Genomic DNA, 288,358 nt, shown 5'->3' with positions numbered 1-288,358 from the left:
TACTGGGTAAACAATTCTCATACTCTAAGACAATTGTCTTAGGAAAGACTCATGGGCTGGAACCCAACATGCAGGTCACCATGGTGACCTAGAACACTGTACAGGGTGACCCAGGGCACGAAATACACTGTGCTCGTGACTCAGATGGTGAAATTAACACTAAAAAGCAGTGAATAGTGGGTGACCCGGTGACCCAACGGGTGAACTTGCTCTTAGTACGTGGTTGGTGGTCCTGTTGACTTTGAATTGCTGTTGTGTCCAAGACTAAAAGTATATATTGGGGAGTGGAATAATAAATAAATGGAGTATATGCGCGCATTTGATGAGTATGTTCCAACACATCGGAAAATGAGAGGAGAGTAGACAAATATTACAGACGGCAGTATAGTCTGAAACACCCCATTAGAATTACTTTTCTCATTTCCCAGCCAAATATATATTTTTAAACCATCACTTTCTCTTGGGATGATGATGAATATTCCAAAAGGGTTCTGTGTACGTATTTGATTCTCTTCCGGGCTTGAAATAATGAATGCTCCATCCAATATCTGAAAAAACCTTATCATCTACCTGCAACCACATTATATATGCACTAGCTAACTAATATATGCTTCTACATTGTTCTGGGGAAGGTGTGTGTCATTTTGAATCAAACATTAGAATATGAAAGGGAGCTATACAGACAATTTGTTTTGGAGGGTACCCAGTTTATCATTTTGTTTTCCATTTACAAAAGAGTTGGATCTGTCACATTTCGACACATGATCCCTAGAAATTTGTATTGGAAATTTTCATAGTCTTGGAGATTATCAATTAGATTTGTCGGTGTACTACCTGTATCACTTGTTTTTGGACACCTCAGTCGATCTGTAGGTAGCTTTCGAGTTTGTTAGGGTGTAAAGCTAATGACTTGGTTGGATTAGTTCTTTTTCGTGTTGAAACCAAAAATAGAAATAAAAGAATTTGCATAGGAGATAAGACGCGTGCTACATAACATTTTAAAAGTAGGTGATCGAGTCATCTTTGTTCTTGTAATCATACTCCAGTTTACAGAAGATTTATTTCTAATTTCTCAACAGTTATATCTTACATGGATTTGTCTGACTAGAAAAAATATAAATTAGGTGTGTTATAATGATAATTTCAGTTTATGTTTCTGGCGGATGAACCAATTAGACTGCCCGTTAATGAGCAACTCCTCTCTTGCTCTTCCTCTTTTCTTTTTTTATTTAGCTTTAAAAATGGCCCCATACACATCCTACGTCAACTTTACATCAGTCACTTGTACTTGTTTTGTTGAGAAATCAACTTCAAAAATTCGTGGTCTCTTCCATTCTTGCGCAGATAATAACTAAAATATCAAACTAAAAACCCCTCTCGCACCCTACTTCATGTCCATCAAATTGTTGCTCTATGGTTTCTATTTTTCTCATCTTAAACTTTAAATTAACACAATCTGGATGTAATAAAACCATACACTGATTGAATAAGAAAGTTGGATATCAAAATCTACAATATTACAACCCACACACCAGCACATTTGCTTCGTAATTAACTTCCCCAAGTAGGACTTTTCCCCATCATTAAGGATCCATATACACCAGACTTTCTACTAAAAAGTACAAAGTTAGGCTTCGGATGGGGGATCCACTCTGTCCTGTACATTTTATGCAATAAAACCTCCATGGGCGGATGCAAATTGAATACTTGGCAGGGGCATGAATATATTAGGGTGTGTCCTGTAACGTTTTATGAAACTATTTTTGTAATATTAGATTGTAGAATGGAAACGGGGAATTAAATTACAAGTTTTTAAGATGTATTTACATGTTCAGTACAAATATTTCAAAACTTGAAATATTAAAAACATATCTATCATTAAAAAAAAAACATATCTATCATTTATATATATATATATATATATATATATATATATATAGAGCACTTAGTTCAGTTTTTCCTCAGTAATCATAAAAAATTGACTATTTTGTTTGTATTGATTATGAATCTTTTATTGGTTGTTATGAGAAAAGAAACAGAGTATTGTGAAGGAGATTGAACAAGAAGAATCAAATCCCTCAATTTTGTTTATAAAATATATTATATGAAGTTGCAAGCTCTTGAATTTTTAGTTCAAAAAGATAATTCAATCAAATGTCTCAACCGTAGTTGTTAATTCCTCTTGCCCATGAGATAATCCAATTATATTGAAGCATAAAATACTGAAGCTTTCACCCTAAATCATCTATATAAATTAAATCTGACACGTGAAAGAAGAATTTTCTAAAGGGAAAATTTCACAAACAGTACACCAAGTAAAGACCACTAATAATTCTTATACATAAAGTTCTAAACCAAGCATTTCGGTACACGAAATCTGAAACTCGACCCACTATCAATACACGACGTCAATGACGCTGTTAATTTGAGGGGTAATATGGTCTTTTCAGTTTTTTACTCTGAGCACCCAACTTTCTTTCTCTGGGCACCCAGCACACACACACTCTCTCTCTCTCTCTCTCTCACTATGGGCACCCATCTCTCTTCCTCCCTCCCAATCCCGATCACCTCTGCAATTCCAACCTAATCAATTCACAGCTTTTCACCTCTGCTGAATCAACAACAACAACTCAATTAGGAACTATGCAAATCAATTTTGGGACTCACTTTCCTTCCCGTCCTTTACCTTCAGCCTCCAACAGCCTATTATTCGCCTCCTCATCCACTGGAAGCACCTTCTTCTGCGCCTCCTTGGCCTTCAGAGCCTGCAATTTCAAGTGATTGTAATACGCAACCCCCAAAAACGCAAGGCCATAACCCACCAGATTGATTGGGGTCGCAGTGTCCTTGATCACAGACCAAGAGAAGGCAATCAAGAGCCAATCTTTCACCACACCCGCCACATTCATCGTCAAAGCCGAGGTCTTCCTCACAAGCAAGAACACAGCAAGATTCAAAGCGAACGCACAGAAGGAATTGGTCCCGAAAATCACGTAATCGAAATGGAAACTCGAGGTGTCCCTCAGTGTTGGGTACTCCACATAGATCCTCAACAAGATTTGGATCAACACAAATGTATGGAAGACAGGGTCTCGTCCTAGAAGACAGGGTCGCCGTCGTTCATGAGGCGGTGCACCAGCATCAACGCCTTGAGCGCCACGATCAGTCGCTTCGACACCGCCGAAACGCACGTGTGGACGCATCCCCGGGAGTATGACGTCAGCTGGAGGATCTCCCGGATGTACTTCTCGTGGCTGGTGGCCTTCACGATGGCGACCTCCAGGTCCGGCGCCATGTTGCTGGCGACCTTCGCGATTCTGATGCTCGTCTTGTCCTTGACGGCTCCGATCGCCTTCCGGATTGTGCTCGGCGCCATCTCCGCCGCTGATTCAGCTCGCCGATCTCACACGATTCAGTTTTGCTGAGCTAGCAACTGAGAGAATCAATGGTTGCTTGATTAGGCGTTTGTTAAACAAAATTCAAAAACGAAATGGTCTAAAAATAGAGAGCCGTACATTTGTGTAGTTACCGGGAGGGAGAGAAGGAGAGAGTCAGAGGAGATCAGGAGAAATTTTTTTTTTGTTTTTAACCCCAAAAATGAGTGAGATTACTAAATTACCCTTTGACAAATGCATAATGACATTAGAATTAACGGCGTCATTGACGTCGTGTCTACATAGTGGGTCGGGCTCGAGAGTCCGTGTACCAAAATGATTGGTTTGGAACATTATGTATAAGAATTATTAATAACCTTTACTTGATGTACTATTTGTGAAATTTTCCCTTTTCTAAATCCTTCATTCTTCTCTACTGCATGATTCTGCAAGTTTCAATTGATTGAAAAAGACGGGGAAGAAGAAAGTTCAAACAACAGATAAAGTATATGAGATCATGAGAAGAGAGGATAAGTCTCGGTGGAAATTGTGGTAAAGAAAGAGAGAGATCAAAAAAGAGGAGTTTGTGGATCTATGTGCTTAAAAGTAAAAAATAAATAAATCACTTTTCTAATTACAGGACAGGTTGTTTTTGGGAAACAATCACTTTCCCATATTTATTCATAGCTTCTGAATTGTTTCCTAAAATTTGTTTTCCTTATTTTTTAAATTTAATGCACCGAACGCAAATTACATAAGTTTTTGAATTCATAAAACAAAAAACAAGATTGCAAAATGATACGGAACGGCAAAATTTTGGATAACTGACAAGAGGCTCATGTATTTACAATATCAAAGAATTGGCCCAGGCACTTGGTATAGCCCGTAATTTTGTACTAGACAAATCATGTTACTGTTTTCTACCACCCAATGCTCACTGTTGAACTGGGAATGAAGCAAGTATCAGTGGTTTCCAATTGCTCCCAACGGTAATAATATGCAGGAGCATGTCAACCAAGACAGTTGATGACTTCACGTTGAATGGCATGACTATGGTGTGTGCTATGATTTGTTCTGGCGGGACTTTGGCGAGCAGGCCTTTAGCATTATCTGGTCTTAGCTTCTCGCCACTGCACCTGTTTACAAATGTGGAAGTCAGTACACCTATAATCATAAACAGGGGTAAAGTCAAGTAACTTTTAACTTTTATGAGTCATACATACGATAAGCAAACTAATAAAGTTTAAGTCCTCTAGGCATAGAAATTTCATGAACATGTTCATTTTCTGCAATCAACCAAGGATTTTGATATTGTCCTGACCAGTTCAATACTCTACACAAATTATCTTAACACTGATACAATAAGATTTTCCAATATATAATCATTGTAAGGCATGAATCTCTGTATTCATTCCATGATCCTTTTTTTTGTTTCTCTAAAACATACAATGCAACAATTATTATTCGATGTCCACAATTTTTTTATTGATAAAACATTAATGAAATAATTGGAATCCATTATATAAATGCATCTAATGCAGAAAAGTATAGTGGCAATTACTAAAAGAAGATAGTAATGAGAAAATTCTATGAACAGCTATATTAAAAGGGAAATGAAACTTCGAGCTTGTGGAATACCTTAATGCTAGATATGTCTTTACTATATGTGAGATGGCACGTATAATCTAAGATCATGTTGTAGGCCGTGTCATTGTAGATAACCCACGCCCAACTGGGAAAACACCTGGAAAGCCTCCCTCTGGTTCTTCGACTTCTAAATAAGCAGCAAATTATAGGTTGATCAGATAAAAAAGAGTAAGTAAAACACACTAAAATGATGAGGCAAAAGCAGATATAACTAAAGGTACTCCAAATAAAATTAAGCCAGTTTGAAATTCCAGAAAGACAAAGAAAGGCAATATTTTTATGAGGTCTCATGGCCACTCCAACTAGTTCAATACACATCCAGAAAACCTAATCCACTGTATCTTTATAAGTTTCAGGGTATGCAGATTGAAAAAAGTTCAATGCAGCACAATATATCCTCACCAGTCATTTCATCACCAGCTTGAGCCCCAGCAATTCCAATACATGAGTACAAAGAATCGTCATCTATTTTCAATTGATCATATGCAAGGTATACGTCCTCAATAGCAGCAATTTCGTACAAAGTAGTAAGATCTTTGATGCAAGATATATCCTGAACCAAATAGCGCACTATGAGTATCTCAATCTTTACAATGGTTTTCTAAGTAACACTTTCAGCATTGATAAAGTGACAAAAAAAATCTATCCAATATTATTCTCCATGAGTATATCTGTAATCTCTAAATAAACTGGAGGACATCATTAAGAAATTTCTAGTTTACCTTCCTTGGAACAGAAGAAGCTTGCAAGTGAGCTAAAAGTCCAAGCCAGTAGCCATTTGACTTGATCTCAGCTTCATGTCTCATCAGAAGCGTCCGTTTTGCCTACAATTATTAACATGTTAATTAGAAAGGTGGTCATGAGAATTCCACTTTATCTAAGAAAAAAAGAATTTCTATTCTAGAAGAAAAAAGCAAAGAAATTAACCCTGTCCAGCTCCCTTTGGGAAATCTTATTGCTATGCAAACCTCTAAGGACATTCTTGCATGCATCAACAGCTTTGTGAACCTGAATGTTTATTACAGCTAAACCTGTGAGGAGATTGGAAATAACAACGACATATTTTTTCTGTATATGAATCTAAATTACGCACCTTGCCAGGAGTTGATGTTACAGATATGACATACCATCCGAGATTCAGCCTATCAAAAAGGTTCAACTCGAATGAGACATCATATGTCAAGCCAAGTGAATCTCTGACCGTCGTAAAAAGTCTGCAAAGAGCATGGAATATTACAAATAAGTGCATATAAAGAATTAAAATAAATAAATAAACATAAATAAAAGAAAACAATATCAAAAACTCAGATAACCAGAGAGGTGATTCGCATGCAAAAATATGTTCAATACTGATACATGTTTATGAAAAGCTAAGGTTACACATGTAATATGACTAATATCATGTCCTACTATCTTGATGTAGGACTCATCATAATGCCCTCAAATCATAGTAATCAAGTAGAGTGTCGTTAGACAATCAACCTGCTTGACAAGTCCATTCCCCAAACCCAGTATCATTCACATACCTCCTATCTGTTTCAACCTAAAAGGGCTTTCCAGTTTAACTAAATGGAAGACGAGATGACCAAAAATCACTCTATCCCAGTATCAAATAAAACCTCCAACATGCACATTCAGATAATGTTGGCTGATACGAAATGGCTGTAACGAATCAGAGAACCTCCCACTGAAGACTTATTAATATAGGGTAAGATTTATAAATAGTCCTTGGGGTTTGGAGTGATGCTCAAAATTAACCTAGTGGTTTAAAGATGTTTAATTTTACCCCTATGGTTTGCGAAATTAATCAATGTTGGTCCAAATACTATTTTAGACAAAAAAATCCTACATGTGCAAGGATAAATTTGTCATTTTAATTTTAAAAAAAAAGTAAAAAGAAAATTGAATTAAATAGCTTCTGAAAAAGTGAAACTTAAAAAGGAAAACAAATCCCCCTGAAAAGAAATAGGAGGTTGTGGAATTCTGTTTTTTTTTTTTTTTTTTAATTTTGTTTTCCATAAAATTTCTAATTTAAATCTTCTTTCGTTCTATTTTTTGATTGAGATGAGAAACTTATCCTTGCACATGAGAAAGTTTTTGTCAAAACTAGCTTTTGGACGAACTTCGATCAACTTCGCAAATCACAAGGGTAAAATTAAACATTTTGAAACCACAAGGTTAATATTGAGTATCACCCCAAATCACATGGACCATTTATAACTTTTACCCTATTAATAATAGTCGGTATACAGCATGGAAAAATAACATATTTTGGGCACACATTGCAGAGCAGGCAGATAATGAATAAGGAAGAGCACATGCAGATAATTCTCTACTCATGGAAATAATTACCTGGAATTTATAATCTCAGCCAGGAGCCCCATTGTGATGCCAAAGAAAAGCGGATGACCACGGAGTTTTCTTTGCAGATCCTTCTGAATATCCTTATCCTCCACAACTAGCTCTGCAGATTTCAGCTGCGCATCTGCATAACCAGCTTCAACACATAAAATACATCTCAAAAATATGCAAATCTGATACCTAATTCCAGATTCGATGCAACTCACCATCACTAGAAGAAATATCAGTGATCGACTCAAACAGGTCTTTACCGTCAACAGTAAAACCCCAACGATTTGGTGCAGGACCTGCAATATAAGCACATGCTCTCTCATCTGTATCTTTCAAGAACACCTGTTTGAAAGGAAATAAACTATTAGCATATGCCAAACCGTTATAGACATTCCATCATCCAAACAAATCTATTACTACTCACTTGCTGAGACTGCAAATCAGAAGATGGTCGAAACACAACCGGATTATACTTCTGCTCAGTCTCAAATTTTTTTGCTGATTGTACTGTTCCCAAGTAATCAAGAATACAAGACTCGATTTCCTCCTCCGAGAAGTCCCCAACAACACTTACCTAAACATATGTATACAGCTTAAAATGAGGAATGATCATTTTTCTTACAGAAAAAATAATAATAATAAATTAAAAATCAGCAGGTAGGATATGCACACCTCCATGTTATTGCCAACAAATTGGTTCATCACTGCATCCTTCACAGATTGCAAAGTTAAATTTTGCAATGATGTTGGTGTAGGTTCTACAAAACGCTCATCCCCGTCCAACATTGCCAACATGAGTTTGTAAGCAGTTGAGCGCTCCAAGCTTTTAGGGATGGAGCGATAATATGACAAATATAATTGTCTTGCTCTATCAAATGCATCATCCAGCCAGACACTATGCTGCAAGTCAGCAAGCATTACTGTCAATCATCTGTCCTAAAATTCATATATTCTAATGCATGCCGCTAAATTGGAGATGCCCCGTAGAAGACATAGACCAAACATGCAGACAACACACATAACAAGAAATGCCCCAACATCCAAAAATCAGCACATAGAATATAAGTCACGATGAGTTTACCTCAAGTACCATGTGAAGCAATTGGAAAGCAGCACGCATCCCATTATCTCTTAAAGTGAAACGGAATTCCATAGAAATAAATTCCTCCGTGGACTCCAATGAGCAATTAATCAAGTGATTCACACAGAACAGTTCTACCTGAGAACAATGATGCATATACATGAGGCAGTCTCAGCAGAAATGAGGGAAGCTCAGATATGTATAATATTAAAAAAAGATTACATAATACCATATTTAATGATCTATATTATCAAGTGATGTAAATGAAAACACAAACAGCAACCAAGTGTGGATCTGACACTTAGAGCTAGTTAAGATTACTCCAAACACCGTTGGAGCCTAGATTTCTAAGGGAAATCAGGGAAAGCCTTGAAGTATTTCAATATGGAATACTTTGAATAATGGTTCAGAACTGAATTCGTACAGGTCTGGGCTAAACCCTCTTTTAAAATACTACCAGACATTCCCTAGACCTTTCTAGACATTCCCTGCTCCTTTCTAGAGCCCACAAACAACAATAAAGACTCCTAATTCAGAGATTACATTAAATGCTAAGACAGCTATCAGACAACTACCCCCTTAGACTCTAAACAACATTTAATAAAGACATTAAAGCATACAGAAACTACCAAGAACTACATCTTAATTACTTGCATCATCAAGGTTCTTATATTATTACTATGCCACAAAGAAATCTCGCAACTACTGTAAAGTAAGTTGGCATCAACGAATATCATAAGCATTAAGTCCCATGAAATACTACTATGCTAAACTGGAATTTAATTTTTTTTCTCGGGGTAGTTCTTTTTCTTTTTCCTATAAGAAGCACAAGTTTGTTTATTTAAGGAAGAAGCTCATCAACATAAAACACAACTAGACACTAAAGCCTAAACCCAGAGCAAAGAAAACTCCGTAGTCCAAAAAAGTGAGACCAATTGAGGCAGTATGGAAAAATTGTAAAACGGCTCACAATAAATAGGCCAGCACTTTGCTATTTGAACAATTACTTGTGAGATGTGAAAGCTAATTCACATAATGACCCTTTGTTATACCTAATTTATTTAACAAGCCCCAATCTCAAGATATACTATAATGCATTATTCAAGATGAATGAATCTCCTATTAAATCTAATATACATAATAGATTAGGAGGGAGGGAGGGAGGGAGGGAGAGAGAGAGAGATAGAGAGATAACATACCTGCTCCCTTGAAAAGTTTCCAACACGACCTCCCTCGCTAAGAGTTCGTACACCCACAACAACAGAACCTTTTGATTCAGGACTTTCAGTTGCCCGTCCACCACCAACTATAAGCCTCATCACACCTCCCCGAGCCTCACTTTTTGAAATCTGTGATTGAATATAGAACAAAGACATGAATTTAGTGTTAGTGGCTAACTCATGTGTATATTTTCATCAATAACAGTGAAAGTAACTAAGCACAAAAAATTAGAGAAACTATAGGTGCGGCATGACAACTTAAAGTTTCAAACTGACGTCAATCTCAGCCACAATAACACTATATTGCCAATATAACCCACAATAATGTATGACATGACGTGATTAAGCTGCCCTCATTCTTTCACATATTTTTATATTTCAATCTTCTTATCAATGATGAGCAATGGAAATTTCATTTAATAGAAGAGAAACTAGAAAACAAGTATATGACCAACTAAAACATAAGCAAGAGATACCTTGTAATTTACACCAATTCCATTTGAAAGACGAGCTCTAGTGATCCCTGTTTCCTTGTCATAAATTTTTGTCATATTTGTTTCTGGGCTACAGGTGATGAAGGATGGCATGCGCTCCTGCCTCAATTCCTGCAACTGCGATGAAGATATCAATTCTTTTGGCACTTCAAGCTGCACAAACAAGACAGGAAACCAGTCAACAATGAAGTAAGTAAGAACTTTCCAGAGACATCTAAATAGTGAAGTTAAGGAGGAAGCAGGCCAAGTTTTTAAGGAAGGACACCTCTGGCTCAGGTTCAATGAGGTCCTCCAATCCAGCTCTCGTAGCAGCTGTAATCTCATCAGGGGAAATGGTGAACTCAGTTTCACCCTTGCCATCAACATGCACTTTCTTTGGAACACAAGCAACGATCGCTGCAGGAAGGGGTGCAGTAGGCTTTCCAAAATCAGAAACAAATTCCAACACCTTGGCGCCAATAGAGTTAACCTACACAATTACAACAAAATAAAAAACTGAAAATTAAATATTTAAACTTAAAAGATTAAACAAAATGTTGGGTCCTCAATTTCCAGCATTGCCTTAAAAATATAAACTTCATTATTTTTCCTATTTTGATGAGAACAATGATACTATATTTAAGGATTGCCTCAGACCCTCAATTCGGAAGCAATCACTACGCACACTATGCACCATGATCCAGATCGTACAAACCAAAACAGAATATATTTTGTGCTCTGAACAATTAAAACGAAAGCATCCACTATATCCTTTATCTATTTATAATCAACCAACATTCGTGGTGTACTTTAACAAATGAATTAATTTATAAAATAAAATAAAAAATGAAAAGTAGTTAATCAAGATAAATACACTTAACTTTTTTTTTTTTTTTTTGAGATGAATAAATATCCATAGATATATTCACGACTTCACTGAGTCACTGCCAGGATATTACATACACCAGAGCAAAAGCATAAATCTGCTTTTGCCTATTTGGCCTTATCGGGAAACAGAACTCTAGCAAATAACACCCATTCTAGTACACAAAGTTATAATGTATATAATAATTATTAAATATCCCTTACCCATGTTGCTACATGAATTATACATTTAAGAGATTTGATACATTAATATATAACTATATTAATGTATATATAATTATAAAATATCCCTCATCTATGTTGCTATATGAATTATACATTTAACACATTCTTACTAAATCTAATAACCTATCCTTAACTATGTTTGTTACTAAATATATAATTCTAGTACCAAAGTGAGCCTACGCATTATTCTAATGTGTCCTGTAATTCAGAATGGTGACCTTACTAAGCCTACTTGTAACATATAGCAGAGAAAACTGCCTCTAGGAAACACTAATACACATAATTAGCATAAATAGGACTGCTAAGTAGAATACTACCATTCTACATGTTCTTGTATGTGTTTTTTATGGTTTACTTGGACACTATTACATTTACAATACCAAGTGACAATAACAAATGATTAATGATTGAACATTACCTCTTCAAGAGTAACAGTTCCAGCAACAGCAACCAGACTGTCATGTCCTTGTCTCTGATCCATTACTGTATGGCCCAGCGCATCACTCTCCATAATGAAATCCAAATTATCAACCGAAGATACATTATCTATCATAGCCGCCAGATGCTCACTATCTTTTAATAAAGCATCTATATAACGTGTCAATTCACCCTTAGTAACACCAAATTCTTTGAGCCTTCTAACCTGCAGAAAACAAGAGATATAACTGCAAAGTTTAGTAATCAACTACACAATAATCCACAGAAAACATACTAACATAGGAAGCAAAATAAAAACTGAAAAGGATGGTCAACTGAAGTTCATTAGAAATGAATGAACTGGGAAGTTTGTTTTTTCCAAGCATGAAGGGATAAGTGCAAAAAGCTTGAAGCTGCAATATCAAGAGTACTTACTAAACAATGAAGTATGTTTTCTCCATGCAAGTAGAAAAAGTATAAAAATTAAAAACAAATTAAAAAAGTGAAGGCTTATTGTTTATAGCTTACAGACCAAGACATCAAAGTGGCCAATCATCATGCTCAGTTTTTATAACAAAAAAGCAAAAGGAAACAAAACACATTTTTTATTGATTCATAGGTGCGAAATTCATTAAAATAAAAATGGTGAAGAGTAAAGTTCCAAGGTCAACTCTTTTTTTTTTTTTTTTTGAGAAAAAATAAAGGTCGACTTTGTAAAAGTTGCAAACTATTGTCAAGGGTCCCATCTAAACCACAGTACAGAACTTCTCTGTATTGATAGCATGCAAACTATACTCAAAACCCATAAACAGTTTTCCAATTCCAGTATGCAAGACGGAAATGCAAACCTCGTGAACAGCAACTCTTATTGCAGTTTGCCAATTCTTGGGTTCGGCAGTTACAGTAAGAGTAGTGACTGTGCATCCTTCCCTTCCAGAGTCACTATGATCCAATTCAATTGAAGTAAATGGTGGGTTTGAACTCTGCAATTTTTTACAATTAGCTCAGTCAAAACGGACAGCATGGTATATCAAGATACTCGCATATATAGCACATAATAGGAATTCAGTAAAGTAGCAACTTTGGTACAAACTGGAAATTTTGTGGGTAAAACTAAAAATGGACCTTGTATCTTGTATTAATTCGGAAATGCAAAGCAGAAAGAAATATTCTCTTCATTAGAACATTTCGCAAGTCGCCATATGTTCGAACCCTGTTCACAGGAATCTGCAGTAGTTCCACAACACATGCTTAGAAGATAGAGAGAGCGAGATAGGGGTAAAGAAATGTATGTGATTAAAAATCAATAACCATATTAAATAAGAATTTTTCAGACCAAAAATGCTCATAGTTGGAAGAAACTCTACAGTCCCTTGTACCTTGCAGAACATATTAAATGAGAAATTCTGAATCAATTCATGCTGAAAAATCTGTGGAGGCTTCAAATGCATACTACTTCCAGGGAGTGACCAATTATGCTTCACAGGAGGACGAACAGTGTGCTTTTCCTTTTTAAGGAGTTTTGTTTGATCAATGGAATTAGACGATCTTTCAGTAGGCAAATTTCCAGTCAGGCCAACTGAAAGCTTAGGGACAAGGAAACTAGCCATTGCACCAAACGCACTAGGAGTAGGTGCTGACCCATTTTCTTGGCCAGTTTGTCCAAAGACAGCCTGCGGTAAAGAAGCTAATTTTAGTCTGTCCATGATTCTAGAAGTGAATCAATAAATACAAATAAGACATGATAAAGGTGAATTCTTGCATACCTCAATTTGGTAAATTGTTTTTGAGATGTTGTCAATATCCCCAACAATGTATAAGGTTGCATTTGCAGGGTAGTACCAACGCTCATGAAATTTTCGCACTTTATCTACATCCCACTTCTTAATCTGCTCCTCTAATCCAATCGGGAACCTTTTGCTTAGCTTGTTTTCAGAGTGCAGATGTTGTAATAACTGTACTCAAGATTAAAACATGCAGAAGTTGAGATAATGCTTAGCAATACAAATTCAATAACAAGCTAAAATATTATGAACCTCCCTAGTCCAAACCTGGCAGTCAACGCGATAATCTATTGTATTCATCATCTGTAATTCTGAAAGTATAGCCCGCCGTTCCTTCTCAACACGAGAAGAAAGGAATTTTGGGTGAAAAGCAATCTGTAGCATCAATGAAGCAGAAGTAAATGAGACCTCAGAACTACAAACGTCTTATATCAATTTTTTTTTTTTTTTTTTTTTTTTGTAAAACAGATAAACTGAATAATGTATGGTAAAAATGAAAGGACTGAATTGAAAGAATACAAACAAACCCATACTAAGCATGTAGTTCAAGCTCATATAGGACAATTGATCATTAATACCTCATTTAAGGCATCCAGCACATTTGGAAGGAGATCTTCATCAGAATCCTGGAAACCAACATATTGTTGTCATTATATTTATAAGACACTAGGTTCTGATCATCTTAACTACTTTTTGTTCCTTTTTTAAAACAAACACTTTTATTGCAAGAGGTAACCAGAAGCAAGAAACAAAAGCCGCGGACAAGAAGTTCTAAGTGAGCTACAGGAAACAAAACAAAAAGATAAGAAAACTACAACAGGACTAGAAAAATGGAGGAAGAAGTATAGTATTTAATTTAACTGAAACAGAACCCCACAAGGCAGACAAGAATCTAACTTCCACCCCCACTCCATTATAGTCATCAAAGATCCATCAATTCCTTTCTGCCCAAATTACAGCCGAAGCTCTGCAATCCCAAAGAGCTTTAGCCCTTTTTTCATTGCCATGGAAATTCAACTTGACAGAAAAAAGCACCCTGCTACAGATGCCCAATGCCCAGCTCACCCAAGCCTTCTTAAACAATCTCAGCTTCTACCTCCCCACTGCATCTATGACTTTCACCAATCATCTTTATTGTTTTTAATACAATTTTCTTCTTTCCTATCAAAATGTACATGACTCTTTGTATTATTAATCTCTATTTTGTCCAAGGACAAAATAAAGTTTTGAGTCTTTCGACAAGATATATTTATAGATTTGCTCATATTAATAAATTTAAGTATTCTGTTTGAAACATCATAACCAGAATAACTGAATACTGTATCCATTAGTTAACTTGGGTGCTGACTTAGATAAAATCACAAAATATCATAATTAAGATATAAAATAAAAAAATAAAAAAGCAGTTGCTGACTGTTAGCGTAACAGAAAGGGGGAAACCTTTGTACTAAGTGGCGAATGGATGTGAAACACTGTATGATGGAAATCAGTGTAAGCATTGGATCGAGCCCCCGTCCCAAGAAGTTTCTCGCGTTTCTTACTTCCAAGGAAAGCAACATGTTCAATCATATGTGCAATCCCTTGCTCATCCTCTTCCTCGTCGATTGATCCTACATGCACTTCCATGTGTGCTTCAAACCTAAAACTCCAACAAATGTGCTCTTTGTAAGAGAAAATGTATGGAAGAAAAAAATCTTTACTATTATCTTTCAACATAAACAGAGAAGTATAAGCCAATAAGATCTGCTCATGTAAAGAGGCTGAACCTGTTTGGCGGAACTTTATTTGGTAAAATCAGATAGCGCAGACCATTTTTTAGTTGTCCTAGATACAACTTTGGGTGAGATGGAAGTTCAGAACTTAGAAACCCCTCTACCTCTGTTTGTCCTCCTCCAGGATATACTACATCTGGCCCCTGTTTCTCAAGAATACCATCTGGCCAAGATGTACTTGCTGCATGTGGCTCATCTGGACCTACGGTTGCATATGGAATATGCAGATCCTTCACCTAAAAAATATATGGATCAGTATAAGTCAGGAAATGTCTTGAAGCATGACTAATAGTACATTAGAATGTTTCCCATTGAAATGCATCAATAAAAGTAAAGTAATAATAAAAATTGTAGAAATACAAGGCATTCAGTATTCCCATTAGACTATAGCAAAACTGTCCAAAGAAGTCACTTCCAATCAACCTACTACATTTGTGTGAAAGAAGAAAAGCCACAAGGAAAAAACATGTGTATATGTCCGTTCTGTGCAAGTTCAAAGAAAAAACACACATCGTGAAAGAATATTTTTTAGGTCAAGCAGCAGGCTACATTTCAAAGAACTGCAACAATTCTGTGATGAACATTTCTATAGCCCAGAAGGAGAGAAATTAAAGCCAATCCATGCCAAACAGTACAAAAAGATGTTGGATGTGAAATTTCAACAGAAGTAAATTTGGGTTGCCCACTTACAAAAGCCTTCTCAAGTTTACGGTTGGATAAACAGAAAGAAGTTCTGTCAGGAAAGGCACTTGGTGTGGACGTCCTGAGGCGAAGACGACTTCTACTTTGCCATGAAGAACTTCTGCTTTGGCAAAAAGAGCTAGAAATGCCGTTATACTTTCGGGGAAAAGGTGCTCCTGTCAAAGGCTCTCCAAATATGGAGATACATTGTTCCCAACTATTCCTCTTCTTTCTTGGTAAACTTGATTTACCCGGACCAACTTGAAGCAGACGTCTTTCATCCCCAAGAAAATGCCCAGAAACATGAAATTTGTCAGTCATATCCAATGCTGCTAATAATAGTCTATTAACAAATTAACCGATTAACATTTTCAGGTCAACACAAAACGATTATTGAACTTGTTAAATAGGTTGTGAGCTATATTCAAGTCAACACAACACAGCAGGAATATGAAATGATTTGATTTGTATTATCTATGAGTTTAGTTTTGTTCATGTTTTAATCAATTCTGTTTTCTCATAAAAAAAATAAAAATAGTTATCTATAGCTGAAAATATCTTTTAGTATATATAATTACTTGTCTAGTTAGTCAGGGCTAACCAAATTAGCAAGGAGCAAATAATCCATTAGGATGAAACTTGAAGAATAGAAGAATATACCTGGTCTGAGAAGAAAATAAGGGTAGACGAGGGCCAATAATAGAAACCAGAGAATTCTTCGCCCGCCTTTTTGAATAACCATCATCTCTGCATATTGTCGGACCAATTTGGGGAATGCTTCCCACCAGAGAACTTATAGCCGCCATTGCTGTCCACAGATATGTAACCCAACATCAAACATTAGACCTAAAGATCTTGCTACTTTAACAGATAGGGATAGAATCATAGAATATTTCATAGTCTTCAGAAAAAATAAATAAATAAAAAAGTAATGAAAGATATCTATTTTCCAATATTGAAAAAGAAAATATGAAAGAAAAATCATGTACTTTATTGTAACTTATGATAAATAGTATTTTTATTAGTTTTGCAATTTTCCCACAATGTGCTGTCATTTGAACTTTTGGCTAAATAATTGCAACACATTCATAAGTCGCTACAACAAAAAGAGGGACAAAAAGATTAATCTATCGGAAGTACAAATCTAGCAGGGTTTTTGAGGAGGACCATAAAGCCTTTCAACCCAAGCAACATGTTCAGTTCAGAATAGAATATAAAGTAATTTAGTACTAAGCTGAACCTCTGTAAAAATAGCCACAACTGAACCATATTTTTGTTTAAATCAGATAGCCACAAGTCAAAATAACCGAAACAAGTTCAAATCGGATACGCGATATCACACTATCCCCTCCTTACAAAAAGAATTTCACAATAGTCCTCGGACAATTGTTGTTTGAGGCTGGCAGTGGCATTAAAATACTTAGCAATGAAGAAGTGAGCAATCAGGAATAATCCAACATAGAGTCATCAACCGACTCCCGAATTTGTTATCCTAAACTCAAAACATCAAAAGATGAACTAAGGATTACACAAATTAACAATAGAACTACAGATTAAAGAAACAAACAGAAAGAGACGCCCAGAAGGCCAAGAACCAACGCATCATCTATTCACAAACATTCATCAAATTCAAACAGCGTTTAACCCTAAAATTTTCCCCAATCTGTATCCAATTGAATTGAAGAAGAGAATTGAAAAAGATACTTACGCTTTAAGGAGAATCCAAGATGGGCGAACTTTGGGTGTGGAGATTGGCCTGAAGAAGAAGAAGAAGAAGAAGAAGAAGAGTCGGTAGCTTTAGGCTTTTAGCCTTTAGGTGGATATGGTTACACTAACGACCCCTTTCACTCATAATTTCTTTTCTTTTTTTTTCTAGGTTTTTTGTTTTTTCAAAAGCCGACCCAGCCCGCTGTGTACATCCGTCACTACCCTTTAAGGCCATAATAGCACGACACAAACCCTATATTCACATTTGTGACGTCGATCCCTTGCATTAAATTAAAACAGATTCTTTGGTTTCTTTGTTTGAAAGGAGATTCTTTGGTTTCTAAGAAGGAAGGAATTGTATTTATAAGACACTTAGATAGTGTAATATATGGGAATAGGACTAAATTTATACCCAGAAAATATCCTAACACACCCAGTCTTAGAATATTGTGTGAAAATAGATATTGCTGCTTAATTCGGAGTTCTGATCTCGTGCGGGTTGAAGCAAGCATTAGATATGGGCCTTTCCTATTCTCTGATGCTGGAGTCAAAAGCTCAGGCGGTTGTCTTTGCATTGAATGAAGAGGAGAGAAGCGCGCAAACAGTGTCGGACGTTACTTAGGCAATGCCAACCGGCACTTCAACCACTGAAATAGCAGCAATTTCTTTTTTAAATTCTCAATGTTGCCGAAATCTCTCAATAAAGCAGCTAGGCCGTTTTCCTATCCCTAAAGGGGATTACCCATAAAGGGGGCAAGCTTAACTTCGGAGTTCTAATGAGATCTGGTACATTATTGCTTATATGATCGCACTCCATTTTAAAACAAATTATGTTCACGTGCAATTGCAACTTTTTTATTTATTTAGAAGAATGAAGGAATTGCATTTATAAGCAATTTAGATAGTTCCAATAGATGGAGGTTTGGGTCAAATACACCCATAAACTTTCTGATTTGATCAGTTTAGTCCAATTGTTAGCTAATTCGTCAATTTTAACTGTTAAGTGCTAACGTGACATAAATAAGACCCACTTTTTATGACTTGGCAGTGACATGGAATGCCCAATCAACTTAGATTGCTGACATGGCTAATAGGGACTCATTATGGTGATGTGGCGTCTTCCAATTGGAGGAGTGGGCCCAACCACCTTGCCCGACAAAAATAAAAACTCACCAATACACCCTCAGGGTTTGTGCTCCCCACTTAAGCTAAGCAACAATAATTATTAACATTTTAATATTACAAGTAATAAAAAAAACCAATCATATTCTGCAGACTGTATACCGAAAATTGGGAAAGTTGAAAATGAATACGGCATTTGCAGCTTTAAATTCCTCAAAGCCTAAACCCAAACATCAAAATTTACCTATTTCTTTTCAATTTCAAAATTTTCTCACAAAAATCCACCCGAATCAGTTCCTTCTCTAGCCATAGGTTTCCATGAATCCATGATAGTTTGACATTCATGATTTGTGTGTTATGTTATTGCTGCTTAGGCTTATCTGCAATGTTGGATATCACTACTTTCTTCCCTTGTTCTCTTCTCCTTCTTTCTCTTTCTTCTTCTTCTTTTTTTTTTTTTTTTTTTTTTATAACAGCAAACTGAATATAGGGGTTTTGTTAAGAGACTGAAGACAAATTTTACAATATGAAAATTTAAGTGTTGGCTGTCTTAAGAAGGAGAATGACAATCTATCACATAAAAGGAGATAAAGGCAGGACACAAAACAAAAATCAGTTAGAAGAACAATTCAAAAATATAAAGTTTCAAAGAGAGAGTTGTTATCAGAAGGAGATATGTCAAAACTGAAACTGCAATAACAACTATAAATGACAAACTTCATAAGTAAATAGGCCAACTTAATTGAAACACAGTCCTTTGAAATAAGAGAGATCGAATTACAGAAATTTAATCACCTTAATCAAAACAGCCTCAGCAACTATAAACCATTCTAACATGGAATTTCAATTCCATACTCATCTAATCACATGTCTTATTGTACCTGGAACGACTTATACCTAGAACCATAGCAAACTTTAAACTCAACAACCTGCTAAATAAAACAAAATAAACCTAGAATACTGAGATATGGAAAAGCAAATCTGAAGTAAGGAAAAGACAGGAACTTGTCAAAGGAATCCTAATTAGTAACAAACTTTAATTGAAATAAATTAGACAACAATTCAAATGAAAAATAAGAATATCCGCAATTGGAAAACTGACCTAAACTTGGGTTCATTATTTGGCAGCAAAAGGCCAACATGATAATGTATGATTTCTCTAAGCTTGGCTTTATATACGTTGAATTGAAACCAAGATAATTCAAAGCATAGAGAAACTGAGAAAAAGTAAATGGAAACCATTAGAAGCTATGCTCAAGTAGCATGCCATGCATCAAACCGCCCAAAAACTACTACATGCATAGCATATATAATACCTTAGCAATGAGATCGCTCAATTTCTATTGAGTCGGCCACCGCCACCGCTGCTACCCACTCTGACCATTCCTTTGGCTCCATCGACTCAATCATCCGACTGCAACATTAATATGCTTCTCCATTGTGTCTCTCCTCCGCCACCGCAAAACCCGCTCAGCATGTCGCCAAACTCGGGTGAGCCCTGACGAGGGTGGTTTGGTTCTCTGAGTCTGAGGCTTGCTCATGGCTACTCAACTTAACTTGAAGAAGAATAAGAAGAATTGGAGTGGATCTATGAGAGAAAACAAATCACGTAATGAATACAATCCATATGTTTCTCAAATACAAATTTGAATAACTTTGTTATATGCGTTATCCTAAACTCCATCTCCCTAGGGGAGTGAAATTCACACTCCCAATTTCACAATCCACACTCCATGTTTCCTTTTTTACGATCTTAAATTTTGTCTTTTTGTAGTGTGGATTGTAAAATATGTGATGTTAAGTACTAAAAAAGAAAACATAGAATGTAGATTGTAAAATGGGGAGTGTGAATTCACTTCCCTAGAGAAAAAAAATGTGTGTGTTTATATATACGAACTAATGTATCCTTAGAATCTAATGCAGCACCTATATTTATTCTATTTTCTTACATACATACATATCTATATCTTTCTTCTTATATATATATATATATATATATATATATATATATATACATATCTATATCTTTCTTCTTTTATATATATATATATATATATATATATATATATATATATATATAAATATATAATTAAGCCAATTCTCAGGGAGAATGGTTAAATTTTTGAACTACCTATTTTACCCATAGTTCATTAAAACTCTAAAATATATAACCTAACATATAAAGGATATGTTGGTAATTGAAAATATTGGAAATGAAAAAAAAAAAAAAAAAAGGAGAAAAAAAAAGGTATAACCTAACGTGGGAGGTGGGAGTCAGGGAGTGGAATAACATTGTCAAAAAAAAAAAAAAAGGAGTACAATTTAGTTACCATACAATATTGGGGAGAGGGGTCCAGTCAGCTAAACACACAAAATTCTGTATAAGTGTACAGTTTCTTTTTGTTAATTTGCTGTGTTGTCGTGTTGCTTGGGGGACTCTGAACCCCTTCATGCGTATAAGTGGGTCCATCGTTGTGAAGTATATAAATGAAGATTACTGTAGCCTGGCTTAGTACATGTTCCAATTCACATTTTGTCACGCCCCGAATTTTGAATAATAAATTCAAATCCGAAACATGAATAATTACAATTACAAAATCCAAATCTCGAAACTTCGAGTTCATTATTACAATTCACTCTCACAAGCAATATTGTAAAGCTCAAATGAGCATAACACACCTCACAACGTACAATTGCTGTAAAACTCTAACAATTGCTCTAACCGCACGATCACCGTCCTGGTTCTCCTGTCCTGTAGGATTACCCGCTACACAATTTGAATAGTGTACCGGGAGTTGCAACAACACAAAACCCGGTAAGCTTTTTACAGCCAGTATGAGTAAACAAGAAAGAATTGTTGATTTATTTCTTTACAATTAATATAACTCAACACAATCACCATAAAAGGAAGGATACTCTTGAGGCTCTCTTTTAAGAACTCATTCTTAAAAGACTCAAGTATCCTCAACACTTCTCACATAAGACCCCTCACAGTCTCAAGTAACCTCAACATCACTCATACATGACCACTCACAGTCTCAAGTAACCTCAACATTTCCCTCACAACACCACTCAACAATTGGCAGACAGACTAGAGCTCTAACTGATCGTTTCCACCTACCCGGCGCGAGAGCGTGGTTCACGATTTAATACTATCAGTTCCACCTACCCGGCGCGAGAGCGTGGGTCGCTGATAGTATGCCATGGTCACCCCGTGACCTATTGATCTCCACAGATCACAACAATTTATTGTTCCTCAACAATAAAACTCAACATCTCTCTCAATATATTGTTTCTCAACAATAAACTCAATACCCCTCACAATATATTGTTTCTTAACAATAAACTCAACACAACTCCAACAATACATAATATTTCACAACTCCAACAATACATATTATTTCACGTAAATAATATATATACATAGACATTCGCACAGGAATGCCTATTAATACCAACTATAGTTCACACGCATTAAAAATATAAATTCATTTTATACTTAAATTCATTTTCTTACCTGTGAGCCGCAGCCCTATGAACCGTAGTTGATCAAGTTCATATTATTTCAAAACAAATCTTTATTTCATAAACAATTTCCACACAATTACGACAAAAAAAATCAATTAATTATATTCGGTTCGTAATATGAACCATGTGAGGTTTACTCACCTCTAATCCAGCTGCGTCTTCTTAACAGCTCAAAATACGATCCACAATCGTCCACCAACTTAAACCGTCAATCACCTAGTCAGACACGATCTTAACTTAGCAATCATTCATAAACCACACATATACAACAATCCAACGGTCAGATTCTAAATTAATGATGATCCAACGGTCGGATCGAAATTTCGCGATGATCTAACGGTCAGATCCTCACGGATTGCCCTTAGGATCATCCTCCAAGATTATCACGAAGATCCAACGGTCGGATCTTCCTGAATCGTCCTTACAAACATCTCCACAAATTTATACTATAATCCGACGGTCAGATTCTCACGAATCGCCCTCCAAATCACTATTTCACATTTATACGAAGATCCAACGGTCGGATCTTCGCCCGTGACCACACAAAGTCATCGGGACAGTCATACGATCAACATATCTAAATTTGAAGTAAAACCGATGGTCAGATCTTCGCAGATCGTAAACTTAAGATAAAACGTAAAAACGTTAAATAGTAACGTAAAAACGTAAATCCACTATTTATCAACTTTTTCTAACATAACCTTGTAATATATCAAAACGCTCGTATGGATGCGTAGAACATAGCCTAGTTAATAAAAATTCAAAAAATGGTCGAATGCGCCGCCACAAGGGGCGGTCAGTGGGCGGTCAACGCGGCGGTCAACGACGGTCAACCACCTCCGATGCAAAAGTCGTCAACTACAAACTTGTTCCAAATGACGAGCTGATCCACTTTCATAACTAGCATGAAGTCTTAAAACGAAAGGAAGTGGTCGGAAATTACCTAGAACAGTCGAGGTGACTGGAAAATTTCCAGAATCCGGCGAGAAACTGCAGAAAACGGCGAGCTCCAATTTGACGTAAAAACGTCAATTTAAGGCTTCGATTCCTTCTGAAGAGTTGTTAAGAAACTCAAGAAGAACTCACTGGTTCAAGAATCCCAGAAAAATATGGTCTGTAGCTCGAGATATACCGATCGAAAGCTTCGGTGGTCGGAAAAATTCCAGAATTTTGCAGAATCCGGCAAGGCTCGATTTCGACGTCAAAACTTCAATTTAAGGCTTCGATTCCTTCTGAAGAGTTGTTAAGAAACTCAATAAGAACTCACTGGTTCAAGAATCACTCAAAACGACGTCCTGTAGCTCAAGATATTTGGATCGATAGTTCCGGTCTCGTTCTTGGCTGGGTTGACTTGTAGTTGCTGCTACGGGATGCGCCGCCATGCAAGGCTGCTTCTGGGGGCTTCAGGAGGTTGAGGGAAGCACGAGGATGCAGTTTGGCAAGGATCGGTGGCCGGAAGCACGAGTTATCGAGCTTGGAACTAAAACGGGCTTAAAACTAACCGGACTTCCGCCGCCGTTTCGGACCGTTCTGCGGCGTAAGGCTGCCTCCTGCAGCTGCGCAAGATCAAGGTGAAGCTGTGGAACGTGGTCTGGGGTCGATCGAAGGCCTGTGGAGCGAGAACAAGCTTGGAGAAGGAATGCTCTGTTTTGGTTGCTAGTTTCGGCAGAGAGAGAGAGGTTTATTTTTTTTTTCTTTCTTTTCTGCGTGCTGCCTACCCCTTCCACCAATTCTAATTCAATATACAAAAGAAGCAAAGCAAAGCAATGCAGCCGTCCCTTTGTTGCTCAAAACACGGAACATGCCGCACCATTTCTATTAAAAGAAATCTCCACTTAAAAAAAAGGGGTTATTACACATTTAGTTGTCAACATTGACAATCTTAGTTTATATCACATTGAATGTGGTTGGATAATGACAAAAATTGTTTAGAAATAGAAATTTCAAACATAAATATGTTTGAAATCACATAATCGCTCAATATTAACTATATACTAAAACTGCTAAATACTTTTCCCGCCTAATTAACTATAACGGATCAACCCGAGCCGAAACGAGAGAACACGTATTTGCTATTTAATTTTTTTAATTTTTATGAACCTGCCATTAGGAATGCTAAAACTTCATCTACCCATGTAAGTAAATTAATTCATCACAATTTTGTTACTTTAAAGAGGCTTAGCCCAATGCCCATATGTTACCTAAAATATTCTCATTTACCTCGATCACCAACAAATTAGAATTCTTACTCACTCCATTTAAACGCAAAATAATTATTTTAGACTTAGCTTAATTATAAAGTTACAAACCATGCAACTCAGATTCAATTTCTCTCTCCAACTCTTTCACTCTCAGACACTATACACTGGCGGGATTATGCAGCACTACCACATAAACTCGCTACTCAGCAACATATAGTGCATCACACTGGAGTACCCATGCCAGGCATTGGTATCTCCCACCAAGCTCTCACACCATGTCACCCTGGGCATTATAACAAAGAACTCTCCTATTTGGAAAGGCATTTATCCCACATCGGAGGAAAGGGAAAGTTCCATCCGCTTGGAGAGTATTTATTACATCCAACCACCTTCATTAATGGTAATTGAGTTCTAAATAAGTATTGTTACGCCATCTCCAGTAGGAGAGAGATATATTGGGGCTAGGGCTATAATTTAGCCCCCAAAAATATTATTCTTTATTCATGAACAAGTGAATCATCTCTAGTAAGGCAGGGCTAAATTTTAGCCATTTCAAGTTTTTTATGATTTTACATTATATTTTTCAATTTTATGATTTTATTTTATTATAATAATATTTTAGTTTAAACCAAAATTAATTTTTGAGATAAGAGACAAGAGCCACCATCAGCAGTCATGTTTAATTAAGCTTAATTGGTTTTGATTTTTTGTGGGTCCCACAAGAGCCAAAGAGTCACCTTCAAGGCTATCTTTAGCCTTCCCCACCCCCCTTTGAACCTGGTCCCATTTATAGCTCTTTGGATTTTTTGTTATTGGAGTCCATAATTTAGAAAAAAATGGCTAGAGATCTCATTTTGGCCCTCTTATTGGAGATGCATGGCCTTATTCTGTCAAATTACATATGTAGCCCTGACTTTGGCATCGGAGCATAAGAGATCGACAGCCCAATCTCCCCTCTGACGTACGGTGTATTTCCTTTGATAGATAGCTAAGACCCGAGTATCTACGGGACAAGATCCTTGAAGATATTCTACTACCTCTTATACCTTCAGTAGTAGAACAAAAACAGACACATATCTCTCTCTCTCTCTCTACGAAATCTAAGACTGTCACGCCCCAAATTTTGAATAAAGAAATTCGAATTCGAAACGTGATAACCTAAACAACCCAAAAGAACACTCAGAAATTTTTTCATTTAAACTAAGCAACAAAACAAACCGAGCTCACAATGTCAATATCGACTCGCTCTTTAGAGTCATATATTACATTACAGAGAGTTTACAACTTAAACTGAATAACAATTCAATGAGTAAACACACTCACCATTCTCACTACACAGCAGAAGACTAAAACCAAAAGTACTTCTACATCCAAGCTACGACAACAACAAAACCTCGGCTTCAACGACTGTTACTCTGACTTGCATAATAACCCCTACACCATGGAATAGTGCACTGGTTGAAACAACAAACCCGGTAAGCTTTTGCAAGCTTGTGTGAGTAAACCTAAATAACCACAAAACACCTTTCTGACTCAAGGACAACAAATCAACACAATGATTAATTCCAACATCAAAATCCTTTTCTTTTTAAGGAAAACATAAGTCACCACCGTGACAAATCAAATCATTTGTAACCTCAATTTTTTTTAAGCCCAAAAATCTCGGACGGGCTTGAGCCCGCCCCAACCTCTACCTAGATCCGCCAGTGATTATCGGTTCGGTTGAGTTTGCATTTTTAGAGAGATTTCTTAGCTTTACTTTATGGAAGGGTCATTGAAATTATATCTACCTATAGGCTCTATGGATATTTGATCTTATTACTGTTGTTAGTCTTTTTTTTCTGCTTGAAATTGTAGTCATTGATCTGCTACAACTGTGCGGATCTTTTGATTAGGTCTTTTGCATTTTGATAAGCTACAATGGTTTCTTAATCAAATTGAGGGTTAATAAACTATTACGGCTCAGTACTCATATATTTGCATTTATCATATACACAGATTAATCGCAAATGGCAAAGAGGAAGGTTGCTGCAATAGACAAATAGGATGTACCGATTGAAGAACATGAGAAGAACCATGATGGAGAGATTTCTTCACCATGACACTAGCTAGTATTCGAAAGTAGGTGATAATTGAAGGCAAGCAAAGACCATATTAGGTTGGATTGTATTAGGATTAGGATTTGCATTTGATCAATCTGAATCGTTTTGTTTTGTTGAATGAGATTAATAGCGAAAGGTTGATCTTTTGCAGATGGGGTTTTGTGTTTATGAGGAAAATTCATTCCAAACAGAATGTTGACTTGGTTAGAGCCACCTCCTATCCTCCTCTTGTCACTCTTAGGACTTATATTTCATCTAGAGGGTTGACCAACTTAGCTTCCAAAAATGATGCATTTGATGAAAGTTAGCCTTTCAATTCTTCACACCATAAATGTCTACCCTTAACTTAACACTTGTCATACCCTTTCAAGTTTTCTTAATGAGCAATACGAGATTGTTTATGTCATGATGATGCTAAAAGAAACAAGTTTGGGTGTACTTGGAAAAGAATAAGTGTAGGGGTGTTCTTCGTTTTGCAATTTTACTTAATGAAAAAAAAAAATTGTAGTACCCAAAAAAAAAAAACAAAAAAACAAAAGAATGTTATTTCAATTCAATAATTAGTTTTTGTTCAAGTTTGGGGTAGTGGTGAGAAAGTGGAAATTTTGAGCATCTTTAGTTCTTAAGTTCTTAATCTCAAAAGGATTGTTGCTTATTAAGTTGCTTGAAAATTGTTTTTCCATTCAATTTCATTTCTTTAACCCTTCACCCTAAGAAGCCTCATTACATCCAATAAAAGTCATTTTTCATCCAAAATGTGATTTTGTTGATAAGTAGAGATAAGATTGAAGAGCAAGCATATGGCGGTATTGCATGAGATTGTTTTGAGTGTAGAATAATTAACCCATAAACACTTGTGTGAAAAATAGAGTGAATATCTTGTGAGTTTATGGTTAACATGGTTTGACATGCATTCTCAATTTTGGTACGTTGAAATGACAAATTAGAGACATGTTACCCATTTTAAAATGCAAGCATTTGATCCATGAAGTTTTAAGACCTAACTTGATTTTCATCCACTATCTATATTGTGTTATTTGAGGAAATTGTTGGAATGATTATGTAGTTGTTGTAGTCTCGGATATTTGGGTTAGTTTGCTTGAGGACAAGCAAAGTTCAAGTTTGGGGTTATTTGTTGGATCATAATTCATATACATATTTGTACCCTAAAACATGGAAGTTACTTGTTTTAAAAGTCCAATTTAATGTTGACTAATCTAATTCCATGTTTTGTAGAAAATCTTGACAATAGGAGAAAAAAATGAAATTCCGGCAAATTTTCTGTGCACCACCACTTTTGACGACATAAGAGGCAGCGCACCACCACTCATGGTGGTGCCATATATTTTCCGTCCACATTCATGGAGGAGCAACGAGGATGAGTACTATAACATCTATTCCATTACATACATTCACCATCATTCTATCTTAACAAAATTCCAATTCAACCAAACACTCCTTATTACCCAAAAGTTCATCATCATCCCAATATCTATCATGTTTTAGGCTTAATTAATCACCATCCCTCACTCATCATTTCCTACTTCAACCTACACATCATCACTCCCATGCCATTTTCCCTTGATTTTGGGATCTATTACCATTTTTATACTCCACCTCTATTCTCCTTACAAGGCTTGAACTGCTCCCTTTTGCTTCTCCACACCATTCACACCTCTCTCTATCTATTTAAGCATTCATTCTTTCAAGGAAGAGGGCATCACTGATACGCTAAAAGTAAGCGCGCAATTTAACCCTGCAAAAATGTAGTTGTCAGTATAGAATAAGTAGGGATCGTTCTAGCCGGAGATTGAGGGTACACATGTAATTGCAAAAATAAAGTAATAAAAGTAAAGAGTATTATTTACAAAAGGAACATATACAAATAACGAAATAAAAAGGGGGGTTTAAGAATTAGAGTTTTGACAATTAAAATAATAAAAGAAAGAAAATGTAAAAACACTTGTACAAGAATGAAACGTAAGAAACAAAGATCAAAACCAATTCCATTGAATTAAACTCGATTCTAACCTTATAATTAATCATCTAAGTCATGAGAAAGAAGTTGATCATGTGAAACATTCGACGCAAATGATTTCTCATATTTTACTTTCCTTTACTAATTAACCTAAGTGAAAGCACTTAGATCAATCCTATTAAACACGCAATCATAGTCTAGAAAGCTAGCCATTGACATGAAAGTAATTGCAACAACACTATCTTGAAGAAAACCATATTGACCAATGCCGAAACCCTAAAGTTAGACCCGAATAACTCGGATGAAACCGTAACCCTCTTTTGACCGCCCATACACCGGCGTTGACTGTCGTCCTCCATGGCGGCCACCAGCCCTAAGACACCAAAGCCCTCCTACGCCGCTACTCTGTCAGCGGTTTCTCCAATTCCCTTTGCTATCGCCGACCTGCCCTCGCCATTTTTAGAAGATGGTTTGATTTCTGTTCGCATCTCTGAGGAGCCATTTCTTCGTGGACTTGAGAGATGCAAAACCAACTTGATTGGTCGTGTTAATTCTCCTATCAAGACCCCAGACCTTGTACACCAATTGAAGCAACTTTGGATGGGCTTAGATCTCTGGACTGTGGCACCTCTAGGTAGGGGGTTTTTCATGATCCAGTTCAAAAACTTAGTCGATATGCAGCGCGTATGGTCGTTGGGGACAGTGCGGCTTAACTCCGGCATGCTTCGTCTGATTAAATGGTCACCTGAGTTCTCACCATCTACATACAAAAATACCTTTGCACATGTCTGGGTGTTTTTTTGGGATTTAGGGTTTGCCTACTGGGATCAACAAACTCTTTTTGAAATTGCATCTGGTCTTGGTACGCCTCTCAAACTGGACCCTCGAACCAAGAACCGCACCATGGGCTTGTTTGCCAGAGTTTTAGTGGATATTGATTTCTCACAGCCCCTCCATGACAAGCTCAGAATCACTAGGGCCAATGGTGAGGTCGTTGTGATTGGAGTCGAGTATGAGTCTGAACCTGTTATCTGCAGCAGGTGTGGGATAGTTGGCCATGTCGCTGGCTCTTGCCGTTCTGGCCGTTCTGCGGCTGCGGAGGACATTGTTGCTGCTGTCCCAAACGAGCGCGGAAGGTCAGTGGAGCGTTCCGAACTGAAGCGACGGAGGAAAAATCGAACGCGCAAGTCACAGCGTCATTCACAAAAACATGGTGTAATTTTGAGCATGGTCAGAGAGCCTGATGATGTTACGGCACCGTCTGTTTTGAATGATGTTGAGACTCTCACAGCAGCTCCAATTCTCACGGAAGCTCCAGTTATCATGGCAGCTCTAGTTATGGACGGGCTGGTGGAGGCTGCGGTGCCTGCGCCACAATCAGATTCCAGCGACAGCGTCCCCCCTGGTTTTACGCGGTTGGAACCAGAAAATGAACTCCAGGCTTCAAGTTCCACGTCCTCTCCGGTGGTTTCAGCAGCACCTCCATCGATTATTGTTGCTGATTGTAATCAAAGTGATTGTCAGCTGGGAGATAGAACTGAGGTTTTGGAGGACGGTGAATTCACACCTGTTCTATCTAAGAAGTCGAAGAAGTTGCAGAAGCAGAATGAGAAAACAAAAAAGTAAATCATCTCAAATAAACCTGCAGGCCGTGCTCTCCTTGGCAAGGGGGCTAGCCTCAAGTGTTTGTAATGAAATTCATGTACTGGAACGCCCGCGGCATCGCAAATGATGATACGCAGCGGGCTTTACCTAAAATGGTTCGCATTCACAAACCGATTATTGTATGTCTCTCTGAGCCTTTTATCTCAATTCAGTCAATTCCTTTTTCTTTTTGGAGATCCCTGGGACTTGTTCCTGTGGCTACTAACGATCGGGGAATACAAGACCCCAACCTATGGTTTCTATGTCACAGGGATATAAAACCCATAGTTATCTCTACTACTACTCAACAAATCACAGTTTCTGTTGCTCTTGATGGTATTCAATGTACATTGACGACAGTGTATGCTAAAACAACTACTGCTGGTCGTCGTGAACTTTGGCAGGATCTCAACCATGTTCACTCTAACTTAGTGGTTGGTCCGTGGATCGTCTTTGGTGATTTTAACTGTGTTATGGGAGCACATGAAAAACGAGGCGGAAGTCCTCCTAGTGTCGCCTCGTGCCTTGACTTCTAGCAGATGTGCACTGCCTGCCAACTTCTGGATGTGCATACTAGGGGCCTCTCTTACACTTGGACCAACCGGAGAACTTTTGAAAGGCTTGATAGGGCTCTTTGTAACTCAGGTTGGATGGATGTATGGAGTAGTTTTGATTGTCGGACGTTAACCAGAGTGGCTTCAGATCATTGTCCTTTGTTATTGAGCTGCTCTCGTCTGCCAGTTGTTTCTAAGCCTCAGTTCAAATTCCAAAGTATGTGGCTGCAACACCCCGATTTCCATAGTACGGTTAGTAACTTCTGGTCCACTCTTAATTTTGTGGGATGCCCGATGTTTGTGCTTTCCTCAAAACTCCGGGCATTGAAAAATATGCTCAAAGGTTGGAATGTTAATACTTTTGGGAATGTACATCAATCAGTTAATTCCTCTGAGGCTACACTAGACATGGTTCAGCATGAGATCTCCTTCTTGGGCCCTTCAGAAGACCGGATACAGAGAGAGGCACAGGCTCATGTGCAATTTCAACGAGCTTTGGCAATGCAAGATACATTCCTTAGAGACAAAGCTAGAATCAGATGGCTACGTGAGAGGGATAGGAACACCTCCTTCCTACATAATATGGTTAAAATCCATAGACTACACAAGTCTTTGGTTTCCTTGCGTGCTGGTGGCACGCTATTGCAAACTCATGAGTTGATTGCTGGGCATATTGTTAATTATTTTCAGACGGCTTTCACCAAAGATTATAAATCTTGAGGACACTGGCCTTGTTGAAAGAGTAATCCCAAGTTTGGTAACGGCCTCAGAGAATACTGCTCTTACTTCTCTGCCATCTTCGGAGGAAATACATGCTGCTGTTTTCTCCATGGATGAGTTTAGTGCGCCAGGGCCAGATGGGTACAGCGGCTGTTTTTTCAAAAAATGTTGGAGTGTTGTTGCTTCTGATGTAGTTTCTGCAGTTCAGAGCTTCTTCACTACTGGGTTCATTCTACCACACTTTAACTCAAATGCAATAATCTTGATTCCAAAGAAGCCAGAAGCTGATTGTGTTACTGATTTCAAGCCTATTGCACTTGCTAATTTTGCTTTCAAAATTATTGCCACACGTCTCTCTCCAGTTGCAGCTAGAATCATCTCCCCAAATCAAAGCGCTTTCATCACAGGGAGGTCTATAGCAGATCCTATTGTTCTAACCTCTGAATGTATAAATATGTTAGACAATCACTGCAAAGGGGGTAACATTGCTTTAAAATTAGATATCAGTAAGGCTTTTGATACCTTGGATTGGGATTTTTTGCTCAGGGTTCTCAAGTCTTTTGGCTTCGACCCTATTTTTATTAATTGGGTTCATGGCATTCTGAGATCTGCTTATCTATCTGTGTTGGTGAATGGGCAGCAATGTGGTTTTTTCACTTGTTCTAGGGGTGTAAGGCAAGGTGATCCTCTATCTCCGCTCTTGTTTTGCATTGCAGAGGAGGTACTTAGTCGAGGTTTGAGCAATTTGGTTGACAGAGGAAAAATTACTCGATTGGCTTGCCCAGGTAAAGTAACTCCCCCCTCGCATGTTCTGTTTGCAGATGATGTTATGATTTTCATGCAGGGGAGTTCCCGTGATATTCGTGCCTTAATGCAGTTTCTAGATGAGTATGCACTTAACTCTGGCCAAACTATTAACAAAGCAAAGTCTTCTGTTTTTATTGGTAAGCATGCACGGTCTAGAGAAGTTATTATCCAGCGCTTACTTGGGTTTCGTGAGGGTACTTTGCCCTTCAACTATCTGGGTGTGCCAATGTTTAAAGGTCAACCTAAAGCAGTTTATTTTAGAACAATTGCTGATAATATTAGGTGTAAGCTTTCATCTTGAAAAGGCCTTCAACTCTCTCAAGCAGCAAGGCTTCAACTTATTTCTGCCACCATTCAAAGTCTTCTTATCTATAGTTTCCAGGTGTATGTGACAGGACCCGCCCCGAACTTCACCTTGAAATCTGGAGTGGCCCTGCGGGGCCCACCTTAGAAGAAATTCTACCAAAAATTTGGCGGAACTCCCTCTAAAAGTAGACTACCCAAAACCTGTAGAAAGACACTTGCACTTCTAAAATAATCCACCCTTATTATCTTCTGGAGCCACCCTGCTCCCTGCATCACAACATCTCTCATTTCACAGTACAATTCTGAACTTAATAATATTAATCTCATAGGTTATCAGAGCAATCTAATGTACAGGCGTACAAGATGATAAAATATAAGATAAAGGACCGAAACTTTTGTAATGCGGAAGCTATGACAGCTATGCCTCAACCCCATGTACGCTCGACCTCAAGCTAAACTGGCCTGCAACTGGGCATTTGAAACCGAAGGGCCCAGGGGAAAACATTTAAAAAACCGTTAGAGTGAGTGGACAAAAAAATAAGTAATTTCGAATGAATAAGTAAAACTTAATGCTTTCCCAAGTTATTCTCTAAAATCTCGCATGCAGTAACAATCTTGAAAAATACTTTTAATCATCATCTTTACTGCAATCTTAATCGCGTAGAAATAAAATATCTTGAAATCTCTTAAAATCTCATCCTCAATCCTTATAAAAACATCCTTTTCAAGAGGCTTGCTTGATAACTCGAAAGGACTGCTGTCTAGTCATCTCATGCCATCTGGGAGGGACTGCCACCCATATGACGCATCGGAAGGGACTGCCAACCGGAATAGGAGGCGGTGGATAGAAGGGACTGCCAACTAACCACAGGTAGTAGACGGGACTGCCAACTAACTACCTCATGTCATCTGGAAGGGACTGCCACCCAGATAACGCATCGGAATGGACTGCCAACCGGAATAGGAGGCGGTGGATAGAAGGGACTGCCAACTAACCATCTCATGCCATTTGGGAGGGACTGCCACCCAAATGACGCATCGGAAGGGACTGCCAACCGGAATATAGTCTGGAAGGGACTGCCAACCAGATTATTACCTAGAAGGGACTGCCAACTAGGTAATATGCGCATGCGCCGTAAATAGCCTCCCCAATAAACTGAATAGCCTCCTCAATAAACTGGAAACAACCTCTTTCAGTTACTTGCTTTCGGAAAGAAACTCCCTGTTACTTCAATAAAACATTAATAATCCACTGAAAGCATAACTCAGGATTATCCCGCTAACTCAAACCTCAATATCTCAATAAGTCCTTGAAAGCATAAATCAAATACTCTGTAAATCAACAAATGCTTTCGGAAAGAAATCTCAATCTAACTTCAAGGCTGAAAAGCTCAGAACTCAATAAATCTCGATAATTCAACTATGCTCAAATATTTGCTAAATCCTTTGTACTCGTATATCATCGTATCAACTGATATTCGAAATCAATAATTCTCATAATATTTTCTTAATCAATCACTTCCCGAAAATCGTTTCCCAACTCAATAACCCATAAATAAATAGCTTGAAAAATCTATTGAAAGCCCTTGGGAAGGAAATCCACTAAAATCTCGTAACTCATAGAGCGTAATAAATCTCAAGAAAACAAGCTCATAAAATCATAATACTCAATCATTCAAATGATAAATTAAACCTCAATCGGAAAATAATAATATACTGCATGCACATTTAATTTAAAATAAATGTCCACTCACAGTATTATTTAGGCGACCACGCTACCGGTTTCCTACGTCGAGCAGTAGTTTGGCACATCGCCCAGTATACAATTATAATTCATGAATAACAATCCGGAATTTAAATACGATTCCAATGTTCTATTCTCAAAAATCAACATTTTCAATTCTTCTCCAATTTAATCCAAACTTCACCATTAACACCAATTCCTCGATTTACATATTCCACAACGAAAACGAGGGAAATCCGACGGCCGGATTTCCCACAATTCAATCACAAAACTCCAAACTTCGGAAAATCACAAACAATTCCAAATTCCTCCAAAATTCACCAAACTTCACATACAAGCTCTACAACATTTATAGGATTTAATGGGCTAAAAACTAGAATCAAAACACTGCCCTACACGGTGCAGCCGCCGCCCACAGTGGCGGCGCCGCCGCTACCGCCACCAACTCTGATGGCCACCAAACTTTGGTAGCAGCACCTACTCAACAGACCCAACAACTTTCTCAACTGAGACAAAGTCAGAAAATGAGTAGAAGTACCTCAACAATTAAGGAGAATGTTGAACCCGACCGGTGAATAGTAACCCAGAAATTCATCTCTTCGATTCTTCCTCCACGCTGCAAATCGTGGCTTAAGGCTAGGGGAAAAATGATCCTTGGCAAAAACCGAACCTTCGACACCGGTTTGGTGGCCGGAGACGGCCGGAATCGGAAGAAAACGCCTGAAATGCCGAACTGCTACAGTAATCTTCTTCGCTTCGATTCGTCGTCTATGGTGAATGATAAGGTGCAAGGCATATATGGATAGAAACCTTGTTTCAAGACGAAGAGATGGACACCAATTTCATGGCCATAGGTGGCCGGACGAGGCGGTGGTAACGCCGGGAAGTTACATCGGCGAGAGAGGAAGAAAGCTGGAAATTTTCGGGGCTTTCCCGAAATGGAAAGTCCAAATTTCTATTTATAGACATAAATTCCACAAAATTACAAAACTGCCACTAGAATAAAACCGTTATAACTTCTTCGTTACAACTCCGATTTTTACGTACGACATATGCACGCGCTCGGTTTAACGTCCTCTACAACTTTCATGAAGGAAATTTTCTCAAATTTTGACCCGAACAAAAAGTCAACTTTTAGGGCCACTAAAAGTATCGAAACAAGGTAAAAAGTGAGAGTAAGTGTCGTTTACCGTCCGAATGACTAGTAAACGGGTAAATTGAGATACGGGACGTTACAGTATGAGTGGCCTAATTCTTTGCTTCTTAAGGTTCAAGGCTGGACGCAAAATTTTTTCTGGACAGGTGACCCGTTAAAAAAGGGTTCGAACCTTATAGCTTGGTCCAAATGCTGCTCACCAATTGATCAGGGCGGTCTTGGGTTAAAGAATCTATTTCATTTAAATAAATCTCTGTTGCTTAAGCGTTGTTGGGAGGTTGTGGAAGGTTTATCTCCATCTGCTAGCTTTCTAAAGCGTAGATTCTTGAGAGCAGGGTTGACTCCATGCTCTTATTACAAAAAATCATCAGTCTGGACAGGTTTGAAGAAGCTATGGCCCTCTATTATTTCTAATGTTCAGTGGCTGATTGGTGATGGAGAAAATGTGTCTTTTTGGAAAGATAACTGGTTGGGTGTTTCTTTATGCACAATGTACAATCTGGGGCCAGAGTTCTGGCCTTTTCTCACTGATCGAGTAAGTAAGTTTATTGTTGATAACGAATGGGTGTTACCTCCTATCTTCTCTTCTTTTTTCAAGGAAGCATCGGCAATGGTCCTGGACACTGCTATCCCCTTAGATGACCTACCAGATAAAGCAGTCTGGCTTCACAGTACCTCTGGAACGTTAACTGCTAAAGAGGCTTACATGTTTTTATCTCCACATGGTGGGACTGTTGATTGGGGAAAACTAATCTGGCACGAGTCAATTCAGCCAAGGAAGAGCCTGGTTGCATGGCATGTTTTTAATAGGCGAGCAAAGACTGACAGTTTTCTGCAAAAAATTGGAGTGCATCTTTGCTCACAGTGTTCCTTTTGCCTAGTAAGCACTGAAACCCTTGCGCATTTATTCTTGGAATGTGCTGTTATCAAAGAGATTTGGGCTTGGGTTTTGTCTCTTTTTCGTCTCCCTCCTTGGCAGGAACCAGACCTGGACTTCTTGTTTTCGGCTGATTTGCTTCAGCGCCTGTCTCCTGCTTCGAAGATATTGTGGAGGATGGTTGTCTGCAGCCTGCTTTGGTTTATTTGGACTGAACGAAATAGCATCAGACATAATGGTAGTATTTTTAGTTTGGGGCGCTTTACACAGCGTTTCATTTTGGTTCTAAAGGAAGCTACCCACCTAGTTTTTAAACCTTATACAAATTCTGCTTCTGCTCTTCCAATTTTTCTATTGCTGGAAATATCACATTTGAGGTGCAGTGCGCAGTATTTTAAACCTGTGACATGGTTGGCTCCACCAGATCATTGGCTGAAAGTGAACACAGATGGGTCCTTTAGAGGCACTACTAGGGCTGGATATGGAGGTATTTTTAGGAATGCAGATGGAGCTTTTGTTGGTGCTTTCTCAGCCAGAGTTGATGTTCCTAGTGCTGTTGATGCTGAGGTGCTTGCTGTTATTGAAGCCATTCAGGTGGCTGGGGTTCGGCGTTGGACTCACATATGGTTGGAAACAGACTCAATGCTTGTCCTACATTATTTCCGTGCCCCAAGTCTTATCCCTTGGAGACTTAGAACCCGATGGTACAATTGTTTGCTTCAAGCTAGCCAACTTACTTTTCATGTTTCCCATATATATAGAGAAGGCAATAGTGTTGCAGGTGCGCTAGCTAACTATGGCGCTTTAAATGAAGGATCTGTCTGGTGGGCTTCTCTTCCTTCGTTCATCAGTACTCAGTATAGTCATGATTATAATTCACGTACTACTTATCGAGTCTCTTAGATCAATCTTTTTGTTTGGGCTCTTTTTGCGAGTTCCAAGTTGTACAAACTGTTCTTTCTATTTTTGTTTTGGGTTTTTGGGAGTGCTCTTCATTGAACCTCCCATTCCTTTGCTATCTTTGTATGGCTCGGGGTCAGGTTTTATGTCCCCTCCGTTGCCTAATTTATCTATAATAAATGGAACCGGGCGTGGGGCTGAGCCTCCCAGCTAGGCTGGGTTCCAAACCCTTAAAAAAAAAAAAAAATCTGATTTTATTCACAATTTTCGGCCAAATATCTAGGCATGAACCTAGACAATGTATCCGGACGCATTTTGGACCTTTCTTCCCTTAAATCTCTCAATGGCTTTATCCTTAACATCATCCCCTTGATTTTCACATTAAAACTGCAGATTTTAATTACTTAATTTCGGCCAACATATCTTGAGGGAATTGAGGGATGAATCTGGACTTGTTTTGAGCCTTTTCTTGTTGCACAATCCCTTGAAACTCTCCCTTGATTTTCTCAACGTAATCTCCTTGATTTTCACATTATCTCCATCATTTCCCATGCAAAAATCAGATTTAATCTCCCATAATATCTTCAAGCCATGTGGTCTCCTAATGCCTTCAGGTTTCCTAGCCTTATCAGGATTCCTGCGTTGACTGGGATTCCTAGTCGGACCAGGAAAACTCCATTTCTTCATTTCAGCTCATTTCCTTGTCATTTATTCCAATGTACCTAGAAAATAAAAACTAAATTAAAAATGATTAAGTAAAGGAAATAACTAAGCAAAATATAGGAAATAAATATTAAAATATCGCATTAAAATGCTCCTATCAATCACCCACACTTAGTCATTACATTTTTTTTTCTCTCTATTTTCTACACAATCCACTACCATTTCCTCCACAAAACCTCCATCTCCACCACTTCATTTCCCAACTACATCACTACTCATAACATCTTACATATACGTACCAAGCATCATCATCATCTTAATTCTTGAAGAAGGGGTTCAAGGAAAAAGGTAGAGCACAAGAGGATCCACCACATCATCTCCATGACAAAGTTTCCATGACCAACTACTTCATCAACCTTCACTTGTGATCATCCCTAGTCATTTCTAAACTCTATTCTTTGATAGCTTAATGTTTTTCATTATGTTGATGCTAGTTTATGTAGATATGTGCGAGTAGTCTATTGTTGGGGCTATGGTTGAAATCTCTAGCCAAACTTGTAATGAATTGATGTTTGAATCTTATTTGATGCAATTTCCATGATCATCTTCATATGCTAATTGAAGAAGTGAATGTTTGTATTTGAATCTAGCTAATTTAAATACTTTGCATTTGTCATTACATGAACAATGTATAGAGAGTAGCTAGCTTTGAACATTGAAAGCATGATAACACACTAGGTGTGTATGTGAGGGTGGTGAGTTAAAATCACCTAGACCTAGGATTGGTTTGCTTGGTTGATTATCTAAACTCAAACCTTTATACATCTAGGAGCAAGGAATTGATACTTATTCAGTAATATAACTTGTCCTTAGGTAGTTAGTTTCGCACTTATCCAGTGAAAATTGATAAAATCAAAGGAGTTTAGGCCTTAGTAGTCTTATCCGGATGCTAAGAGGGTAATTGGATACTTGGGATTGCATTACTTATAGTTTGAACATCAATGCATCCAAGTGAGGCTATGGTGAACAACCTAAAGCTCTAACTTTCATCCACTCTATCACATCTAGTTTAGCATAGCCTAGTTTACATTTCAAGTTTTTATTGTGTGTTAATTTGAGTTTAAACCATCTCCAAAACAAAAATCAAACCACTACATCATCTAGCATATATTCACCATGAACTTTGGTTCACTTGTGAGCCATTGTTTGTGATTTATACATTTGTATATTCATCTAGCACCTTTTAGATTTTCCCAAGCTATAGTGGGTTTGCCCTTGGATCCAATATCCCCTACTCATAATCCCTACACTATAACTTAGCCCTTATACTTGAGAGTGGCTATTTGGCTAACAAAACTCTATTAACAAGTGGAAAGCTGGTGGTCTTCAATGTTGTATTGATTACACGCATTCTATGCGTGTAATTGTACCTAGAACTAGGGCTGTCAATTTCGACACGACCCGATAACACGACTCGAAACCCGCACGAAATAAAGCGGGTTGAACTCGCACGATTAAAAAGCGGGTCGGCAGCGGGTCAATCCATCATGACCCATTTAATAAACGGGTCGGCCACAGGTCAACCCACCAACACGAAGTGAACCCGTATAACCCGATTATACTATACTTCTTCTTGAAATTTTGGACGTTGGGAGTATTTGATCCTAGGATTGGACAATTTGAAATATTTTGCTTCATCATTATTGGATTTAATTATTTATGAATTATATATAATTATTTATATTCTTCGTCTTATGAAATTTTTAGTGAATTTAATCAATTTATGCATGTTTTTAGTTAAATGGGTAGCAGTGTTAACCCTTAAATGGGTCATTTTGTCCAACACGACACGACCTATTTATTAAATGGGTTAAGCGGGTTGGAAACGGGTAACCCGTTTAATAAATAGGTTGGGTTTGGGTTTAAATTTTTGACACGATTAATAAATGGGTTGGGTTTGGGTTTGTCTCTTGTGACATGACATATACCTTGACCCGACACGAACCCAACCCGACACGACCCATTGACAGCCCTACCTAGAACACAAAAAATTAAGCTAATCTCCAAGTTAAATGTTATGTAATTAATCTATTTTTATTTATTTTGTAGGAAATAAGCGGAGTCAAAGATATCGGAAGAAAATAATGCAAAATCGGAGTAAATAGTAGAGAAATGAAGAAAAGAAAAAGTTGGATTAATTCATCATTGGTTTAATTAATTAATCAAACCATGATTAATTAATCATGTCAGCCACAGCCCACAGCTATAGTCACGTTTGTTAATTAAAAAATAGTTGTTCAATTAACTTGAGCCAATTAAAGGCTAAAGCGTGGCAGACCCATCTTCCCTACTTTTCTCTTATTTTTCTGCGCAACCCAAACCTTGAAATGATCTTTTCCTCCATCTTGTCTCTCCCAGCCACATTTCCCATACTCTCTTCTAAATGAATCTCAGCCACAGACCCATCCATTCCCTTAGGTCACAAAAAGGGCAGCAGAGACTATTATATAAATCCTCTACACAGAACTCTACAAGGGAGACAAACAGTGGCCGCACCATCATAAAACAGAGGCAGCCCTTTGGGCTGCTCTCTCTCCCTCCTTCCCCTCCATTTTTCCTCTTTTCTTTATAATTTCTTTTGAGATTTGAAGAACTACTCACACAAACCTTCAAAAATCTATCAAGGAGCTCAATTTATACAAGATTCAAGATTTGGGTATTTTGTGGGGTTGTAATTCAAGGCTAGTCATGCTAGCTTCATAGCTATTTGTGACTATCCTTGTTTTCTCCTACACTTCTCTACTCTTTGCTATTTGAATTTTGTAATTTTGATGTTCATGAATATGGGCTGTGAGTAGTTACTTTTGGGGGCTAGGGTTTCTAACTCTAGCTCAATTTTGATGTAATTGACATATTTTTCAAGTGATAAATAATGCATTTTCATATGGGTGCACTCTAATTACTATGCTACTTGGTTCTTGATGCATGAATTTAGGGAATTAACCACTCTCTTTGTTATGTGTTGAGATTTGTGATGTGTGATACAATTGGTGGTTCTTTTGTTCACTAGCTTCACGTAATTAGTGTGGTGTGTCAAGTAGTTGCTTAATCGAGAATGAATGATTGCCTAAGTTCCTATTTTCTTGTGCCCTTCGCCTTTAATCCTAGACGTTGTGGCCCTAACAAGGCATAATGATTAGGGTTAGAGAGTTCATTCTTGCCTTAACCGGAAGAATGGATACCAAATAAGAGAAATTGACTTAGTGGCCTTAACCGACATTAGGTAGAGAACTACGTAATCATTACATTTTAGGTTGTAACTATTGCATGCTTAAATCCCTAATTCTAGAGCTCTACGCCTTTAGCTCATGTTTTGGTAGCCCTGGTAAGGTACTAATTCATGAGTTAGAGAGTTCCTAACCGAAAATGTGAATATCCTTAAGGAAATTCGGCTTAGTGGCCTTGACCGGCATTAAGTACGGGATTTGGTTCTCATGAAAATTTGTTTGTTTGCTTGAAATGTGTTCGTTGCATTGAAATTGCTAGAGAGTGATTCCTAGCACCCAAAATCTATCTCTCTTTTATTTTTCTTCATTTTTAATTGTTGTTGTTAATTTAGTTTTTGACGTAGTCTTTTAGATAAATTAAAATCACAATTTTGAATGACAATTTCTACTTCATTGTAAATAGCCATCACTAGGCTCTTAGTTTTGATTAGGCTTCGGTGCAAACCAAAGCCGAGCATTGCTAGGGCTTGGTGCCTTAGAGTAGCATTTTTATTTATTTTATTTTCTTTATTTTTCTTTTGTTTGCTTAGTGACTTTAGTTCCGACTACCCAAGGATTGTGGGTTAGCCACTAATCCCCGTGGTACGATAAACTTTGGGCTTAATATTTCCCTATCTTGACAATGATACGTACGCTTGCGTAAATGTGTATCAAGTCATGTATGTGGTTCTCAGAGCTTTTAATCAATGAACACAATATAAGCTCCTATCCTTACAATCATAATGGACTTCTTACACACAACTAAAAATGCATTACAAAGACACAATTCTTGAACAACAAAAAGAAACAAAACATTACCTGACCAGATAGATCCTCGTCATCACTCAGATCTTAACTACAAAGAAAATACAGGTATAGTGTTACATAAGAAACCAATTGATTGAAAATAGACACGCGATAATAAATGCATATCACCACTAGTAGGAAGCTAACATTACCAAAGACGTCTGCAGTATGTTTAATGACCAGGTTTATGTTGCTTCTCTAACCAACCACTCGGTATGAAAGAAGAAATCTATATAGAAATTGGAAAAAAGAAAAATTAATAATTACCAAATGCTAAACAAACAAAATACAATCCATACTTGATTTCATCATACAGTCCATAGAATTTAATTAATTCACTGTAATCTGCAGGTTGCAATAGATGAAGAAACATAGTAAAGATTAAAGATATGAACATGCGATTCTTGACTATATCATAAAGCGATGGAAAGCAATACTTACAATAATGAGTCAGATTGCACAAAACTCTTGCATCAACTTCTCAGGAACTTGTAAAGTGACAATATTTTTCCCAATGAGAATGAGGCTTGATGAACCTGGAGTCTTATTGAAGTAATCTTCCATATGCAATTTCAATCATCAAAGGAGAGTATTTAGCATCAAAAGCCTAGAAGATAAAAAAACACTTGATTTTTTGGATGACAACTACATGGAGTATCAACATTCACTTATAAACAATTGAATGACAAGACAAAAGTTTAGCCCAATCTTTAAGCATGGCTACTTTTAGGCCAATAAACAATTTACATGCAATACTTTAGCAAACCCAATAGTGAATTGAAGTTTCTAAAAGAATATAAGTAGCCAAATCAATCTTTAAGCATCCCTACTTCTACCAGTGCATTGAACTTTTACTCGCACCTCAAAATTTACATTTATTTTTTGTAATGGACTTGACCATTCTGTAAAACCATTACTCATTCATGTCCTACACAAGAGTAAACATATATATATATATATATATATATATATATATATATATATATATATCCTAAACCAATTTATGATTCAAGTCACAAATTTGATCTAGAAATTTGTTTAAATCAAATATATGGTGGAAAAAGGAATTTCCTTGGTATGACATAACTGGATCATCTTTGCAATCTATAACATTTGAAATGCATTCAATACCTCAGATCAATATGAAATATAATTCAAAAAATTAAAAAGTTTGAAGATGATACATGATAAACAAGTGAGAGATCGAAGAGAATGCCAATGGTTATTACAAGACCTTCATCAGAATCAAAAAAATCTTAAATCAACATGCAACCCAAATATTTATCAAACAATGAAGAAGTTGAAGAGAAAAAAAATAGCATATCGAATAAGAGAAATCCTTGGACAACGACTGCTTATTGTTTTTCCTAGATTCGGTAGTAGTTAGTCACTCGGAGCCGGAACCTAGTTTAGATCGAAGATATTGTCCGAGCACAGTCTTAAGTTTCAATTTGGGGATGAGAAACATAATAAAAATTCCCAAATCTCAAAAGCCCTAAATTGGTATCGGAAATATAAAATTACTTTGTTCAAGAGTGTGGCTTTAGGGAAAAAATGGTTCAAGAAGTAGATTAAGAGATGAAAATTGTAAATCTGGAGGTCGATTGTGAAGAAGAGGGCATCTGGTCACTCATGCAATCCAAAAGGTAGTGGGGTTTCGCCATAAGCTCCAAATCGAAGAGACTTTCTCTATAATATTGAACAAGTAGAATATAAAAATAAAAGGAAAAAAATATTTGGAGACGGAAGAGAGTAAAGTGGTGACTATTTGGCGACGGAAGAGAGTAAAAAAGCATTATTAATGTAAGAAAGGAAAGCCTCATATGGCAACGAATGTGTTTTACTTCTTACAATTCTTTAATTGTGGACCTCCCTCTGAAAAATAATGAAGTATTGGCACGGTTATACTCTCTACCTTGGAGAAGCAGCACTATAGGGATGAAATATATATGTGGCCTTTTGAGTGATTCTCTTAAAATACACTACTAGAAATCGGGCCTATGACTACAGCCCCAATAGCGATGACTAGCCTTCTGTGCCAAATATAGCTATAGATGAGTAATAGATGTGGGAAAGTGAGAATTTTTTAAGCAAATAATTCAATGATTCATCACAATTCAAGGCAAACCAAATGAATAAATCCACCTGCTGAACAAGTTTCAAATTCCAACATAACAACTCAACAAATCCCAGTAAGTTTCAAATCTTCCAAGTTCCAAATAAACAACCAAACAAGTTCATAATTCGGAAAAAAAAAAAAACAAAGTAAACAAGTTCATAAATAAACAACTAAGCAAGGAGGCAGCTCCTTCACATGGATCCAGCACTCCAGGTCTCCAGCTCCAGCAGCTTCATTTAAGTTCCATCCTAGCAGTGATTCAAAGATGTATATAGCCTTAATGAGCTTGGACAGAAGGATTGTTCCCTGCAATTCAAGAACATGACCAGCAGCAATTCAAAAACGTCACTTGCAGCAATTCACAAACATGACCAGCAATTTAAAAACTTTCAACACTAACCTTGGTTTGCCACAACAGTTTTCTTGTATCAAAATTATGATAGCAGACCTTCATCGCCCTTTTAGCTTGTGAGCTTATAAACCCCCAAAATTGATGCAGACCAAATCACCAAAATTGATAGCAGATCTTCCTCGCAGATCAATCTTCTCACTGCCATGAATGATTGAACGAAAATCGCATAAGAGAGGTGAGTCGAAGAAGAGGTGGTATCGAACTTACAGTGGGTCGAACCGTCGAAGCAAAGCCGTGGGTAGACGGCGACATAGTGGATCGGCGATTCTGGGTTAGAGATTAGGGAGAGTGCGAGGCTTAGACTGAGAGGCTGAGGGAGTGAGTCGAAGAGAGGCTAAGAGAGTGAGTCGAAGACTGGGCTGAGAGACAGAGAGAGTGAGACTGAGAGATTTGGCGGCGACATGGTCTGAGACTGAGAGAGGGTTTGGGTGAGTCGAAGAGAGGCTGAGGGTGAGTCGAAGTGTGGGAGAGGCGTTTAGGTTAGGGTTAGGTCTTTAGTTGGGATCGTAATCCCTTGCAGCATACATATTGTAAGCATATTATCCTACCAATAATATACAGACATGTGTCAAAGAACACAACCTTAGGGCATTCGAGCTTTTTTTATTTTATTTCTGAGGCCCGGGCCCGGACCGTTTTATATTTATTTCGGGCCGGGCCTTGCAAAACAGGAAAAACTAAAGCCCGGACCGTCGGGCCGGTTCCGGGCTAAAATCCCAGCCCTAGTGTATTTTACCCATAGTTCATTAAAACTCTAGAATATATAACCTAACATATAAATTATATGTTGGTAATTGAAAATATTGGAATTGAAAAAAAAGGAAAAAGAAAAGAAGCATAAATAAATTATTTCTTATATAATTAAGCCAATTCTTGAGGGAATGGTTAAATTTTTGAACTACCGTATATGCCCTCATATAATATAGATATTAATAAATAAATTATTTCTATATGAGGATAAGATAGTCAATTGACTATATCATATTTCAAAATATTGCAATATCTCCCATGAAAAAAGGAGAAACTTTTGTAACTTTTTTTAATTTAAAAAAATAAAAATAAAAGCCAATTGACATGTGCGGAGCACATGTTAAAGGGCTAGTTCTTATTAATTTTGGTAAACGCTTAATGAGAGTTAATATTTCACGAGTGCTAGTTTTCTATTAAATTTTGTTATCAGATTTTTGACTTTATATTAACAATGTTATTTATTATGACTTGTGGTAGTTACTGTACAATATTGGGGGACAGGGGTCCAGTTAGCTAAACACACATAATTTTGTATAATTGTACAATTTCTTTTTGTTAATTTGTTGTGTCATGTTGCTTGGGGGGACTCTGAACCCTTTCATGCCTATAAGTGGTTCCTTCGTTGTGAAGTATATAAATGAGGATTACTGTAGCCTAGGCTTAATACCTGTTCCAATTCACATTTAGGTGTTAACATTAGCAATCCTAGTTTATACCGCACTATGTGGTTGGAGGATGACAAAAATTGTTTAGAAATAGGAGTTTCGAACATAAATATGTTTGAAATCACATAATCGCTCAATATTAACTATCTACTAAAACTGCTAAATACTTTTCCCGCCTAATTAACGATAATGGATCAACCTGAGCCGAAACGAGAGAACACGTATTTGCTATTTATTTATTTTTTTAATTTTTACGAACCTGCCATTAGGAATGCTAAAACTCTATCTACCCATGTATGTAAATTAATTCATCACAATTTCGTTTCTTCCATGATAAAATGATATTATTTTACATTTTTAGAGAATATATTGTCCCGATCACGGTTCGATACACATCATAGTTGGTGGGGGGACATCTAGTTTATATCAGTATGACGTTATTTAGAGTCTGTCATTATCATTCCATAAATTAGCTATTTTATGAGCTTTAGTCGATGTCAAACGAAGATACTATGCCAATAATAGCTTTAGACGACAGATGATATCTGTCGTCTGATATGCAAATGATCTGTAGTCTATCCAGCTGTCATCTCTTATGGCATCAGACGACAGATATCCTCTGTCGTCTGTTCTCACTCAGACTACAGAAGTTTCGTAAGGCTCTGTCGTCTGAACAACCCAACTTTGAAGGATTTGGAACTTTCTGTAGTTATTAATCACATACAACGACATATTAATGTTGTTGAAATGAGGTACAAACTACAGTTTTAATAAAACCTCTGTCGTCTGAAAACAAATAAGAACACATATATATGTTGTCTGAAGTTACCAAAATAAAGACTTGTTTGACAATCTATTGTTTGAATGCATTTTTAACGACATTTAATTGTTGTTTGTAAATCACTTATAATTGGATAAATTATGCTCATCTGTCGTCTAAATAGTTGTAAGACTTTATTTTTATGTCGTCTGTTTTGTATTCCAACCACAGTTTTAAGTTTTTATGTTGTCTGATAGAAAATAAAATTTCGCATTTCTGTTGTTTGATAATCAATTGAACTTCAGTTTTATGTTGTCTGATAGAAAATAAAACTTCGCGTTTCTGTACAGTAGTCATCAAAAAGGCAGATTAATTATAAGATCAATTCCTCATTGCATAAATTAACCCACCAAAGTACATTGCATAAATTAACCCACCAAAGTACATTTCCATCAGTAACATAAATTGGATATCAGTACGCACTGCAGTAAACACTACTAGAAATCTGTTCATAGACATCGCATGTTTTAAATCGGTCAGACTTGCACACGATGTAAAAACCTAATCTAACATCGTTTTACAAAAATACCGATTTAAATGTATATCATTAACATCGGGTCTTAAAATGACCGGTGTTAAAAGTTTTGTTTGAAAATTTGCGGGAACCTATTTTTGCAAAACGCGCTAAGTGTTTTAAGTGAATTGAAGAAGCGGGTACTAAATCTAAAAACTTTCACACTTAGAAAAAAAAATTAAAGCCCGATCCCAAAAGTTGGACAGAAAACCCTAAGCTCTCGCGCGGCCTCCATCTCACTCGAACTCGCCTTCATTCTGAACTCACCCCAAACTGGATCTCCTCCCAAACCCTACCTCCATCTCCTCCCTTCCTTCCTTCATCTACGTCCTCAGCTTCTTCGGCATCAACTCCGTCCAGTCCGGCATCGACTCTGTCCAGTCCGTCCTCAGCTTATTCATCGAAGCATTTCTAAACAGCGCCGTTCCGTCTTAGCCTCTAGAATCGAAGCAAGAGAGCGGCGGCCAGTCGGCGAGACTCACTTCAGAGAACGACTCTGTTGTGGGATTCGAAGGATTTGCCTGTCGAAGGATTCTAGGAGTCGCCGGTCGGAGACGAAGTAATCTTAGTACGTATTGTTCTAGTTCTATATATGTAAATGATAGAGTCAATTTCAGTCGTTTTACTTGTTGATGGTATCAGGCTTGTGGGAGATTTGTTGTGTTTATGAATAGGCTTCTCAGCTTATTCATAGCTTTTGTTCGTTCATATGGATTTGATTTCAGTCTTTTTAGCTCTTGATTGTTCGTTGTGGTTCATTGTTCTTCTTTAGCTTGTGAGCGATTGCGTTTGGGGAGTTGAGCGACTATTCAGAGTTGTGATCGACAAGCAGGTCATTTACTCGAGCCCCTCTTTTTATTTTTTGCTCTTCCATGTTTTCATTTGTGAAGTTTGTTTGATTTTGGGCGAAAACATAGAGGACCTACATCGATTTCCTGGCTTGTAGCCGCTGCAGCCTTAAACCGCTAAGTCGGGGTTTTAAGGCAAAAGAAACCCAACCTTGTCCAGAGGTTAGAGACGGCGGGACTGTGGCAGGAGACGAATGGCTGCTCTGAAATTTCCGATTCCTCGAAATAAGATGGAGCAATAAGCAATGTCAAGCATTCCCCAAATTGCAGATAACCGAAATTTCAAAGCTTTCGTCTTCAAATTTGATCTCAATCAGTAGAGAATTAGGGATTTGATTTTCCAATTTTGGGTGCGAAAAGGTGGACCAGAAAGAGAAGATAAGGTCTCTTTGGAGCTGACAGAGGAGATTCTCCGAAGCATGGAAGTTGGGCTGGCTTTCAGGGACTACGTAATGGCTCTGTCTCTCTCTGTTTCTGATTTCTTTTAGCTCAATTGAATCAAAACCTAATCTTTTTATTTCAAATGTTTTGTTTTGATTGTGAGGATGCTGGATTAAGCTGCTCATTTGTATGTGTTATTTGTACATATGTTTTGTTCTTTCATTATTTTAGCACTTTCTTTTGTCAACTGCAGGTTACTTGATAGAAAAGATTGAATTTGAAAATCTACTTCACAAAGCTTCAGTGTCTTTTTGTGCAACTCGAGTTGCTTCTTCAGGTACTTTTCCTTTTCTCAGGTCATTTTAATTGAAAGCATATATGCTCAAAATTTGATTACATCTGCAGGTACCACTAATCTAGATTTGTTATTTGAACTGCTTGTATTTTTCTATATATCAGGTTTTTTTTAGTTTTAGATACTTTAGACCATTATATATGTTGAATACACATAACTACCAAGAACTTGGCTACTCCAGAAATGTCATACATAGTCCCAATTGTAATTTATAGTTGGATTTTTTATTTAATTTTAGATTATTTATTTACTTTTGAATTTTTGTAGGCCATGGTGGGTATTCGTATCTCTTGGAGCCTCTGTGCTGGTTGGGATTGATTACAAGTAAGTTTCTTCTGACCAAGTTTTATTTTGCCATTTTTGGACTAAGTTATGATCTTGTTTGGCCAACATTGTGATCTGTTTTGGGTGTTGCATTGTTATTGAGATGGGCACTTGCTCCCCCGTTGGTTGTAGCAAGCTCGTTCAAGCTTCCATGTCGTTGATCCCCAGAACCACACTCACACTCACACTCCCCAGAACACGTTCATCCTAATTCCTATATTATCACAAAAAGAAATTACGGCATTGTACTTCCATGTAATCAAACCCTATTAAAAATTGTTGCATATCGAAGGTTAGAGTACCTGTTGGAAGGATCATACTGGAGTTGCCTGCTGGAATGTTGGATGATGACAAGGGTGATTTTCTCGGCACCGCAATCCGTGAGGTCTCTCTCTCTCTCTCTTTCTCTCTCTCTCTCTCAATATGTATATATGTATAATGCCATGTATATTTGCTGTGTCATATCTCTTTCTGCTTGTATTTTGGAAAGTTCATGTAATCAGCTGAAAATTAATTTAGATTCCTTCTAAACCACAAGCTATGGTTTTGGTTTATTAAAAAGATTATTGTTCCAATAATATATGATGGTTGCTTGAGCCAAAAAAGACGGGTGGTTGGTTATAGTTCATGGCTATCCATATCCATCATCACCACAAAACCATAAGCTTTTTAGTGATCAATAATATGCTTTTCCTCCGGCCCCTGTGTCTTGGAGAGTTTTATTACTTGTTTATATATTTTTCCTCTCTTTAACTTGGTACTGGTTTTCTCCTTTTTGTTTCGTCCTCAGAAAAACCAATCTAGTTTCTTTACAAGGTACTCTTGAGATTCATTACTGCTTGTTCTTGCTTATGCAAATATGCCTTGTTCAATACTTTTATTTTTCCTACTTGTCTTTGTATATTTCTATCGATCCTGAGTATGTTGCTTTTTAGAATCTTTTGAAATTTTATTTGTTTGACTGTTTTCTGCTTCTTTTGATAATCAACAGTCAAGTACTAAGTGTAAGATGCAAGTTTTACAACTTTAACCTAAAGCTAAGTTACATTATTCTTATTATAACACTCCAGGTGGAAGAAGAGACTGGCATATGCCTAAAACAAGAAGACTAATCAACTCTTGTAATGATTATATTCAGTTTTGTAGCCTTGAGTTACGTCTTCTTAATTTTTCACATTTACAGACTAATCAACTCTTGTAACGAACAAGTAGTATGTGTTTTATTCCAACATTGGTAGGTAAGCTGGATTTCAGGATCCTCATTTCAAGAGCATTGTTCAGTTATGTTGTTCATTTGTAAACACTTGACAGCTACTTGTGTCATTTTATGCTCGAACTTTGGTAAGACTTGTTATGCTAATTTGTTCCTCTGTTTTGTATATGCAGAGCAGGACATAAGTTAGAAGCTGCTATTTATCGATATTACTGGCAAAGTAGCTCTTGATTCATGCTGGTCAACTGGTGGATTTACCGACTGTTTACTTCAGTATGGTGCATTGTTTGTTTATGGACTTGATATTGGATATGGCCAGGTAACAACCCCTAAATCCAAATAAAAATATCTTATCTGTGAGTATACCAATTTGCTTCTATTCTTGTTCAATCATTAGTTATGGTATGTTAATCTTTTTTTTCCTTCAAATTTTAGTTTACAATTGTAGCTGGGGTCATACTGTTAATCTTTTTTTTTTTTTTTAGCAAAAAGACTGAATCTTATATTTGCTATGGATTTGTTGGCTTAACTTTGTTGTACCTGGAGTTATGCTTTTGGATCTGCACAATCTTTTTGGGTTAGCAGTTGAATTAGTGTACTTGGATCACATGCTATACGGATCAGCAATTTGAGACTAGGGAATGAACTGAGCTAAAAGATAAGTTCTTTTTTAAGTGGCAGTATATGTTTAGTTGCTTGGGCAAAATTCAAACGGATCAGATTTACTGAAAGTTCTGCCTTGGTAAACATATTTCCGGAGTAGTCGGAATCACATTAATGTAAAGCATCCATTTTCTTGAATCAATGTAGGTCCTGGCATGGAGGATTTGAAATGCGTTGCTGTACTACCATTGTACCATATATATGTTACTGTTATTCATTTTGAACCTCCCTACCTTGTATTTGCTTTATTCTAAATCTTTCAACCTGCTTCACTTCTCCAATTGTTTCTCTAGCTTGTTTTGAACAAATCTCAAAAACCTTTGTTCTTATCTTTTTAAGAGAAAATTTGCATTGCTTCTGTGTTATCATGTAAAGTTGGAATAGATATCTAGAAGGGAAATTTGTAATGTTTTTGTCTGTTTCTCCTTTGGTTATTGTCACAGTGGTCCAGGCAGAGCTAGTATATGCACCACACCATTGCATTCCCACTTGGTTAATGTGGGGTTTGCTAAAGTGTAGCATCTTCCATATAACAGGAAAGTGACTAACTCATTGATTGATCTGGGAGTCACTAAGACTCACACCAAACCACATGTTCAAGATATAAAGTCACTAAACTACATCAATTTAGGTCATAGGGAAGTGAGAGATTGCTCTTTTTTGAGCTCTCTGTTTGATTACTCATAAAGTTGGTGCTTCTGCAGTTGTAGCATCTTTGGTTCTTCAAGGAGTTATCCGTGGTTTTAAGGATACAAAAACTCATCTTATCCAAGTTTTGTGTCCCTTTGTGCATGAACAGTCATTTTCAAAAGATAACCAGTTGTTTAAGTGTTAAGTTGTCTGCTGCATGTTATTAACTGATAAGCTGTATGAAGTTATAGCTTATAATATACCTTCATTTCATGGTCAATCCTTTGAGGAGTTGTATTATTGGCATGCAAGTGCCATTAGCTCAGTTACAGCCATTCAATTTTTCAGATTATACAAGTTCTCATTGAAATCTTATTGTAAGTCTAAGAGTTTAGAGTATTCCAGGTTGCAGATGAACTTGTAGCAGAGTTTTCTGACCCTATCAATGGTGTCACATCCCCTGATCAAATTGACGAGGTGCGCATTGAAGTGACTGATTATATACAGAGTTTGATGTAGGAATGTGACTGCCAAAATGTTTTTTTAGTAAGGCTAGCTAGTTTTGGCTTTGAAGCAAAGCTTGGTGTGGAACTTTTGTACATTGTTGCTCGTATGTTTCCAAGCTAGCTTTTGTAAGTTTAGGGGTTTATTTTGTGAATTATGTTGAATCATGAATTTGGAAAGAAAATTAATGGGAAAGCCCCTTATTTTGGATGATGAGAAATGTAATTTTTTTCCCAGCAATAGCTAAATGCAAAGTTTTCACATCATACTTGTCAAAGTGAAGTGAAGTGTATTAAAGCATAATAAAACAGTAATGCTAAGGAAAACGAAGTCTGTTGAGAGATTAGAAATCAGTATCAAAAATGAAATCGATGTCCTATGATTATCAATATATCGAATTGTAACTCAAAATCGATGTAATCAAAATTACTGCACATCGATTTCTAATCACCAAACCGTAATCTATTATGAACATACAAATCACCTACCATAGAGTAAACCGATGTGTGGTCAAAAGGTGAACATCGGTTTTGGAAATAATAAACGATGTCTTCAATGAACTAACACATCAGTTTGAATAAACATAGTCGACGTAAATAATACCGTTGAACATCGGTTTATTTAATTGAAAACGATGTTCAGTCTTAAAACAAACATCATTTCTGAATAAAAACACGATGTAGAATAAAGATACAGACATCGTTCCTAGGAAAATAATGTAGCAACCTACATGTAAAAATGACCACGAACAAACAATACTCATGGGAACTGATGTCTACAAGTGTACTGGACATCGCTTCTGGAATAGAAATCGATGCAAATGTTCAAGTAGGTATTGTTCGACATATATTTTTTGATAATCAATTGAACTTCAGTTTTATGTTGTCTGATAGAAAATAAAACTTCGCGTTTCTGTACAGTAGTCATCAAAAAGGCAGATTAATTATAAGATCAATTCCTCATTGCATAAATTAACCCACCAAAGTACATTGCATAAATTAACCCACCAAAGTACATTTCCATCAGTAGCATAAATTGGATATCAGTACGCACTGCAGTAAAGAATAACCCTACATCTCCAATCAATATTCAACATTGTGGGTGACAGTTGTAGGAGGGCTCCCTGTTACTCCTGACCCTGATAGCCTAACCTCCAGGCCATTTTCTGGTAAGACCTGCAATTGTTACATCAAACGAAGGCGATGAACTTAGACCAATTTATTCAATACTGAAAGGCCTCTCATGCATCAAAGTGTAAGTTAAGTACCTTGACAATAGGTTTTTGCACCAAAGTGGACTGGGAAGCAATTGCAGTCATATAAAGGGTTACATGTATTTGTTGAGTCCCGAAGCTGCAAAATGCGAACTTCATTGGTTATCTGATGGACAATATATTTTCTACAACCAACCTAGTCAGTACACATTATTTCTACAAGACTTAGAACACTCACTTGATGAACTGCTTCCTCAGTGAATGGGAACCAGTACCGCATTCCCACATAGACATTCACCGGCATGTCCTTTGATTCCAAAGCCATTTTCAGTGCATTTGCCTGTATATCACGTAGTAAACAAACTTTTTAGCACAAAAATTCATGAACAGAACAGACTAAGCCGCATTATATCTACCTGCTCATCTGTCATCTTACGCAAGGGTGAACCACCTCCTATAAAAGCATACCCTTCCTTGTTTAACATCAACCCCTGCAAACTATAATTAATTAATTTAACTACATCAATATGGTCCTCACACAAAAGCACTATTATAAAAACTAAAGACAAATAAACAAACAATAGGTTCTAATAACTTTTACATTTCCAACAATTGCATTCGAAATAGATAACAAATGAAAACTTCAATATAACAGCAAAATCAAAATGCATAAACAAAAACCAAAGGAGGAATCCAATGCATGCCAATTCTACAAGTCTATTTCAGGGGAAAAAAATGAAGGTAAGAAAATAAAGACCATGTAATCTGAAAACAGAAACTTGACTATTGTAGCAGCAATTGTTCCACAATCCACTATTTAAAGTCATATTCAGTTCATGTTGTGCAAGACACCAGTCTAGGAGTTTGTCTTTCCAAATCCACAAACATTAACTTCAAACAGCTCAACATGAGAGTCCCAGTAAGTATCTGAAACTTGTATGTAAATTCAATAATCCCACATAATTAAATACTTGTGATATCACTGACATTATAAATAAATAATGTCTGCAAAAGAAGCTACAACAAAGAAGCCAGCAACTGCAACTTTGTCTGTGAGCTTCCTACAAAAAAGAAGGTCAGGCGCCAGTAGTTATAACAAAATAGATGTAGCAAGATTGAAATTGTACAGTGATTTAGTGAATAATACAACAGTTCTTTTAGAAAAATTTGATGTTGGAAAAATTTGCGAGTAATTCTTTACCAAACTCTGGATCCGGGCAGGCTCTGAGAACTCATACTTGTCATCAGGCTGCAAGAAGAAAAATATAAGATGGCCATCCAGACATAGTGTTGAAAAAAAGAATTGAACAAATAGCTGGACACACATTCATTGGCCAACAAACAACACAGGCACATGCAAAATGAACAAATGTCATGAAATAAGAAATGAAGGAGGTAAGGTACCCTTAAATATAGTTTGATCTGCGTCCCACGGCTAATGATATTTTCTGGATCAGTTTCTACCCTAATCACATAAGAGCTACTGCTCAAGACAGTCATCCAGACTAGAAGCTCAACCATGAGCAGATAGTTTTTACAAGGCATAAGACTAAAAAAAGTGTGAAACCAAAACTGCACCTGCTTGTCAGCAACAAGAAAAGCAGAATAGAACCCAACACCAAATTGACCGATCAAACCGTTGTCTGCACCAAGATCCTTATTTTCCAAACAAGATATAAGCACAAAGATCAGATTCAAAAGCATCAATAAACAAAAACAAGATTCAGTAGACTGCAAAACAATGCATTATGAGAGAGACCTTCAGAGCCGTCAAGAATTTTGAAGTACCACTCTGAGCAATGGTACCAAGGCAGTCAATGAGTTCCTCCTTCGTCATCCCAATACCAGTATCCCTAAAATTCAGACACCAACATGTCAATCATCTCCACTAATCCATCAAGGAACAAAACAGACTTAACAATCAACTCAAATTTGGAATCCGAACAGCTAAACTCATCAAACAATTATCATACAACCCTAAATCAGAAAAATACGAACAAAAAGAAAAAGAAACCAAATCTGGAATATGGATTAGAAACCCTAGATTAGACAGATACCATAGATCGGCGAGATAGATTCGCAGGTAGCTGAGAGGCTGGTCAAATGCCCACTAAATTGAGTATGAGATATTGCCCTTCAGGAGGTTCATGTCGAAATGTTAGATACGGAATTTCAGCTGCAGGAACATGAATAATCAAACAGAGAGCCACAAATAGTTCCAAAAGAACAACAATTCTATGAAACTTGGTTTGTTGCAAATCACTTCAATTCCAACTAGTTTGAACACAATAGTACACTAAAAACCCATACCCAAATCAAAAGGTTAAACAAATTCAGATCATAGACGTCAAAATTCATAACCTGGTGCTGCTAAAGGTACCGGGTGAAGTTAGCTTCGTCAAATGTTCTCTTCCTTGCAGAAATACAATAAAGAAGCATCAGCAGCACCAGGCAACCGACAATTTCCAGTTAGTGACAGAGTCCCTATCTCCCTCTCAGTACCTTTTGTGTTCTCCATGGCCTAAACTTTTCTTTTAGACTTTCTTTTCTTATTACTATAATGCAACATTAGCATGCATGTCATCTAATTAGTAAAAAACCTCCATGTCAATTATGTCTAAGAACCTGATATCAAAAGGAGAAACATAATCAAAAGGCAAACTAAAAATGCATGGACGCTATTAACAAAGCATAGCACAAATATATATATATATATATATATATATATATATATATATATATATATATATATATATATATATATATATATATATATATATATATATATATCGAGTGTTTCTTTGAAAACAAGTAGTAGATATAAATGGGGTTTTTAAACGTGTATAGTGTTAGACTCAACATGTCGTGAACTTAGCAAGATAAATTGAGACTGTCGGGTAAACAGTAAAGGAGAAAGTGCTACTTTTATACAGTCAAACATCAGAAATCAGACATGAGTTATATGTTCTTTACCATAAAACTCAGTTTCTGAAACCTTCCGTCAATTCTAGATATTATGTAGACAATCTAGGATTTTACAATGCCATCCCTGTTCTCAATTGATAAATCACACTCAATTCCGGTTCCACAGTCTACAAGCTTGATTATAGAAACCCTAGCACTCATAATCGTCTGTACACCAGCAACATGCCCTGCCCCTACAACACAAAGATGTACAACTGAGAACAATACAATGACTAATGGAGCACAATGACTTGCATCTGATAGACACACACACACACACACACACACACACACACACACACACACATATATATATATGCGTATTTGTGCGTGTGCGTGCGTGTGAAGCATACATATACAGATGCAGAAACACCGAGATGATCTGGTTAGGACCTAAGTTTGAAGGCTCTGAGGACAACATGTGAGGACCATCCAAATTGTGATCTCATGATTTGAAATGTCTCTTCTGTAGGTCCTATTTAAAATCAACCCTACAAAAAAACTCATCAAACTGGGATCATTTAGTCATCTAATTGTGACTGAATTAGTAAAACTAATAGTGCTTCCCAACACTTAAATGATTAAATGCATTTGGATTCGCCTGATTCTGTGCAAAGAAGAAAATTTAAAGGGAACCTATAGTACTTGACGAGCTCGTTCAAGACCGGAGATCTCTCTTCCAAGAACAAGAGCATGAGGAAGCAATTTCAACAGTACCCACAAATATAAACACTAATCCCTACCATAAACCCATAAATTTGAACACCCACCAATTGAAAATTAGGGAGAGAAGAGAGTACCTGAAAGTCGAAGCTTCTCTGGTCTTGATTTTGGAGTTGGGGTTCAGTCCTCAAGCTTCTATCTGCGTTGATATAAAGAAATTAGGTCAAGGAGAGCTGAAGTAGAGGAAACCCATTTGTTCTTTTTGTTCTGTTGTAATGAAACGAAGAGGGAATTTGATATGGGTAAAGAGGGAATCTGAAAATTACTCAGACGACATACCCAAACTTGCTTTGCCGGAATCGCAGGAGGATGGGAGTGTGTGTGAACTGGAGAGGGTGAAAGGGATTGAGGGTGGATTGAGGGATTGAGGTTCATGAGAGTGTGAGAGCGTGCGAGGGAGAGATTGACTGAGAGTGAGAGGCGGCAATTGTGTTTTTAGATCTAGGGTTGGTTTTTTTTTTTTTTTTTTTCAGCTAAGGGAAAGGTCCTAGCAAAATGAGTGGGAAAGCCCGAGTTTTTCTGTTTTAGCTAAGGGAGGGAACTGGGAATACTATAGATTAATTAGGGTTTGTTTCCCATTTACTTAGACGACATATGAATGTTGTCTTAATTTTCTACTTGTCTTCCGTTTACTCAGACGACATATAAATGTTGTCCTAACTTTCCACTTTTTCATTGCGAATTTATCAGTTCTTTCAGACGACAGATATCTGTCGTCTTAATTTTCTAACTTACTAAAAAGATGAAAAAACTGAAATAGTATAGATTCTCATGCTATTCAGACTACACAATTAATTTATATGTCGTCTAAAGAATTTTAAAAGATTCAGACGACAGAAAACAAAAATTTTGTCGTCTGAAATGTGTCGTCTGAAGGCATTATTGGCATAGTGATGTCCAACTACAATATCTTTGGACTTATTAAAATGACAACAAAGAAGTGGAATTAATCTTAGCTACTATAAAAGGAGGCACTCTATTAGTATCAAAGGGTTTCGACAATTTTTTAAGTGCCCATAATATTCTTTAACATAAAAATTTAAAAGTCATAAAATTATATAAAACAGTTATTATAGTAAAATTTAAAATGTAAAACATATAGCCTACAGTATATGAAAAAGTGAATGTTATGGGTAACAAGGAAACTTCACGTTTGTAAAATATAATGTATGATGTAAGTAATACTATATGTCTTTCATATATTATAACTTCAATCCTATAACTATTCATTGTTAAAATTGGTTCTAACCAAATTTAGGAGAGCGTGTCGTAATTATCATCTTCCTTTCCTCTGTGGTTATGGTAATACGTTCTCCAGTTTGTTGTCGTGGATTTGTTGGGTGTAATATTGGAGTGCAAAACTGTGTGTAAGACATTTATGAAGCTCATTGATGATCAGAACATTTATTTTTGCATCGGCATCGCCGAAATATGTGGTCTCACCATCACTACGTTTCAATTCTGGAAAGCTACACGACGTCGGTTATTCGCTAACTAGGAGACGAATAATCTAGAAGTACTATTTTGGCAAGCAATGTAAACCATGAAGAACTCGGGTAACGTTCCTTTGCCGATGCATTATTTACATATAGCTTCCAGGCCCGATATAGTATTTAGATATTCATATATGCGGATTGAGTACCACGACGTTGCCTATTATGTGTTGTTGATGTTTCAAGTGATTCAAGGAAACCATTTATCCAAAATAGGGGTGACGAAGATGCTTAGTCATATGATTTGGAGAAATAACGGATGAGATATAGTCTATTGTCAGGAAGAAGCTGACCAATGGGTGGATATAGGACAACCACCACATGACGACCTCTTGAAGCATATCCCTACCGACAATTCATTTCTTCCTTAAAAATGTCAGACGTGTGGTGAACACATATTTCAACGTCCATTCCTTGAAAATATGTGGTACATTAATAGTGACTCAAATCAAGATGAATGTTGTGACGTTAGCAAGTGCTATGCAGAAGCTGCAAAGCTGCAAATTTTTATTTCCAAATAGCATCTCGCAATCTACACCTAATCGGATATTTTGGCTATGAGAAAACATATTGGGACTCACAATCTTGGAAACACTACCCGGATGTTAAAACTGTCGTTTGGAGAGACTTTCCTGAAGAATAGAAAAGATATTAGGATGACTACTACCAATATTTTTCATGAAAACCTATTTATTTTATTTGTGATGTAATTAGTATTTTTATTTGTAGCATGTCATTATTTTTATTATGAACACCTGGATAATATAAGTATACATATATATATATATATGTACTTTTTTTTTTGTTTAATGTCGAAAACGTGTTGCGTTTTTATGTAGTTATCTAAGTTAAGAAATGCGCTATTAACGAATACTAAGAAATATTGTTGAAATGCATGTGTTAATCAAATTATTTAATTGTAATTTTTAAATGATATATTGTCCCGACCATGGTTCTGTACACATCATAGTTAATTGGGGAACATCTAGTTTAGATCAGTATGACGTTCTTTGGATTTAGCCATTGTCATGCCATAAATTAGCTTTTATGGGCTTTAATCGATGTCAAACGATGACGTCCAACATTTCTAGCCAAGACTGTAGCTGATGAAGTTAAAGATCTAGAAGAAACTTCAAAGAATCTGGTGACGGTGGAGAAGGAGTTTATCATGACACAACAATATCTAGAAAGATATTTGAAAAAGTACAAAAAAAAGAGAGGTGATTTTTGGAGGAATTTTAGCCGGATGGCTACCAAGCAAGGTTTATCAAGCCTATCGAGTTCTTTTGGAGGGGAGAGTGTTACGCCCTTGTCTAAATCTTGACACCATGGTCCCGTATTTGGTGTTTGGTTCAGGCGCAAAACTTGCAGAAGTCATGCTAAAGAAGTTGGCTCGTAATCCCGAAATTCCTGAAAATGCTGCTAAGAGAGTTGTTATAACCACAATGGTTTATGCATCATTCAATAATCTAAACATAGGTGGCCCCATCCACATTTTTGTTCTTCGCAATGGAGAGAATATAACTAGAGATGCAAGACATGAGATATTAGACTCATGCGCAGTTCATTTGCAGCGCTCAAGCTTTTGGATAAAAATCAGGCAGAACCATTTACTCATTTTGAGTCATTTATATCTTCTTAGCCGAATGTTCTATGCGCTTCTCTTGTGGTGGCAAAGAAGAAATATTTTTACTATCGGTTGTTTTACAAAACTAGTCAACTTGCATCCACGACTTTTGGCACGTTGATATAGAATGAACTCCCTCCACTGAATGTTGATCTCTATCCGAAATTTAAGACAATTACTATTCTTGTGAGGCGCGGAATGTCTATTTATGTGTTTATGCAAAAATGCAGTAAAGAAATGTTGGAATTCATGGAAACATATGAATAGGAGGAAGACAATTAGTTTAATTGTAAAAAAATTTTGTAATATTATTTTTGATAATATTTGATAATCTAATATCATTTCTAAAAAAAAAAAAAAAAACGATGACGTCCAACTATAATGTTTTTAGACTTATTAAAATGCAACAAAGAAGTGGAACCAATCTCAATTACTATAAAAGGAAGCACTCTATCGATGTCAAAGAGCTTCGCCAATTTTTTAAGTGCCCATAATATCCTTTAACATAAAAATAAAAAAGTCATATTAAAATTATATAAAATGGTTATTATAGTAAAATTTAAAACATATAGCCTACGGTATATAAAAAAATGAACGTCATGAGGCCCAAGGAAACTTCACGTTTGTAAAATACAACTTATAATGTCAGCAATACTATATTTCATCCATATATTACAAAATCTATTATAATCTTAATCTCATAACCAATGTTCTAAAAAAGGGTCTAAACGCCTGCCTGGCGATGCCTAGGCGCTGGGCGTGGAGTGATAGCCTTGATTTTGGGCTAGGCGATGAGAGAAATCGAGATCGCTAGAATATGTAGTCTTACCGTCACTATGTTTTCATTCTGGAAAGCTACACAACACTGTTTTTGCTAAGTACTACTAAGAGGCGAATAATCCAGAAGCACTGTTGCGATAAGCAATGCGATCCATGAAGAACTCGGGCAACGTTCCTTTGGCTATGCAGTACTTACATATGGCTTGCAGGCCCCTTATAGTCTTTAGATGTTCATATCAGTGGTTTGAGAATCATGATGTTGTCTATTATGTGCTGTTGATATTGAAAAGTAATTCGAGAAAACTAGTTAATTAGTATAAAACACAGTGGTGGAGAAGATGCTTAGTCGTTTGAATTGGAGAAATAACGGATGAGATGTAGTCTATTGTCTGGAAGAAGCTCACAAATGAGTGGATATATGACAACATCTTGAAACATATCCCTACCGATTATTCATTTATTCCTTAGAAATGTCAGACGTGTGGTGAATACTTGTTTCAACGTCCATTCCTTGAAACATGTGGTATGGTGACAGGAATTAAGATGAATGTTGTGACGTTAGCAAGTGCTACGCGGAGGCTGCAAATTTTTATTTCCAAATACATTTACGAGCATCCCGCAATCCACACCTAATCAGATATTTTGGCCATGAGGAGACATATTGGGACTTACAATCTTGGAAACACTACCCCGCTATTAAAAAACTATCGTTTGGAGGGACTTTCTTAAAGAATAGAAAAGATATTAGAATGACTACTACCAATATTTTTCATGAAAACCTATTTATTTTATTTGTGATATAATTAGTATTTTTATTTGTAGCATGACATTTTTAAATTATGAACACTTGGATTATAATATATATATATATATATATATATATATATATATATATATATATATATATATATATATATATTATAAGCCCCAAGTGTATAAACGTGGCTTGGTTCTACGTGTATTGCGTCACGATTTGGTGTATCGAGTTCTTGAAGGCGCATGCTAGTTGCTTAAGGATTTGGACTTGTCGTAATACTTGTTAATTATTTGAGAACTCCTTTTGGAATACGACGGGCTTGTTTGAAGGCCCAACGATTGTGAGATTAATGACTCGTCTTTTCATGTGTCGCTCATAAAATTGACTTGCGAAATTTTGGGTGTCAATAAAGTTCTTCTCAAACTATAGGTGAAAGACATATTTTTTAGGTAAACACATTATTAGTCTTCTACTTGCTTTCCTCATATCTATTTGGCTGTTGTACGTATGTTGATTTTGTACTATAGTTACTTATAGCTATTTACTTTGTTATCTCAAATCAGAGTTATTTTATTTTATTTAATTTTTTGTTTGTTTTATGCTTTTAGCTATTATCGTTGCTAGCTCGTAGCTATTGATTATGGAACATTTCTCTTTGTTAGTATCTTTCTTCTCATCAGTAAATAAGACTAATTGGTATTGTGATAAATTGTTAATACATTGTATCGTAGAATTGAAAGAAGGTGAAGAGTATTATTCTTAAGACTCTTAGGGCAACTCCAACCATGGGATTCATTTGGGGGTGCTATTCTCATTTTAGCACCCCCTTGTTGCACTATTCATTGAAGACTCAATTCTCATCTCCAACCATGGGGGGTGCTATTTTCACTATTCTTGACTAAAATATAATATGAGTATAGTTTTGATGAATATTATATTAAAAATATGTTAATTTAATTAAATAAGGTAAAAAAAATAATTTAACATTTTATCATAATATTTAAAAATTATGATAATTTATTTAATGAATTTAAAAAAAGTTTTTAAATTTTTTTTTGTGTCGGCATATACGACAAAAGTGTCGGCACATACGACAAAAAATCTAACTATTTAGAAGATATTTTGATGTTTTGTGTCGGCATATATGCCAAACAACCGAATTTCGATGTGATATCAGCGCCACGTGTCAATCTCTAATTGGCTGTCCAAATTACGATCGAGTCTTTGTCCGCCACGTGTCATATCTTATCTAATGAAATGAACTCAATCCGTCCATAAATATGGGGTCATTATCATCCTCATCTCTCACAAATTCACAAACACTTCTCATATCCAAATCACACAAATCTTTCTTTCTTTTCCGTTTTGATTTTGTCAAACCATTTCTGCAATGAATCGTTTGACGAAATGGTTGCAGAAAGATCAAGAAGAGGCCGTCACGAGAAGCCGTCGACGAAACTTGATGATGTCTGCCGCTGCCTTGCAAATCCAAACTCTGGAAGATGAGGATTCACAATGGGGTGGTTCTTCAGAAGGTCGTACCTATAAGGCCAGGGATCGAGAGCTGATGGATCTTCGACTCAAAGCTCAATACTTCACGGATCCGTGCAGGTATGAACCAAACATTTTTCGCAGGCGATATAGAATGCAACCTTGGGTCTTTGACAAGATGATGCGCGACGTGGCCAACTACGACCCATATTTTGTTCAAACAAGAGATGCTTGTGGGAGACTCAGCTTATCCACTGAACAAAAGCTGACATGCGCCATGAGAATGCTCGCGTATGGCATCACAGCTGATTTCTGCGATGATTACCTAGATATTGCGAAGTCCACTGCCATTGAGATTTTTGAGCACTTCACAAAAGCAATCTGGAATGTGTACCATGAGACTTACCTCCGCCGACCAACACCGGCAGATTTGCGACGGCTGCTTGACAAGGCTGCAGAACGGGGATTCCCGGGGATGATCGGTAGCCTTGATTGTATGCATTGGCAATGGAAAAATTGTCCCACCGGATGGGCAGGGCAGTATACTGGCTACAAGGGGAAGCCCACAATCATCTTAGAGATGGTGGCCTCCTACGATACTTGGATTTGGCATGCCTTCTTCGGACTTCCAGGTTCCCTGAATGATATTAACGTCCTTGGATGTTCACCGTTGTTCAATGACGTATGCACCGGTGAAACCCTTGAAGTGAACTATCAGGTACATAATAGACATTATCGTCAATGTTATTACCTAGTTGATGGCATATACCCTAAGTGGGGGTCCTTTGTACAAGCAATCCGAAACCCGAGGTCGCCGCAGACACAACATTTCACAAGGATGCAGGAAGCATACAGAAAAGATGTGGAGAGAGCATTTGGTATTCTCCAAGCTCGTTGGGCAATCATAAGAGGACCAGCTCGTGGATGGAGTAAGGAGAACCTTCAATACATCATGATGACGTGCATTATCTTGCACAATATGATTGTTGAAGATGAGCATGATGAAGATGCAGCGCAGCCATTTGATCCGGATGATATCCCAACCAGACCAAGGAAAGCAGAGATATATAAGAGACCAGTAATGGACACCGATGTTGATCGCAATCCGCAACAACTAAATCAATTCTTGCATCGTTATAGGGAGGTTAGATGTCCAGTGATGAATAAAAACCTCCAAGAAGATCTAGTCGATCACCTATGGACCATGAAGTTACAAGCTGATCAGAACCACCAGTGAGCATTTTTGTTTTGTTTTGTGCTTTCAATAAGTGGCCATGTTGTCATGATAAGTGGTCATGGCCTACTTTGGTTGTATTGTTGTGTGGTATGCTTTTACTTTGTGTTGTGTGGTTTTTATTTGTGTGGTTTGCTTTTACTTTCCGTTGTGTGCTTTTTATTTGCGTGGTTTGCTTTATCAAGAAAATAAAAGTTCAATGCTTTTTTACGAAGATGATATACTCAACATAATAATTTTTATTATCATAAATTAAAACACAAACCATTCAAAGCAACTAACAATATTAATTACAACCAAGATGTCTCGCCAAGTGGATCATAAGTGGTCAATCCAGTGTTGTCTCCTTCAGGGGGTGTAGGATATTGAGATTGTTCCGGGATGCTTAAAGAAGATGTCTCCTTATCAATTATTTGTTGTTGCTTCCTCTCCCAATAACTCCTCTTTCTTGGGGTGAAAATTGATGGATCCACCTGCATCGTGCGAGCATCCTCAGCGCGTTGCTCAATTAGTTGACCTTCCTCAAACTGTCTTTGCCTTTGTTGGTACTCGCGTTCGGTTTGTTCATAACATTTCTGCATTTGAACTCGTAGGCCATTCGCATCCTGCTTATTGCTTTTTTTCTTAGCTAGCTTCTGAGCTTTCTGTCCTTGAGGACGTGCCTTTCTTGATGAAGGAAGCTCATCCTCTGTCACGTCCCGAACCCAATTTCACCCGTTTACTAGTCATTTGGACGGTAAACGACCTTTACTTTCACTTTTACTTTCGGTTTAGTACTTTTAGTGGCCCTAAAAGTCGACTTTTTGTTCGGGTCAAAATTTGAGAAAAGTTTCTTCACGAAAGTTGTAGAGGACGTTAAACCGAGCGCGTGCATATGTGGTTCGTAAAAATCGGAGCTCGTATGCGAAAGTTATAAACGAAATAGTAAAGTTACTGTTTACGGTTACTGTTCATGGTAAGTTTCTATAAATAGCTAATTTACTGTGGTAAGTTTCCATTTTTGGAAACTTACCGGCTCTCTCTCTCTCTTCTCCCCCGACCCTTTCTCCTCTTCGGCCCGATTTCTTCTTCCTCCGGTTTCTTCCTTCTCCGGCCGACCCACGACGGAATCCGGGCACCGGCAGGCTCGCCTCCTCTCCCTTGTCACGCCTGGGGTGGTGTTTTGCGGTGGCTCGACCGGTGGAGCTCGGAATTGAGCCGTAAGTCCACTGTAGCAGTTGGAGAGTTTCGTCGATTTCCGGCGATTCCGGCCGTTTCCGGCCACGAAATTGGCATCGAAGGTTCGGTTTTCATCACTGATCATTTCCCCTATGGCCTTGTGTCACGATTTGTTGTGTAGATGTCGAATTGATGAATTGAAATTTTAGGGTTCTTGAGGAATTTCTGGGCTTGTGTTCACCGGCCGAAATGGAGCTCTTTCAGGTAAAATTGGCACTTGTTGTAGTTGAATGAATGGTTGAGTGTGTTGAGTAGATGCTACTGTCCAAGTTTGGTGGCCATCGGAGGTGGTGGCCGCCGGCGCGTGGGGCCCACGCGCCGCCACTGTTGGTGGCGCGTGGAGGTGTGTTGAGCAGTGATTTAATTCCAGTTTTTAGTCCATTAAATTGTATATATGTTGTAGAGCTTGTATATGAAGTTTGGTGAATTTTGGAGGAGTTTGGAATTGTTTGTGATTTTTTCGAAGTTCGGTGTTTTGTGATGGAATTGTTGGAAATCCGGCCGTCGGATTTTCCTCGTTTTCGTTGTGGAATATGTTGATTGAGGAATTGGTGTTGTGGAAGAGATTTGGGTTGAATTTGAGAAGTAGTGAAGATAGGGATTTTCGGGTTTCGTTTAGGTTCGTAATTATTTATTCGAATTGTCGTTTATGGAAATGTACTTGTGTACAGGACGTTGTTGCGAGCTATGGCTAGATGAAGGAACTCGTTTGTGTGGTCGCCAATAGTACTGTGAGTGGACGTTTGTTTTTGAATATTGATGCATGCATTTATTTTTCGAATTAATGTTTTATTAATTACCATATTATTTTAGTTTCGGATACGATTTCGGTTTTGGAATATTACTTGGATTTTCCATCATGATTTTTGGAACGTGAGTTTTATTCGCTCGGATTTGAACTTGTGATTTAAGTGATTTTCGACGAATTATTTTCCGAGGTGATTTCCGGAAATTTATAATACATTTCTTTTCGTCGATATTGAGAATTTTGAATATTTTTCGAAATGGGATTTCGATGGAATTTGGCATTTGGAATGTCTTGTTGATGATTTCAGATTTGGTTTATGATTTCGAGAATATTTTTGGCGTGCGGGGTCACGTCATTGGCATATGTATTTTCTCGTGAGATGATGGGGAAGCCTTATTGATTTTCGAGTTTTCAGATGGATTTTAACCCACCATACCTGGGTCGTTATATTTATTGCTAGCTAGCCTATTAGTACTCCTCCCTGCTTACTATGTGTTTGTGGGTGAGTAAGAGCAGAGCATGGGATGCTCCAGAGTGTGGGACACTCCGACCCGAGCCTGGGAGGCTCCCTTCTTGTATGGTGATAACTTCTTCCACATACTTTTTCGTGACTTGACTAGCGGGGCTAGTCCGTTATTTTCGTAACCAGCGGGGCTGGTATGTTTTCACGAGAATTGTGGATTTCGATGTTATCGTAACCAGCGGGGCTGGTCTTATTTTCTTGAGAAACGAGATTTCGGTTTACGATACATGATTTTCGAATGTTTTGACTAGCGAGGCTAGTCGGTTTATCGTTCTGAAATCCTTGGATTTAAAGCTAAATGTGTTTTTCTTAAATGTTGCATGCATCGTGTTTTTAAAAGGAATAAGTGTGGGAAAGTATGAAATCCTTTTTCATTTAAATTGTTTATTTTTGTCCACTCACTCTAACGTTTTTCGTGTACTTTTCCCTGGGCCCTTCGGTTTCAAATGCCCAGTTTGCAGGCGCTATTAGTTGAGGTCGGGCGTACATGGTTCGAGGCATAGTTGATGAATTGCTTCCGCACTTCTTTGTTTGGCTCTGACCTATCGTGGGTTACTGTTTTGGGTAGTCCACTTTAGTGGTGACTCGACCAGTTCCCGGTAGAGTTATCTCTAAGGTGGGCCCCGCAGGGCCACCTCGGATTTCAGGGCGAAATTCGGGGCGGGTCCTGTCATCCTCAGTAGTGGGTGGTTCATCGCTATCCAAGTTGACATGATTAGGACTAAAGTGGGTGTTTTCCATTGATGGCGTTTTCCCAAACTTTTCCGTATTTTTCAAGTATTGCCAACAATGCTCAAACACAAAATCGCAACCTTCCGAGTCGTAGTACGTTGATTTAACATTCATGAGCTACATTTAATATTAAGTAAATAAAATATTTAGAAAAAAACCCTTCGTATAAATCGATCAATAAACTATATAACAACATTTTACTTTTAACAAATACATGAGAAATAAAAAAATTATCATTATTGAACATATTTCAATATAATTACCTCGTCCTCCATATTTTCGCCGCTTCTTCGTTGAAAGTGTTCGACCTTGTTAAGAGCTTGGTGCCACTTCATACATGCCGAACTTATTCTCTTCCAACGAGAGTGGCAACTAGAATGTGTTCTCTCCATGCAACCGGCCGGTTTGTGAGCATTGTACTCGTCCGCCACACGACTCCACAATAAATCCGACTTTTGATCTTTTCCGACGCAACCATCACCCCCAACGGTGATCCAAGCTTGGCAAAGAATAACTTCTTCATTGTGCCTCCAAGAATCCCCTCTTGGAGCCATTTTTTCCAAGACAAAAAAAAAGAAAAAAGGAAGATATATTTAAGAACAAGAAGATGGGTTTAATGAATGGAAAATTGTGAAGGAGATGGAGGATATTTGGTGTGAGGAAATAGAAAAGAATGGGTAGGTATTTATAGAATTTCCTACACTTCACTGTTCCAACGGGTAGATTTTTTTCCCTTAATTTTCTGGTAATTCTTTTATTTTTTTTGGAACAAAAAGGATATAATAACCCTTCAATTAATAAGAGCCGTAGATGAGTTTTTTTCCCTCAAATCTGAGCCATCAGATCGAAAATAGATCCGTTCAGTAAAAAAAAAAAAAAAAAAGGGCAACATCGGACCGTCCATATTAATCAGGTATCAATCTGGACCATACATTTCATGACCGTTGGGGGTTCCAACGGTCACCAGGGGACAGCATTTGCCGCGGGGCCCACGTCTGCAGACAAAAAAGCAAACGATCTTCTCTCTCCAGCTTTGGTTCCGCGCGTGCTCTCTCTTCCCAGCTACTTTGGCGCACGTTTCCTTCAATTTCTGCCTCTGGCGCGTTGGTTCGGCAGCTGGGCTGACACAGCAAGTGGGCTGGCCCCCATGCACAGTAATCAGATCTGGTCCTGGAAAAGTCTCAAATATGAGACTAGAAATGAGTCCAAGTCCTATATTTATAGGACCAGACCCCCCAAAAACACAATGTTGGAGATCCAAAGTCTCAAAATGGCCCAAAAATAGGTTTGGCACCCCAAGGTTGGAGTTGCCCTTAGTACATGTCTTTTGGTGAATATACCTATAAAATCTTCACTAATTTGCTCAATTAGATTTGTATTTTCACTTGATTTATGTGCACGTTTGGTTTATTTATTTATTTATTTTTAAACTAATTTTGAAGCTTGTTCAAGTTCGAATATCTTAACGGGTTATAGCAGGTTGAATCCGTCACTGCACAACCGGTTAAAACCGCCCATAACTCACCCGGCCCGTTTGTCAGGCCTACTTTTTTTCTTTTCTGAGAAGGTTGTCAGGCCTAAATGGAAGGCATATACATATTCAAAACGGCGGCGAGTTGAAGGGTTTGGTGGTATTATAACTGAAGGGGCGAGTATGATGAACGCGCAGGCTCAGCCGGCAATGGCAGGTCCTCAGGGTTACCCTCATCATCAGCCTACTTCAGTCGAAGAGGTCAGAACCCTCTGGATTGGTGACCTACAGTACTGGGTCGACGAGAACTACCTCACTACTTGCTTTGCTCACACCGGCGAGGTCTCTCCTCTCTCTCTCTCTCTTTCTCTCCCCATATTTATATCAATACATTTAAGGCACTTGTTGTTTATTGACACTAGCTACTTCTTCAATTTTGAATTCAAGGAATTGCGTGGTTAGGTTATTTGAATTATTAGAGGCTTAGAGAGGATGGATTTCTTTGCGCAGGTGATTTCTATAAAGATCATACGTAACAAAATCACTGGGCAGCCCGAGGGTTATGGCTTTGTGGAGTTTGTCTCACACGCCGCAGCCGAAAGGATTCTGCATGCTTACAATGGCACTCAAATGCCTGGAACTGAGCAGACTTTTAGGTTGAATTGGGCTTCTTTCGGTATCGGCGAACGGCGTCCTGATGCTGGCCCTGAGCACTCCATTTTCGTAGGGGATTTGGCCCCTGATGTCACCGATTATGTGCTGCAAGAGACTTTTCGGAATACGTATCCGTCCGTTAGAGGTGCCAAGGTTGTCACTGATCCAAACACTGGACGCTCGAAAGGTTATGGCTTTGTCAAGTTTGCTGATGAGGCGGAAAGGAACCGTGCTATGACCGAAATGAATGGTGTTTATTGCTCCACTAGGCCGATGCGGATCAGTGCAGCAACACCAAAGAAAACCACTGGCTTTCAGCAGCAGTATGCTGCAGCAAAAGGTTATATACATTTACTAATTTGATATAGAAATAAGTTATTTCTGTTATCTCGGCAAAGTCTTGTTCCCTGACATGAAGCTGCATTTACCTGTGGATTTTTCTGGCAGCTGTATATCCTGTTCCGGCATACACTACACCAGCAGTTCCAGTAGCACCAACAGCAGATTATGATGCAAACAACACTACGGTAAGTCAGACATCTGTATTGAGTTGGGGTGTTCTGTCTTGCATCTTATTCTTACCATCTATTTGGTTTTCTAATACAGATTTTTGTTGGAAACTTGGATCCTAATATTACTGAGGAGGAATTGAAGCAAACTTTTTTGCAATTTGGAGATATTGTCTATGTCAAGATTCCTGCAGGCAAAGGCTGTGGTTTTGTACAGTTCGGGACAAGGTTTGTACTTCACTTAGCACTTAAGCCTTCACTTGATTGTCTATATAATTATAATTAGCAACTGTCCAGCATGGTGGTTGAATTAGAATGTTGGTTTATTAGGTTAGCCCTTGACACAGTCACTCCTTTGCTCAAACAAAAAGAGGCCATAAAATGTATTAGAGCCTACGCAAACAAGGTTAAAAGTGGTACATTGCCTGATTCCTACAGGCTGTGGTCAATGAGAACTTATAATAGGGGAACGACAAACTAGAAAAACGGCCAGATAGGAAACAGTAGTGGCATGATTCCACCGGGTGAGAAGACAAAAGTGGTACGTGAGTGGACTGCCTCCGCCTCCATTGGATCAGAACCATCAATACCAATGATCTGTGCCTGGAATGCATAGGTTGTTTAAGTAGGTTGGGCTAGGTTTGGCTTTTGGAGTTATCTTCAGAGCTGAGACCTGCTGTTGTTGAGTGGCAGCAAATGAGGAACCCCCCACCAGAACCATTCTTAAGACCACCAAGCCCTCAGCACAATTTTTTCTTGGAGGAAGGTTGGTTGAAAAAGGGGCGCTGGCTGCATTGGCCAGACAAGGGTAGGGGCCCCAGCGGAGAGAACAGTAAGGAAAACGAGCGCTCCGCCAACTAAGGGCAAAATCAACACTTAGTGGATGACTAAAATAGTTGGGAATGAAACCAACAATAAATTTCTGGGCAGTACCTCTCAACAAGATTGATCCACTTGGATCTTGGACCATGATGGCCTTTTTGGGTTTTGTCTTTCTCTGAGTAATGCCCTAAGGTTTGATGAAAGATGACTAAAACTTACTTTGTATTTGTCAGCTTCTTTCTCCCTTCCCTCCCCTAAGAATGTTACTTCCATATTCTGTTGTTTATTATTGTCACTTCTGTTCATATAGGGCATCTGCTGAAGAAGCTATACAAAGGATGCAAGGAAAGATGATTGGCCAACAAGTGGTCCGCATTTCTTGGGGTAGGAGCCCAACAGCTAAACAGGTTGGCTTTTTAATTTAGATGTGTAATCAAATACTTATTTTGCTTCACTGGTGTCCTGTAATATACCAGTCATTTTGGTTTTGTTGAAGGAAAGATCGGTCAATTAAAAGATTGTAATACACAAAAGTAAGTCTTTGCAAAAATGAGATCAAATGATTTTGATTTAGGAATAATGTTGTTATGCAGAAAAAAGTGATATCATCCCCTTATGACAAAAGGGATAGTCCTATGATTTCATCTACATATAATTTTTCTTCTATATTAAGTCAATTGTCTTTACTCTGGAGAAGAGAAATATTTAATCAATAACATGTTTGATTTATGTTTTTCTAACAAAACAGGACAGAGAGGGGCTACAGATAATTTTTTTTTATTTTTTTATTTTTTAATTGGGGAGGGGGTGGGGTGTTAAACTAAAAGAAAAGAGAACTCAGAGATATCCTTTTACCAAGTGCTATATCTTTTTCCGACAGATGCATTTTATGTGTGATAGAGATTTCCATGTGTGTTTCTCTTATTCGCTGGTTCATACACCCATACATGCATAAGATACAGATATACATCATACATCAGTGATATGCTTTTACTGAGTACTTTATCTTTTTCTGACACACTTATTTGTGAGAAATTTTCATATCCATTTTTATTTTCATGGAAAGTGTTGTTCATACACCCATAGATGCATACATGATATCTTTAAAGAATAAAGATACATTCATTATCTGACAAACATGCCTTGTTGTAGGATGTACCTGGTAGCTGGGGCCAGCAAGTAGATCCAAATCAATGGAGTGCATATTATGGTTATGGTCAAGGCTATGATCCCTATGCCTATGGAGCTTCTCAAGATCCATCGTTGTATGCATACAGTGGATATGCCGGTTATGGCCAATATCCTCAACAGGCACGTCTTTTTAAATTCAGTTTTGGATGGATGCATATGGTTGCTTTCAATCAGATTTTAATTTTTCTTTTTCTTCTAATGTTGGTTTAAAGTGGCTGTGTTATAAACTGTTAGGATGCTTTCGATTGGATTTTATTTTTTAAATACTTTTAAAACCTAGAAGTCCACTTAACTATCCATAGACGGACTAGTTGGTTTTTTTCTTAAAGGGACATCAAAGATAAATCCTTCCTCTGAGGCTGGGGATAGAGATAGAGATAATTAATTACTTTTTTTTTTATGAAAAAATTTGTAAATCAAAAATTCAAAAAATATTTTATTATTTTTCTAGAATCACATGAAAAATGCAGAGTATAGATTGACATTATGGGGAGCATTAAGTACATATATCTTGGAGTTGGGGAATTAAACTGAAAGATCCACCAAAGTACGGGTTTTTAGTGTAGTCGACCCTAACTTATTGTTGGAGGTGTATGTGTAGTTTCAAAGTCCTGTTTACTCTTCTGCACCTTCTCTTCCTAATATTGCAAGTTTTGTTTCTCATAAAAATAATTGTGCTCCATGTTTTTGTTATGTCTTTTGAGAATCATAATGGGTGAAGTGTGCAGCTATATGGGTTTTTGTTTATATCTTTTGCTAGTCTATTACGCCTGTAGTATCACCAATAAAATTTAAGATGGAGAATCAATAAAAAGTAATTGAGGAAATTACTTGAGGAAATATACATTTCTTCCTTCCATCCCTACGATGTCTATAATTGTCTCGTAATTCTCTTCCTCTTCAACTTTTTAAGCTTTCAAGCATCTCATGCCTTGCAGCAAACACCACATCTTATGGATTGTAATGCCTTAAAAGTCTTTTTCTTTCATCCCATCTTTGTTTAGATTGAAATTTCTGTAGGTAGAGAAACATAATATAAACCATAAAGCAGAAGACTCCCAGTTGCCGAAGTTTCAGTTGGGGTTTAGGCCTATGGCATTGCAGTTTAGGAAAAGATTGAAAAAAAGCAAAAATGGAACTGATAGCATTATGAAACTTTAGTTGGATGTGGCTTTTTCTGCATGGAGATGCTTGAAAGCTATAGTAGTCCAGCATGGAAAACGATAAGGACAGAAGCTACATCCCTATATGTAGAACAAGAAAAGTTGCACTGGTGACCACCACGACTGGGGGCAGTTGTTTGTAAAGAATTATAATGCCTTGTGCATGCATTATAATATTTGTATCTGACTACATGTAATTATAGTGATTCTGCAATATAGATTGGTGCCTGACTACATGTAATTATTAAAGGGGTAAGTGGAATGGACATGCCCTACTTGTTTCTATGTGTGGTTGCGTTCGAACACTTCATTGTACCTACCTAGCTATTTGCTAGAGTTCCTGCCTCCTTAAGATTGTATGGTTCAGCAGAAGTCCCAGTTTCGAATTGGGGTCTGTATAGCAGGTTGGGGGATTTCTTGGTATAAAAAGTAAATATTAATAAACATATACATATAGTAGAGTGAAATTATTCCACAAATACTAGACTTCATTTTGTTCATTGATAGGGGGATCAGGGAGTTCAGTCGGATTGTGGAAGATTGAAGAGATTCAGAGAATCAATGATTTTTTTTTATATATTTTTTTTTCTTTCCAATGAAAATTGCATTTAATCATGCCCCCATGGAAGGATGACGCTGCATCTTATTTTTAATTTTGAAGTCAAGATGAGATGAGAATCATGAGATACACATATAATCTACATGCCTGCAATCTTCCTGAGCTTTTCTTTCCAATTTTGTTTTAAAATTTACTTCTTCTCAGGGATACAATACATCTCTGTAATGTATCCGGACACTATAGACTCAGATTTTCATATATGAATTGTTGAATTGATGCGATTTGACTTTGTATGGATGTGGAAGTTTTGAGGATTGCTTATAGACATATTTTTTGTGGAAGATTTGAGGATTGCTTATAGACATTTTATTGACTACTTGTTTTCAGGTTGAAGGAGTTCAAGATATGGCAGCTATGGCTGGTACTGTTCCATCTTTAGAACAGAGGGATGAACTGGATGATCCCTTGGCTACACCTGATGTTGACAAGTACAGCTTCTACCCTTTTTCATGAGTGACATATTTTCACCAAACAATATATTTTATTTTAGTAAAACTAAACTACTAACGAACAAGCAGCCAACCCCATGGTTTGTCCCATAGATGATCTGAGGTTTGAATCCCCTAACAAGACCTAACTAGCTACCCTGTCTTTCTAAAAATTTTAGGGTTAGGCACTTCGGCTGGAGGCCTCCAGTTTCCAGCTTGGGTTTGTGTAGCGGGTTTGGGGGATTTTTGGGTGTGGGTATCAAAGTAAAACACACTATAGTTTAAGGAGTTATGAGTAAACTTACAAATTATTATTTGCATCATTTAAGCATGTTAAAAATATCAATCTTTTCCACCATGGTAGAAATATTGTTAAAGTGTTAATGTTGGTTACACATGACAATCCACATACTTTTGGATTTCATACAAAGACTTCCAATTGATATATTTTCAAACATTTTTTTTTGAGTCTCTTTTTCTGAAATGTTAATGTTGGTGTCACACGACAACCAACGTACTTTCGGGTAACATAGAAGACAAATGCTTGCTATTTTCAGAGGTTAGAGTTGTAAAATTGTTATAAAAATTCATGTGTCCAGAAGATATCATACATATGCAGTAATATGGCTACATTTTTCTTTTTGTTTTACAAGGTTGAATGCTGCTTACCTCTCTGTACATGGAAGGGCCATTTTGGGCCACCCCTTGTGGCTAAGAACATCAGCGTTTCTGCAGCAAGCGTAGTCAACATTAGCATAATGACGTCATTGGTTTGATTCGGATTCTTCCTCAATTTTCCTGGAGTTCACATATGAAAACCAGAGAAGAAACAGTGGAGATGTGCTAGAATGGCTATAGTTGGTGCAAATGAGAGTGGGAAGAAACACAGTAGTTGAGTGACCCCACTTTTTCTCTCAATCAGGGGCTGGGGCTGCAGTTGTCGCTACGTAAATGTGCCTCAGTCCGATACCAGTTGCCTTTGCTGGGTTTGTTGTGTGAGAAAGTGTCTCAATACTGTTGCACCTTAAATGTTCCAATTGCTCCTTTGACAAAAAAAAAAAAAATTACAATACCTGTTGCCTTTGCTAGGCTTGTTGTATGAAAAAGTGTCCTGATACCGTTGCACCTTAAATGTTCCAATTGCTTATCTTTAGAAACTCTAGTTTCTTTCACGTATCATTGTTGCTGGAAAATTGTACTGAAAATATTTTTGGGTGTTAATTCGGTGGTTCCTCAATTTTTGACCTTTTTCTCTTTTGGCTTTGCACATATGAGTGGTGTTCATCCACAGCAAACCTATTTCATTTCTTAAAAAAAAAATTAAATAAATAAATAAATAAAAAGAGGTTCTTTTTTACATTTGTTTCTAAAGCCCAAAGTGACAACACATAAACCCTCCTTGCATTTGTGGGTTCAGTTGATTCATGCTAAATACTTGAGGAATCTTTTTGGAAAGGAATTTTAGAGTCCAGATCAATGTTACAAGAAGGCATTTCGATGATTGTTCGAAATATTTCCATAAATTTCTGGCATTTTAACTATACCCTTTTCCTCTTATTCAGTTGGTTAATAAAACAGAAAGATGATCTAGTGCATGATTATATTTCAAATAATTCTGGAATTCTGATAAGCTAGCACAAGTTTTTCCTATGGAAGTGGTCTAAACATATTAGCCATCCCAATTTCTTTCCAGAATCTTAAAAATGAGTTTGTTTGGGGTCCTGCTGGAAATGGTAAGTTTTCAGTGAAATCAGCTACGGATTTATTAGCGTAAAAAACTATTGCTCATTCCACCAAAAATTAAAGTTTTCAGCTGGAAATGGTAAGTTTTCAGTGAACTATTGCTCGGTCTAAATTACTTACAAAAATATGGAAGCTTTCTATTCCACCAAAAATTAAAGTTTTCAGCTGGCAACTTATAAGAATGAGAATTCGAACGAAATCAAGTTTATCCAAATGCTGCTATTGATAGATCCTGCCCAATCTGTCATAATGACTTGGAAACAATTGATCATCTTTTGTATGACTTGTTCTCATGCTAACCAAGTCTGGAGTACAGCTTTCCCTTAGATGGATGCACTCTTGACCTCATTCTTTCATTGATTGGTTAGATTTAATTGCTTCAGATAATAATATAGCTTTTAAAGAAACTTTATCCATTATTCTTTGTACCAGTTATAGTATTTGGATTGTTAGAAACCATTAATCTTTAAAAATGTTTTGAAAAATCCTGTTCTGACGAGTTCATTTGGGGACCATCTTCTTCGGTAAGTTCAATGTTAAAAGTGCATCATGGATGTATGATCAAGTTACTCCTCATTCAAGGACTACTCTTGCAGCTCCTCTAAAATGAGTTTTTGTAAAGTTATGTAAATTGCCACGTTTGGTTCGCGGAAAGGAAGCATCAGGAAAGGAACCTTGTTCCTTTCCTGCGTTTGGGATGCAAAAGGAAAGGAAATTGTTTCCTAAAGGAAGGGAAAATAAGGGGGAAAGTGGTTCATTCCAAATCTCAAAGGAATCGCTTTCCCCTCTTCTTTTCTTGCATTTATTACTCACAACATATTATTTTATTATATTATTGACAAATTTTTAACGACTTTCCTGATAACTTTCCTTACGTTAGCAAACATCGGAATGGAAAGTTGTTGGGAAATTTCATTTCCCTTCCTATGGGAAATACAAAGGAATTACTTTCCTTTCCGTGAACCAAACGAGGAAGTTTTTGATTTTTGATTTTGCACCTGTAGACTTGGATAGAAACCATGAATATGTAGATACCATGTATTTCAACCAAACTTGGCATCACCGGCCAACAACACCCTCGATCAACATGAAGAAGCAGCTTATTGATCAATTAAAGAGAGAGTACGTACGTACATATAAAAAGACGAATTAGTGAAAAGCAACTCAATCAATCACAGTGGCACTGGATCGACAAGGAGCGCGGCAACACAATCTTTGGTCATCTTCCCAACCCGTGTGAAACCATCTTCCCCTTTGTAAAGGAGATCAGTTACTCTTGTTAAATTGAGAACACGCACAAGAACCGGCGTTGGCATAACTGTTGGTCTAAGAAACTCCTCATTTATATCCTTCCACAAATCTGCAACTTTTTTGTTGAATACGTCAACGGTCTCTTGCTCTGAAACTCCATATTGCTTCATGTAGCAATCAATGCTAGAAGGTGCATGTCCTCTCACTTTCTCAAACTGCAGAAGTAAAATACTCTATGTTGATGTCATAATTTGGTTCGACAAATACTTTTGACTTTTCAAACCATTCCACGTGGTACGCGTTGAAATGTCAAAGAGTCCACGTAGGACTCTGACCTTTCGACGCACTTAAACCTTTCATCGAGAAAGAAAAGATTACCCTAAGATGGAAATAATCATGACTAGTGAGATGCCTCACTTTGGTACTCCAAGTCTTCAACCTTGGATCTCCACCTCTTAAGTCTTGGACGGTCACCATGTGATTGACTCACCATCTTGGATGGCAAGGCAAAAGCATATCACGACCTCACTACTAGAATAACACAGTCCAAAGGAACCAAGAGTCTCAACCCCCAAGACCAAGAGTTAGACCCCCAAGCTTAGAAGCCTCGACCTCTAAGGATCATGACCACGAGCTCCAAGGCTAAAACCTCGACCTCCAAGCTCACGCACATGTAATCGTCATGATGAGACATGGAGCACCAATCAAAGCAAAATCTCACCAACCATGCCACGTGTCAAGTTCCGACATAAGGCATGGCCTAAGAGTAATTCCAGGAAAAAGGGAAGTTTGGATAGGCGACACCTGTCCCTGACCCTTCACCAACCATATCGGACCACATGGTGGTGACATCTGTCACGTACCAACTCTGTCAGCCCATCCCGGAGTGTCAGTAGGCAGAGAGTGGGAGGCTGACACCCCGATTTTATGGGATTGAGCCATGCCTTTCCCTTTCCACGTCAACTCTCTTCTCCTATAAATACCCAGCCTTCACAAGGCTGAGGGGGGGGGGGGGGGGGGGGGACTTCACTTTCTCTTCTCTCCGAAAGCTATGCCAAAATGCATAGTCCTTTCCATAGAGCTCCGCCAACTCGAGGTGGAGGAAGCCCGACGTGAGGCCATCAGTTCCACCCAAGAAAGGAGCTTGGAAGCCCAACATCTGGTGAAGGAAGTCCGAGACGAGACTATCAGTTTCACCCAACAAGGAGCTTGGAAGCCCAACATCAGGTGGAGGAAGCCCGACGTGAGGCCATCAGTTCCACCCAAGAAAGGAGCTTGGAAACCCAACATCAGGTGAAGGAAGTCCGAGACGAGACTATCAGTTTCACCAAACAAGGTAGCTTGGAGGCCCAGCATCAGGTGAAGGAAGCCCGAGGCCATACCTTCAGTCACAAGAGGTGAACGACCAAGGCTAGGCACAGGACCACTAGGGCATACCTTCAGTCACAAGTGGACGACCAGGGCTACTCACGTAGTCAAACTAATCGAAGGAAAAGATAGGCCCACTTGAAGAAAACAACCCCACCACTTTACACTTGGATTTCAACGGAACTTCCGTTGACTCGTTGATGCCGAAATTGGCACCAACACTCTAATTAAACTAGGTAATTATAAGCCTAAATTAAAACAAACATATATTAAGCTAACAAATCTGTTGTGTTATATGTATGTACCTTGGTGGAAACAATGTCATCCATGAGCCTAAAAATGGTATTGGAAGCTCTAAGAATTTTAGGGTCATTCATCAACCACTCAAATGCCTCCTTGGTTACAATATCTTCCATGCCAAGTAATGAAATGGTCGTTAGAAAGGTGTAACTGATCGAAACGGTTGCAACGCGCATATACTCTTCCATGCTCGGAATGCGTCCTTCGTGTAACCATTGAGCCTCGTTGAAATACGATCGGGCTTGATTTTTCATCTGAGCATATAGATAACTAAATAAATACACACACACACACATGCATATTAAACTAGTGAACTAAATATAAAAATTAGTTAATTTCATTAGTGTATTACGTATAGCTTGTATTGCATATGAAACTCGGTGTGATCTTCCTTCCTTTGATATCACCTCGTCAATTTCATTGAAAAGATTCAAAAGTTCATAATAGAATATTTTCATATAATCCGGGAATTCATCTATGCATTTGAGATCCCACCTGAAATATATTCATATATACGATAATCTTAAGCATATTTATATATATAGTAGGAGTCTTGGAAAAAAAATTAATTAGCAAAGTAACTAACGATATATCACTTTAAACCTGTCAATTGCTTTGGTAAAAATCACGAGTTCTTCAAATGTACCATATGCATCGTAGATATCATCCAAAACTATGAGAAGAACAGCCACTTTTGTCATAATAATTCTGCCAGTAGAGTATTGAGGTTCAAAATATACTCCTACTATCCAAAAGAACAACTCCACCACCCTATCTCTTGCAAATGGCAGTTTCTTTTCGAAGTCTAGTTTTCTCCACCACCTAATAAACGATATTAATTAGTTCAATAAATTGATAAACCGACCTCCTAATTCCACTTGAAAAATTGACAACAAAGACCAGAGCACTTAATTATTATGAGCCTAATTATATATATATATATATATATATATATATATATATATATATATATATGTATATATGTATGTATATATGTATATATGTATGTATGTACCTTGTAACATCACAGAGCTCCTTTTGGTGTAAAGATTGCACAAGATTGAAATCCAACTTTGCAAGTTTCAACAAAGATTCACTGTGTGAGGCTTCATCTTGGTAGACTGACATGTAACACTTGGCACATAATCTCTCTAGACTTTTTCGAAGAGGTCTCTTCAAAGCTTCAGTTATTTGTTCAGTCAGTAGTGCTGGATAGCTTACATTGTTATTAAGCACAGACTCGAGTTGAGCGGTGGTGAACAGAAGAGCCTCTTCAAGTATATCTTCTTCATTAACCCTAAGATGTGTCGCCTCATAGAGGCTTAGCATACCACAGGGGTCAGCAATTAAGCATTTTTTGAAGCTACCATTTGAATCTTTGAACTTGTTGAAGATATCTGTATTTTTTCTCCAAAAATGCATGCCATTGATCAGCATATATAAGAATAAAAACAACAGCTTTTGCAGGCCTGCACAGACATAAATTTCAATAACAGAATTACGTACCAGATGAAATATGATATCCATGTTGCCTTAAAAGCTGAAAACATAGCGCAGCATTGTAAAGATGGTTGTCATCACGGTACTGATCATGATCTTTATTTAGTTGTGCAGTCTATATTGGTAACTAAAGAAATTATCGAATGTGAGTTGTACATTCATAACTAGCAATTATAACTGAGAAACATAGACATAAACATGTGCTTGTTTCACAAGACGGTGTGGGTGATTTTCATGTTGATAGATATAGTTTGAATTAGTATTCCAAAATGTATTGCACTAAATTGTAATATCCCTTGCTCTTTCTCTATCTTTCAGTATGTGTGGATTTGCTGATGATGTTTCTTGTATGTTCCAGTCTATGATAGGTCACTGCTCAGGTGCTTTTGGGGAGTTTGGAAGCTAATGCTAGAGTGTAATCCATACAAACAGGCTGACTTCATCATTCCCTAAACCAATTTGTAAGTTTCTATGTTTGGTGGTTTTTGTTTTTGGGGTTTGGAAGCAATTCACAGAGTAATGTCTTAGTTTAACTTTCATTTTCTTTGTTTGTTGTTTGTTTATTACTATAGAATTGGCTTCTGATATGTGGCTTATTCATTCCTTGAATGATCAATATTATATCCACCAGTTTTGTTTGCGTACCATTATAGCTAGCTTAGTCAAACACACGTTTCTTTCTTTGTCATGACCTGAATATTTTGGTACCTACTGGGGATTGGATTCCAACTAAGTAACTAAGTTCATGAACTAGTTTACTTGTGGTTGCTGGGTACAGTTTGTTGCTCCTGAGTTGATAGTCTACAATGTTGGAACTGATATTCTAGATGGCGATCCTTTGGGCAGGTTGAAATTAACATATTTTTCTGATCTTTTTCAGTCTTGGAGAATATCACTTGCAGTCGTGACTATGATCTATGAATTGCAGATGTGATCTGTGTTTATGTGGCTTGTTTATGTAGTCATCCATGGAGGAGAAGTGGAAGTTGCAGATATCATGCCTAGAATTAAGGCTGCTAATTTTTTTTTCTTTCACAAAAGTGATTTGATAACAATTATTCAGTTTGTATATTAATTTTAATTTTTTTTTTAAATTTGAAATATTGCAATCACCATTGTTAGATAGTGTGTTTTATGATGATGGGGCCCACAGTTTGAAAGTCACCAAAAAAATGATAGTTTCTTTTTGAGTGTTTGTCACGCCAGCAAAGGCTACCCTCCTTAATTAGTGTCTATGGTGGTGGCTATTGCTATTCCGCACCAATCATCAGTGTCTATAGCTTCAATCCACACCATTCACAATGGTGTGGTTTGGTCAGCTTTGTGGTAGTGTGATCACGATATTTAGCATGGATATGTTGTAGTGATTCTTCTATTTCATGTTCAAATTGGTATGCCACGCCAAGTCGTTGTATTGCATCAATGAACTTCAGTCGATGTGAAAAATCACCTTCATTAGTAAAAACTTCCCTCTTCACTACTGTTTTCAGCTTTTCAACCTGTTGCTGCCAAATGGCATCAGTCTTCTGCTACAAAAACAATTAAATGAGTCAAAACCATGTAAATCGATCGAATTTTGGGAAAAGTAAACATGTGGAATTGAAGGGAAGTGACTTCTTCACATTGATTTTTCAATACACTGAACAGGGCAAATTATAAATATGAAATGATGGAAACTAGAGTGTGAAAACCAGAGCCCTATTATTAATGTGCTGGAGTAATATTGAGTTTTACAGTGTGTTGGGAATCATAGTTGATGAAGCGATCTCCCCATATGCTTGGTGGAAAATTTGCCGTCCGGCGAACAATTTCAGGCTTTGCAACTTGCGGTACTTGAAATGATGCAGAAATAATTGGCATAGACGACATGATTGTGTGGTGGTAGTCCTAGTCTCTCATATATATATATATATACAGGCGGGTTCCAAAGAGGACGTCCGCACTTTCGCTAAAGTGCGGACGGCGCTGCTGCAGCAGCTTTCAGGCGGTGACGGGGCGGCGGGGCTTGCCGGACGGACGCCGGAACCATCCCAGACAGCTTCGGGGCAGCCATCGAGGTTGGAGGAGGTCGTTGCTGCAGGTTTCTGGGCAGCCCTGCAACCACGTCGCCGGCGACTCCACTGGCCACAGACCGGTCCGTCCGACCCCTGGCCTCCGTTCGGCAAGCCCCGCCGCTTCGTCGCGCCCCTAGCCGAGCTGCTGCAGCGCTGTCCGGACATCCTCTTTGGAACGAAAGTGCGGACATCCTCTTTGGAACGCCTCCGTGTATATATATATACATTGTAGAGGCATCGAAATTATATTTGTGAACACTTTTTGAGCGGCCTATAATCTTAGTTGTGAGCTCAGTGGGTAACAACCAGACCGGGCAGAGTAATCTTGCCTACAGCCTGACACAAACCCAGTCTCCTACCCCAACACCGTGACATTATTTTTCCAGTATCGGGAAGAGAATCCTATGCTTTCATTGGACAACTCAATCATTGCACGTAAAAATCAAAATTAATGTATGAAAGGAAGTATTTAGCCCTCGTTTGGTCGCCGGAAAATAAATTTGGTTATTTGGTTTTTCCCATGAGCATAGGAAAGTAAATTTCTCACTAGTTTCTCTACTAATGTTTAGAAGCGCCGGAAAAGTAATCGGAAAATGTATTTTACTTTCCTTTTCGATGTTTAGTTTGTGCATGAATAGAAAAGTAGGTAACATCAATTTTTCAATAATATCTTTATTATCAAAACATAAACAATTCAAGATTCAAAAGTGTCTTGAATAATTTGGTAATAACAACCATTAGAGTATGCAATTAATATGCAATTAATGAAGGGAAAGTATGAGGGCAAAATAAATCCCATGGGGTATGGGTGGATCTATTTTCTCCTTTATTTTCTCTTTATGCAGGAAAGTTGTTAATTTCCTTGGGTGTGCCAAACACAGGAAATAATAAAGTTTCCCTTCCCAACCTTTCCATTCCGCGAACGAAATGAGGCCTTAGAATTAAACCAAGAAAGCAAAGACGGAAAATTCTGCCATCCACCAAGGTAGTGCTCACCCGGTGACGTGGCAGAACGACAGCCACTCCTTTCATTTAGGGTTTTGAACATGTCATTTAGGGTTCTGAACCTGCCGTTAGTCCATTATAACCTTTACCGTTTCCTTGGAAACAAGTGCAAGGTAAAAAAAAATAAAAAATCAAATGATGGAGGTAGGTTGATTGGGTAAAAGTAGGTAGACGGGGAGTGGTAAGATTGAAGACTCGTCGTCCTCAGCTGCAAATTAGAACCCCCCTTTGACTCTTTCTTCTATCTGACCTTCTCTACTTCTTCCACACCCAAATCGCTAAGAAATTGCTCATGGGCTATTTATGCACGAGTAACCCTCAAGAAGAACAGCCCAAATCTCCCTCTTCACTTCCGCTTTGATGGGACTTTCAAGATTCTCTAGGTATATGCATGTATGTATGTATGTATGGGGAGGAGGACTGTCACGCCCCGAATTTTGAATAAAGAAAATTCAAATCCGAAACGCGAGAACAAACACAAGAAAACACACATAGAAATTTTTTCATTTAAACTAAGCAACAAACAAACTGAGCTCACAATGTAAATACCGACTCACTCTTTAGAGTCACATATTACATTACAGATAGTTTACAAATCAAACTGAATGACAATTCAATAAGTAAACACACCCACCACAACTCACTACACAACGGAAGACTTAAAACTAAGAGTACCATTCGACGTCCACGCTACCCAACGTACAACTCAGCTTCGACGACGATTAATCGATATTCTAACCTGCACAAAAACCCCTACACCATAGAATAGTGCACCGGGATTGATCAAAACAAACCCGGTAAGCTTTTTAAGCCCGTATGAGTAAACTCAAATAAAGTGACTCACGTCACGCATGCTTATAATTTCTCAACTCGAGAGAAGAATTAAAGCAACAATATTTAATTTCAGAAAACACAACCAAACATCAAGTTCATATCATATCATATCATCTCAACGACAAATCACATTCACTTCCCCTCAACATAAAGCATTTGTCAAAACGATGACCTCACAACTCATTCACAACTCACTACAAGTCTCAAACCACAACCGCACTTACAATTGAATTAAGTAAAATCAGTAATCCCTGCATGGAAACTTAGTTCAGGAGATCACATTAAAAACAAACAATAGAAATCATAGTAATCCCTGCATATAACTTAGTTCAGGAATTTACATTAAAACAAACAATTCAAAAAGCGGTAATCCTTGCATATAATTTAGTTCAGGAGATCACATTAAAAACAAACAATACAAAAGACAGTAATCCCTGCTTATAACTTAGTTCAGGAGATTACAATAAAACAAATAATAAAAATCATAGTAATCCCTGCATAGAATTTAGTTCAGGAGATTACCAAGAAAACAAACAATTCAATAATAGAAATAAATAGAAACATTTATTAAAAACATCAATTAATAACGCTAATCACCACACAGGTCATCACACAAATCACCACATAGGTCATCACACAGATCACCACACAGGTCATCACACAGATCACCACACAGGTCAACAACTCACACTAGAGTCGATGATCACCCATCAACACCAAAGTCAATGATCACCCATCAACTCCAAATAAATCATCTCACAACATGACTCGTTTCAAAACTCGACATCGTTACCTCAATCGTAGCCAGTCACCGCCTAGGGTTATGGCATCCGATACACTCGCCTCAATCGTAGCCCGTCACCCGCCCAAGGTTATGGCATCCGATACACTCAACCAATCGTAGCCCGTCATCCGTCTAAGATTAGAGCATCCGATTCCCTCAACCAATCGTAGCCCATCATCCGCCTAAGATTAGAGCATCCGATTCCCTCATACCGGTCACTACGTCGACCCTAAATCCAAAATTCGTAACATACAGGGTAGCTTTCTCACCACATGTTCAACAATTCATTATTCAACATCTTACGTGCGGAAATAAAAGATTGAATAACAATCAATCCATTCCAATCATCTCATCACTCGATAACACGCCAATCAATATATATATTCCACGTAAATATATATATACGTAGTCATTCACGCAGGAATGACCACTAATACCAACTATAGTTTTATAAATTATACTTCTCGAAAATCATTATATATCAAAACATTGTTTTAACTTACCCATGAACCGTTGTCGATCAAGTTCATATATTTTAAAACAAATAATTTGTTTCGAAAATGATTTAACAGTTAAACAAGTAATTCCAAGTAATAAATAAATCCGTTCATAAATGAACCACATGAGATTTACTCACCTCCAAATCCTGATGCGTCTTCACACAAAACCAAGACAAGCACAAAATCATTCATACTCCGCTCACACAATTCCGTCAATCACCTAATCACATCAAGGTCACACTCAATACAACACAAAGCACACAATTCACAAAACACAATTATACGACGATCCAACAGTCGGATCCTCATCCAAGACCATCCAACGTCTTCGGAACACTTCTACGATCAATAAATCAAAACTACAAGTCGATCGAACGACCGAATCCTCACGGATCGAAAACCGAAACGAATCGAAAACCCTAAAACCCTAACATGCTCATACGATCTCCAAAAATTACAAACTATATATCGAAATGCTCGTATCGATGAATAGATCGAAATCAGGAACAGAAACTGTCCCTGAGGTGGCCGGAAACCGCTGGAAAACACCACCACAGTGGCGGCACCGCCACCGGCCCAAAGTTGGAATTTGGCAAAACTTCCAACACAAAAGTTCTTCATCTCAACTCCAATTGAAACTTTCATAACTAGCACAAAGTTAGAATTCGAAGCCATATGGCCGGAAATTACCTCGCAAGCCGAAGGATTCGAAAAACCCTAGTTTCAAAAACTCCAAAATTCGATCACCACAGATCAAATCGCTGCAAGCCTACTTGGGTATAGCTTCTACTTCCTCTGGGCTAGAAAAGCCCTCAAAGAACTCGAGCTATAGTGGCCAGAGCTGGGAGAACCAAGGCCGGCGATTTGAGGCGATTTGCAGCACCACCGTGCAACTTCTCGACCTTGTAGCGTCGTCTACGGTGCTTCCCACGACGAATCACCACCACAGACGTGTAGAGGAGACTGAGGAGAGCAGGATTCCCTTTGGAATCGAAGCAAAAGGTGGCCGGAGGAGGAAGAAATCGGCCGGCGAAGGTGAGGGGGTGAACCGGGGTCGGGACCGAAGAGAGAGAAAAAGTTTCCCATTTCGGAAACTTCTGATTTTTCAGATTTTTTTCCTATTTAACCAAAATGGAAACTTTTTCCGAATGCGATAACTTCTTCATACGAACTCCGATTTTCGCGTTCCACATGTCCACAGACTTGTATCGACGCGCTCTACAATTTCCGTGAAGGAAGATCTCACAGAATCTAAACGTATAAAAAGTCAAACTTCGTAACCCCCTAAAACGTGTACTTCGAATAATTATTCATCCGAAAATAATTTCACTCCACCCTCGAACCACGAAATCGTACAAACGAACACTTTATTAATCCCAGGAAACATTTAGGAATTAATAACGAATTTCCGGGGTCTTACATTCTACCCTCCTTAAAGAAATTTCGTCCCGAAATTTAAGCACACTACCCAAAAATCAGGTAAGGCTAACTCGTTCTCAAATCCAGTCCACGCTATCCTGTAAGTAATGCTCTCGTCATTAAGCCTCCACCAGATATTGAGCAAGTCAATATCCCTCGATCCAAGTTGCTAAGTTGTCCCGTCTGGAAAAACAAGCCGATCATCCACAAGGGCCGCATCAATACCCTTTCCAACAATACCACAATCAAACACACTGGATCCAATATAGTCTCTATCTTCATCATAGTCACATCAATATGTTCCACACAACAGGAACACAAGGAGATAAGGCAAAGCCAATCGTCGAATCTCCACCCTTTACTGAAAACACAACAGGTCCAACAGACCTTAGTCTACAAAACTACGGCTCTATGTACAAACTACACAAGAGTCCAGAATCCTGTTATCACAACAGTATCTGCATCATTACATCAATAATGTAACCCCAGCATTACAAGAATTGAAAATGAAACCTGTCATTGTAATTACAATCAAAGTGGTATAGATCCTCTACTACCGCAACAATGACCATACTCACACATAAATCAACACATAACATTACACACATAATCGTTGTCACATAGACCACCACCCAGTACTACCACACAAGCTCTACAAGTACTGCCATAAAAGCTGCTACAAAAGCACTACTGGCACTGCCACAAAGGCTGCCACACAAGCACTTCACTACGCAAACAATGTTACAGTGAAACCATTCCAACTCACAATGGATTTGTTTCACCAATCAAAACTACACCAAGGTCTCAATCACCATCAAAATAAGGCATGCATAATCACTCATCAATTCCTACCATTTCATAACCAAAATTACAGTAAGGTTTAGCCTCAGCTAACCTACACATAGGTCATCACAAAGCATTCCACGAACACAATCAAATTGCAGAAAATTTCTACCACAACAACAATCAGAGAAGCAGCATTCCACAATCATTCTCAATACCATACCAAGAACTCAAACCACACACAAGGTCAGCATAGATACCTCGGAGTCACCTTAAACACATAATAGTATGTTGAAAAATGTCCACTAAGACACCACGCAATTAAACAAGATGACTATCCCCTAATAAGCACCTTCCACCTAATACCTCTGCCAATCCAACTTAGGAAGGCACAACTACACTCGATCAAACACTTGTACCGACTTTAGATACAAGCATAGGTCAAACGCCATGACCCCAACAACCAAACGACTACTCCGCACAAAGGATACGATTTTCCATGAAAACCATCCTCGACCACTCCACCAGAGTCTAATCTAGAGGTTCCCATTCCTCAAAAGACTACAACTCAAGAAGCTACTCAAAGCTCCTACACTTCACTTACAGAGCCGACCTATGCTCTGATGACTTAACGTGTGTGTGTGTGTGTGTACAGGCCCGTTCTAGGGCTGACGTCCGCACTGCCCCAAAAGTGAGGACGTCGATGCTTTTGCAGCAGTCAGGCTCCGACAGGGGCGCGAATTTTGTCAGACAGAGGCCAGAGGCATCCCAGACTACTTCTGGGCAGCGATCGAGGTCGAAGGTTCTGGGCAACGACCTCACCTGAAACTTCAAGGTTTTGGGCAGCGACTGCACACTGGTAGCCGGCGAGTCCACCAGCAAGAAGAAGGTCAAGATCGACCCCTGGCCTCCGTCCGGCAAGTCCCGCCGCGCCGTCGCAGCCTAAACTGAGCAGAAGCATCGACGTCCGCACTTTTGGGGCAGTGCGGACGTCCGCCTCTGATATATATATATATATATATATTGCAGGTGTCTGATATGCATTTTGGGAATGGAGGGCTTGACTCGATCGGTGCCAAGACATGTTGGCCTCTGCCTCAACATGTACTCATCTCTCCCTCACTGGTGGCCACCAGACCCAAAATACAAATTCCTCCAAAACTTAACCAAAACTCGTAAATGAACACATGCATAATCGTATAGAACTCGAAGAGTACATCAAACCTCTTACCTTGGTCATCACTGATTGGGACCAAATTCGCTGGAAATTGCAGAAAACCCGCCGGGAACTCCGAAGCTTCCAAGTTTTGATTCTCTCTCCAAAGTTGAGGATCCAAAATAGAGACACCATATAACCCTTCACCTCGTCGAGACGCAGTTACCGCTACCAGTCTCGCCAGTAGTCGTGGTCGAAGTCGAAAAATCTGACTGGAAATTGCCATGCACAGTCGAAACTTTCGAGCCTCGGCCCGCCGTCACAGCTCGCCCGTTTGAACCAAAGGGGACAAAGCCCTGCTGCACACCTCCAAGATGATTTCAACGTCATCGGTCCGCCGAACTGAGGTCGCCGGAATTGAAAGGAGGAATCGGGGTCACCATTATGGGTTTATGTACGGGTCAAGGAACCGGGTAGACAGACTTGGCTTCTTCTACACTGTGTGATTTCGTCTCGATATTTTTTAGACTTCAAATAGAATGAATGATGCACGGCCCAGATCAGTCGGTGACTGAAATCAATGGCTCAGATTGCACCATGTAATCTCCATAGGTTTTAAACGAAGGGTAAAAGTTAGAAATGATCCCTGTGATTTGGGGCGATACTCAATATTAACCTTGTGGTTTCGAAATGTTTAATTTTACCCTTTTGATTTGCGAAATTGATCAAAGTTGGTCCAAAAGCTAATTTTATAAGGATAAATTTGTCATCTCAATAAAAAAATAAAACGAAAACAAAATAAATTAGAAGTTTTATAAAAAATGAAATTAAAAATAAATAAAAACCAGAATTCCACAACCTTCAATTTTTTAAAGGTTTGGCTATTGCCACCCTACGAACCACTTTGTTCACCCTACAACTTTCTGATTTATTGAAAGACCAAAATACCCTAAAATAAAATTACAATTAAGGATAGTATCTTATTAAAAATTACAATTTGTTTTTTTATTCCCTATAGGACATGTACTTAAACTTGAAGCTTAATCGTTTAAATCATCATTAAACCCTAACACTTTCTTTTTTAGCACTCATCATCTTCAATCGTTCTCATGTTATGTTAACAACTATGCCTCAAAAATATTAATGCTAATGGAGTCTGAAAACACCTACTTGGAGCCTGAAAATGATGTAATCACGTTTTTGTTTTCTTTTCTTCAAGTTGGATTCTCTTGCTATATGAAAACATACGTACGCATACAACATACCTATTAGAATTCTTCTTCAGGTCATTATCACATAATTGAGTGGACTTGAATATTGATTTCTTGAAGAACATATATCCTAAGATCGAGTTGGAAGACCCTCATCTTTGCTTCTTGTATAATGGGTTTTGTCGAGCTCTCTGAGGAGGTTGATCCTTTAAGCTTGATTATGAGGATTTCTTGCATTCTAAAAAAACGGAGGAGCATGTAGGGTGAACAAAGCAAACTTGAAACTAAAAAAATATATGTAGGGTGAGAAGAGCATGTAAGGAAAATGGTATTTTTGGTACTATAAATGGGTGAACAAAGTAAACTTGAAACTTATAAAATATATGTAGGGTGAGAAGAGCATGTAGGGTGAACAAAGTGGTTTGTAGGGTGGCAATAGCTGCACCCTTTTTTAATTAGTGTCATTATTCAAATACTATTTAATTTAGGGTTTTTGTCCATTTACCCCATTTTTAGAGATTTTTTCCCACTTACCCCATTAAGTTTTTTTAAGGACTAAATTCAGTTTGCCCCCTCCAACTTTGGGGCAAACATCAGTTTGGTCCCTGAATTTTTTTTTAATCATGATGATCCTTGCACTTTCATTTTTCATCACGCTTGTCCAAAATTAAAATTTTGCTCGAAATGTGACGTCAGATGTTGACTTGGCACCGACATGATGACCCATTTTTCAGACTTTGGCCCTTAGTTTAGATGAAATGTCAAAACTGCCCCTTGTTGCACATATTCTTCTTCTTCGAAGACTTCACCTCTCTCTCTCTCTGGTTTCATATAGAAGACGACGATGATTCAACCACCTACCACCCTCCTCCAGCCGCCCCTACGCTGCCATCATCATCGACTCTCCCTCCCACACAGACCACAAAAACCCTGGCGCCCCAACCCGATCTGCAAACTCCACAACCCATCTCTCCACAAAGGATCTGGAATTAGTAATTGCAAAAATTGCAGATTTGGCGAACCCGGCACTCCTTCCTTTCTCATCGCCAAATTCACAGCTTCATTCTTCTTCTATTGTAAGTATCTTCTCACTACTCTTCTGTTTTCTTGTTTTGGATGATTATTCAAATTTGGGGATTATTTTAGGGTTGAAATTCTCAATTGGGTCAGTGTGTAAGGATTTACAGTTATTGCTAGCTAGTCTGATTCACTCTTTCTTCTTAGCTTCTATAGCTGCTTTCTATTTCTATTTAAGCAGATTATTTCACAAGATTGAAAGAATTGCAATTATCATCCAAGTAAAAAAAAAAAAAAATTATGTATCAACCTTATATCAGTGCTTAATTGTTTAGGTGTTATTGTTCATTCTTGGATGTGCTATAACTGGAGGATGGTGAAATAGATCGGAAAATAGTACGGGATAGGAAATATGTTGTTTATATTTCTCTCTCTTTGATGGTTGTGTGAAATGGATTATGATTTGCATGAAAACAATAACAGAGGCTGTTAGGATTTGGCCTAATGGGATACTGAAATGAATTAGGTAAGGAGCTTTGACTCTATGCAACCCCTATGTCTACCAGTCTTTGGTGAATGAAATCATGAATATGTACTGTGTGTGTGACTTTTCTCAGTTTCTGTGTACCATTGCAGATGCTTTCTCTTTCCATAATTACCTTGCATATATGATGAACTAACTAAAATAATGTTGAAAAAGATGGGACCTTGGCAAGAATGTTGAAGCCCAGAAATCTGGGACTTCGGCGAAGGGAAGATAACAATGGGGAGTAGTAGATGGCAGTGAAAGGAACATAAAGGGTCAAGCCTTGAAGAAACACAGTGAGTTCGCCATTCACAAAGGGCTTTAGCAACAGCCAACGCTCAATGAACGCCATGTCGTATTTTGGCTTGGTCTTCTTCTTCTGGTCTATGATGAAGCTCAGATGATCTGATCCAAGGGAGGTGAGAAGCTGGGAGAGAAATAGAGGGAGGAAGAGAATTTTAATTTTAATTTTTGAGATTATATTATTTGGGTTTATTATTTGTTAATTTTTAATTTTGAGATTGGGGTTAAATGTCCATTATGCCCTTCTAAGGGGTTGAAAGTCTGAAAAGTGGGCCCTCATGTCGGTGCCAAGTTAGCATCTGACTTCACATTTCAATCAAAATTTAAATTTTGGACGAGTGTGATGGAAAATAAAAGTGCAATGACCATCATGATTAAAAAAAAAGATTAGGGACCAAACTGATGTTTACCCTAAAGTTGGAGGGGGTAAACTGAATTTAGTCCTTTTTTTAATTAACTCTTACCCAAAACACTCTAAGGAGGTCTTCCCTAATACCCCATTAAGATTTTTTTTTTGTTTTTTAATTTTTTTAATACTATTTTACCCTCACCCCTTTGTTACTTAGAGAGAGAGAGAGAGAATGGAAGAGAGAGAAACCATGGGAGACTTCACCGGAGCCCGGTCACCGGCCGCGGGAGTCTGGTCACCGGCCGCAGGATTCCGGTCACCGGCTGCCACCTACCGACATTTGCTGAAAATCTCACCGGAAAGTTTTTTTGCACCCAATAGACATCTATTGCCCCCTAATAGAGGGGCAATAGAAGTCTATTGCCCCCCAATAGACGACTATCAGCCATGTATTACCCCCCAATAGACGACTATCAGCCATGTATTGCCCCCCAATAGGACTTTCAGTTGCCAGAATGGGAACTAATCTCCCTAAATTTAGACAAATAAAACTTTGATTACAGAGAAAAAAAAAAGGAGATTACATCAATTCAAAACGTCTATTGCCCTCCAATAGCCGTCTATTGCCCTCCAATAGAAGGGTAATAGACGTCTATTAGGGAGCAATAGACATTCAAAACTTTTTTTTCTTTCCTTCTGTCCCGTTACTTAAAAAAAAAAAAAAAAGCTAGAAATTGATATGGGCACCTAATCGGATTTCGAACAGTTCAACCGTGAGACGTGAACCACGATGTCGCCGATTTCTCACCACCTTGGAGCCTCCATCGTGAAGCTGACCGGAATTGGAGGTGTTGGGTTCGGAATTGGGGCTGGGCCTTGTCGATCGGAATCAGAATCAGATCGGAATCGGAGCTGGGCCTTGTCGATCGGAGTTCGAATCGCGGCTGGGCCTTGCCGTCGAGTGTCTTCGCCGCAACCGGAGAAAGCTCCGATCTCTTCCTCCAAGTCCGGAGCCTCCATGGCGCGGCAGTGCCGACGTCGTGCTGAGGAAGAGAGAGAGCTGCCGGCATAGTGCGAGAGTGAAGAGAGAGAGAGAGAGCGTCTTCTGGAGAGAGGAGAGAGAGAGAGAGAGGAAAGGGAGTGGCAATGTTGTAGTTTAATAATTAGGCTTAGGGCAAAATGGTCATTTGATGTGAAATTGTGTAGGTGGGATTAAAAATCTATTGCTGGGGTAAATGAGATAACTTTGCCTCATTTTGGTGCTTTTGGTCAAGAACCCTTTAATTTAATTTCTTTTTCTATTTTAAATTGAAATGACAACTTTATCCTTCAACATGAGGGGTTTTTGTCAAAAAAATAGCATTTAAACCAATATTAATTAGTTTCACAAACCACAGGAGAAAATTAAATATTTTTATACCACAAGGTTAATTTTGAGTGGTTGCGATGATAAAGTGCAAGGCACTTACCTAGGTGAGTATGGGTGCTCACGTGTGGGTTCATCACCCCCCATTCTCCATGGTTCTGATTCTCGGTCCTCCTTCGGTAGCCACGACACTTTCTTGGTTTGAGTCTCGATGGTAGAGAGTATGATGTTGTTTTGAGGGATCTTATCCCCTAGGTGGTTGGATTTCATATGGTTTGTGTTAATGTTTTGGGATTTGATTGGCATTGATTCTATAGTATGGAACTACTTGGTGTTCCGTTTCCGGCTACATATCGACGACTCTGCGTGTAATACCCCGAAAATTTGTATTAATTACCGATGATTTTCTAGAGATTTTTAAATTGATTGTTAGGACAATTGCGTGGCTCGGGGGTGGAGTTGAATTATTTTCGGACGAATAATTATTCGAATTTCACGGTTTTACGGGGGTAGGAAGTTTGACTTTCATACGTTGGGTTTCTGATAGGAGCATTTTAATGCGATGTTTTAATAGTTATTTCCCCATATTTTGCTTAGTTATTTCCTTTACTTAATCATTTTTAATTTAGTTTCTATTTTCTAGGTACATCGAATAAATGGAGAAGAAATGAGCTTAAAGGCAGAAGGGATGCAGAAATGAGCTGAAATGAAGAAATGGAGTTTTCCTGGTCCGACTAGGAATCCCAGTCAACGCAGGAATCTTGATGAGGCTAGGAAACCTGAAGGCATTAGGAGACCACATGGCTTGAAGATGATGTGGGAGATATTATGGGAGATTAAATCTGATTTTTGCATGGGAAATGATGGAGATAATGTGAAAATCAAGGAGAGAATCAAGGAGATTACGTTGAGAATATCAAGGGAGAGTTTCAAGGGATTGTGCAACAAGAAAAGGCTCAAAACAAGTCCAGATTCGTTCCTTAATTCCCTCCAGATATGTTGGCTGAAATTAGAGAATAAAATCTGCAATTTTAATGTGAAAATCAAGAGAAAATCAAGGGGAGGATGTTAAGGATAAAGCCATGGAGAGATTTAAGGGAGAAAAGGTCCAAAACAAGTCCAGATTCATTCCTATTTTCACTCAAGAGCAATTTGGCCGAAAATTAAGAGAAAAATAAGAAAATAATCATGCAATTAATTGAAAAATAATCTCCCTAAATCAAGGTGTTAAATTGGAGGTTTTTGATTGGTTGGATGACATAGCAGAGCTGACGTGACATTATTTGATTTGTTAATGCTGTGTGGATCAATCTCGAAGACTTGGAGACTAAGTTGCCATCCTCCTATAAATAGGAGCATTCTCTACACCAACACACCACAACACCTCTTCATTCAGAAAAATTTTCTCCATTCTCTAGTTGCAAAGTTCTGCGTTTTCAAGCAAGGAGAGGAAGAAGAAGAAGTAGTCGTGAAGATCATATCCTCCATCATCCACCTTGAAGGCTTGCTTCCAAGATTCAAGATCCAACCATCAAGCTCTCCATCTCCATCTCCACTCACGGTGTAATTCGTTCCTTTTCCTTGTAACCTTTTTGGTTTCCTTGTTTGATTTCGTATGAACTTGTTTCTAGTTAACAATAACGTTTAGGGCAAAGTTTAAGCCCAATTTCTATGTTTAAATAAAGTTTTCAAATTCTATGATTGTGATTCTAAGTTGCTTATGTGAGTTTGTTCGATTGAATTTGCTTTACAGAAAACTTTTATATGTTTATCTTATTTGGGTCGACACTTATAGGATTTGCATGTAATTGGTGCTAGATTTAGGCAAACGATTCACCTAATAGTTTTGTGAACCTAAATCACAAGTAGTAAAGGCTTTGGACAAAGGTCGAATTCCATTGAAGAGGATTGCAAATAGGTGAACTTATTCATACTAGATTGTGCACTTAAGTTGATAACCTTTCTCTATGCTTCTTGCGTTGAACATGTTTTGATTAGCTAGCTTTCTAGACTTTGATTGCATGTTTAATAGGATTGATCTAGGTGCTTTCACTTAGGTTAATTAGTAAAGGAAAGTAAAATATGGGAAATCATTTGCTTCGAATGTTTCACATGATCAACTTCTTTCTTATGACTTGGAAGAACAATTATAGGGTTTGAATCGAATTTGATTACATGGAATTGGTTTTGATCTTTGTTCCTTGCGTTCCACCCTTGTATATATGTTTTTACGTTTTCTTTATTTTATTTATTAATTTTATATTCCTAAGACCCCCTTATTTGTGTTTACTTGTATATATTTCTTTTCTTTGTTTTATTTTTGTAAATAATACTTTTTACTTTTACTAATTAATTAATTGTTTTTGCAATTACAGGTGTACCCTCAATCCCCGGTTAGAACGATCCCTATTTACCCATATACTAACGATGACATTTTTCAGGGTTAAATTGCGCGCTTGTTTTTAGCGTATCAGTTTCTCCGAAAACTTCCTTCACGAAAAGTTATAGACCACGTCGATATGAGTTCGTAGATATATGGAACACGAAAATCAGAGTTCGTATGAGAAAGTTATGGTCAGCGGAAGTTTCTACTATTTTGATAAATTACTATAAATAGAAGTTTCCAAAAATAGTAATTCATTATTTTGATATTTTTGGAGGGTTTCCAAAATTGGAAACCATTCTCTCCGTTCTATCTCCTCGGAAACCCTAGGGTCTGAAAGTTTTCCGTCCGATCTGACCCGACTACATCTTCTTTTTCCGGCCATCTCCGGCGACGCCACTGGCCCAGGACAGCTCAGACTTGCGTAGCCGTAGTCTCCGAGCTTTCCTTTTCCTCCGACGACCACCACAGAAGGCGGGTCGAAGCCGAGAAAGACAGTGATGTTAGGACCCGACCAGAAATCTCAACTTCGGCGACGGCAGGGCTTCAAACCGGTCTTGTTTGGTTCGTGGGAGCTTCATCTTTTGATCCATGGTGGTGGTTTTGGACGATTTGCACCGGAGAAGAGTAAACTTGAGGTGAACAGTGAATTTCAGATTGTGGGATTGATTCTAGCCGATCTAGGTCGAATCGGCCAAAACCTCGGGTATTAAAGTTGATCCTTGTAGTGTAAACTCCATTTTGGATGGTTGGATTAACGTAGTTTTAAGTTTGGCAGGCAGCGGTGCTTGTGGTGCACTTGCCGCCTCCTGTGGCGGCGTGTCCGGCCATGTTGATCAGGGGCGGTTTCAGGTTTCAATTATTATCTACTCGTCGATACAAGCATTTTGATATATAATACATAATTTTTGGAAATCGTATATGCATGTTAGGATTTTTAGCATTTTCGGTTCGCTCGATTTTCGATCCGTGAGGATCCGACTGTTCGATCGACTTGTAGTTTTATCATATCAATTGTAGAAGTATTCTGGAGACTTCGGGTGGTCTCAGATGAAGTTTCGCCTAGATTGGCATTACTTTCAGGGTTTTAGACTTTAATCGCTTTGTATTTCATGTATTGAGATGAGACCGTATGTGATTAGGTACTTGACTAAGTATTCTTGGACGGATATTCTGTGACCTTGTTATCTCGGTTCTGTAAGAAGACGCAGCGGGATTCAAAGGTGAGTAAATCTCACGAGCTTCATTTATGAACGGAGTCACTTTATTATTCATAATTATTTGTTAAATTGTGAAATCGTTTTCGGAAATGAATATTTGTTTTAAATTATATGAACTTGATCGCCTACAGTTCATGGGTAAGTTAAAATGAGGTTTTATTATAAAATGATTTTTCTCGAGTTTGTGATTGTGAACTATAGTTGGTATTAGTGACATTCCTGAGTGAATGACTACGTGTGTGTGTGTGTGTGTGTGTGTGTATATATATATATATTTATTTACGTGAAATATGTGTATTGGTGATTTTGTTGCGATACAAGTAATACGTGTGAGTTGGTTCATTTATTGTTTTGGGGTATAACTTTCGGGAAACAATATATTGTAGGAAATGATATTTTCTATTGTTTTGAAACGTGTTTGAAGATTTGGGAGTCACAGGTTGTGATTTATCCTTTGAGTTTTGGATAACATTTTGGGTCCAGTGTGACTCGTTTGATGTTTTGATCTAAGGGTCAGGTTGGCATAAGGATCCGGGGTCGCAGGTTGTGTCGGGAATCACACCTTTGGCCAGGTGAGTGGTTACGATCAATTAGAGCTCTAGTCTGTCTACCATCGAATCTCATGGATCTAAGTAGGTTACTTACGACTCCTGAGTACACATTTTGTCCAGGTTGGACCAAAGAATCATATTTAAATTTGTTAGGTTAACATTTTATATGATTTGGTCACTGGGTGACTTGTTGTATTGTCCTTTTGGGAAAAGGTGTTGAGATTTAGAAGGATTCATTGCGTGAGTTGCTTCTTTGAGTTCTTTTGTCCAGGTTGAACCGGATTTTCATATTGATTTGTTAGGTTAATATTTTATATGATTTCGTCATGGTGTGACTTGTGTTGTTTCTTTTGGGAAAAAGAATATTGAGTTTTCAAGGAATCATGGTGTGTGTTTCTTTACCTTGAGTTGAAAGGTTTTCCTCGGGAATTATGTGTGTTGCTTTCTGAAATTGAATCGGTGATTCCTCGTGATTTTGGTGTCAGTTATATTCTTCGAGTTGAAAGGTTTTCCTCATTATTCGCGTGAGTTGTTTGGCTTCCTTATTTATTTTCATTTTTCATTCTATTGGTTGATTTTATTGTAATCTCCTGAACTAAACTATATGCAGAAATTACTATAGTTTTGGATTGTGTGCTTTTTGGTGATCTCCTGAACTAATTTTCTATGTAGGGATTACTGGTTTTATTTAGTTTATGGGCTAAATACAAATTACTACCCTGTGGTTTAGGTACAAAATCAATTCAGTCCCTGAACTTCTAATTTCATCAAAAACACCCCTGCACTTTCAATTTTGATCTAATAGGTCCAATTTGTTAGTTTTCCGACAATTGAGTTATTTAACTTGTTAATGTGGATCATATATGGCCTATGTTTTATGATGTGGTGTCAAGGTGGTCTGCATTGTCAATTTAGGAGTGAGTCCTACTATTAAAAATAAATAGTTTTTCAACAAATAATCCAACTATTTGAAAGAATATTAACGAATTGGACCTATTAGATCAAAATTGAAAGTGCAGGGGTGTTTTTGATGAAATTAGAAGTCCAGGGACTGAATTGATTTTGGACCTAAACCACAGGGTACTAACTAGTATTTAGCCCTTAGTTTATTGTGAGTGCAGTTGTGGTTATTTAGGTTTACTCACACGAGCTTGCAAAAACTTACTGGGTTTGTTGTTTCAACACAGTGCACTATTCTATGGTGTATGAGGTTTACTCACACGAGCTTGCAAAAGCTTATTGGGTTTGTTTTTTTTTAAATAGCCGTTGGTTTTGATTTTGATTTTTTTTTATAGCCGTTGGTTTGCTTTATTTATTTATTTTTAACTTTTACACTATAAATACATATCACCTCAACCTTCTTTTTCACATCTTCCTTCTACTTTCTCATATGTAGCTATTCTAAATCTTTCATTTTCTCCCTAAAGCTTCATACTTTTTTCTTTTTTGTGTTACTTTCAAAATGAGTTTTAATTGGTTCAATAAGTGGCAAGAAAGGTTACGCGCAGAAGAGGAAGAGGAAGAGGAAGAGGATGAAGAAGATGAAGAGATGGAAATGCATGCAACACAAGTTATGACGACGGCAATGGGGTGGGTCCACAACCGCAAATGGGGTGGGTCGGTTCCCGGTCGCAAATACAAATAACCAACTCCGTCCACAACCGCAATGGGGTGGGTCGGTTTAGGGTTTAGGGTGGGCAACACAAATAACCAACTCCGTCCACAACCGCAATGGGGTGGGTCGGTTCCCGGTCGCAAATACATCCCTCAACTTCAAAATATGATTCCATTTCGAATTCAACTTTATTCCATTTCGAAATTAGTTTTATTTCATTTCAAAATCAGCTAAAGATATTTTTGATTATCTTAAAAAAAAAAATAAAACCGAAAAAATATTTTTTATCATAAAAATGATTTCAATTACTATAAGTAAATTGTTGATAAAAAATAAGAACATATATATATATATATATATAACATATCCAAAATGTTAAAATATATTTTAGGGCTATAATTTAGCCTTGATGGGTTAGAGACAGTTGATGTCACATCGATGAATAGTACAGAATTCGGGGCTAAAATTTAGCCCCAGGGCTATTTTTAGCCCTTTCGGTTGGAGATGGCCTAACTGTCGTTGAATCTGAGGTTTTGTTGCTGTCGTAGCTTGGTTGTAGAAGTGCTTTTGGTTTTAGTCTTCCGCTATATAAAGAGTGTGGTGGGTGTGTTTACTGAATGAATTGTTATTCATGACAGTTTAATTTGTAAACTCTTTTGTAATGTAATATGTGACTCTAGAGAACGAGTCAGTATTGACATTGTGAGCTCGGTTGGTTTTGTTGCATAGTTTAAATGAAAAATTTTCTGAGTGTTCTTTTTTAGCTTGTTAGGTTATCGCGTTTCGGATTCGAATTTCTTTATTCAAAATTCGGGGCGTGACACTGCGTGGTCAGCGGCGCGAGGTGGTATGTAGTAGCTATTTTTTTCTGTATTAGATTGGACTTGTTGTTTGGGCCTTTGTTTTAGTTGTTTCACAAGGATTAATTTCCTTATACTGGCTCTTTTCGAGCCCAGTTGGAAATTAATTTTCTTTTGCTTTATTGTCTATTTGGGCCTGTCCATTAGACTTATTAGTTGGTACTAATTTCAGCCCTTTGGGCTAGCTTTGGAGCAGCTTAATTGATCCTCTTTTCCAAAAAAAAGAAAAGAAGAAGTTATATGTGCAAACAACTTCACTAATTTGACCCTTCTAAACAATGAACTTTGGTGCCCAATAGCTTACTCCACCCAATATTAAACTCTCTTTACTTTACCAATTAGATCTAAGCACCTTTAGATTTTTTGGTACACAAAACAATCAACAAATGAAATTATTGGTCAAGTAATTCCTAGAAGTTTCAATGTCTAGGTGCACTTTCTTTTAGTGTATATATCCTTGAACCATAGACTCTTCAATACTAATCGATAATTTATATGACTATTCAAAGTTTTACTCAAATAGATAATTTTGCTATAGTTAAAAATGTTTAAAAATGTATTTGGGTTTGACCCTTCTTATCGTCATTTTTAGCTACGCCACCGTTTTGACTCCAAAAATGACTCTAAACACAAAAACAAAAACATGAACAACCTAAAATCAAAATGCTTTCCTCCCATACTAAATCTAACATTGTCCGCAATGTTATGAAAGCAATTTAACATGCAATGAGAGATTGAACTATAGAAGGAAAGGGAACACAAACGCAAAAACAATAAGCAAAGCACCAAATAAAGAGAGAGAAGAGTTAGAGGGAGCAAATCTGATTTGTTGAGCATTCATAGCTACCATCTCCTCCATTTATTGGGTTGCCTCCCGAGCAGCGCTTGTTTTAGGGTCTTTCAGCCTGACGATACCTCTAATTAATCTTCAGAAGGTCATCACAAAGGGGTACTTCCTCCACAGTTTGCTCGAGAAAGGTCTCTCATAGTAACGCTTCAAGCTGTGGCCATTCACTTTGAACTCATTGCTGGTCTTTTCACTTTTGATCTATACAGCACCATGAGGAAAAATAGTATTAATAATGAAAGGACCTATCCAGCGAGAACGTAGCTTACTTAGAAAGAGCTTAAGGCGAGAATGATATAATAACACTTTCTGACCAACAACAAAAGTCTTTCCACGAATTATCTTATCATGAAAAGCTTTGGTTTTCTCCTTGTAGATGCGGGCACTATCATAAACATCATTCCTTATTTCCGCTAACTCATTGAGTTGAAGCTTCCGATGAAAGCCAACAGCGTCAATATCTATGTTAAACCTCTTGATTGCTCAAAATGCCTTGTACTCGAGCTCCACAGGTAGGTGGCACGGCTTACCAAACATAATCCGATAAGGGGACATACCAATTGGCGTTTTGTACGCTGTGCAATATGCCTAAAGTGAATCATCAAAATGTATGCTCAATCCTTGCAGCTCGACCCCACGGTTTTATCAAGGATCCTCTTAATTTCATGATTTGAAACATTTGCTAGCCTACTTGTCTGAGGGTGGTAAGGTGTTGAAAGCTTATGAGTGACATTGTACTTCCTTAATTAGCAAGGTTTCAATCGTTCGATTGCAAAAGTACGATCATCCATCACTTATAATTGCTCGCGGCTTTCCAAACCTTGCAAATATGTTATATCTAAGGGAAAATCGTCCAAACAGTGTCTGAACTTTTCCAGACTATTAATTTTCATACCTATATTTTGAAAAATATCAAAATGGTACCTGACGATTTAAGATCGATCCAATATTCATACCTAGGAACAGTAAAAACACTAACTCCATTAAATTTTCAGGGGTATTTTCGTCTTTTCAGTATTCATCTTATCCAAACCAGACAAATATAAAAAGAAATAAATTCAGACTATTAATTTTCATACCTATATTTTGAAAAATATCAAAATGGTACCTGATGATTTAAGATCGATCCAATATTCATACCTAGGAACAGTAAAAACGTTAACTCCATTAAATTTTCAGGGGTATTTTCGTCTTTCCAGTATTCATCTTATCCAAACCAGAAAAATATAAAAAGAAAAAAAAAAAAAAAGTGCTTGTCATGGCTCGAACTCGCGCAGCCTAATTTACTTCTCAGCATCTTAGCCACTGGGTCAACATTTGTTGGTTGTTAATCATCCTCTCTTTCAATAAACTAAATCTAATAATGGATATGTTATTAATCACTAAGAACACCAAGAACACCTCCATTGAGAGGCGCAGAACTTAGCTACCTACCTCAGTTTTCTATCAGGAGAAAAAATTGAACTTGGGTTCTTTACTCCTAATGGAAGCTCTGGTACTAGAAGATATGTTGAATTCGGTATTACAGATCGAATCCACAGTGTGAGGCGTCAACCACCCAATTATTCCCTCTCAGTGATGGCTTTGCCGGCAACCCGATCTTCTCCAGCATCTTCTCTGCTTCGATTTCAATCAAAAATCCCAAAACCCACGATCCGAAAAATCAAATTCAATTATTTGCAGCTGAAATCAATTTCAATTTTTCTTTTTTTGATGGGTTTGAGAGAAGAGAACAGAGAAGAAGGAAAGAAAAGTCGTGATTAGGTAGATGCATGTGGAAATTTTGGTAGCTGTAACAACAAAAATGGTTTGGTTTGCAAGAGTTTGCTCTGTTTTAAGCCTAGTTCACCGGATAATTGGAATCATGGAGATTATTCGGGTGGATGCACAAGGAAATTTCAATGCTTTAGGTCGGAATCAGACGAGTTTGATAGCAAGGGAATTTGAAATTTCGGTAATTCCACTTTGGGTCAAGTCTGGGTCCGATCTTTGTCGGAAATGGAACGGCGAAGCAATTCCAATCTCTATCGAAATGGGACATCGTAGTTTGGGCAATCTGCTGGTCAGCCTTGACGTGGGACCCTAAGTCAGGTTCTGGGATGTCGGAGGAAGTTTCCGAATTCAGATCGTCGATGTAGATGAAGGTTGGGTTCCGATCAAGTATGGGTATGAGCACAACTGTTGCACATTGTTGGAATGACAGCGGCTATTGGCAGTGGTCTGGCATCGTACGCCGATCTTCCTGAGTTCTTCTGGATACGGGTATACGAGTATTTGGATCTAGGTATACCATTTTGATATTGGTATTTGAATTTCGTATTGGGCATGGTAGTTATTGGCATACTTTTTCTGGTATTGGTATGAGAACAAACAAAGTTGTTCTTCGTATGGTATAGCCGTATAGGTATGAAGAACTCCAAATTTTTTATTTTATTTTTTTGTTTTGTTTAAGAAGTACCGCTTTTACCCCTGAAAATTTAACGGAGTTTTACTGTTCTTAGGTATGAATATTGGATCGGGCTTAAATCGTCAGGTACCATTTTGATATTTTTCAAAATACAGATATGAAAATTAATAGTCTGAAAAAATTCAGACACTGTTTGGACGATTTTCCCTATATCTAATAAAATCTGCAACAACTATGAAATCATTTGTACGGGTGGCTTCAAATTCCAACTAAGAGCGATACAGCTACAAAACTAAAACTAAAAGAAAAAGAAAAAGAAAAAGAAAAAGAAAAAGAAAGAAGCCTTTGTATTTTCCCGCTTCGACCAAACCCTACTACTGGATCATTTTCCCGCCAAATTTGCTTTTGTCACAAATTGACTCTCCGTCTCTCTCACTCTTTTACTCCATTTCTGGATTAACCATATCACCACCATTCACCCTGCGCAGTCCTCATGGCGGAGGCTGCAAAGAGAGACCTCCAAACACCCAAGAGATCCTCAAAGTCCCGATCCGATCCCAAATCCTCATCGCCTTCTCTCCCTCCTCCTCCTACTCCGCTCTCCGCCACTCCTCGCCGATCCACGCGCCGCACCTCCCTACACTTCGATGCCGTCCCTCCTCCTCCTCCTACGACGACTGCACTAGTCGAAGATCCGGCAAAGAAACCAAAGAAGAAGAGGAAAACCCCCAAATCTGGAGCCGACAATTCGACGATTGACCATGTCAACACCCCCAAATCTGCTGCCCAAGGCAAGACATCGAAGCAAGAGGAGGAGGAAAAGTTTACTACAGTTGAAGCCGATTTCTCGCCGGTGTCGCCGGAGCGGTCCGAGAAGAAGAAAAGGAAGAGAGGCCATGAGAGGAAGGTGGTTACAACGCGTGGTGTGGCTAGCAAGAAGAGGCAGGTGTTTTACAAGAAGGTTGTGTATGACGGAGGTGAGTTTCAGGTTGGTGATGATGTGTATGTGAAGAGGAGAGAGGATGCGAGCTCCGACGAGGAAGTGGTTCAGGTGGAGCAATGTAGGATTTGCTTCAAGTCTGGGAAGGCTGTGATGATTGAGTGCGATGATTGTTTGGGTGGGTTCCATTTGAAATGCTTGAAGCCTCCCTTGAAGGAGGTTCCTGAAGGAGATTGGGTGTGCGGTTTTTGTGAGGCTCGAAAATTGGGCAAAGAGGTCCAGCTTCCTACTCCCCCTCAAGGGAAGAAATTGCGTAGGACATTTCGAGAGAAGCTTCTCTCAAGCGATTTGTGGGCTGCCCGCATTGAAAGGTAGATAGATGCTAATGTTGCTTTAGTTGAGTATATGATGCATCTGTTTTTTTTCTTTGGTTGTAATGTTTGTGATTTTGGGATTGTGTTTTTGGAGTCGTGCAGTATATGGAAAGAAGTTGACGGTAGCTATTGGTGTCGTGTGCGTTGGTATGTTATCCCGGAGGAGACTGCTGCTGGAAGACAAGCTCATAATCTGAGGAGGGAGATTTATCGCACAAATGATTTTGCCAACATTGAGGTAATACATGATATCTAAATTATCATTCATTGAACTAAAGCACTGCTCTTTTCATTCACAACTCCTTTTCACTTTGTATGAGCTTTGCTCTCTTTGTTATCAACTCTTAATTATAATCATTCTAAGGAGTTCTGGTTGTATATGGGTGTTGAGTGAACCATAGGTCCGCGCATTTTCAAATTCTGTGATGAAATGCATGCCTAAATGCTTCACATGGATGTTCATTGGAACTTAAAATTTCCTAGGCTAAATGGTTTTTATAATGTTATTGTCTCCCAACATTGCAAGCAAGGCCTTTTTCTGTTCTAATAAATTTTTCAATGATACGGTAACATAAGTTCATGTAATTGCTGCCAAACATTTTAAGCATTACAATTTGAGCACTCTATTTACTATTTGAGCGGTGATGGTAGTAGGACTAGAGATTCAGCCTTATCAGATTATTAAAAGTTTGAGAAAAAGGAATAAATATGAACAGTGTTTGGAGGATGATTTCTGTAATTTTGATCTATTGTCTGTTCTTAATATTATCTCTTTTTGAATCAGAAACTGTATTATAAAGAGGTTGAAAATGCTATCCCTAAGTTCACAACTTTGCTAATTCATTTTTTTTACAGATGGAATCTATTCTTCAACATTGTTTTGTGATGAACCCTAAAGAATATGCCAAAGCCAATGAAGGGGATGATGTCTTCTTATGCGAATATGAATATGATATTCACTGGTACAGTTTCAAGCGTCTTGCAGAAATTGACGATGATGAAAAGGTAAGCATATTATGAAATCACCCACACCATTGTATACATTTCCAAATGGTTTAAAGTTCACTTGAAATTTGTGTCTTATCAACCACTTGGCAGGATGATGATGATGATGATGATGCTGAGAGTGATGAAGATTGGAAACGTGGCAAAGACTCAGATTCTGATACAGAAGAAGATGTTGAGTTTGAAGAAGAGAGCACAAAGAATATACTGGCTAAACCATCTCGAGCTCATGAGTTGGCTGCAGTATGGGCACTTCTTTATTTTATATCAGGCTTGTGACTTTAGTTTGTTTTCTGCCCGAAATTAAACTAGTCGATTATGTATCTACAGAATTCACATAAGGGGCGGTTCTTTGGACTTCAAAAGATTGGAATGAAGAAAATCCCCGAGCATGTTAGATGCCATAAGCAGACTGCTCTTGAAAGAGCAAAATCAACACTTCTGTTGGCATCATTGCCTAAGTCTTTACCTTGCAGGGATAAGTATGTAAGAATCAGTGCATTGAAGGTTTTCTTTGATGTTCATTATTTTAACAGTTTAATGATGGATACCTGCTTTTATGCAGAGAAATGTTGGAGATTAGTGCATTCATCAAGGGTGCTATCTCTGATGATAAATGTCTTGGACGTTGCCTCTATATTCACGGTGTTCCTGGAACTGGAAAGGTAATGTTAGTTCTATTCTTTAAATATATAGCTACATTAGTTTAGAAAGCCTATAGATTTCATTCTTTGTACTTTTTAAGCATGAAACAACTTTTACTAATTCCCCCTTTTTTTTTCTTTTTTTTTTTGTAACTGCAGACTATGAGTGTACTGGCAGTAATGAGGAATTTGAGGTCTGAAGTTGATGCCGGAAGTATAAGACCTTACTGTTTTGTGGAGATAAATGGTCTAAAGTTGGCAGCACCTGAGAATATCTACAGGGTAAATTTGATTTACACTGATGCTCGTATGCTTATCAAGATTGATACTGTTGTTTTCCTGTAATATAGCTTATGTTTGCACAGGTTATATATGAAGCATTAAGTGGGCATCGAGTTGGTTGGAAAAAGGCTCTCCACTTGCTAAATGAGCGATTTTCCGATGGAAAGAAATTCAGCAAAGAGGATGACAAACCTTGTATTCTTCTTATTGATGAACTTGATCTTCTTGTGACCAGAAACCAATCGGTAACAATTTTTCTTCTCTAGTTGCTACCTTCTGCATTTTGTTATGTAAATATTTGTTAATAATTATTCTAGACATGTGCTGTACAACATTCTTTAATACTCTGAGTATTCTTTAAATATACAAATGTTAATGAAGTCCTCTTTTGGTTGCAGGTTCTCTACAACATTCTTGACTGGCCTACTAAGCCACACTCAAAATTAGTTGTAATAGGTATACTTTTAGTTTTCACTTGTTGGATTATGATTGCATTTTTACAGCAAGCAATGATGTTTCTTTTCTCAGATATCAGGAATAAAATTAGAAACTGTTATTGTAATAAGAATGATGCTGACTATGGTATGATGTTGACTACATCCTTAACTCTTTCTAATAAAATATATATTTCAGGCATAGCAAATACCATGGATCTTCCAGAAAAGTTGCTTCCACGTATTTCAAGTCGAATGGGAATCCAAAGGCTTTGCTTTGGCCCCTATAATTACCAGCAGCTTCAAGAGATCATTTCGAGTCGGCTTAGAGGAATTGATGCATTTGAAAAACAAGCTATAGAGTTAGCTTCAAGAAAGGTTGGTGTATTTTTTCTGTTTCATAGAAGATTCAATTTGACCCTCGATCTTTGACATTATTTAAACATGTTTCTAGGTAGCAGCTATTTCAGGAGATGCTCGTCGTGCATTGGAAATATGCAGGCGTGCAGCTGAAATCAAAGATTACCGCATAAAGAAGCTAATTTCAACTCCCAACAGTGCTTCTAAAGGTATACATGCTTCAACTATTGATCACCAGACTGACTTCTTCACAGATTGATGCTTTGAAGTAAAAAGATTTTGATTTGAAGGATCAGTATCTTTTGGTTCTCTGTCCTGTACACCCCTACACTCCATTGAAATTGTATGACCATGTTTGATAAGTTTCTACTGCTGGATAATTCTAGTTGACAGAACTAATTTTTCTTTTTCCGGTTTTATATTATCCGGTCGTGCAAGTGTATGAAGAATATGTTGCTACCAATCACATAACTGACTAATTTCATTATGACAATTTAACTTATGACTTGATAATAAGGTAGTAAAAACTACTAGTTGTCCAAAATCCAAATCCATCTTGAAGTGCAAGTGTTGCCTCTCTTATTTTTGTTGAAGAAAATAAACAAATAAATAAATAGATAAGTATTGTGCTTCTACTTGAAGTCTGCTTCTACCATTGATTACTAGAAACAATGCTAAATGAGGAAGATAAATCAAGTATGCATGCTCAAGTGGTCTATATCGACTTTACTTTCTATGGAGGCCATTTTTAGATAGAAGGCATAGATGCATTGAAGTGTGAGTATTTGTGTTCTGGAAATTACCTGCCCTTTCCGATACAACCCATACAAATTTGGCTATCTCTCCACGCTCTGACATAGCTATTTGTGACTAGTTCAGAATGCTGATACTTTGTTCTGATGTGCTGTGAGCCTGTCACTTTCCCAGCCTCACTGTACTTACCATAACTGTCTCCAAAAATCTTGACATATTTAACCCAGGAATTAGAATTATTTACTTCTTTTTTTTCTTGTATCTTGAAGTCTTGAAATAAGAATAGAAAAAAGAAAAAGAAGAAATTCTCTGTTGCCTGATTGTTATGACAAAACACTGTCATCTGTTGCAGTTCTCACAATATGTGCTTTATTTGTTGGATGTGTTATTTTCTTCTCCTGTAGCTTCAGTGCTTGTTCCTTACACGATTTATATGTTTTAACTCTGCAGAAAAAGCACTTGTTGGTATGGCAGAGGTTGAAGCAGCCATACAAGAAATGTTCCAGGCACCTCATATCCAGGCGAGTATCTGTTCTTGAAACTTCATTTATTTTAATAGTAATTATATCTTAAAAGACAGAACTAATGCTCTTCAATGAGGTATATAGCACAGTTATTGTAATAGTTTGATGAATGAGATGTAGATAGACAGGAATATATATGGGTGTCTCAAAAAGATAAAAATTGTTGCAGTTAAGAGTTGATATTCCTGGAAGCAGATAGAATTTGCTAAATCTTATATGACTACTATTCCTTGCAGGTGATGAAAACTTGTTCCAAACTGGGTAAAATCTATTTGACTGCTATGGTGTATGAACTCTATAAAACAGGAATGGGTGAAACTACTTTTGAAAAGGTGAGTTTCTTTAGCTTTTCCCTGAATGATATGTCTTATCACTCTTTTGTATGGTGCATTCAAATTCTTTTTATTTAAATTTTAGTATTTACCACAGATGGTGGTACTCATTAGGCTTGACAATTCAGATACCGGCTAATAGGATGTTTACCCCGGAAAACTGGACAACCATCAATGTGAATCACAAATGAAAACCAAATTATTTTTATTTTGGTCCACCAGTCTCTTTCTTGCATTCACTGTAGAATTCTAGCATAGGAGGTTTGGGATTGTTTGTATTCATCGAAGTTATGTTTTGCATTGCAGTTGGCAATGACAGTTTATAATCTGTGTACAAGCAATGGAGAAGCATTTCCTGGACATGATACGCTGTTAAAAGTCGGGTAAGGCGTACTATACTAAGTTCTGAGCTTATACATGTGGCGTAACATAATTTATTGACCATCTAAGAGGCTAAAACTATTTCTATGCATGTCATTTTGAAACAATGATGAAAATATGGTTTTAGTATCTTTAGTAACATGCAAAAGATTCATTGTTGATGTACCTGAAAGGTTATTTTAGGTTAGGTTCCCTTTCTATTTTATCTTCTTTAGATGGTGTATAAGGCTGCATGTGGAAATGGCTTTACTTTCATTACATCTATGATTTTCAAATGCTCTAGTGATTATACAAAAGAACTGATATCACGAGTGTCTAAATAGCTTTGTTAATTATATCCTAACATGATATGCAATTCTTTTTATCTTTTTAATTTATTTTTTGATTTTGGCAGTTGTAAGCTTGGTGAATGCAGAATTATTCTATGTGAATCAGGAGCAAAGCACAGATTGCAGAAGTTACAGCTCAACTTTCCAAGGTTTGTTCTCTATCAAGTCTTTGTAATCACCGATTAGACTCTCACCGCAGGTCATCCTTATTTTAGTGATTGTATAACAGTGGTCAAATATTATGTCATAGACAGCATCTTGCATTTTAAATATTTGTCATACTATGACCAGAATAGGTTCATCCCTCACCAAAACTGCAGCTGCCAATTTGTATTCACATTTTACTTAACCCAAGAACACAAAATTGTTGTTTGCATTTTACTTCACCCATCCATCTTACTGCACTGCCATAAAAAATATCCTTGGATTGCGATTTAATATGATTCTATCGGCTATCTTTCAGCGACGATGTAGCATTTGCACTGAAGGAAAGCAAGGAACTACCTTGGTTGGCCAAGTATCTCTGATGCTAGACTCAGCTATTTTCTATTCTTCATTTGAGGAACAGTTTTGACCCTGATTAATTGATTATTGTCATTTGTTGTATTTGTACATTGTCTTTATTTTCTTTCTAGTTATATTCAAAAAATATTTATTGTACTATGTACTTGACTGTTGTACTATGTATTTCTTCTTTCAACTCCAAAAAATTCTGAGGGAAAAACGTTGAAGCATATTTATTTGATGGGAAAGATATTACTAAATGTATCATTTGACGCTAATTCTTCTATGCATATTATTGAATGATTTTATCCAGGTTATATTAGCATAGGTTAATTGAAGTGTTGAAACGAGCACGTACAACTCTACTAGCTTTCTGATGGTAAATCTGTGCTATTTATTTACCAAGAATCCCAAATGTTGGCCCATCTTGCCAATTTCTCAAAGAGAATGACAGAATGTCTCAAGAAATCCTTGTCAACTTTCCATCTAAATCCGTTACTAATTTTACTTCCTCAGTAAAACTCTCATTATCCATAGATGCATATAAACCCCAATTTCCCAATTTACAAACATCAACTATTGTTCCTCTGGTTCTGCTTACCCAGGAAAATAATGACCTCGTTCGTCAGTCAAACTGGCCAAAACGGGTCTTATCATCTTGTCACATTATCACACACCAAGATGAAATCCAATTTTGGAACAAACGACTCAACTTGAAAAATGACCATTACCTGTCATGCTAAGAGCCTGATAATACAAATTAGCAAGGTCATTTTCAAAGGGTTCAGTTTCACAAATACGATGGTAAGACAAGGAGTGCTCTCTCCCTAGACTTTTTTGTTTGTATATAAGTAGTACAAACATATACAAACATATCAGAGAAAGGTGTCAAACAAACCAATGTCATGATGACAATCTGATAAAGACCACCAATATCAGTGAGTTGCAACAAACGCAAATTTCCAAAGTCCTATTTCCCCTCTCCCCCAAGCAACCCTTCAAGAGTAGTCATACAGTGATATGCTCTTGTCATCAGAGACACTAGCAAGTCTGCCAGGCATTCCTCCAGGTCGAAAGGCCACTCCCCAGACTTGGTCATTATGGTTGCTCATTGTCTGCACAGCTGCCTTCATGCCAATATCCCACAGCTTCACAGTTCTATCACTTGAACCAGTTGCAAGGGCTGCCCCATCTGTGCTTGCATCGACACTCAAGACCCAGCCGTTATGCCCTGACATGGACCCAACCTGGGTTTTCCCCTCAGCATCATACATGTGCACATGTTGATCGTCTGAGCCAGTGAAGAGTAACCGCGGTTCAACAGGGGAAAACACAAGAGACCTCACGGGCATGCAGTGGCCTTCCAGGTGGTGCAGGAACTTGCCGCGATCTGTGTCGAAAACAGAAACAGTTCCATCCATGGAGCCACAAGCTATGCGTCTCCCATCAGGACTCCAGGCAACTGATAGCACAAACTTCTTGCTGCTGCTTTTGTCAGCAGGCTTGGTTCCTTCTGGGCGAGGAATCGACAATGTGGCAACCACGTTCCACGTGCTGGTGTCCCAGACCTTTACTGAGGCACTGCCACCACCAGCTGCGGCTAGCATGGTACCCTGCTCACGAGCCAAAGATTAGCATCACTTTAAACTTTTGAATTCAAACAAAGGGGTATGCTGTAATACTTCAAAGGTAAAGCACATTCTTTTAGTCATAGTGTTTTGACTCGAATTTGTCAGTGTCTATTACTTCATCAGCACTTCGAGTATATTTCTTAATATTCATCGGTTAACCATACCAATTGGTCCATGAAGATGCTCCACTAACAAAATTTAAAATTAACTCGAAAACACAAGAACCAACTTGGTAATTTGAAAGTGTCTTCGAGTCGAAAGCACATACCTCCAAACTTGCTTTCAAAAACAAATGCTAGCAATTTGTAATGCTATAGAAACTAAAACCGATCTCAAACTCCAAAAGTACAAAGTGATAAATTTTTCCACTTGACATATTTGGTTTCCTTGCGTTCATATTCAAATTTACATACAAATTTACTCAGACATTCACTCAGTAAAGCAGTAAATAAACCAAAACCAAACCCAAATTAGGGCAAATCCAAAAGGCAATGATGTACCTGGGGATTGAAGCGTAATTGCCAGACTTCAGAGGGCGGCGCCTCGAAACTGGCGATGGTGGTGTTGGAGTCAACGTCGAAGATCCTAACGAAGCTATCAAGCGAAGCCGAGGCGGCGATGTAGCCGGAGGGGTGAGCCGCCACGGAAGCCACGCCGAGGCAGTGTCCGGTCATCTTTCCCCGGTTCACCAGCTCGTCCGGTTGCCATAGCCGAACGGTCTCGTCGAGTGACCCGGTTAACAACAAAGCGGGTCGGGCTTCGGTGGCCGGAACCCAGGTGACGGCCCATACCGACTCGTCGTGAGCGTCGTCGATTGATTTGAGTCCTGCGAGCTTCATCGGTGCCAAGGGTGCTCAACACTCCACTCTCTTAGGTTTTTATTCAACTCTCTGGTAAATCTTGGACTTGGACCGCATCAAAAACTCAGAGGATAAAGGCGAGCCCAGAGATTTTATGTCTCTAGACCCGGCCCAAATGATTGACTAATTTATTTTTACGGTTAAATTTAGAGGAATTTGAATCAAGGTCCAATTTTGTAGTTCAATAATTGACTAGCCTTCCTACACGCGCGATGCTCGTGCGGAAGGGCCCCGCTCGCGCGTGCGTATTGTCTTTTATTTTTTGATATGCATGTTTGAAATGTTACTCATAAGTGCAATATAATTTTTGTGTTGCATATCACCTAATAACTCTAACCCCATAAAAATATTATAAAATATTGTAAATGTCTTGCGCAATCCATCAGTAAAAAACATAAAACTTTGTACAAAAACATATGCAGAGCTTAAGAGTATTGGAATTGGTTAACTACCACAAAATAAAAACATATTTAAAGGAAAAGAAACAGAGCTTAATACATATACTGTGCATGCTTCTTTTTGTTCCACTCTTTCAAAATAAGTTTACTAAGATAAGCAGTGTTCATTTTTACTAATTTTTTTCATGCACCAACCACATGAAAATATGGAAACACATCTCCTAAAGCTTCTGTCTCAACCATTCCTACAAATAGAAATAAGGGCTAAATACTGGAAGACTAACAGATTGTACCTATTAGATCAAACTTGAAACTGCAGAGGTGTTTTTGATGAAATTAAAAGTCCAAGGACTGAATTGATTTTGGACCTAAACCATAGGGTAGTAACCAATATTTAGCCCGAGAAATAATTACACAAAGTTACAAATTGTAATATAAAAAAAATCAATCAAATATGTATGTTTCTAATCAATAAAAGTGAGAATTTGAGCCATGTGCCCTTTCTTTGTTGAGTGATTATTGAAAAAAGAATTATACTCTTGTTTTCTTGGCGATGATTTTGTTGATCTCATTATTCTTTCATTTTGATTGATTACTTGCCGTAACTCTTTAATGGACTAGAGAATGCTAGAATTCACTTTTATGCTTGTCAAAACTTTTATCAATACATGTCCTTGATTTCGGAAAGGATTAAAGGCACTTAGAATTTTACCACCATAGCCAAATAAAGCCTGTGTTCCCATTTGTGCCCGTCGTGGGACCCCCTAGTTTAACCCCTTGAACAAGGTGTTCTTTCATCACCCTCAAAATTCCTTAACCCTAGTATAGTTATATCCTTACTCTTTGTTCTAATGACTTAGTGGAGCATATTTTTGAGACTTTGCTTGGAGTTTTGGCGTCAAGGAAAATTTTTGAAGACATGAAGAAGTTCAAGTGTGGGGGTAGACTTGTCCATAAAAGAAATAGTATGTATATGCCGTGAAAAAAAAAAAAAAAAAAAAGTGAAATCGTAAAAAAAATAAAAAAGAAGAGAGAATATTATGGCAAAATAAAAAAATGTGTGTGTTATTGTTTTATGTTTATGGATTTTAGTCCCCTACACTTAGTGGATTTGGAGTTTGCTTTAAAGTGAAGGCCCATTGTTGAAAAAACTTGGTCTTTGTCCAATTCACACTTGTTCAAAAGAAGGTTAGAATGAAGCATGAGCCCAACATGATGACATTTGGCCCTTTTATAAAGCCCTTGGAGGACTTGACGTCTACAATACTTGGTGGATCTTGAAGAATGGTCTCTCTACATCAACAAGTGCTCTACTAGGTTTTTAGGATACTTTGTGATTTTCCTATCCTTTCGTTTCTTTAAACCTTAAGCCTTGGCCCCATTACAACCCTTTATAAAGACATTTTTGATCCTTAATTAAGATGGGACAACCTTTGATCTGTGGAGATGAGTTATAACTGTTGAACTTATGGCTTGGGTCCATTTGTGCATGTAATTGATATCCTTCATGAGATCTTTATGAAAAAAAATTATATATGTGCTTTCGTTTCTTATATATGTGATATCTTTGCTATTCTTTCACATATACTTGAGTGAATAAGCTTTTAAGCATAAGCCTTGAATATGAGAGAAGAAAAAGTGATATATCCATGTGAGGTTTGAATCATGACTTGTTTGAAATATGTTGAGCTCCAACTATCACCACTGTTTACCCCCCAAGTCTTACATGCTTATATGTGGATTATATTTTGTAATTAGCTCTTGAATATCAAGATGATGTGATTCTTGGTTAAGTGCTAATCTTTGTGACTTGAAAGTATGAGATTTCTGAGACAATATGTTAAAGGGCGTAGAGGTCATTGTTTGTGTCTTTGTTTGTGACGTTTCTGTCTTGGTTTTGTCTTAAGTCTTTAACGTTTCTGGGTTCTTTGTTTCCTTGTGTTTTCGTTTTCTTACTTAGTTGATTTTTGTAGGATTTTGTTTGTTTTTGTTATGTTGATTTTGCTAAGGGACTAGCAAAAGCTAAGTGTGGGAGAATTTGATAGGAGCATAAAATGCGACGTTTATAATGTTTAAACCCTATATTTTGCTAAGTTATTTCCTTTAACTCGATCAATTTAACTTAGTTAGTGTTTTACAGGTAAAATAGAGTCTCAAAGTCCAAAAATGACTAAGGAAAGCACATAGGACGTGAAAATAAAGAAATATGAAGAAATGGAAGTTCTCCCAGTTTGATTAGGAAAAGGAATCCTAGTTGGAGTAGGAGTCTGAAGCTGACTTGGATTAGGAGTTCTACTTGGACAAGGAAACCCAATTCTACTCAGATAAAGAAACCTAGTGTGACAAGGAGTCCCCATTGGATAAGGATTACTCAAGAAGGTTCCGGAAGAGTGTAGAAGCATCTCAGAAAAGAAGTTTGTATTCAACTAGGAAACCGGATTGCATATGGATTTCAACCTGCACTAGGAGTCCTTAGGAAGCTAGAAGACGACATGGAAGACTCAAGAAGCGTCTAGAACGTCCCATGAAGGTCACATGTCGTGCATACAAAGAAGAATACATATAGGATTTGGTTTTTGGAAGAAAAATGGAGTTGGAATCCGAAATGGAAAAGGATTGGAAATTGCCGTGAATTTTATGAAGCTTCTACATAGTTCTTGACGTCAAACTTTTACAAAGGCAAAGAGGACACGGATTGGGGGTTATGACGCCACTTTGATGATGTGGAATTATTTTATTGGTCAAGGGATGTGTCAACCAATCAGAAAATTAGAAGGAAATCCCGAATCAACACGAACTAAGAGAATCATGTTGGGAACAAATTGGGAGAGCCTTGGACGTCCTTCTATATATACTTAATGTCTTTGACGTTCCAAAGTGACAATCTTTCTCCACAAATTCGGTTCTCACTTGTGTGCTCTTGAGTTTTCAGGTTTTTCACATCTTCAAGTTCCTAGCCTTGCCATCCTTCATCCTTGCAGTGAATTCCACCTTGTTCCACCACCTTGGAGCTGCTTTGGATCTTTGGGACGTGACTAAGGGTTGTTCATACCATCTTCCATATGTTTTCTTCACGGTTTAGTGTTCTTTTAGATAGAAATTCTGCTTTTGATTTCTTTTGTGTAAAACTGAAACTATGAGTGTACAATATGATTTTTGGATGCAATTTTGATGTTCTTTTCAATGTTTGATGTGTTTATGTGTTCTTGATCTTGATTAGTTGCCGAAATATGGAATAATAATCTGATTTTATGCGAAACACATGTTAACTATTCTCTTGGTTGCAAACATAGGAATACTTGCATGTAATTGAGCTAGTAATTAGGTTTTATGCTTTGTAAACCCTAATTTGAATAAGTAGTAAAGGCTTGCTTTGAGTCGAAATCAGATTATGCATGTAATGAATTGACTTGCTTTGAGTGCTTGGATTACATGTTTATCAATTCTTTCTTGAACTTAATGATTTGAAAACGGATTTTCAACGCAGTTGCTTTGATTGTGTGATGTCTACTTTTAGAAATAGATTGTCTTGGTGCTTTGCTAATTCAATTGAGTAAAGAAATAAAGTTAAAAGGGACATTGGTTGCTTTGATCTATGTTTCTTGGTTGATATTGTTCCATGGTGACTAATAAAGATTAAAGATTGCATGAATGGATTGATCTTGAATTGTTCTTGATGAATTGTTTTTCAAAAGTTCTTCTTTTCCCACTTATGTAAATAAAAACGTTTTCTTTATTTTATGTTTTCTGAAAATTTATATTTTGATCTTCAAAACTCCCCTTGTTCTTGCGTTTTCTTGTTCTTGTACATGTGTAAATTGGTTTTAGATTTTCAGGAAGCATGTAAACGTAAATAATAGTTAATATAATCTGAAAATAATATAAAGAAATCGTAAAATATAGCTTAGGAATTAATCTTTTGCCGAAAATTAACTTGGTGTTTTGTAGGAGTTGTTTTGGTGGTTTTTAGGAATGTGTTTTGTGTTTTTTAGGGATTTTTGTTGGTGGTTTTTAGGGATTTTGTTTCCTACTTGTTTTAGGATTCCTAATTAGTGTAGAAGTAGTAATCCTTGTTGTATATGGATTCCTAATGTGACTATGACTTGTAAAATGTATATAAGTAGGAGTAGCATTTAGAATTGTATTTCTCTCTTTAATTCGAATTGTATGCCTATATATACTTGTTATTTCGTTGCTTTCTTATTCCTTGCTCTCTAATTTCGTGTTAAATGTATGTCTTTCTCTCTAACTTTTGTTTGTTTCGAATTATGTGTGTAAATTACTTGTGATTTTCGTGTGAATTTGTATGTGGTTTCTAATAAATTTTGTGTGATGTATATTCTTTATCTCTTGATTTCGTTTATTTTATGTTGTACCCTCAATCCCCGGTTTGAACGTTCCCTGCTTATTCTATACATTGTTTTTCTTTTCAGGGTTTAAATTGGCACTCGTTCTAAATGTATCAATTTTTGGCGCCGTTGCCGGGAATTGATTGAAAAATCTTCATGTGATGAAAATGCCACTAAGGTATGATTTTGGTAAGGGATCATGAATTGACTTGTATGAGCCAAAGTTTAAAATAAGTAAGGGTTTCCTCTTCGAATTACTTTATAGTTTTCACAGTCCGAAAATTTAAGGTGGCGTTCGGTAAAGTTTTCAAGTCATCTTTTTCATTTTATAAAATGAAAATGGCTTGAAAATGCGTTCGTTGGTCTGTTTTCAAAAATACAGAAAATAAAAATTAAAAATGATTTTTTATTTTATTCGTAAAACAGGAAAACGACAAATAGACGTTTTCACCTTTTCATTCTCATAGTTCAGAAAACACGGAGATATATGTATACATTTTCATTGTTTTTTGTATTTTCATACAGTAGTACCGGACGCGTTTTTGCTGTTCTCGTTTTTGAAAATTGTTTTCGGAATAAACTACCGGACACATTTTCGGATCTCAAAAATCCAATCTTGTTTTCTCGTTTTCATTTTCAAAATTGGTTTTTGAAAAATCATTTTTAAAAACGTTACCAGACAGGTTTTGAAATCTGATTAATGTCTGAATTCACAGCGAATGAAAGATTTTCGTAAGTTTCGATTCTTTGGAAATCTTATTGCCACAATGTGCGGCGAAGTTAAGCAATGCTATGATGTATGGAGGCACATGGACAAGTATACCAACATGAACCCAAGAGATAGGTCCGTGTACAAGATGGCAAAGTCAGCCTATGAGTATATTCTACAACTAAAAAAGGGTGAAATTGGTATGTTCATCGGTTCGGTCGAACAAGGGGTAAGTTTAACAAATCTAAAGTAATTAAATTAATTTGTCTTTTACTTCTTCTTGTTAATTGTTTTTTTTTTATTGTGTTTTGTTGTTATGTTTGGGAAGAGTGAAAGCATGCTGTTGTTGATTTTATGCCAAATGAGATTGGAAAGTTTGTTTTTTTCTTTGTTTTTAATTTTGCTTTACTAGATATGAGAGATGACAAATTTAAATTCCTAATCTAAATTTTTAATTGGAAATTGAAAATTAGGGTCGACTACTTTTGCTAAGGTTATGAGTGAATTGAAGATGAATCAGGACGGTCACTTATCGAATGTTGTAAAGGAGATGTTAACTGATCTTGGCGAGGGTGTAGTTGATTGTGTACAATCTGGGAGAGGTTTTGGTGTCCTTGATCCAAGTGTGTTGGCCATTCGTGGGTCCAGCCTTGTGATTTCTCACTTTTTTTTTTTTTTTTGGCTCCGATGCAGTTATCCCTAATACAACAGTACAAAAATCTTCTCAGATTTTTTTAAACTGTTGAATTTAGAGGTTATGAATGCGAAGCTGATGACTTTTCCTCTGAAATTGAATACCAACGTAGGTATCCTTAATGTGATCGAATCTGTTGAACCGGAACCGTTCGTGTACATTGTTGTAAATTGCAGTTTTGAATGCCTTAACGATCATCAATTTGGCTGAAATTTTGCAGAGATGATCTATACATTAGGACCTAAAAACTGAACGGTTAAAATGTGTATGTGTGATCAAAAAGTAGGAAAAAAACTGGAAATCCGTTCCTAAGCTTAGGAACGAACGTCCGTTCATGAGACGAACTATATATATATATGCACCTTCTCTTACATCGTAATGATTTGTTTCTCTTTGTTTGATTTTCAATTGTATAACAACAATTGTATATATACTGTTGATTGCTTGTATTTGATTGTTTACAAGTTCAATTTGATTAAGTTTGTAAGTCCAAGATTTGTTATAGCTGTCCAGATTTTATCTTACCACTATTTTGCTTTTATATTTCTTCATAGTGAGATATTCATCTCTGGCAGGTATATTGTGGATGTGAGTCACTATGGCCATCAGTTGGCGAAAACAACATCTGGGTTGTTCGTGAGAAGGTTGGTGTTCAAGCAGGAAACAAATAGGGACCAATTCTTCAATGCAGCAAAGAAGGTCAAACGTTTCCCCAAATTATTCTACGACAGAGGAAAGCTTCTACAAAAATACGAATGTTTGAAGCATATGCGATACATGCGAGTAAATGACAAGCTTCTTTTTGTAGCAAAGCCTTCAAAGAACTTTGTGGAAGCTTTAGAGACCATTTTTGTCACTTCTACTACTAATTTCCCTATGCATCTGCTTACTTGGTGATTAAATTTCTGTATTTACATTTTTTGAAAAAGAGGGTATGTTCTTTATACACAGATTGCAAAAGTTTTTAGAAGATTAAAACAACCAAGTAAAAGGCGAATCCATGCTCTGTTATCAGTCTTTTTAGCATTACCGTATACTACTATGTGCTTGCGTTGAGATGTGCACAGCTTCAATCACATTATATATTTTGATAACAGCAGATTCTTATATTTTGAGAGCAGCAGATTCTCAAAATCATAGAAAATGACTATAATGCGTGCTCTGTACCAATTTGGAAAGAAAAATCTAATTTGAAGGGTGGCATCTTAGCTTCATAGCTGTTAAGGTTATCAAGACATTATGAGGCGCTAATGTCTCACTGCAATGCAGCAATTGTGTCAAATTTTTTTGAAAATCAAATTTGCGAAAAACAAACCTAGACCAATATGCTTAACATCTCAGGTGATGCAACATGAAAATTAAATTCTAAATTTCTTTTAACATCAGGTTAGTAGCTCTGGCAAAATCTGCTCAACTCTCCCAATTAACAATTAATAACTTAGTAACAAAATAAGCCATCCCAAAACAGGCTTCCAGCTTGGATAAACTTAAATGTACAAACTTCTATGAAATCAATAGAACAAAATTATTGCTTGGTGCTGTAATCACTACACACACATATCTCCTTGCATAAGAAACAATAAGCCAGTATTTAATAATCCCGTATTAAACCACATGTACAATCATAGTCCCCCTAAATTAATCAAGGTTTGAGGGCAGCCGCACCAGCCTCATTTTCAAAAAAAAAATAAAAAATTAATTCGGACTAAAAACCTTTCACAATCTTCACAATAAGGGATGAATGAAACGAATATGCCACATTGTCTAAACCACATTGATCTTTCACAATAGGGTTCTTATGTAGTCATCATATAACATCAATGTCATCAACATCAAGTCAGTCATTAGATTCTTTGGTCTCTGAGTTACAGGAACTTATCTGCGGAGACCCAGCATGTCTGATTTCAATAGAGTTGATGTCCTTATCTGAATCAGGAGAACTTCTTCTTAGCTGAACCCAGTCTTTTGTTTTTGGCTGAAGGGTCAGAGCTGAAGAGTCAGAGACATGTAACCTAATAAATGCAGTAGCTAAATCCTGCAAAATAAATGACCAAATAAAGCTCCAATAATGCTGCAATCATTACTGAAAAGAATATACAAAGATTTTGACATCAGTTTACCTTAACATGACCGAGTTGTGTTAATTGTATTCCCGAGTATGGAACTGGAATTGGGCAGGCAGCTTTCAACCAGTGGAAGAACCACTCTTCAATAGGATTGTAGTTCAATGGTCCAAAGATGTAGACTGGCCTTATAGAAGTTCAATTTACACCCCTTGATTCGAGCAAGCAGACATGGAATGATGTAAAGATTAACAATATAGTGTTTGAAGTTAATTTCATTTTATGCATTTCTTTCATCTTTTGAAAATGGGTTTTCGTATCCAATTCCTACGAAATTGCAACTGCCTTAGAATCGGATCAAAACAAACTGCTAAATCCCCTAATTAACCATCTCTGTCCAGATTCATTGTATTTTGTAATTGCTTGATCTTAGCTTCCTCTTCATTATGTAATTGCCTAGATTAAAGATCTAATTAGCTAACTCATTGTAATTGCTTAGACTAAGGATCTAGATAGCTTAGACAGAGGATCTAGATAGCTGTAATTTAGTAATCCTTTGTGTATATAATGCTTTCCTCACAATGAGAAGAATACACAGCAAATTCTATAAATCCTTTTATGGTATCAGAGCAGAGATCCTCCTCTGGCTCTAGCTCTTCTCCTTTTTTTTCTTGCAATCGTCATACTGCTGATTGTTCAACCTCTTCCTCTTCCTCAATCCCCACAAATTCTTAGCCTTAGCCTAGTGCTTTCATCCTTTTACAAACAATAAGCTTCAAGTTAGAGAACAACTCAGTTTGTTCTCCTAAACTTTTGACATATAATGTATCTAAATTATTACTGAATTACCAAAGAAATTACCATCAAGGTGGTTTATTCGTGAGTAGCTTGTTTCTAGAAACCCCATCACTCATATCAAAGCGGTTGACCATTCTTCCCAAGCATCACGGAAACGGCCTATCAACGTTGTGCCATGCATCCCCTTCACATCATCCCCAGTGTCATAATAATCCCGGTACAGAACCACTTTCAATTCTTTGATTTGTTAAAGCAATAAAACAAATCTGTAGTGAAAGAACTAACAAAAGCATTGACAAAAACGACAGCCTTCTACCTTAGCAAAGCAGACAACAAAACAAAAAATTTGAAGCTACTAAGTTCATCATGATTAATAATTAGAGAAAGAGAAGCAAGACTTTTATTCTATTTCACCCAAAACCAGCACAAACCAGCAAGCTTAAACTTACCCACTTTAAGTTGACCTTTAAGATGTAACTGAATTAGATCAGTATCCAACTGTGAATCAGATAAAATTATCATAAACTGTATTAAAAGATAAAAAATGGATGAGTTCACAACTATATACTGGACAAAAAAACTGATCCAGGCAAAACCAAACATAGTAGCACGTACCCGAAATTCAAGGAGTGCAATGCCTAAGGTAGAAGGGTCCTGCTAGAGGAGGAGTCCAAGCTGTGCCTCTACAGCTACTCCCATTGTGCCTGTGCCTGTGGGGCACTGCTGGCTACTGTTTTCTCCTTCTCCTTCACCTATACTTCATAGATGCATACACATGGCTCAAGTAGCTAACCTAGAATATTAGAATGGAATTAAAGAAAATCAATTTTTAATTTTCATATTACCTGTTGACGTATACCTTTTTTTGTCAGCAAATTATTTTGCTCCTGCAACGCCTTATCCTGTCATAGAAAACAAATTCAATCCACCATATATTCAAAATCATATTTATGTATAGAGAAATTAAATGTCTTTTCTTACCTTCTTCTGAAACGCTGAATGGAACCACCATAAAGTATCACCTCCACCGTAAGTCCTTCAGTGAGCAGATCACGCACTGACAATAATGTGATCAAACAAAAAATCATAATCCAATTAATTTTGCTCTTAAACTGACAAAACAAAACCTTATATAATATATATTAGTTATGTATAATATATACATATGATTCAATCTAGCTACACTAAACAAAACTTTCTGGTGTATTGACTGGGGTTTTACATACCTTGGAATTCTTCTGATTGTCGTGTACTTAACTGGAGTTTCATCTTCTGGGTGACAGAAGATCAAATTTTTTGCCTAATTCCAAAACAACAGGTGATGGTTACATGAGGCCAAAAGGGTTGCTTGGAAAGAATATAGTAAAAAATGAAGCCTGCATCTTTATAAGGAAAGGAAGAACAAAGAAGGACTTGGCCAAAATTAATGAACAACTAAAGTTTCTGAAGTGCTTACCAAAATGTGGCCAATGATATTATTTAGATTTCCTGAATATATTGGTATACGACTGTGACCTCTGCTCATTATTGAACCCAGTGTATTCCTAAGGACAGATATAAAAATTATACATCAATGAGCTACAGTTGAACATAAGTAAATACCATGTACGGATTGGAGTGATAAATATCTACAGGTGAAGTTTGGAGTTTATGTCAAGGGCAAAATTTTCTGACATTGGAGTCAAAACATCTTCAGCAGTTTTCCGCGTCAAATCCAAAGCACCACCAATAGTCGTAGTTACATGATGTGGCAACTCTCCACCTTTCCCTGCCTAAGGATGAATAACAGAATGTTATATAAAAACTAACAATTGATCAATTTCAACTACCACAGAAGATATGCAAAGTAATCGCATTTTGTAAGAACCAAACCTCATTCGCATGCAGATCCACCAATGTTTTTAGCTCTGCTCGTCTAAGGAGCGCATAATGCCCTTCTCCAACGAGACAACTCAACAGCAGATCCATCAATTTTCAGCTGTTGTTTATAGCATTCTGTATCTATGTAATTGGCTTCAAGATCTAAATAACAATGAATTGAAGCTCAAAAGATCAGAGCTGCAGAATCAAAAACCAAAAAATGAAAACCATAACAAAAGTGGCCAACAGAAAGAATAGTTAGACCAAGTACAATATGACAGCAATCTTGTACACAAAAGAAAAAGAGATCAACTTTGTCATGAAAGCTAAAGAACTGCTGCCACCTAAATAAAACATTACAAACGAATAAACGCAATTTAACAAACAGAAAGAATAGTAGCTCATGTCAAGTCAAGTATGTGTGATGAACTCCACAATATCATAAAATAAATCCCCTTGAACATATCATATCCCAGGTGCGTACCTCAATATCTCTGTAAAACCTCCACCCCAGCTTTGAGCTTTGCATGTTCCGAGTCCCTATACAACATTAAAATGACAAAATAAGTAATTCAGTAATATAAAAACACCTTAGGAAGATTACATTCCCTTTGAGGGGATAATCAGGAGAGTGTGCATGGCAATGATATTCAGTCTTATTATATGAAATCTCTACCAATGTCCTTTCACTTGGCAACAAATGAACATTGGAATAGAATATGTGCAGTAATAACATGCAATTGTAATTCTCAGTGATAGTTTTGCTGACTGTCTTAAGACATACCCCATTTTGAAGTTTGTCTTCAACTGCAATAGCACCAAGAAGAATCAAGTTCCTCTCTATCTTCTCAGCCACTTCCTTGACAGCTTCCTCCCGATACGAACTAACCAAGTTCTTGGCCTCAGTATATTCTTTGTTAATTCAAAATACTCTTCTTCATCAAGTTCATTTTCAATTTGACATACGTATACTTTATCACTACTACCACCTTATCTCTGACTACTTAACCATTACTTTCATCCATCATCAGTTACTGCTTCATCCTGCAGGGAAATAGCAGCTTCTGATATTTTCTGAGCCTTTTCTTCAAACATGGTACTATTACAACATGCAACTTCCAATTCTTTCATGGCATTTCCATGTTAGATTCTATTATAAAGCCTTCAATTCCAGAACAACAACAATCTAAGAGATTCCAATAACTGCCCCATCGATACAACATACAGTTGAATAGAGAAGTAAGGGATTATCAGATTTCTAACCTTTCACCATTTTGTACAAAAATTAAAATCCATATTGCAACAAAGGTAAAAGAAGATGTATATTAGTCGTGTGTGAAAAGGTTCAATATATATATATATATATATATTAATGAACGAACTTAATTTTAGGAAAAAATTTCTGGTACTGACATTAATTCTTTATTATTTTTTTACAGGGGTTTTTAATCATTAGGTGAGAATTGTAAAGGGTCTTAGGAAGCTAAACATACCCAATAGCACAGAAAGAGATGTAAAAGGTAAATAACAATCTAACATATCTGATTGAAAATAAGAATATTTTCAATCTGAGAGAATTAAAAACTCAGAACAAAGCAACAGCAGCAAAAAACAGAAGCCTTTTTCTTTTTAAGGTAAGATCTGAAAAAGCCAAAGAAAACAACAATGAGATTCACAACATATTTATTCAGACTCAAAGGGAGAAATGGTATTATTTTTCCATGAGGTATATTTTTGAAAGCATCTTTAAGCATAGGAACTTGCTGACATTTGAACAAAGCAACAGCAGCAAAAAACATATCATTCTCCAAGCAATGAGTCAGCATAAAAAGCTCGAAGTTCTTAAAAATGAGATGGTCAGGTAACTGCCTAAAAAGCAGCCTATCAATTACCTAGGTATCTATACATACTATGGAATTGCCTGCGTTCTTTTGCCGTTTAATGTTAGTTGAATTCATATTTTGAACTTTGATTCTCTCGATATTTCATAATATTTACAAATGACTGAACTGTTGTTAGAGATAAGCAGTAACCCTTAAGATCTGTGGTGTTGAATCCTCCCTTCTCAATTATAAAAGATGGACAGCAAGATCATACAGAAGAAGGGAAAAAAAAGAAGAAGAATAATTCGTATATGTACCATGTTTCTATTCTTCTATTGGTATAACAGAGTGGAAATTAGTGTTTTGGATACCATTAATTTTAATATTTTCAATTGAGCATAAGAAGATTTTAACCTGCATTAAAAAAATTAAAAAAAAAAGAGAAGAAAATCTCTCTGAACTTTGTAGTATAGACAGGCGAGGTTAGAGAAGAACAAAAAATCAAACAGCATAAAGAGCCAAAACAACATCCACGTAAGTGCCAATTTTAACCATGGCAATTTAGAAGGAATACTTGTTTTCTCAACAATGCATTATTGTGCTTATTTGCTTTTGCAGGTTTCACTGGACTTACAGCATATAGTAATTTTTTTCAAAGTATGCAGACTAGGGGGGGGGGGGGGGGGGGGAAGTATTTATCCCTGCAACTTCTGATCAGTTGGGAATTTGGTCGGATAATATGCTAAGGTTTCCGGTTCCTACGTTGGTAGATGTGCAGTAAGAAGTGGACTACCTCAACTGAATTTAAACCCGTTACAGGTAGCAATGCATTCAAGGACAAAGAAGAGCTTGATTTAAAGTCAGCTCTCCGAAGGTAAATCCCAACTTTAATACTCATCAAGGGTACTTTCCTGATGGGATTAACATCTAATTTGACAATGTGAGGGCTGAAATGCTAGAAGCTGCAGTTGTTAACATGAACACCTTTGGCCGAGTTTAGGGTAAAGCTGTGCTCAACCACATATTCAACTAGTGCTCACATTCAATAGACTACTTAATATTCATAGAAGCTAAGTTAAATGAAGTCAAAGCATATAGAAGTTGCGGTCCCAGAACTATACCTGCTCTCAACTCAGTCTAGTTAGCAATAATATGATCCTCTGAGTGATTACCCCAACCCAATGCAAAATCTCATTCACTCTAGTGCTTTTGAAAACCCAGTAGTTACAATGCTGTCAGCTGGTGTACCACAAAAAACTCACCCGAAGCTGCATCATAAACCAATTATAAAAGAGCAGATATTTCAGAGTTTGAAGTTCACTGTTTTATTCACTGAACAAATATATTTTAAGCTAAAAGTGAAATCACCAGAATACCATGTAGTCCAGCTGCAATTAAACTAAGGCATTGTTACAATGACAATCATATAATTTAGAACATGCACCACCTCTAGCAAATTCTCATGTTTATTTCTTCCAAATTCACATCAAGTGCTGTTCACTTTTTCTTCATTTGTAAGCTTATTCACATTCACAGAAATACAAAGAAAGAAAGAAAAGTCGACAGATTCAAATACAAAGCCACATGAAGAGAAAGAACTAATCAGCAGGCATTCTCCTTTTTTTTTTTTGGGGCATCGATTCAACCATAATAAAGCGTAAACCATTGTGACATCAAATCACATTTAGCTGCTGATCTTTTCTACTTATACTTTAAACCTCTTATATCCAGAACCACACAAAACTTGTAACCTAGGAATCGACTAATCAAAACTAAAAAAAAAAAAAAAAACTCTACACACAGATTTAGGATGTCAAATTTGAAATATGCAAAAGCTGAAAACTTGTTAAAAGAACACCTTATGCACAGAAGCCATAATTCAAAAAAAAAGAATAAGACTACATTTTTAAATAAGCTACTTCAGAATCACAAGATTACAATGATTAAATATTAGGATGCTCAGGCTCATTCAGAAAAGAGCAAACAACCCTTGTTCACACTTTTAAATTTGTTAAGAATTTTGTGTTCACTTCTGGTTTTGTCCAAATAAATCAGTAATATAATGCAAGTAAACATCATATGATCATGACATACATACCACACATATATGCAGGACACTGTTTCAGATCTTGTTTCTGGAGGCAACTTCCTTGAAAGCTTGACCTGCATGGAATAAGTAAAGTAAAGAAAGGCTGACAAATGCATGGAATCCAGAATGACAAAGGGTCAGGATTTGCGATGGTATTTTTCAAAACAACAGGACTTTAGCATGATAGGTCTATACATTTAAATTTCTCTGCCAGCTAGAGATGGTAGCTGATCAAAATTTATTTCCTCACATAGAAAATTGTCCCTACAATTTAAGTCTAAGCACTTCACCAAAGTGTAGATTACTATTGCTGTGTGAGGAAATAAATGCATATAGATTTTGAACAATATCTTTGTTATTGTTCATACAGATGTACATTTGCTTTACCTGTTCTACATATCTTTCCTGATTAGAGAATCCAATGCTCTCTAATGAAGCAACTACAGTAGTACAGAAATGAAATTGTTTGTTTATGTTTCAATTGTTAAATTTCCATGACTACACTATATATAGTTGACCTGAGCAAAATAAAACAAACACACACAAGTTTCAAAACAATGAGGTCGGAGAGAGCAAGACCTGAATGTTAACTCCAAAATCAAGTCTCCTCGCTACTTGACCAAAATCCTTTAGAGCTGAAGAGGATGGATAAACCACGCAAATCAAGTCTCTTGGCTGCTTTTATCTCTGACGATCGATTTTTAAACAGTTACTTTTGATCATCAGAACGGAACTGTACGCTCTCTCTCTCTCTCTCAACTACCAAAATGGATGCGGTGGCAACCAAAGAACTGAGCAGATGGCGCGACGGAGACAACACAACAATCAGGGCAATCGAGTAAAACTCTGCACATGCAGCGGTAAAGTCGTCACTACACTATTCATAAGGGCATTTTTGTTTGTGAGGTTGGAACTTTTTCACCCCATAAATTTTAGGGGAAATGCTCATTTACCCAATTTTAGCTTAAAATTTGCCCACTTGCTCCACTAACAGTTTTTTAACCCCATTTACCCAAAACACTCTAAGGGATTATTTCCCCTTTACCCAATTAATTCTTTTTTTATTCTTTTTATTTATTTTTGGGACTTTTTTGCCCTCTCCTTCTTTCTCACTTAGAGGGAGAAATCATCCTCCACCTTGCCGGACTTCGGTGACCAGTGGCCGGCCGCCGACTCCGGTGACCGGAATCCGGCGGCCGGTGACCGGAATCTGGAATCCGGCTACCGGACTGGTGTCGGGATTCCGGTGTCTGAATTTATTGGCTCCTAATAATACCTAGTAACCATATTATTGCCCCCCAGTAATGTTATTATTGCCCCCCAATACTCATATTATTGTCTCCCAAAATAATATTGTTGCCTCCAATAATCATATTATTTCCGTCCAGTGAATTGTATAAACTCCCAAAACCAAAATGAATACACTACAGGCACAATTGATCATATTATTGCCCCCCAGTAATCATATTATTACCCCCCCCCCCCCAATACTCATATAATTGCCTCTCAATAATCATATTATTTCCATCCAACGAATTGTATAAACTCCCAAAACCAAAATGAATACACTACAGACACAATTGATCATATTATTGCCCCCCAGTAATCATATTATTGCCCCCCAATACTCATATTATTGCCTTCCAATACTCTTACTTTTATACGTTATCAGCCAATAGCCAAGAAAAAAAACTCTAGTTTACTAGTTTCCGTCAAAAAAAAAAAAAAAAAACCGTAAGAAGGAAAAAATTTCTTCTTTTCTACCGCCATCCAAAAAAAAAAAATTGTTTTGGCCGCCGGCCTCACCGCACCCAGCCAAGAGAAATTGGTCTCCACACCCAACAGCAGGGCCAGAGCAACCACGACTCCTCTGCACCGTTGCCGCACCCAGATCGGATTCGTCAGCCCCCCACCGTCGCAGCACCCAGATCGGCGACGACGTAGCAGCCCACCCCCCACCTCGCTGCCCAGCCCCCGGCCCCCCACCGTCGTAGGAGCTTGATCTCCATAGCCGCTTGGTTCTATTCTTCAATCAAACCGGACTCGAGGACGCCGATTTTCGAGGCTGACGGTGGTCGCTGAGTCGTCTCAGCCGGGAAGGAAGAGAGAGAGAGAGAGAGAGACTGGAGGTGGAGATCGAGGGGAGAGAGAGAGAGAGACTGATAGGAGAGGGATGAGTTTTAATTTAATTAATAGGGGCTAAAATGTCAATAGATGTTAGATTGGGTAAATGGGGTTAAATAACTCTTAGTGGAGTAAGTGGGCAATTTTTAAACTGAAATTGGGTAAGTGGTCACAGCCCCTAAATTTTAAATATACACCTCTAACTACTTCATACACATCCATAATATGGATAATTTATATTTTAAATCAGATTTTATTGGTAGGTTGAGTGACCAAAACAGACATTTATGTATTAGAATGTTAAAAAAAAAAGTCATATTTCCTTATACTATTCTTTACAGTTAGAGAAACACATCCAAAAAAAATTTAAAAAAACCTAATTGACCTAGCGTGCTCTGCTAGGGTTTCTTTCTAGATTTCTAGGAAGCAAGTACCAATCCACCATGGATATGGAAATTCTCAGTTGGAATTGCAGAGGAATTTGCAACGACAATACTGCTAGGGCTTTGAAGGATCTGATTGCTCAAAACAGGCCTCAAATCGTCTTCCTATGTGAAACAAAAATCAGTCAGATGGCTGATTTCTCTGCTCTCCATCGTGTGCTAGGCTTCGCTCATTGCCAAGAGGTTTTGAGCGACGGGCAATCCGGTGGTTTGGGGATGTTTTGGAGTGAGGAGGTGAAGGTGCAGGTTGGTACTTCCTCTCAGCACCATATCGACATTGAAATTGATGGCGGGGTTGGTAACCCCAGATGGCGTCTTACGGGGTTCTATGGTTATGCCAGAACGTCGGAGCGTCATAGATCATGGCAGCTACTTCGTGAGTTGAGGGATCTGGATGCGTTGCCCTGGATTGTGATTGGGGATTTCAATGAAATCCTTAACAGCTCTAAAAAAATTGATGGTCCTATTAGGGCAGAAAGCCAAATGAGAGGCTTCAGGGAAGCCCTAGGTTACTGTGAGTTGTTGGACTTAGGGTTTCATGGACCACAAACAACATGGTGGAGTTCTGAAACGCAACTGAGGTTGGACCGAGCCGTCTGCATGACGTCATGGTATGATCTGTATGGTTTTGCTCGTTTGCAGCATCTTACTCCAAGCGACTCAGACCACGTACCAATCTTACTTCATGCAAGCACTGTGCCTTTAGTCAACAGACCACGCCATCACCGGTTCAAGTTTGAGGCGTATTGGCTATTGCATGAGGAGTGTGACGGGGTTGTCGAAACTGCCTGGCAGACTGATGTGGTCGGATCACCTCTATTCCAAGCAACAAAGAAAATAGCATATACCATAATAGCGCTTGATAAGTGGCAGAAACGACTTTCAAGGAAAGGCAACAACAATTGTTGAGGGTTAGAGTAAGACTAGAGGAGCTCTTGGATGTCACGCAGTCTGAGGTAGTTCAAGTTGAAAAGAAACAGTTGATGGAGCGGCTGCAGATGTTGCTATCACAGGAGGAATCCTTCTGGCAACAGCGTTCTAAGGTAACGTGGTTGAAAGAGGGTGACAGGAATACTGGTTATTTTCACCGCAAGGCTGCAAACAGGAAGAGAAAGAATATGTTAAAGGGGTTGTATGATGAAGCAGGGAACTTGTGTGAAGATGATGAAGGCTTGTAACAGGTGGTGTCTTCCTACTTTACCAAGATGTTTACTGCTTCAGAGATCGATTATGAGGCTATGGAAACTACGTTGGGTGCCATTCAGCCCTGTGTTTCTCAAGCAATGAATGTGCAGCTTTGTGCTCCATATTCGCCGGATGAGGTAAAGTGTGCACTTTTTCAAATGTACCCTACTAAATCACCGGGACTGGATGAGATGCCTCCCTTATTTTTTCAACATTATTGGGATACTATTGGAACTGATGTCGTTGAGGCTGTTCAAAGCTTTTTGCAATCAGGTCAGCTTCTCCGGCAGATCAATTTCACTCATATATGTCTTTTTCCAAAAGTTAGTAATCCGGAGCACATGTCCGATTTGAGACCTATAGCTTTGTGCAATGTTATTTACAAAATATGTTCCAAAGTCATTGCTAATCGTTTGAAGATGATTTTACCGGATTTGATATCGCCTTTCCAGAGTTCATTCGTCCCTGGTAGGTTGATCACAGATAGCATCCTTGTGGCAAATGAGTTAGCTCATTTTGTACACAACAAGCGAGAGGGCAGTGATGGCTATATGGCGTTGAAGCTGGATCTTAGCAAGGCTTATGACATAATGGAGTGGTTATTCCTTAGGAGAGTAATGGAGAGGTTCGGGTTTACTCATTCTTGGATTGAGATGGTGATGCAGTGTGTTTGCTCTGTGAGATTTTCCTTTTTGGTGCGTGGCAAGCCTCGCGGTCTTGTGATTCCGAGTAGAGGTTTGAGACATGGGGATCCATTATCTCCATATTTATTTCTCATCGGGGCTGAAGGTTTTTCGGCTTTACTTTGATAGAAGCAAGCTTCTGGTCTCCTTCCTGGTATTGAAGTTTGCAATGAGGCTCCTTCAGTTAATCACTTACTGTTTGCGGATGATAGTATGCTTTATGCTCACGCTTCTTTGGAAGATTGCTATGAGATACAAGATGTTATTGAGACATATGGGAGAGCTTCGGGTCAGTTGGTCAACTTTGATAAAAGTTCTGTTGTGTTTAGCAAGAATGTACCTGTCTCATTGCCAGTGGCGTAGCTAAAAATTTCTCTTAGGAGGGTTGAACTTTATTAACTAACAAATTATATTCATTTATAGTCGTCCTCTAAAAATAACACAATCTTTTGCCCAAAAAAATATAGGGGTGGACACTTTGTACCGAAAATGCGGTTACCGACCCGAACTGCACCGAAAAAGCGGTTCGGTAACCGTACCGAATTAAAACGGTGTCGTTTCATGGTCACACCGCACCGAACCGCATAAAAGCGGTTCGGTTGCGGTTTCGGGTCATAAATCGTCCGGTTTAAACCGACCCACACCGAATTTGTTTTAATTACATTTTATTTATTTATTATTTCTCTATTGATGGAAATGTTGGTTTTTAATATATAAGAAATCAATTTTTGTTTAGGTTTTTAGTTTGTAATAAGTTGCTATGTTTGCTTGATCATTGATATATATATATATATATATATGGGTTTGTTAAGTGTTCAAATATGGTATTTCTACAAGTTGCTTGATATTTGGGTGACATTTGCCAATTTGTGTGAACTCTAAATGCATTCAAAATTTATTTATGTCTTATTGAAACTGTTAGGTAAAAATAAGCATGATTTTGGCCCTCTCTTTCTAGTTGAAATTAATAAATTGGTCCAAACCGAAACCGATCCGCACCGCACTGAAAAATGGTGTAACCGAAATAATCGGTTCATCCCTTTTGTAATGCGGTTGCGGTTTGATATATAGGCCAACCGAAAAAAGCGGTTTGAGCCTTAAACCGAACCGAACCGCACCGCGCCCACCCCTAAAAAAATATATATATTAGTATAATGAAGAAAATTTAGGTGTAATATTTCTTGTACTAATGCTGAAATTGAAAGATCCTTAAATCATGTTGAATAAATTTTGGGATTTAAGATGAATGATAAATATAGAAAAACTTATGTGTTACTTCAATTTAGCATATTAATAAAGAATCGTAAATATGCGCATATGAGCATATATCGATCAATAGGGTAAGAAAACCTTGAAAAGATTCGTATTAATTAGATATATGCAGTGTATTAATAGTGTAAAATATTATTTCATTCCATTAAAGTTCAAGGATAATTAAAACTAATTAAGATAAATTTGTATTGAATTTTAAAAATTGAGACTAATTAAGGATTTTTCAAAAATTGAGAAGGGTCAATTTTATTTCATTCCATTAAGATTCATAGATCATTAACACTAATTAAGGATTTTCTAAAAATTAAGAAGGGTCAATTGACCCTTCTCGCCCTAGGCTAGCTACGCCCTTGCTCATTGCAGGAGGAAGTTTCTAGGTTACTGGGGGTGGAAGTTGTGGATTCACATGAGAAATATCTAGGACTGCCTACTTATGTTGGGAGGAAGAAAACGGCTACTTTCCAATACATTAAGGAGAATTTGGCTAAGAAGGTTGCTAACTGGCAAGGGAAATTGTTAAGTGGAGCAGGTAAGGATATCTTAATAAGAGTGGTGGCTCAAGCCTTACCTACTTATGCAATGAGTGTTTTCCGATTGACAAAGAATTTTTGTGAAGATTTGGAGCAGATGTGTGCACGCTTTTGGTGGGGTAGTATGGAAGATAAAAGAAAAATTCATTGGAAAACCTGGAAAGCTTTGTGCAACCCTAAGGAGGAGGGGGGCTAGGCTTTCAAAGTTTATCTGATTTCAATTCGGCTATGCCTGCAAAGCAAGCATGGCGTGTGATTAATAACCCTCATTCTTTGATTGCCTGGATTTACAAGGCAAAATATTTTCCAGACGATTCTTTTTGGAATGTGGAGCCTCATCCTTCTCCCTCTTTCTCTTGGAGAAGCATCTTCTCTACAAGGGATTTACTACGGAAGGGTACTTTTTGGCAGATTGGTAATGGCACAGCTGTTAATGTGTGGACTGATTCTTGGTTGCCTGGCGTACCAAACTATAGACCTAATAAGGATAATGCAGCGTTTTCTACTATTAGCTTGGTGAGTGACTTGATAAGTCAAACAGGTGTTTGGAATTCTGCTTTGATTCGTGACAGCTTTCCTGTAGAGGAAGCAGAGGCGATACTATCTATTCCATTATCTTCAAGAGGGGTCAATGACAGAGCCGTATGGAGCCTTGAAAAAAATGGAAAATTCACTGTCAAAACCGCTTATCAGTTCTCTTTTCTCTACTTCTTCTGCTAGAAACCCTTTTGAGCTGCCGGTTGGTGTGAGTTTTTGGAAGAAGTTGTGGAGTGTGTTAATTCCTAATTCAGCTAAAGTTCACATTTGGAAAATACGTCATGACATACTTCCATCAATGGAGAGATTGGTGTCCAAGAGGGTTGTCTTGGAGACTTTGGTTTGTCCACTTTGTTCTAATGCTGTTGAATCTACCATTCATTTATGCTGTGATTGTCCCTTCACTAAACAATTGCTGTAGACAAATGGTGTTGCGTTCCAGGTATGTTATAATCCTTATGTTGTGCTCTATAATGCCTTGGAGTGGCTTAGCTTTTGTGCTAGCGAACTGTCATTGAAAAATTTTGGTGAGTTGATGTTTTTATTGTGGAAAGTGTGGAAGGAATGTAATTGTAGAGTCTGGGAACACAAAAGTAAGCTAGTTAATGATGTTATGATTATGGCATTATCCAGGCTGCAAGCTTTTCGCTTTCACAATGTCCAATCTAAAGCTCACGGAGTGAGGACTGGGAGATTGGTTAGGTGGAAGGCTCCTCCTGTGGGGTGGTTTAAGGTTAATGTGGATGGCTCATATAATCATACAACAAGGAGGGGTAGTTGTGGATTTGTTGTTAGAGACTTTCAAGGCTCTATGCTTGCTGGAGGGGGTAAGTCATTATCGGGTTTGCTATCTCCGGAGCATGCGGAGGTTGTGGCTTGCAAAACTGCGGTTCATTTTATTGTGGAGAATGATTTCTTTCCAGTCCTTTTGGAGACTGATTCTTAGGTAGTTGAAAGGCAATTGGCTGTCAGGGATGGCTATAATACTTCAATCCTGGGACGAATTTACGATGACATAGAAGTCATCTTGGAGCATCATGCCAATTTGCAGGTGGTTCATACCAAAAGGAGTGCCAACAAGGTGGCTCATCTTATGGCAGCTTATTCCAGCTCTCTCTCTCTGTAGAAACTTTTTATTTTTCATCTCCTTCTTTCCTACAAGCTGCACTTGCAGCTGATGCTTGTATCATGTAAGCTTTCGTTATTATCAATAAAAGTATGACCTCCTTTCCCTCAAAAAAAAAAAACACAACAAATTTTCTATACGTGGCCTTCCCATTTAATACAAAAATAAAATTACAAACCATCTAATTTATTTTTTCTTAAATAAATTGTAATTAATGGGGTGAGAAACCATATAATTTAGAATTTTAGAATCAATAGCATTAAATATTTTTAAAACATATGGCTTAATTTACTCCCATTTTTTAGTTAATTCGCTTTTTGTTGTTAATTTTGTTGTCTAATACAAAACATCGTAAGAAAACTTTGTAATTGTTAATTTTTTTGGCCCCTCCAATGACAACTTCATAGTTCTGCTACTGTGGAGAAACTACTGATATAACTAATTTTCACATATATTTGAAGGAAACAATAAATTTTTATGAATTTTTTAATAACCAACACAAGTAATCAATATGGTCATTTACAAAACGTCAATATACTAATGTAAACTAATCATATTAAATATAGCCTTAATATAGTCAAATAATGAGATATTTTAATGGTCTTTGAGATTAAGGATATTTTAGATACTTTAGGTTGTGCATTTAGTAAAATATTACAATGATAAATTAAAGCAGGATTAATTTCAGTTTACCCCATCTCCATTGATTAATCCTATTAATTGTTCGAGAAAAAATTATCTCATTAGTTGACTGAAATTGATATATATTAAATTTTCATTAAAAAAAATAAACACAAACAAAATTACTTAATTACCCCAAGTATCTTGAGAACAGTGAAGAATAAATTGAGTATTGTTTTTATTTTTTTATGTGTCAAAATATTTTTAATTATAAATATTCAATATAGTAAATTCTGTAATTCTAAATATGAATGAAAAGATTATTTTACCCTTACTATTTTACTCACATGAGTGTTACATGACTGCCACATAGGTTTTTTAACGGAATAATGGACGGAAGTACTATAAGGGCTAACAGAGGGATAGTTCAGGTACTATTAGACCCCCTGAAAATTTGTACAATTACTTGACCTAATAAACCAAAGTCGTAGGCTCACCTTGCCATAGATATATCTATATACAGGCCTTCTATGCTAAGGAGGTCCTTAACTTAGCTTAACCTAGGAAATCACAAAGGGTTGCCACGGGAATTCCTAAGAAACAATATGAACCAGATATCAAAGCCAAAGCTAAATACCCTATAGCTAATTTTATGTCTAACCATAGGATTTCTGGATCACATGCACTTGTTGTTGATCAATTATCTACTGTATCTATTCCTAGTAACGTGCAGGATGCATTGATGGATCCAAAATGGACAAAGGCGTGAATGAAGAATTGGAAGCTCTTCAAAAGAATGCAACATGGGAGCTAGTACCTATGCCAGTTGGAAAGAAGACTGTAGGATGTCGTTGGGTATTTACTGTGAAGCTTAATGCAGATGGAACTTTTAATAGATACAAAGCGAGGTTGGTTGCCAAGGGATATACACAACGCTATGGGATTGATTATGTGGAGACTTTTGCACCTGTGGCAAAGATTAATACTGTCCGGATTCTAATCTCACTTGCAGCAAACAAAGATTGGTCCTTGCACCAGTTTGATGTGAAGAATGGGTTTCTTAATGGGAATTTGGAGGAAGAAGTGTACATGGATGTGCCCCCAGGTGTTAAGAATTACCCAAGTGACGTTGGCAAGGTGTGTAAATTGAAGAAGTCTTTGTATGGCCTGAAGCAGTCTCCAAGAGCTTGGTTTGGAAGATTTTCAAAGTCCATAAGAGCCTTTGGATACAAACAGAGCAATTATGACCATACCTTGTTCTTCAAGCACAAGAATTGTAAGATTATAGCTCTTATTGTGTATGTTGATGACATGATTGTTACGGGGGATGATCCGAAAGAGATAAATGAATTGCAAAAGTATCTGTCAAAGGAGTTTGAAATGAAGGATGTGGGACAACTGAAGTATTTTTTGGGTATTGAAGTTGCAAGGTCTAAGAAGGGGATTTCACTTTCACAGAGGAAATATGTTCTTGATTTACTTGCTGAAACGGGGATGCTGGACTGCAAACCCATCGAGACACCCATTAAGATGAATCACGGACTTGCTATCTATCCTGATCAAGTTCCAACTGATAAAGTGAGGTATCAACGTCTTGTAGGAAGGTTGATTTATCTTTCACATACAAGACCTGATATTGCTTATGTTGTGAGTGTTGTTAGTCAATTTATGCATTGTCCTAGTGAAGAGCATATGGATGCAGTCTTTCGTATTTTGAGGTACTTGAAGATGGCGCCAGGTAAAGGGTTACTGTTTCAGAAAAAAAGATGAATTGGAAGTTGTTGGGTACACATATGCAGATTGGGCTGGTGATAAAACTGACATACATTCTACATCTGGGTACTTCACTTTTGTTGGAGGGAACCTTGTCACTTGGCGCAGTAAAAAGCAAAAAGTCGTTGCCAGATCAATTGCATAAGCTGAATTCCGAGGTATGGCACATGGAGTCTGTGAAATGTTGTGGATTCGCAATGTCTTGAAAGACCTGGGTTACAAGCTTAAAAAGCCTATGGATTTGCATTGTGATAATACAGCTGTCATTGAGATTGCACATAATCCAGTTCAGCATGTGATAGAACAAAGCATGTGGAGGTTGACCGTCATTTTATCAAAGAAAATCTTGACAGAAAGGTTATGCGCTTTCCATTTGTAAACTCAGAGGAGCAATTAGCTGATGTTCTTACTAAAGGAGTGTCCAGGAAGATATTTGACAGCTCGGTTGGCAAGTTGGGCATGATAGACATCTATGCACCAATGAGGGGGAGTGTAGAATTGCTGTAAATCTGTATGTAATTAGGATATCCTGTAATTATGGAAATATTGTTTCCTATTAGATTGTCTCCTTTGTACTTGTATATATATATACCCCCATTGTGGGATGAATAGAATCATTGAATTAACCCTGAATTGAAATATTATTTTCTACTATGTAGATGTCAATAAAAGAAGGTGAAGAACAAGGGAAAGAAGAGAGTAATGAACCTTGTCTAAAGAGTTCAAGCTTTAAAAGACCCTTCATACCTGTTCAAAATAACATGACTCTTGAAAAACCAAAACAGATAACTTTTGATATTATTTAAAAGGACAAAATACTGTTTACTCCCTATACTTATAGGGAGTCGACGTTTCAATCATTGACATTTCAATTTCATCTAAAAACTCCCTAAACTCTCTAATTTCACTCAATTGGTCATTGCCATCAATTCTCCGTCAAAAACTCTGTTATCTTGCTGATGTGGCATTCTTTTCATGCTAAATTGACTATTATACCCTCACTTACTTTTTTTTATTATTTATTTTTTTCTCTCTCTATAAGTATAGGGAGTAAACAGTATTTTGTACTATTTAAAATAATGTCAGCTATGATAGTTTTAACTCTTTAAATATAAATAGAAAATACAATAAAAACCAACAAGTTTTTGACAAGTCGGTGACACAAAATTCACAGACTAAACTTTCATAGCGAAATAGTACATTGAAAAAAAGAAGAAGATGAAAAAGATAAGAATAAAAAAGAAGAGTCTTGTTTGTTTTTGTTTGTTTATTTTGAATCTTAGTAATACCTTCTAATGCAATGATGAGAACTAAGCTTTAACTTTGGCGTTAAGAGGAAATTAAACATCTTTTAGATCTAAATTTAATTCTTTGATTAATGACCTTCTATATCGTGATTGATTCATATGCATTATAACTTCGATACCATACAGAAAAGCATGCTAGAATGAATAGAGATTCATATATATTTATCCTTGTGAACTTTTGAAACGAAATATTTCTTCCCGTCTAATTAATATTTTAACTCAATACTTTTTGACGATGAATATATTGTTGATCTCATTATAATTTCACCTTCGTTACTACTTTGATTCAACGTGCATTATATAAACCCTGATACTAGACCTCACTTTTAGACCTCTTAAAGCGTTTTTGTTGATTAAGTGTGGCACCTAGGAGATGATAAATGCACATAGGAGTTCCATCATAAAAAAGCTTGTGTCCCTTATTATTACTCCCTAGTTTTACTCGTTTGAGCCTTATTTGTGGATTTTTTTTTTTTTTCATTATACCACAAAAGCCCTATCCTATCCTAGTATAGATTTATCCTACCCTATTCTAAAGTAGTGGGGCAAACTTACTAAAGAGACTCGCATCAATGCAAATTAGTTTTTCAAGCAAGTGCGGGAGAGTTGTCATTGTAAACAATCGACTAAAAAACAAAGTTGCTGAAAAAAGAAATGAGAGAATTGGGCTTTTAGAGTTCGGGTTCTCCGAAGAGAGAATTGGGAAATTTGGAGTTAGCCGAATTTTAGGATTCTCCGTGGTCAAGTCTATAATAATATATGTAGACATTCATAGAGAGAAAATAAATGTGCAACACAGCAACAGTACCTTTCTGTCATGTTTGATCCGTTAGAACATTTTCTCGTAGGTGGTGAAAGACCTACTTTTCTTAATTTTGGTCCTAGTTAGACCGAATTGAAATTTTGGATAAAAATCCTAGAAAGAACCAGCGAGTCTGGGTCGATTTTTAAGATAAAAATTTCCATCCGTCATCACTTGACCTAATTCTTAGATAACACATGAAAAATCACAATTTTATTTTATGTTTTTTTTTTCATCAGTAAGGCGATTAATTGTTTGTAGGTCATATATCATAATGTATTGTAAGTCACCACCAACGAGAAAAAGCTTTAAATCTCACAACAGGTTCGTCGAAACTTAATAAAGATGGGTTTGGCATTATTACTCAATTCTGATAGTTTCCAAGGTCCTACGCACTGCGTAGATCACAATGTATTACAAGTCACCACCAACCAGAAAAAAGCAAGTAAACAAATCTCACAATCGCGTCGTCGAAACTTAATAAAGATGGTTTGGCATTACTCAATTCTGATAGTTTCCAAGCTGTTATGGTTTTGGAGTCACGTGACATGGAGGACTCTTTTCTTCGGGGGGATCACAAAATCCGCCATCGCATTCTGTCTTTAAGTCTGAGAATATGGCATGACAGTAGAGTAGACGCTACCATCCTCCTCCATTTAGCAATGTAGAAGTTCTTCCATGCATGCATCACTAACTTCTTTAATTGCGCAAAGATTTCAATGCATGAAAACTGCAAGACAGTAAGACGTTTTACCTTCTCTCTATTATGGTTTGGTTTACCTAGTCATTTTACTCACGCAAGGCAATCTTAAGTCTATATAAACTGTGGGGTGGCTCCCCTAGTATACATATCTCAGTTAATCCTTCTCTGTTTTGCATTACAGCTAGCTTCCATTTCTCTGATTGTAATATAGATCGACAGAAGAAGAAGATGAAGTTGTCAACTAGCAGCGGCGTGTCGGTTTTGGTACTTGTATTCATCATCTTCATGAGTAGTGCCACTACAGACTTGGTGATGGTCGCAGGAGGCCGAGTACCGGAGCTTGCACACCAGGCAGCTGAGGCAGATACGACATGCGATCCGGTGCAGTTGAGTCCATGTTTAGATCCAATCCAGCATGGTTCGAAGCCGTCGAGCACCTGCTGCCAGAAGCTCAAGGAGCAGATTCCATGCCTTTGTGGATACATCAAGAACCCAGCCTTCAAGCAATATGTCACCGGTCCCAACGCCGAAAAACTCTCTGCCAACTGTGGTGTTCAGTACCCTCGCTGTTAAGGGCTTTATTATCATAATAGTTATAACTACATATAACTAAGTAATAAGAATGATCCATTCGATCATAATGTTCATCATTACTCGTACTGCTACTATCAACTACTTGTAATAAACTAATGCATCTGCACTTACTTGTGGAGTTGTGATATGTTGTTTTACTTTTACATTCATTTGTAGTGTGCTTTTCAAATTAATAGTTTCTGTTTTTTTTTTTTTTTTTGCTTGCGCTTGTTTATGATGAATGGACTATCATTAGGATATATAATTACCACGATTTAAAGTATCAATTTATCTTATTTCTTAAATCTCCGTCAAAGTTGACGCCCTCTGGAGAAGTGACAAGAACTTGTAAAGATTTAGGTAGATACGGTTTTAGCATATACAGTTGAGACTTAATTGAGAGAGAAGGTATTTGTTGGTGGGTTGTGCTTTGGAGGAAAGAATGATAGGTACGTTCACGTTTATCCGTCATCATCTTCAGGCATATTTATAGTTGGTTGTGCTCCCTTTCTGTTTGAAGGTTCAGAGAATTCCATTCTTCGAAATCTTTCTGGTTTGGCATCTATAATGTCCTGGATTATAAGGAGAGAAGATGTGGGCATTTGTTCTTACCAGTTACCACATGCTTGTGACCTGCAATTTCTTCTTTCTTTCTTTTTTTTTGGTATTTATTTCTCATATTTTCCATTAACTCTTTTTCAATGGAAGAAACAGAACTACAAAACAAAGCCACGACAACACCCCAAACCTAAACTGTCAGAGGAAGCTTGGCTAGCAGAGAGAGGGAATTAACTTGGAAGGAAATAGCTCACCATATCGATGGTCTTCTTTTTGCTGTATGTTGTAAATTGAGAACTCGCACAAGTCGGTTGTAGTTGTTAGCAACACTCCTTAAAAGCCAATAAACATACTTTACCTTCTTTTTCTTGTTCCTCTTAATTTAATTCTATTGTGTAAATTTTCCGTAGTCCTGTTTTTAGATTAAAAAACATGAGCTAATATTATATATGTATACGGTTTGAAATTCATATTAGGGGCAAAAAATTGCATAGATTGAAGTCCTTTTGAGGCATTTCAAAACAGTTGCCCATTCATCTGATGGCACAAAGGAAAGTATTATCTTATGGTGGTTTTCCATCACCCTACTCAGTCACCGGAATGGGTTCATCCCCTTTCCCAAAACTGCAGCTGCTGATTTCTACTAGAAACAACTTCTTGTTACTTCAAGTGAGCATTAACATTTGAAAACAAAGGCAGAGACCTGAAACTGTGGTCCACGTTATCATAACATGTTCATGCCAACCACTTAAAATTCCAGAAAGTGATCATCTTCCATAAAAAAGCTTGAGATGATCTTTTCGTACTGCAAATCCCTGACTTTAACATGGCTTGCACATGATCCAGCTTAAAATTTTCGCCCAACCTCAGCCAAATATTATGTATAATCAGTCAAACCTATGACAAGTCATAATTTATATATATCAGGAATTATCCACCGGCCAACCAAAATGCAAATGCAGATTTTGGTCATTAACAGGAAAAAAAAAATTAATGATTAATTGATAGAATTGATAAACTTACTCACTTTTACATGGTTATCTTCAATGTCTGATAACTAGGACGTACGGCATGCACAACAAAACTAGTCACCGGTTCAGAGATACCTAAACATTCCCCATCTTCATGTAGCTAATTCCAATTTTTTGTCACGTGGCACAAGATTCCCTTTTGTCCTTGTTGTAGCTCTCCCTGTAAACATAGGGCTCCTTTAAATTGATCTTGGGCATCCAAACATCAAGAATATTGAAAATTCATGAAGGCAAGATAGTCCAGGGTTCATGAGAAATCATCACCAAAAATTGGGGAAACACGAAAGTGGTACAAACAAGTTTTGCATACGCATCAATACATAACATGAGCATGAGAGTTCGTCCTAAGAAATTTTAGTGCAATAGAAAGGGGCTGTTTTAATATTTGATACAGACAGCACTATTTACCAAGTTGGTAACATAGGCAGCTGTTTAAATACTTATTATGTGCAGAGGATGACTTTATCTGCACATATATTATAGGGCCTCCTTCTATTCAAAGCCTGGGGTAGTCAGCCCCTGCTCCGGGTTGACTAGGTACCCTAAAGTTATCCTCATTTGCTTATTTGTGCAAACAGATGCAAGCATGAAGCACAATTTTGTTAAAAACTATGGCACACATGATCACAGATAGACCATATGAAGCCGCAAACATCTTTCCATCTCCCAAAAAGAAATACTGATTGATTATATGCTAATGCGCTCATGACTGCAGGGTATATGTTTAATAGACAAGATGAGAACTGACCTTCATCTCTTTCTGTCTTCCTCCTGTTGCTCCATAAAAGGCGAATTGGAGTACCCGCAAACCCAGCATCTGAACGCAGTTGCTTCTCCATATAGCGACGATAAGTTTCAGGGAAAAGTTTCGCATCATTAACAAAGAATACAAATGTTGGTGGCCTTATAGCAGCCTGCAAATGGATAGAGTAAATACACAATATTGCAATGTTCCTAATCTCCTATGAAAAGTTGAATACGTTTGTTATTTGATCACATGCAATTTTTTTATAATGCCAAAAACGAAGGTAGTGAATCCCTCTTCTTTTTCTTTGGTCTGAGAACTGAATCATCCAAAAGTTAATAGCATAGTCAAAATTTCATTTTTTTTCAAGTCTGAAGAGATTATGATTTCATCCATTAAAAGAACAAATCTCAAAAGTATATTGGCATCTATATCTAGAAGATTCCTAACAAAATGAATTTATAATTAGAGACAAGAGCGCCTTTGGGCAAGAACTGCAAGATAATACAAATACAGAAAACTGGTAACATGATTGCTGTTTGCAGTGTAAAGCACATACCTGAGTGCTGTAATAAATACGTCCTCTTTTGCCACCTCGTGTCCTAGGTGGTGATTTAAAAGCTAGTGCCTCCTGTACCACTTGATTTACCACAGCAGTCGTAAGCCTTCTTGACCGTTCTTTCTCAACAGTGCTAGCAGCCATGATAATTCTAAACGAAGAATAAAGTACTGCCATTAATCAGTAGCCTCTGACCAACACATGTGAACTATAAAATGCATTTCTTGGGGTTTACAAGGGTTTGAAAGAGAATTATTGATAAATTACTTGTACATTTCAGTAATGCATTTTTTCAAATACGGTGAGTCTGGTTCTATATATACATGTGTGTGTGTGTGTGTAGGGGTATGCCCTTATATAGTATTCATACACATTACACAACCGCCCCCTCAAATTGAAGCAACTACAGCGAGAGCATGTGAGGCCCCCACAAAGTGATTCAATGATCCAAACAAACCATTCATCTATCAATCAAGAAAATTATAATTTTTTTTTTAACAAGTGGTTCACTGACCCCCAGCATTTATTTGTCACCCAAAGATCAGGCATATAAGTTATCATGAGACACAAATTTTGGGTCAGAACTCTTGGATCTTCCTATGGAACACAGTAGTTGGCAGATGTTCATTAATGTTGCACTACATCAGAAGTAACATTTTTATTTCTCGGTATCCAAAACGCCCTTCTGTACCTTTTTTTCTTTGGTTTAAAAGTCCACAGCATGACGCATAAGCTATTTCGGGAAGTTGCTTGAAACTCTAGATGAGAACAATAAATAACAACATAAACATCCAATAGCTAAAATCAGAAAGCTTTCATTGCTTGAAACCAGGTATAGCTCTTAAAAATGATTGGCACAAACAAGCATCAGTAAACAAGTCCACAAGCAAATTCATGTCCATTTGTGCAAGTCTGCTATTGGCATGGGCCGTATGTGGCCTACACAAAAGCATTAACCAGAAAATGAATTTTCTTTTAGAAGAGAACAGCAATGAAATTTCCGTAGTTTTTCATTGCTGTTATCCTTATTTTTCAAATCAGGGAAACTTTTCACTCTTAAAAAAGTAACACTATAGAGAACTATAATTTAAATTTCCACTCCATATTATTGTAGAAAACATGCCCATGTATCAGTATCCTATGAGAACATATAGATGTTCAATTCACATTTCAGAATAAAGCAACAATATCTAGGAACCCAGAATTTTCAACTTGATGCCAAATATCAGCAAACAACAAATTGGTAACTAAAACAAAATATACTCTTTAGCCCTTCACTTTTGATGAGTGTGTATATATGTCGATATCAAATTATCAATCAAGAATATGGGTTTCTTCACATACATGAAGTTAGGTAAACAATCCAAATATGCTGCAAGTTAAGCCAAAAAGAGATAGTAAAGAACATACTTATCAACACTACGACCAGCTAGTGCAGTTGAATATACAACCGGCGCCCAATCGAGAATACGAAGCTTTTCCCTAACATCCTGCTCGTAGTATGTTGCAGTCTGCTGGTTTTTATTTGGTATAGTGTCCCATTTGTTTACAACTATCAGGCAACCTTTCCCTTCTCTTTCTATCCTTTCAGCAATCTTGCAATCCTAGGAGATTCATGCAGACAAAATATAGTTAGAAGAAATCTTCTTGTGACGACCAAGATGCCATTCTCTAAAGAAGTTAACAGGTAAATTTTCTAAATAAAGAATTATTTATAAAGAAAAAAAGTTTCAAGATTCTTTATTCACTATGGCTCACTCTTAAATGAGATACTTTAACTGAATTTGATCAAATATATAGTTGGAATTTGCATTTCTTTGCCATCAAGAGCCTTCATGAAAATTGGACTTCAGAAAATAAAATAGAAAAGAAAAAATATAACCCCTGGGTAGCAGATTGCATTCTAACAAATGACAACCTTAATTGCTTTCTTTCAGTAAAGTATATCACATGTCATTATTATATTTTCATTACATAAAGCAGATCAATTTATCAAATATTACATACTTTGACAGTAAACAAGCAGGGCTTGCAATTTTAGATACCCAAATTCAAATCCCAACATAGTGGTTTGTTGAAACTAATATAAAAGCTAGAAGGTGAACTCAATTTGATCATAGATCTTTTTGATAGCTTTTTTGTTAAGCACACATGTGATTAATATTGATCATATATGTACACGTCTACATGTCAGGCATATAAAACACATTAATACAACTTATATGTATAATTCCTATTTTAGAAATATGTTTTTGAACCATACAACTTAGTTTGTTTCCCCCAGCACCGAGTGCAGGCATTAAGTGTTGGCAAGTTCTTGTTCTTCACAGCACTACAGAAACAATAAATCCAGAAAAGACAATAGCCTAAGTACCTGTTCTGTGATACAAGCCATGGCCTCAATGACAAGAGCCACAACATCAGAACGGCGAATGGCACGAAATGCTCGATTAACCGATAAAGCCTCCGTCACACTACCTGATGAAGCAACAACGGCTTTTCTTCTGATTCCGGCAGTGTCAATAAGCCGGAACTTCTACAAAAACAAATTGTTGCAATTGTAAGGTTTTATCTTGACATCATGCAAGGGAATTAAACATTTTCTTAAGAAAACAAAACAGAAGAATATAAACAGACAACTAATCAACAGTTGTCCAATTATATTTCAAGAATATAAACCAACAACAGGCTAAGTCCATTTTCAGGCTGTAAATGAGTCAACACAGGAATAACTATTGATTAGAGCCTAATACTTTCGTGCTTCCAACCTTGATGATGCGGGAAAAAATTGGGAGAAGGGGGGAAGAGACTGAAATGGGACAAGGAAAACAAAAATGATAGGGAGCCAATAGGATTTCCATATTACGGTTTATCTATAAAGAGTTACATTCTTAGACATCTCTCTACATAAATTACTAGAAAAATTTCTCATGTCTTTATGAAACAGTAGAATGGAGAATTGAAAACCAATCAAACCTGTTCATCTGGTCCAGTGAATTCAATATCAATAGCATCGCGAGTAGTTCCACTGACTGGGCTAACAATTGTCCTGTCCTCTCCAACCAACGCGTTCAAAATGCTACTTTTACCAACATTTGGTCGACCAACAATTGCAATTGCAGGAACATAATCTTCTTGTTCAGCAAAATCATCAGGATCCTGCATATGATAGAAACATAATAAATTTTATCATATTGAAATCAAAATATTCAAAAGATAGCTTCTTGGACTTTGATAAATGACCAGAAGCACCAAGTCAAGTAAAAAGCAGGAATCATGCTATTGAGTGAAAAATTAACTAGCATCTATGCTCAAACAAATACCTAGCTAAAATACCACTTAAGAATGGAATACAGGATGCTAAAGTTATGTCAACTACCAATTAAAAGTTCAGCATTCACAAAGTCAGTAAAAATTAGATGACTAATATACCTCAATCTTTTTTAGGCCTGAACACACAAGATCGAGAAGCTCTCCGGTTCCAGTTCCAGATATAGCAGATATAGGAAGCGGCGAAAACCTAGCCACCAACCAAAAGCATACGTACTGTACATTAATATTTTTATATAAACTACCCTATATATCTATCTGAGTAAAAATAGGCAAATAGCTATAAATGTTTTATCTTTATTGTTATTTTGTTTTAGAAAGACGGGAACATTTACCAGCACCAACTCAAATAAATGAAAATGGATAAGAAATGAACCTCAAGAATACATCAGATACCACAATTAAACAGCTATTATTAGATTAAAACAGGGGAAATAACAAAACTAAATAACAGCTTCCTGCACTCTACAATATTATATAACAAGGAACCATACAAAAGTTTAAACACCTATACCCCCACCCTTTATAATCTACAAAGATCTTATTTGTTCCCCCCTTTCACTTACAAAGTTAAATGGCCTTCAGTATCAACCCAATCCACTTTCTCTCCCTTCAACAATATCAGCTTACTCAAGGACTGGTAAAAAAAATACCACTTTTCCGCACTTCTATGTGCACAAGATACACCAATTACGAGGTAAGGGCACATCCGCCCTCTCTTTTTAAAGAAAATCATTAGTACTAAGCATTCTTCAGAAAGTACAATTTGGGGGAAAATAAAATACAAAATAAAAACAATGGAAATAAGATTTGATGAACTATCACTTCACAAATTAGGGACTTGTTCAATATTGAATGCAGGACTCTCTAGATTAACAGATTGCTACAAATTGAAGACCAGACTCCCTTGACTAGATTGTTCAACTCACCCCAAGGACCAAAACTCTGATGCTTGCATGACTCCTTTACGTGGAGATTCACATTTGTTGACTGCAAGAATGATGTACTTATCTGAGAAGTTCCTACGTAGCCAATCTGAAATTTCCTCATCAGCCGCAGTTAGACCAGCCTGTTTCACCATTGCAAACCTTATTTCAGTATTATCTTCAACTTATAAACCAAACTCTTTTCGAGGCCACAAACTTCACTAAACACAGTCAAATACAATATAAATAAACTCATTACTGAGAAATGGTTATCATTATGATGAGAAAAAGTATTAAACTAACTGAAAACAAAATTTTGACCCAGAGAGGATTTCGTGGAATGTTCAGGGCCATTTTTGCTTCCATGTAGTCTGGGACTCGATTTGAATCACCTCAGGCTACCTATCCAGCTATTTTCTAGAGTTCCTTGTCTCCTTAATATTGTAGGGTTTGACAGGAGGCCCTGGGTTCCAGCCCAGGTCTGCAAAGTGGGTTTGAGGGAGTTAAGGGTATCAAAAGAATTGAAAACAAAACAGTTTCTAGAATCATATCTTTCCACCTTATATGCAGTGTTATTACAAACAAAAAAATTGGAATGCAAAAATACAAGTAGCATGCAGATTATTCCATCATAATCAGATGTACACCCTCAAGCAGAAACAAATTGCATTCAATTCAACGTGTCTACCAGATGAGATGAATCACACTATAGGACATATTTGACAAAGACGCATATGGAGAGCTTAGTAGGTCTGTCCATAAAATAAAAAATAAAAACAAAAAAACATGTAGTGATAATATTACAGTTTCTGCAATAAAATGTTGTTTAATATTACTAATGTTTGATAAATGTAATATGTATATACATATGCGTCTTTGTCATATGTTCTTGTCATTTCATATTTATCTAATATCAGGCTCCAAGTTTTGCAGCATCTGTCTGATGTTTCTACATATGTGCATCCTCAAATGCCACAGGAAGGCCTTTTTTCACTAATCCAGGACGCTCCCTACTCTAACCTCTCCATGAACCGTACATATCACTATGGAGCTTGCATCATATTTTAGTAATTCTTCAAGAATCTTATAATCACTTTGGGTCAAAGAACTTCTACTTCAATCTGTCTTATCATGTCAGAAGAACAAAGCACCTACAGTGTGAAGACCAATTCTACTAATGAAAAATTTCATCTAACCAATAATGCATAAGCATATTGCAGAGACAAGAAGCACATTGAAGATGATCCAACAAGCATTTATCAAAAACTGTACCTGGCCATCAACAAGAAAAATAATGACAGATGACTCTTCAACAGCTGCAGTAGCTTGTTTCTCAATCATTGAGGGCATCCTTGCAACCGCTGCCTCTCTGGAGGCAAGTGGAATTCCATCCATACCAATGGTTGTTGAAATGGCCAGTTCTTCCATGACGTTGGCCTGTGACTTTGAAACTGTAAGAACACCACCAGTATCGACCACCATAAATTCAAAGTCCCCCCAAAAGGATCTACCATACAGACGATCCCTAGTAACCCCTGGTTCATCAACTACAATTGCCTTGTTCCCCTGCAATACATCTCAATACAAGTGAAGTTACAGAATTAAAACCATAGCCACAAATACATTAGAAGATCAAACTGCACCGAGAATGTAATGATGCTAATTAGAAAGTAGAAGACCAGATTCCGATTAAGTACCGAGACAAGTCGATTGAATAATGCTGATTTACCAACATTCGGTCTTCCAACAATTGCAACTCTTGGAAGAAGATGATCAGGGATCTGCAAATGAAATTCACATGATTTAGAGACTATGAATCTTCTCAGATTCTCCTTCATCCCAACTTACAGAATTTGAAAAATAACAGTCGAATTGCATTTTAGAAACTCCTTTGCCAAAAGTAAAACCAAGCATACAGAATTGATGTATATACTTGTTCATGACATCTTATTAACTAATAACAATGATGCCAATCTTATAAGTTATCCTGATTTTAGTGATCCCCAAGATTCATTTTGTAGGACAGTAGGCTTTGTGATTTCAGTATTTACAGCAGTAAAATATAATCTGAGCAGGATAGCACCATCATTTGCTGACTTACAGTTTTATTTTTGATTGGAGTTTTCTGCCTCCTCCGGCTCCGGTTTCGGCCGAGTGCCTCTTGATCAGTTTTCTCATCTTCTGAAAACCAATAAAAATAGATGCAACAGACATCAGATAGAGAGAACCACAAAATGCAGAGACATTGATAACTGAGTCACAAAATGGAGAAATTCAGGCCACCACAGAATTCAATTAGGTGAATAAGAACAAGTATTGAAAAGCATCATTGTTCCTTTGAAATTTTGGAAGTGGATTTCAATGTGTAAGAAGACTAGTAGGAGTAGCGAAGCATGAATAAGCAGGGAGAGAGAGGCACCGATTGTGAGCTGGTTGGAGAGAGATGAAGAGAAGTCTCGGACGGCGAGAAAGGCGTCTTGTTCGAGGGCGTCGAGGTCCAAATCGACGTCGGACTCTTCTGCTTCTGCTTCTGCTTCTGGTTCTAGTTCTTGTTCTTCGTCGTCGTCGTCTGTTAGGGAAACGTCGAGATGATCAGTGGCGGAGAGCAAGCGGAGAGGAAGACGAGAAGCGTGGTGGTGGGAAAGGGAAAGGGAAAGGGAAAGGGAAGGGGAGGAGGGAGTGGTGCGGAGAAGATGAAGAATTGATCTGGGAAATGGGGAAGAAACAAGAGATAGGGTTTTGGACAGAGCGGTGGTTCCTCCGCCTCCGCCTCCGCCTCCGCTGTAAGACAAGAAGAGCTCAGCAGCAGCTGCCATTTTTAAGTCTCTCTCTCGGAATTTGGCGCTTAAAACCTCCGAGGTTTTATCCACTTCCGCTCCCTCTGTGCTTCCTCAGGTTTATCATTATCATTATTGTTTATTTATTTAATAATAGTTTTTTATTTTTATTTTTTATATTTAGGATTCTGGTATGGGAAGTTTTATTCACATGTTGTAAAATATTACAATACATCTCCTACTTCATAATTATTTTAAAATGTTACAAGCAGGATTGTGTTTCTAGTAAAATATTAAAATAGAAAAGTTAATAGATGAATATCTAACATTTTACTAGAAACACAACCCCGAACATCCTAAACTATCCTCATTCAATACACCATACTCATCCACTAAATAAACATCTTTATATATATAATATTTATCCAGAGCAAGGTCTCGCTCAGAAATTAAAGTGCAATGTTAGATTTTAGGATCATTTTTCGGTCTCATATCCACATCTCGACCGTTCAGTTTTTAGGTATTACTTTGCAAAATTTTAGCCAAATTGATGATCTTAAAATCGCTTAAACCTGTTTGGACCCAAAATGAGCATGTTGGCCTGACAAGGCACGTTTTGGAGAAATTGAGCTAATGTCAGTGGCTCAAGTTATATATTGTCGACAAGTTCGAAATATATATTTAGAGGCTAAATAAAGCCTACTATGGAAGCATGGAAGCATGAAAGCATGAAAAGTCAACTTTAGCACATTTTCCTACTTCGGCTAGGAGAAATCGAGCTAAACAAGGAAGGAGGGGCGGCAGACTAACCAAACGAAATCGAAATGAGCTAAAACTTTCCAGATTAGATCTAGAAAGCCCAAGGATTATTTCTTATGAAGAGTGCCAGAGCTAGTTTTGAGTGGAAGGCCTTCAAACAATCAATCCAATTTTCTATAGAAGCAAAACTGGAAAACTGGACCTGTAAGAGGTCCAGCAGCGTTTCCGGCCCAACCACTATATCAAAATAGAGGTTACAATGAAACACTTAGATACACAATTCACAACAACAATCTCTAAGATTATCCAAGCCTCTCTAGAGCAACCCTCTCCTTCTCTTACCGGTAGTCATACTCCAGTCCTAGTCTCCTCACGAGCCGACTGTTAGTGCTACCAAACCTTCCAGCCAAGCTAAAGTCACGCTTTAACAAGTTCTCCTCACTTCCTAGTAGTTCTCGCTCTGCTCGATCTACAACATCGAGTATCGATTGTGATTTTGAAGAAGCTCAGCAAAAGTCCTCGCCACGAGGCACAAAGAATCTCACGACGAGGTTGGTGCTCTCCTCGTCCACAATCACTTGAAAGAAGTCAGGTCAAAGGACACCCCCGACGACCGCACCCGAACGGTGCTAGCACGCCCGTGCAGAAAAGAGACTGTTGACCAGCTGCAACAAAATTGGAGCCAAACAAAACCAAATGGACGAACTGAATATGTCCAACCTGATCCGTACTAGCTTTAAGGCAGTTATCAATACCTTAACGACCATCAATTTGGCTGAAATTTTGCAGAGATGATCTATACATTAGTACCTAAAAACTGAACGGTCAAGATGTGGATATGTGACCGAAAAGTTATCATAAACTCTAAAAGCGCACTTTAATTTTAGAGCGAGGCCTCGCTCTGGATAGGATCTTATATATATATATACATACTAGTCTTTAATCACACATGCAGAGCTCTGCATGTGTACGATAAAATTTTTGTTTTTGTTTTTTTTTTAAATAGAAAAATGGGTAGTTATTGCAGAAAAAATAGATTTAGTGGTAGTTATTGCAGGGAGAAAATAGTGGGAGAGAAAAGTGGGGGTTGTGGAATTACTTTTTTTTTTAATTTTCTTAATAAAAATCTATTTTTGTTGTAGAGAAACTGAAATTGAGAGAAATTCGTTGTGTATTCTTATTGATAATAAGGGCCTCTTTATATAGAGGATTACAATGCATAGAATCTTAATCATACCAGGAAAGTAATCGTACATTGAATAGGAATCTAGATCCTTCTAATTTAACCCTATTACCACTAGGTCAAGTAACCTAGAGTTTGGGCCAAACACAAATTAGGGTTTACTTGAACACTCCCCCTTGTGTTGCCCAAATGCGGTGCTTCTCTTGTTGCTTCGTTAAAAACCTTGCCGAGTAACAAAAACCCAGTGGGACAAAAATAACCTCGGTCGAAGGGGAAAAAGAGCACAACACACCCTTCATGTTTCGAGACGAACATATAGACATCTCCCCCTGATGTCTGCGCCTTCCCCTGATGACTACTATCATGGGAGTACAGATAATTTCCGCAAGCCAATTCTTGCCACATGTTTCTCGAACGTGGATTTGGGCAATGACTTAGTAAACAAGTCTGCCGCATTGTCCTCAGATCGAACCTGGTTCACTTTGATCTTGTGGAGCTTCTGTTGTTGCTGATTGTAGAAGAATTTAGGCGATATGTGCTTGGTATTATCGTCTTTGATGTAGCCTTGCTTCATTTGTTCAATGCAAGCAGCATTATCCTCATAAATGCTTGTTGGCTCATCTTTGGTAGACTTCAAACCACAATTGCTTCCAATATGCGTAACTATGGATCAAAGCCATATGCATTCACAAACTGCTTCGTGAAGAGCAATAATCTCTGCATGATTCAAAGAGGTAGCGACTAAGGTCTGCTTTGTAGACCTCCAAGATATCGCGGTCTTTCCCATGGTGTAACCAGTTTGGGAGCGACCTTTGTGTGGGTCAGAGAGGTACCCAGCATCAGCAAAACCTTCCAAAACACTTATATCGTTTTGGGATGGGGAGAGGGAACGCAATCCACCATGTGTGGCGTCCCTGGCACTTGATGGGTCCGAATCCATGTTTTCTCTGTAGGGATAGAACAAGCCCATATCGATCGTACCACTTAGGTATCGAAAGATATCTTTAACACTAGTCCAATGGCGACGTGTTGGCGCAGAGCTATATCTAGCTAGCAAGTTCACAGCGAATGAGATATCATGTCTTGTGCATTGTGCTAAGTACAATAATGCGCCTATTGCACTTAGGTAGGGCACTTCTGCCTCTAGCAATTTTTCATCGTCATCTTTTGGACGAAATTGATCCTTCCTTAGATCAAGACTACGGACGACCATTGGGGTGCTTGAAGGCTTAACCTTGCCAGTGTTAAAACGCCTAAGCATCTTTTGGGTATAAGCTGATTGATGAATCAGGATACCATCTCTACGGTGCTCAAGTTCTAAACCGAGGCAAAACCGTGTTTTCCCAAGATCTTTCATCTCAAACTCGGATTTCAAGTGTTCAGCGGTTTCCCTCAACTCTTTAAGGGTGCCAATTATGTTCATGTCATCGACATAAACCTCTACTATTGCAAATCCGGAACTTGTCCTTTTTATGAACACACATGGGCATAGTTCATTGTTGACATATCCCTTTCCAATCAAGTAGTCACTTAGACGGTTATACCACATCCGTCCGGATTGTTTCAATCCATATAGTGAGCGTTTCAATCTAATCGCAAACGCGCTCCGTGGTTTAGAGCCACTTGATTTGAGTAACTGAATTCCGTCTGGAATCTTCATGTATATCTCTGTATCTAGATCCCCATATAGATACTCAGTAACCACATCCATAAGCTGCATGTTCAGTTTTTCGGAAACTACCAAACTGACAAGGTAGCGGAACGTTATGACGTCCATTACGGGAGAATAAGTCTCCTCGTAGTCGATTCCAGGGCGTTGTGAGAAACCTTGCGCCACAAGGCGAGCTTTGTACCTTACAATCTCGTTTTTCTCATTACGCTTTCTAACGAATACCCATTTGTGACCAACTGGTTTGGTGTTGGGCGGTATTGGCACAACTGGTCCGAATACCTTTCTTTTCGCTAGAGAATCAAGTTCTGCCTGGATCGCATCTTTCCACTTTGGCCAATCAGCTCTACATTGGCATTCATTAACGGAGCGTGGTTCGATGTCATCGGTCTCAATAATCTCACGCGCCACTGAATACGCGAATACATCATCAATGATGATGGAGTTTCTTTCCCACGTCCCATGTACACTAGTGTAATTAACAGAGATCTCTACGTTCTCAGGGATAGGTTCTGACATTGAGGCGTCCCCCAATGATGTCTCTTGGACATAACCATAATCCGGAACATTCTCATGGGACGGATTTTGAGTATCGATGATCAAAGGATTTGTTTATGCCTCATTCGCTCTCTTTCTAGGGCGAGTATCCTTCGAATCAATTGGTCTACCGCGCTTTCTTGCGGGACTTGCTGCCATAGATGCCACATCATTGCCATGTTGGGCAATGGCGCCATCTCCTGGTGTCACAGGAGAGGCGTGATGTCCATTATTTGGGACATCGATCCTGGCAGGCACGTTTGCGGCAGGTATGTGTCATCTCGTCACTTTGGCAACATCAGAAAACGCATCAAGCAGAGTGTCTGCTACGTTCTGGAGCTCAATTATTCTTCGCACTTCAAGTTCGGACTGTGCGGTACGGGGATCGAGATGAGACATAGTGGGGACAAACCACGACAATTCCTGTCGTTCCTGTTGAACATCTGTGTTCTTATCTCCCCCTAACGATGGGAAGACTGTCTCATCAAAGTGACAATCCGAAAATCTAGCGGTAAAGAGATCGCCTGTCAAGGGTTCAAGGTAGCGGACGATCGTTGGAGATTCATATCCAACATAAATGCCCATTCGTCGTTGTGGACCCATCTTAGTACGCTGTGGCGGCGTAATAGGCACATAAATGTCACACCCAAAAATGCGTAAGTGCGAGATATCAGGCTCGTACCCAGTCACTAGCTGTAACGTAGAGTAAGATTGGGTTGCAGTGGGTCGTAGACGAATTAGCGTCGCTGCATGCAATATTGCATATCCCCAAGCAGAAACAGGGACATTGGTGCGCATAACAATGTCCGTGCTATCATCTGTAGTCGTTTGATAGTGACTTCTGCGAGACCATTTTGGGTATGAAAATGGGGAACTGGATGCTCTACATCAATCCCCAGTGACATGCAATAGTCATCGAATGTTTTTGATGTAAACTCCCCAGCATTATCAAGTCGAATTGACTTAATAGGATGGTCAGGGTAGTGAGCCAGTAGACGAATAATCTGGGCGAGGAGTTTAGCATAAGCAGTATTTCGAGTGGACAACAGCGCGACATGTGACCAGCATGTCGACGCATCAACCAATACCATAAAGTATTTAAAAGGTCCGCATGATGGTTGAATTGGTCCACAGATATCCCCTTGGATTCTCTGTAAGAACGGAATGAGTATTTTGGGATCCTTTGCGTAGGACGGTCTCGGTCCTAATTTCCCAAAGGAACAGGCTTTGCAGAAAGAGCAAGGGGCCTTAGAAGCAACCAATGAGGATTTTGGTTGGGCCTGAGCGTCTGTAGCGCTATTAGAAGCAAAGTGTGTGACTACATCTCCCATTATGGCGTTAGAGCCATGGAAATTGGTGTGTGTGGCGTCATGGCCACTAGGAGGAACAACCATGGCGTCATGCTCATGGTTGGCGCCATTAATGGCGTCATCACATGGGACTTGGGCGGCCCTATGGCGCCCTAAGACGGCTGCAGCTCCAGATGCTGCAATTGTTGCGGTCTTGCTAAGTCCTGGAATCAATTTTCGATTCTTGCTTCTTCTCACTCTGAAGAATGGATGTCCGTGTGAAGTCTTTAGTATACGGAGCATCATATCACGACCAGGATGTCCTAGTCGGTCATGCCAAAGCCAATATGTGTCTGAATCCAAGAGATCTTCTCTTATGACATTATTGGATTCAATAGGTCGAATTGTAGTGACATAAAGTCCACTAGATTGACACATAAGCTTCTCTAAGATGCGCTTTCTTCCGCAATCATTAGAGGTAATGCAAAGGAATCTATTCCGTTCTCACTATGCGTTTCCGCATGGAATCCGTTGGCTCTAATATCTTTAAAGCTCAATAAGGTTCGATTTGCCTTAGGAGCGTAGAGAGCTTCAGTGACTTTAATCAAGGTGCCATTAGGCAAAAGGAATTGGGTCATTCCATGTCCTTGAACTAAACCTGATGGCCTAGCCATCTTAGTCACAGATGAATATGTAGGCAACATCTCCAAGAATAATTGCCTATGTCGTAGAATGGTGTGCGTAGTCGCACTATCCGCAAGACATTGAAGTTCATCCCTTAAAGAAAAGCTCGTAATTAAAAAGGAGTCATAGAGAAAAGAACTCAACTTTTATTAATAAGCCAAACGGAATTACATCATCATTTCTTTAACCAAAAGAAATCTAATCCAATAAACTAGTTAATGCAAACAATGGTAGTCGTCTAACTCCTTTCGGTAATTCCAATGTAAATGTGACCAGGTGAGTAGAGAGATGTCGGTGGAGCGAGGCTCACTTAAGTACCACTTATCTCAAAACCTTCCTAGACATCACACTCACATTGAGTACGCCTACTTTGAAGAAAGACTAATAGCATTGGTGATACTACAAAAATAATATGGCAATTGCCTACATCTCTTGGAAATAAAAAGACTTAATCAAAATCGCCAGTTTCTGGGTCTTGATCCTTGTAGTCTTCCACCCTTAGATCGAGATCTCCATCTTGATCTTCTTGTTCCATGTAATTTGCCTCCCTTGCTTCACGAAACATCTTGTATGCGTTTGCAACGTTCTGGGATGCAATACACTTCTTTGCCCAATGTCCACTTGATCCACATCTGAGACAAGCATCATTATGGTCAGGTTCCCTTGATCGAGGCGCTCTGGGAGCGTTTTGTAGACTGTTATTGCCTTTGGTGGCGTTACCACCATAACCGGAGGCTTGGCCTCTCTCTCTCTTCACACGTTTACCTCCACGGTTCTATGCACGCCTATCTTGGCGATTTCCTTCCTCTTTAGGGCGAGAATATGGACCAGAACGTCCAGAATTATCCCTACTCTTAGGGTTTCGCTCCTTGCGTCCTCCCTTGGAAGCGCGACTATAATTAGACTCCAGAATTGACTTGGTTCCCACGGGTTTGGAGTTATAGTTCTTCACAAGTATGTTGTCGTGCTTTTCAGCTACGTTCAAGGCACCAATTAACTCATGAAATCTTGTGATGCGTCTAGCATTGACATCAATCCGATAGTTTTTGGCTATCATCAATGCAGAGACGGGGAAGGTGGAGAGAGTTTTCTCGATCAACATCGTATCAGTGATGTTCTGTCCACAGAATTCTATCATAGACTTGATACGAAGTGCTTCTGAATTGTAGTCAAGTACAGACTTGAAATCACAGAAGCGGAGGCTATGCCATCTCACTTCTAAGTCTGGAAGCAGGGAATCACGGACGTTGCCAAAACGCTGCTCGAGTTCTACCCATAGTCTTCTTGGGTCTTCCTCATTGAGGTACTCATTTTGGAGCGCGTCATTCATGTGCCTTGTCATGAGAATGATGGCTTTAGCTTCATTCGCCTCTCTCGTAGCTCTATTTGCTTCAAAAGCAGCAGCTTGTTGAGGAGTACGCACTTCCTGACTTGGCTCTTGGATCGTACTCAGGATCCCATCAGCCTTAAGATGATGGCGCACATCACGGACCCACTTGTGGTATCCAGCGCCTGTTGTCTCTAGTGGAGCGAAGCTCAACTTGTTCAGGTTACTCATCCTGAAAAAACAACAAGAAAATAGGGTTAGTTTCGGAGCGAAGAAGGCTACCACGAAAAACTATAAAATTTCTGAGCGTATTCGCTTCCAAGAAATTAGGGATTTTCTGAGCGTAGTCGCTTCCAAGAAAATCCGATTCCAAGAGGGGTTTTGGATTAGATCGAAACGACGATGTATGTGGTCGATCGTTTTCTTCTCAACAAACTCTAAGTTTGGAGGACTCTACAAGCTCTAAGCTCGGAGTGAGCACGAACCCCCACAGTTCGGCTTTTGGTCTCCCCTATGAAGAAGAAAGGGGGGTAGAAGAAGGGATGTTGGAAGTCCCCGAGAAAAAGAAGAAGAAATTGAAAAACTTCAAAAACAGGAACTTTTAGAAAAGTTTACCTTGAAAAGATGCTGGAATTCTTGACCGGAAAAGATGACGGAGGTGGCCGGAAAAAGTTTGCCGGAGGTCGCCGGAAAAATGGCCGGAAATTGGTGGCCGGAGCTAGGCAGGGTTGCTGCAGGGGCTGTGCAGGAGGTGTGCGGAGGCTGTGCAGGGCTGGCAGGCAGTTGCTCGACAGGTGCTAGGCAGCTGTCGGCAGATGCAGGCACAGGGGTGCGCAGGTCTCGGCAGGTGCTCGGCAGGTCTCGGTAGGGGCTATGCGGAGCTTTCGGCAGATGTCGACAGGGGCAGGCACAGGGGTGTCTCGGCAGGTCTCGGCAGGAGGCTTGCAGGGGCTGTCGGCAGATCTCAGCAGATGCAGGCACAGGGCTCGGCAGATCTCGGCAGGGCTTGCAGGGGCAGGCACAAGGCAGGGGCCGGTCCGATTTTTCCGATGGCCGGTTCAAGGGTTTTCCGGCCAGTTCCGGTGGTTCCGCCATCGGTTCTGGGCTCCTTGGGAATAGGGCTTCGATATGTGGGGCGGTGGTTGCAGGATTTTGAAGGTTACGAAATTAGGGTTTTCAGGGTTAGGGCTTCGTGCTGATAACGTGTTGTAGAGAAACTGAAATTGAGAGAAATTCGCTGTGTATTCTTATTGATAATAGGGGCCTCTTTATATAGAGAATTACAATGCATAGAATCTTAATCATACAAGGAAAGTAATCGTACATTGAATAGGAATCTAGATCCTTCTAATTTAACCATATTACCACTAGGTCAAGTAACCTAAAGTTTGGGCCAAACACAAATTAGGGTTTACTTGAACAATTTTCTAATTGTCCTATTTATCCTTGTAATTTAATTTATTCTCAAATTTTTTTTTATCTTTTAGGGTTAAATCTGTCAAAATTTTCAATTTTGGCTAACAAAACCTCTTCTGTAGCTCACAGGTTAGCTCATCTTGCTAATTTAAATTATCTTAATGATGTTTGGTTAGAGGAGGCTCCTGTTATTATTCAGGATTTTCTCTATGAGGACTCATGTAACTGTCATCGAGGTCAATACCCTATGTCCCCCTCGATGCATGATTCTAATTTTAATACAATAAATCAGGCGTGGGGATGAGCCTCCCAGCTTGGCTGGGTTCCAAACCCCTTAAGAAAAAAAAAAAAAAAAATAGTATAGATACGTACTATCTTAACTTGAAAAAAAAAAAAATAGACCTAAGTCTTTGACAAAATTCAATCCAAGTAGGAATGGGAATCTTTATGTAATAGGGAAAGTATATTTAATGATTTTAATCATAGATTTCCTATATATATTCTGAATAAGATTCCTAATAATATTAGATTTAGATTTTATGTAATCTTTGTACTGTTGTCCCTATATAAAAGGTCATATTATCAATGAAGAAGTGTGCATTATTCTCTCTAAATTTTCTCATTTTACAATACAATCTTTTTGTCAATCTTTTGGATATACGAAATCGAATTCAGTTCCATCAGTCTCTCTATTCCGAACCTTTAATCTTTGACAAAATTCAATTCAAGTCGAACTGCTGTATATTCATCAAGTTGAGATTTCTGAAACAAGGATTCCAATAACCAATGTCTACCACAAAATCTCTGACTGCTACTAAGAAAGTGGTTATTCATCTGAGAGCTACTGGCGATGCCCCTATACTAAAGCAAGCCAAATTCAAGATACTTGTAACGGACAAGTTTGCTAAAGTGACTGACTTTTTAAGGAGGCAACTTCACCGAGATACGTTATTTGTGTATGTCAATAGTGCATTCTCACCAAACCCAGATGAATTGGTGATGGATCTGTATAATAATTTTGGTTTTGATGGTAAACTGGTAGTCAATTATGCTTGTTCCATTGCGTGGGGCTAACTATCAGTGTGGGGTTTGCATGATATAACTAATGATAATGAGGACATCAAATTTTTCTTTCCACAAGAACGTGGAACATGAGTTGCTATAGAGGAGACATGATTTGACCCCCTTGATGGATAATCTGATATTGATAATTTAGTTGGCCAACAGATCGAAAGTGAAACTTCATGTGTACTATGATGGGTTTTTGACTAATTCTGCTGCTGTGCTGTGAAAAGGAGTGCACAGAAAGAGTGTTAATGATGCACTGCGATGCTACCAAATTGCAAGGGGGTCAGGAACTGAAGTTCTTTTTCCAATATCTCTAGGCACAACAGATGTTCAACTAATGCTTCTTTGTGAAATACTTATTTTCGTATATTGCCATTTTCCCACATTATCTTCGTTTGTGTAAGTCGTGATGTTCTTTGCAGGAAATGTTTATGGTTGCATAAATGTTCTTTCCCACAAATGATTTAATCGTCTTGACCAACCATCTTATCGATGCATCTCTATGGTCGGCTATCAAGTGTCACATGCTCATGGCCTAGTGTTGTATGGGATGCAAATGAAATTCATGTTCCTTTCATGGTGGCTGTATTGACTATTTGGGTTCGCAAGCCTCCTTGATGGGCGTGCGATCTGAAACATTTCCTGGAAATACCTACTTGATTTTTACAATTTCCATAACCCTTTGTTCTGAGACACATGTAACAAAAAAAAAAAAAAAAAGGCTGTAGAGTGGTTTAAGCAGTAATGTTTTCAACTACAAAAGAAAATCTAAAAACTGGAATTTAGGGTTGTGCTTTGCCTTGCCTTGCACACAAGTTACAAAGCCAAGTAAACAACATGGTTTTGCCAGTTATACGGGCACAAAGCCTTCGTATTCTTTAGAGTAAATTCTGTTAAATAAGTACAGAATATGCCAAGTAGTAGAAAGATTTTTCATACTACATATGATTTATAGGCTCTGTTTGGGAAACTAAACTTCATAGTAAATTTTCGAATTCATGAAACAATGTTCACAGACAAGATTATCTGTCAGCTAGTAGGAACAAAACTCCCGCTGGTGACAAACCAGCAATACACAAGAGAGAAACCCTGCGAACCCTAAGTCCTTAACAAAGAACAGCTGCAGATTCTTGGCAATGTGAAGAGAGAGTCAAAATCCGCAGGTACCTTGCTCCTTCATCTTCTTAAAGTAGATTGGCTTCAAAAAACCACAGCTTACTGTATTGTACAGTGGATATGTATTTAGCTATTCAGGTGATATTGAACAGTTCATGGGAGCCATTCCCAGACATGGTAGTTGCGCACAGCTTCTAGTCCTGAGATCTCTGAATGATATCTGACTAGGTGGTATCCGATTTCATCCACTCTATTTCAATCAAGGGTGTAATTGGACGTGTAAGGGAAAGATGTTTTAAGGAAAGGTGTAGCCCTCTTGGGACTTTTCTTTTCTGTGAATGATTCAAATTTAGCAAGAGAAGAAACAAAATCATATATTACATTTCTGTATGACGAAAGAGACAGAAATAATCAACCCGAGGAGCATTTCTTTTAGCAATAAAAGGAGTAGCATTTCTAGTTGATGATCTCTCCCTCTTCTTCCTCATCTTCAACATGATCATCATTGTAACAACAATCTTTATTATCATTGTTACCAACTTTTTCAAACGTGGACTTGTCACGGCCCCCATAAGCACCTTTCCCGGCAACTGAAGACAACTCTTCAACCACACCTTCCTCCACCACACTTTCTTTAACTACTACAGTAGGAAATTTCAAAGGTTTGTCAGGAAAATCTTTAAAGAAAGAGTTTGTCACCATGAACCTAAACACCTGGCATAATCGACTTTTATCTCTCTTGATATCTGAACTAAGAAGCTTCTGCAGTAAGGTTGGCTCCCTTTGGTTGAATGAAGGGTCATTAGATGAATCCTTCTGACTTGATCTTTGCCTCTTTGCAAACCGGTCCTTCTTATCATATCTGTCTCTCTTAACGAACTTGTTTTGTGATCTCCGATTGTTAGTCCATGACTTATTCTCCTCTCTTCCATTCCCTTGTTTTTCTGAATCTGAGAGGTAGTGAGATGGTATCTCAGCGACTTCAACTCCCATCTCAGCCTGCTTTGTAAGAATCTCCTTGAGTTGCTGCAACAGAGTTTCTCAATATTTACTGAATGTAATATACTTTTTGGTTTTTGGTGCTTGTAATATACTTTTCTTTATGATAACAAAAGGTAGATAAAATTCGATTGAAAAATTAGTAATCAGAAAACAACTTAGATTTAAACCAGTGAGAAATTCAACTGAAACAGCATTTTCAAAACATGCAAGGAAAGACAAGAAAAATTGAATAGACTAAATTTACTCTTGCACACCTAGTTCCACCCTTGACCAAAATTAAAAATATCAGACTTAAGCAAAAGGTGGTAAAGATGTGTAGTTACACAGTACACCGCCTTGTGAAACAAGCATATTTGGGTTGAATCTTGTTCGGTTGAAACAAGATATATATTAGATAGGAAAAACTCAGCAAGAAATGGGTAATAGACTAATAGTAGAGCTCCAGTCTATAATAACTAGGTTTTGCATAAATCTGAACATATCCTGATTTAGTAGCCATAGTTTGGTTAGGAAGGTAGGTACCCTCCTTGGAAGCCCAAGACCCAACCTATTGGCCCAGCTATTGCCAATTGTATTGAAAAATTAAAACAAAAAGTAGATTTTTCAGAATTAGTCCAAGAGATGCTAAGTTACCAAGAGTATTTATAGGTGTGTTGCTACTGAGAGTCTATTTGAGTATAGAAATATACTCTCTCTTAACGTTCTACAAGGGTCTTATATTTTTATTTTACATTGGCGAGGATTGAACTTCAGAACTATCATAATCTGAACCCATTTCTCATTCTCCCTCACCATATGGGCTAACCCCAAGGGCTCCAAATGGTTTTAGCAAGTCTTTTTGGTATTTGGAGGAGTACATAGCAGATGTATATGAATAAGAAAGCTAGTTTGAGTAGTTTCTGCAAACCAAACAGAGATGGGGAATGAGTGGAAATTAGGTGTTAGTCTTGATCCCTTGGGTATTTATTTTTCATGCATGAACCATCATTCTAAACCCAACGTAATCCTAGACAACATTCATAACCGTCCTGCATCACAACCTCTAGTATCAAGAAGATGGCTAAAACCGTAAAAAGACAGGTAATAACAATCGGCCAAGATATTTCTAAGTCCAAATTTTCAGACAGGAAAAGAATAAAAGATTTTTCTTTCTTTTTCCACTTTAACCCAAGTTCATGTCACCATAACAGATAAACTTTATCTCTTGGAACGTCCTGATCACAATACCCTGCTACCTCTGGACAATCTAAACTACCTGCAATCTTGATGTTAGCCAAATACCATGACCGGATATCTAACCAGCATAGTAGCCTCAAAGAATTTTCATGACCCATTCATCTTACACAGTGAAATCCAGGATCCAGTGATCTGGACTTGAGTCAAATTATATACAACTGGATACCCAATGATCTATTCAAGTAACACAGTATTTGAGACGAATGATAGACAAGCAGAAGTAATAAGTTATTTTAAGAGCCAAATTATGATGGACTACTTTTCGTTAAATAGGCATTTTACAAATACGCTCGATGGAATTATTAGATGAGTAATGAATATGCCATGAGTCCATTCAGTGCCTCTTCTAACTTATATTAAAAAAAAAAAAAAACAAAACAAAAAGGTGTAAAAAGAAATATTATCATCATTAGCTCGCCAAGTTGGCCTGGGTGTGAATAAGTTAATCAAAAGGACTGCCCAGTGTAAAAGTACGAGAGAGAGAGAGAGAGAGAGAGAGAGAGGTAGTCACATACCTCCCTTCGTGCTTTGGCCTCTCTCTCAATGGCCTCCGAGTGTATTGTCTTTTCACTTAGCTTCTGCAAGTGGAATTTTAATATGAGGCCATTTACATTGGATGTGTTTATATAAAAACAAAAGAAATATAACAAGAAAGCATGAATCACAGTGAGATGAACCTTCTCGATGTTGGTGTTTGATGGATAGTTCTTCCTACGTCCTTCACGCCACAGTTGAACTTCTTGTTCCGTATAGGACAAAGAAAGAGATCTTTTCATTTGAAAAGGAATTCACAGAAAAATAGTAATAAGAAACAAGGAGTAAATATAATTCGAACACAATAAAGACAAACATATGAGTGATAACTCACAAAAAGACAGCTTCTGAGAAACTAAATCTACTTCAATGACAATAAATTTGACCATGTTACATATTAGAATCACTAAGACATTATAAATTTCACAATCCTAACTGTTTGACCCAATCACATTAACATAGAGAACTTCAAAGTTTTGCCACTCCCAGATAACGGTTATAATAACACCACCAGTGATCTTTCTTGTATGCCAACTTTAAACTTGAAGTGTCACCAATTAATTGGTTATATATCAATACTAACTGACCTGAATTTGAAGAAGTTATCAGGCTTGAGATACCTCATCTGCCATGCTATCTAACTATGGGCTTTAGCATAGATCTGCCGAATTTCGGCAGGTCCTAATCTCTAATTCATATTTTTAATTTTTCTATATCAACTATATATTGAAACTTAATACTAAATTATAAATGAAACTGGTAGCCTTCTGCCCAAGTGTCTCTCACTTGAACCAAGTACACAATTTTTTCCACAAATGGCAGATTTCGATCATAATGCCCACGCTCAAATATTGGACAGGTTTAAGCTGTAACTAGCACTCAGCGCCTTGGCCCTTCTCCAGTCCTACTCCTCCATTTTACTACTGAACTTGGGACACATGATACAAAAATTAAATTTTTATTATACTTAATGACATTCTTAGTTAACCTTATTTTCAAAATGCCTCATGAAAAGAAAAGTTCAACTGATCAGCCTAAGGATTTGGCAAGATTAACACTAAGATAAGTAGACTTCTTTCTAGTTATTAATTTAAATCAATAAATGTATGTCTCTTATAAAGAAAAAACAATAATAAAATAATTAACACTAAGGATTTGGCATCCTAAAGTTATGCCCAAATGGAAAATTGGAGCTATTGTGTATTTGATTTTTGAATGCCTCCAACAAATAAAACCAACAAACAACTTTGCTAGACTTAGCTCACCACCCTTTGATGAAAAGCATCTTATCAGGGCAAAATTAGGAATCCTCTAAAACTTGTAAAAGAGAAACAATATACATGTAAAAATATATGGTACGAGAGATCGAGCAGAAATACCTTTTCCTTTCCCTTCCTTGATTCATAGAGCCGGCAAGAGCAGATTTTCCTTCCTTCTCATTGCTTAGCCCTGCTTTTGTGTGGGGAGAGAGAGAGAGAGAGAGAGAGACTTATTAAACATCATGCTTACAAAATTCCATGTCGACTAAAGTAATCGGCAATCCTCAGTGTATGGTTGCCAAGAAGGTTGGGATTCCTAAAAAGAAGGGGGTGGGATTCTGGAAAAGGTTGGACTGTGGGATACAAATATATTGAGTATAAATTAAAAAATAAATAAATCCCTTGGATAGTTCCTTCAAGAAATTTGAAGAAACAGACAGAAAAGAATTAAATAGGGATTACTGAAAATTATGCCAAAGAATCCCACATTATGAAGAGCTTCATTCTTAAGTTAATGGGCAGGCATGGATAAACAATTTGATGAATAAATAGACAGAAAGTGCAGCAAGCAGTTAGTTTTGGTTCAAAAAAGAGATATTATTATCAGTTTCAATCATCCATTCAGTTTGATCTAAGGTTAACTGCATTTTGGAGTAAAGTTTCCTTCTGAAATTATCGTTGTGAAGTGCAATGAATCTAATAATCACGTAAGTTGACAAATTCACTAGAGAACAACATAAATTAAAAACCAAATAAATAAACTTATAATAAAAAGTTATCCTGCATCAAGCATGCTGGCGGGTATACATGCAGAAAAATAAGAAGTGTCAGATCTATAGTTGGAATTGGCTAAACAAGCAAACTTTTGCAGCAACTTCCTCATTAAAATCATATATCATAGCATATCTTCCTTTCAATTATATAAAGTACTGTATAAACTTGGTCGACATGATTAAAGCACTAACCTTTTCTGTTTTGCCTATTACCAAACTTTCCCTTTGCATTTTTGATATGATGAAACTGAGAATTCTGAAATCTACACGAATCAAATTTATTGTGGATTATTGGTCCAAATCTTTAAAACTAAAATAAAGATATATCACAAGTAGAATATAACCTACCCCCCTTGCGGCTGTAACCCTCGTTTTGGATGCTTTATAAAACTTTTGCTTGTCGAAGTTTTCCTGTCAGAATTTGAATTGTAAACGCCACCAGCTTTTATATGATTTCCCTGCAATGCAGATCACTTAGAATAAAAGATTCTGCTAGAATATAGCTGCTTCGGAGGAAAAGAAAATGTACTTAAGATGCTTGGATAAGATATATAAAAGGGAGAAAAGCAAATAAAGGCAGGACATCAACAGAGATCACTAAATGATGTCATATCCATATTATAAATTTCATAGTATGGCCATATCAGCATATAGTGCATGTATATGTACACAGACAGATGAGGTCTGAAAAACTTCACATGACCATATAAAGCTTAGTAGAAGTAACTTCTTGTCTGAGCTTAAAAATATGAATAAATAAACAAACCTTAGCAGATATCCACAGGGAAAAACGAAGGTACCTGTGTCCCTCGGAAGACGTTGTTTTGCTGATTCTGGTTGATTTGTTGTCCTGCCTGATTTGGAGAGTGCACATTACCAGAATTAGGAGTTGCTGAAAAAGCAGGATTTTGCAGAACTGCAGCCTGAGGTGCCTGATTTGATCCTCCAAATGCATAATTAGGACCACCTTGGCAAGGGTTTTGCATTTGCATTTGCATTGGCACAACCTGATTCCCATTCAACAGATTCGGCGAACAGAATTGCCCATATGGCCCAATATTTTGATTCATCTGCTGTAAATTCAACAGGTTATGTCCAAACAATTGACCAGGTAGAAAACCCATATTTTGATTTACTTGATTGAGATTCTGCCCCATATTGCATAACTGCCCGTTAAATGGATAGGAAGCAGCCAAGTTCATATTGAGTGCATTATTCTGTGGACCAAAAAATCCAACACTAGGATAACCTGGTTGAGATATGGGACCAAGGGAACCAAATTGCGACATGGGCACACGCATATGGTTATTTTGCATCGGAAGAAGATTGTTAGATAAATTCATGAAACCGGGCTGAGGTCCCATCGAAGGTGGCAACATATTACATGAATTTGCATGCGATGGATTAAATGGCATACCCTGCTGCTTTAAAAAAAAAAACACAAAAACCCAGCAAAGAAGAAGCAAAATTGGGTTAGCAAAGGAATCCATCGTATATATCCATATTACAGAACTGTTTAAGGAGAGACCTACCTGCTGTTGAGGAGATGGAGCAGAGCTACCACCATTACCGCCGGCCGGGTGAGCTTGGCCGGAATTTTGGTGAAAGGAATTATAGTGAGGTAACATTTTGCAGCTTAAACACTTTGAATTCTCTTTCTTCTGCTATATAGTTTTCTTAGCCTTCACTTCAATCAGAAACACAGAAAAAAAAAAATTAATAAACTTGCTTTGTTCCCATAAAAGCTGAAAGCTAATGGTAACAGAGATTACTTCAAAAAAAAATTTATACTGAAAGGATCGAGGACACTTCGTTATCGAAAGGATTGAATCAAAGCGAAACAGCAAACCCAATACAAAATCAACACAGTTGAAAGAATTGAAAGGAAAACTTACATTCCTGGATTGGATTATATTCCTGCAATAGAATTGCATTCCTGGACCCAATTTTTGAGAATTCGAAGCTCGTCTAAGCATTTGGAGCCTCTCTGTGGGTTTAGGGTTTTAGGGAAGTAGGTTCTCGCCAATAAACCCGAAGAGAAGAGACTTTTTTTTCTTTTTATAGTTTTTTTCGTTTTTCCTGGGTTGCCAGGTTTGTCCCGACGCTCGTTTAATATTCTAGGGGTATTTTTTGTCAATATTGTTATTACAAAGGAATTTTCGGTTTCTTGTTCGTCCTCTTCTCCCATCGTTACCACTCACGTAAAATTTCAAAAGAGCCCCCTCAAACCCTAGTCTCCATGGAGATTTTGATATGAAATTGTTGCAATCTCAACAATGACATCGATATGCAATCATTGAAACGTTTGATGTTGGTAAATGTAGAAATGATCGTTATGATTGATATCGTGAGACTGTTAATCACAATGGTATGATATCTTTAATCCAGACACAACAAGCGAATCTATACACAAGTGACAAAAAACTTTCATTAGTCATTACACTACAAGTCATCTTTCTCTTCCAAACACAATCAGTAATAATCAAGCCTTATACATCGAAAACATTATTAGTCAAGTTGAGTGGAGTGATCCTCCATACATATATCACAGCACGCAAGAATGCCTCTCTTTTTCATATGATGATTACAAAGATGCATGGTCAAAAATCTTCCTCCATCAAACTAAGGATTTTAGTCACTCCTGATTTATTAATTTTGACAAATACTTCAACGGAAAATTCTCGTTATGGTTTGTTAGCTGGTGAAACTCTCACGGATGCTCTTTCAGCCTCCTCCCAAAACCTTTGTAAGACTCAGTAAAATATTTTGCAACCATTCAAAACCTCATTAAACATCTATAGCATTTCCAAGTAACAAGCCACTTCATATACAAATACAAAGTTCCTTGGATCCTAAAGTGGCAGTATGAATTAAAAGATGATATTGTATCTCGCCATGTTTTGCCAAGTGGTGCAATCAGTACATTTATGAGCGAGTTACTGCTCAAGTTAACTAAGAATTTCTGGTCAAAACACCACAGCCACAACAAACCCTTGTTGTCCAGTCACTAGGTTCCACTAGCTCTTCCTTAAGCAAAATTGAAAGAGCTGGCCAGGCAATTAATGGTCAAAGCGTCTCAGTTAAGTTATGATGATGATGATGAAGAGAATGATCATAAATCTCATTCAATTTCATCTTCAACAAAGCCAAAGACGAGGCGGTTGGGTTAGGCGGGTTTTGGTTAGCTGCTGTTGGTGAGTTTCACTGGGTGCCGACAACGGTGATAATTGCATCCTCACGTCGTCACATAAGAGAGTCCCACCCTTTGATAATTGTCACTAAAAGAGCATCTGGGTTTTCTTCAACTTTGATGGGCTTTGGAATATTATCATCATCATCATCAGCTGTACTATTTAAAGCTAATATAGCATCTGGGTTCAACTTTGTTCTTTTGATCTTGATCCTCCTTGTTAGCATTTGCATAACATTCCATTATGAGAAATGGGTCTCGATAATTGAGGGCATTTGTGGTTTTTTTTTTTTTTTTTTTTTTTTGAATTGGCTGTCGGCTTGGTCGTGAAAGAGCAGCCTTGCTTATTAGAAGAGAAAGAAAGAGCAGTTTTGCTTGCTCTCTATCACCGCCGCAGACTCTGAGCATTTGTGGTTGAAGGGTTACGGTATTGTAGGCATATTGATTGAAATATTATTGAAAATTCTGATGGTAGGATAAGAACAAAAGTGAGTTTAGGTGGTGATTTGTGAAGATAATAAAGAATGGTCATAGAGATGAGCGAAGAGAGAGAGGGTATGGAAGAAGCAGAGGCTTTTTTAACTATATATTTATTTGTGAACCACAAATTTGTTAGTCTTTAAATCTTTATACATTCTTATTTATATTGTTATATGTTATAAAAAAATAAATAAATAAAATAAAAATCGCCTAGGCAGCGTTTTGGCACCCGCCTAGTTCCTTGGGCGCTAGTCCCCTTCTCACCACCCGACTAGCGCCCAACGATTTTTAGAACCTTGCTGAATAGTGTCTCTAATCAGGCAAAACACTATTCATGTTCAAGTCCATCTTCAGCAGCCTCATCCTTAGTCTCTATACCCTGCAAAAAAAAATTCAAGAACAGTCAAGACCCTACTGAATAATGCCTCTAATCAGACAAAACGGTATTCATGGATAGTGAATTTTCAATCAAGCTGGCCAATCTCAACTTGGTAGTTTCCCCTCACCCTATATAAGAAGACATATCCCCTCAGTTTGAGAAAAGGTTTTTCTTTCATCAAACATTGTAAATTTAAGAGCTCGTGTGCTGAGCAAAATATCCTTATTCTACACCTGTTTCCTTTTACCAGTTAAATTCTGTAAACACTCTCCAAACTTTTCATATACATTCAAGATTTTGAAATTTGTAAGTTATCTTTTAGTAAATGTATTTTGATCCTTTCAATTGGGGTTTCAAACCGATAATTCTTGTTTAATACTCTTTATATCTGCTTATATCTTGCTTCCCTTTCTCAGTAATGAGTTACTGAACAAGACTTATACATATCATACTAAACAAAATTTATACATGTCTCTTTCACACACCTATGCATATATATATATATAGTCCTTCTTGACTAAGGACATCCTTACCTAAGTTTAGGTACAAATTTTCAGTTTTTGGCTACTTTTCGATCACATATTCATATTTTAACCGTTCAGTTTTTAGGTCCTAATGTATAGATCATCTCTGCAAAATTTCAGCCAAATTGATGATCGTTAAGGTATTCAAAATTGTAATTTACAACAATGTACACCAACGGTTCCTTTTCGATAGATTCGGTTCGTTCGTGTAAATTGCAGTTTTGGATGCCTTAACGATCATCAATTTGGCTGAAATTTTGCAGAGATGATCTATACATTAGGATCTAAAAACTGAATGGTTAAGATGTGAATATGTGATCGAAAAGTGGCCAAAAACTGGAAATCTGTTTCATAAGCTTAGGTAAGGATATCCTTACCAAGAAAAATCCTATATATATATATATATATATATATATATATATATATATATATATATATATATATATATATATATATATATATAACTCTGCAATTCCACTTGACAATTAGCACAAGTTATGTTTCATATTTTGAAACATGCCCAACTAGGAAGAATTGTTGTTAGTGATTCAATGATTCTAAGACAGCATCAGCCTGGAGGTTGATTTGGTGGATCAAGGTTCAAATCTTCCACTGATACAGGGAAAACGTGTGTTTGAGGAGGCATTGACTTCAAGGATGGACACCACTAATAGGCCGGCTGCTGGCCTGTGATGTTGGAGTTATAAGTGGGTTGAAGAGTGGGATAGGCCATGAGGAGGCTAAGGCTGGTTTGAACAGACTAGATAGTTCAATGGAGGGTCAATTGCAGGTCGTCTTGGCCCCAAGCTCCCCTAGGCCAACTGGGAATTTTGTGGGAGAGAAAGGCAGTAAAAGTAAGTAGGGTTTTACTGTGGGTGGTAGTTGAAAGAAGGACACATCGGGAGTTGCTACTTCTAAAAGGACTTATTCAACCTCTAGACGTGCTCTTGAAAGTTCTTCCGTGATGGGTCCGGATTTAGCCCATCACAAGGAATGAATCTACTATGTTGGAACTATCAGGGGACTGGGAACCCTTGAACTATTCAAGGACTTAAAGGAATGTTTTCCCTAAGTGTTCCCAATATTGTGTTCTTGAGTGAGACACGGTGTACAACTAGGGACATGGTGGGTGTTCATCCCCAACTAGGGTAGAGAAATAGTATTGGGGTTGATTGTAAATTAGTAAAAAAGAAGCATGACAAGGGGGTGAGTAGAGCAAGTGGCTTATGTTTGTTGTGGGATGCTGATGAGGTAACTAACATCCAATCTTACTCAGAGAGCCACATTGATGTGGTAGTTGGGTAGATTTCAGATGCGAGATTTTATGGTCAACCTAAGGTGGAAAATCGGAGCTTATCGTGGACCTTGTCAACCTAAGAGTCTATTCCCACCAACTGTCCCAACTTTTTTCTACCACCGTTTTATAATCTTCATCCTTAATCCAAAATTCTTCGAACCGAAATCTTGAAGTCCTCTTTCTTCTACGTGTTATGCTTCACAGATCTCAAGCAAAATTGGCAAATGATCTGATTAGTTTGGGTTGAGATGTGAAATCCTAGATGTCGGGAACATATCTCTCCAGAGCTTCAAAGCATGAAACCTATCCAACCTGATTTTGATAACGTGACCAGCTCTAATTCCTTGCCAAGTGAACCGAGGTCCAACAAAGTGTACATCTCCAAGCTTACCAAACTCAAGGGCATATCGGAACCCTTCTATCTGCCTAGCATTCCTTCACACACCTCCCTCCTTATATGATACTGAGATGATCTCGTTAAAATCACCCCCAACTAGATTGTGTTGAAGTATTTTAAAGACTTATTTACATCGTCTTGACCAACTAAATTTCAAACTTTACTCGAACTTATTCCAAGAGTTGTGACGGAGGAGGTAAACTCAGCCCTTACTGGTGTTTTGACCAGTGATGAGGTTTTGCGTGCACTCAAACAAATGCACTCGTCAAAGGCAACTGGGCCTGACGGGTTTTCTCCTATCAACATTTTTGGGATTTATTTGTAGTAGATGTGGTGGAGGCATTGAAGGCTTTTCTAAATTCTGAAGAGATGATGCATGATATTAATAGCACTTATGTGACTTTAATTCCAAAGGTCAAGGTACTGCAATACATGAGCTAGTTCCACCTTATTAACTTATTTAACATTTTGTATAAGTTGAGGTCGAAGATGTTAGCTAATCGTATTAAGCCACTTATGGATTCAATAATCTCTTTCAAGGTGCGTTCATGGCCGGCAGATTGATATCAGATAACTCCCTAATTGCTTTTGAGATTGCACATTTCATGAAGAGAAGAAGTGGTAAAGTTAGTTTTTGTGCTTTAAAGCTCGATATGAGCAAGGCTTATGATAGGGTTAAATGAAGGTTTCTAGAAAGTTGCCATGCTGAGAATGAGATTATGTGAAATTTGGGTACAATGGATAACAAGGTGTGTCAAAACAGTGAACTATTCTTTTCTTCTGAATAGAGTACAGTGTGGTTGTTCACAGCTTGAAAGAGGACTGATAAACGGTGACTCTATCTCACCTTATCTATTTCTCTTTTGTGCGGAGGCTCTCTCTAGGCTAATCAGCTCTGAGGAGTTGCAAGGGATAATTAGGCCGGTGGTTATTTGTAATAATGCTCCTAGTAGCAGCCATCTTTTCTTCGCAGATGACTCCTTTATTTTCTAGTCGAGCTGACAATGTTGATTATTTAGCATTGAGGGGTGTAATCCAGATATATGAGGTGGCCTTGGGCCAATAGATTAATCTTCAGTGTGATTTTTTTTTTCAGTAGGAATGTTCCCTTTTCTGAGCATGAGAGATTGGTAGGCTCACTAGGGGTGCAAAGAGTAGAAAAAACATGATAAATATTTGGGGTTGTCGGTTGAGATTAGTTACTCAAAGAAGGACACCTTCGGTTATTTGACTGAGAGAGGGTAGAAAAGGACTCATGGGTGGAAGGAGAAGCTTCTTAGTGCGGATGTAAAAGAGATCTTGATCAAGGCTATTGCTCAGGCCATTCGGTAGTATGTAATGAATTGTTTTGAATTGCCAAAGCACATGTGTAATGAGAAGCATAGATTGATGGCGCAATTTTGGTGGGGAGATGTAGAAGATAAAGGAAAGCTCCATTAGTTATCATGGGAGAAATTATGTTCGACAAAGAGGGAGGGAGGGTTAGGTTGAGATACCAAGTTGGAAGTGGTAGAAATATTTCTATTTGGGGGGACCAATGGCTTCCCAAAGAATACAACTTTAAACCGTTTTCTATACCTAAGGAATGTCTGGAGGATATGATGGTAGAGGAGTTGATCGATCTTAATGATAGAACATGGAAAATTCACCTACTACAGGAGCTGTTCACGCTTGAGAAAGTAAGTATCATTGTTACCATCCCCTTGAGTATAATGTTGAAGACCGTTTAGTATGGCACTTTGATAAACAAGAGTGTTACAACGTTAAGAGTGGTTATTATGTTTGGAGTGAAACCAAAAAAATCCCACATTATGCCTCTTCTTCTAACACTGTGTCTGGTGGTCAGTTTGGTGCATATTGGGCTATCTGGAAAGCAAAGATTATTGCCAAGGTTAAAGTGTTTATCAAGAAGTTACTACGTGGAATTCTACCAACACGCACTGCCTTAACCAGTAAAAGAGTTTAATTACACAATCATAGGTGTGTCTTCTGTCTTTTAGAATGCTGAAACTGTTTTACATGTCTTCAAAAATTGTACTGCCCTTTATGACTTTTGGTTTGAAGGCCTATTAAGGTCAAACCTCATAAACATGATGCTCCCAATTTAAATGAATGGGTCTGGTCTATGAAGGATTTGTTGGATGATGAGAAGCGCCTTTTTTTCAAGTCATTATGGGCAATTTGGGCTGAAAGGAACATAATGCTTTAGAAAGGTACAACTTTTAATCCTATGTTCTTAGCATAATGGGTAGTGCAGTATTTGAGAGAGTATCAGATATTCCATTCCAAGCCTATTGTGAACCAGAAACGGTTAATGACAGAGTGGGAGTGCCCCCTAAGTTGTAGACTTAAAATTAACATTGATGGTGCATTTTGTGTAGCAGATGATAGTGGCAGTATTGGGGTAGTTGCTAGAAATGATGAAGGTGTGGGAGTCGCAGCTTTAGCTAGACCGCTCGTGCATGCTTACTCATCTTTAAATTTGAAAGTTGAAGCGTGTAGATCGGGTCTTTTGCTTGGTATTCACCGGTTGGATGTGGACATTGAGAGTGACTCTATCCTGTTAATTACCGCCATTAATAGAGGAGATGATGATTTGTTTGAGGTGGGGTAGGTTTTGGAGGACTGCAGAGCTTACATGTCGGCTTTTCATTCTATTCGGATTTGACATATTTACAGAAAAGTAAATTGTGTAGCAAATAGCTTACCGCACCTTGTCAGTGTAGGTATGCTTGATGAGGTATGGTTAGGGGAGACACTTGTTATTATTTAGGTTGTTCTCTACAAGCATAATTGTTATGTTTCTTATGTAGCTTGGGGCTCAGATTTTATGTCCTCCTTGATGTAAAATTTTTCGATGAATGGAACCGGGCGTTGGGTTGAGCCCTAAGCCGCGACTAGGTTGGGTTTCAAATAAATTTCAAAAAAAAATAAAAAATACACAGTATCAGTCAGTTAATATCACAACTTGTAGGTACAAATAACAACGGAGACGATTCCAAATTAATGGCTGAATTATATTTCTGTCCTTCAATCAATCGTAAATCTTAGGGCTAGCTTATTCTGCCGAACCTGCCGAAAACCGGCTAAACCTAACTAGTTCAAACTGAAACCGATGATGAACTGCCATTTCGACACGACATTACTAAACCGGATGACACAACACGGTATGGTTCCGGTTCAAGAAAACTGGAAATCCGGCTTAAACAGAGCACACTGAAATGAACTAATTTAATTCAAAATGAATTAAATCTACCCCATTATGCTGCTTGTGGGGCTTGAACCTCCTCCCTTTAGATGTAAACAATCAACCCTTACCACTAGGCCACAATGTTTACTTGTTATACTTCCAACAAACAATATATTTATATATGTATTTTAAACTGATCACAACTAGCAGCCTTACCTCATTGAAATTTAAACCATCTACCACCCTTTATTCTCTCTCTCTCTCTCTCTCCCCCTCCTGCGACCTTCTCTTTCTTCTTCCTCTATTTTCTTTCTTCTTCGACCTCTGCTTTCTTTCTTCTTCAACCTCAGTTCTACTTCATAATAAATAAATAAATAAACCTCAGTTTCTCTTCCTTCTTTCTCCTCATACTACAATCCTCATCTCCTTCACTTGGCTCACAAATTTGAGGTTCATGAACGTCAAGATCTATATATACATATTTCTTGTTTCATAGCCGGATTTTTGTTCTGTAATCATTTGCCGCCTCCAAATTCTGACGATCGGAGGTTTCACTACCAACCGAAACTGACTGTTGAGCTCGGTATATCGAGCTCTCAATAACCGAAATGTCCGGTACGATTACGGCAAAGAATTTGGGCATACCAACATTTGTTGGTTCGGTATAAGCTGACGTGAAAAAACTCGGCAACCGTACCGCGGCCAGTCCTAGTAAATCTAGTTTTATTGCATTTTCTAATACTTCCAACAGCTACGTCCATATTCAAGTATACAACACAATTGCTATACATTTAACCCTCGTCATGTTATCTAAACTCTGCTAAACATGCACTACACTCGACAATGTCGTAGAGACATCAAATTGGTTCATACAATTGAGAATATGACATTTCATACTTCTTCAATACATAAATTAAACTAATGAATTTTTAATATTTATACTTACCCAAAATCTAAGAATGACAGTAGAAGGGTGATCTTAAATCAACCACATGCAATAATCATCCCAATTTGAATTTTGGTCATGTATTGCAGTCATCTTGCTTCCTCGGGATCAACCAACGATACAAAACTTATTTGTGCAATAGGCGGCTCATGACCTAGTTTCTTTTTTACCTCATTAACCAATCTTTATTTTTGAGAGGTTTCGAGGAAATCAAGTGGAGGGCAACACCAAAATCTTGATAGATTGTATCAACAAAGGACATAGTATTTCTTGGAGACTCAAAAAGACTGAGTGCTATCGAATAACTCGCTCAAAACTTTAAATAGTATCTTTCAGTCATATCTTTTGAGAAGTTAAATTTTTTATGGATTGTCTAGCTACAATAAGACACTTGGACATCAAAATCAAACGTAAACTTGATGTCTTCGTCTTGAGGCCCTTGATCCTTTGAATTTGATTTACTTTATAGAGAAAAAAAAAGGCAAACAGTGTTTCCTTTGAATTTGATTTACTTTATAGCGAAAAAAAAGGCAAACAGTGTTTCACACTAGCTCAAAACTTTGAATAGTTTCTTTCAGTCATATCTTTTGAGAAGTTAATTTTTTGATGAATTGTCTAGCTACAATAAGATACTTGGATGATCAAAATCAGACGTAAACTTGATGCCTTTGTCTTGAGGCCCTTGATCCTTTGAATTTGATTTACTTTGTAGGGAAAAAAATGCAAATAGTATCTGACATTTGACCTATTAGTAACTTTCATACCTTAAAGTTTCAAAAATATCACATCGGTACCTGAGGTTTTGCCCCTGACTCAACATAAGTACCTAGAGTTGTTAATGACGGTACAACGTTAGCCAACTGACATATATCGTAGGGTATATGGGTAATTTCAGTGTATGATATTATCTGTATTTTTTCTTTTTTCTTTTTTCCTTCACTCTCTAGGTATAAGGTCTGGATCCAAATCTGATCTTGGCACCCATTTGCTCTTTCCCACCGCCAAACAACCAACAGTTTTGCCAACCCGCATCACCGCCAACCATATCCCTTCGCCAGATCACTATTGCCATATCTCAAATCTTCGCCGAATCACCAACAAACGAAATACATGTACTTGGCCACATATCCACCAGACCAAACCATTCCAAAGCTTCAAAGAACATCCAGAAGCTCCAAAACCAAGCTCAATAAAAACCCTATTTTGTTCAATGACAAGTATTGAAGGAAGCAAATTCAAACAAATCGAAGCACAAGAGCTGCCGTTTTCTTAGCTCACTCCCATGCAAAAATCATAGCTACAATTGAACTTCAAAACCCAACAACAACCACCAAACAACAAATCTGAATTTCTTCATTGTAGCTCTCATCATCCCAAAACAAAAAAGACCCAAAATCCAATTCATACAATAAGAACAACCCAACCAAATACTTCTCTTCTTGAAGACCAAACCTAAAACTCTCTTTGACTCCTGCATTCTCCGCTTGGGCGTCTGATGAGGCGAGCCTCGGGAATCACAAAGCGGGTCGTCTGTGGGCCGACTCGAAGCTTTCTTTAACTTCTCTTTGCTTTCCAATAAATCCGCTCTGGCCAACGACAAGTGGCTGAGCAACTCAAAAGGGTAGTCGTCCTCCTCACCTGAATCCCACCTGATTTCCGGGGTTTCAAAGCTCATGATTAGAAAGTAAACCAACAGTGAAGCCATTAGAATCTGAAGGAATCTCAGCCGAGTGTGAGACAACACTAGGTTGAACTTGCGTCTCTTCATTATTCCCGAAATTCCCCTCATAATATCACCCTTTTACTATCAATGAGATGGGATTCAACCCCATCCCTAAACTTGTAGAGATTGGGAAATAGGGTGTTGGCTCAGAGACTAACAGAGATTAGAGGGTTCATAACTATAAATATCTATATATGTGTGTGTGTGTGTGTGTGTGTGTGGTGTTTGCAAAGAACAAAAGATAAGAGAGAAAGAGCTTTGGAAGAAGAAGAAGATATTAAAGAAGAGACTGATGGAGGGGGGAAAAGGGAATTTTGGAAGGGATAAAAGTACCCTTCAAAATATGCCAACTGGCATCCGCATTAACGTGGTTAACGGCTCCATGTACTTATATTGGGTTGGGGGTAAAACTTCAGGTACCAATATGATATTTTTGAAACTTAAGATATCAAAGTTACTAATTGGCCAAATGTCAGACACTGTTTGCATTTTTTTTTCTCTCTACTTTATATAGGTTGTTTAAGAGGTTTACTTTTGTAATTTTTTCTTTTGCACTAAAAATAATAAAATTAACAAAAGATGAAAAAAAAAAAAAAAAAGTAAATGTAGAAAATAAAAAGAGTGCAGTTGCGGCGGATGATTAGTCTAACTTTGCTGAGATACTCTTTTGGACCTCGGTCCAATGGCATAGCTACATACGAGCTCTGGTGGGCTATAGCCAACCAAATTAAATAAAAATAATAATAATTTGAAGCTGCTCAAGTAAATCCCTATTTGTGTGTCTGGCCCAAACTCTAGATTACTTAACCTAGTGGTAATAGGGTTTAATTAAAAGAATCTAGATATTCCTATTCAATGTATGATTACCTTTCCTTGTATGATTCGGATTCTATGCATTGTAATCCTCTATATAAAGAGGCCCCTATTATCAATGAGAATACACAACAATTTTCTCTCAATTCTCGTTTCTCTAAAACATGTTATTAGCACGAAGCCATAACACTGAAAACCCTAATTTCGTAGCCCTCAAATTCCATAATCCACTGCCTCACATATCGAAGCCCTAGCCTTAAGGAGCCCAGAACCGGCGGCGGGACCACCAGAACCGGCCGGAATTCGCCTGAACCGGCCGTCGGAAATATCGGACCGGCCCCTGCCCTGTGCCTACCTTGCACGCATCTGTCGAGACTTGCACACCTCTGTGCCTGCCCCTGTCGATATCTGCCGACAGCCCCGCACAGTTCCCTGCCAAGATCTTCCGCGACCTCGCGAATCCGTGACCCAGCGACCTTGCGATTCCTCGAATCCGTGACCCCGCGACCTCGCGACTCCTCGAATCCGCAACCCCACGACCTCGATTTCGCGACCCCGCGACTTCGCAATTCCGTGACCCCCGCGATTCCGCGACCCCGTGACTCCGCGACCACACTGCAATCCTACAAGTCTGCTTGCTTGCACTAGGACTAAAGCTCGTCTCCAATCCTATGACAAGGACCAAATACGTTCTGCAATCCTAAGAGGTATGTTTTACTAAAAGTTCCCGTTTTTGAGTTTTTCCTCTTTTTCTCGGGGACTTGCAAACTCCACTCTTCTACCCCCCCCCTCCCCCTTTCTTCTTCATAGGGGAGACCAAAAGCCTAACTTTGGGGGTTCGTGCTCACTCCAAGCTTAGAGCTTGTAGAGTCCTCCAAACTTAGAGTTAGTTGAGAAGAAAACGATCGACCACATACATCGTTGTTTCGATCTAATCCAAACCCCTCTTGGAATCAAATTTTCTTGGAAGCGATTAAGCTAAGAAAATCCCTAATTTCTTGGAAGCGACTACGCTCAGAAATTTTATATGTTTTCGTGGTAGCCTTTTACGCTCTGAAACTAACCCTAATTTCTTGTTCTCTTTCAGGATGAGTAACCTGAATAGACTGGACTTCGCTCCATTGGAAACAACTGGCTCCGGATATCACAAGTGGGTTCATGATGTTTGCCAACATCTCAAGGCCGATGGAATCCTGGGTACGATTCTCGAGCCTAGTCAGGACGTGCTAACTGTTGAGCAAGCTCAAGCTTTGGAAGTAAATAGACCAGCCTTAGAGGCAAATAACGCGAAAGTCATCATCCTAATGACTCGTCATATGGATGATTCGCTCCAGTACGAGTATATGAATGAAGAAGACCCCAGAAGGCTGTGGGTCTCACTTGAAGAAAGATTTGGCAACGTCCGTGACTCCCTGCTTCCTGACCTAGAAGTAAGATGGCATGGCCTCCGCTTCTGTGATTTCAAGTCAGTTCTTGACTACAACTCGGAAGCACTTCGCATTAAATCCTTAATGGAATTCTGTGGTAAAGAGATCACAAATGCGATGTTAATTGAGAAGACTCTCTCTACCTTCCCCGTCTCTGCATTGATAGTTGCTAAGAATTATCGAATTGATGTTACTACAGGACGGATCACAAGGTTTCATGAGCTCATTGGAGCTATGAATGTTGCTGAAAAGCATGACAACATCCTTGTGAAGAACTATAATTCGAGATCCGTGGAAACAGAGTATATTCCGGAATCCAGTTATAGTCGCGCCCCTAAGAGAGGGCACCAAGAGCGAAACCCTAATCTTGGGGATACTTCTGGACGTTCTGATCCATATAATCGCTCTACTTGGGAAGGTAACTGCCAAAATAGGCGAACATGGAACCGAAGAGGTAAACGTGGAAAGAGAAAGGGAGGCAACGCCTCTGGCCATGTTGGTGGTGCCACCAACACTAAGAGCCATCTAAATGACGCTTTCAAAGCGCCTCAATCAATGGAGTCTGAGCAAAGAGATGTATGTTCTCGATGTGGAGTATCCGGTCATTGGGCACACATTTGTAGAGCTCGTGAAGAAATTGTCACCGCCTACAAAACATATTGTGAAGCAAGAGAAGCTCACTATGTGGAACAAGAAGATCAAGAAGATGATCTAGAGTGAATGGTTGAAGACTACAAATCTGGCTGGGATCAATAGATCGCGAATTCTGTTTAAGTCATTATTTTTCCAAGAGATGTAATAGGCAATTGCCATATACTTTGTAGTAAATGCCATTGGTTTAATTTTTCTTCACATAGGTTCATCCAAAATGAGTGTGATGTCTAGGAAGGTTTTGAGATAAGTGGTACTTAAGTGAGCTTTGCTCCACTGACATCTCTCTACTCACCTGGTCATATTTATTTTGGAGTTACCGAAAGAAGTCAAACGACTACATTAGCTAGCATTTGGATTAGATTCTCCTAATGGTTAAGAGACAATGATGTACTCCTTTGGCTTATGAATAAAATTTCGAGTTCTTTTCATTATGACTTCATTTTGATTCTGAGCATATTACTTTTGTGACTACGATGGCTGGGTCATCAATATTAATTCAAGGACATGGAATAGCCCAAGTTCCCCTTGCCAAATGGCATCTTGATTACTGTCACAGAAACTCGCTACGCTCCTAGGGAAAATTGCACTTATGAATAGCCAACGGATTCCATGCGAAAACGCATGTAGAGAACGGAAATGAGTTCCTTTGCAATGTCTCTAACGATTGCTAACAAAAGCGCATCTTAGAGAAGTTTATGTGTCTCTCTAGTGGACTCTATGTCACTATCCGAGCTATTAAATCCAATAAAGTTATGAGAGAAGATCTCTTGGATTTAGACACATATTGGCTTTGTCACGACAGGATAGGTAATCCTAGTCATGATATGATGATCCGTCTACTAAAGACTTCACATGGACATCCTTTCTCTCGAGCGAAACGAAGCATGAATCAAAAGTTAATTCCTGGACTAAGTGTGACCACCGCCGCTGCCGTCCACCACCAGCCTAGGGCTGGCACAGTTCCTATCCATGACGCCATGGATGGCGTCCATCATGGTGGTGACGCTCCAGATGATGTTGCAATCACCAACTTGCTTCAAATAGCATTTCAGACGCTTAGGCCCAACCAAAATCCTCATTGGTTGCTTTTATAGCCTCTTGCTCGTTTTACAAAGCCTGTTTCTTAGGGAAATTAGGACTGAGACCGTCCTATGCAAAGGATATGAGAATACTCATTTTTTTCTTACATAGAACCTATGGGGATTCTATGCACTGATTCAACCAACTTGTGGACGTTTAAATATCTCATGATGTTGGTTGACACACAAACACGCTGGTCATGTGTTGTGCCATTGTCCACTTATAATGCTGCTTATGCTACACTCCTAGCACATATCATATGACAACGGGCTCACTCCCTGGATCATCCTATTTAGTAAATTGGAATTGACAATGCTAGAGAGTTTACATCGAAGACTTTCGATGGTTATTGCATTAGGGACTGATGTTGGACATCATATCCTCATGTACACACCCAAATGGTCTCGTGGAAACGACTACGATGGTATCCCGGAATTTGGTAATGCACACCAATCTCCTTATATCCGCTTGGGGTGATGCAATATCGCATGCAGCTATACTAATTCGTCTACAACCTACCGCCACTCAATCTACCTCTGCGTTATAGCTAGTGACTGGGTACAAGTATCATACTTATACATATTTGAGTGTGCAATTTATGTGCCAATTGCGCCGCCACAACGCTCTATGATGGTCCTTACAGACGAATGGCCAACTACGTTGGATTTGAGACTCCAACAATCGTCCGCCACTTAATACCCTTGCAAGGCGATCTTCTTACCGCTAGATTTGCGGATGTCACTTTGATGAGACAGTCTTCCCGTCGTTAGGGGGAGATAAGAACATAGATATTCAGCAGGAACGACAGGAATTGTCGTGGTCTGTCCCCACTATGTCTCATGTCGATCCCTACTAAAGTGACGAGATCACACATATCTGCTGCAAATATGCTTGCAAGGATGAACGTCCCTACGAGAGGATGTAGCACCACCCTACATGGAGGTAGGCTTGGTGCCAACACCAAAGAAAGTGGCACTCTGGCGTTACAGGCCATGGCCCCAGCTAGGATGAGTGGGGAGCCCGTGGGTTCGAAGGATTCTTTGGCACATTCCAATCCTTTGATCATCAAGACTCAAAATCCGTCTCATGAGAATCTTCCGGGTTATGGTTATCATTGGGGGACGCTTCAACGTCAGAACCTATTCCTGAGAATATAGAGCTCTTTGAAAATTACACTAGTGTACATGAGACGTGGGATAGAAACTCCATCATAATTAATGATGTAGTTGCGCATGAGTTTGTTGAGTCCGATGATATCGAATCACACTCCATTGATGAATGAATGCCAACGTAGAGAAATCTGGCCTAAATGGAAAGATGCGATCCAGGTTAAGATGGATTCTCTAACGAAGAGGAAGGTTTCCGAGCCAGTGATGCCAACACCTCCTAACATAAAACCTATTGACTAATGGGTCTTCGTTAGAAAGCGTGATGAGAAAAAGAGATGACAATCTCGCCTTATGGCGCAAGGCTTCTCACAAAACGCCCTGGAATCGACTACGATGAGTCATACTCCTCGTAATGGATGTCATTGCACTCCACTACCCTATCAGTTTGGTAGTTTCCGAATAACTGAACATGCAGCTTACAAATGTGGTCACTACGTATCTCTATAGGGATCTAGATACGGAATATATATGAAGGTTCATGGTGAACTTCATTTACCCAAGTCAAGAGGCTCTAGATCACGGAACGCGTTTACAATAAGGTTGAAACACTCACTAAAGTGACTATTTGATTGGGAAGGGATATGCCCGCGCTTTTTCATAACAAGTTTCAGATTCTATCGCGGTTCATGTTGGACATGATCTTCATTAGAAGCCCTTAAAAAGTTAAGAGAAACCGTTGAACACTTGAAATCCGAGTTTGAGATGAAGGATTTTGGGAGAACACGATTATGCCTCGGTTTGGAACTTAAGCACCATGTTGATAGATGCTTAGGCATTTTGACAAGGTCAAGCCTTCAAGCACCCCCATGATCATCCGTTGTCTTGATGCTTAAAAGGATCCTCTTTGTCTGAAGGATGATGATGAAGATGTGCTAGGGGCAGAAGTGCCTTACTTGAGTACAATAGGCGCATTATTGTACTTAGCTCAATGCACAAGACCGGACATCTCATTTGCAGTGAACTTGTTAGCTAGATATAGCTGTGCGCCAGCTAGATATAGCTTTGCGCCAACGCGACGCTATTGGATTGGTGTAAAAGATATCTTTCGGTACTTGAGATGTACGATTGATATAGGCTTGTTCTATCCCTACAGAGAGGCGATGGATTCAGACCCATCACACACCAGGAACGCCGCCAACACTGGCCTGCGTCCACTATCCCCATCTCAAAACGATAAGCGTTTTGGAAGGTTTTGCTGATATTGGGTATCTCCCTGACCCACACAAAGGTCATTCCCAAACTGGTTAAGTGTTCACCATGGGTAAAGACCGTGATATCTTGGAGGTCTACAGAACAGACCCTAGTCACTATATCCTCGAACAATGCAGAGATCATTGCTCTTCACGAAGTGGTTCGTGAATGTATATGGATTGGATCCATAATTACGCATGTTCGAAAAATTGTGGTTTGAAGTTTACCACAGATGAGCCTACGAGCATTTAGGATAATGCTACTTGTTTTGAACAAATGAAGCAAGGCTACATCAAAAGTGACAACACCAAGGATAATCAGCAATAACAGAAGCTCCTCAAGATCAAAGTAAACTAGGTTCGATCTGAGGACAATATGGCAGACTTGTTTACTAAGTCATTGCCCAAATCCACGTTCGAGAAACATGTGGCAAGAATTGGCTTGTGGAAATTATCTGAACTCCCATGATCGTAGTCATCAGGGGGAGGCGCAGACATCAGGGGGAGATGTCTACATGTTCGTCTTGAAGCGTGAAGGGTGTGTTGTGCTTTTTTTCCCCTTCGACCGAGGTTATTTTTGTCCCACTGGGTTTTGTTACTCGGCAAGGTTTTTAGCGAGGCAACGAGAGAAGCACCGCGTTTGGGCGACACAAGGGGGAGTGTTCAAGTAAATCCCTATTTGTGTGTCTGACCCAAACTCTAGGTTACTTAACCTAGTGGTAATAGGGTTTAATTAAAAGAATCTAGATATTCCTATTCAATGTATGATTACATTTCCTTGTATGATTCGGATTCTATGCATTGTAATCCTCTATATAAAGAGGCCCCTATTATCAATAAGAATACACAACAATTTTCTCTCAATTTCCGTTTCTCTAAAACAAAAGCTTAATTTTAGTTTAAAAAACTAAATATTAAAACGTAGCCCGCCCCAAATTTCTAAACTTAGCTCATAAGTTATTTATTTTCTTTTTTTAGTCAGATATATGTTATTTCTTTCGAAAAACGAGTTGATCGTTTATGAGTCTGATCTACGTCATCATAATATGCTATGTTGAGGATTTTTTTTGTTTTAACAAAAAGATCACAAAGATATCAAATGATTGATCAGTTGATTCGTCTTGTTTTGACTTTGTCGGTTTCTACAGCAACTACAGAAAGAACATTTTCAGCTATGAAACATATCAAAATAACATTGCTCAATTGGATAGAGAATGACATTTGGCGGATAACATGATTGTCCACATTGAAAAAGAGTTGTCTGAGAATTATAATACAATTCCAATAATTAAAGATTTCGCTTCTAGTCAAGAGCGTTGTGTACAATTTGAGTATGTATGTTCTTTTGTCTTAGACTGTTGTTCTCGAATTTCTATCAAACATTATAATGTTTTTTTTTTTGATCAATTAGCTATTTGATTATTTGATATGTGTTTAATTTATGATGTGGTTTACTTTAAGAAAAGAATAAAACATGTTACTTGTAAAACTTAAAAAATAAAAAATAAAAAAATTACTAAACTTTAAAAAGTAATTTGTTAACCTCCAAAGCAAGGAAATATATAACTAAACTTTTATGGGGCCTGTGATCTAAAAAATGAGATTTGCGGTCTGGGAGTAATTTTTAGAGACCATCAGGGAGTTTTAAAAGGAGCACTGGCAGTCCCTCAAGTCGGTTATCTTCCCCCCAGATCGGTGGAAGCACTTGCTTTGCTACATGGTCTCAGATTTGCAGCTCATGTTGGCTTTTCTAACATTGAAGTTGAAGGTGATGCCCAATTTTTACTTCAGTATTTAGCTATTTGTAGTTGTTTGGCGCAAAAACCAGTTGGCTTGCAAACTGTCTCTTTTGAGCGTGTGCGCAGGTGTGCCAGCACCGTGGGGTGCAGTCGTCGGGGTAGGCCCTTGACCTGACTTCTTCTTCAAGCGTTTGTAGACGAGGAGAGCACCAACCTCGCCACAAGGTTCTTCTCTAGCCTTCCGAGAAAGGACTTTCTGCCTTACGGATAAGGACTTTGGGTGTGATCTCTTCGCGTCACCGAATCGATACTTAGTATTGTAGACTAAGCAGAGCAATCACTGGGAAGTTTGGAGAAAGCACGGGTTGCGCTAAAGCGTGACTTTAGCTTCGCTGGGTTGCGAGTGCGTTACCCTTGCTTCGCTGGTAGTAACAGTGGCGATTGCGCTCGCAGTCGGCTCTTGGGGAGACTGGGACTGGAAGTATGGTCGCCGGGTTGATCTGGTGATGCTGACAGTCGGCTCTTGGAGAGACTAGGACTGGCGGGCGGTCACCGGGTTTCAACAAGGTTGAAGGTTTGCTCCGGGGAGGCTTTGTAATCGCTAGGATTGATTGATATGAGAGACGTCCCGTACTCGTCCTTGAAACCTGGTATATATACCTAGGGTTTCGACTGTTCCTTGTCATAGAAGAGATATTGATTGAAGTTTCCTATTCAATCCCCGCTACCCGACTCCAATAAGGTTTCGTTTTCCTCGTGGATCACGGAATGGGTGAAGCTGTAACCCAAACCCGAGTAGGCTTATTTTTGGACCGCAGGTATCGTCCAGCTATGCTAAACCCACTAAAGTATCTTGCCAAAATTACTTTTGGGCTCAAACATTGCCCCCCCAGGCCCCGATATCAGGCCCAAGAAAATGTAACTGATTGAAGGGGGCTAAAACGACACGTCTGATGACTGAAACGACGTAATTAATGAAGGTTGCGTCTATTCGCTTGGCAAAACGTCTTTTCGTCGCATCGTTTCCCTCACAAAATCTTTTATTTAAATACCGCAGCCACTCTTAGACCTGTCACATCAGAAACCCTTCCAGTCTCCTAAACCCAGAAAAACTCTCGCTCCATACCCACTTCGCAGAAACCCAGAAATGGCTCCCCCAAAGAAAATGATCATCGATCAGGAAGAAGAACTCACTAATAGCATCGCTCGTACCTGGGGAGTCAACATCGGTGCCCGCTATCGCGCCCACACCTCCGTCCAGAGACCTCTGCTTCTCAGGCTTCCAAATCACCCTGCCGGATTGGGTCCGGCACCGCGAGACTCCATTCCCGATGATGCCATCGTCCTCTATAGCCTGCCCATTCGTCGACCCATTCAAGTCCTCCGGAGGACCCCTGCAGATTTCAACAGTTGGGGTGCGCAGAATCATCGAGCAAAAATAGGACATTGGCCATCTTCAATTAGCCCAGATGAGCTTTCCTGGTATCGTGAAGTAAGAGCACGAGATTTGGCTCGCTGGAACATGGCAGGTATTACCCACACTATCGATTTATGCTTTCGCCTTCCTCGCGGTGGGAGTCGTTCACCACTCGCTGCCTTCCTTTACTTCTGGCATACTGCTACCAATACTTTTGATTTTCGATTTGGCCAAATGAGCATAACATTATTGGATATCCTCACCATTACTGGATTGCCCATCGATGGCGAGCCCTACCTGTATGGCCAATTCGATTCCGATGCCTTCACAGCAACCATGGCCCAAACTGGTCGCAGCGCTCATAGCGGCTCCTATCCGCGATGGGTGACCCACTATCTCAAGGAGCGCAACGCGACTGGTGGTATTGCTTTTTTGGAGTATTGGCTCTGCAAGTTCATTTTCTGTACTTCTGCTTGTAAGCCCACTGGCGCTTGGACTCTTTTAGCAACGGCCCTCTACAACGGTCGCCGCGTGGGATTAGGACAACCAGTGCTGGGTGCCCTCTACCGCACTTTATACCAGGCCACAATGCATCCCTTCGAGACTAGCATTTCTGGCCCCTTTTGGATTCTTGACTTCTGGATTCAAACCTACTTTCCATTCTTCCGCCGCGACGACATTCCTCTGCTACCACAAACTGATGCCCTTCTTGGTCAATGGTTTTGTCGCGAGGCGAGGTACATATCTCCACCATATTCTGAGTGCTTCTCATACTTGTACCTCCTGCATGAAATGCCCTACTGCGATTTAATACTTAATAGGAGATTCCCCGCTCCTCTTGAAAATGGGTTCCTTCCTGGGGCACCTGGTTATAGCGATCGCGCGCGCTTGGCTTTTCGCCGCACGATCTCTTGTTTAGACATTAGGCTTGCTGTTGACGAGCTCACCTATGAGCTTTATGCTCCCAACCATTTTGCTCGCCAGTTTGGTCTTATCCAATTGGTGCCATTCCCCCTCTACGATGCCTGGAATTACAACACCTCTTGGCGCAGAATTGGTCCCTTAACTGGACCTCCGCCCGCACAAAGCATGCTTGCACTAGTCGATCTCCCTGCCTGGGCGAATAATATCGTCCCCGTGGATGGGACCGCTGAAGATTATGATCAATGGTGGAAGGAAGTCTCTGTTAACTGCTGGAGGCAAAGAGATGATGAGCTCTTCGCGGCCATCTTCGAAGAACTGAGATATCCTTACGATGCTGATACTGAAAAACTTGCTCGCTTCCATGAAAATGAAGAAAGACTTCCACCACCTGAACCGGCTCCGCGACCCGCGAGAGCCCCACGCTTGGCTCAAGCTGGAATTGTAATTCGCGAACGTCCTCCAGAGGTAATTGCCTTGGCATATTCGTTGTTTCCTTGATCATTCTCACCTTCAAACTCTTAACTCAAAGTTCATAGCAGGGACGCGCACCGTCCTCGAGCAATAGCGCCGTGGGTGCTTCTCCGGCCGCTAAACAGAAAGCAAAAATGATCGAGCCTGAAGTAGAGGACTCTTCCTCTGATGATGATGACCCTCAAACTGTAAGGATTCTCTTCTTAACACGTATAATTTGGCAGCCTTCTCAGATTCTAATTTGGCTTTGTTTGATAGATCGCTGCTGCTTTAGCACGCAAACGAAGCTGCGCTGAATTCCGGACTGGTCCTTGGGCAAAAGATGAACCAGTCGCTGATCGACTGGTAATATTCCTCTTTAAAGTGAGCATTGACACTTTGGTTTGTCATGTATGTTAACGTTTTCTCTGCTTCAGGTTCGTCGCAGGCTTTCGAGGCAAGTTGGGGAAGGCTCCTCTGCTGCCGGCGAGGGTGCATCTGGCACGCCTGCCCAAGAAACCAATAGTGAATCTTCCTCTGCAATCAATGCTGCAAGTAACATGCAGTTGGTTGTAGTTCCGGCGCAGGTCATAGATGACAGCTCGCCTGAATTTGAAGAAAGATCAACGCTTCTCCACATTCCCCGCGAGCAACCACTTCTCCTTCTGGAAGCAGCAATGCTTGACTCGGGTCCAACCTCTGGTGAGACTGCCCCAATACAAACAGCGGATTCCCGCGAGCTATCAACTGAAGAGGTACCTCTTTTCAACAAAAAGTTGTATCTTTGCCCTTGACTTGGTCATTCTGAAGATGTTTCTTTCTAGGGTCCAAATGTAGAAGCGGTAGTCGGAGAAATAGCGGATGAGGTTCCTGCTGAACCTGTTCCCAATGTGGTTGGTGAAGAATCTGTTCCTCATGCCCCCCCAAGTCATTGAAGTCGAAGAAATAGGAGCACTTCCTGAACCAGCGCCGGAAGCAATACCTGTTGCGGAGCCCCTTGAGGCCCCTGTCGCTGAGCAACCTACTCCGTCCACTTTAGAACGGTTAGCTCGCGTGCTTGAAGTGACCCCACCTGGGGTCGTAGACGATGCCAGAGAAGGTCTTCGTCGCTTCTTGGGCCCTGATATTCTAATCCCTAGTGCGCCTACTAGAGTTTTGGAGTATCTGAGAGTGCTTCTCCGTGAGGGTGCTGTATCTGAAGATCAATTTCAAGAGGTTGACCAACTGCTTCAGCAGCTCCCGCGAGGGCTCAAAGAGAGGGCGGTCGCGAGCGCTCAAGCCAGGCAAACCGAAGTACACTACCAGACCCTTACGCATCAAACAGACAATGCGCGGGGTTTCTTGGGTGACCAAGCTGACCTCATCAGGGATCTGACGCTCGAGAGGAACCATTTGAGGTCCCAGATTCAGGCCCTTCAGGCCCGGTTGACTGATGTCACTGCTAGGCTCGCCCATGCGGAGCCTCAATTAGAACAACCCCTTGCTGCCTTCGAGGTGCTGTCCCAAGAACTGGCCCAAGCCCGAGTAGCTGCCCAACAAGCCGCACAAGCCGCCGCGGATGCTAGTTTTCGCCTGGACGAACTCTTTCTTCGCTTGACCCATGCAGGCCGAAGACTTTTGGGCCTCTGATATTCCAATATCAGGTCCATGTTTGTACGAATAATATAATTATTAATAATTTAAATATTTAGCCCACATTTCTTGGCCCAAATATATGCTCAAAGTTTTTTTAGGCAATTTAGCATTTAACTTGCTTTTATCGCTTTTGAAACTGTTTTGAAAAGATAATCTCGAAACAAAGCGGTTATCTCCTTGGAAACTGTCCCGCTTCCCACGCGCTTTCAATTATCTTCATTTCCGAGATCTTTGCATTCAATTCCACCGATACTCATATTGATGGCGTTGAACATATTCCAACTGCCCATCGCGCAGTTAAGACCACAGAGACTGGTCCTATAAATACCTGTGCTTCGAGAAGAAAAACTCAAGCAAATATGGCCTTGCCAGTAATAGTTTCACAAACCCTACTTCTCTTTCTTTTGTTTCTGAAATCTTCTCCTCACGGTCTCAGCCTCAACCCCAAATCCTTAGGTTTTATGGCTTAATCTCAATGCCTGGGTAGGTCTTATGGCCTAATCTCAGGTCCATCCGCATGTCTTTGGTCTCTGGAAATCCGGATGGGATTCCCCGGTTTCCAATAGGCTGAAGAACACGCGGCGCTCCTAACGCGGCAGAACCAGATTCTGAGGGGATCCCTCTCCTCAGATTTCTCGCGTGGAGCAGGCGGAAGAAGGGAGGAAGGCCACTCGAGGCTGGCTGTTCTTCTTTCGCAGCCTACCTCCGGGGGCAGACTGTCAGACTTCTGTCCTTCCCCAGGAGGTAGATGTGGTTGTGAGTCGCTTTCTCTCGGGAGACCTTCTCCATCCCGGATGGTAAGCCACTAGAAGGTTTGGGATGGATTATTTCCTTCCTTCTGCTTCCAGTACAAATGAGAGCAGTTGTGACTCACATCAGGCAGTTTAGCATGTGGGTGAAGAGTGGGAGAGTATTCATGACCAAAGCTCAGCCACCCCCTTTGTCACCACAAGATCACAAGATCCAGAAATTTTCAGCAGATCTATAACTCTTATGATTATTAAGCCACTTTTGGCCTTGTAAACCGCAAATGTAATTATCTCGATTTGTAATGCTTCTGGCTGCAAAGCCACTTTATGAATGAAAGAGTTTCTGAATATTGTTTTATTTCAAAAACAAAAAAAACTGTTATAAAATAAGGCCTCATGCTTAGGCCATTACATATAATTCTCAACACATGTTGTCAAGGAATTCGCGATAAACTGTTAAATAAAGCCTCATGCCTAGGCCATTACATATAAAATGTATAGCGTGTTGCCCCCCTAGTGTTCGTAGGCGAAGCAAATCCAGGAAACAAAGGCCACAGGAAAGGCCTGAATATGAAGGGATGATGGGAGCCGAGGAAGACTATGGTTGTCCCCCAGTCTGGGAAGAAGGAGGATCTGGAGGGTCCTCATATTCCCAAACACTAGGGTAATATTTCTTCAGGAAGCGCCCGTTAATGGGTTTGCGATGGATGTCGCCGTCCAAATCTTTGAGGTGAAAAGCCCCGCGCTCCAGAATGCGGTGAACAACAAAGGGTCCTTCCCATCGTGGAGTCCATTTACTGCGACCGGTCAACTTCTCGCCAAAGGGCAGAACTGCTTTCCAAACAAGGTCGCCTTCCTTGTAACTTCGGCCACGCATCCTCTTATCATAGGCGCGAGCGATACGCTGTTTTTCCATCACTAAAGTATCCAAAGCCGCTAAGCGCTGCTCGCTCAAGTCCTCATGCTCTTGCCACATTGCTTGAACATAATCTTCGCCGATCAAGTGATGCTGATCCTGGACCCGCAAGGATTGAACGTTGAGTTCCAAGGGTAAAACTGCGTCATGACCGAACATTAGTGCGTAGGGTGTTGTAGCAGTAGGGTTCCTCTTAGAGGTGCGATAGGCCCAAAGAGTCTCATACAATGTATTGTGCCACAGGCGAGGGTTTTCAGCAAGCATTTTCTTTATAATGGTGATAATAATCTTGTTACTGGCCTCTGCTTGACCGTTGGACTGAGCATAATATGATGTACTGTGGACAAACTGGATGCCCAAGTCGTTGACGAGCTTCTCTACCTTACCGCCCATGAACGCTGCCCCCCTGTCTGAGACAAGCACTTCAGGGATGCCAAACCTGCAAATGATGTTCTGAAAAATAAATTGTCTAATAGTGGCACCTGAAGCCTCTTTCAAAGGCTCAGCTTCGACCCATTTGGTAAAGAAATCAGTGGCCACAATGATGAACTTGTGTTGGAGAGAAGAATGAGGGTGAATCATCCCAATCAAGTCCAATGCCCAGCCTCGTGCAGGCCAAGGCTTGATAATAGGCTGCATGGAAATGTTGGGAACGTGTTGCACTGGACTATGTGCCTGGCACTCTTGGCAGCCTTTCGCGAACGTGATACAGTCCTTCAAAATGTTGGGCCAATAATACCCATGTCTGCGAATAAGCCAACGCATCTTAGGGCCCGCTTGATGGGCACCACATACTCCTGCATGGGCTTCGCGCATTAAGCGCTTTGCTTCGCGGCCATAGACACATCGGAAGTCTATTCCATCTTCCCCTCGTCGTCGCAACTCGTCACCCCTGAGGAAATAGTTTAAGGCAAGAAAACGTGTCTTCCTGTCTGTTTTAGGATCTGGTTGCTTGAGGTAATCGATCAACGGAATGCGCCAATCGATATCAATAGGCTCCAGGATTGCGACGACCGGATCATCTGGCGGGTCAAGCCGCGCAAGCCACGAAGGCAACGAGCGGCGTTAGACTTTCAGAATGCGTTCGCGAACTCTATATTTCAATGTGATGCCTGTAGCCAATTGAGCAAGCTCATTGGCCGCAAAATTGCGTTCGCGAGGTATGTGTTCCAAATCCGCGTCATCAAACTGATCCAGAAGCTCGATGGCGCGATCCAAATAGGGAATGAGCAGACAGCTTGCACACCTGTACTTTTCTTGCAGCTGACTGATCACGAGCAGAGAATCACCGCGTACCTGAACGTCCCTTACGCCCAATTCCAATAATACTTCTAATCCAATGATAAGGGCTTCATACTCGGCTTGATTATTTGTGCACTTGAACTCCAATTGGAAAGAATAAGAGAAACGATCACCTGCTGGATTTTCCAGTACAATCCCTGCCCCTGCTAATGTTTCGGTTCTGGAACCATCAAAAAATAATACCCAGGGCTGTAAGGATATTGTAGCTTGATACCACATGGCGTACTCTGGAATGCGTGCCAAATCAGGTCGTATCGCGGTAGCGGTAGCTATCTCTAATTCTTTCACTGGGGGAATATCCAACATAGGGTGATGGGCCAGAAAGTCTGCAATAGCCTGTCCCTTCACTGCCTTCTGTGGAACGTATTGTAGCGCGAATTCGGATAGAGCCAGTACCCACTTGCCAATGCGTCCTCTCAGAATAGGTCGCGACAACATGTACTTGACTAGGTCAGTTTGAGCGATGATGCATGTGGTAAAGGATAACATGTAGTGTCGCAACTTGCACGCGGAGAAGTACAATGTGAGACACAGCTTTTCCATAGGAGTATACCTTGTCTCGCAATCCGTAAGTGTCCGATTGAGGTAAAAGATGGCATGCTCGACACCTCCCTCATCATCTTGGGCAAGTAGGCTACCAATGGAAGCCTCAGCTGCTGAAATATATAGCTTCAATGGGAATCCAGCGCGAGGAGGAACAAGTACTGGTGGGCTCGCCAAATAGGCCTTGATTTTGTCGAAAGCCTCTTGATGTGGAGATTCCCAGACAAACTCTTTCTGTCCTTGCAACTTCAGCAATGGAGAAAAGGGTTGGATCTTACCTGCAGAGTTAGAAATAAAACGTCGCAGGAAGTTAATTTTACCCAGCAAGCGTTGTAGCTCCTTCTTCGTTCGCGGAGGGGAAGCGTTGATGACTGCGTTTGCTTTATCTTCAGAGACCTCAATTCCCCTTTGATGGACAATGAATCCCAGGAAATCTCCTGCTTGAACTCCAAATACGCATTTGGCGGGATTCATCTTAAGTTTATGTTGCCGCATGCGCTCGAAGACTTTCCTGAGGTCTGTGATGTGATCCCCTTTCTTCTTGGACTTCACCACCACATCATCGATGTAAACCTCCAAAATCTTTCCCAGGATATCGTGGAAGATCAGGTTCATGGCTCTCTGATAAGTGGCCCCAGCATTCTTCAGCCCAAAAGGCATAACCACATACTAAAAAACGCCCGCGAATCCAGGGCACCTGAACGCAGTTTTATGTCTATCCTCCTCGGCGACTGGAATTTGGTGATACCCTGCAGTGCCATCCATAAAGGACAGCAATTCATGTCCTGCTACGGCGTTTACCAACATATCCGCCACCAGCATGGGGTAAACATCTTTAGGTGTCGCGAGATTGAGGTCTCTGTAATCCACGCAGACCCTCATCCTACCATTCTTCTTGCGAACAGGCACTATATTGGAGAGCCACTGATTGTATTTGGCCACCCTGATAATGCCTGATTTATGCATTTTCTCGACTTGCTCCTTGACGAGGACTTGAGTTTCTGAATTCATTCTTCGCGGCTCTTGCTTTACAGGCCTCTTGTCAGGGAGTGTTGGCAGCTGATGGCAAACCAAGTCCTGTGACAGGCCGGGCATATCTTCATATTTCTCTGCAAAGCAGTCTTTGAACTCCAGTAATAGCTCAATAAGCCTCTGCTTTTCGCTAGGCTCTAAGTAAGCGCTGATAGCCACTTCCATAGGCTCAGCTGTTGTTCCAAGATTGACCTTCTCGGTAGGGTCTCTGACCTTGGGGGGTGTATCGTCCAGCGCTGCCGGAGCTAGCTGAATTTCGACCTCATCTTCGTGTTCGTGATCAGAGAGTTCTTCATTGACGGTTTCTAAGGTCGCGATTCGATCATAGGCCTCTCTTTCCACTAAGTATGATGATAGTCGTTCATACAACGAGTGGAGGGCCTCTATCCCTTCCTCTGGAAGGTCGTAATCCATTAATCGTTCAAGGGTTTGGGCACAGCGTGGCCAGGCCTCTCCAGGCCTTCTTTTGCGAGCGTGAGCCCCCACTGTGCCAAATCAGAGGCCGTCACCCCTGTGGGGCGGCCCTTGTTATCGATGCCACTCACCTGCAATGGAGTAATAGGCTCCAAGTAATACCTGGCATCTACGTAATTCGCGGACACTGGGAATGGACGAGGGTCCGCTTTGATCACCTCAGCCTTATATGTTTCCTTGTTCCACATAACGAGTTCCTGATGGAGAGTTGACGGAACAAAATAGCTCCGGTGGATCCAGTCTCTGCCCAGAATAGCGCTATAGGCTGCATAACAATCTGTCACAAAGAAAGCATAAACTCCCTCTGCAGGGCCAACCTTGATGCGCAAGAAAAGTAATCCTAAAGTCTTTGTCACAGTCCCCGCGAAGTTCTTGAGTGTAAGGGATGTAGACTGGATTTTCTCTTTCTTGATCTCGAGCAAGTGCATGGTCCTGGTAGTGATGACGTTCACGGCAGCTCCGGTGTCAACCATGATCTTGCTAACTTTGGTACCGCCAACTTCTGCTGTGATGTATAAAGGTCGCATGTGTTGGACCATAGCAGGTGTTGGCCTGGTAAAGCTCATGAAGAATTCGCTGCTGTTAGCATCTTCTGTTTCAAGAAAGACAGCCTCTTCCACAGGTGCCGTAACTGCTGACGTAATGTGCAAGGGTTGTGCACTACTTTCCTCAGCTTCCACACAATCCTGCGCGGCGACGGGCAATGCATACCTCGCGGGCAGTACGTAAACCATGTTGCAGGACGTATCAGTCATAACTGTTTCATCCATGCCCTCATCTAGGTCCAACTTGGGTTCGTTGACAGGGGTGTCAGTGTTGAACTGCTTAGCCAGCCGGTCCACCAGCGATTCTTCAGTGAGACCTTTTACCTCACATTGCTCATGTTCTTGCATTCCGGTAACCCGCTTAGGAGAGTTTGACTTTGGTTCCCTGGCTACATTCACCTCAGAAGGGATGACTACTACACTCTAGACCTGTTTAGGTTTCCACTGTAACCTATCGGTCGTCCTGTCCTTGCCCCCCAGTCTCTCAAAAACTGAGGATTTGGCCGCTGGGTCTTCATGAAACAGTTTGCGTCTGACAGGTGGTCGTCTAGTTGGCGAACTCACCTTTCGAGCTGGCGGAGGTCTCCTTTCGTTGGTGATCCTGCAAAAAACACTAGGCTTTGATGCCCCTGTCATTGAGCTCGCTTGCTTCTGGAAGCTGCGGGGAGTTATTAATGGTTTAGCAGCTAGTGCCTCCATCTCTTTCTGATACTACTCAGGTGATTTGACCAACTGCGAAGGTTTGATCAGGCCCTGGTCTAGAGCCTCTAGCGCGCGCTTGGCTGCCCCAAACCTGCACTGCAGTTTTCTTTTCCTGGAAGGACTTATCTCTACTGCCTTCCCCTTCTCCCTGGTGTACCATTTTCCTTCCTTGATGGCGGAGGTGGAAGCAGGTGGGATATAAGGCTTAGTCAGAATGTCTTTGTGCTTGAGCGTAGCCTTCTCCTCTTGTGGCCGATCAACCGCGGCCGCTCTCAGCTTCTTGAACAGGTTAGAATCTTTTGGAGATGGCGGTGATTCCACTTTCTCCTTTTCTCTTGGGCTGGCAGGTTGATAGTTTCGCGATGGCGAGGCCCACTTGATGGGCGGGAGAGAACCAAAACGAAATGTCTGCTCGACTTCTTCGTGTGACACTTGGATGCCACATTCTTCCTTGCATCGCGAGCATAGGACCACGGATGAAGCTTGGCCTGCTGGTTCAGCCTTCTTCTTTATAGGGGCCTTATCACTGTCAGATTCGACTCCTTTCCCCTTTGTACTCAAATCCAGGGTTGGTTTCCTTTGGTGCTGCTTGGCCCAGTTTACATCGACCATGTTGATCCCAGTGTCAGGAAAAGGGTTCAGGTCAACGAGCGCTGCGGCTGTTACTGGAGCTTCCACCTGCAAACTGCCATTATTAAGCCATACCTGAATCTGATCTTTGAGCTTCACACAGTCAGCTGTATTATGATTCCACAGGTTGTGAAATTTGCAGTATTTCTTTCCTTTTAGCTGATCTGGTCGCAGAAAAGGTCCAAAGTCGGTCTTCACCATCTTCGCGGCGATCATCTCATCTAGAATCTCATGCGCTTTATTGGCATCATATGTATATGTCGCGAATTCAGGTTTAGTGAAGGCCATTGATTTGAGCTTGCATGACAGGTTCCTTGGAGATTTTCAATTGTTTCAAGGCTGGATTCTTCCTCCATGTCAGCTCATAAGCAGCGATGTCATTATCCTCTTCGTCATCTTCTTCTTGCACCAGCTCTTCTTCATGATGATGGTAATAAGGGTCATAGGTAGCTGGCTGATAATGCAGGGCTGCAACTGTGCGATGCTTTCCTGGCACATATGTCCCTTTGGACGCATTCTTTCTTGCATCAGTTTCTCTAAGAAGATGTTCAAAGCTGCCCACTTCTGTGATAAGCTCTCCCATTGACTGGATCATGCTGCCATGTTGCTTCTTTCGCTGGCGAGGCTCCAACCCTTTGATTGCCAACTTGATCAATTCTTTCTCAGGCAGGATCACGTTCAGTTTGGCCTTCTGGATCTGGAAGCGCTGAAGGTATGCGACGGCGGACTCAGTAGGTTGCTGGGCCATCTGAGTGAGAAAAGCCAAATCCACCTCAGGCTCAATGGCTCCAAAAGTTTCTCGAAAGAGCTTTTCCATTGCGGGCCAATCTGCCACTGTTCCTGGTCGGAGTTTGAAAAACCACCTAAAGGCAGCTCCAGAAAGAGAAGTGCCAAAGATCCTGCACTTGAGAATGTCATCATTCTGGTACTGGCCGCATTGCACCTTGAACCTGGCCAAGTGAGTTATTGCGTTCTCGGTGTCTTCCCCTGAAAAAGTAGAAAATATGATATTTTTATAACCTCTAGGGAAAGGCGCGAGCATTATATGCGGCGGGAAAGGTCCCTCATAGACCCCATCCATCTGGGCCCTAGGGTTAGCCAATCTGATCATCTCGTCTCACATATTCTGGACCCGGAGGAGGAGGAGGTGGTGCCGCCACCGTATGGTGAACAGCCTGCACAGGTATTGCTTTGTTTATAGCCGCTGCCCCTTCTCCTATCTGTACAACGCGGGTTATAGCTGGTTGTTGAAGAGTCACTGCTGGCATAAGCATCTCTTTTGCCAGAGCTGTTATCTTGACCGGGTTACCAGCCCGGTCAATTCCATAATAGCTTCCTGGCAGCTCTTGATATACGTTCTCTGCCCCATCGCCGTCGTATTGAATGAACACGGCGGAGTCGGACGAAGTTTCAACGCCTTTTGATGCCTGCTGCTTCTGTTTGGCGGCCTGTCCACCTGACAGCGTGCCCTTTTCTTTGCTGCTTCCAATAACCAGGGCTTGTTCTTTACCTCTCACTTGCGTGGCAGCAACAGTTGCGGATGGCGTAGCGGTGTTGCTGCTAACCTTCTCTCGCTGATTTGGCGGCACATATTTGCCCGAACCAGATGGTTGGCCAAGGGAACCAAGGATAGCGTTAGGATCCCCTAATGTCTTATTCAACACTTCTCTGGTTTGGTTCAACTCAGCCCTTTGCATGGCCACCTCGGTTGTGAGAGTCGCTCCATCTTTGCGAAGACCTGCCATATCTGACGCTGTCTGCTTGGTATGGTTCGCAAGAGCCTCGATGATTCCTTTCTGCTGCCGGCTCTGGGCATCTGCGATGCTTGTAGCATGATCCTTTAATGCACTTTCAGTTTGTGACACTAGTTGCTTAGTTTCATCAGCTTGTCGGGAAATACGCTGGTTGATTTCGCGTATGATCTCATCTGTTTTCGCGTGTTCCCTTTTAAGATCAGCTGCCATCTTCTTGTGATGATTTTCAATATTTTCCAGGATGATCTCACATGCGACCTCGAGGGTCGCTCCCTCTGGAATAGGCTTCGCAACGAAAGCCTCTCCTTCTTCACTCCCCACTGTATTGGAGACAGCGGTAGCGACAGGCTCACTGGCCTGATTAGTAGTGACAGTTTGACCCTCAGCAGCGGTCTGGTGACTCTCTCCCTGTTCAGTTGACATATCGGAGAATTGGGGATGAAGAGAGAATCTTTGAGTCACTTGTTCTTCAGAAAGACCACGACAATTCGCGCGAGGATGCAGTTTGTAACTGGAGGTCTTATGCTTGGAGCAGTTAGCGTAGCCCTTTTGGTAAGGGTTTTTGCTTGACTTCCCAATGGCTAACGTTCACGAAGAGACACTAGTTGGTCCCACTGGGCGTGCCAAAATGTTTGGCGCAAAAACCAGTTGGCTTGCAAACTGTCTCTTTTGAGCGTGTGCGCAGGCGTGCCAGCACCGTGGGGTGCAGTCGTCGGGGTAGGCCCTTGACCTGACTTCTTCTTCAAGCGTTTGTAGACGAGGAGAACACCAACCTCGCCACAAGGTTCTTCTCTAGCCTTCCGAGAAAGGACTTTCTGCCTTACGGATAAGGACTTTGGGTGTGATCTCTTCGCGTCACCGAATCGATACTTAGTATTGTAGACTAAGCAGAGCAATCACTGGGAAGTTTGGAGAAAGCACGGGTTGCGCTAAAGCGTGACTTTAGCTTCGCTGGGTTGCGAGTGTGTTACCCTTGCTTCGCTGGTAGTAACAGTGGCGGTTGCGCTCGCAGTCGGCTCCTGGGGAGACTGGGACTGGAAGTACGGTCGCCGGGTTGATCTGGTGATGCTGACAGTCGGCTCTTGGAGAGACTAGGACTGGCAGGCGGTCACCGGGTTTCAACAAGGTTGAAGGTTTGCTCTGGGGAGGCTTTGTAATCGCTAGGATTGATTGATATGAGAGACGTCCCGTACTCGTCCTTGAAACCTGGTATATATACCTAGGGTTTCGACTGTTCCTTGTCATAGAAGGGATATTGATTGAAGTTTCCTATTCAATCCCCGCTACCCGACTCCAATAAGGTTTCGTTTTCCTCGTGGATCACGGAATGGGTGAAGCTGTAACCCAAACCCGAGTAGGCTTATTTTTGGGCCGCATGTATCGGCCCGCTATGCTAAACCCACTAAAGTATCTTGCCAAAATTACTTTTGGGCTCAAACAGTAGTAATCGTTTTGTGAAACGCAATGGCAACAAAGTTGCTCACCGTTTGGCAAAAGAGGCGTTAAGAGTTAGTAGTCTGTTAATTTGTTTGGAGTCGGGGCCTTTGTGGTTCCACGAGTATGTCAGTATAGATTTCGTGAAGTCTAGTATGATCTTTCTTTGTAAGTGCTACCATGTTGGTATGCCTTGTAGAGTTTTGCCCTATAACTCGTTGTAAGCAGTTCATTATTAATGAAGTTTTTTTTGATAAAAAAAAAACCTTTAAAAAGTAATTTTTTTAGCCAACCCCATTCAAAAATCCTAGTTTCGTACTTTCGCTATTGCTTCAGTCCAAATACTTACTCGGCATGTATTAACTAACTTGTTAACGTAATTGAAGTGATGTGTTATCTCATTCATGATTAAAAGAAAGTGTGGAAAAGACGGAAAATATGACCGTTGGTGGGAGCAAGGTCATTTCGCTGTTCCCGCTGCTGCAACTGTTGTTTCTTTGTTTGTTTCCTACAGCCTGGTCCTCATCATAAACACACAACAACAAACAGACAAATTTGAGTAATAAATACAAAATTTACCAAACAGTCTTATCGGTAACTGACAACAACGGCTGAAAAAGCAAAAGAATAACGCTACCCAAAGCCTTGGGCTCTTCATCAAAGTTGAGACTACCAACACAACACAACCCAAGCTAATGCTTAATTACTGTCAAACACTTTTCCCTCATTTTTACCCTTAGCCGTTTGATTTGATTCTGCTTCTATTATTTCCACGTGATCGATGGGTCCCTTTGTCTTCTCTCTTCCCTTCTCGGCTCCTCCAGATGCTGGGGTATATATTCCTCTGCAACTTTAGTACTCCATTCTTTGCTTCACTTTGCTTCTCATTTGGGTTTCCACTCTTCTGTCTCTCTTCCCTCTCAAGCTCTTCCTTGTTGGGTCTGCTTCAGATTCTTTCATTGGTTTCTTGTCTGGGTCTGAATCTATGGCTCTGAAGCTTCTGCTTTTACTGTTAGCTATTTCAGTAGCTACTGCTGATGAAGGTTAGATCTTTGTTCAACTATTCTTTCCAAGTTTCAATTTTTCATCCTTCTAGTACACTTTGTGTGATTCTAGTTTATGATGATGATTTGCATTATGCTTTCAAGTCTTGGTGACCTTGTTCCTGATTTTACTCTAGAAAGTCTTCCAACAGAGATCCTTGCACAACTTAATTTGCATTGATCTACACATATTATATCTGCAAAATCACATGTCTGTAATTCTTTGTATATACAAATCAATATGAGAGCACATGAGATTATGCCAATTTTAATATAGAAATATTATGCAATTTTCCTATTATAGCATCACCGCATTGTCTTCCAGCTCAGGGGTAATCATTTTTAACCCTTTACCTTGGTAGTAGTGGAAAATGGTCAAAGGTTACAGAATAAAGGTACTTCTGCTTTGAACTATGTGGAATTGTGGATTGCTGTATTCAGTAACTCAGCTACAGGATATGAAAATATTATATTACTGCTCCCTAAAGACTGCTTTCTGCTTCCATTAGTTTAATTAGTCTACCCTCAACCTAGTTGTCTCTTAATAATGCTAAAAAAAAATCTACCCAATTAATGAATTTCTGTTTATTATTTTACAAAGGCTCTTCAATTTTTAAGGTAAACCACTTCATGGCTATTATTAGGACAAAGGAAAAACAAAATTGAAACAAATACAATTATTTAGAAACTGAATGGAATCGATACAGGGTATAGAAGATAGCCATAGGAAACTATTGTAGTGATAATGAGGGGTTTTTATAATACTATTGTAGTGATAATGAGGGGTTTTTATAATTTATAGTTCGATTGTATTAAGTAATATTATTAATTATTTTTTCTAGATCACCCATGTGAAACTTATTTTGTTTTTTGTGAGCAATGGTATCCACAGTTCTGTCTTGGTAATAATAAATGAAATTTCATACTGATTGAAGGTGCCTTTTATTTTATATGAGTGTTTTCTGCAAGACAAGTTAGTTCCTTCTGAGAATGTGCCACTTTTCTTCTTTATCAGATTCTTTGCTGCTAAACTTCTCTAACTTTTGCTATAGTATTTTTTGGTCTGAAGTGAATCAATAATTCCAACTTCTGTTTTCTGTTTGTTTTGTTTTTTACTTTTAGTTGCATCTGTGATGTATGCAATTGCATTTTCTGTTGCAAAAAGTTGTATTACTAAGATAAATAAACCTGTTTGACATTACCATCCCCTCCACCATTATGAAATTTAGTAGGTTTTCACCGTCATAATGTTCTATAGTTTAGCTAACAATATAGACAAAATTATGGAAAAAGAAAAATATCTTGGTTCATTTGAGGTTCAAAGCTAGATCTCCAGTTATGACCAAGATTCTCTTTAGACTGAAGCATCCAATGATCCAATTCTCTTTAGGTCCTCAATCAAATCCTTCCATTCATATTCATGTGTTTGTTACTTGAAACTTACAATTGGTTTTATGTTTGGAATATATAAAAGTAACAATCACTGTGAATTCATTCTTGCAGATGTATTTATTGGTGTGAATATAGGAACATCCCTCTCCGAAATGCCACACCCAACTCAAGTAGTAGCGCTTTTAAAAGCCCAGCAAATTCGACATGTCCGGTTATATGATGCAGATCGTGCAATGCTTGTGGCACTTGCAAATACAGGCATAAAAGTCATTATTTCTGTGCCTAATGATCAGATCCTTGGAATTGGTCAATCTAATTCCACTGCAGCTAATTGGGTATCCCAGAATGTAGTAGCACATTACCCAGCTACAAACATCACAGCCATATCTGTTGGCTCAGAGGTCCTTACTACCCTCCCAAATGCTGCAAAAATCCTCGTCAGTGCACTCAAGTACATTCACTCAGCCCTTGTGGCATCCAATCTTGACAGCCAAATCAAAGTTTCTACTCCTCTTTCTTCCTCTATAATCCTTGATTCATTCCCACCTTCCCAAGCCTTCTTTAACCGCTCACTGAATCCAGTTTTGGTCCCCATGCTTAGTTTCTTGCAGTCCACGGGCTCGTTTCTGATGCTTAATGTATATCCATACTATGACTACATGCAATCAAATGGTGTTATTGCATTGGATTATGCACTGCTCAACCCTCTCCAGGCAAACAAAGAAGCTGTTGATTCCAATACGCTTCTCCATTATTCTAATGTTTTTGATGCTGTGGTTGATGCAGCATATTATGCCATGGCTTTTCTTAACTTCACCAATGTTCCAGTAGTAGTGACAGAATCAGGCTGGCCCTCAAAAGGTGATTCTAATGAGCCAGACGCAACATTAGAAAATGCAAACACTTACAACAGCAATTTAATAAGGCACGTGTTGAACAAGACTGGAACTCCCAAACATCCTGGACTTGCTGTTAGTACTTTCATTTATGAACTCTATAATGAGGATACAAAACCTGGGCCTGTCTCAGAGAAGAACTGGGGATTGTTTGATGCAAATGGAACACCTATCTACATATTACGGTTGACGGGATCAGGAGCAGTATTAGCAAATGATACTACAAATCAAACTTTCTGTACAGTAAAGGATGGCACTGATACAAAGATGCTTCAGGCTGCACTAGATTGGGCTTGTGGACCTGGCAAGGTGGATTGCTCACCATTATTGCAGGGAGAACCCTGCTACGAACCAGATAATGTGATTTCACACGCAACGTATGCGTTTGACACTTATTATCATCAGATGGGGAAGACGCCTGCAGCATGTGACTTCAATGGAGTGGCTGCAATCACCACTACCGATCCAAGTAAGATCTCAACTTCACAGCATGCAGCATGCTCTCACTTTTTATATTCTATTTGACTGTAGTATAAATATCAAATATCCATCTTTCTATTGGACTCCTACTTGTGATCATGCATGTTTTTAATCATTTGTTTCCATTATGCAGGCCATGGTTCCTGTATATTTCCAGGAAGGTAAGTCAACTTGATGAATTTTTTGATGATTTCGGCACTCCACTTTGACATCATTTTTATCACTTGCACTTCACTTTTATGTAGTCAAAAGTGGAGTAGAAGTTGTAAAGTGGATTGCCAAACTCACTCCCTTTTTTCTATACTGCATTCCACTATTATGTACATATCTACTCTAGATGAGTCATTAGCTGTTTGATTCTTATTCTTTGGTGCATGCAGTCTTGGCAAGAATGGAACCTTGTTCAACATCACAGCTCCATCTTTGAATTCCACAAGTGCAGATTCTTCTTGTGCTTACAACTTTCACAGCAATGCTTTTGCAAGCATAGTACTCATTCATGTTCTCATCAGCTGTGCAGTTTTCTTGTAGACAAGTATAATGGTGGAGAACTTTCAGGAATTTTGAGATAGATGGGTGGTCTGGGGCAGTTTTTCCCTTCACTTGGAGAAGAAAAGGGTTTGAGAACTTAGCGGATTAGGTAGTTTTAGAAGATTGGCCAGTCAATTTTGTAAAAAACAAAGCCTGTGCAACTATTTAATTATATTCTTTTAGAAGTTATTGTTTTTCTAAATTTCTGGTAATGAACGAAAGATTGCAAAAAATTTAACGAAGGGAACATAAATCCCAAAACTCATCTTATTTTTTTTTTGTAAGACCATCCAAGTTTGGTGATGATTTGGCTTACCTTAAGATATACCAAGGAAACAACAGGGTTGCCTAGCAGAAATCTAATGTCATAAGTCACTTTGTAACAACCAAGGGTTGAGGACATATAACTTTGAGAAGAAATGATAAACTTTATTAATAAAGCTAGCAATATTATAACAGAAATTTTGAAAAATAACTTTTGAGTCATCAAATTGATTTATAACCTGAATCAAAGACTTGATGGTCTTCATCCTATGAAGGCTATTATTGTATCTATAGAGAAAAAATTCTCTGCCTGTGAAGTCCGGCATGTCTAGAGAAATTAATATGGTTGCTGATATACTTTCCAAAGTGAGACTGGAGTCTAATTTGGGAGTGCATTATCTGCTGCAACGTCCTCCACAAAGTCATTGATACTCTTCTTGATGATTTGTGTGAAATTACTGAAGTTACGGAAGTAGCTATTACTATGTTTCTTTTTCCTGGGCTTGTTTTGGCCCCCCATATATCCGCACAAAAAAGAAAAAAAAATTGATTTATAACCTCATTTTCTAAAAAGTTGAAAAATAACCATTTAGAAGGGTCAAATTGTTACACTTTGAGGTACTCAGTTGATTCCTGATGATTGACGGATGTTTCAGATGTCTTATATGAACCTCATATGCCTCATATATCCAAGAAATTGAGTTTGACACTCGTTGCAAATTTGGCCATAGTTGATCCAAAACCCCTTGCTATACACGAGTTTTTAGGAAAATTTCACTTTCACGATTTTTTTTTTTTTTTTTCATTCATGAGTGTTTATAATGATCCTATAACACCATAATAAACTATGGAAATATCAAGAATTTGGATACTTTATGTTATCTCTATGAATCAAGCTTAATGTCTCCATTGTTTGTCATTTAGCAATTTAAATTGTTATTTTTGAGACACTCAGTTGATTCCTAATGGCTGACTGACGTGTCAAATGTCTTAGATGAACCTCAGAGGCCTCATATCTTGTTGAGACTAATATTGACTACATTTTTAGTGCATTTCTCTCTACATTTTGCTTAGTTATTTCCTTAATATTATCATTTCTAACTTATTTTGTGTTTTTAGGTACTTTTGAGTCAAAAATGAAGGCAACGAGGAAATGAGGCGCAGAAATGAGCGAAAGTGGAGAAATGAAGTTTTTCCAGTTCTACTAGGAAAATGAATCCCAGTCGAAGTAGGAATCCTAACTCAACTAGGAATGGGCTCGGAAAAATAATGTTTGGAAATGAAGAAATGACAAAGTCCCAGTTAGACTAGGAAACCTGATCATGCTAGGAGTCCTGATGCTTCTAGGAGACCTGGTGAGACTAGGAGATGCTGTGTCTTGAAGATGACTCAAGATTGTTCAAGAATATTCTAGAATAAATGAAGATTTTCGGCAAACACATGAAATGGGTTTCGAATTGGATCATTTGAAGAAGCCTGGCCCGAAAATGGAAGCATGTAACTTGCACATGAGTCTCTAAAATCATCCATGACGTCTTGAGGAGTCCATGACCCATTAATATTGATTTTTACCGTGACATATAGAAGAAAATATCAAGGAATTTCGGCAAGACCAATTTGGGATAGTTTTGGATTTCTATGGAATTTTGGAAAAGAAAATAAGGGAATAAATATTGAATTCGGATTCCTGATTCCTGATTCCATTCAACATACTTGGAGGCCGAAATATGGTCTAGGTATATGGAAGATTTCGGCAATGATAAAGGTTACTTGCTCTCCAATTCTCAAGGAATATTTTCATTGGCCGAATAATGTCACAAGTAGATTTCGACCTAGATACCCTAGCCCTTGCCGTTCACTATATATAGGGGGATTGTGAAGACATTCTACACACCACAAAATTCAGAATCAAAAGCCACAAACACTTCCCCTTCTCTTCCAAGTTTTGGCAATCATCCAAGTTCCAAAGTTCAAGGCCGTGAAGCATCCTCCTCTCCATTCAAGCATCCTTGCCGTGATCCTCATCCATTCCACCACCTTTTGAAGCTTCTTGCGTCCTTGAAGATCAAAAAGTGTAATCATGAACACTCTCTCTTGTTTTCGGTTTTGTATTGAAAAACGATTTCGGGTTTCTAATAAATTGAGATTTTGTTTTATGTTCTTGGATTGTGTTTTGCGATTTCTGGTGTGGATGAAGTGTTGATTTTAGATATGTAGTTTTCGAATACTATGAAGCATTTTTTAGCTTTAGGTTTTTAAAGTGAAAAATTGCGATTTGATATATGTTGAGCTGAGCGTGATTGTTAATTTCGAGCTTCAATCCCATTTTTTAAGTGTTAATTGGTCTTTGGATGCATACTTTGATTGATGAACATACAATTGAATCCATATTAAGGTGCTAGCATTCTAGGCTTTGATAGTTAAAGTGAAAAACCTAAAATTACTTAGGTAAATTAACAATGAGTCTTGCATGCTTGATTAGCGTTCTAACTTGTGTTCTTGGCTTGAATTGATCAAACTTCCAACATATTTAATGCATTAAAAGTGTTTTTGTTAGTGATTAGCTACCACTAGTAATTGCATGCTTAATAGGGTTAACTATGGTGCATTTATCTAGTTAACTATGGTGCATTTGATCTTTGAAACCTTGCCAACGTGTTAATAGTAGTTAATTCTATCTAAAAATCGTTCCATTCATATAATTCTACCTTGATTCTGTGTTTTGATGTGTCACATGTATGTATTTAATTAGTTGTTAAATTAAATAAAAATTCTAAATCCCCATTACATGTATTTTTCGTAAATAATGAAAATATTGTATAATATATAGTTTTGTTTGGTCTAACGTTCTATTTTTCAGGAATTAATAAAGCCCTAATCCCCGGTTGAGAACGATCCCTACTTCTTCTTACTACATTGATAAGGTTTTAAATTGAGCACTAACTTTGTGCAGGTCATCTCAATGAAATGGTGTTTTGACACTCGCTTTAGATTTTGCAAATTTAAGCCAAAACCCCTAGCTATATAGCACACGAGTTTTTGGGAAAAGTTCACTTTTTCAAAAATAAAATTAATTTTTTCATTTGCGAGTTCTTTTAAGGGTCCTTGACCCAAAGTACTAAAGTGAGCAAAAATTATCCCACTCACTCTAGTAACAGATTTTTGTTCCCACCTACACAATTTAACAACAAATGACCATTTTGCCCTCAACCCAATTAATGAATTATAGCTATTGCACTCTGTCCTCTCTCTCTCTCTCTCTAGCTCTCTCTCTCTCTCTTTCTGATCTGTACTGTTCTCCAAGCCGATCTGAGAGGTCAAAGCAAACGCCGCCGGTGCCGGACTTGGCCTGGAGTTTGATAACCCCAACCAAACCCTAAACCAAAATCGAGTCCCCAATTCGAAGCCAATCGATTGCAAATCGAAGTACTGGACCGAATGGGGTCTCAAATTCAACACCAGTGACACCTTTTTCCGGCACAAAAGCGCCACCGGCAGGGATATCAGAGTGTTCGCGGCATCTATGCGGTACATGGTGGTCTCCGACCACCATTAGCTCTATTGTGCACTGCTCATGGCGTATCGCCGGTGATGGTGCACTCAGGCCACACCTCTCAATTTCATGTATTCTAATCTTTTCCACCTCATTTCGATATATTGATGGGATACCCAAAGTGACCGACCAGAGTCGAATTCGATTAGGCCTCGTCTCCTTCTTCTTCTTCTTCTTTTTTTTTTTGGTAAAATGGGGGCAGAAGACCCAGAAGAAAAGAAAAAAGAAAAAAAGAAGAAGAAGGTTTTATCGGAATAAATGATGCAATAGAGGTCTGTTAAAGGTATGTTGGGGGGCAATAAATGTTTCGAATAAATGTTTTTTCCTTAATCAAAGTTTTATTTGTCTAATTTTAGGGATATTAGTTCCCATTCCAGTGACCGAAAGTTCTATTGGGGGCGGCTAATAAATTAGGTCTATTAGGGGGCAATATTAGGGGGGGGGGGACAATAAAACTCTCTGGCTCCATATGAGATCTCCGACAACCTCTTTGGGAACTTTCGGCGAGGTCTCATAAACCTCTATTGCCCCCCAATAAAGGTCTATTGGGGAGCAATAGAGGTTTATTGGGGGCAATAAAGGTCTATTTGGGGCAATAAACATTTCCGGCGACTTATGAGATCTCCAACGACCTCTTTGGGGACCTCCGGTGAGGTTTTCAGAGAAGTTCGGCAGGTGGCGGCCTATGACGGGACTCCGATGAAGTCTTCTATAGCTTCTCTCTCTTCTATTCTCTCTCTCTCTCTCTATGTAACAAAGGGGTGAGGGGTAAAAATAGTCTCAAAAAAAAAAAAACTTAATTGGGTATGGGTAAGAGGGAATTAAAAAAACTTAATGGGGTAAGTGAGATAAATGACCCTAGAATTAGGGTGAATGTCCATATATATATATATATATATATATATATATATATATTAAGGTCCTTGACCCAAAGCACCAAAATCAGCCAAAATTGTCCCACTTACCCCAGCAACAAATTTTTATTCCCACTAACCCAATTTGAGGCAAAATAACAATTTTACCCTTAACCAAATTGTTTATTCCCCTATCTCTCTCCTCTCTCATCCTCGACGTACTTGTCGGTAAACCCGACCTGACTCACATCCAAATACAACCCTAGCTCTTTGTTTAGGCCGGAAGCAAGCCGATTCCCTCAGGCGTTGCCAAACCGCCGTGCGACAAGGCCGGAGAAACTACCTGGAGGATCGTGCTCTTTGCGCTCTCGACCTTCGCATTCCATTTCCTAGTAATTGAATTTGGGACTGGTTATTATTTGGGGTTTCGCTTCAGCCGGGAATGCATAAATGGTGTTTTTGGTGCTCCTGATCAAGCTGATGATGATGATAAAGGTTTCATATTTATAGATATGACTCGATTTGCTTTTTCACTTTTGCAATTTTGCAGCTGCTTCTTAGGTGTGATTGTTTTGTTGTTTGGGGTTTTGATCGGTGGTTTGGTAGTGCATGCAGAAGACCAGTAGTTATATAAGAGACACCTGCCATATATGTCACTTTTTTATTTTTCTTTTTTTTTGGTACAAGCCAAATATGTCACTTTGGTATTTAATACTATGCACTTCCTGAGACTATTTTGGTTTCTCATTTTCCATTGAAATCGATTATGGTTTTTAGGATTCTAACCACGGGCATACAATTTGGGAAGCTTCTTATTTGAAACAAGCAGCTTCCTAGTTAATGGCTTCCAGGAATGCCCTTTAATCCCTTTGTTCTTTATTATGTTGATGAAGGTTTGACAAAAAAAGAAAAAAGAGGTTGATAAAGGAGGCGGTGGCGGAAGAGAGGTTTGAGGTAGTTATTTTCATTGCAGTGGTGTTCAGAAAAAAAAAACCATAGACGACTATTGGGGGGCAATAGACGTTTTGAATTGATGTAATCTTCTTGTTTTTTTTCTGTAATCAAAGTTTTATTTGTCTAAATTTAGGGAGATTAGTTCCCATTCTGGCGACTGAAAGTCCTATTGGGGGGCAATAGTCGTCTATTGGGGGGCAATAGATGTCTATTGGGGAGGCGACTGAAAGTCCTATTGGGGGGCAATAGTCGTCTATTGGGGGGCAATAGATGTCTATTGGGGACAAAAAAACATTTCCTGTGAGATTTTCAGCAAATTTCGGTGGGCGGCGGCCGGTGACCGGGCTCCGGCGAAGTCTCCTATGGTTTCTCTCTCTTCCATTTTTTTCTCTCTCTCTCTCTCTCTCTCTCTCTCTCTAAGTTTCAAAGGGGTGAGGGTAAAATGGTATTAAAAAAAATTGAAAAAAAAAAAAAAAATCTTAATAGGGTATTAGGGAAGACCTCCTTGGAGTGTTTTGGGTAAGAGAGAATTAAAAAAACTTAATGGCGTAAGTGGGAAAAAAATATCTAAAAAAGGGGTAAATGGACAAAAACTCTATATATTAAGCTTTAAAGAGCACTAAACTAAACAAGCCCACAAAAGTAGGTTGAACTAATATTCCAATCGCTGTATTTAATCTGGCTTATCCATTTTAGTATGACCTAGCATTTTCGCTCTGCTAGGGTTATCGTGGACGGCCGTCGACGACAAATTCTATGGGGAGTTCATGCTTCGGCCTCCTCATTCTCTTGGGGGCACTTGTTGTTCCCGAGCTTTTCCATGCTCTGCTGCTCCTAAGCGACGGCGGACGTTCAAGTGTGGTGGGTTCGTTGGTGCATGAGACTCCGGGGTTCGGTGGGACGGACAGAGTTGGGGATGATGATTGCTGGGAAGGGTGGGGTCCAGGTAGGCTGGATCTGTTGTCGCTTATCCATGGCGGTTTCAAGTGGTTGGATTCATCTTGGGGTGACGAGGGTGTTTCACGGCTGCTGAGGGCGGCAGTGTCGGGTCCGACGGGGTTGGGTATTACCTTGTTTCTACCGCCGGGGATCGTTCCAGGGGCTTGGGAACGGGATTTGGCGAATCTGGGGTGCATGGGGCTGACCTTGTGTGGTGATGGCGATGTCCTCTGGGACATAGAGGGTGGCGCAGTGGTGACTGGACTCGGGATCGGCGACGGAAGAGGTTCTGGCGGCAGTGGCGGCTACTCTGGCGTTTGTGAGGTTGCTGGTGTTGCTAGGGTTTCTCCAAGTCGGGCTGGAGAATGGGTCTTCCTGCTCTGGGCTGCAATTGTTTGTTGGGCTCCTTGCATTGGGCTATCCGAGTTTGGGTTTCAAAGGGGTGGAGGTGGCTGTGGACTGGCATGTGACGGTCGGACAGGTTGGGCTGTGGACCGTTTTTGGCTGGCATGGGGCTCTAGGGCCCATAGTACTATTTAAATTTTGTTTGGGTCGCAAAAACCAGTGCCTTAGTTGTTTCCCTTTTATGCCTGCTTCGAGGTTTCTTGGTTTTTGTTAGAATAATGGTGCGTGGACTTCTTAAAAGGTGGGTGTACTCGGGATTTCTGGGATTTTATTCTTCTAGAATAGGGTTTATGAGGTTCTAATTAAGGAACGATTGCTTTCTGTCGACCCCATAGGGGTGTTTCGTTCTTGTACTGCTTGCTGAATCTAATGAAAGGGCTGACCTATTACTTTCAAAAAAAATATTCCAATCGCTGTAAGTAGTATTATTATGAGACTATATACCCTTGAAAAAAATGTGTCGACCCTTGTATCAAAATTCAAAATGTATCAAATTCCCATCATAGTTTGGACATAAACATAAAATTTGTACGACTTAAAAACAAGAATTCCAGAGTGATGGTCAATTTCATTAATACACATACAACGAGAATCCCTAATCACATGACTCACTCAAGAATGATGCATTAAGATAATACTATTTATGCAAACCGAAAGTGTAGATGGAGCTAGTTGTTGCCAAGCTAGAGCTCAATATATAACATGATGTCGCGCTCTAAACCTCTCATAATCATCTCAGATTTCAAGTCACCCAAGTTCAGGAGAAGCATCTATAAACAAGAAAGAATGACTAGGCATGTCGATGTTCAATACAGGCCGGAGCAGAAGCCGAAGCTGGTCGAACTTCCGTGGAGCAAGGAGCAAGTCCGCGAACTTTTCAAAAGTTTCGACAAGGATGGAGACGGCAAGCTCTCCAAGGAAGAGCTCAAGGCAGCCTTCAAGAAGCTCGGATCATGGTGGAGCTCTTTCAGGGCTAAGAGAGCATTACGCATTCACGCTATGTAGATTCCAACGACGACGGCCACATTTCAAAAGAGGAGTTCAATGATCTCGTCAACTATGCCCTAGAATGTGGTTACTTAATTCGCTAGTTATAAATATCCCTCAGTCTATCTTATATTAGGGTTATATATACATGTCTGGTTTCATGTAAGCGTACGTCCTAGTTTGCTAGCTTGTCGTTATATATACGCATGTTTTACGGAAGCGAAGCAAGGAGGTGACCTCTTGTACGTTGCCCTTCTCTGCCAGGGTGGATGAAGTAACCCTGTTTCTGTAATCATCTATGTAAATATATATCTAACCATTAGTGTTCTTAAAACCAGAATTCTATTTCTTTCCAAGACACAGGTTTTCAAACTATTAAAAGAAGAGACTAATTTCTTTCCTGAGACATAAAGTGAAAGACTTTAAAGATGGAGAATATAAACTCAGGAGCTCGGTTATGGAGCGCCTTCAGTATGCCTCTGAAGAACCCTCGATCTTTTCATGTATATCGACATACTGATCAATCATTCAATCTTATCTATATATATGGAATCTAGTCAACTGGCCATTAATGGTTCTCCCATTGTTTCTGTACACTAAAGATATCCATATATTTGGGATATTGATTCCTAGAAAAGAGGACTGAAGATGAAAACACAGAGAATAGTCAGAATACCATCAGTTGGCCACTCGGCCTAGAGGTGGGTCAAAGACTGTGTTTAGATCGAGACCTTCATCATATTGATTTTCATGGCTTTATTCTTCCGACTAGTGAGCTGTCCTGATGTTCTTGTTTGTGAAGTTGCATGGTCGCAGATGTCATTTAGAGATTTTTATTTATTTTTTGATCAGGAAAGAAAAAACAAACAAAACACAAGACTAAACAAAATTAGCCACGGCTACAACTGCCCCCAAGCTGATCAAATTGGAAGGCATGTATATTAATTTTTTTTTCTTTGGCAATTGAAGAAATATATTAAATAGAAAAAATAGCACCTAAAGGAGGGAATATGAAGTCAGAACCCCTTAGACGAAACAACAAAATAAAAATGCAACAAAAACATAAGCAAGATTAAGCAGAGCCAAATGAATCATATATCAAAATGCACAACAGGCGTCCGACGTCTACGAGTGAAGCATTCTAGCACCCAATTGCATCAGCGTCTTCAATTATAAGTTACATGCACTATTAGAAAACTCCCCATGCCAATAACTCCTAACTTACGAACAACTATACGCGAATGCCATTAAATACCATGTTGGTTTCCAATAATACTTACAAGTCGAAGTGTTCATGAGACTAAAGTACCAAACTGGATTAACAGGCGGCAAACAAAAAAAAAAATTAAAAAATTAAAAAATTAAAAAATTAAAAAATTAAAAAAAAAAAATAAGAAGAAGAAGATTGGATAGAGGTGATACTGAACCAAATATGCGTGCTTTAGTGGACACTTTGTACGTATACCGTATGTTACATCAGTCTCAACTTTTATAAGATTTGGACCAATGTAAGGAAGAAAAAGTGACTTAATTTTATTTGATGTGAGATATATCTAGACAATATATTCACTCCCATTTTTCATTGGTACAATATTTCTTTGCTTTTATTCATATGGAATAATAGATCCATCAGCCTTTCGCTTTTACTTTTATATATAAAAGCAATACATGTGCCACACGAGGTTGGTTACTGCTTGTATGTTTCAAGAATATCAACTGTACCTAAGCTAAGAACCATTTGGAAATGAACAAGTAACTTGGGCCTATTCGATTCAAACGAAGCTTCAGAGTTAATATCGTCTCCATATTTCTAAAAGCTTTATACTGATGTGTTTGCCTCAATACATATTTTCTTTCGGTTCTTATCCTAAAGAATCTACCATGGTAGCAGGCTAAGAGACACTTGATATTTCATTCACATACAGTTCAATACTTCAATCCCAAGCACCAAATAAATTTTTTTTTGACAAAACAAAAAAGCACCACATAAATTTAAATCCATGTGCATGTCGCACCCACCCAAAAGACGAGGAATGATTGTCTCAAGCCATTCGATTTTGATTCTAGTTAATTATTCCAGACATTTGAACTGAAACTGTGGATGCAGAAGAGCTAGGGCAAGCTACCAAAATCCACAAGATGCCTCTCTCTGACTTAAAGTGGTCCCATGGTCACATAAAGGGTCCCGAGACGATCCATTATCCAATAATTCAAGATATTAGTGATCGGTTATTTTTATGCCAATAATTTTCTTACTACTGATTTGGATGTCAATTGTAGAATAAAGAAGTAGGGTCTCCCGCAGAGGACTTATGAGACTAATTGTAAGACTTTCTGAGTTTTAAAAGTTTATTGTGAAGTTTATGAAAACAATTGAAAGTAAATAACAAATAATGAAATTGCTTAAGGTTGAGAATCAATAGAGAGAAGCAGAAGTCAGGGAATGTATCCACCACCAATCAATCAAGTATGCACACCATGTTTAACCTAGTCTTATTTATCTATGGATGAAGATGCTCAAGTTAACCCAATGCCTGAATTAACCTATTGTCTTTCCTTACTTGTATAATAGGTGAGAGACGCTCTACACCTAACCTATTTCCTAAAATGTAACCTAGGTTGACGCAACTCTAGATTTTACACATAGAAATCATTAAGATTAAGAAAAACGAGACATCACAAAACATCATGAGTACGACACGTCTCAATTAATCTAGGAACCTAATCACTTGCCTTATAGACAATTTACTACTCTAGAACTTTCAACGGAACCTTCTTAAAAGGAACAAGCAATGATTATTCATAGCAATAGAATTCTAAACATGCCATCTAAGTTGGCCACCAAAGAAAGCACATAAAGAAATCATATGTAAAACTGGAAATTAGTTGCTCATCCATTGAATGAACAAAACAAATTAAACGTCATAGCATGGCATACAATCATAATTGGGGCTTCTACAGCCCCAACTACTAAAAAATTAGTTTCTAACCATTTAAAGCTCACAAAGGTTCATAAGAAAGAAAACAGAGAAATCCTAAAACCGGAGTTGAAAATCGTCAGAATTCGACTAGTCTAAAATCGCTCAGTTCAGATTCTTGTGTTCGGATTCTCTGCTTGATTCTCGCGCGTAAGAGTCTTCTCGTTAGCTTTTCTAGCCTTTTTATATATAGTGCTCTTGAGTCCTCTTTCATTTTTTTTTGGTTTTAAATTCCTTGAGGTGTAAACTAGGGGCATTTTTGCCTGACTACAGAGCTTGGCGAGGACGAAACTGTGCCGATGCTGACAAGGACGGCTTCATCTCTCTCGAGACCAAGCTCGGTGAACTTGTCAACTATCCCCTGGAACTGATGAAGTATAAACCGAAGTAGTTAAACCAGCTTTTGGTTCATGCATGAGCTTAATTGCTTTACGTATTTTAGATTCGGTACGTGTTATATGTGTGTGTATTTGTATGTGTATACGCATGAGCGTGGTGTGTAAGCAGTAATAAATCTATAGCTGCGACCAACTAAGTGAAGGAAGGAGGTAACCTATACGCACGTTTCCCCTCTTTTCATGTATTTCTAATTACCAAGTTAAAATAAGATTCAATATGTTCTCTTACCAGATGTATATCTTATTGTTATTGAATTCAAGGACAGATTTTTACACAAACTAGTCTAAATCTAATTATATATTTATTATGTATATAACAATTTGCACACAAAAAGCTATAATACTCGAGCGGTAACAGAGACCCCAACATGCACGTTAATTTAGGGGGAGGGGGAGCTCCAAGCCTCCCACAGATTATAAATAGCTAGGATGTTCCAAGGCTTTCACAGCATCAATTGCCAACACAAGTATCTAACTACCACAAGATAGATTACATACATTTCTCTATGGCGATTAAGAGCAAGTCTGTAGCTAGTGGTGGCAAACGTGTTATGACCACCGAGGATTTGAAGCAGTGGCTGAAGAAATTTGATACTGATAAAGATGGCCGTACAAGAAAAGAAGACAACAATTCAGATAATCAAAAAATTTAAAGAAAAATAAAATAAAAAATACGATCACAAAGTTCAGTTACAATTTATATGCATACATATTATAAACATAAGAGTAGTGTTACAAGTACGTGTTCTATGTCATCCAATATAAGCCGCTCAAAGTTTAGAATACACATGAGAATAGTATTCACGCCAAATAATCAATTGGATATTGATCAATTTTTTAATTGTGCAAGTACATATTCAACTTGTTGGAAAAATGTGGCTTAGATCAGAGCCATTTGGAATCCATCAAAAAGGTGAAGAGTCATCCTTGGGTTATAAGGAATGGTACCACACACACTAATGCCGAGGCTTTTTGTATTAAAACCTCATACCCGTTCTGCACCGGGTGGCTAAAGTGGGGGAGTATCGGCATTATTGCATCCGTGTGTGTGGGAGTCATTTGCCGCTTCCGCACAACAAGTGGTATCAAAGCTCAGGTTACGCTTGGGACTTGGTGTCTCATACAGTCGAGTTGCAATTTGGAGGAGCTCCTGTTTGGATTGGGATCACAAGATTTGGAATTGGATGCTTGTGATCAAGGTGGAGCTATTGGAATTCGGATCATGAGACAATTGAAGATACCCAACAAGCCAATTTTTCTTGCGTATATGCCTCCGCGGAACTACAGTATGAAAGGGCGTCCGAGGACTCGCAATCCCGATGTTACGTACACTAAGGAGCAGGTGATTACTTTTTTCAACATCTTTGACAAGAACTTAGACGGCAAGCTATCCAAGCTAAGGATGAGGTGGTCGCAGCGTTAGCTAAACTTATTGGGGCGTATTTTTCTCCAGTACATAGCCCAGAGAGCACTACGCCAAGCTGATGCCAACAAGGACGGCTTCATTGGTGGAGACGAACTCGAACAACCTTGTAGAGTACCTGAGTACGCACAGAAGCATTTGGGTGCCAAGATCACACAATTCTGATCATCAGTGTTGTGTTCTCTATGGAAGTTACTTTCAGTAATAGAATAAACGCAACTGAATGTTGCACCAACAAGGTCATGCAGATGCTTGTACATGCATGGTTGGGGAATATGGATAGCTTAATATATATATATATATATATATATATATATATATATATATATATATATATATATATATATATAGTCCGGCTACGGTGCGGACGTCCGTATCATGCGGATGGTATGGATTTCCCGTTTTCCCCCACTTTCCGATCACATTTTCACATCTTAACCGTTCAGTGTTTAGGTACTAATGTATAGATAACCTCTGCAAAATTTCAGCCAATTTGGTGATCGTTAAGGCATCCAAAACTGCAAATTACAACAATGTACACGAACGGTTCCGGTTCGACAGATTCGGTTCGTTCGTGTAAATTGCAGTTTTGGATGCCTTAACGATCACCAAATTAGCTGAAATTTTGTAGAGATGATCTATACATTAGGACCTAAAAACTGAACGGTTAAGATCAAAATATGTGATCGGAAAGTGGGTGAAAACCGGAAATCCGTACCGAAATTTTGGTACGGACGTCCGCACCTGAGAAAAATCCTATATATATATATATATATATATATATATATATATATATATATAAGCGAGGATCTAGAAATCAAAGTTCACATAACTGTGATGGAATCAGCTAGTAAGGTAATATAGTAAAAAGAGTAGACCTTCATCGAAAGATCAGATCAGTTGAATAAGATACGGGGAAATGAAATTACTTCTCAGCATGAAATATACGCGAATGCCTATTTGTTATCCATGTTGCATGGTTTCCAATAATATGAATCATGCCTCTTAACAGACCTTCATCGAATAAAGCCTATTAAAACTTACAAATCGATGTCTTCACGGGACAAAAGTACGTCAACAGATTATACAAAATTGAATTTTTTTTTCTTTTGGCAAGGTACCAAATTGGATTTAACAGAACGAAAAACAACAAGAGAGAAACTGGAGCTGGATAGAGGTCCTCCGTATTGAAACAACTATTATTGAAACAACTATATGTTTTCTGGTGGAGACCCTTGTACGTATGACCGTATGTACACCGGCCTTAATTTTGATACGATTTGTTGGACCTAAATAAGAAGGATAAATAAATAATTTTATTAGATGTGAGAATTAGATATTAAACAATATATATATTCTCTCCCATTTTTCATTGGTAAAGTATTCCTTTGCTTTTATATATTCATATGGAATAATAGTTTGCTTTTACTCTTATAAAACCAGTATCATGTGCCACACGATGTTGGTTATTGCTTGTATGTTGGTTACTTTATTCGATTCAAATGAAGCTTCAGAGCCAATATCGTCTTCAAATTTCTAAAAGCTTTATACTGTGTTTGCCTTGACAGATAATTTCGGTTCTTATATATCCTGAAGAAGATAGCCAATCTCTAAGCATCACATAAATATAAATCCACGTGCTTTTCACACCCATCCAAAGGAAGAGGAGTGATTGTCTCAAGCCATTCGATTTTGATTCCAGTTACTCCGGACCTTTGAACTAAAATTATGGATGTAGAAGAGCTAGGGCTAGGTACCAGAATCCATAAGATGCTTTTCTTCGACTTTAAGCGATCCCATGGTCACAACTCACATGAGGGTCCTAAGTAATCTATTTATTCTCATCCAACCATATCCTAATTAATATGTTTAAGTTTTAGTAAACTAGACTACAATTTGGATATAAAAATAAAAATAAAAATAAAAAAACTCAACCACAAACTTCAATTAAAATTTATATGCATAATATTTCTGTACATAAGTGTAGTGTAAGTTTACTGTACCTACGAGTGTAAAATTAAACGTCATTAATCAATTAAATCAATCCTTTCGTTTTGATTTTGTTAAGGGGAACCCAAAGACTTCCTAGGCCCAAGATAAATCTCTTCAGCGCATGTGAAAAATCAATCATTTCTTAATCGTGCCCGTATATATTTAGCTTATACAAGAAATATCTGACTGGCTCCTAGAAGTGGAATATATGCAGGGACCAGCCAGAGCTCTATATATAGATGTTTTGCTCAACCCACTGATCCATCATATACAGATTTATAGTAGTGCAAGTCATATCTCACCCAACAATCCCTAAATTTTTCTTGCATATATGCCTTCGGTTACGCGAAACCCCGTTGTTACGCTAAACCCCGTTGTGTTACCTAAGGGTGGTGTTCCGTACATTAGGCAGCAGATCATAGATATTTTCAAAGGTTTTGACAAGAACGGAGACGGCAAGCTCTCCTGGGATGAGGTGCAGGCTGCGTTCGCTAAACTCGGGTCGCATTGTACCTACTATAGAGCTTGGCGAGGACGACGCTGTGCCGATGCCGACAACGATGGCTTCATCGATCTCTCTTCAGAGCGAGCTCGATGAACTTGTCACCTATACCTTGGAACAAAATTATAAACCGAAGTAATTAAACCAGCTTCTGGTTCATGCATGAGCTTAACTGCTACATATATTTTAGATTCGGTACGTCTTATATGTGTACGTGTATATGTATGTGTAGACGCATGAGCGTCCTGGTGTGTAAGCAGTAATAAATATATAGCCGCAACCAACTAAGTGAAGGAAGGAGGTGACATATCCTTACGTTGCCCCTCTTCGCATGTATTTCTAATTACCAAGTTAAAATGACCCTGTAAAATCATAACAGACTATAGAATATCAAGAATTTGGATACTATTTATGTTAATTCTGATGATTGAACTTAATATCTCATGCGCCTGTTGCATTTCATTTACCAATTCCGATTGTTACTTCGAGAAACTGAGTGGAATCCTGATGGCTGACACGTGTCCAACGTCTTCTAGGAACCTTAGATGCCTCATATTTCATCGAAATTGTCTTTGACGCTCGCTTTAGGTTCGGCCCTATGCCCCTATTTGAGCCAAAATCTCTTACTCACACGAGTGTTTTAGTAAATTTCAATTTTAAGAAATATCAAGAATTTAGATGCTTTTTAAGGTACTCAATTGATACCTGATAACTACTGATACCTGGTCAGTAGTCAATACTACAAACTGTTTTCTTCATGGTATCAACATGCACCCACTGTATCTATAGGGCAATGCAACATTCAAAAGTAGTACTTCAAAACAAATATAACAAATAAAAAAATATTAATAACAAAAAATATAGCAGACCTGAGAAAGGATGACAAACTGTTCGCCAGCTCTTTTAGGTGGTTCCCTCAGCGCGATTTCGCACAATTTACGAGGATAACAAAGAAATTTCTTGACATTTTTGTTTCAATAGAGTTTTTATTTTTTGCCTAAAGAAATTATTATACTCTATTTGAGTTGCAAGACAGAAAATAAAATGAAATAAAAATAATCTTATGCAACTCCAAAGCAGGCCGCCGAGCTTATACATACTCTTCATGATAGAAAACCCTCTAAATCAAGTAAGCATGCAACAATAGTACCATGACTTACAGGTTGAAGGGTGACACTGAATTCATATTCTCCGTCATCCCTCAGAACTCTAAATACAGAGTTTCATTGTGTTTCTTCACGGAAACCAAATGATCAAATGTTATCCACTCTCTGTTCCTGAAGTGAACTGCATTGTGTTGATATCATACTGCAGATTACAAACATAAGAGGAAAAACAAAAAATCCTCCGCCATGCTAACAATGAAGAATCTTTTTCATAAGATCATGATATTCTACATTAACCATCAATTTTTTTTTTTTTTTTTTATAGTAAAGCCTTGCCCAACCTAATGAACTTGTTGGAGTTGGAGATTCTTCCCTAGGGACACATGCTGCTGATACTTATATGTTGTCTTCTGAACACCTAAGTAAACCTGATAATATGTCCCTATTTGAAAATGATTTTCAATTACATTTTCTTGTTTAATAGTATTTCTGTACAAGTCTTTTATTAGTTGGTCCTGAAAAACCACAGCATTACCAAACTCCTCATAAGAGTGGCTTAGTAACTCAGAGAACAGTTTGGTTGGAAGTAACACGTCTGACGCTGCAAATGATGCACAACATTGGCAGCATGACTTTTAGTTGACAGTTTCAACTTTCTGTTGTTGATAACACTAGATATGTTTCATTTTCTCAAAAAAAAAAACACTAGATATGTTTCAACAATTTCATTGAAATGAGTCAATAAGACATTACTTTTGGTACAGCTACAGCATGTACTAGAACCAAACAAAAGAAAAAGAAAAAAGTTATTGAAGTTACGGATAGTAAGTGACAACCTGTTCCATCATTTGCTACAGAAACTCCATCAAAGACAAGGACAATATCATCTTTCTTTAAGACTTTGTGGGCATCCGAGAGAAGGTTGATTTTGCTCACTAGTACCCCAGTCATTTCAGGATGCATTCGAAAGAGGTTCCGGACTTCAACATGTTCAGTACTGGCATGACACCAACATATTTACCTCTTTCTTCAACTCCAGCAATAAAATGCTCTATTACAGGAACAGGAATATAACCGGAAATTCCAACAGATGAAGATAAAGAAATGTTAGCTAAAAATGAACAATACCCTGACACAAGATCAGGGTTCAAGGAAGCAAATGCTTGAACTTGGACTAAAAGATGCCTGGTGATGAATTTCTGCCCTTGGTTGAAATAAAAAAAATTAAAAAAAATTAAAAACAAAAGACAAGTGAAATATTGCTTCTACTGTAAGTTACAGAGGTTTGCATTAATTTTCAGATTTAAGACAAAGATCAAGTCACGTGGTCCAAAGTAGTATATATATTGTTTGCTGCAAACAGAATAATCAACATGTATTGCTAAAAGGTAATGATGGTAAAGGAAAACCAGTCCTATAATGCTGTGAAAATCATAACTGGCAATCTGAACCAGAATATGACTCACCCAATATTCTCTGCACCAGAAAGGTTTTGGAAAGCAACACCAGCAACTTTATTTCTCATGATTGCTATGCCACCACTATTCCCAAGATTTATTGCTGCGTTGATCTGTATTGCCATAAGCTGGGTTGCACCATGAACATATTGTGTAGGTTCAACCGTTCAACCCTGGAAACAATGCCTTTACTCCTTTAGTAACAAAGATATTGGACCAAAGCTAATCAGAGTGCCACTTAGAGATCAAAACAAAATCTCCGATGTTGGGTCGCGACAATGACCGATAGGATGTTCTGCTGCTGCTGGATCACCACTGCTGTGATTGACAACGAGGTGTGCTTGGGAACAAGCAGAATGTTGGGCCTCGACCACGAACGATGATGAATCATGGTCAAAACATGTCAGATTTCAAAACCACAGCTGTATTTCTTTGTTTTTGTTGCGCCACTTGATAATAATTCCAGAAAACAATAAATAACTAGACTAGAAGGAAGTCCACTAAAATTACCTTGGCAAAAGCACTATATGCCATTTTATATTTATTAACAATATTTACACTTCTTTTTGCTTTCCAACCAAGGGGTGGAGGGGTGAGTATAGCGTATACATGAAAAAGACAAGACCTAAAACTGTGAAGATTCTCTTTACTACTAACTAGCTAGAAGCTATTCAGAGTGAGTGGAACACCCTAAACCATTAATTGAAAGCTCATGAAAGAGAATCATCAGACGCAAGCCAAGGCCACAAAGAGAGACTTAGTCCTCTATACAAAGGCACACTGATCTTGTCAAACATTTACCTCCACAGGCATAATGATGCGACTGAGCAATATCTAATGTCTTCTGCTATCAATATAGATCCTCATGCTGATCCCTTACAACCTGAGGTCTGCAGAAAGTAATTACATGTTTGATGTCAATATAGAACTAGAGAGGTGTAAAGCAACAATAATCTAGAGCCACTAATCAGTTGCCAGATTAAGCTTTTGTTTGATATCATATGGCCTAAGAAATTTACAAATTGAAAAGTCTGGACTATGACTGAGCCTCTGACAATCTTTCCATATATTTACAAGTGACAGCTTTTCAGTTAGAGATTTCCTAAGTTCCATCTGAATAATTTTTAAATGAAGATCCAAAATCATAAATGCTCCCTCCTAATCTGCAGCCATAAATTAAATATGATAGATAGATACCATTGAAAATTTTGCATATATCAAAACAATCAGTTGTACATTTCATGTATTTGAACTAACAGAGATGTTTTGAGGGAATTGTGTCTTAAAACAATCATTTTGATGTAATTATTATTGTAATTATTATTAATCAAAAGGGCAAGTTTATTGTTCATTGCTTATATTTAATATTTGATTGAACAAGGTCCAAGGAATATGAGTTAAAGAGAAAGTAATCTAAAGAGTTAGATGTGTGAGACCTTTACTCTTTCACACTCTTATCCTAAAAGGTTCCTAGTCATAGGATTATCACTTGGACATTGATAATCTGGAAAGACTAGCACATACTATGTATGCTCAATATGGAGGATGATATGTCTCTTGTCATTTGTGTAGAGACACTAATACAAGTATGTGAGTGCTCTTAACTTAAAGAGTACACTGAACGCGATCATTAGAGTTCTTGTATGGAGTCTTACTTACATGTCAAACTTGAACTCTAAATTGCAAGAATACAAATTAGTCCTTTGACCTGAGACACCATAGTTGTCTTATGAGTGAATTGATTATCTCTTGATGATGCAATAATATTGTGTCCCTTAATGGATATAATAGATGCATTCATTGGTATAATCATTTCGGTCATGGAGACATGTGAGTGTACAATAAGGAATCTCTATCCTTAAGTAAATAAGGTGTATGTTCAAAGATGTGATTCAATGAGTCTTTGGCCAAAGCATTGAATGAGATTTAAAAATGAGTTTTTTAATCACATTCTAAGAATCACATAAGAATGAAAATCACATTAGGGGATTGACATATCAATTCCATACCCCGATGATGTGATTTAGAACATCGTGTTAGAGAAGGACCGTATTGTATTGTAATTCCAATTGAATAGGTTCTTTGTCATTCTACATTAACTAGGGTAGTCATGATATGTTGCAAGACGTCACTCATGACTTGTGAAGTCCCCGAGGATTAATAAACATTTATTATCCTAATAACAAGGGAGAATCAAAAATGGAGTTTTTGATTCGTAAACAAAATAGAATGGTTTCTATAAACTTCACTGCCTTGTTAATTAGAACCTAAGAGATCGCACACCATATAAGTGGATCCTTGAGATTGTATATGAAGAAGATTAAACAAGAGTTGGTTATGAGCAAATAATTAATTAGATTTATTATTTGAACATAATTAGAATTTTCGGGTAAAACCGAACCTATTGGGCCTAAACGATTGTCGGATTTTGGTGTGGACTTGGGCTTCACTAAATGAGATTTAAATGAAAGCCCAAGACACATTTTTAGTGCCCAATAACATGTATGGACCAGCCAAAATATTGGCTTTATGAAAGTCAATATTTTCTTTTAGTAATTGGAGTTATTTCCAATTATATAAAAGTGAAAGCATAGACATAATAATGGTAGCATCTCTACACCATTATTTTCAGATTAGAGAGAGAGAAAGAGTGTTCTCTCTTGGTCCATTTTTCAGAAATTAAAGGAAAGAAGAACACTTGCATAATTTCTTCTTTTCTTTCATCTTTCTTCATCTCTTGATTCACTTGGTGAAGATCCTTAGAGGCCATATATTTTTGTGGCTTTACTTGTTACATCAAGGAGGAGATTACAAGCACACGAAGGAGTACAAGAAGGAGTTCTTAATTCAAGGTGCTTCAAGGTGGAGGAAACACACACAAGGAGAGATCAAGGAGAGGAACTTTGGTGGTTCACTTGGATCGGATTAAAATCACGCTCCAAGGGTGAGTAGAACATAAACTCCCTCTTTGTTCTTCCTTACTATGCATGCTATGTTTATATACATATCACAATAAGCCAAGATCATGGGTTAAAGGAATGGATTTTATGTTTAGTTAGTAGTTTAATGGTTAAACTAATTCCGCACTAATTAAAAAGTTTTGAAATACATCCATTCCTTCAATTGGTATCAGAGCCATTGGCTTAATTTTGGTATGTTATAAACATGGCTAAGTATGTTGGTTGATGTGATTTTCTTAAGCTTAGAGTAATATGTAATTTAGATCATAAAATTTGCTTTATCATAAAAGTTATGAAGCATGTGATGCAAGGTAGATTTTATGATAGCAAGAAAAGTTTCTAGAAATTACATGTTAGAAGTGGTTTAAGTTTTATGAAACTTTGATGCATATAAGAATGTATTAAGGGGTTCTTTATGTTTCTTAATTAAGTTGTTAATCTTAGAAACATGTTGGATTATATATGCTTTAGGGTATGCATGATTTTTGGCTTCAAAGATGAAGTAAACAAGTGTTCAATGGAAGAACACAAAGCTGAAATTTTATTTCCAGCTTTGGAACATGTCTAATCTAGTTATGAACTAGCTAATTTTTCATGGTGTTTGTTTTTCACTTTTGATCCATAAATTCATGAATTCAAATTTACCTAATAGTTAATGATGACATAAAATCATTTCCATGTTTCCCTCACCAAAAAGTTGGTAGAGTTAGTCATCTTTACTATTAGTTTCTCTAAATTACTCACCAAAAGTTGGAATGAGATAAAAGACATGTCTCCCTAAATTATGAGATAAAAGACATGTCTCCCTAAATCACTCACCAAAAGTTGGTGATGCATGATGAGAGACATCATCCCCTAAATTACTCACTAAAAGTTGGTGTTGCATGATGTAAGACATCATCCCCTAAATCACTCATCAAAAGTGATGTGAGACATCATCCCCTAAATTACTCACCAAAAGTTAGTGTTGCATGATGTAAGACATCATCCCCTAAATCACTCAATTAATTTACTTGCATTAAATTAAAGTAATTTAGTGGTTAATTTATTTTGAATAAGTTAATTATGCTTGTTTAATTAACCTTATTAATCTTGGTTAATTAAAGGATGATTATGGACTATGGCCTAATATAATTGAGCATGAGATTGGCCGACTATTCATTTTGAATGAATGTGGTTATGTAATTAAAGTAGTTAATTCATTTGGGTTATGTAATTAATTTAGTTAATTCATTTGGTTGTGTAACTAAGTAGCTTATTTAATTTATTCAAGTTTGATTAAATTTAAGGAAAATTCTACAATGTGTTAACGTATGACATGCATACAATTGCCTTAAAAGTGGTAAAATGAGTCCTCAAAATAGTAATATTAGTCCTCAAAGTGGTAACATGAGTCCTTAAAGTGGTAAATTTTCTTAGTTACCACATTAGTCCTCAAAATAGTAATATTAGTCCTCAAAGTGGTAACATGAGTCCTTAAAGTGATAAATTTTTTTAATTTATCATATGAGTCCTCAAAATAGTAATATTAATCCTCAAAGTGGTAACATGAGTCCTTAAAGTAATAAAAATAGTTGATGTATGAGAAATGTTAACATACCATAGCTTTACCCTAAATTTAAATGGGAGCTTGTATGCTCCTTATCCACTCTTGTAATCGAAGATGGAGGCACATGAGGATGATTCAAAGAAGAAGTTTGAAGTCATCTAGCCTTGAAAGAAGTTCAAGTGCAAAGTGTAATAGCTTAGCTTAGTTATTTAATTTTCGTAATCGTTACGCGTAATTAAAATCAACCACCCAAACATGACCTTGATCCAACATATTGGCTCATGTTGGATCAAACAACAAGTCCATAATCATCCTATGTGACCTATTATAATTGCATGTTCGTTGCACTTGATCAAGTAATTTTATACTTCCCATGATTCCATTTGAAAATGTTTTTGATGAAATCAAATTGTTTTTCCGAAAAACAATTAAGTGGGAGTATTTTATTATAGATCAAGTATAATGAAAATGTGATTGCATTAGGATCAAAGCAAATGCAATGTGATTGTTATTAATGAGATTATTAAAGATGAGACCTTAAAATTCCCTTAAAGTGATATTAAGTTGAAAAACGAAGAAGACATTATGAATGCTTCTTTGTGGCCTTCCAACATTGTAATCTCCTATTAGATGTTCTTACATGTGAATATCATTCCGAACGGGGGTATTTCTTGCTAGGAGCATTAAAAAGAGGTTATTCAACATTTGATGTTGTAAGGTAGGGACAAATCTTGGTCAATATTCTATTATGATGAGATTTAATTTTTGATCTCTATACTTACATGAGATGATGGGTATAGCTTAACTAGAGTAATTTATCAATATCCTATTATGGTGAGACTTAATTACTTTAGAGGCCAAAGTTATGGATATTCACATTTGATGTGATTGGATAAGAGTATCCTCTCATGGAAATTAAGTTGACCTATAGTTCTATTATGATGCGGTTGGCTTAATGAAAATGAGTCTTCCATACTCACTAAGAGTTTTAATTTATACTCTCGAATTCCTTGAGGGATTTGGAATTTGTTAAAATAGTGAGAGGGTGCCATTTGATTCTTAAGACCCGAGTCACTTGGTTTAAAATCAATCTCACTTCTTTTATTTTATGTTATGTAGACTGCAATATGTCAGGACATCCTATCACCAAAATTCTCAATGAAAATCGTCTTGAGGGCCCAAACTTCAATGACTGGCTCCGCAATTTGAAAATTGTATTGACATTCGATAAGTTCGCTTATGTCTTACAAAATGCACCCCCTCACACTCCTTTGGCTCAAGATGCAACCGATGAGCAACGTGTTGCTTATCAAAAGCATAAGGATGATGACACTCAAGCTAAATGTGTTATGCTTGCATCCATGAACTCACAACTTCAGAAGCAACATGAGAATATGGATAGCGCCAGTTCTATATTACTCCATCTCACTGAATTGTTTGGTGAGAGAAATAGAAATGTGCGATTCACAGCTGTCAATGAGCTTGTTAAGACAAAGCATGTGAGGGGTGCTCCTGTGCATCAACATGGTCTAAAAATGATAGGCCTTATTGAGCAAATTCAAGACCTTGGATTTGCACTTGATGCGGAGCTAGCTCAAGATCTTCTTCTATCCTCCCTAGATGATTCATTTTCTCAGTTCATAATGAACTATAATATGCAACAAATGGATCACACTCTTTCTGATCTTCTCAATATGCTGGTATCAGCTGAGAAGCAAATCAAGAAAGAGAGTGGGAGTGTGGCCATTGTCGCTTCTTCTTCCAAGTCCAAAGGCAAGGGAAAAGGGAAGAAGAAACAAGTGGCAAAGCCTAAAGGAGCAGTCCAAAAGAAGAAGAAGAAGGAACAAAAGGAACCAAAAAGTGTTTGTTTCTTTTACAACAAGGATGGGCATTGGAAGAGGAATTGCAAAGCTTATCTTGCATCCTTGAAGAACCAGTCTTCAACAGCAGGTATGATCAATGTGATTGAATCAATACTTACAGTTAGTAATACTTCCACTTGGATAATTGATTCAGGTGCATCTCACCATGGTTGCACTTCGTTGCAGGACCTAGTGGGAGCTAGGAAGCTAAAAGCTGGAGAAATCACCCTACGTGTAGGAAATGGCACAAGAGTTGACGCCAAAGCCGTGGGGACTTATGTTTTGAAGTTACCATCAGGAGATACATTGGAGTTAAATAATTGTCTTTATCTTCCTATATGTATAAAGAACCTTATCTCCATCTCCATGCTTTTGAAGGATGGTTATAGAGTAGTTTTTGAGAAACTAAGTGGTTCTGTATCTATTAATGAACGCATGATATGTCATGCTAATATTATTGATGGTCTCTTTCATCTAGCTTTAGATGGTAGTATTAATTGTATGAAGGAAAATGCTTTGGGATCTAAGAGAACTCGAGAAACGGTTAACCCCATTAAGATGTGGCACCTTAAACTTGGTCATATTAGCCAAGATAGAATTCACAAATTATCCAAAAATGGATACTTAGAGTCATTAGGATCTGATCCTATGCCTACTTGTGAGTCTTGTCTAAAAGGAAAAATGACCAAGTCACATTATGGTGGACAAAGAACAAGAGTTAAAGAACTCCTAGGCCTAATACATACCGATGTATGTGGTCCCATGTCCACTATTAGTAGAGGTGGATTCTCATACTTCATAACCTTTACAGATGATTATTCTCGGTTTGGTTATTTATACCTTATGAAGTACAAATCTGAAGCCTTTGAAAAGTTCAAAGAATTTAAGAATGAAGTTGAGAAACAGACCGACAGAAGTATTAAGGCTCTAAGATCTGATCGAGGAGGCGAATACTTAAGCAATGAGTTTATTGATTATCTCAAACAAGAAGGCATTGTTTCTTCACTAGCTCCTCCTGGAACACCACAACTCAATGGTGTCTCTGAAAGGAGAAATCGAACTTTGTTGGACATGGTTCGTTCCATGATGAGCTATACTGATTTACCTATATCCTTTTGGGGATATGCACTTCAAACAACAATTTATTTGTTGAATAGAGTGCCTTCCAAGTCCGTCCCTCTTACACCATATGAGATGTGGCATGGGAAGAAACCAAGTCTCAATCATATTAAGATTTGGGGTTGTCCAGCTTATGTCAAAAGACTAGAAGCAGGCAAGCTTGAAGCTAGATCAAGCAAGTGTTTATTTGTGGGATATCCTAAAGATAGTTTAGGATATTATTTCTATCAACCTGAAGAACAAAAGGTGTTTGTTAGCAGGAATGCCACTTTCCTTGAAAGGGACTATGTCCTTGATGGAAATGTTGAGCAAATGGTAGAACTCAAGGAAGTGTCCAACAAGCCACAAACTAACACTTCATTTCCCGTTGAACAACTTCCTGAACCAACTATAACACAAACTCCAAGAATATCTAGTAGGATCCGGATACCTCCCAAGAGGTATGGTTTGTGTCATGAAAGCCTTGGGGAGTTAAATCTCCTTGGTGACAATGAAAACCTGCATGATCCTTCTAGTTATAATGAAGCAATGTCAAACGTTGACTCAAAGAAATGGCAAGAAGCCATGGAATCCGAGATTGACTCTATGTATACCAATCAAGTCTGGACTCTCGTTGCCCCTCCACCTGGTATTAGACCAATTGGAAACAAATGGGTCTTCAAGAAAAAGATAGGCTCAGATGGTAAAATAGAAACCTACAAAGCTAGGTTGGTGGCAAAAGGCTATAAGCAAAGAGAGGGCATTGACTATGAAGATACGTTCTCTCCTGTTGCCATGGTTAAATCCATTCGGATATTATTTGCTATAGTTGCTCACTATGATTATGAGATATGGCAAATGGACGTAAAGACTGCCTTTCTGAATGGCAACCTTGAGGAAGAGCTTTATATGGATCAACCTGAAGGCTTTGCGTCTAAAGATGACATTCATAAAGTGTGTAAGCTTCATAGGTCCATCTATGGACTCAAGCAAGCTTCAAGGAGTTGGAACATCCGTTTTGATGATGCAGTCAAATCTTTTGGTTTCACACAAAACATGGATGAACCTTGTGTTTACAAGAAGGTCAGTGGGAGTACTGTTGTGTTCCTTGTACTTTATGTAGATGACATCCTACTCTTTGGGAACGATGTAGGAATGTTATCTTCAATTAAAGTTTGGTTGTCCAAGACCTTCCTTATGAAGGATCTTGGAGAAGTTGCCTATGTACTAGGAATAAAGATCTATAGAGACAGATCAAAAAGATTAATTGGATTATCTCAATCCTTGTACATAGACAAAGTGCTGAATAGATTTCACATGGAACAATCTAGGAAGGGTTTTCTGCCTGTCAGACATGGCATTCACCTTTCTAAGAAAATGTGCCCACAAACGATTGAGGAAGTGCAGAAGATGAGCAAGATCCCATATGCATCTGCAATAGGGAGCCTCATGTATGCGATGCTATGCACAAGACCTGATATCAGTTATGACGTAAGCATAACTAGTCGATATCAGTCCAATCCAGGTTTAGAACATTGGAATGCTGTTAAGAATATCCTTAAGTACTTGAGAAGGACTAAAGATTTATTCCTCGTTTATGGAGGTGGTGATTTGCAATCAGAGTTGCAAGTGGAAGCATACACAGACTCAGATTTTCAATCTGATGTGAATGACAGAAAATCCACATCAGGGTTTGTCTTCACCTTGAATGGAGGTGCAGTAAATTGGAGAAGCTGCAAACAAAGTGTTACTGCAGATTCCACTACTGAGGCAGAATACATTGCACCTGCAGAGGCTGCAAAGGAAGCAGTTTGGATGAAAAAGTTCATCACTGAACTTAATGTTGTTCCTACCATTGAGTCACCGATTCCACTTTTCTGTGACAACAATGGGGCAATTGCTCAAGCCAAGGAACCAAGGTCTCATCAAAAATCCAAACACATCGAAAGACGTTTCCATATCATAAGGGAGATTGTTAATCGTGGAGACGTTAACATTCTCAAAGTAGCATCTGTTGATAACATATCAGATCCATTCACTAAGCCTTTATCACAAGCAAAGCTAGAACAACATCTTGAGAAGATGAGTGTACGTTTCATGGCTGATTGGGTTTAGTACAAGTGGGAGATTGAAGGAATTGTGTCCTAAAACAATCATTTTGATGTAATTATTATTGTAATTATTATTAATCAAAAGGGCAAGTTTATTGTTCATTGCTTATATTTAATATTTGATTGAACAATGTCCAAGGAATATGAGTTAAAGAGAAAGTAATCTAAAGAGTTAGATGTGTGAGACCTTTACTCTTTCACACTCTTATCCTAAAAGGTTCCTAGTCATAGGATTATCACTTGGACATTGATAATCCGGAAAGACTAGCACATACTATGTATGCTCAATATGGAGGATGATATGTCTCTTGTCATTTGTGTAGAGACACTAATACAAGTATGTGGGTGCTCTTAACTTAAAGAGTACACTGAACGCGATCATTAGAGTTCTTGTATGGAGTCTTACTTACATGTCAAACTTGAACTCTAAATTGCAATAATACAAATTAGTCCTTTGACCTGAGACACCATAGTTGTCTTATGAGTGAATGGATTATCTCTTGATGATGCAATAATATTGTGTCCCTTAATGGATATAATAGATGCATTCATTGGTATAATCATTTCGGTCATGGAGACATGTGAGTGTACAACAAGGAATCTCTATCCTTAAGTAAATAAGGTGTATGTTCAAAGATGTGATTCAATGAGTCTTTGGCCAAAGCATTGAATGAGATTTAAAAATGAGTTTTTTAATCACATTCTAAGAATCACATAAGAATGAAAATCACATTAGGGGATTGACATATCAATTCCATACCCCGATGATGTGATTTAGAACATCGTGTTAGAGAAGGACCGTATTGTATTGTAATTCCAATTGAATAGGTTCTTTGTCATTCTACATTAACTAGGGTAGTCATGATATGTTGCAAGACGTCACTCATGACTTGTGAAGTCCCCGAGGATTAATAAACATTTATTATCCTAATAACAAGGGAGAATCAAAAATGGAGTTTTTGATTCGTAAACAAAATAGAATGGTTTCTATAAACTTCACTGCCTTGTTAATTAGAACCTAAGAGATCGCACACCATATAAGTGGATCCTTGAGATTGTATATGAAGAAGATTAGACAAGAGTTGGTTATGAGCAAATAATTAATTAGATTTATTATTTGAACATAATTAGAATTTTCGGGTAAAACCGAACCTATTGGGCCTAAACGATTGTCGGATTTTGGTGTGGACTTGGGCTTCACTAAATGAGATTTAAATGAAAGCCCAAGACACATTTTTAGTGCCCAATAACATGTATGGACCAGCCAAAATATTGGCTTTATGAAAGTCAATATTTTCTTTTAGTAATTGGAGTTATTTCCAATTATATAAAAGTGAAAGCATAGACATAATAATGGTAGCATCTCTACACCATTATTTTCAGATTAGAGAGAGAGAAAGAGTGTTCTCTCTTGGTCCATTTTTCAGAAATTAAAGGAAAGAAGAACACTTGCATAATTTCTTCTTTTCTTTCATCTTTCTTCATCTCTTGATTCACTTGGTGAAGATCCTTAGAGGCCATATATTTTTGTGGCTTTACTTGTTACATCAAGGAGGAGATTACAAGCACAAGAAGGAGTACAAGAAGGAGTTCTTAATTCAAGGTGCTTCAAGGTGGAGGAAACACACACAAGGAGAGATCAAGGAGAGGAACTTTGGTGGTTCACTTGGATCGGATTAAAATCACGCTTCAAGGGTGAGTAGAACATAAACTCCCTCTTTGTTCTTCCTTACTATGCATGCTATGTTTATATACATATCACAATAAGCCAAGATCATGGGTTAAAGGAATGGATTTTATGTTTAGTTAGTAGTTTAATGGTTAAACTAATTCCGCACTAATTAAAAAGTTTTGAAATCCATCCATTCATTCATGTTTATATTCTACAAATACTGCAGAAGTTGCGGAAAACTGAAAGAAATGATACAACAATGGGAAATCAAAACTAAGGCCTTACCCATATCAAAGTCCTTGAAGACAGAATCTCAACATAAATGAATGTTGAGGGAGAAAGTAAAATTTTTGGCAGTCTGACCTCATAAAAATTCTCCCTAGCTTTCCAGATGTTCCTGAAGTTGGTTTGATATGCACCCACGCTCAACAAACTGTAACATAAGGTTGTCTGCCTCTTTGGAGTTTCCTTCTAGCATCAATCTCTTGGTCACCTTCTGACACAACTTTAAATCTGGAATCAGAATCCGATTGAACATTCGACAAGCCACTTTGTATGCTAAGTATTGCTAACAGAGGAACCCCTTTTCTCAAATAACCATCCATAATAACATGGCATGTTTTAGCATCAACTCTTGAAGCTGTTCTCAACACCTTACCCAATAGTTTATCAGCATCCTCAAAGTTCCCAAAACTACAAAGCTTCTCAATCACTTGATTATATGTTGTTTTGCAACGTTGCCTCAAGAACATCTTCTCCAATAATTTCAACAAATCATCCACCCTATTCATCTTACAATACCAGTGGATGATCGTCCTGTATGTGACGGGAGTCGGGTCAATACCCTTACCCAGCATCTTCATCATAAGTTCTGTTGCCTTTTGTATTCTACCCTTCTTTCCCAATGCATTGATCACTGCTGTATAAGTTACTGCATCTGCTTGTTTGTTGCTGAGATACATGTCATCAAGCAATGACAGAGCAACTTCCAAGTCATCTTTTTGACAATAACCATGAATAACAGTAGTAAAATTGACAACATTAACAGCACAACCTTTGTTTAAACACTCCTCCATGAAATGTTTAGCCTCATCCATCTTCCCCTCTTGGCAAAGAGACTGAATTAAGAGATTAATTTCAACTGGGGTAGGAAAAAGTCCCTTTTTAATCATCTGTTTGAAAATATCACAAGCCTCAACCAATTTTCCTTCCCTCCGGAACCCATGCATCAGAACACTGTAAGTGATGGCATTTGGTGTCCACCATTCTTCCCCACTCATGTTCATCATCTCCCTTGCCTCCAATGAGTTCCCACCACGACAAAGCCCATTTATTATGGCCGTATATGATACAGTATTTGGTTTGCACCCATGCTTATACATGTGCTGAAACATCTTTTTAGCTTGATCCACCTTCCCAAGTCGACAATACCCATTCAGAACAGCAGTGTATGTAACAACATCTGGTGTGCAACCTTTTGAGAACATTTCACTAACAATTTCTTTTGCCATGTCAATCCTACCATCCTTACAAAATGAATGTACAATTGCACTATACCCAATCTTATCAAACCGAAATCCCCTCTCTTCGGCTTCCCTTAAAAATTCAAGTGCCTCATCACCATAGCCGTGCTTACAAAGCACATGGACAAGATTACTATAAGTGACCTGGTCTGGTAACAACCCACCATCCTTGATCATCTTCTCCATCAAGTCCCTCACTTCTTTGACCCTCTTCTCCTTACAAAGGAAATTCATCACAGTATAATAACTATTTATCAGGAGCACACCCCTTCATCGGCATTTCATCAATCACCTGGATTGCATCTTCTACACGATGCAAATCACAATACCCCTTTATCAAACAGTTATAAGTGACAACATTTGGTGCAATCCCAACAAGCTTCATCCTTTCCAAGGTCCTCAACGCCTTCTCTAACTTATTACCTTTCACCAAAACATAAATTGCAGTATTACACATTGACAAATCAAGCTCAAGCCCCGCTTTCTGCATCAAAGTCAACACACGCAACGCATGTCTTAACTTGCCCGCTCGACTATATGACACCATCACAAGACCAAAAGCTTCAGAACGAAGCTCAATCCGCCTACGGGCCATTAACCTAAGAATCCTCCTAGCACCTTGGCACAACTTGGTCTTACTAAGCACCTCAAGCATTGCATAGTACACAATCGGGTCATGCTTATACCTCCACTGCCTATCAGCCCAGTAGAAAATCTCCAAAGCAACTCTTTCATCAGCCTGAGACTTCAAAACAGCACAAACCTGCTTTGACTTCAAGCTTCGTAACAAGTGCCTTAATTCACCTTCAAACTTTGGGGTCCAAGCTGTTCTAAGCTCAATTAACCTACAAACCTCTCTCACCAAAGGGTCTTCATCTTCATCTCCATCTCCATCTCCATAATATTTACCTCTTTCTTCAACTCCAGCAATAACACACAGCAATTCTCTCTCAAATATCGATTCCCTAAAACAATTTTCATATATTTTTATATTTCCATGCATTAAACATAAAAACCCGAAACTTGTAATAAAAATATAACGATTCATCTATCTATCTATATGTACTATATTATAAAGAGAATCTTTCAGGCATCACCAATATATGGATTGCCCATCAATTATACTCTTCGGCCTAGAAAATAAAAATCTATAATGAACCCACTTACCCAAATGTCCATTTTTACTCAAATATGAGCTACATTAACCCCACTTACCCAAACATCTTATAAGATTACCCACTTACTCAATACATTACATATTTTCTGTCCTAATACCAATTAATTATTTTTTAGGATTAAATACTGTTTACTCCCTATACTTATAGAGTTTCATCGTTTCAGTCCCTGACCTTCGAATTTCACCTAAAAAGTCCATGAACTCTCAATTTCCTCCCAATTGGTCCCTACCGTCAAAATTTTATGTTAAAGTTGTCAAAAATGTCTATTATGCCCTCACTTACTTTCTTTTTTTTTTAATTTATTTTTTCTCTATTTTATTTCTTTTTTTCATTTCACCTCTTGAAGGTCTGTGGATTGGAACCATCTTGATGAGGAGATGAACAAAAGGAGGCGAAAGAGCCGGAAGAAAAAGAGGTAAAAATAAAAAAATAAAAAATAAATAAAAAAATAGAGGAAGAGAAATATATATTTTTTTTAAAGTAAATGAGGGTATAATAGACTTTTTAGGGGAACATAACGGAGTTTTTTACGGATGTTTGACGGTAGGGACCAATTGGGAGGAAATTGGGAGTTCAGGGACTTTTTAGGTGAAATTCAAAGGTCAGGGACTGAAACGATGAAACCCTATAAGTATAGGGAGTAAGCAGTATTTAACTCTATTTTTTATTAGTTTGAGACAATTTTGCTCTCCCTCTCTTTGTCACTTAGATAGAGAAGTCATCGGAGACTTCATCGGACTCCGGTCAACGGTCGTGGGATTCCGGTCAATAGTCGCCCGATTTAGGTTGTAGGATTGTAGTCAACAGTTCCCGGATTTTGGTCACCTAATTCGGTTCAACAGTCACCCGATTCCCGTCATCAGTCTCCAGAAACCTCACCGAATTCCCCAAAGAGGTCGTCGGAGATCTCAGAGGTCACTGGAGAATATTATTGTCCCCCAATAAAATCAAATAAAAAGTTTACTGTCTCCCAATAAAATGTTTATTGTCCTCCAATGAAAAATTTATTATCCCCCAATAAAATGTTTATTGTCTCTCAATAAAAAGTTTATTACCCATCATAAAATGTTTATTGCCCTAACAAAACAATTACATCAGTTAATCATTAGTACGGTCAGTCACGAATCTACGATTCTAGCAAAAAAATGCTATTCTAGTACATAACTGGAATTAAAACATCATTTCTGCATTGCACATATATATCTTCTTTGTGAAACAAGAGTGGCAACCTCGGATTCTAGCAAAGTTGGGCAAGAACAAATTCAATTTTATAATCAAACCAAAAGCATTAAAATTGTTTAGCTCAATTAACTAAACCAAACAGATTCTAAAACCCAGAAAGTCAACACTCAACTACCTATTTCTTTTTCTTGTGTGTTGGCCACTCAGCCCACTTCTGTTCATGCTGAACCTTTACTAAAATATAAACAAACAAGCATTAAAAACACACTGAAGGTTTGTCTGGGTAATTGACGAATCCACCGCTAGCCCATTGCATCACCATAATTGACTAGTATCCAGAGACATCGATCGAAGCTAGGTGATCTTCATGCCTCAATCAGATTCAGACGGAGACAGTTTTTTTCAATTTTCTTTCTCTCAAAAGAAAGCTGATTACACGCATTTCTATGCATGTAATTGTATCTAAAACACTAGAAATAAGCTAATCCCTAAGTTAATTAATATGTAATTAATTCATTTTTATTTATTTTGTAGAAAATAAGCGGAGTTGCGGAAACTAGACAAAAATGTGCAAAACTGGAGCAAAATAGAGTTTCCGACAAAAGGACGAAATAGTCAATGCGGGTCAATCATGGTCAACGCCATCAAGGGAGCGAAATCTAATTGCCTCCGATAGTATTTGAGGAAATACATTGAGAAGGGAGAAGAAAGAAGAAAAGAAGAAATAGAAAAGAAAAGAAATATATATATATATATATATATATATATATATATATAATAAGAAAATGAAAGAAGAAGTCAAGGACCTGCACGTGTTCACCTTCTAACTAATTAAGCAAAGAGTTTGCTTAATTATACTTGCTGACCTCTTCTTTCTTTCTAGCACGTGGCTGCTCCTCTCTTAGTTTGACACATCAGCCCTCATCCTAGACCATTTTCCTCTCTCACGAAATCTGGAGACCACCACCCTTATATTTGATTCTTTCCCTTCTCTCAACAGAAGAGAACCCTACAGAAGAACACAGAGCCGCACACCACCAAAACAGGGCAGCCCTTTGGGCTGCTCTCTTCTCCCATCTTCTTCCTCCATTTTTTCCTCTTTTCTTTATATTTTGTTTTGAGATTTGAAGGACTACTCATACAAAGCTTCAAGGATCCATCAAGGGACTCAATTTCTACAAGATTCAAGATTTGGGTATTTTGTGGGGTTGTAATTCAAGGCTTGTCATGCTAGCTTCATAGCTATTTGTGACTCTCCTTGTTTTCTCCTACACTTCTCTACTCTTTGCTATTTGAATTTTGTAATTTTGATGTTCATGAATATGGGTTGTGAGTAGTTATTTTTAGGAGCTAGGGTTTCTAACTCTAGCTCAATTTTGATGTAATGAACATATTTTCAAGTGATAAATAATATATTTTCATATGGGTGCACTCTAATTACTATGTCAATTGATTCTTGATGCATAAATTTTAGGGAATTGACCACTCTCTTTGTTATGTTTTGAGATTTGTGTTGTGTGATACAATTGGTGGTTCTTTTGTTCACTAGCTTCATGTAATTAGTGTGGTGTGTCAAGTAGTTGCTTAATCGAGAATTATTGATTGCCTAAGTTTCTATTTTCTTGTGCCCTTCGCCTTTCATCCTAGACGTTGTGGCCCTAACAAGGCATAATGATTAGGGTTAGAGAGTTCATTCTTGCCTTAACCGGAAGAATGGATACCAAATAAGAGAAATTGACTTAGTGGCCTTAACCGGCATTAGGTAGAGAACTACGTGATCATTACATTTTAGGTTGTAACTATTGCATGCTTAAATCCCTAATTTCTAGAGCTCTACGCCTTTAGTTCATGTTTTGGTAGCCCTACTAAGGTACTAACTCATGAATTAGAGAGTTCATATTTGTCCTAACCGAAAATGTGAATACCCTTAAGGAAATTTGTCTTAGTGGCCTTGACCGGCATTAAGTACGGGATTTGGTTCTCATGAAGATATGTTTGTTTGCTTGAAATGTGTTCGTTGCATTGAAATTGCTAGAGAGTGATCCCTAGCACCCAAAAATCTATCTCTTTTTTTATTTTTCGTCATTTTTAATTGTTGGTGTTCATCATTTAGTTTTTGGCTTAGTCTTTAGAAAATTACAATTACAATTTCAAATGACAATTTCTATCTCATTGTAAATAGCCATCACTAGGCTCTTAGTTTTGATTAGGCTTTGGTGAAAACCAAAGCCGAGCATTGCTAGGGCTTGGTGCCTTAGATTAACATTTTTATTTATTTTTTTTTTCTTTTCTTTGTTTGCTAAGTGTCTTTATTTCCGATTACCCAAGGATTGTGGGTTAGCCACTAATCCCCGTGGTACGATAAACTTTGGGCATAATATTTCCCTATCTTGACAATGATACGTACGCTTGCGTAAATGTGTATCAAGTCAATGGCGCCGTTGCCGGGGATTAGGGTTCAATAGCCTTAATCCCTTGGTGAATCGGTTCTTTAGGTCACATTAACATATTTTTGTTTCTTTATTAAAAAAAAAAAAAATAATCGGTTGTTTATTTTGTTTGCTTATTCTCCAATTTTATATTTTTAATTTTTTTTTTTTTTTTGGGGTTACTAATCTTTCTTTTGGGAACTCATAGGTACTTATTTTCTATTAATTTGAGCTATGGATCGATGGAGTTATGCATGGGAAGACCCAATGGGATATGAGCAACCTCCTCAAGATCGAGCTTATGCACCTTCAAAGCCATCCATCGAAGAATTGTTTGCTCAATTCAAAGCTATAAGTGAGAGTGTAGATCCAATCATGGAGCAATTCAAGGCTAGCCTACTTCAAGAGCAACCTCCCACCACTTTATATTTGCAAGAGCCTTTCTTTGATCAAGTGGAGCCTATTTCAAGAGAAGAAGTACATATCAAGCATCTTGAGCAAGAGTCGTTTATGCAAATTGATGATTATAGTGATGTTGATGTACAAGAAAGTGAGCTTGGTTATGAAAGTTTCAATGCAAGTGGGGTGAGAGACTACACTTCGGAGGAATGGGTGCAATATTGGAAATCTAAGCTTCCTAATGGAGGGGAGATATTTGAAGATGATTCCGAAGAGGAGGATGACTTATCTAGTGAGGAGGATGCGGAGTTTGAAGTCATACACCATAATCCATTGTTCATCGTGGAGGATGCGGAGTTTGAAGTCATACACCATAATCCCTTATTCATTGAGGTTGATATTTCCATGGAGGAAGAGAGTCCTTCACTACCTTGTGATGAAGAAGTTGAAGAACCAAGGACTTTCTCTCCTACCACATCCAAAGAGATCCATCATGAGTTTCCCAAGGTGGATTGTAGAATATTGAGCACTTATGTTCTTAATGAGAGGATTGGGATCAAGGTACTTTTACCTCCCAATCCACCATTAAGTGGTCAATGTTTCTACAATGAGGTGATGGATTGGAAAGGAAATGGAGCACTTGCACTCACCCTTTCCCATCACTCTCAAGAGCTTCTACCACCTATTGTTCCTATGGGTATCATTTCTACACCACTTGAGAAGGAGAAGGCAAGGTTGGCTCCTATAAGAACAATTATGAAGAAGAGGAAGATTAAGAAGCTTCATTTTCGGGAACCAATTGGAACATTCTTGGATAGTTCTTGGTCTTGTCTCTATGATACATCAAGGAGTCCCTTAGCCCCAAACAATAGGGTGGTCGCACTTGAGAAGTATCCACCTTGACAAAAATTACAATCTATGGACCGGCAATGAAGTCCTTAAACAAAGCGCTCGCTAGGGAGGCAACCCTAGCACATCATCGGTAGTATTTCTTTCTTTAATAGTTTAGTTTTGTGGTGAATAAAGCTTTTTGGCCATTTTTGGGAGGATGGGAGGTGTTCGGAGTTGGAAGTGTGAAGAAAGAATGAATGTGATAGTGAGCAGTTTCTGTCCAGAAATTTCAGTTCATTTTGGGTGACTAAAGTTTCAGACTTACAAGTTATTTTGAGCTGAATTTTTCTGTAGACATTCCACTATGTGTCTACTGTCTTGTGCCAAAATTTCAGACCCTTTGAGCACTTGGAACTCCAGTTATTCAATAGTCAATGCATGGAGGTCAGAACAGAGACAGCCACTGTAGAGTGATTTTGGGAAGCTATAACCTCTACATATTAAGTTATTTGGAGCTCAAATTTTCCAGAGATGTATCTTCACATGTCCTCTATATGTTGGTACAACAGTTTTTGATTTGAGCCTCTCTAGCTTCGGATATGGTGTTCCAAGTGACAGAGGTCAGAAACAGGGCACAGCAGAAACTGCAGAACACAACAGTGAGTTTGGAGGCCAACGATTTTTGACTCAGAATTGATTTTCCAGTGAAATTTTACCATCAGGTATCCTTATGAGTCTAGTTTCATATCCCGTTGGTCTCACCCTCTTTGCGCCTCTGGAGTTTCAGATATTGCAGTTTTGGTGACTGAGGGTCAGCAGCAGAATTCATTACAAGCTGGCAACTTTGACCAGTTATAGTTTTCATCTCAATTGGAGATAGGTGGCTTCCTTTATATGGATAGAAAGCTCTCTGAGTCTACTCTCCATTCCAAGTGGTCTCACTTCTTTGTCTCTTTCTGAGTATGATATATGGGCATTTGAAGACAGAAAGGTCATTGCTGGAAGTCTTCTGCACTCACTAGTTTTGTTCACTCGGGTTGGTTGGACTTCTTTGCACTTCATTTCATCTTTGGAGGATAATCTATGGGCAGTCGTGGAGTGTGTTGGATGTTTTCAAGGCCATGATCTTAATGGAGGACCCTTGTCCTTATTCTTTGATGGGCTATTTGTGATGCATTGCTCTTGGACACTACATATTTTTCAATGGAGTTGATCTTTTCATGAGCACCTAGAGCTATTATGGAGCATACGTTAAGGAAGTCAAGGCCTTGTGCCTTGAGGTTGGTGTCTCTTATTGGTTTTCTCCGACGGTCGTGAGCAATGGAGGGTCGACAAAGGGGGTTTTTCGTAACTTTACTCCGCATTCAGATTTTTATTTTCGTAGTTAATTTTTGTGCTTTCGCCCGGACTTCACTCTCATGCCTAAATCAAACATGGATTTAGCTTTCGAGCTCACTTTGCAACATTGAGGACAATGTTGGCTTTAAGTGTGGGGGTGAGGGCTCGGGCGCCTATGAAAAAAAAATTTAGATTAGCTTTTTGTAATTAGATTTTAGTGGTTAATGCATTTTCCCAACCTCAATAACGAGACATGGACTTAACTTGTTATGACTGTGGATAGATTAAGCATGATCTAGGGTTTTGACTTTGTTTTGTGATTAATTGTATATGTGATCTATGCTTGATTATATGTGTGCACATAGCCTATGTTAGTTCGTTCATCATAGTTAGAGAAGCATATAGATTATTCGATTAACTTGCATGCCTTATTTGTGAGCTTTTGAGCCTAATATCTATAGTGTATGCATTGTTCATTCACTTATCCTTTCATGTGTGTAAAATTTCATGACATTGCGTATCTAGAACTTGCTTGAGACCTCTCGAGGCTACTTTTAGCTTGCGACATGATAGAAAGGATGGAGGCATTAGGACTATATACCACTATGGCCAAAGAAGCATGTGCCCAAATATATTTACCACTAGATTGCCACTTTGAGCCTATGTATATATTAAGCCTTTTTGTTCATTACCACCACAAATCCCTACCTAGCCTAAACACTTTTATCCTACCCTTCCATGGTAGTTGGTGAAGCAATTCGAGAGAATGACTTTATGTTTGAGTGCTTCAAAAGAAAGAAAAGTCAAAAGTGTAAGGTTACAAAAGAATAAGTGTGGGGGTGAGTGATTTTGTATAGAAAAGAAAGTTTCGAGAGAGTACAAAAAAAAAAAAAAAAAAAAAAAAAAGAAGAAGAAGAAGAAAAAGTTGTGAAAAAAAAAAAAAAAGTTCAAGCAAATGAAAAGTAGAAAAAAAAAAACAAAAACAAAACAAAGTTGTGTGAAAAAAAAAAAAAAAATTACATAGTTTAGTTTGTGGGTTGTACATTGGGTTTTAGAGTGAGTGAGTTAGCATTCGAAAACAAAAGTCTAATATCTCTACAAGAGAGAGTTGCTTCACCGATTTCTATGGACTTTGTATTTCCTTATCCTTCATTTCTTTTAGCCACTTGCCTTTAGCCCCATTACAACCAAATAAAAGACCTCTTAATCTTGAATGTTGTGAGCTACCTAGCGGAGATGAGATCGATGAGCAAGCATATGGCGGCGTGTGTTGTGAAATTGCTTTTGAGTGAAACACATATAACTCTTAAACACTTGAGCGGTAATATTTAGTGAACCTATGTGAGTTTAGTGGGTTATGTCGGGTCTTCTATATGCCTATTTGATTGTGGTGGATTGATTTGACACATGGTCAACACATGCATATACTTGAGCATTTCTCACATGTGCATCTTAATTGCCTTACAAATTCAAAAATCTTATGTTGTGCTTGCATCTACTTCATGGTCATGTACATAATTAGTTCTCCGAGGGTTATGGTTGGGAAAGGCTAATACTACAGTATCTTTATGTTTGTGAGTTAGTAGATTTTCTGATTATGTTCTCATTTAGTTTGCTTGGGGACAAGCAAAGTTCAAGTGTGGGAGTGTGATTACACGCATTTCTATGCATGTAATTATATCTAAAACACTAGAAATAAGCTAATCCCTAAGTTAATTAATATGTAATTAATTCATTTTTATTTATTTTGTAGAAAATAAGCGGAGTTGCGGAAACTAGACAAAAATGTGCAAAACTGGAGCAAAATAGAGTTTCCGACAAAAGGACGAAATAGTCAATGCGGGTCAATCATGGTCAACGCCATCAAGGGAGCGAAATCTAATTGCCTCCGATAGTATTTGAGGAAATACATTGAGAAGGGAGAAGAAAGAAGAAAAGAAGAAATAGAAAAGAAAAGAAATATATATATATATATATATATATATATATATATATATATATATATATATATAATAAGAAAATGAAAGAAGAAGTCAAGGACCTGCACGTGTTCACCTTCTAACTAATTAAGCAAAGAGTTTGCTTAATTATACTTGCTGACCTCTTCTTTCTTTCTAGCACGTGGCTGCTCCTCTCTTAGTTTGACACATCAGCCCTCATCCTAGACCATTTTCCTCTCTCACGAAATCTGGAGACCACCACCCTTATATTTGATTCTTTCCCTTCTCTCAACAGAAGAGAACCCTACAGAAGAACACAGAGCCGCACACCACCAAAACAGGGCAGCCCTTTGGGCTGCTCTCTTCTCCCATCTTCTTCCTCCATTTTTTCCTCTTTTCTTTATATTTTGTTTTGAGATTTGAAGGACTACTCATACAAAGCTTCAAGGATCCATCAAGGGACTCAATTTCTACAAGATTCAAGATTTGGGTATTTTGTGGGGTTGTAATTCAAGGCTTGTCATGCTAGCTTCATAGCTATTTGTGACTCTCCTTGTTTTCTCCTACACTTCTCTACTCTTTGCTATTTGAATTTTGTAATTTTGATGTTCATGAATATGGGTTGTGAGTAGTTATTTTTAGGAGCTAGGGTTTCTAACTCTAGCTCAATTTTGATGTAATGAACATATTTTCAAGTGATAAATAATATATTTTCATATGGGTGCACTCTAATTACTATGTCAATTGATTCTTGATGCATAAATTTTAGGGAATTGACCACTCTCTTTGTTATGTTTTGAGATTTGTGTTGTGTGATACAATTGGTGGTTCTTTTGTTCACTAGCTTCATGTAATTAGTGTGGTGTGTCAAGTAGTTGCTTAATCGAGAATTATTGATTGCCTAAGTTTCTATTTTCTTGTGCCCTTCGCCTTTCATCCTAGACGTTGTGGCCCTAACAAGGCATAATGATTAGGGTTAGAGAGTTCATTCTTGCCTTAACCGGAAGAATGGATACCAAATAAGAGAAATTGACTTAGTGGCCTTAACCGGCATTAGGTAGAGAACTACGTGATCATTACATTTTAGGTTGTAACTATTGCATGCTTAAATCCCTAATTTCTAGAGCTCTACGCCTTTAGTTCATGTTTTGGTAGCCCTACTAAGGTACTAACTCATGAATTAGAGAGTTCATATTTGTCCTAACCGAAAATGTGAATACCCTTAAGGAAATTTGGCTTAGTGGCCTTGACCGGCATTAAGTACGGGATTTGGTTCTCATGAAGATATGTTTGTTTGCTTGAAATGTGTTCGTTGCATTGAAATTGCTAGAGAGTGATCCCTAGCACCCAAAAATCTATCTCTTTTTTTATTTTTCGTCATTTTTAATTGTTGTTGTTCATCATTTAGTTTTTGGCTTAGTCTTTAGAAAATTACAATTACAATTTCAAATGACAATTTCTATCTCATTGTAAATAGCCATCACTAGGCTCTTAGTTTTGATTAGGCTTTGGTGAAAACCAAAGCCGAGCATTGCTAGGGCTTGGTGCCTTAGATTAACATTTTTATTTATTTTTCTTTTCTTTTCTTTGTTTGCTAAGTGTCTTTATTTCCGATTACCCAAGGATTGTGGGTTAGCCACTAATCCCCGTGGTACGATAAACTTTGGGCATAATATTTCCCTATCTTGACAATGATACGTACGCTTGCGTAAATGTGTATCAAGTCAAAAGCACTCTCCCTTAAAATTCTATCACTCACTGATTCATCAATTCAATCCCTAAAAAACTAAGCATGCAATTGTTCGAAACTACTGAAAGTAAACAACTTTCCCCTCACTCTCTCACAAAAAAAAATAGATTAAACTAATTCAAAAGATGATACTTTCAACTGAATTGCACGAAAATCCAAATTTAAGATACTGCTTTACAGATTTAATCGTTCAATTGCGAAACCAAGCGGAGCCCGAAGCCGTAGCTCCTCCATTCTTGAGAGCGAAGTGACGATCTCGGACAGAGGCAGCAGAATCAAATCATCCGATTCAGTACCGAAGATCAAAAACGGAAATGGAGCCTCTGTCAGGCGTTTAGAGATCGTTCCCGGCGCGGCCATCCAGACGTCTTTTCGGAGGAAGGAGATGTAGGAGGCTGACGGTCTGTGTAGGTACAACTTTTGTACCTGTCGTATTGGCATTCCCATACAAAGAGTCCCTTTACTTATCTCAGGAAAACAGGTAAATGCATTTGCATAAGCATGGGGACAGTTTATTGTGGAGTCCGATTTTGGAAAGTAGGTTTTTGATTTTATGAATTTACGTTTTTAATGGTCTTCTGATTGTTAAATTCATAGTATTGATGTCCTAGGGTTTGTTAGGCCGTCCCTATTCCTAATTGCCTTTTTCCTTAAGATTTGTGGAGTTGCTTTAAGGGAAGTTTCTTTCCTAATTAATGTGTATTAGGGTAACATCTTTTAATAGGATGTTGTGGCCGTCAGGTGCAAAAAAAAAGATTGAGGATTATACACGGTCAAAGGGATATATTCCAGAAAGCAAGAATTTTTGATAGAGTCTTGCTTGTTAGTGTGGTTTTGTACTTGAGTCTTCACAAAAGAGTCATGCACTTGGTCCATGAATAAGTGTCATTGATTGTGCTCTCATATGCATATAACTCTCTTGAGATTAGTAGAGAGACGGTGAAGAAAGAAGAGCGAGATTTGAAGATTGTTCAAGTGAAGGAGTTCAAGAACGAAGACAAACTTTGTATTAGATTTTGTGTGAATCTTATAGCCGAGCTAGTGCTATTCAAAGTTTGTAAAAGAACATATCCTTTTCAATATGATGATCTTTATTTTGGGTTCTCAAGAGTAAGAGCCCCGCAGTGTTTTTAATCTCATATTTTGAGATTTTCACTGCGTAACCAAAAGTCTGGAGTTTGGTTCATTATTTCTGATATCTGCCCAGTAGGGATTGATCCATACACTGCAATCCCCATTCTCTAGAAAATCATATTCTGTTCTTGTATTTTCACTTGGCATCAGAGCGGGTTCTAAAAATTTTTTAGTTGATCCGTGGTCAAGGATGGAACGTGAACGTGACAGGGCCTCTAGTTCTATAAATTGCCCGCCTTTGTTTGACGGTGAAGACTATTCACAATGGAAGATTATGATGAGAGCGTTTCTCTACTCTCAAGATGAAAACATGTGGAATGTTGTTGAGAATGGATGGGAACACCCAACCAAGTCCGAGGAGTCAAAGAAAGTGGAAGGGTCATCTGCAAGAATTCTTAAACCTAGAAAGGAATGGACAGAAGAGGAAGTTCGTAACAGAAATTGTGATTTTAAGGCTAGAAATTCACTATTCACAGCCTTGTGAATGAGAATTAGCCATTGTGACACAGCCAAAGAAGCTTGGGATTTGCTTCAAGTCACGTATGAAGGAAACAAGAAGGTTAGAGGTCAGATGCTTCAAAGACTTGTATTGGAATTTGAAAACATGACCATGGAGGAAGATGAATCGGTTGATGACTTTCATGCTCGACTTCTCAATGTTACTAGCCAATGCCGCAGCCTTGATGATCCATTTGAGGAGCACCGAATTGTCAAGAAGTTTCTCAGGGCTCTTCCCTCAAAATTCCAAGCCAAGCAGATTGCCATTGAGGAAGCTCAAGACCTTGACACTTACACTTTGGATGAACTGGTAGGGAATCTCAAAACTTTTGAGATGCGACTCAAGCCTGAAAAGAAGGTAAAAAGTCTTGCATTCTCTTCTATCAAAAAGAAAGAAGCTATTGATGATTCTGTTGATTTAGCCTTGCTAAATAAAGAATTTAAGAATTTTTTGAAAAACAAAAATTCTTCAGGGAATACTTCAAAAAAAATTTCGAGTTCAAGGAGGGATCAAATGTCTGAAAATCGTTTTGACAAAAATCCAAAGTTTACTAAATTCCCTCAAAAGAAAAATTTTCCTAAAAAGCCAAAATGTTTTGAGTGTGGTGGAATTGGACAACTTGCTGCCGATTGTGGCAATAAGAGGTACAATTTGCGTGGTAACAAGGCATTAAAATCTACTTGGAGTGACAGTGATGATAGCACTCAATCCGATGGTGAAGAGGTAAATCTTGCTCTTACTTCCTCTTTTAATTCTGAATTGTCTGATGTTTTTGATTTAGAAGATGACACTTTTGATGAAGAAACAAATGAAAAATGCAAACAATTGTACAATGCCTCAAGAATTGTTCTTAAGAAAAATAATAAACTCAAAGAGGAAATTGAATTCTTAAGGAGTGAGAAAGAAAAACTTGCGCAAAACTTTGAATTATCTTTGAAAGATTTGGAAGATGAACGAACTGACCTTGTTGATAAGATTAAAGTTTTGCAGGGAAAGTCCAAGTCTCAAGACTGGAACAAGGAGCATGAGGAGCTTATTAACAAAATAAAGGTTTTGCAGGTGGAAATAAAGGCTCAATCCTCCTTAAATGTTTCTCTAACCCTTTAGAATGAAAAATTGCAGGAAGAATTATTGAAGGTCAAGGAGAGCTTTAACAAATTCTCTATAGGGTCTGAAAAAGTCTCTAAGATGATGGGAATTGGCAAAGCCTATGGTAATCAGGAAGGATTAGGATATAACGGTGAGTCGTGCAAACCTTTGATTTTTGTAAAAAGTGTGGAAGGTGAGAGCTCATCAAGCAATTCACAAAGCTCTAGTGACAAACCATCTGGCTCCAAGTTGGTTGAACGAACAGAACCTCATAGAGTCATTCATTCACATCAGAAAAATCTTTCGGTAAGTTCTGACAAGCACACCAATGTGCGTCAGCCTAGGTATGTTCCCAACCCCAAAAATTTCATTCCTACTTGTCATTATTGTGGAAAATTAGGACATATACGTCCTAGGTGCAACATGCTTCGTAGGGTCACTCAAAATCAGAGAAGAACATTGAGATTTAACTCACCTGCCTCGCTGCAAGCTGAGTTGAAAGAAGGTCTGAACCTGATAGCCAGGATTGCAAAGCTGACTTCAATCCCCGTGGATCTGGAAACGAAAACAAAACAGACTTGGGTTAAGAAAGGACCCAAATGCTTCTCAACTAAGATTGATAATTTTAACATATCTTCTGAATGTATTGATGCAACGTGTTTGCTTTCATCTTACAGTTCCAACAATGAGTTTGAACATGTGGAAGCCACTTGTCTTGTGGCCTTGACTGCACTTGCAGATAAGAAAATTGATGTTTGGTACGTTGATAGCGGTTGCTCAAGACACATGACCGGTGAAAAGAGTTGGTTTGTGTCCTTTTCCAGTGAGTTTACAAGTGGATCAGTCACTTTTGGAGATGGAAAAAAGGCAACGGTAATGGGTAAGGGAACCGTAAATACTCCAGGTATTCCTAATCTCCAAAATGTCTTGTTTGTTGAAGGACTTCATGCAAATCTCATAAGTGTTAGTCAATTAGCTGATGATTATGAGGATGTAAATTTCAATAAAACAAGATGTATTGTTACTGATAATAATGGCAAAAATATTATGGGTGGTTTGCGCTCTAAAGATAATTGTTATCATGTACGTGCTAATAAATCTGTTGAAGTACAGACATGTTTGAAAGCCAAGACATCAGATGATGTTCTTGAACTCTGGCATAGGCGTCTGGGGCATGTAAATTTTCCAAGACTTGCTAAAACTTTCACACAAGGAAAGTGTAAGAGGTATGCCTTCTATGAGTGGTAAGCCAGACAAGATGTGTGATGGTTGCAAGGCAGGTAAGCAAACTCGTGCCTCACATGGAGCAATCAATTCATCCACTACAACTCATCCATTGGAACTTATGCATATGGACCTTGTTGGACCTTCACAAACCGAAAGCATGGGTGGTAAGAAATATATTTTGGTTGTAGTTGATGACTTCTCACGTTTTACTTGGGTAAATTTCCTTAGAGAGACGAGTGATACATTTGAAACCTTTAAGGGATTGTGCAAAAGAATAACAAATGAAAAACATTCTACAAACTTGTGCATTGTTAGAGTTAGGACTGACAATGGAACTGAATTTAAGAATGCTTTGTTTGCTAATTTTTTCCTTGAGCATGGAATTGCACATGAGTTTTCAGCTCCAATTACCCCACAACAGAATGGTGTAGTTGAAAGAAAGAACAGCGTATTGCTAGATATGGGAAGAGTGATGCTACATTCAGCTGGACTTACTCCAAACCTTTGGGCCGAAGCGATTAGCACTGCTTGCTATACTGCAAACCGTGCATTCTTGAGACCAGGTACTAACAAAACTCCATATGAGCTATGGAAAGGTAAGAAACCCAATGTAAGTCATCTTCGTGTTTTTGGCTCTCCTTGCTATATTTATAGAGATAGAGAATATCTTGGAAAATTTGATGCTAAGAGCGATAAAGGCATATTTCTTGGTTATTCTTTAGATAGTAGAGCTTACAGGGGGTACAACAAGCGAATCATGTCTGTAATGGAATCATATAATGTATCTATTGATGATTGTGCTGTGAGTACTGTTCAGGTTAATCTAGATGAGGATCAACCCTCAGGAAGCCGAGTAAATGTGGAACTGAATGAAGAAACGGATTATCCCTCAAATGATCCTATTTTTGATCCTCCACCAGTTCAGAGAACAGGGTTCAAACAAGTTCAGAAAGATCACTCCACTCAGGATGTTATTGGGGACTTACACGAGAGAATTCAAACGCGCAGACAAGCTGCATCACAGGTTGGTATTGATTCTGCTCTTGTTTGTTTTCTGACTGAAAATGAAGTGAACATAAACATAATTTCCAATTGTGGTTTTGTCTCACTCATTGAACCCAAGAATGTTAAAGAGGCCTTGAATGATGATGATTGGATAAACGCCATGCATGATGAATTGAATCAGTTTACAAGAAATGATGTGTGGTATCTTGTTCCTAGGCCTAGTGAATTCAATGTTATTGGTACAAAATGGATCTTTCGAAATAAAAGTGATGAGCATGGTAATGTTACTAGAAATAAAGCTAGACTTGTTGCTCAAGGGTACACACAGGTTGAAGGACTTGATTTTGATGAAACCTTTGCCCCAGTTGCAAGGCTAGAATCTGTTAGACTTCTTCTTGCTATTGCTTGTCATCTTAAGTTTAAGTTGTACCAAATGGACGTAAAAAGTGCATTTTTAAATGGTGTCTTGCAAGAGGAAGTTTATGTTGAACAGCCTCAGGGATTCATAGACCCTTGTAAACCTGATCATGTGTATAGACTTAAAAAGGCTTTGTATGGTTTGAAACAGGCTCCACGAGCCTGGTATGAGTGTTTATCTACCTACCTAGTGAGTAAAGGATACCATAGAGGTTCAATAGATAAAACTTTTTTTGTGAAAAGGGATAAAAACCATGTCATGATTGCTCAGGTTTATGTTGATGATATCATATTTGGCTCTACCTCTGATACTTATGTTAAAGAATTTACTAACATCATGGAAAGTGAATTTGAGATGAACATGTGTGGGGAGCTAAATTACTTTCTGGGTCTACAAGTTCGTCAACTGAAAGCATGTATGTTTCTGTCACAAACTAAATATGCTGAGAATCTTGTGAAAAAGTTTGGACTTGAATCTGCAAAAATTGTCACCAATCCAATGAGTACAAGTACCAAACTTAGTGAGGATCTCACAGGTAAGTCTGTTGATCAAACTCTCTATAGGAGTATGATTGGTAGTCTTCTTTATCTCACTGCTAGTAGGCCTGACATATCCTATTGTGTTGGAGTTTGTGCTCGTTTTCAGGCAAATCCGAAGGAATCTCATTTGGAGGCAGTGAAAAGGATTATACGTTATGTCTCAGGTACAGTGAATTGTGGCATCTACTTTACCTTTGATACTAACGTTGAAATTGCAGGTTATTCAGATGCAGATTGGGGAGGAAATTTGAAAGATAGAAAAAGTACATCTGGTGGATGTTTCTTTGTGGGCAACGACATGGTGGCCTGGCATAGCAAGAAGCAAAATTGCATATCACTTTCCACTGCTGAAGCAGAGTATGTGGCTGCAGGTAGCTGTTGTACTCAGATGTTATGGATGAAGCAAATGCTTCGTGACTACGGAATTTCCCAAGGTAAGTTGACCATTTTTTGTGATAACTCAAGTGCTATTAATATTTCCAAGAATCCAGTGCAGCACTCTCGCACTAAGCATATAGACATGAGATATCACTTTATCCGAGACTTAGTTGAGAAAGAAATACTTAAACTTACATTTGTTCCCACTGAGTATCAATTAGCAGACTTGTTCACAAAACCATTGGATAATGCACGATTTGAATCACTTAGAAGTGCCATTGGTATTCTAAGTTCTGAAACTCTTTCTTAAATTCCATATATCACAGCATGCATTCATTTTGTATGTCTTCATGGTAGCATAGGTGCATTCTCTTTACGTTTCTGCATTGTTAGGTTCACTTTCTGGTAATTCAAGTTTGAAATGCTGGCTTGTATCCCCAAGTGTCTGACAACTGATTTTGAACTTAGATTGACAAGGGTCATGCTCTTTCCTTTAAATCTGTGTGCAATAAGGTGCCTAGCACGTTTTGAACTTGTACTTACATCACTCTGTAATTGTGAGCTTGAACAACATATTCTCTACAATCTTGAAACCTCACATGCACACATACTCTAAGTGGTGGTACGTCTAACTTGATGGTTGACTTGTTCTCATTGCTCATGTACGAAATTACTCTTGTTGGTTGATCCTTGATAAAAAAAAAAATAATAATAATAATAATAATTATTGGTTTATGGAGCATGGCCAGGCTATTCCCAAAGTAAACAGGCCTCGGTCGTGACGAACGATATGAGGATTGGGAAGAAACAGGAATGGTTTGGTCACCCCGGTGGATTGTGAAACTATTGACTCGAGTAGATGTGCTCTTTGGGATGTCCTTGTTACATCTAGTACCCTAAAGTCATCTGACTTGGGAGCTGCTAGCATAATACTAGTTACATGGGTCGTAGTCTTCTTGAGCAAAAATGTTACTTTGTGTGAAAGGCAAAACGAAAAAATTCAAAATCATGCTCACACGGTGTTATAAGGGGGAATAAAGTTTATGTGCTTAGATGTGTTTTGTATGTGAGCTTTGCTTTTCCAGTTCCCACAACTTTTTCCCACCCCATCTTGAGATATGTTCACTCTACACCACAAGAGATATAGAATACTCGCTCATCCTCTATTTTACTTTGTGGTTGTCGGAATACCTTCATTCGTGTAACCTCATTTTGTTGCACTCATATTTGCAGTTCAGTGGTGTTGCTCTTGTTGGAAAGGCTATGCAACGTCAGTCTGTTATACCCTGTGGATACAGTCCAGCCTTATTGTGTGCTTGCATCGCATGTTTGCATTAATCAGATCATCTTCACTTCCGAGAGAGTTTCTGAACTTGGTCCCTTGGTCACCTTCTCTTTGATTCCCTTTGTGCTCTTGCAGTTTTTGTCTCTGTGTCTTGTTTGACCATATATATTCAGAAATTTAAAAAACAAAAAAAACAAAAAAAAAAATTTATTTTTCTTTTTCACGGTTTGGTTAAAGTGTTGCAACTAGGTTACTTTTCCCCCAAATTTCTCCCTTCCTCTCGAAGCCCCTCTCTCTCTCCTTCCTCTCCCCATGGCTCGCATCAAGCACACAGTTCAACGCCCTAAGGCTCCGGCCCCTCCTTCCCTTCCTGCCCAGCCTCCGGCCACCAGCCCCTCTCGGCGTTCCAATCGCCTCCACCGCCCGAAGGACTCTGGGCCACCTACCTCCCCTGAAAACCCACAGGAATTGGCCGATTCCCCTTCTCGGTTGACTGCCCAGGCACCGTCGTCCCCTTCTGGGTCCGAGCATTCCTCTGTCGCCGCCAACCTTTCCGATTCAGCTGCCTCTGAGCCGGTCCCAGTCTCTCCGTCGCCTGCGCCTCCGTTGCATGGTCGCTCGGTCAACCCTTCCTCGCCTGCTCCGCCTTCCAAGCGTCCTCATCTTTCCGGCCGCTCTGCTCCTTCCACCTCCCGGTCGACCAAGCCTCCTCAACCACGTAAGGATTCTCGCTTTGTGACTCGCACTCAACGAGTTGATTATGAAACTTATACATGTTTTCGACCGGTGGTTTATGAAAAGAGATTCAATATCGATGACTTGGGTACTTTATTTGCCGAAACTGTGAGTGCTTTTCATTGGGAACATGTGTTGGATCTGTTGCCTACTCCTAACCTTACTGTGGTTAGAGAGAATTATGCCTGTTGTTCTCCAAATATGCCAATGCAGGTTGATTTGCTTAATGCTGCTACTCTGATTGGATGCAATGTGGATATTCGCGGTGTCTCCGTCCCTTTCACCCCCACCACCATCGATCCGCGACACATTGGGTCTCCTTGCCCCTGTTTCAGAGATGCCTAAGATTGATCAGGAGCTTGCCGCCTTGTCCATTGATACTGTTGTGGCTGCTCTGTATGAGGATTGTCCCGATGCCACTCCCGTGGAGCTTTCAGCTGGTGCTCTTAGTGAGTTATGTCGCTTGTTGGGGCATTTGGTTCGTGCTCTGCTCTATCCTTCTACTCAAAGCAGCAAGATTACCCTGGAGGAAGCTCGTCTCATCTATGTTCTCAATTCCACGGGTCCCTATCTACCTCCTGAACACTACATGTATACAGCTATCCGGAAAGCTGCTGTTGAGGGTCGTCGTCACAAAAAGGCGGCCTTAGTTTTCCCCTCTGTGATCACTGCTGTTTGCAAAGCCAAGGGTGTTGTTTTTGCAGAATCAGATGAAATGGCTCCTCCCTTGAAGGTTTTCTCTCGGAGTTCTCTTCTTCGCAGCACTAGCCAAAGCAAGACCAAGGGTATTTTTGTTGACACCACATCTATTTCCCGCACCTTGCTTGATCATTTCACTGTGGTGAATCGCAAGTTGGACCAACTTCAATCTGATGTGGGTGCCCTTCTTCAGAGAGTAGCTCACCTTGAGGGGGAGCTTCACTCTCTTCGTGACACTATTGCAGCTTCTTCGTGAGCTTTGGCATACCTATCCAAAAAGGGGGAGAAGAAGTCTTATTCTGACCTTATTTTGACTTAGATGGTTTAGGCTAATGTGGTTGTGTGCTCTCTGTCATGCTTTAAGCTAGTAGTTGACTTTGAACTTATGTTTCAATGGATTTCTTAAATTGCCAGTTTATGTTTATTACTATCATGATTGGTTCACAAGGTGTGTGTGGTTAAGTGTTTCAGGTTTGATGACTTCTTCGTGTGATTTTTCTCAAGTACTTGTTGAGGGGGAGTTTCATGTGATAGAATAGTTTTGTATAGGAATGCCAAAGGGGGAGATTGTATGTACAACTTTTGTACCTGTCGTATTGGCATTCCCATACAAAGAGTCCCTTTACTGATCTCAGGAAAACAGGTAAATGCATTTGCATAAGCATGGGGACAGTTCATTGTGGAGTCCGATTTTGGAAAGTAGGTTTTTGATTTTATGAATTTACGTTTTTAATGGTCTTCTGATTGTTAAATTCATAGTATTGATGTCCTCGGGTTTGTTAGGCCGTCCCTATTCCTAATTGCCTTTTTCCTTAAGATTTGTGGAGTTGCTTTAAGGGAAGTTTCTTTCCTAATTAATGTGTATTAGGGTAACATCTTTTAATAGGATGTTGTGGCCGTCAGTTGCAAAAAAAAAGATTGAGGATTATACACGGTCAAAGGGATATATTCCAGAAAGCAAGAATTTTTGATAGAGTCTTGCTTGTTAGTGTGGTTTTGTACTTGAGTCTTCACAAAAGAGTCATGCACTTGGTCCATGAATAAGTGTCATTGATTGTGCTCTCATATGCATATAACTCTCTTGAGATCAGTAGAGAGACGGTGAAGAAAGAAGAGCGAGATTTGAAGATTGTTCAAGTGAAGGAGTTCAAGAACGAAGACAAACTTTGTATTAGATTTTGTGTGAATCTTATAGCCGAGCTAGTGCTATTCAAAGTTTGTAAAAGAACATATCATTTTCAATATGATGATCTTTATTTTGGGTTCTCAAGAGTAAGAGCCCCGCAGTGTTTTTAATCTCATATTTTGAGATTTTCACTGCGTAACCAAAAGTCTGGAGTTTGGTTCATTATTTCTGATATCTGCCCAGTAGGGATTGATCCATACACTACAATCCCTATTCTCCAGAAAATCATATTCTGTCCTTGTATTTTCAGTCTGAGGTCGTGGTATGAGTCGCCGGAGGCCTGCGTCGAGCGTCGGAGGTCCGTGGTAGAGAGAGAGAGAGAATCATCTAAATAGTTTTTTTTTAATAAAAAAACAAAAGCAGAAAATCATAAATACAAAAAAAAAAAATGTGATAATAAAGGGACTTCACCAAACACATACCTCACAAGAGTATGAAGCTACTATTCAAATAAAGAAGAGAGAAATTGATGATTAATTCAAAATGCTGGAGAGCATGCTCTTGAAAATTAAAACCTTCAAGCTTCAGGAGGAGGAGGAGGTACGGTTGAATATCCCAATCCGGCTAAGAACGCAGCCATGTCGTCCAATCTTCGTCCCTGATTAGCCATTTCATCACGATGCTGATGAAGAATGTCACCATGGAGCTGGATAAGCTGGTCAAGTTTCTGCTCAATAGTACTGGATGTGGATGCACCCTTGGCATCAGCCAAACCATCTCTGCTATTCTCCAACTGCTCAAACTTGTTGATTCCATCGTTATAGTAGGTGAGTACACTTTCCAAACCGTCCATTGTCAGAGCAAAGGCTTCTACTTTTGCACAACACTTGACGCACTCGGTTGAGGTGGCAGGCTGGGAATTGGAAATATACTCGTCGGGGAGTGCCCAACTCAGTAGTTCTTCCCCAACGACATATTCGCTAGTCCGGTTAGTCGATGTAATTTCACCTTCTATAATGATAAGCATCGAATGAATTACGTCACCTACGTTAACAATACAGCTATTCTCCGGGAGGATCACTGGCTCAAGAGACATACAGATGCGGTGCAACACGTCTTCATCAACATCTTTAAGTACGGGTACCTATATATCGATTACATATTTACATTAACTCAACATGAGAGGATGCACAAATTTTTTCCCATCTACATTACATATCTTAATGACATACATTGAGAATGATACTTTATTCTATTTTTATTTTATTTTTTGGCTCATATGTACTGCAATGAAGATATATATATATGACACACGCACACACATTGATAGAGCTGGGCTGAAGAATTACTGACTTTATAAAGAGTACTCATGCAGAGATGCTTCTTCAAAAGATATTCGAGATCCCAGGGAAGATCAATTGAGAATAGATACATCAGATCCACATCAGCGCCTATGTCTTTTTCCAGTACGTTATTACCCCTTGCGTGTTTCATGACTTCTGCCTTCAAAGAATTAGGGACATTATTCTTTGACAGCCACTTCGATATATCGTTTACCTTGCGATTCATCTTCATCTGTTGCTGCATTAACTTCTCCGATCTTGTAGTTGTCAACTTCCTGTATGTCTGTTATGCAAATTAAAGAAGAAGAATCTCATTCGTAGTGCATTATAAATTCAATATACTAAATGCTGCACCATTTATAATTCTTGCCAATTGATGAAAATGAAAAGATTAATTATTGATATATACTAGCTAGCTAGAATGTTCAAACCTAAACCTTGTTTACTAGTTCTGGATTATTCCATTGATCGAACAATCGCGACCTTTTATGCACTGGCCGCCATTCGACTACGGATTTCAACCCATCACTTGTGAGAGCGAAGGCTTCTACTTTTGTATGGCATTTGACATCTCGAGACGATATAGGAATAGGGTGGTCCACCTCTATAGTCAGAAGTTGTCCTCCATAAACTTCACCTTTCTCGAAACGTGACTTGGGGATCATTGAGGAGGAGACTGCTGTTGCAGCATTAGCTCTAAACCTGTCTGTACATACAATTACGCCTTGTGTGATGATGAGCATTCTATCATCTGGGTCTCCTGCTCGAACCACGTAGCTATTTTCCTCGTAAATCACTGGGTGGAGAACATTGAATAATAAATATGGTGAATTGAAGCCACGTAGATTTTGAAGGATGAATACCTGTCCATATTTTTAATACATTGCTTATGGAAATCAGTCAGTAATTATGATAATCAAGTATTAACCGCCTTATTTCATAATAATGAAAAATAAATAAATAAATAAAGAATAATAGAATATAATATATGAAGTTGTTCAGAAATATACTTTCTTTAGGGCATCTAGGCAGAAATGCTTCCTGAAATCGAGTAGGAGAGAATAGTTGCCATCCGCAATAATAGCATGGAATACTAAATCCACGTCCACATCAACATCAAGCCCAGCAGCATAGTTTTTTTCCACTACTTGTTTGTGTTTTATGATTTTCACCACTACTGTCTTCATTTCTTGAGGGACATCATTTTTTAACATCCAAGTATCTAGATCTTCATATTTCGCATTAACTTTCACTTCCTGAACCTGCAATGCTTTTGTAGATTCCCACAGAATATACGTCTGTTTGACCAGAGAAGAAAAAATGAAATCTCAGCTCAAGTTAACGTATCTTATATATATAAGGTTAATAAATAACTTAATTTATCGGGTTTGGATCCATTTCGACCGGAAGATATAAAAGGACACCCCTTGGATTAGCTCAAGTGAAAAGAGAAATTGAGGATTATGTCTAGTCAGGAGTTTGATTCCCTTCCAATATAACAAAAAATACTAGCATTTCTCTACACATGCACTGCATGTGCAAGTAGTTTTTTTTTTTTTTTTTTTTTTTTTTAAGAAAATAAAAAAGAAAACGGTTATTGCAGATAAAAAATAATGAGAGAGAAAAGTAGGTTATGAGTTCTTTTTTTTGTTTTTTTTTTAATAAAAAATTTATTTTATAAATGTCATAATTATCCTTGTGATTTAATTAATTCTCAAAGTTTTTAAATTTTTTATTGTCATTTCTGTCAAAATTTTTGATATTGGCTAACAGATTCTCTTCTCTTAATAATAGTATAGATATATATATGTAAAAGAGGACATATGAAAAATAAAAATAATAATAATAATAGATATATAATTGACACTAATGCTTATATTTGCTCCTTCTATGGATCATTCCTGTGCTTTCGTCAATTTGCTATTGAAAATCAAACTTTTAATGTGTAGTTGACCTCCTGCAAGAGAGGTTTGGGGTAGTACTAACTATGGCCCCAAACGTGATCAAACTAGTTATGTATTATTTGAGAGGTGAGGATTTTTTAGACTGACCTACCCGTCTGCTTGGGTTTCTTCGTGGGCTATCCCCGAGAAAATATCATCCTTTCTTCCTGACGCCATGGCTCAGAGGGAGGAGAACAATCACGTCGGTCTTCGGCTAGAGGATTTGGCGCGGGTTTCTTTGGGATCGGCAGGACTTGCCGCACTGCAAGCGGATTGATGGTTCATGGTAGGTCGACTTCTTGGTCCTCAATCCAAGTTCTCGGGGTTCAAAGGTACTATTTCTACGATTTGGCGATTGAAATCAGGGTTGTCGATTCAGGAAGTGGGAGATCGTTTTGTGTTTCAGTTTGTTAGAGAGGTTGAACGTAACAAGGTATTCCATGAGGAACCTTGGTTTTACAGGAATACAATGCTAGTGCTTGGTGAGTATGATGGGATCAGTCCGGTGGCTGATGTTCCTCTAAATCTGGTGGAAACTTGGGTGGCTGTCAAGGGCCTTCCGGTAGAGTTACGTAATAAGACAGCACTGAATTTGGTGGGATCGACCTTGGGCAAGGTGATCCGTTTTGACTAGTCGGCGCTGCATAGGAGAGAGGACGAACAGCGAATTCATTTGGTGTTTGATGTCCGGCGGAGGGTTAGGGTTTGGAAGCTCTTCGAGTTCTCGCCGGTCGTCGTACAGGAGCTGTCTTTCAATTATGAAAAAGTGAGGGGCTTTTGTCGTAACTATGGCCTGTTTAAGCATGGACAGATGGGCTGTGACGGCTTACTGACAAAAGAGAAGGATGAAATTTTGGCTCAGGTGCCAACCTCTGCTTTGGCTGGTCTTTCCTTGGCAGAAAAGCTTCCAAACCCTAGTCCTGACGGGGAAGGAAGCCAGGGTCCTACGGATATGCTTATGCTAGTAGACAAGGGCTCGAGTAGTCAGTCTGGGGAGCCGGTGGTGGTGAAATCTCCTCAGGTTCATTCCACAGGGAGTGGAGTTATTATGCCCGCTGCACCTTTGTTTGCCGACTTGAATCTCTCTACTTTCCAAGAGAATTGGACGACCCAAAAACCTATGGGATCAGTGAAAGTGGGGTGTGAACTACCTTTGGCTGTGGTTCAGAAGTCGAAGTTAGACGGAGGAGGGGTTACTATGGATCTGGAATCGTCTTGGCAACCAGATTTGGTTATTGGGTCCAAACGTAAAGCTGTGGACGTTTTGGATCGTGTAGGTAAGAGGTATGGCTCAAATTTGGAACCTCTGCTTCAGGTAGATGATGGCATGCAACTTGTGTTACAACACAAAAATGGGCAGCTTATTGTCTCGCCAAGGAAGAAGAAATTGGGTAGGCCCAAGGGAAGTAAAAATAAGCCTAGATGTGCAAGAGCTCTTGAGAATGAAGTACAGGGAAGGAAAGCCAAGAAGTGGATGCCTCGTGACACTGACCGTGTGGGTCAAGGTTTGGAATAAAAGGCATGTAAGAACTCTGGTTTGGAGGATATGCATGCAAATGATGTTTCTGTTGGGGATGTAAGTGCTGCATCCTCAGAGTGCAATGTTTAATTTCTTTTGGGTCGCAAGGTCTAGTAGTTCGGTTGTCACTCTTAGTTTATTTTGCTTCTGAGCTTCTAGGTCTTGTTAAAATAAAGGTGTTTATTTGTCCTTAAAAGGTGGGTGTACCCGGGAGTGCGAGGCTCTGTCTTAGTATAGGTCATTTGTATGTCCTAATGGACGGCTCTTTCTGTTGGCCCTATGAGGTGTGTCGTTTCTGGTACTGCTTGCTGAATTATATATCTATCTGACCTCTTTTGATTAAAAAAAAAAAACTATGGCCCCAAACCGAATGTTTCTAATGATAATGATAGTAAAGATTATTCAATGGTTTAGAGACCAATTTATATCTCAGCTTGGCGACACTACCAATTTGTAATAGAAAAATAGACGGCAAAGAAGAAAGTCTGAGACAAAATTGAATTTGGGAGACGAAAGTAATACTTTTCAAATATGTTGGACGAAATTATCAATCGGGTGAAAACTGAAGAACCAAGAAAACTGAAGAACAAAAAAAAATAAAATTTATCGGAAAAAAATAATTGTTTTATCAAATTTTGTAAGATCAGTTATCAAACTGCTCCCACATTAATATTTCATTTTAGCTCACTTTGCTATTAATATTCTACAAATTATTGTCATGCCCCCTATATTAGACGTCCCACATTAATATTTCATTTTGGCTCACTTTGTTGTTCTACAAATTATTGTTATGCCCACCATGTTAGATTACATATTGTAGAGTTTTAGTAAATTATGGTGCAACATACCAAGATAAACTAATGCGGGGTTTACATTAAAAACCAATTGGTAATGGATGAAGTCATCTAAATTTTTATAAACTCATATGTAAGGTCCGTATTTTTCCGTGTGAGATCTATCTTCTCAACATGCCTCCGCACATGTGGCGAATTTTCAAGCCATATACGTAGACAAGTTATATTGGGTGACGCGGAGTTCGTGTGGCCGAGAGGCATTCACATTTCACACTTGTGATAACCAACCTCTTATACTATGATAAAGTAATATGAGGTTCACATCCAAAAGCAATTGACAATGGATGAAGTGACCCAAATCCTTATAAACTCATATGCAAGGTCCGAATTTTCTCACGTGAGATCTATATTCTCAAAATGGGCAATATATAAGCATTTAAAAATTCATCTCGGTTTGTTTGAAAACAAAAATGTAATCTTCGTCGTGAGAGCTTGCTTGATATATACTAGAATCTTAACACAAGCTCACCTGCAATGGCGGAGCCACATTTGGACCAAGTGGGTCCCGTCATCCATTTGAGTTTTTATCTTTTTAAATTTTGAAGTATGGAGTTAGCAGTTATATACATGTCAAAAGCAATTTACCAATGACTATATATAAACACAAACGTACATACCCAAAAAAAAAGAAGATAAAAACTCAAATGGATGACGGGACCCACTTGGTAAAAACTCAAAAATATAGTCATTGGTAAATTGCTTTAGACAATTACAAGTTATCATTTTAGTTTTTTTCTTTTTTCTTTTATGAAGTTTAAATATTTTGCGAATACCCCACCTGAAATTAAATCCTGGGTCCGCTACCGCTTAACGGTGTGTCAATTGATTCTTCTTATGTATATTTAGAGTTGCAGTTTTTTTTTTTTTCCAACTGCAATTGCAGTTTATATGAGCAGCTGCCGTCATTTGGAAAATATATATATATATATAATCTTTTTTGAAGTTAACCATTATACACTTTATTTATTAGGTTACCTATTCATGGAGGTTCTAGATGGTGGTGGTCGGCGGCGCTGCACCGAAGCTGTGCACTGATTTGGGCTGGGCTTGGAGCACCCTTCCCTGCTGGGTCGTGAGCTGGACTTCCTGTCTCTTGGAGCTGCCCTCTTGGGCTTTTATTTTGGGTTGGGGTGTTTTGCCCTAGGCCCATTTCTATGTTTTAGTTTATCTATTTACAATAATTTCCTTTTTAGGAACCTATGCACTTTTGTGCACCCTATGTACCTCTAGCGCCTCTGAAGTAGTACTGAAAGAGGACTCTTGCTATGTCTACGTACTCAATTGTCTAATGAGTAGGTCTATAGCTATGTACCATTCACCATTGTGGGTACTACAACTAGCTTCTTGTCTACTACAGAAGGGCATGTATCGGCATATTCTAGCTTGTGATGCAATATATTGCCACCCATTTTGGGTTTGATTAAAAAAAAAAAAAGTAAAGATATTTTAGATAGTTTAAGAGCATCTTTAGCAATTCAAACTGTATTTTTGTCAACTTTTAGCTAAACTAGCTGAAAAGTTATTTTGGCTAGTCATTTTTAAAATACATCTACATCAGTTCTCTTTATTTTAGCTAGTTTTAAATTTATATTATTTTTTAATAAATTAAATAGTTTAAATGTATTTATAAATTACATAACATAAATCAAAATAAATGTTTTAAGTTATAGAGAGCCTCATCTCCCTTTCTAAATTTAGGAGTGAGATAATTTAGAGTTATAATGGAGAGTTACTTAGGAGTTTGGTGTAATTGCTAAAATAGATTATAGCATCTTTAGCAATACTAGCTATTTTTTAGTCAAAGCTAAAAAGTCATTTCAATTAGCTAATTTTAAAATACGTATGCATTAGTTCTCTCTATTTTAGCTAATTCTAAATTTATATTATTTTTTGAAGAAATAAAAAATAATTTAAATTTATCCATGAATTATACAAAACTACTTAAAAGGAATGTTTTAAATTAACAAAAATAATAGAGAGCATCATCTCGCTCTCTATATTTAGGAGTCGGATGGCTAAAACCTAAAATGAAGAGAGCAAGATCAGAGCTCTCTATTATTTTAACAGGAATGTTTTAGCAGCTGCACTAGACTCTTAAGTGACTCTCCATTTTAACTTTTAGCTATCTTGCTCCTGAATATAGAGACGGAGATCAGAACTCTCTATTATTTTTGTTAACTTCAAATATTCTTTTTAAGTAGCAAAATAGTCTTCTTACGTTGTTGCATCTCCTGAGGGGTTTATAGAATTTCTTAATCATAAGGTTAGTATCGAAATATTTGAATGAAAATTCTTAAATATGACCGGTCTTCTTACGTTGTTGCATCTCTTGAGGGGTTTATAGAATTTCTTAATCATAAGGTTAGTATCGAAATATTTGAATGAAAATTCTTAAATATGACCGGTGAACTAACGAGAAAGTAGGGTGGCAACAACCGTACCATTTTTTTAAGTATATAGAAAGCTACTATTAGGCCCCGTTTGGTTAGCTGGAATGTCAAAATTGGAAAAGGATTTATTTTCCTTTCCAGACGGATATGGAATGGAATATGATTTGGTATTTCCATGTGAGTGTTTGGAATATTACTAGAAATTAAATTTTGGAATTAATTTTTCATTTCTATTGTAGTGTTTACTAAGTCATAAGAATGAAATATAGAATTATAATTTTCAATAACGCCCTTTTACTAATTAAAGTACATCAATTTATAAGGAATATTGGTGGGGAATATAAATTTTTAGAGAGATAATTAATGTAATTTTGCCTTTGACAGTGGGAAATGGAAATAGAATACCACCCATGACTAGGTAATTCTATTCAGGCTTTATGAGGGAGTCAATTTCCAGTCAAATCTTATTTTTTATTTCCTTTCCAATCTTTAATTACAACCAAACAGCACATCTGAATGGAAAATGAAATTAATTCTCATTCCATACCATGATTTCCTGCCATCCAAACGGGGCCTTAAAGATAATAGAACTGTGATTTACTTTTTTCCGCATACATTTACAAAAATTTAATCATCAAGGTCAATTCTGACATTTACAAACAAGAAAAAAAAAAAATCTTCTGCCCACTATTTTCTCTCTAGTAAATGACCATAACTATGATTTACTTTTACGTAGTATGTGGAAGATTGCTGGTATATGAGTAAAGAGTTTTGGGATGCAAAAATAAAAGAAATTAAATAGTTTCTTGAAGGAAGAAAAAATATGGGAAATCAGTGTCCCCAACTCCCTATGGGATTCATTTTTTCCTTTCTTTTCTTGCAGTTATTACTCATTTTCTATCATATTCTTGTATTAATTACACATTTTTAACAACTTCTTTTATGCTATTGGAATGAAAAATTCAAGAAAAATTTAATTTCTCATTTTATGAAAAAGATAAAAAAAAATTACTTTTCTTTTCGTGAATCAAACAAAACCTTATTATTAAGAGAGTTTCTATTGGGACCTCCAAATCTGCTCACTTGACCTCACTCTATTATGAATTATTAAATGACATATATAACCTACTATAAAATGACTATTAAGGACAATAATTCTACCAAAAAAATATTATATCTATTTTATGGAGACTTTCCAATTCAATAATATTAGATTGTATTCCTTATTATTTTCCTTATCTATTTTCATTTTCCAATTTCACTACATACTCATTAAAGCATTCATATATATTTTTAATGCATTCATATATATTTAATAAGAATTAAAATATGATTAAGATCATGTGACATAAAAATGTATGATATATATGTTGAACGCATAATGGTGAGGGAAAACAAAATAAATCCTCTTATGATTTATGACCTAAATCTAAGTCAATCCATTATATTTGCAAAAAAAAAAAAAAAAATCTAAAAAAACTAAAAATATTTAAATAATTAATCATGTGGTACAAAAAATACAGAAAAAAATAAACATTAAAAAACGAATGATTTTTTTTTTTTGAGAATAAAAACAAATGATTTCTTCATTATTTTTTTTTGCACTACTAAAATAGAAAAAAAAACATAATAATTCATGGCATTTTCTTATTGATTAGACATTAATTTTTGAATCTCAAGTTTGATTAAGAAATGTACTAGCCCCTTAACATGTGCTCCGCACATGTCAATTGGCTTTTATTTTTATTTTTTTTAATTTAAAAAAAGTTACAACAGTTTCTCTCCTGATTTTGAGGAAGTTTCTCATTTTTTCATGGGAGGTATTGCAATCTTTTGAAATATGATGTAGTCAATTGACTATCTTATCCTCATATATAAATAATTTATTTATTAATATCTGTTCAAGTAAATCCCTATTTGTGTGTCTGGCCCAAACCCTAGGTTACTTGACCTAGTGGTAATAGGGTTTAATTAGAAGGATCTAGATATTCTTATTCAATGTATGATTATCTTTCCTTGTATGATTCGGATTCTATGCATTGTAATCCTCTATATAAAGAGGCCCCTATTATCAATGAGAATATACAACAATTATCTCTCAATTCCCGTTTGTCTAAAACACGTTATCAGCACGAGCCCTAACCCTAGCCTTAAAAACCAAAACCCTGAAAAAAAAATTCTTCATCGGATTACCCTCGCCTGCGCTACTACAGCCCCCTCTCTCGCAACTCAACGCTAACCCTACCAGGTTAGCCTCGCTGCCCCTGCTTGTCTTTTGCCTCCCGCAACTCCAAGACCCCGCGATCCCCCGACCCCGAGACCTTGTGATCCCTCGACCCCGCTGCTGCTCCGCCCGCCTACTGCCCAACACGCGCATATTCTCAAGCTCTGAATCAACAAGTAAGTTTTTGAGATTAAAGTTCCCGCTTTTGAAGTTTTTTTTCTTTTTTTCTTTTATCTTCTTTTCTCGGGGATTTGCAACCTCCCTTCTTCTACCCCCCCCCCCCCTTCCTCTTTTCTTCTTCATAGGGGATACCAAAAAGCCGAACTGTGGAGGGTCGTGCTTACTCCAAGCTTGGAGCTTGTAGAGTCCTCCAAACTTAGAGTTTGTTGAAATAAAACGATCGACCACATACATCATTGTTTCGATCTAATCAAACCCCTCTTGGAATCGAATTTCTTGGAAGCGACTACGCTCAGAAATTTTTATTGTTTTCGTGGTAGCCTATTTGCTCCGAAACTAACCCTATTTTCTTGTTGTTTTTCAGGATGAGTAACCTGAACAAGTTGAGCTTCACTTCACTAGAGACAACAGGCACAGGATACCACAAGTGGGTCTGTGATGTGCGCCAACATCTTAAGGCTGATGGGATCTTGAGTACGATCCAAGAGCCAAGTCAGGATGTGCTTACTCCTCAACAAGCTGCTGCTTTTGAAGCAAATAGAGCTACGAGAGAGGCGAATGCAGCTAAAGCCATCATTCTCATGACAAGGCACATGAATGACGCGCTCCAAAATGAGTGGAACTCGAGCAGCGTTTTGGCAACGTCCGTGACTCCCTGCTTCCAGACTTAGAAGTGAGATGGCATAGCCTTCGCTTCTGTGATTTCAAGTCTGTACTTGACTACAATTTGGAAGCACTTCGTATCAAGTCTTTGATGGAATTTTGTGGGCAGAAAATCACTGATACGATGTTGATCGAGAAGACTCTCTCTACCTTCCCCCTCTCTGCATTGATGGTAGCCAAGAACTATCGGATTGATGTCAATGCTAGACGCATCACAAGATTTCATGAGCTTATTGGTGCCATGAACATGGCTGAAAAGCACGATAACATACTTGTGAAGAACTATAACTCTAGACCCATGGGAGCCAAGTTAATTCCAGAGTCTAATTATAGTCGCGCCCCTAAGAGAGGTCGCAAGGAGCGAAACCCTAAGGATAGGGATAATTCTCGCCCTAAAGAGGAAGGAAACCGCCAAGATAGGCGTGCACGGAACCGTGGTGGTAAACGTGTGAAGAGAGAGAGAGGCCAAGCCTCCGGTTATGGTGGTGACGCCACCAAGGAAAGAAACTGTCCCCAAAACGCTTCTAAAGCGCCTCGATCAAGGGAACCTGACCATAAAGATGCTTGTCTTAGATGTGGACTGCCTGGACAAGGGCAAGGGCATGTAAAGCATCCTAGAATTTTGCAAACGCATACAAGATGTATCGTTATGCAAGGGAGGCAAATTACATGGAACAAGAAGATCAAGATGGCGATCTCAATATAAGCGTGGAAGACTACAAGGATCAAGACCCAGAAACTGGCGATTTTGATTAAGTCTTTTTATTTTCCAAGAGATGTAGGCAATTGCCATATTATTTTTGTAGAAGATGCCAATAGTTTAATCTTTCTTCAAAGTAGGCGTACTCGATAAAAATGTGATGTCTAGGAAGGTTTTGAGATTAGTGGTACTTAAGAGAGCTTTGCTCCACCGACATCTCTCTACTCACCTGGTCACATTTATGTTGGAATTACCGAAAGAAGTTAGACGACTACCATTGTTTTGCATTAGCTAGTTTTTGGATTAGATTTTCTCTAGTAAAAGAGACAATGATGTAATCCTGTTGGCTTATTAATAAAAGTTGAGTTCTTTTCTTTATGACTCCTTTTTAATTACGAGCTTTTCTTTTAGGAATGGATTTTGGAGAACTACAATGTCTTGCGGATAGTGCGACTACGCACACCATTCTACGATGTTGCCCACATATTCCTCTGTGACTACGATGGCTAGGCCATCAGGTTTAGTTCAAGGACATGGAATGGCCCAATTTCTATTGCCTAATGGCACCTTGATTAAAGTCGCAGAAGATCTCTACGCTTCTAAGGCAAATCGAACCTTATTGAGCTTTAAAGATATAAGAGCCAACAGATTCCATGCGGAAACGTATACTGAGAACGGAAAACAATTCCTTTGCATTACCTCTGATGACTGCGGATGAAAGCGCATCTTAGAGAAGCTTATGTGTCAATCTAGTGGACTTTATGTCACTACCATTCGACCTATTGAATCCAATAACGTTATAAGAGAAGATCTCTTAGATTCAGACACATATTGGCTTTGGCATGACCGATTAGGACATCCTAGTCGTGATATGATGATCTGTATACTAAAGACTTCACACGGAAATCCATTCTTCAGAGTGAGAAGAAGCAAGACTCGAAAATTGATTCCCGGACTTAGCAAGACCGCAACAACCGCAGCCTTTGGCGCTGCTGCTGTCCTGGGCCGCCATAGGGGCGCCCAAGTCCCTTGTGACAATGCCATAAATGGTGCCAACCATGGCCATGACGCCATGGCTGATACTCCCCATGGCAAAGACACCATGGATGCCACTTTCCATGGTTCCAACACTAGGATGGGTGATGTAGTCACACATTTTGCTTCTAATAGCGCTACAAACTCTCAGGCCCGACCAAAATCCTCATTGGTTGCTTCTAGGGCCCCTCGCTCATTTTGCAAAGCCTGTTCATTCGGGAAATTAGGACCGAGACCGTCCTACGCAAAGGATCCCAAAATACACATTCCGTTCTTACAGAGAATCCAAGGGGATATCTGTGGACTAATTCAACCATCATGCGGACCTTTTAAATATTTTATGGTATTGGTTGATGCGTCGACACGCTGGTCACATGTCGTGCTGTTGTCCACTTGAAATGCTGCTTATGCTAAACTCCTCGCCCAGATTATCCGTCTACGGGCTCACTACCCTGACCATCCTATTAAGTCAATTCGACTTGATAATGCTGGGGAGTTTACATCGAAAACATTTGATGACTATTGCATGTCACTGGGGATTGATGTAGAGCATCAAATTCCCCATGTTCATACCCAAAATGGTCTCGCAGAAGCCGCTATCAAACGACTACAAATGATAGCACGAACATTGGTTATGCGCACCAATCTCCCTGTTTCTGCTTGGGGATATGCAATATTGCATGCAGCGACGCTAATTCGTCTACGACCCACTGCAACCCAATCTTACTCTGCGTTACAGCTAGTAACTGGGTAGGAGCCTGATATCTCGCACTTACGCATTTTTGGGTGTGCCATTTATGTGCCTATTACGCCGCCACAGCGCACTGAGATGGGTCCACAACTACGAATGGGCATCTATGTTGGCTACGAATCTCCAACTATCGTCCGCTATCTTGAACCCTTGACAGGCGATCTCTTTACCGCTAGATTTGCGGATTGTCACTTTGATGAGACATTCTTCTCATCGTTAGGGGGAGATAAGAACACAGATGTTCAACAGGAATGACAGGAATTTTTGTGGTCTGTCCTCACTATGTCTCATCTCGATCCCTGTACCGCACAGTCCGAACTTGAAGTGCGAAGAATAATCGAGCTCCAGAACGTAGCAGACACTCTGCCTGATGCGTTTTCTGATGTTGTCAAAGTGACGAGATCACACATACCTGCTGCAAACGTGCCTGCAAGGATCGATGTCCCAAATACTGGACATAACGCCACTCCTGTGACACCAGGAGATGGCGCCATTGCCCAGAATGGCAATGATGTGGCATCTATGGCCGCAGGTCCCGCAAGGAAGCGCGGTAAACCGATTGGTTCGAAGGATTCTCGCCCTAGAAAGAGAGCAAATGAGACACAAACAAATCATTTGATCATCGATACTCAAAATCCGTCCCATGAGAATGTTCCGGATTATGGTTATGTCCAAGAGACATCATTAGGGGACGCCTCAATGTCAGAACCTATCCCTGATAACGTAGAGATCTCTGTAGATTACACTAGTGTACATGGGACGTGGGAAAGAAGCTCCATCATCATTGATGATGTATTCGCGTATTCAGTGGCGCGTGAGATTATTGAGACCGATGACATCAAACCACGCTCCGTTGATGAATGTTAACGTAGAGCCGACTGGCCTAAATGGAAAGATGCGATCCAAGCAGAACTTGATTCTCTAGCGAAAAGAAAGGTATTTGGAAAGGTTATACCAATACCGCCCAACACCAAACCGGTTGGTCACAAATGGGTATTCGTTAGAAAGCATAATGAGAGAAATGAGATTGTAAGGTACAAAGCTCGCCTTGTGGCGCAAGGCTTCTCACAACGCCCTGGAATCGACTACGAGGAGACCTATTCTCCCGTAATGGACGTCATAACTTTCCGTTACCTTGTCAGTTTGGTGGTTCTGAAAAACTGAACATGCAGCTTATGGATGTGGTTACTGCGTATCTATATGGAGATCTAGAAACATAAATATACATGAAGGTCCTAGATGGACTCCAGTTACCCAAATCAAGTGGCTCTAAACCACGGAGCGCGTTTGCGATTAGATTAAAACGCTCACTATATGGATTGAAACAATCCGGACGGATGTGGTATAACCGTCTAAGTGACTACTTGATTGGTAAGGGATATGTCAACAATGAACTATGCCCATGTGTGTTCATAAAAAGGACAAGTTCTGAATTCGCAATAATAGCAGTTTATGTCGATGACATGAACATAATTGGCACCCTTAAAGAGTTAAGGGAAACCGCTGAACACTTGAAATCCGAGTTTGAGATGAAAGATCTTGAGAAAACACGGTTTTGTCTCGGTTTGGAACTTGAGCACCGTAAAGATGGTATCCTGATTCATCAATCAGCTTATACCCAAAAGATGCTTAGGTGTTTTAATACTAACAAAATTAAGTCTTCAAGCACCCCAATGATCGTCCGTAGTCTTGATCCAAAGAAGGATCCATTTCGTCCAAAAAATGACGACGAATAAGTGCTAGAGGCAGAAGTGTCCTACCTAAGTGCAATAGGCGCATTATTGTACTTAGCACAATGCATAAGACCAGACATCTCATTCGCTGTGAACTTGTTAGCTAGATATAGCTCTGCGCCAACACGACGCCATTGGACTGATGTTAAAGACATCTTTCGATACCTAAGTGGTACGATCGATATGGGCTTGTTTTATCCCTACAGAGAGACGATGGATTCGGACCCATCAAATGTCAGGGACGCCATACATGGTGAACTGCGTTCCCTCTCCCCATCCCAAAACGATATAAGTGTTTTAGAAGGTTTTGCTGATGCTGGGTACCTCTCTGACCCACACAAGGGTCGCTCCCAAACTGGTTATGTATTCACCATGGAAAGACCGCGATATCTTGGAGGTCTACAAAGCAAACCTTAGTCGCTACCTCTTCGAATCATGCAGAGATTATTGCTCTTCACGAAGCAGTTCATGAATGTGTATGGCTTCGATCCATAGTTACGCATGTTCGAGGCAATTGTGGTTTGAAGTCTACCACAGATGAGCCAACAAGCATTTATGAGGATAATGTTGCTTGCATTGAACAAATGAAGCAAGACTACATCAAAGGCGACAACACCAAGCATATATCACCCAAATTCTTCTACAAACATCAAACTAGGAACATGAATTATCTCTAAGTGAGTAAATTTGGAGGTTCTAATAGAAAAACTCTATTATTAAAAAAGAATTAATAAGAAAGAATACAATCATCAAACTAGGAACATGAATTATCTCCTAGGTTGGGGAGCAGAAAAAGAAGTGGTGCAAATTTGGGATATTATAGCTTTATTTCAAAAAACGAAGCAAAGCTATAATTGCTTTATATATGTAGGAATGTAGGAAAGCTATTCTCAATAATGAGTATTTACTATTTAGCGAAACTAATATTGACGAGAATAAGTTATAATAACCACATACCTGCACATTTCCCATCAGATACAGAAACAGTATTAAGCCAACAAGGGAAAGAAGAATAGTGAAGCAGTTTTCCCACAAATAGTTGCTTGCTTCCAAATTCGTCCCAAAATTACTGCAAAAGGTGACGTAACAATTTAACAGAGAAGTGTGTAGAGTGCAGGGCAGGGAATTCGTGCTTAAATAAATACATGCTTTCATTGCCCAAAAAAAATAAAATAAATAAATACATGCTTTAAAAAAATCGAGAATCTTTTTTTTTTTTTATGACAAAAAAAATCAAGAATCTTAATGTTATTGTGCCACAGCAAATTATTGTCTGATAACAAAAACACGTAAATGCATCCATACACCGACTTGCCTCTGGGTTTTGATGAGCGGACGGGAACCTAGAAAGAAGATGACCTTTGATTTAAACTGAGTAATATACTAATTTTGTGCATTGCCTACATGCAGTTGATGGCAGGTAGCACCCTATCACGTGTCAAATCCTTTAACGACTAATAAACTAGACATTCATCAGTGTTGTAGTATATTAAGGGGTAGGGGAAACTTGTTAGAGTTAGATTTGAATTTAGTTCTTTATTATTAGGACAACGTTACCTAAATAGATAAAAAAAGGAGAGGAATACACAGCCAAATAGCCAATGGACGAGATTAAATTAATGTAATTAAAGTATTTAATTATATTAAATTCAAGAGTGGGCGAATACAAATGAGTACATACTATGGTATATGTATGTACAAGATGCTTTCACTAAGGGATTTTTTTTTTTTTTGGATGCCCTGAAATTTTTAATTTATAGTCTTTTGGTATAAAAAAAAAGGGATTATTTTTTTTGGCTTAATTTGGGGAATCCTTTGTATGGCCCACTTTTCGATCACATATTCGACATTTCAACCATTCAGTTATTAGGACTCTATGAATAGATCACATCTGCAAACTTTCAACCAAATTGATTATCGTAAAGGTACCAGAATCAATGGACTAATCAAATATGTCCAACTGAAACCGTTCATATTTATAATTATAAACCACAGTTTTGAATGCTTTGACAATGATTAATTTGACTGAAAATTTGTAGAAGTGAGCTACTCATATAGACCTAGAAACTGAACAGTAGAAATGCCCATATGTGATCAAAAAGTTAGTTTAATAAGAGATTCCTTAAATTGGCCAAAAAAAAAAAAAAATCCCTCACTAAAAGGGCCATGTATATACACATATGCTTAAGAGCATCTTTAGCAATACTAGCCATTTTTGAGTCAAATTTTAGCCAAAATAGCTAAAAAGTCATTTTAGCTAGCCACTTTAGAAATACGTCTGTATCAATACTCTCTATTTTAGCTAATTTTAAATTTATATTACTTTTTAAATGAAGATTAAATAGTTTAAATGTATTTATAATTTATATAAAATAATTCAAAAGGAATGTTTTAAATTATAGAGAGCCTCATCTCGCTCTCTATATTTAGGAGCGAGATAGCTAAAAGTTATAATGGAGAGCCACTTAGGAGTCTGGTGCAGCTGCTAAAATAGATAAAAAGTTAAACATGCTCTCTAAAATAGCTAAGGAGCTAAAATAGAGAGTCTGCTAAAAATGACCAAAATCCTGAATTTAATCTAAAAACTACAGTAAAGGAAAAAAAAAAAGTAAATAGTTTTGTGATTAGCAATAAATTGTCAAATCTTAAATATTGAGATATGCATACCTTAGATTTCGAATTCCCCACCAAAAAGTATAGAAATACTTTGTTGAAAAACTTATCGGTCCTGTATTTCCAGATTGCAAAGCTTCAAGGAATACTCCAAAATCAAATAGCGTTGCATTGGATGGATTTATAGGACACATCTCATTTAGTAGCGTGATATTTGCTAAGTGACTAGTGTCCTCACAATAATTAGTTGCTACACACCCTGTAATATTTTTACACGTGTGATGCCAACATGATATCTCTCGTTGAATGGACAGAAAATACCAAAATGCTCCAAGCACCTGAACATTAATTGATTAAATAATCTGAATAAATTCTAAAACTAATTAAAATTAGAATAATTAAAACAATTCAAGGATTTGATAATTAAATTTAAGGTGTACTCGCACAAAAAATTAGCATGAAGTAAATAACTGCCAAAAATAAGGGTGTTGACATTCACATGCTCAAAGTCGATAACAAAGATTATTATTTTTTTAACTATTTTCAAGGTTCTTTTGTGAGTTTCTTCGATTCGTAATGATATTCAATCAGCAATTTTAAATATATCTTTCCACCATTTATTCTCGTAGGCCAATATGGTAGCAGATCAATTTGCAGATTTATGTTAAAATGTATATCATAATAGTATTTGGTTTCGTAATTTCCCCACTAGAGTTTTTTCATATGTCAATTTTGATAAACCTTTGTTGGAAGTGGCGGATCCAGGATTTTATCTATGTGGGGGCATGAACGAATTTTTCTTCTTCTAGGTTATAGGTTTATAAGGAAGTTGAACCAAATAAAAAGAGGCTAATTGAAAATACATTTCAAGATTGTTGTAACTTTTCCATTATCAACTTTGTTTTATTGTTGTAGAAGGCCAAAATAAGCTTGTATATGCCTAAGTGGGGGCTTAATTAGTAATAATATTATAAACGAGTTGGCTATCTAGTATATACCACAAATAACGTACACCAACAAGTCCAGTACCATTTGGTATATTGGCATAAGTTAGCTTTTATAAGAGTGAGGTCATGAGTTCGACTCACAATAAACTAGTTGTTGTATATGAGTTTTTTTTATTATTAAAAATAAATAAAAATAAAAATAAATAAAAACATACAACAAGAAAAAAAAGTCATTGAGTGCGTAGGCTCAGTAGTCTCTTACTAGGCCCGCAAGTGTTTGTTGGGATCTTCTTTATAGTGTTTCTTTTCATGTTCAAAAATATTATTATTTTCTTATGTTTTTAATTATTATGTAAATTTTCATAATATCATTTTAAAGTTGAGTGCATTGGCAAAGAAAATATCACCTAGAGTTCGATTTTGTGTTAGAATACTTAGCACAATATCATAAGCTTACTAAAATAAGTGAGGTGTAATGTTCATTGAGTGATACTAAGTTTCCTACTTGCTTGACAAATTGTAGGCAATGGAAATGTTTATAAGTGCTGTTCTAGCTTTGATTGAATGATATGAGCCTTTTACAACAAAAAAAAATAATCGGGGAGCAATCGACATGAACTCACTTACCCTACTAACATATTTGTGTGCCCACTCATTCCATTTAACGACAAATGTCACTTTTAGCCTCAACTCAATTATTAAATTACCACTCATGAATTCAGTCTTTCTCTCTCTTCTCCCAGTAGTGACCCAGTCTTTATCCAAAATGACTCTCTCTCTCTCTCTCTTTCCAGCCTTCATTTGCGACTAGTGTCTCGGCATGGACGGCTCCGATACCGACTCTGGCGATGAGGTTCAAGAAATCATCTCTCTCTCCCCTCAGCCTTCATCTGCGACCGATTCTCCTTCATTGGCTGGGTTCAACGGCCTGAAAATCTAGCGCGCCGATCAGAGCTTCCTCTTCCTCAGCAACGGCGACCAGACTTGCGATGTTCCGGTCGAATCACTACTCGTCCTCAACTGCAACCGGAAATCTGTGACTCATTCGAGAACGCCGGAGTGCTGATGACTGAGTCAGATATCGCTGGATTCTGGGATTGTTGTTGTGTCAAGCTCACAAAATGTTGTTGTTGCTCTCTTTTATTTATGGGGTCCTACTGATCAATGTTTTGATGACTCTAATTATGGTGCCCTGACATGGTGAGCATGGGAGCTACTGGTTTGGTTTAATTATAATAAGGACAAGGTAGGCTTGTTAGCTACTGTTGGGTTTTAATTATACTATAACATCCAGATCAGTTTTTTGGGTGCTTTTATCAAATTTCTTTTTTCTTTTTCCTTCTTAATAAAAGAAGAAAGATCAATTTTTTTTAGCGACCATCTTTTAAATCTGTGTTTTGTTCGACGCTGGACTTACAAGAAAAACAAGAAGAAAATGATGATTTTGCACTAATTATTGACCCTCAATTAAAATTTTATTGCCCCCAATAAATTTTTTATTTCCCACCAATAAAACCTAATAAAAGATTTTGAATTGATGTAATATCCTTATCTTCTTTCTCAATAAAACTTTGCTAATTTTAGAGAGATTAGTCCATTTTCTCCCAATAAATTTTTATTGCCCCCTAATAAAAAATTTATTTTATTGGGAGGCAATAAAAGATTATTGGTTTTTTTGGAGACAATAAAAGTCTCCAGGGACCCAAGAAATCCTCGACATCCTCTTAGGAGACATTCGACGAAGTCCGGCCACTGGTGATCGGAGTTTGGTGGAGTCTCTGGTGACTTCTCTCTCTTTAAGTGACAAAGGGAGGGAGCGAGAGCAAAATTGTCTAAAAAAAAAACAAAAAAAAAACTTAGTTGGGTATTAGGCAAAAAAATATGTAATTTGTTGGATAAGTGGGCAATCTTATAAGATGTTTGGGTAAGTGGGGTTAATATATATAGCTCAAATTTGGGTAAATTGACATTTTTCCTTTTACGTCTTCTTTGAGGTGATGTTAATGGGCTTGCTTAACGAGGGTTTCCACCTTTTATCAGCAGTGCCCTTTCGAGGGCGTCATGTAAGATATAGCAACAAAGCCATGACTTTTTTGGGAGTTCTCTGCAATTCGGTCTCGGACTTGTCGACCCTTTATTATGGCAATGTCTTTGCTTTTGGGGTGAACCTGGTGCATATCTGGAGGAGTTGCTGTCTACTATTGGCGATTGCTCTCTCCAGATGAAGATGAAGATCAGGTGGGTTCATGGTGGTATAATGGTAGTGCTTCGCTATGGTGCTCAACGTCCCTTAATGCTGAGTTTCGTTTATAGGTTGGGTCGGGGCAATAGGTCAAATGTGTACCCAAGTCAACTCCCGGACTGTATCCTGGCCTGGTTGCTTTAGGTTGTATTGTGAGAATGTAAAGTGTAGCTCTAAGTTAGAAGATTATGACACTGTAATGTATTTTGTAAGGGTTAAGCCTCTCCAACTATTGTCAATGAGGCAAATTGATTTTAGATGTGATGCTTAGATTAATTTATCATGGGATTGGAGCATGGTTAACCCACATGTGCATGCCCAATGGTCACATGTGTTCCACTTCACTCAATATAAGTTGTGCATTGATATATAAAAGCATATTTATGTGAAGTTATTGTCATACTTTCCCACATTTTCTTAGTTGGTTTTCATTTATTTTTGTGCAATTTATTTGTTTTTGTATTTATAGGTTTGCCAAAGCAAAGAAGAGAAAAATACATAAAAGGAGGAAAGTTGTCTGAAGTTATGAACTTGAGGATAGAAAATATTTGTGTGATAGTGCATCTACGTGTTTTGCAGTTGTATATTAAATTTAAGGGTTTTTGTCCATTTACCCCAATTCTAGGGATTTTTTTCTCACTCACCCCATTAAGTGTTTTTTAATTCCCCCTTAGTCAAAACAATCTAAGGAGGTCTTCCCTAAGAGCATCTCCAACTGTAGGAATTATTTTGTAGTTAAATATAGCTAAAATTGTGAAATATAGCTATTGATTTAACAATGTTGCTCTAGCAGTAGTAGCTATTTATAAATAATATACTATATTTTATCCAATCATAAACTGACATGTGGACAAAAGAGGAGAGAGGAATATAGCTAAATCTAGCTAAATATAGCTAGCCAATTTAGCTAAAGCTAAATATAACTTAGCAATAGCTAGTCTGTTGGAGTTGAATTTTGCTTTAAAAATAGTTATATATAGCTAAAATTTGAATTTAACTAGTTTGTTGGAGATGCCCTAATACCCCATTAAAATTTTTATTTATTTTTTATTTTTGAGACTATTTTACCTCTTTATTACATAGAGAGAGAGAGAGAAGTTATAGGAAACTTTGCCGGATTCTAGCAAACGGTCGTCGGATTCCGGACTTCTCCGAAAACCTCGCCAGAAGTCTCCAAAGAGGTCGTTGGAGATCTCATATGTCGCCGAAAAGGTTTATTGCTCTCAAATAGACGTCTATTGCCCCCCACCCCCCCCCCCAATAGAGGGACAATAAACCTCTATTGCCCCCCAATAGATCTATTGGGGGGCAATAGAGGTTTATGAAACCTCGCTGGAAGTTTCCAAAGAGGTTGTCAGAGATCTTATATGGGGCTGGAGAGGTTTATTGCCCCCTGAATAAACCTGTATTGCCCCCTAATAGAACTTTTAGTCGCCGGAATGAGAACTAATCTCCGTAAAATTAAACAAATAAAACTTTGATTAAGGAAAAAAAACAAGGATATTACATCAGTTCAAAACATTTATTGCCCCCCAATAGACGTCTATTGCCCCTCAATAGATCTTTATTACGAGATAATAAAACTTTTTTCTTTCCTTCTGCCCCCATTTTACCAAAAAAAGAAGAAGTTTGATTTGGGCACCCAGAAATGCTCTGGGCACCCACCACTTTACCTTTCTTCGTAGGTTGCTTCTTTTTTTTCTTTTTTTTTTTATGAGAATTACTTCGCCTGTTGCTGTTTTGGAGCAAAAACGGAGAAGGGATCGGAGAAGGACCCTCAGTTGCTATTTTGGGGCAAGAACGATGTCGTTGACAGAGGAAGAGTGTCGAACTCAGAGAGAGAGAGAGCACCGAACTCCAGCTAGAACTCCGGACCTGACCTGGACTCGGACTTGAACTTCGGCTGCTTCTCCAACATTAATCCAGTTCCTCTTCAACTCGGAAGCAAACCCCGCAATCGGAGTTTCTTCGTCATATGCAATCGACACCGTCTTCCGCCCATGAAGGATCCTGTGAGTGGTGGATCTCTCTCATATTCCTCGTCGTGCCAGACTCGATAACGATAGCCTGCAGCGCCACCGACGATCGAGTACTTATCTGAGCCTCCGTTGTGGAGCGAGCCGGGCTCGGAGGCTTCTGGTTCGGAATCCGAGGGAAGAGAGAGAGAGCGCTGTGCGTCGTGGAGAGAGAGAGGAGAGGGAGCGCTACCATTGTGTAATTTTTTAATTTTCAGTGGGTAAAATCATCTTTTTAATCTGTTTTTGGGTTAGTGGGAATAGTTTTTTATTGGTGGTGTAAGTGGGCTAAAATTAGCCCATTTTGGGGTTGATGGTCACAGACCCTAAATTTAATAGTCTAGGTAACTAATTAATTGATTAGGTTTTCGGCTATAGGTTGTTAGGTTCAGTAGCCTATTTTGTGATAGTTTCTCTGCGGAAAAATTCTTATTTTCCTATATTACTAGCGACATTATTAGCATGAATAAGGAAAATAATATTGTCAAAAAAAAAAAAAGGAAAATAATAGATGGAATTGTGTGCTAAGTGTGTTTTACCATCCACATGTATGGCTTGAAAATTCACCACACATGACATGACATATAAAATGTGAAATGTGGTCGCAAGGTAGAAAATTGTCACATTGGATTTTAAAGAAAATGAACCCCTCAAACTATTGTCAATCAATTTTGGGTATGATGCACAAATTGCTTATCGGTTTTGATCTCTAAACAAAAATGTCTTAATTCTTATACATTTAGTTGTTTATTCTTCTTCTTCTTCTTTTTTTCCCTTTAGCTATGAGGACCCTTATACTCCAAAGTAGATGATCCAATTGACTTGATGGAGGATAACACACAATTTAAGTTTTTATGCTTTGTATACTTTTATCTGGTTGGGGCTTGAGATTTAGGTGTATGTAAGTGTATGGTCATGCACGTGAGATTCATTTTGGTCGGACTAGTAAACATATATTGGGTACCTTTGACCTAAAAGTTCTCTCCTTCTCACTCTGATATATCAGGAGAGAAACCTAGGTTTGGAGAAAACATAGAAAAGTTTGCCACATGTCCGACGGCGCCCCCGCGTTGACTATGGCTCCGTGCCTCATCGACAAGTCTTGGGTGTTGCCAGACGGGTTCTTAGGGTCTCAAGGATCCTACCTTTGTCTTCGTTTCATCGATCTAGGCCGGGTATCTTCACTCCTCTCAAGCGGTGACGCAGGCGTGGATGGTGGTTGATAGGTGTTCGGTGGCAGTGCAAGTATGGAGCAGATGGCCAGAGGCCAGATCATGGCGATGGCATGCCATGGATCGTATGGCGCTGGTTTCTTCTCTATTTTGGGTTGCTATGCGGAGCCTGCAGCGGTGGTTTCGAGCTTTCAAGTTGACGGACTCAGTCAGTTGGAGTTGTTGCGCTCTGAGGTGGCGGGGCACATGGATTTTCTTACTGCTTTGGGCTGGTGGGATTCTAGAATTTGGCTTAGATCTAGCCGACAACAGTTAGGAGATTTGCTGTGGCCTACTGTTGGGTTTGGGTAACTTCGGCGAGGTAAGCTTGAAGGAATAGGTTTGTGGTGGTGGTTTATAGGCACGGCACCTGGGGATAGGCAAGAGGTCTGCGGCGACTCCTTTTTGTTTTTGTTTGGAAGCTTGTTTTTGGTTAGGTTTTTCTTTAGGTTTTTTTGGTCATTAGTATGTCCCTCCTCTTTTGAGCTAGGGTTGGGTCAAATTGAGGTGCCATGGATGTGGTGTCTTTCCTGGGGATGAATTGATTTATTTTCGGTTTTATCTTATGGTCAATGTGCTGACGAGCGATCCTTGTACGTGGTCTGGTATCTTTGGGACGCGGTGTGAAAGAGGGTGTTGGTTTTTCTGGCGGTTGTCTATGAGGTGGTATCGAGATTCTTAGGATTCTTTGTAGCCTGAGAGGTTGAGCGATATAGGTGGTTAGGGGTTGGGCCCTTTCGGCTCATGGAGGTCATTCCTGATGACAAACCCGTAACTGGTTTTAGGGAGGAGAGTGGGGACTTCATGTCTACCACCGGTCATTCTCATGTTATGTAATCTTAATTATTTTCAATAAAGGTTTCTTATTCTAAAAAAAAAAAAAAATAATAGTGGGTACCTTTGTAACACTGTCAGTTTAAAGATAAATGTTGTCGTTTCTCTTCCATAACAGGCAAAGAAAGTCAATGAGGATGTTACGAACAATTCATGTGAAATCAACATATCAAAAGAATAAAACATTTTGAGAGGATGGGTAGATTTAATTAAAGAATGTATGAATAATAGCCATGAGTTAAATATGAAATCTACTCATGGTTAGAAAAAATGAAATTGCTTAGATAGCAACTCTTTTTGTCAACCGTAGGTTAATGTGTAGTTTTCTGGTTGAACTAAATGGACATTCAACATGGTCATCATATTCCAATATTAGGGATATAGGGATTGGGCGCAGGGAGGGAAGGACTCACTGGTGTTGTGCGGTTCTCTTGGGTTGATGTTTCTGAGCGGGTCTAGACAGATATGGCAGATTACAGTGATTTGGAATGATTTTGATCGGGAACAACCAGTTTGGTGGTGGTTGGTGGTCCCATGTTGTTGGAGCTTGCCTTGGTATGGGTTTTGCTACATGATGGCTATCGGTGGGATTCAGATGACCGACAACTGTGTTAGGTTCAAGTGGTTAAGTCGGATTGGACCGTTGGGTTATTTCTTTAGCCCCCATGCTTGTGTGCTGGGGAACAAGATAATTGGCACTGAATAAGTGGAGGAATTATTCTGTGGTCCCAAAATACCATTTGACACTGCCATGTGGTGGTCCAAGCCAATAATATCTCTCGAATTTGGTGGGGATCATGTAGGGGCCGAATTTGGTGAGGATCATGCAGGGGCTGAAAAAAAATTAAATTAAGAGACCAATAAAAAATAACTACAAGTCATATGGGCCAATAACATCAATCCAGACCACCACATGTACCATGGTCCGAGACCATGTTATAATTTCCTGAATAAGTGAATATCCCAACTCCACTGTGATTTTTTTTTTTTTTTGAAATCTCCACTGTGATTCTTTCATGGAGGTTGAATTCGTCATTGAGGAAAAGGAAATCAGGTCATAGCGGTCTACGTCTTTGTTTTATTAGGTTTTTATTTTTGATTTTTGGTTAGACATAATAAATCCCTCCTATCTCTATTGAGCAAGAGTTTGGGTGTTTAGGTGTAGTGGTTGTGCCATTATTATGGTGTCAATTTTAGGGACTATTTGTTTTAGTTTCGGTATTTTTGTTTTTGTTAAGTAATATAGAGCTGGCCTTGCACATGTATTGGTGGTTTCGGTACATGATGTGGAAGGGGATTAGTGTCTTCTTAGGTTGACTGTAAGGATGTATTGGGACTTATGTGATAGATTGTTTGTCTGTAGCCAAGTAAGAGTGATAAGTGTAGTTAGAGTTTGGGCTCTATCAGGTTATGGTAGCTGTAACCGTTGGTTTTACATTAATGACATGTTTACTTACTTGGAATGGAAAATAATCATAAATCGGAGACAACTAGAATGGGAGAAGAAAGGAATCGGTCTTGATTCCGAAGTCTTTGATTCCTAAACTCATCTCCCCCCTTCGTAATCAAAATTCATGAGTATTCAGAAATCGATTCCTGACAAGAAGGTGAGACCTACACTCATTCCGATTCTTTTATGTGTTAATAAACGCTAGAATACTTTTACCTGGAATCATTCTGATTCCTTTATGTGTTAGTAAACGCAGGAATATTTTTACCCCGTAATCATTCCCTCCATTTTCATCCTCATTCCAAGTAAGTAAACGTGCCCTAAGAGTATGAGTAGGTCATCTTCTCTAAATGGAGTAGTTAGGATTTTACAGCGTCATCCCTATCGTTATAATCTTTTAGATTAATAATTTTTTCTCTCTAAAAAATAAAATAAATGAAATAATAGACATGCTTTGAAAAACTAAAATAGCAACTCAGTAAAAGAAACTCTAAATTTCTAACGTGGATTATGGGATTTTAGTGTCACAACGTCTGTTTTCTTGTGGTATATTAATTCCCAAGAAGGCAATGGTTGTTTCTATCTAGGACAATTCTTAGGTTCACCCCTAGGGTGAATGAGTATATTCACCCCCATTGTCGATTAACATACTTTTACTTAATAAATTTATAATCCAACGGTCCATATCTTAAATTAGTCTTTAAAAATCATTTTTGGAAAAAATCAATCGAATCGGAAATTGTTTAATTATCTAATTGAATCAAATAAATGGATGATTCTAACAACACTTACTACTATTATAATGAACCGTCCATGTATTTCATAGAAAATGAATAAATAAATGGTCTTCAATTTAATTGATTTTTTACAGAGCTAATCTTTGTATTACGTTGTACAACATGAATAGTTGGATTAGAAAATTATAAAGTTATTATGCGTTAATCACAAGAGAGGTGAATATGCGCATTCACCCAATGGGCGAACTTAGGAATTGTCCTTCTATATATCTATAGACAGCTAGTCTTGGTTGCTTTCTTAGAACTTTGTTTTCTAAGTTAACGTACAATTTGTGAATATTTGTTGGTTTGTTTTCTATTTCTTTTCGGTTAAATCAACTGATTATATAAATAAACTTCAATATTGTATCAAAGACTCAATAAATGTTATTGGATTTTTTTTTTCTTTTGATAATGGAGAGATAAACTTACATGACCAGCAAGGATGTACATGAGGAAATAGAATGCACTGGCCCATTTTCCAAGCATTTTAAATTGCTTCTGGAAGTGATAGATTTGGCAGCCTCTTGTGATAAACTGTAAAAGAAGAAAGACGGTGCCAATTGCTGATTCATCTAGATACCCAAACTCGTTCATTCTGAAGAAGACAATTATTATTGTCACCTGTACAATGTTAGAGTCAACAAGTAAATTCTAATTATGTGGGGGGAAAAAAGGCCTTTCAAAACTTTGCTGAATTTGAAGTAAAGGTATTAACATCATAAACTCTCGTTTTTCGTTTTTTTTTTTTTTCAGAAAAAGGATTCTATTAAGAAAAGCGTCATCGGAGCATTTCTTTTTCTCCCTAGATTTTATGTAAGGAACTCAAATAAGGAGCCTATTGAAGATGTTGAAGGGTTTGGGTGAGTTTGTATAAAAAAGTAAAACAACATACTTAACAATGACATGGACCAATAACAGTACTTGTGGATATCATACTCACCAACACATTATACTAAGCATTTGAAAAAAAATAATAAAAAAATCCACATACACAATGTTTCGGGGGCTCATTCTGATTGAGTGATTGAAACAAGGGTGCCACACTTTTAAATATTTTGTTTTGTCCCTTGTATTAAATGAGGAAAAACAATCGTTTTGATCTCTCAACTTTCAAATTATCAATACTTTTGTTCTTCCCTTATCTTTAATCCCTCAACTTCAACTTAGTCTCACACTTTCCTCCATGCAGTCTATTTTTATATTACAAATTAATAAGTTGAAGACATTTTATAAAATCATTAAAACATAATTTTAAATGTCAAAAAAAAAACTTCTGCAATAAATTTTGTTTTCCAATATAATTTTTTTTGCCAATAAACAAAAGGTTTTATAGGTTTTTTTTATCTGATATTTACAAAATTAAAGGATATATTTTGTTATAATTATCAGGAAATTGATAAAATCTAATTAAATGTTTTTATTATTTTTAAGATGTATATCTTAGTTGACGATAATATCTTGGAGAAAAACATTTTATTGAAAAAAGAACTTTTGATTTAACTGAAATTTTAACAATAGTTTTAACGGAAAAACCAAAGTGTAAGACAAAGTTGAAGTTGAGTTACAAGGCCTATTAAGTGAGTTGTTCACTCAATTCAAAAAAAAAAAAAAAAAGGTGAGTTGTTCACTAGCTACCATATATTCATATATCTTTTGGATAACTTTTAGGTTTTCTCAACTTCAAATTGCACTAATTTTTATTTTTTTATTTATAAATCAACATATTTGACATCTTTTACTCAAAAGAAAAATAAAAATATGAATCATATTCTTTCTAAAACATAAAAAGAAAAAAAAATCAATCAATTCTAAGATTGTCTGACTATCTAGATCAATCCAATCAATTCAATGAAAGGGTAAAAAAAAAAAAGAATTAAGATCATCTGGATAAATTGAAATGTGTATTTATTTGACATATATGGATGGTTAAGAGATCTCTAATTTTGATTGATTTTTTTTCTTTTTTTACGAGAAGGTAATATTTGTTCAAAACTCAAGTGAGAGTACTGAGAGGATAAGTGAATGAACAGAAGAATTGTCCTCTCTAACAGTAAAACATTCTCGCTTCGTATATTTTAAGCACACCAGCATTTACCGACAACAATTTACACCAAAAAGTTTTCTTCATACCTGTGGGACAGGAAGAATGGCGATGAAGTCAATTATGATAGCTTTAGATAACCATCTCATCCTCCTAGTCACCCATCTGAGAGCCTCCAGTTCGGGGTCAGAATCGGAGTAGAAGGGATTGTCAATCCGATCCTGAATTCGAGCTGCAATATGTAGTGTGAAAGCGAGATCGGCAAGTGATCGCAACGCAAGAACTATAGCCCTCAACGTTTTGTCCATCCCAATACACTTCTTGTTCTCATCAATGAATGGAATGTAGAAGAACAAAGGATCTACTGCCATTGCAATACATGATATTACAAGCATCCTTTTCCCCGTTGGGGTACATTTACCCTTCATTATCAGTTTCCGCGGTAAACTGATGGGCAAAAGAATTGTCGCCGTCAAACATAGCATCAAATGGAGAACTAATCCTCCCAAGCATGGCAACAATTCTTGAATAGATCCTCCCAAACCCTCAGTCGTCCTAATGTCATCAACTATTCCTCCAA

General features: G+C 38.3%; 13 protein-coding genes, 3 long non-coding RNA genes, 1 other non-coding gene and 1 pseudogene across 45 annotated transcripts; 9 read left to right on the top strand and 9 right to left on the bottom strand.

Annotated features, from left to right (window-relative positions):
- Positions 1–4,181: 4,181 nt before the first annotated feature.
- Positions 4,182–17,712, bottom strand: LOC133722406 (stromal processing peptidase, chloroplastic-like). Its single transcript, XM_062149299.1, has 26 exons — positions 17,620–17,712; positions 16,572–16,719; positions 15,921–16,185; positions 15,225–15,466; positions 14,899–15,097; positions 14,037–14,084; positions 13,726–13,833; positions 13,441–13,629; positions 13,054–13,347; positions 12,800–12,901; positions 12,523–12,657; positions 11,676–11,900; positions 10,434–10,637; positions 10,151–10,321; positions 9,654–9,803; positions 8,455–8,592; positions 8,046–8,273; positions 7,798–7,947; positions 7,589–7,715; positions 7,374–7,506; positions 6,115–6,235; positions 5,949–6,029; positions 5,744–5,845; positions 5,424–5,574; positions 5,013–5,148; positions 4,182–4,510 (listed from the first exon to the last, which is right to left on the bottom strand). The coding sequence occupies exons 2-25, from the start codon at positions 16,715–16,717 to the stop codon at positions 5,066–5,068; spliced, it is 3,792 nt and encodes a 1,263-aa protein (XP_062005283.1). The 5' UTR covers positions 16,718–16,719; positions 17,620–17,712; the 3' UTR covers positions 4,182–4,510; positions 5,013–5,065.
- A 29,740-nt stretch (positions 17,713–47,452) lies between these two features.
- On the top strand, positions 47,453–52,416 carry LOC133720184 (uncharacterized). Of its 3 annotated transcripts, XR_009851729.1 has the most exons (7): positions 47,453–47,841; positions 48,046–48,570; positions 48,756–48,839; positions 49,125–49,181; positions 50,365–50,419; positions 50,568–50,713; positions 52,093–52,416. It is a non-coding gene; the product is annotated as an uncharacterized LOC133720184 (long non-coding RNA). The 3 variants fall into 3 exon arrangements; XR_009851728.1 differs by having other exon boundaries at positions 50,365–50,713; XR_009851730.1 differs by lacking the exons at positions 50,365–50,419; positions 50,568–50,713; positions 52,093–52,416 and adding an exon at positions 49,314–49,379.
- Positions 52,417–53,111: 695 nt separating this feature from the next.
- On the bottom strand, positions 53,112–57,545 carry LOC133722661 (heat shock protein 90-5, chloroplastic-like). Of its 3 annotated transcripts, none has more exons than XM_062149527.1 (12): positions 57,371–57,545; positions 57,169–57,230; positions 56,762–56,859; positions 56,378–56,562; positions 55,462–55,580; positions 55,164–55,257; positions 54,809–55,060; positions 54,606–54,653; positions 53,821–53,895; positions 53,643–53,744; positions 53,459–53,557; positions 53,112–53,366 (listed from the first exon to the last, which is right to left on the bottom strand). In XM_062149527.1, the coding sequence occupies exons 6-12, from the start codon at positions 55,239–55,241 to the stop codon at positions 53,274–53,276; spliced, it is 747 nt and encodes a 248-aa protein (XP_062005511.1). In that variant the 5' UTR covers positions 55,242–55,257; positions 55,462–55,580; positions 56,378–56,562; positions 56,762–56,859; positions 57,169–57,230; positions 57,371–57,545; the 3' UTR covers positions 53,112–53,273. The 3 variants fall into 3 exon arrangements, with proteins under 3 accessions (XP_062005511.1, XP_062005514.1, XP_062005513.1); XM_062149530.1 differs by having other exon boundaries at positions 53,459–53,543; XM_062149529.1 differs by lacking the exon at positions 56,762–56,859.
- A 5,593-nt stretch (positions 57,546–63,138) lies between these two features.
- Positions 63,139–64,476, top strand: LOC133723173 (uncharacterized). The gene has a single exon (XM_062149996.1). It carries the CDS (start codon positions 63,139–63,141, stop codon positions 64,474–64,476), a length of 1,338 nt encoding a protein of 445 aa, XP_062005980.1.
- Positions 64,477–69,255: 4,779 nt separating this feature from the next.
- Positions 69,256–75,795, top strand: LOC133721344 (polyadenylate-binding protein RBP47B'-like). The gene is made up of 8 exons (XM_062147926.1): positions 69,256–69,507; positions 69,676–70,159; positions 70,267–70,346; positions 70,426–70,556; positions 71,461–71,557; positions 72,303–72,461; positions 74,451–74,551; positions 75,205–75,795. The coding sequence occupies exons 1-8, from the start codon at positions 69,349–69,351 to the stop codon at positions 75,293–75,295; spliced, it is 1,302 nt and encodes a 433-aa protein (XP_062003910.1). The 5' UTR covers positions 69,256–69,348; the 3' UTR covers positions 75,296–75,795.
- A 1,671-nt stretch (positions 75,796–77,466) lies between these two features.
- On the bottom strand, positions 77,467–82,582 carry LOC133723172 ((-)-alpha-pinene synthase-like). The gene is made up of 8 exons (XM_062149995.1): positions 82,448–82,582; positions 82,053–82,239; positions 80,720–80,809; positions 80,229–80,610; positions 79,817–80,035; positions 79,566–79,708; positions 79,219–79,454; positions 77,467–77,760 (listed from the first exon to the last, which is right to left on the bottom strand). Exons 1-8 carry the CDS (start codon positions 82,580–82,582, stop codon positions 77,467–77,469), a joined length of 1,686 nt encoding a protein of 561 aa, XP_062005979.1.
- Positions 82,583–91,274: 8,692 nt separating this feature from the next.
- Positions 91,275–92,521, top strand: LOC133723607 (uncharacterized). Its single transcript, XR_009853147.1, has 3 exons — positions 91,275–91,535; positions 91,812–92,002; positions 92,113–92,521. It is a non-coding gene; the product is annotated as an uncharacterized LOC133723607 (long non-coding RNA).
- An 11,835-nt stretch (positions 92,522–104,356) lies between these two features.
- LOC133721611 (origin of replication complex subunit 1A-like) lies at positions 104,357–111,036 on the top strand. Its single transcript, XM_062148271.1, has 16 exons — positions 104,357–105,214; positions 105,320–105,455; positions 106,073–106,222; positions 106,316–106,465; positions 106,553–106,704; positions 106,788–106,887; positions 107,026–107,148; positions 107,232–107,393; positions 107,547–107,604; positions 107,782–107,960; positions 108,037–108,151; positions 109,146–109,216; positions 109,456–109,551; positions 109,858–109,934; positions 110,327–110,410; positions 110,725–111,036. The coding sequence occupies exons 1-16, from the start codon at positions 104,397–104,399 to the stop codon at positions 110,786–110,788; spliced, it is 2,535 nt and encodes an 844-aa protein (XP_062004255.1). The 5' UTR covers positions 104,357–104,396; the 3' UTR covers positions 110,789–111,036.
- Positions 106,130–106,207, top strand: LOC133723997 (small nucleolar RNA snoR28). Its single transcript, XR_009853416.1, has one exon. It is a non-coding gene; the product is annotated as a small nucleolar RNA snoR28 (small nucleolar RNA).
- A 534-nt stretch (positions 111,037–111,570) lies between the features above and the next one.
- Positions 111,571–113,303, bottom strand: LOC133720817 (WD repeat-containing protein VIP3-like). Its single transcript, XM_062147291.1, has 2 exons — positions 112,897–113,303; positions 111,571–112,378 (listed from the first exon to the last, which is right to left on the bottom strand). The coding sequence occupies exons 1-2, from the start codon at positions 113,233–113,235 to the stop codon at positions 111,764–111,766; spliced, it is 954 nt and encodes a 317-aa protein (XP_062003275.1). The 5' UTR covers positions 113,236–113,303; the 3' UTR covers positions 111,571–111,763.
- A 7,584-nt stretch (positions 113,304–120,887) lies between these two features.
- LOC133721712 (uncharacterized) lies at positions 120,888–128,884 on the bottom strand. Of its 18 annotated transcripts, none has more exons than XR_009852322.1 (15): positions 128,619–128,884; positions 128,049–128,113; positions 127,072–127,218; positions 124,912–125,171; positions 124,612–124,667; positions 124,140–124,325; positions 123,900–124,039; positions 123,724–123,811; positions 123,494–123,567; positions 123,249–123,324; positions 123,127–123,169; positions 122,717–123,019; positions 122,331–122,451; positions 121,527–122,225; positions 120,888–121,441 (listed from the first exon to the last, which is right to left on the bottom strand). It is a non-coding gene; the product is annotated as an uncharacterized LOC133721712 (long non-coding RNA). The 18 variants fall into 18 exon arrangements; XR_009852318.1 differs by having other exon boundaries at positions 120,890–121,441; positions 121,527–122,451; positions 122,717–122,792; positions 122,883–123,019; positions 128,619–128,883; XR_009852319.1 differs by having other exon boundaries at positions 120,890–121,441; positions 121,527–122,451; positions 122,717–122,765; positions 122,883–123,019; positions 128,619–128,883.
- Positions 128,885–141,045: 12,161 nt separating this feature from the next.
- Positions 141,046–141,882, top strand: LOC133721976 (non-specific lipid-transfer protein 2-like). The gene is made up of 2 exons (XM_062148758.1): positions 141,046–141,182; positions 141,327–141,882. The coding sequence occupies exon 2, from the start codon at positions 141,374–141,376 to the stop codon at positions 141,716–141,718; it is 345 nt and encodes a 114-aa protein (XP_062004742.1). The 5' UTR covers positions 141,046–141,182; positions 141,327–141,373; the 3' UTR covers positions 141,719–141,882.
- An 866-nt stretch (positions 141,883–142,748) lies between these two features.
- LOC133721975 (uncharacterized) lies at positions 142,749–151,754 on the bottom strand. Its single transcript, XM_062148757.1, has 13 exons — positions 151,287–151,754; positions 150,969–151,048; positions 150,565–150,648; positions 150,140–150,433; positions 148,871–149,010; positions 148,044–148,131; positions 147,588–147,770; positions 146,986–147,147; positions 146,022–146,215; positions 144,612–144,762; positions 144,056–144,221; positions 143,304–143,467; positions 142,749–143,173 (listed from the first exon to the last, which is right to left on the bottom strand). Exons 1-12 carry the CDS (start codon positions 151,681–151,683, stop codon positions 143,400–143,402), a joined length of 2,007 nt encoding a protein of 668 aa, XP_062004741.1. The 5' UTR covers positions 151,684–151,754; the 3' UTR covers positions 142,749–143,173; positions 143,304–143,399.
- A 9,540-nt stretch (positions 151,755–161,294) lies between these two features.
- Positions 161,295–161,582, top strand: LOC133720405 (ubiquitin-like protein ATG12). 2 transcript variants are annotated; one of them, XM_062146688.1, is made up of 2 exons: positions 161,295–161,390; positions 161,523–161,582. In XM_062146688.1, the coding sequence occupies exons 1-2, from the start codon at positions 161,295–161,297 to the stop codon at positions 161,580–161,582; spliced, it is 156 nt and encodes a 51-aa protein (XP_062002672.1). The 2 variants fall into 2 exon arrangements, with proteins under 2 accessions (XP_062002672.1, XP_062002671.1); XM_062146687.1 differs by having other exon boundaries at positions 161,295–161,582.
- A 912-nt stretch (positions 161,583–162,494) lies between these two features.
- LOC133721824 (uncharacterized) lies at positions 162,495–169,542 on the bottom strand. Of its 7 annotated transcripts, none has more exons than XM_062148559.1 (9): positions 169,392–169,542; positions 169,029–169,183; positions 168,297–168,920; positions 167,845–167,954; positions 167,689–167,759; positions 166,844–166,916; positions 165,608–165,698; positions 165,446–165,508; positions 162,495–163,718 (listed from the first exon to the last, which is right to left on the bottom strand). In XM_062148559.1, exons 2-9 carry the CDS (start codon positions 169,122–169,124, stop codon positions 163,149–163,151), a joined length of 1,698 nt encoding a protein of 565 aa, XP_062004543.1. In that variant the 5' UTR covers positions 169,125–169,183; positions 169,392–169,542; the 3' UTR covers positions 162,495–163,148. The 7 variants fall into 7 exon arrangements, with proteins under 7 accessions (XP_062004543.1, XP_062004549.1, XP_062004550.1 ...); XM_062148565.1 differs by having other exon boundaries at positions 166,844–166,913; XM_062148566.1 differs by having other exon boundaries at positions 168,297–168,914.
- A 33,500-nt stretch (positions 169,543–203,042) lies between these two features.
- On the top strand, positions 203,043–206,678 carry LOC133723450 (glucan endo-1,3-beta-glucosidase 2-like). Its single transcript, XM_062150274.1, has 4 exons — positions 203,043–203,244; positions 204,748–206,001; positions 206,146–206,173; positions 206,393–206,678. Exons 1-4 carry the CDS (start codon positions 203,187–203,189, stop codon positions 206,541–206,543), a joined length of 1,491 nt encoding a protein of 496 aa, XP_062006258.1. The 5' UTR covers positions 203,043–203,186; the 3' UTR covers positions 206,544–206,678.
- Positions 206,679–224,788: 18,110 nt separating this feature from the next.
- On the bottom strand, positions 224,789–238,309 carry LOC133723171 (pentatricopeptide repeat-containing protein At1g09900-like; annotated as a pseudogene).
- Positions 238,310–258,888: 20,579 nt separating this feature from the next.
- LOC133723169 (uncharacterized) lies at positions 258,889–261,169 on the bottom strand. Its single transcript, XM_062149993.1, has 5 exons — positions 261,164–261,169; positions 260,665–260,952; positions 260,092–260,517; positions 259,665–259,937; positions 258,889–259,455 (listed from the first exon to the last, which is right to left on the bottom strand). The coding sequence occupies exons 1-5, from the start codon at positions 261,167–261,169 to the stop codon at positions 258,889–258,891; spliced, it is 1,560 nt and encodes a 519-aa protein (XP_062005977.1).
- Between the last annotated feature and the right edge of the window lie 27,189 nt (positions 261,170–288,358).

Source organism: Rosa rugosa, chromosome 7 (assembly GCF_958449725.1).
Source record: "Rosa rugosa chromosome 7, drRosRugo1.1, whole genome shotgun sequence".
Lineage (NCBI taxonomy): Eukaryota > Viridiplantae > Streptophyta > Magnoliopsida > Rosales > Rosaceae > Rosa > Rosa rugosa.
Note: the sequence above shows the minus strand (reverse complement) of the source record. Positions and strands in the feature narration are given on the sequence as shown.

Excerpts from the sequence above, each read along its gene's own strand:
- LOC133720405 (XM_062146687.1), top strand. The coding sequence starts at position 161,295 with ATGTCTACCACAAAATCTCTGACTGCTACTAAGAAAGTGGTTATTCAT.
- LOC133721975 (XM_062148757.1), bottom strand. The coding sequence starts at position 151,683 with ATGGCAGCTGCTGCTGAGCTCTTCTTGTCTTACAGCGGAGGCGGAGGC. Across the intron at positions 150,649-150,968 it reads CTCCAATCAAAAATAAAACT|ATCCCTGATCATCTTCTTCC; the intron begins GTAAGTCAGCAA and ends TTTCATTTGCAG. Across the intron at positions 147,771-148,043 it reads CAGGCCTAAAAAAGATTGAG|GATCCTGATGATTTTGCTGA; the intron begins GTATATTAGTCA and ends TATCATATGCAG.
- LOC133722661 (XM_062149527.1), bottom strand. The coding sequence starts at position 55,241 with ATGACGAAGGAGGAACTCATTGACTGCCTTGGTACCATTGCTCAGAGT. Across the intron at positions 55,061-55,163 it reads AATTCTTGACGGCTCTGAAG|GATCTTGGTGCAGACAACGG; the intron begins GTCTCTCTCATA and ends TTGGAAAATAAG. Across the intron at positions 53,367-53,458 it reads TGCAAAAACCTATTGTCAAG|GTCTTACCAGAAAATGGCCT; the intron begins GTACTTAACTTA and ends TAACAATTGCAG.
- LOC133721976 (XM_062148758.1), top strand. The coding sequence starts at position 141,374 with ATGAAGTTGTCAACTAGCAGCGGCGTGTCGGTTTTGGTACTTGTATTC.
- LOC133723450 (XM_062150274.1), top strand. The coding sequence starts at position 203,187 with ATGGCTCTGAAGCTTCTGCTTTTACTGTTAGCTATTTCAGTAGCTACT. Across the intron at positions 203,245-204,747 it reads AGTAGCTACTGCTGATGAAG|ATGTATTTATTGGTGTGAAT; the intron begins GTTAGATCTTTG and ends TCATTCTTGCAG. Across the intron at positions 206,174-206,392 it reads TCCTGTATATTTCCAGGAAG|TCTTGGCAAGAATGGAACCT; the intron begins GTAAGTCAACTT and ends TGGTGCATGCAG.
- LOC133723169 (XM_062149993.1), bottom strand. Across the intron at positions 259,938-260,091 it reads ATCCAGAACTAGTAAACAAG|ACATACAGGAAGTTGACAAC; the intron begins GTTTAGGTTTGA and ends TTTGCATAACAG. Across the intron at positions 259,456-259,664 it reads GCATGAGTACTCTTTATAAA|GTACCCGTACTTAAAGATGT; the intron begins GTCAGTAATTCT and ends ATCGATATATAG.
- LOC133723173 (XM_062149996.1), top strand. The coding sequence starts at position 63,139 with ATGAATCGTTTGACGAAATGGTTGCAGAAAGATCAAGAAGAGGCCGTC.
- LOC133720817 (XM_062147291.1), bottom strand. The coding sequence starts at position 113,235 with ATGAAGCTCGCAGGACTCAAATCAATCGACGACGCTCACGACGAGTCG. Across the intron at positions 112,379-112,896 it reads AATTACGCTTCAATCCCCAG|GGTACCATGCTAGCCGCAGC; the intron begins GTACATCATTGC and ends GCTCGTGAGCAG.
- LOC133721344 (XM_062147926.1), top strand. The coding sequence starts at position 69,349 with ATGATGAACGCGCAGGCTCAGCCGGCAATGGCAGGTCCTCAGGGTTAC. Across the intron at positions 70,347-70,425 it reads ATGATGCAAACAACACTACG|ATTTTTGTTGGAAACTTGGA; the intron begins GTAAGTCAGACA and ends TTTCTAATACAG. Across the intron at positions 70,557-71,460 it reads TTTGTACAGTTCGGGACAAG|GGCATCTGCTGAAGAAGCTA; the intron begins GTTTGTACTTCA and ends CTGTTCATATAG.
- LOC133723172 (XM_062149995.1), bottom strand. The coding sequence starts at position 82,582 with ATGTCGTCTATGCCAATTATTTCTGCATCATTTCAAGTACCGCAAGTT. Across the intron at positions 80,611-80,719 it reads TGGATATCATATTTCATCTG|ATATCTTCAACAAGTTCAAA; the intron begins GTACGTAATTCT and ends GAAAAAATACAG. Across the intron at positions 79,709-79,816 it reads TTTACCAAAGCAATTGACAG|GTGGGATCTCAAATGCATAG; the intron begins GTTTAAAGTGAT and ends AATATATTTCAG.
- LOC133721611 (XM_062148271.1), top strand. The coding sequence starts at position 104,397 with ATGGCGGAGGCTGCAAAGAGAGACCTCCAAACACCCAAGAGATCCTCA. Across the intron at positions 106,223-106,315 it reads AAATTGACGATGATGAAAAG|GATGATGATGATGATGATGA; the intron begins GTAAGCATATTA and ends ACCACTTGGCAG. Across the intron at positions 109,217-109,455 it reads TCCAGGCACCTCATATCCAG|GTGATGAAAACTTGTTCCAA; the intron begins GCGAGTATCTGT and ends TATTCCTTGCAG.
- LOC133722406 (XM_062149299.1), bottom strand. The coding sequence starts at position 16,717 with ATGGCGGCTATAAGTTCTCTGGTGGGAAGCATTCCCCAAATTGGTCCG. Across the intron at positions 6,030-6,114 it reads TAACATCAACTCCTGGCAAG|GTTCACAAAGCTGTTGATGC; the intron begins GTGCGTAATTTA and ends ATAAACATTCAG. Across the intron at positions 5,846-5,948 it reads CCCAAAGGGAGCTGGACAGG|GCAAAACGGACGCTTCTGAT; the intron begins GTTAATTTCTTT and ends TAATAATTGTAG.
- LOC133721824 (XM_062148559.1), bottom strand. The coding sequence starts at position 169,124 with ATGTTACCTCACTATAATTCCTTTCACCAAAATTCCGGCCAAGCTCAC. Across the intron at positions 167,955-168,296 it reads ACGTCTTCCGAGGGACACAG|GGAAATCATATAAAAGCTGG; the intron begins GTACCTTCGTTT and ends TCTGCATTGCAG. Across the intron at positions 163,719-165,445 it reads AGGCCAAAGCACGAAGGGAG|CAACTCAAGGAGATTCTTAC; the intron begins GTATGTGACTAC and ends ACTCTGTTGCAG.